Here is a 228,634-nt window from a genome sequence, read left to right on the forward strand (position 1 = left end):
TAGCACAGTGTGGCGAGAGACACACAAGTTCCCTAGTCTCTCAGTGGAGCACCACACCGTCAGTGGGTGACTCTGATTGGACAAGATCGCTCTGATCTTGGAGATCGTCCCCTGCTGCACCACCTTCTCCACAGAGTGCAGGCCCAGTCCCACTTCAGAGCCTGTATTCTTAATGAGCCAATTCAGTATTCTTCTTAATGGTGCCCCACTGCCCAACACACACCACCAGAACAGCACAATGGACACAATGAACCAGTACAACATATACAACAACTTAGCAGACCCCAAAAGATGCCACCCTTCTTAGACAGTACATCCTGTTCTTGACCTCCTTCTTGACTTGGAGGGAGTAGATGACACAAAGCTACATTTCAAGTAACCAAACCTTTTGGGTCAAGACTGTGGCTGAGTCTCATGAATCCTCTTCAACTTTATTTTTCTTTGTTGAACAGTAACAGTAAAGTAAATCTCTAACTGCTGACCCATTGTTACCAATATACATATTTATATGGCAGAAACCTAAATATTAACCTAAATTAAAAACTGTTTATTATAATCAGTTAGAAATTGTAGTTTTCATTGAAGGAAAAATCTTCCATTCTACTTCAAATAGCTTACAAGTCACTCCTGTCCCTCCCCCTTTAAAAAGAAAAACAAAAAAACATCTGAAAAAATACTTACCAAGAAAGATTACTCCACATTTTTGCAGACAATTTAGTGTCAGGCCAATTTGACACAAAACTCCTGAATTAAGGAAAAATGTTAAATGTCTGTCAAGAAGTCACTTGAGCTGTTTTAACCCACAGACCACATGTAGCTCAGATTTTTAAGGCATCTCAAAGAAACTTTATTGATACACAATACAGGTTAACTTTAACAAGGATAACTTGGTTACATTCAAGTGCAGCATATATACTAAAGCTAAAAAAAGACATTATGTAATAAATGATAATGCCTAGCAATGCACATCCCATTTCTGCAGAGCTGAATGCAAGAAGAACAAGAAGAGGAAGGACAAACCCAAACTGAGCTCTCCATCCCATAGAGCCAAACTCTTCACCAGGTTCTGCTAAATGTAACCTCAACACGTCAATGTGTACAGCATGTCTTAATCTAGAATTCAAATGAGAAAAATTAAAGAACTGGATTGGAGCTAAACTGAATTGGATATTAACTGAACCAGTTCATTGAGAGAACATGTTGTGAATTGTTATATAAAGAAACTGAACTGAAATGAACACAGGATGAACTACGTAGAGTCAGAACTGAGGTAATAAGACGAGAAAAAGAAAAAAATAGTAATGGGTATAAAGCAGAAGTGGAGACATACATCCACTCAGCACTTTTCTGTCAGCAACAAACTGTTGGCCCATAAATAGCACTTTTTGGAGTGCTCCAAAAAGCAGTAGTTCTGTTTCTATTACAATATCAAAGTAACACATCTCCATTCTAACTGGTGTTGCGTGATAAACAAGCACCATCTTCTGTCTGCAATATATTTGTCAGTTTCATATCACCTAATACCATTTTTGTTTCCAGAAGGACCGAACACTCTGCCCTGTGGAGCCTCCATTTGAGTTCTGGTGCTACAGACAAGCTGCAGACCACTTTCACAGCAGTCTGCTCTCAGGAACAGGTTTCTGTTCCTCTGGAGATCAGCCTGCAGCTCAGAACAAGCTGACTGTAAAGATAGTTTCTCTTCCATCTTTCTGTGGTCCTGCAGTCTACTGTAGAAAATGACTAATTATCTGCAAACATGCTGATGACAGTGTGTTTTGTCTAATAAGGGTTCACACCCTCTGCAAGAAATGTTGAGAGTATGCACTAAGGAGACAGACCTGACAGTGAGCCTCTGTCCTTCCACAGGTCACATGTTTGATATGTGGGACAGCCTTGCTGTGGTCAAACTAAACACAGTTAAATCAGTTTTCAGATTGAGTTAGTTAACTGCTATGCTACCAGGCAACTTTAACTCTCGGCAGAAAATACTTGACAAAATCTTCCTCCATTAATGTTCTGAGAAGACAAATTCAGTCTGAATGTCTTGGCAGTTAGAACTCAAAGCTTGCAGGTCCATCAGTCTGGTGAGGAACAGAGAGGTATACTCTGACTGCCAAGCATTACTGCTACAGGCCGTCATTCACATAATACTTTACAAAGAATTATACAGCCGCACATGTAAACATGCATTGAAGTGGAAATGAGTGAGACAATTTTAAAATCACTGTGCCAAAGGCTTAAAATAAAATAAAACGATACAGTGCAATATGTTCTTACTGCGGTCTGTAACCTCCCAACTGTGGCATGTAGCTGGACACTGCTGCTGACTCTGTGTCAGCAGACAGGCTGTCTGGCTCGGTGGTCAGCTCAGTGTCCTCTCTGAGGGGACAGAAGTCATGATGCTCCACCCCCAGCAGCCTGAAGTCATCAGACTCCATGCTGTTCTGGTTCTCTGCACCAGTAAACAGTGACGGCCTGGGAGGATGCTGGACCTGTCTGCATCCCTCCTGCAGCGACACATCTGGGTGCTCCTCCGAGTCCAGCAGTGGCTGCGTGGACTCGGACCGCGAAAAGATGGAATGCTGCGAATGGGAGCTGGGTGTCTGGCCCTTGTAACCGCTGGATGCCACAACAGAGGAGTACTGAACAGTGCTGGCCGTGGAGTCAGCGAGGTCAGGGCCCTCATCGCTGTCGGAAACGCTCTGGCGCGGCGAGGACATGCAGGAGGAGCCGCCGATCCCGCTGCTGTGCTCCTCAGACAGGTATTTGCCCTTCTTCAGCGACAGACTGGTCTTATCCTCTTCAAAGCCAAGCTTTACCTCACACACCCCAACATCAAGCACAGACACACCAGACACACAGTTCTCCTTTGGGGTCTCTTCCTGCAGAGGAACAAAAGATCACTGTCACATCTCAGACCAAAAGAATTTCACCCCAATACAAAATTCAAGGTTTTGTCAGGCATATTAAATATAAATACAAAAGTTCACTTTGAATTTAAAACCTAATCCTGACACCAAGAGTCAGAGCTTTAATATGGAACCCACAGAAAACGAAAGACAGGGCGGAAGTAACTGCATGTTTACCTTTGGAGGATAATCAGGAGACCAGTTTCCAATGGTGCTCTCTCCAGGGTTGGGAATCTGGGGCCAGAAGTTCTCCTTTAATCTGAAAGGAAAGAGAACTCTGACATTACACAGCTATCTGTCAGGAAACCAACAACAACACACATCATGTCTCTAACACAAGACCTTAACGGAGTCTGATCTGGCCTAACTACAGAGCAGAAACTGGAGCAGCCCCACCTCCACTGAGCTTTCTTAGAGCAACTTTACAGCATGAATGCTCTTCATAAACTATGTGTTGACATGCTGACACACTATGAAGTTACATCTTGTAGAGAAAGGAAGGAGACAGACAGGACAGTTCCACCTACACATCCTTCTTCAGGAAGCACAGCAGGAGAGCCATGAGAACGAAGAACAGGAAGCCCAGGCTGACTCCCACCACGATGCCCTCAATCGTTCCTGGAGCTGACAGGAAGACAGCACAACAGATCAGCAACACTTCACATCACCACCACGTTTTCCTTTATTTCCACTCAGTTTTTAGCTAATGAATAAAGGTTTATTAATGCTGACAAGCTACTAATACCAGATAGTTTTTTTGTTGTTCTGCACCAACGTGCAAACCCACATTCTAGATGAACAACTCGACAACAGGATTCTGCTTCCTGTTGCCTTCCAAAAAGCAAAACTCCGGCTTGTGAACCAGTCCTAACCATAGCTGGTACACTGGGAATGAGTTGGACATGTCTGTCCTGATGGACTGGTGACCTGTCCATCTCTCAGAAAGTCAACACCATGTTTTATTTTCCATCATCAATCACTTCTTTCCCCTCCTCCAGTGCAGCTTAAAAGCAAACTTATGCACAGACACACTCATCTCTTCCCAAGTGCTTTGCAGTTTATCTAGCTGCCTTCAACATCTTTCTGCCTTCGCACACATTCTGCTGCTGTTATTTTATTAGGGCTTTGAATGAATATGTCCTGTTTGTTTAGCTGATGTGAAGCAGCTCCCTGCAAACAGACTCACCGTATCTCAATGTGGTGAATGAGTGAGGGTTGCTGTTTTTTGAGCCTGCCACGGTTGAAGCGCTGATCCAGACTTCATACTTGGTGTTGCCCAGCAGTCCAGTCAGAGTGTAAGAGGTTTTGTTAGCTGGAACAGGAATCGATTCTGAACAGAACCAAACAAGTTAGGTTGAGAAGACGGTAAAAGCTTTGGAGTAAAGAGCCAGTTCTGACAGGTAGGAACGTACTCGGGGCCTCGTTCTCCTTTCTGTAGGATATGTTGTAGTTTGTGATGAAGCCCCGCCTCTTGTCCAGTGGAATCTCATCCCATACCAGCCGAGCATTATCATATGCTGGATAGCTCTTGTTAATAGTAGGGCCCTGTTCTGGAGCTGGAACCCAAGCAGAAACATTATTAGAGCTGATCACACCAGACTGCACCCAAGTCAGGTAAACAGAACCACCACTACTCGAATCCGCTCAGGAACTTCCCTAATCGTAAAAGAACCAGAACCACCACCCTTAGTGGTGAGGTTGCTGGCCAAATAACAAGCTTCCCGATTTAAGATAATAAAAAAATATGACCTCTGAGAATTAATTAGTTGTTTTCATATCTTTGCTTTTATTGTTATGACAATATTACCACAAAATATCATGATCAAATTTGAAGTCCCCGTTGCTGCCAGGAAGGTGCTCTGGTCAGTTGAGACCAAAATGAAATGTTTTGATTTCAGTGCAAAACAAGTGAGAAATGACTGAACACATCATCTGCTCTCTGAAAGAAGGCGGGAGCAGCATCATACTGTGGTGATGTTTCTGTCCGGGTTAGGGCTGCACCGACTGCAGTTTTCTGGTCAATCACTGATCTTTACAAACCCTGACCTGCCTGCCCATTCCAATTTTGGCCGATACTGATATTTTTGTCTGAAATGTTGTTAAATATAGCAAGACAGTCGCTAAGTTGGTAACAGTGGGGTGACTATTGTTAACTGCAAATCTGCAGACATGACCTGGTGGGCCGGTCTGTCAGTCAAAGTTCTCTTTCCAAAGCAGCAGAGGACAGCGGTTGATTTTTAGATCTTTGCTGAGGTAGATGAGATTAGTGGATAAGATCGGCTTCACATGTAAGTATCAGCCGATCACCCTTCTACCAAAATTAAGGAAATTTGGGGCCAATTTATGGGTGCACCTGTAGTCTGGGTAGCTGGACCCTGCAGAGTGAAGCAAGTTTAACCAACAGAGATATTCTAGTTATCCAGGTTAAAACATGTGATGACAGTCTGCAAGTGATCTGATCGTGAACAGACCGTACAGATGCTACATGTAGTCATTTGGAGAGTATGATGTGTGGTGGGCTTATCATAAGGAAGTCATTTTAGCACAGGAAGATGGTGACTAACCGGAAAGCAGTCTGACAGTAATCAGTCTTTTAGGTAGATCAGGACCAACTCTACTGAGAAAATCTCTAACAAAGCACAACAGTCTAACTCAGTGAGGAGAACCATTTTCTCAGGACACAGATTGATTTCCATGGTGACAAATCCAGGTAAGAAGTGAAGCGATTTTACAAAACTGAAAATCCTGGTAAGGTATGATGGGAAGATGAATGGAACCGAATACAGAGCACAACTGGAGGAAAAGCTGTAGAGGCTACAGAAGACCTGAACATCCAACCAGAGCTCTTCACACTAACATACCAATACCAACTGCAGAGCGCAGGGTTCACCTAAGTAAATAAAGGTAAACAGATAAAAGAAGACATGGAAGAAAGCGAGAACTAGAGCATCATCCAGTTCGTCTTACCTCCTTGCTCCAGATAGGCTTCTCTATGAACCAGCTTCCTGATCCTTCCAGACTGAATGATATAAACTGACACGTTGTAGCGAACAAACTTCTCAAGGCTCCCTGGATTTCACATCAGAAAACAAAATAAACAGTTTGATCAAATAAAGATGAACAGTAGGGCTGCAGATTTTAAGGATGACATAGAATTATTGCTGCATTGTTCCACCACACTCTGCTCACAAAGAGCTGAAAGAGGTGTGGACATATGGAAGTCCATCCATAGCAAGGAACTTGGATGCTGCCAATAAATCTCTACATAAAAACCAAGCCAGGGCCTGCGAAAGGAGCCATTTTGGCCTGCAGGAGCTGCTCTGATACAGTTCCAATCTCCTGGTGAGCAACAGCTCAATGTTCTGGAGGAGATTTTAACACAGCTCAGAAACATAAAGAAACTTTCTGAAAGCATGAAGAGGATTCTGCTTTTTAAAAATATGACCTGTTCAAAACCACAAGTGCCAGTTTACAACCTTCAATCAAAACTTAATATTTAGTTATATATAATCCATTTTTTATATAGGAAAAATCTCAAGACTCATTGGTTCGTTTACAAGCGAGACCAAACACAAAAAATATAAAACAGTTGAGATTTAGCAGCACTTATGAGCATCTCAGCCAGCAGTTGCATTAGGCTTTTTTTGTTGTCCGTCATTTTGACTGACGGCATCAAAAAAATTCTGTCATATTCTATTTTTATCCGTAAATTTTTAAATGATATTGACATAGACTGTTTAGTCGCATTTAATTTTTGTGTGGTTTGATTAACATTCAACAAGTTGAACAGAGAATCCGGATTCCATCACGCATCATACAGATAAACACATCTAGCTTATTCTCTGCAGTGACAAAAACACTGACTGTGGTCCCAATAACTACATATAACACATGATATTAAACTACTTGGCTCATGAGCGCTTCACCTGCTGTGATCTGAACACACAGCCTCATAACTTCCCCCTGGTCCACATCTGAAGGAGAAATCTGTGCTAAAGTTTAGATTGAGCACAAAAAATCCAACCGGACCGGACCAAGCCCACAGATGTTATGTCTGAGCCCAATTTAACCCAACGGATTAACTTTAGATACCTTAGGCTGAATTAAGCTGGACACCTTATTTTATTTAAGATTTGACTGATTTCATTTTTAGAGAATTATTTGAGTAAACAGTGTTACTTTTCCCATTTCTTACTTTTGTTTAATATCTACCAGCTCCATTTTTACTCAATCAGGTAACTGCCTGCTCCTTTATTTGGACTATCAGTAGATCAACAACAACAACAACAAAATTAAATGGTCAAAAACGAAATATAACCTTTAATTGCGGTCCTCGTGGTGGTTTTGTTTTCTCTCTGCCAGTCTGTTTTTCCAGGCCTTGCCCACTCAACTACATATTCAGTTACAGTGGTGTTATTTGGCCGTTTCCATTCCACAAACATCTGACCCTCCTGGGTCCACACCTTCAACTCTTCCACCGTTGGTCGTTCTGAAAGAGAAACACACACTGTTAGCAACACAGAGATAGCTTTACACCAACTAAAGGACTAATTAAATCTCTTGTTCTTTGAACATTTGTAACAATAATAATCATCCAGTCACCTCTACAGGACATTATTTATGCTTTCAAAAATGCTGCTCAACGTTAGAGAAGCAGCACTAAAGACTCTGTAAAGCTCTGACCAGCTCATACTGATCTTAGCCAATTCTGAATTGTCTTTAAGAACTATATATCATAAGAAAATCTAAGAACCATAGGGATATTTTAAGCCTTCCTGCATTGAGCAGACAGTAAGAATGATGGGAGAAAAGGTGATGCTACACCCTATGACAGAGAGCTACTAGGGTTAGAAGAATATTAGTAGAAACATTTTCCAGTCACATTAGATTGACAAATGTAATGTGACTGTCAATGTCAGCCTGTCAATGTAAGCCTGTAGATGGCAGCCAGGTTTGAGTTCAGCTATGTGTCAGAGCACCTATCTGAAACCGTTAGGCGCAGCAGAGCCACCAGTCAGACTGGAGTCCTGCTAATGACACATCACAGCCAGATTTTCTTTAAGCATTTACAGCAGCAACTACATTATGTTTATGGTGGTCTGAGTCTCTCTCCACTGGTCTTGGACTTGACTTGGTCTCAGATTAAGTAGCTTTGACTATAACACTAGAAGGTAGTTTAGTATGTTGTATTTAGGTATTGAAAAAGATTGGATTTCTTAGTTTCCAACCGGCCAATCACTGCTCAGGGTTGGTTGAGTTGAAGAATGAACCAATCCTCAACTGCTTTCATGGTGCTTCTCTGACATCTTTTTAACAAGCATGCTAACATGCTTATTAAAAAGTTGCTATTGTGCTACCATCCCTTGCTATGATGTCAAAAGATTTATGTTCAGACAGTTACTGTGAAACAACAGCAGAGCTGAAATCTTTTCAACCTCACCAGACTTTTTAAATACTCTGGTTCTTTAACTTACTAAGTATGCATAATGGCAAGAGCACAGCTGCACTGTGTTTTCTACTGTACCTCACCAGTCCAACATGCGCATAAAGGTATTAGTTGTATTCCTTTTCTGTACTGCAGTCCTAATAAGGCTCTGGGTTTATTCTGCTGACACTGACTGCACGTGTAGGCTAGCTTTAGTGTTGATCTTTCACTGAACATTCAACATAAGGCTTCCATATGCACTAGCTGCTATGTTTCATACCAGATGATCTGACAGGGATGCCCAAACACGCCTCTGGAGAAGTCCCCTTGGAATTGTTGGCATTCACACACACTTTTACAAGCTGTTTATCAGCCAAGGAAATCTTCTTCAGCAGAGTGACTCTGCTCTCACTGGAGTTCTGGTTCTGGTCGGCCAGGATGATCTCCTGCTCCAAACGTCCATTCTTGGTGTAGGGAATTAAGCCGAATGACGTTATCCTTCCATTGGCATGCTTGGGATCCTGAAAGTCAAAGTCATATACACACACAGGATGAAAAAGCAGTCTCCATCAGTGGGAGAACCTGTTCAGCGTAGATTGAGCTGTTCATCCTCTGCACACTAGGTGAGTCATTCTGCTGTCAACAAACCCGGCTTCATCCTTACAACGCCATTCCAAAGTTTAAACTCAAACTGCTATTCAGAAGTAACAATGAGATCAGTGTAGTCCAATGCCCTCCTCAGTCGCCGGATCTCAGCCCAAATGAATATTTCAGACACCTGCCTGAATCTAGACCAGAACCAACGAAGCCAGAACCTGAGCAAATGACTGTTCAGCCCAGTGTACATGTAAGCAAGTTGGACCCAATAACATGTCTAGTGAGTGAATGTAAGCTGTTCTCTGATGTTTTCCAATCTGGTAATGTTTGATTTGCATATTTTTTTATTAAACTGTTTTGTTTACAATATTATGAAACTTTACCTTACAAATGATCTGCACTTCTTTACCATGGTCACCCCCAGACAACTGCCACAAATCTGGTTTACTTCTAGGTCCTGAATCAGAGGTAGAAAACACAGGAAGCATCACACCATGACTCATGTCTTCAGCTGCACAGTGAATGAAGACATGTGCAGGTTTATAGCATCATTAAGAGATGGACCATCTGGGCTTTTTGAGCCCATGATAATTGATCATTGACATGGAAAGAAAAACAATTTACTATGCGTATACACATATACACACATGCATACACATAGGGCTGTTGAACGATTAAAATTTTTAATCTGATTAATCGGAGTTGCTCTGAATTAATCACGATTAATTAACTGAGTTAATAAATGAGTTCTAAATGTTTAATGCTGTCAATTAATAAAAATAGGGTGTAGCAGGAAGAACTGTTGCTTCAGTTGTAAAAAGCTACATGTAAAATAATGCTTTGCTACATTTTTTTTGTCAATAACAGTAAAATAATTTCAGGGTTTCTCCTGTGCTCCTGTGGTGGAGGAGAGGTGAACAGAAGAGGAGAGAGAGTGGAACTGTTTCCAAAAATACTTTTGTAAAAAATGGAAGCCCCATAGAAAAGAAAATGGAAGACAAAAAAGTGGAAGAAATTGGCAGAAACAGTGAATGAAATTATGTTCAACCGCAGCGCAGGTGACGTCCAAAAAGTACAGAAGCCTGTTCACACACTGATGGCGGTAAGCTACTAAATAGTGGCCAGAGCTGCCCTGAGGCACACTGAGCCACGAGCCCTTTGACCACCAGTAGCAGGCGAGCTGGGTGAACACAACATCAGAGGCGAATGGAGCAGGGATTGAGCCAGCAACCTGCCCATTATGGGACGAACTCCTACAACCGTCGCAACCAACGTTCCATCTGTGCCAAGTCAGGCACAGACTGGATTCTGCTTAATGTTCTGGGCACACATATAACTCCATATCTGTGTCAACAGTCAAAGTATGAAACAATAATACTTACGATCCTCTGGTGTTGTCTTAGTTTCATTGGCACTCCAGTTGCTCCAGCGACCCGAGTTCCCGTCTCGATTTCTGCAGCGCATCTGAATGACATAAGCGCTGTACGGCTGAAGATTCTGTAGTCTGAAGGAAGTTATGACCTTGTCGGTGTCTCCAAGAGGTATCTGTAAAACCAAAGCCCCAGTGTCAATTTAGACAAACTCAATATCAATAATAAACCAAGAACCAGATAAACCAAGAATTGATTTATCTGAGTGGGTTTTTATTCAAAATATATTCTTTAAGAATCAGCGAGCCAGAGAGTGAACAGCTGCCATTTGGTCCGACATGCATCAGTTGGGATTAAACAGAACTGTCTCAAAGGCAGGAGAACTTCTGCTGTCCCCCAGGTGATCAAAATATTCAGCATTTCAACCAGAATGGGCTCAGAAACATTTTTGATAAATAAAGTGCTTAGATCACATACACTTACATAGCTCCAGGCATGGGATCCACTTTGGCAGTATCGGATTTGATAAGTCAGTTTTATTCGTACATCATCAATAGGATGCTGCCATTTGATTAAAAGGGAGTTAGGGAAAGGCTCCTCTGGAATCGCAGTCACTTTGGATGGAGGATGTGTTTTCACTGGAACACAGAAACACAAGAGTCCATTTCAGAACACAACAAAAATAAAAACCTTCAAAAATGAAGATGGTCAAACATTTACTTACCAAACTCATTGGCGTCCTGTTTCAGATGTTCAGACTCCACTGTTCCCAGTAAATTATGAGCCACCACCCAAACCTCCAGTTGCATGTAATGGGGAAAGAGTCCCAGATCCACGAAGGTTGTGTTGAGGATTGTTGTGCTGCTTCTGTATGTGCCTGAACTGGATACATTTTTTAGAAAGCATGTTTAGAAAACTTAGAATATGAAATAAGTTGTACTGCAGAACATGTTCAGTTCCTGACCTCTCTCACTCTCACTTACTCGCAATTCTTCCCAAAAGCATGAAATATGAAATCATGATGAAATACTGGGATCAAAATGTCCAAAAGCAACTTCCACCCACAATCTAGGAATACCAGAGCAATGACTTCACTGCCTGATGGAGCATGGTGGGGTATATTGGAGCATGATGGGGCATGGTGGGGTATGTTGGAGTATGATGGAGCATGGTGGGGCATGGTGGGGTATGTTGGAGTATGATGGAGCATGGTGGAATATGGGGGAGTATGATGGAGCATGGTGGAGCATGATGGGGTATGATGGGATATGATGGGATATGATGGTGCATGTTGTGGTATGATGGAGCATGGTGCATGGTCAGGTTTGGTGGCTGTTGTGAAGTAGTTATGTTATGAACACTGATGCTGGCATTAAGTTGCCTTGATCTGTTTCTTCTATCTGTCCCTATCAAATACAGTAAAGTAAAAATAAAACATGCAGAACATATTCAGATCATCATTAGATCATCTGCATACAGATAAAAAAAAACATTCAAAACCTTTTTATTCTCCAAAACAATCATGCTACCAGATGTAATGAATAATGCTGGCATGCAGCATCAATGCAAGACTCACTCATGTTGCACCATCACTGTGTAGTTTGTTTTGGCATCTTCAGTCTGACCACCAACCACGTCCCACTTGCAGTTTAAAGTGTTGGAGACCATTTTCCCAGCCTGCTCTGCCACACAGGACAGGTTCTCCACTCTCCGAGGTGGATCTGGTGTTGGGCCAAGAAGAGAGACCTCAGATTAGGAACCAACTACAGTTCACCTTGTTTATAGTCAGAAAAACAGAACTACAAATTAGGACTGCACAGTACTAGAAAAGGAGGTTATATGTGAGAATATTTGGAAATGTGATAATCACATGATCAAGCAAAAACCTTTGTAGGTGCTGGGGCTAAAAGTTAAAAATGGTCACATACAAAAAGGTCTTAAAACACCACAACAACAATGTAAAAACAGATATTAGTCAAGAATCTGCAGAGTAAATGTAGTGTATGTTTCCATGATGGGTTCAATGTCGTTGTTGTAAGGGCTGCTGCTGCTCATAGTGCTGGAGAGCTGAATTAATCTGAGACTGTGGTTGTTAAAAAGACCGTAGGAGAGATGGACGCTAATTATGAACTCATCAATGCGACAAACGCATCTTTAGTTGCGTTCATCTGCCATGGTTGTATTGCACAACAGCTGCTGCTGGTGTTCTGACTAAAACAGGAAATTAGAGAACATCACCCAGTTCTAAGTCCTTCCACTGAGAGAAGGACTCAGTGGAAGTCTTAATTTAAAATACTATTAGTATTTTAAAGTTTATAAATCACTGAATGGTTTGGCACCACAATTTATTAAAATGTCCTATAGGCAACAAACAACCTGCTTTACCTTGGTGTGTTATCCGTCATGATGCAAAAATATTAATAACATTTCACATGCAGTCTGTCCTGTTAATGTGGGAAAACTGGGTACAGTTTTTTTGTTTGGAAAAATCTTTTTTAATAAAGAACCAACTTCATATCAGTTCCTTATTGGCTTCATCAACATGTTAATCCTGCATAAAACAAATGTCACTAATATACTACAGCCACAGAGACTGTGACCATTATACAATTAAATTGGTAGCTATCATTATTGCAATCCATAGGTTTTTTTGACATGCATATTGCTTACAGTCATATTGTGATAATAAATGTGCACCACTATACTGTCAACCATTAGCTGCCCCACAACTACACACACATCACCTGCACCAAATTTGGTAATCAAATTTTCTTTGATAAAAGAAACTTGACCCCTTTCCATGTAGGATTAAAAAACATGGGACACGTTTCATATTGAGCAGAGCAAACTTACAGGCTTTCTTCAGGTAGATCCCATGAATAAATTTGCTTTTATTCAGAGAAACATAGGGGGAGTTTTTCTTGCAGATACAGAAAAGCCACTCAGATTCTTCACCGCTGATGAGGATGGTCACAGCTAGTGCTGATTCATTGATCTTGATGTAGTTTTTTTCAGGTACAACGGATGATTCTGATAGATTCCAGTAGAGATTGTCGGCAGTGGCTTCAACCGTGTTGACGATCACGCATGTAGCCGTGAAGTTAGTCCCGATCTCCACCACTGGAAGATCAGGAGCAGTCACCAGGTGGGTGCTAAATTCTGCAGAAGGAAAAAACAACATTGAAATCATGGTCAATACGTGAAGGCCTCTGAGGTCATTTCTGAACTGTAAGATTATTACCTAAAAAGCATGACTACAGCAGTCTGTTGGAAAGAACTGCCAGACACATGGCTGAAGGCTGATGTTAGTTCAAAAGAAATATGTCAAACTTTTACTTCTGCTCAGATAATAAAAAAACCCAAATATTGATTTCTCACAAAATATTACTATGACATCATAGCAAGGAAACAAAAGTTTTAATACTGAATATGGCCATGTCTATGTACAGCAGTCTTTTGGCATAAATTATTGCATCAATGCAGTGCAGCATGGATGCAATAAGAGGCCAGGTTATCAGTTGTTTTTAATAATGGTCTAATTTTCTTAGAAACTTTATAACTTTATAAATGTTGTTATATTTTGGTCTTCATAAATTGAAAGCCATATTTAGCAAACTCAATTTCTGATGATATACTAAATTACTGGGTTGCATCTGAAGGGAGGCCAGCACAAGATTCTGATATAGTAATCTTCAAACCCAATGCCAAGGTTTCACAGTATTCACAACAAAATAATCCACTTGTTTTCATCTAAAAATAAAACTATAAAAATTCTTACTAGTGCTGCTAAAACAATTTATTGAGCATTTCAGATACAATAATGTCATTGATAAGGTGTTTTCTTTTTTGATTAGACATAGGCACAATCATAAAACATATACCTGCTAAATTTAGCAGTATATCTAGAATAAATCAGCTTAATGTGCACAACATGATTGTTTTTATGTTCTGTTTTAAAAAAAATAAATCAGTAGAACGAGCTGATAATAGCTGGATATTTAGCTGGGCTCCAAGCTCTGGCTGCCAGCCTGCACTCCGCTCCTTTGCCACTTTATATGTCACCTGCATTTTGTAAAAAAGGTTATATGAATGACAACTTTTGGCAGTTTATTAATAATTTATTTGCAACCAAATGGAATCAGACAAATCTGTCTTTGCTGTATGAGAATAAAAAATGCAGTAGGCTCCCTTCAGCCAGCTGCCCCTCAGTGCACAGCTACAGATAGGGGAAGAGGCCTGCTGCACGACTCTACGCTGACCACAGTGAGGAAAAACTGCAGTCATTCTTTCATAATATACTCGGGCATCTCATAAAACACATTGTAGTTCCAGTGAACTTTATAGTTGGGATTGTAGAGCTTTTGAGACAGTAACTGTTAAATCTTGGGATACAGTACCTCGATAGTGGTAACTACCCATTTGCATTTTCATTTCAGCTAAAAGTAAAAACTATTAATATGATTACATTTATATGGACAAGACAGGACAAAAACAATGCCTTTCCAAGCTAACTGTGTGTGTATTGAAGCTGCAAATACATCAACTAGCATTTGTCATCTTGATATCAACATCACTGCAGTTATTTGCACTAATAGAATCATAATCGATACTGTTATTGCAATGTTCAGCAATAGTGCTGCAAATACATGATTTCCTCATGTCATACATTCCTAATATTTACAACATGTCACTTCAGAAAAATGCTGAAGTGATATTTCTTTTAGACGCATCCCACATAATTTGTAAACCCACTTCTGCTATTCAACTCAACTTAAACTGAGTCTAAAATTAGAAGAAAGAACAGAAAATTGAGTCAGTTTAAAACAGGCAAAGCTGTGATCATGTATGTAGATATGTATGGATGCATGTAGTGTAAACTTAAAAGTGTGAATCAAACATAAACCTGGGGAATATTATCCCATAAGTTTTGGCCCATGGGGCCTCTCATAAACGTCTAACACAAACAGCAATCACAGCACTCTCAGTTCAGAGAATCAGAGTGAGTTCAGACCAAAAAGCAGAGAAGACTCTCTGGGAACAGCTGCTCATTAAAACCTCTGCTTATTGGGAGTTACTGTAGGTAGCTACACAATACAGCTTCTGACAAATGTTTGTGGTCTTATAAATACTGGTCAGAGTGTGGGTTACCATGGTGTTCCCTGAGACTCAAAGGTAAGATAAAGAAAAAACTGCCTGACTTTCAAGCAAGCAATGTAGTCATGACCACCAGAAAACTCTTTATGACTGCAACTGGAAGAGCTAACAGCATCAGCCATTTTTAAACTTATCCAAAAGAACTATGTATAGTGACTGTGAGCTGACACGTTATTTTCCTATCATTATATTTGTGGAGTCAGGTATGTGCTAGGAGTGGAAAGGTCTTGAGCACCAGCCCTTTTCGTCCTTGATGCCCCAAGTGCCATTTGTTGAGGACTTTTTTACTTTTATTTTCTTATGTGTGTCTGAAGGCCTACCTGTGTCCTGTCAACAATAATATTTAAGTAACAATAACAATTAAGCTTAACAAATGGATCTGGTTGCCCTCAATCAAACAATGACTATGAACTGATTCTCATCCTTGATGAACTTCTGCCTCCATGTCCTCTGCTGCCAGAACACCGGACTGGAACTGGGCCGTCCAACTATCAAATTACAGACAAAATGCTAGTCCAGTATTGAAGTTAAGAAAAAACATTTTATTTACTTTAGTTATTGTCCTTGTAGTAGCGAACTCCTCCCCAAACACAGAAATGGTTCGGCCACAGAGAAAACTCTGAGTCTGAGTTGATCAGCCTGCCCCCGGTTCACTCCTCCTTCAGCTAACGTTACTACCAGACAAGTCATTGCTGGAGGAGAGCAACTGTGAATAGAAGTTACTGCAGAACCTTAACTGCTAAAGAAAGGTTTGGTCCACAGCATTTGGAGCTTATAAATTGTTCCATAATCAGTAGAAAATACTGTACCAACAATTTAGACCACTACATAAAAGCCAGACTTGTGACAATTTAATAAATCAAGGTGTCCCAAAATTGATATCTATACATGTGAAACTTCAATAAAAGTTTTGATTCCTTTGTTAAACAAATTAAACTATATTTTCCCTGATAAATAAACATAGGAATATTTATAATTTGTAATTAAACTTCAGTTATTTGATATGTTATTAATATTTTTGCATCATGACTGAGAACAATCCAAGGAAAGGCAGGTTATTTGTTGCTTATTGGACATTTTAATAAATTGTGGTGCCCTTCAGTAATTTCTAAGCTAACAGTATTTTAAAGTCTATTCTCTCAGTAGAAGGACTTAGAACAGGGTGATGTTCTCCAACTTCCTGGTTTCAGTCAGAACACCAGCAGCAGTGTTCTGGATCAGGTGAAGCTGACCCGTGAGGGTTGCAATAATCAATGAAACTAAAGATAAACGCATGGATGAGTTTCTCTAGATCTAGTTAAGAAGGTCAAGATCACATGAATATAATTTCTCTCACAACTTTACAGATTTAAATCTCTCAGAAGTGCTGATAACTAACTATGTGTAGTTATGAAAGGTAATAACTACACATAGAAAAACTGTGTCGTTATGTCATGGAGGTTAACCGGTCAGATATTATTAGGTGTTTATTTAGGAAGACAGTAGCAAATCAGAATAAATCCTATCATAATATACTTCATAATTAGCGTCCATCTCTCCTACGGTCTTTTTAACAACCACAGTCTCAGATTAATTCAGCTCTCCAGCACTATGAGCAGCAGCAGCCCTTTAGTTACATTGAACCCATCAGGGAAACATACACTATATTTACTTTGCATTGTTCCAACATGATAACAATCATAAAGTGATTTGATTCCATATTAGATTCTTGACTAATATCTATTCTTATGTTGTTGTGGTGGTGTTTTGAGATCTTTTTGTATGTGACCATTTTTAACTTGGAGGCCAGGCCCCTACAAATATCTGCACGGCTCTGTTGTAGAGTGAAACGCTGTGCCGTTCCAGCTCTGCGTCCTCTTCCTGGAAGATAATATTCCTAGGAAACAGGGGGGCTGGCAGCCGAGGTGAACTGGAGAAACGAAACTGACCGTGACCATGAAGCACTGAGGTGACGAAAGCCAGTCCAAACAACTGGAGCACCATCGAAGACATCATGACGACAGCTGCAAGAAAATGACGACCAGGAAAAGACAAAAAAAATCACAAATTTTAGTTCGCACAGTAGAATAGAGGATCATAGTTTAGGAGCTGACGCCTGACTTGCTGTGTGAAATACCGAGTCTAAAGCATTTTACTCTATATGAATACAGATATCACGATCATGGTAGTTTTTATAGCATCGTATGAGATCGCGAGAGCTTCTCAGCACATGTTTAGCATATCGAGCTAACGCTGTCCCTTCGGTTAACTCGACGGTTATGTTTAGGCAGAAAGAAAATCCAACTTACCCCCGCTGCTAAACAGGAGCTTCAGAAATTGACCAGTTAAGAAAAAACATGCCCTACTTGTAGCCACCCTGTTTGTCACGTCCCTTCCAGTTCTTCTAGTTGAGATCCGCCCACTTCCCGTAAGGAACAGACTGTGTCGTAATAACGCCGTTAGGCTGCAGGCTCTATCCCGTCCTAACGCCGTAACGACATCAGAGCCGGGGGGCGCTAGACTTCTGGTAGAACTGCGAAATAGACCTGCTGGAAAATGCTGCCACATTATTGGCCAAAATAACTGTCTGTCAAACATGCTCAACAAATGAAAGCCCAGTACTTTCTCTGCGCCGTTTGTGTTTCGGGGCTCTGCACCATTTACACGCTGGCATAGCTGCTGCGTGCATGTTGCAGCTCCTATGTTGGATAATTTCAATGGTTCCGTGGTTAAAATAAACATATAAAATATTTTTATGCTTATATCGATCTATAGATACTATCGATCATAAATAATTTGACTCTTTATATTATTCAGCACCCTACCTCCGCCAGTTTGTTTTTTGATATAATAATATTGTCAAAAGGTGACGGCATGATGAAATTATGGATCTGACAGATTGCCACTCATGTAAGATGCTGAAAGCCCCACCATTTAGGGGGAGATGTTGTCCTTTACTGGCGACGACTTCTAGCTTGGTGTCACACCGGCTGACTGTTATGGAAGAAACCCACTGCGACTTTCCGGTATGTCCCCGCCTCTCATTTACAGGAACTTTATGCAAATATTAGTCGCTGATTTAACATTCTGTGCGAGACAACTTAAATGAGATGTTCCAAAAGAAAACAAGAAGGGCTAAAATAAAACACAAGATGAAAAAAATTACATGAATCAGTGAAATCTTATGTTATTGTGGTCAGTGCGGCGCTCTGGGCAAAAACCTCATACCTGTTAAGTTTCCTTTTGTGGCACAAACATTTTTCTTAATGGTGTAAATCCTTGTATGTGCTTCACTACTTTGAAGCTCTTCATCTTACTGCTTATTTACTTATTACTTTAGTTTTGGTTTACATCTTCATGGCATGAATTTTAAGGTATTGTACCTTCTTACAGTTGAAAATACCTTTTCTAGTACTGGAACCTTTAAATGAAGCAGTCTATAAGAAGGGACAAAGCAGACTGTATCTCTTCAGGAAGCTAAGATTCTTCAAGGTTTGCACCAAGATGCTGCAGATCTTTTATCAGTCTGTTGCTGAGAGCATCATCTCTTCTGCTATCATCTGTTGGGGAAGCAGCATCAGAACCAGGGACCTAAAAATGCTCTACAACCTGTTAAAGAAGGCTGGTTCTGTTCTGGGGACAACTGTGGAACCTCTGGAGATGATTATGCAAAAAAGGATTCTTCATAGGATCAAGAAAATTATGGACAACCTTGACTATCCTCTTCACGAGACAGTCTTGGGAAAGCAGAGCATCTTCAGTCAGTGTGGGACAGACTGCTGCAGAAGATCTTTCCTGCCCGCAACTTCTGTCAGACTGCCTCATGGCAATCTGCCCGTGGCTACTATCCAGAAGCTTGCTATCTTCAATGTGTGCATGAATGGGAATTACAGATTTCATTGTAAAGAGTCTTTGATGGTCCTGAAAAGAACTATACAAGTCTGTTTCTTTATTTAAGTCAAGATAAACTTTGTGTAGGGCCCATCAGCACCATCAAGTAAACACTGATAGCTCAGAACAGTTAATTGTCAGGAGGCTGGATTTTGGGTTCTGTGTGGGGTTTGCCTTCCTCAGTGTCCTCCAGAGGGAGCCAATAAGCCACTGTGGAGGATGGACCTGCTGTACATCTCGCACACCTTTGATTCATCCAGGCTCATCAGTCAGAGGATAAAAGAAGCTGTTGTCAGTCCCTCGACCTCTGAGTGTTAGCCTTTATGGTACTCTGAGCCCTCCAGTGTTCATCTGTTGTTACTCTGTGTGAAGGTTTGATTAGCTCTGCGACTCACCTCTAAGTGTTCTTCTTTAAAGGTTTCTTCTGAAGAAGTTCCTAGATTCCTCTTATCAAATCCCTCTGGTCTTTACCTCAGGATCACATAGCACGGCTGGAAACATCCAACTTCCTCATACCTGCGAACCTGTCCGTCCTCCACCACCCGGCAGTTGTCCCTCTGGACAGTCTCAAGATCTTCCCGGCGCTAATACTCTTCCCCACACGGGCCGGCTCCAGCCTCAGTCTGCCTTCTCCCCCCACAAATTTTTTTCTCCGCACCACCAGTAAGAATCACATTTTTGTTTCTACACTTTTTTTTTTATTTTTTACCCCGTCGTCTCCTGCCACTCGCCGCTGTCCACTTTGTTCCAGTACCGTCCCAAACTCCTGGCTCCTCGATCTCCCAGACTGAAGACTCGCATTCATAATCACCTTTGTACAATACACTTATCTTTTATCACCTGCCTACTGAATCTGTTCTGCATGTGGGCAAAGAACACCCAAAACCATGACATTAATGTTTTGACACAAAATCAAACATTGCTTAGAGAGCAACATGTAACTCACAGGTTTGATATGACAGTGATTCTAAATTTTATTGTATTATTAAAAGAAGAGAAAAAAACTCTACTTTAAATGACTGACACCAAAAGAGAACCAAGACCCCCATGATGACTGCAGAGAAGCTCAGATCAGATGGGAGGATCAGGAACACAGCAAACGTGGAAGAAGGTGCTCATCAGCTAAAACCATTAACTGGACCTTTGGTCTTGTAAACTCTGTGAGGCAGAAATAAAGAAAAATCACCTGTGGCAGAATCATGACGTACAGACAAGATGGTCATGATGATCATGTCAGAGGCTACTAAAGACTGGGGTAGATGTTCCTCTTCTAGTATTGTAGCGATAGCAAGACTTGAAAGCTGATGCTTTCCATCTAATCTGAGATTTAGCTATTTAGCAAGGAAGAATATCCATCTTTTTTTTATATCAGCAGAAATCCTAACACCAGAACAGGAGCATTTTTGGCTGACAAGTTCAAAATTAAAAGGTTTTCTCTGTGGTGCATGGAAAGAAAGGCCAAAGAATATAGCAGGTATGTTTTGAAAATTATCTTAACATTTTAGAAAAGAATTATTTGTACAAAAGTCTGAGCTGAGATGGTTCCAGTTTTGGAAGAAAAAGTGGAAAGAAAAACTTCTCAAATCCAGATGTGTAATAGTGTTGCCAAGCAACCTCATTATTTATTCCAAATTGTCATCCATTTTCTAACACCTTTGTCCCCAGTGGGGTTGGGAGGGGTGCTGGTGCACACACACACACACACACACACACCTAAGGAGGATTTAGAGACCAATTAACCTAACAGTCATGATTTTGGACTGTGGGAGGAATCTGGAAAGAACCCACGCATGCAAGAACAAGACCCAGGGCTGGAAATCAAACCCAGGACCTACTTGCTGCAAGGCAACAGTGCTATTGTGCAGCCCTGTTCCAAATCATCACCTTCCTAAAATTATGCCCTAAATCACATTTTGTCAAAAGTGATTTTAGAAAAAGAAAACCAACATCTCTTATATGCCAAAAGACAATTTAGGTAAAAAAAAAAAAAAAAAAGACTTGGTCCATTATTACAGAAAGGTGACAAAATGATTGTAACAAAAATAAGAAACACTTCTTCAGTCAGTATACTGATTCAGTTTATTTGATTGACACCAAATATACTCCAGAGTACATGTTTCAAACATATCATTCAGTATCCATCAACTGAACAGATTCATCAACAACATCCAGAGAAAATGGAGTCTCAGTTTTGGTCAGGACGGCTGTGGTGCCAGGCTTATAGCGGTACTGTCCCTCTCTGGTGGAAAGAGTGAAATAGAACAAGACAAAAGAGTCAGTTTTCATCTGTGAATGAAAAAATATTAGCTTTCGAATTTATCTGAGTTCAGCTGTTTCATGGAGCTTTGATTGTCAAATTCTTATACTCTCTATTGAGAGTGTAGTTAGTGAAAGGGTCTTCAACTCCAGTCCAGGAGGCCCAGTGTCCTGTAGATTTTAGATGTGTCTCTGCTTCAACACAGCTGAGTCAAATAATCAGGTCACCATCAGGACTCTGGAGAACCTGACTGCATACTGAGGAGGTGATTGAGCTATTTGTTTCAGGGGTGTTGGACCAGGGACACATCTAAAAGTTGCAGGACACCAGACCTTAAGGACCCATAGGTTCTCTGCATAAAAGAGATCCCTTATCAAATCAATCAATCAAATTTTATTTGTATAGCACATTTCAGCAGCAAAGCATTTCAAAGTGCTTTACATCATAACAAACACAAAGTCATGCAGCATAGAATCAACAATCAAAAAACATTACATTAAGTCAAGTTCCATCATTAAATTCGTAATCGATTACGTTTCAAATACAAACCTAAACAGGTGAGGTTTTAGTCGAGATTTAAAGGAAGTCAGCCTTAGTAAGCTCACCTTTGACCCTTTGCTGTGGGCTTGTCATAACCTCTCAGAAATTGCACTCCAGCTTCAGTTATGACACACAGATCCACATTGCTGCCTGAGCCCAGGTCACAGAAGATTCCTGCAGCAATGGCATCTCTCACAAGCTGCTTGGCTTCCTCCAGCTTAAGAGCAGACAAGAAAAGAAGAAGAACATTTTCATGATTGCTGCTATTAATAAGAGGAAAGGTAAGTGTCCTTTGAGATAGTGTTATGGCATAGTACTGCAGGGACATAGTAGTGATGCTTCTTCCACATCTAAAAAACAGTAGATAAAGCTAACATTTGCTCAAGCTCTAATTTATTGATTGTTTGCAGTCACAAGAGATTAAAGTGAATCAGAAAAGTATTCATACCATTTGAACTTTGTTTTCTATGGTTGCAATGAGATTAAATGTAGTAATGTATTTTATTAAGTCATTATGTTATAGATAAACTTAAATTAGTGTACAACTGTGAAGACTGTTTCATTGCCCACCCCCAACATTTTATACAAACTACTCAGACACCTAAATAAAATCCCTGAGTACAAACACAGCTGTTTTGTTTCAGGTCACAGAGAATTTTTTTTTTTTTTAGAAAACATTAGAGATCAAAAAGCACAACAAAAACATCTCAGAGTTCTGCTCTGAAAACTTAAAGCACTTGATACAACTAAAAAAGTCTACTAAAACATGACGGTCCAGGTAAACTGACGAATGCTCAGCCAATGATCAGAGAAGCAGTCAAATGGACCATGGTAACTGAGGGAGTTGCACAGACTCATTGCTCAGGTTGGAACATCTGTGGTGTGAACAACGTTTGGCTTCACTAAACACGTGTAAGAAGGTTCTCCGGTCAAACCAAACCTCTCTGGCCTTCTTAGGGCTGAAAAGCGGCAAACCTATGGAGTAACACAGAGGACTTTAATCTCTCTTCTCCAATCATGTCAACTGAGGGGAGATTTATTCAGCACATCTGCATACACATTACAAATGCCACATTTACAGAAAAACTCCCATTTCTTATTGGTTGCAAGACCTTTCATATCTGGTGGTGTGTATTTGGATGTTTTAACCAATGGCGTCCTTTCCTTCAACTTGTGCTGATCTCTCTGCTCGTTTCATGCTGGAGTTCTGCGAGTGTTTCCTGGAATTGTCCACAGCTGGGATATTTCAAAACTGACTATGTGACAGCTTACAGCACTTTGAAAGTTATTTCCTTATCTTTCCACATCTGAACTCCCTCCTGATTTTTCAGATTGGGTGACCTGCTACGAAACACAAAAACAATCTTTCCAGAACATTAGTTTTATCCACTTCCTGGCTAAAACTGCACAACCGAAATAATTACTCCCCTACAGCCTTCATCACATGTAGCATAAAAAGTAGGCCTATCTTACCCTCCACACAACGACACAGCAGGTGCAGGGAAACTGGTCACAGTAGATGTGCTAGATAAATGGTGCTAAACAAAGGGAATCCTGGAGGAAAACATGTAGGAGGCTGCAAAGGATTTGAGACTGGGGTGAAGACTCACCTCCCAGCAGGGGAATTTTAGAGTCAGGCACATTCATGTATTATGACCCAAAGTCCAGAACTAAATCCAACAGAAAATATGCAGCAAGACTTGAAAACAGGTTCCCATGGAATCTGACTAAGCTCAAGCTTCTTTGCAAATAACACTTGGCAAACATACAATATTAGTATCTAGATGTGCAGAGCTGGTGAAGACAAACCCCAGAATACCTGCAGATTTAATTTCAGCTACCTGCCATTCTACAAAGTATTCATCCAAGGGGACTAAATACAAATACACTTTAAATTTTTTTTAAACAATTATTGTTTTTATTCCATGTTACATCTTTGGTTTATGTCTAGAGTTGGTCTGTTGCATAACATTAAAGTGCATAGTTGTAACATCACAAAATTTGTAAAAGTTCAATGGGTGTGAGTAGTTCTCTAAGGACCTGCAAATGGTTCGGCACAGATGACCTGCTGAATGATCAGTGATAGTCATTTGACAGTCCAACCCATCAGAAAACAACATTACAACTTCCTGCATACATGCTTCCTGATCCAGTTTAATAGTGGCATTGTTCCCATGGTTACCTTAATGATGTATGAAAAGTTAGATCATGTCTTTTTTGACAAGGTAACAGATTGTCAATCGTACCTCCATGTTGGGTTTGAATCTGTCCTCAAACACTGAAACAGCAGCAGCGGCTCCAGAGCCTAAAGCAATAGTCAACAGAACACAAGACAGGATCATGACATTTTCAGAACATTTCACTGTTCCACTAACAAAGTAATTAATTATAAATATCTCTATTGCCATCTTGAGCTTTAAGTTTTGTATCAAAACACTCAACAATAGCCCCATGTGCACTTATTATTACCAGAGTGGCTACTTTACTGTTTAATTTGTGTTTTTAATGTTGTCTTCAGGTGTTTTGAAAAGGTACTGTCAAATAAAATGCATTATTATTATTATTAAAAAATTGTTGCTACTCATTTCAAAATATGTACCTTCTTTTGAAATGAAGCTTAAGCCAAGTTTAGTTTTTATACTTTGGCTACAAAATGACATTTGATCAGCAGCTTCACCAATAAATGCATTTTAGTAATTCTGCCCTTTGAAAGAAACACAGATCAATAAACACTTGTACCTTTTTTAATTGCCAAACAACCTTGTCTATGGTCTGCATTGGCTGGTATAAAAGAAAGAAAGCTATAGAGTCAAATCCCCACATGGATGCACAAAATGTAATGTATGTACATGTGGTATAGGTACATTCTGTCGCCTCTCTCAGTATTGGTTTCAAGCCCAGATAAATTGGTAAGGATTGTGTGAAGAAGAGCATCTGATGCTAAACTTGAGCTGGAATTAGAAATTTTCCTTACAACCAATGAGAGGACAGAAGGGAAGCATGCCAAGGCAGCAGGAGAAGAAGAAATATCTTGATGTAGAGGTTAGAGATGGGCATTTGAATCTGTAGACTACTGTACAGCAGATAAAGGCTGAAAGTTGTCAGACATGATGGAGAGAAGAATGGTAGATATTCTTTGTGTACAGTAGACAAACAGAAGGAAAGCAAAGAAGAGGTGACTTCAAACTGTTCAATCATAGTGCAGATAGAAAGAAAAATGGATTAGGGAATAGGGAGAATCTTGAAAGAACAAGAACAGCTGGAGGAATCTAAATGGTAAATGGACTCCAAAGTGCTTCACACAATATTCAGTCATTCACCCAGTCACACACTGATGGTGGTAGGTAAGGTTGGTGAAGTGTCTTGGCCAAAGACACAGTAACTGGGATAGATGAAGCTGGAGAAACAAAGCGAAACAAAGCAACATAGCATGGCATATTGCTAGAGATGATTAAGGTTAAAGTTCTTGGGGGTATTGAATTTCTCCTAGACGACCGGGAAAGGACAGATATGAAACTGTTGGGAAAGTGTGGCATAACTTCAGTCCAGATTAGAGAAGACAAAGAAAGTTAGTGTTAGGATGTGTAAGAGCATTAAAGCATTCAGAGAAAGAATGTAGCAGAGAAAATATTGTGCATTCCAAGATATGAAATAGTCAATAGTTGATATAATTTAATTATTTAAGTTGTTTCACGGAATGTTTGTCTTTGGAGGTTTCTCATCTCCCCAGACAATTTAATTTACACCATCGCTTAAAAAACAAGCAGAAAAAAAAAACATACCCATGGTGAGGAAAGGCAGTTTATCATAGGAGCCATGTGGATAAACACTGTATAGGTGAGCTCCCGTCACATCAACTCCTCCAACAATCACTGATGAGCCCATGTGTCCCTGGTACCTAAAACATCAGACATCAAAAATCATTTTAGACCATATGTATCTTTTTTCTGATATTTTCTCTACATACAGCACCTACAAAAAATACTCACCTACTTGGATATTTTACTCTCTTCCAGCTTTAATAAAGCATTCGTCATAAACAAAATTAGATTTTTTTTGGCCAAAAATAATTTAAAAATATTTTTAATGCTAAAGTGAAAACTGATTTCTAAAGATTTCTAGCAATTTTAAAATATGAAGCATTAAATAGTTAACTGCACAAATATTCACCCCCTGTAAAGTGACCTAATTCAACAGAGAATCCAGCCAATTGGTGCTGGTGTTCTCACAATGAGTGAAGTGGAGATCAGATGGGAGCAATCTGGATGCAGTGTCTCCAGATCGTAGTATAAAGACAGCTATGTCTAGAAGGTCCAAAATGTGCCATCCATTCACTGGGCCAGCAACATTCCTGGCTGCCATTACAGCATGATAGCTAAATAACTTCTATTTTACTGTCAGTCCTGCACTTTATATTTATATTTAGATTTATATTCATATTTTATACTGTATTTTATTTTATTCTGGAGTAACCTCACAATATTGGAAGCTCAAAACACTGTCCTGAGCCGTATGCAACGAAATTTCGTTCTGTATACACCCTGTGCATGCAAAATGACAATAAAGTCAGTCTAAGTCTAAGTCTAAGCATGAAGACTAAACAACACTCTAAGTAAGTCAGAGAAAAGGTTAATAAAAAGTATGTCAGTGGATGGAAACTCAAAAATCTCTAAGCCCTGAACGTGCAAGAAGGAGACTGGTGAGAGAGGACACCAGTCCTCCATGACTACACTGAGTAGTCATGGTAACCTGCAAGCTTCAATAGCTGAGATGGAGAAACTCTGCAGACAACAACTGTTGCCCTGGTTCTTCACCAGTCAATGAGAAAACAACTTTTAAAGAAATTCAGATTAAGGCTTGACTACGGTTTGCTTAAAGGCACATGGGAAACTCCATGGTGAAGTGGAAGAAAGTTCTTAGGTCTGATGAGATCAAAATGGTGAAGTCCACCAACACCATGTTTCACCCATTGTGACACAAAGCGTCAATATGCTTTGAGGATGGTTGTCAGCAGAAGGCACTGATAGAGTTGGAACAGTTTAGGAAGGAAGAATGGAGTAAAAATTACAAACAGAGGAAAAACAAATTCAAATATAGAAGATACAGAGCCCATGAATAAGAAATTAAGCATGGAATGAACTAATTTGACATCCTCTTAATAATAATAATAATAATAATAATAATAATAGACATGAAAAAATAAACTACATAAAATACCCCCCAAAATGATCAAACAAACAAGAACCAAAACTCAAGAAAGTGACAAGAAAGTTGGTTTTTCTGTTAATCTTGTCTTTGGGTCCCTTTTCAGCATAGAAGACCTCACCTGAACAGCATTTGTTTCAGTTGTCTGGTTACCATGGCAACAAGTGGGGGTCGGCCAGTGTTGAGCATGTGCAGCTCCACGTTAGATGCCATCATCTGTGTGGCCATTTCTGCATCTGCAGCCACACCAGCTCCACAGCAGCTGCAGAATGTAGAGGACAGTGGAACAGCTGATATGGTGAAGCTAATTGCTATACTTTAGATTCACTTTTTGTTTCAATTACTCTTTAGATTGTTTTATGCAACTTAGAGAAAGATGTAAGTTGAACAGTCAGAGGAATAAAAAGGATTTTATAGATATACAATCCTTAAAGTTGCAGAATAATTATTAGGACAACAACAGAAGAAGGTTGGGAATGTGAATATTCATATATCTATTTTGATTATTCATCCATAAATGCATGTGTGAGTGCACATGCACTCACACATGCATTTATGAGTACTTTAAGTGTGTACTTAAAGTAGTGTGTTTTTGAGGGTAAAGAATCAGGGCTGGATTGATGCTCAGCGCAGAAACACAACCCAATGAAATGTTCAGTTTAATCTCAATTCAGTTTCATTTACTAACAATACCATTTTCAGGTAATTCTGTATGATATTAGGTACAAAGTGAGTAGGTTTAATTAATTATCTGGCTAGCAAATCATCTTGAATAATTATGTAAAAAACGAGTAATGTAAAATATGTTCATATTATCTCCAACAAAAAGAAATCCTTTAGCCTCAGTCAGAAAAGGGAAGAACAACTGTGTTCAGCAGCTGTACTCACTAGATTTTAGGAGCGATGTAGTGAATCTTCATGCAGTTTTTGTCAGCCACCACCATGTCATCAGTAGCTCTGGTATCTGCTCCCAGAACCACTCCATCCTGGAACAACGGAGGAGAAACCCCACCTGACTGATGTGAAGTGTTTACTTCTGAACAGTAAACTAATACTGTCACCTGTTGCCTCCAGGAATGTGGCTTTCATCAAACATTCATTTGACCAAAAACACCTTATTCAATCTGTCAAATTCTCTATGGATTTTGTTAGGTTTTGAAATATCACTTTAAGTACACACAGCACAGCTCCAAAATGGGGGAGTTTACATCTAAATAGAACTCTCTTACCTTATAAACCATCCCAGCGATGGTGGTCCCTGTCTTTCTGGGATTAGGAGTTTTGTATGCCCCGTCTAACAAACTGGACTCCAAAACCGCATTCCTGGAAAAGATCAAGAAGTGCCCAGAAAAGCAGAAATGTTCATACTGGTGTTGTTTAGCTACCCTAGCATTAACTTCCGGGACTTTTCTTGGCATTAAAGGAGAAAAGCTTCTTTACCTGCGGCTGTTCTCGAAGGAGAAACCTCCATTCTGCTGCTGATGGGGGTTCAAACTGTGAAGCATATTCAGTAGGTTGTGAGATGAAGACTTAAAGCAAAGCTGTGGCTCAATGCAGGTCCGACTGACTCAGTGCTTTTTAGCAGTTTTTACTTTTACTTTCACTTGTTTAGGAAAGCCAAGCCTCCAGAGCACCACTGTAAAAAGAGAACCAAACTGAATGACTGTTTGTTCTTCCACCGCTGAAATGAACTTTCAGCAGAGAGGTATGGAGATATTAGAACAAAGAAACAAATTCCATATATGTGGCTCTGATCATTATCAAACAAAACATTAATAAGCCAGGAACTGCAACAGAGTAAATACACAGCAATGGAATAAATACACCTTTTTACAGTGTATTTATTCCATGTGACCTGGAAAGATGGAACCTGGTGAGTCAGCTCACTCAGGATGTTATCAACCATATTGTCACTCTACAGATGGAGACAAAATTGTATCTTCCTTCCTTTTCAGTTCTGTTAATTGTCAGACATGAGATCTATAGGACAATTAACTTCATAGCTGTTGAATAATGGGTTCTTAACTTCACATAAGGATTGCTTCACACCTTTGACAATGATAGTGGTAGTGATAGATGACAAGCATCGTGAAAAGCAACTTATCTTTTCCAATCAGTTCTGTTAGGAAATCCAAAACTGAAAAAAGACACCAGAGTGTGGATAGTAAGAGAGTCTGTCCTTTTCACTCATTAGCAACATGTTTGCTAATGAGTAAAATTGGACTGTATTGACATAGTTCATGTCAACACTTATATAGTTTCATAAACTATATAGACATTTGCAAGAAGCCCACTAACTGGATGATGTTGGCTCTATAATTTAGTGTAAAGATTTTTTACATTCTGATGTCGATGCTGTGCTTTCATATGTGTTGATCTTTTCTTGCATTCCAATCATATCTGTGACTTCAGAAATAAAAGTACATTCCTTTTATTTACAGTAGCTGTTTTGAGAATCAAATATTGTTAAATTGTCAAATATTGAATCAATTACAGTTACAATTACAGCTCCATAAAACAAAACCAAAGCTTTTGAATTTGGTTCATGCATTATTCACATCAATCATTTTAAAAATTTGTGAAAATTTCTATTTTTAATTAATTTATTTTTTTGTCTATACCACATTATAGCTTCCTGATGTAAGTAGTGACGTTTTCAGAGTTTGAAGGATGATGCTGCAGCAGGCTTAAATTGAAGGCAACTGAACCTTCACTTTGTCACTGCCTTCTCTGAAAAGACGGTGCAGAACGTAATTTATAAAAGATAATAATTTGAATCATTCACCTGCTGAGACTTTGGCCTATTTTGTTTCTATGCTATTTACATATTTGTTGTTATCAATGTAAAATTAATAATCTGGCTATTTCCTTTACTTAAAATTATTCAATAAAGAAAGCAAAACAGAAGCAAAATAGAAACATGAGATAGAACAGATTTCTACAACAGTGTGGCTCCCCAGATTAAATGGAAATCATACATATGACATACGAGATTGTGATATTAATGGATAGGCTTTCTTTTTAACAGAGAACAAAATAAGAGTATATAAGCATTTGTTTATTGATAAAACGTAGTGGTTATCATTACGAGATTCACACTTTTTTTATTGCAGCCTTACAATTCGGCTGGCTCTGAGAGGAAAGGAAAGCGTCTCCACAGTATCCACAGTTTGTGTCTGGCTTCATGTTTGTAGCTTACGTACAGATAGGTGAGCTACTGTAAGTACACGATCGATTTGTAAATGAACATTAGATGGCAGTAATAAGTCATCCAGTCGTCTGCCCTGCAAAAACAGGAAGTTCACTAACTAACAGGATGTCCCGCCCCTATTGTTTTTATTTTTGACTAACGTGATTGGTCGAGCAGAGATTGAAGCGTCGTTTGAATTGAAAGCTGCTTGTCTGTGGAACTTAACAAAGGAGAAAACGGGAGTAGTGTCAGTCGCTGGTGTTTTTTCAACCCGTTTTACAAGGTAAAACGTTTTTAGGTTTAATGTGATGGTTTAGCCCTGATGTTTTCATGCTGCTTCTTGTTAGCTTTTTTTCTTAAAAAACAAACAAAGAAACCGACGATGCACCACTCGTGTAAAAACGTCATGATATTTCTACCAGACATAGAGCTAATCATTTATTCATCATATGGATCATGTTTCGTAGCAAAGCGTTCAGCTACATGCTGAGAAATGGAACCATCCAGACTAAAATATGTTTCTGTGATTTAGAACTTTTTGGGGACTGCTAGCGCCTCTCTGGAGTTCTATAGAGTTCTTCTCCCTGAATGTTGTCCATCGCTTACCTGCACATGGAAACCTGTAGAACTATGCTTCTTTGTCACTTCCTCTTGGGTTAGACAGAAAACATGTTTATTAGTTTAAAGGTAAATGCAAATACATTCCTTGATTTCTTTTTTTTTCTTTTGTTTCTGCTTGATGTAACAACAAACTGAAAAAGTTCATGATGCACTAGTGTTTGTTAGCATAGTCTTACTTGGAAAACACCAACTACTGCTATAACAATGGATAAAATGTTATATAAAAATAAAAAGAATGTATTAAAACTGCTGATACAAACATCAGGCCGTGGTGCCAATGTTGAAAAGGAAAAAGGTTCTATATGTTGAACCTGTTGCATACAGAACATCTACATATAGAACCTGTTACCTTGTTAGAATGAAATTTTAGACTGGTTACTGTGATAATGAATTAACAATATAGCTGCAAGCACTTTTTTTTTTCTCGAGCCCAGCTGCTGCAGTTTTACTGAATGAATGTAGGCGTATCCAGTAACGTTTTAAGCAGGACATCTTTCTTTATGTCATCTAAAGATATTTATGTTCACACTGCTGGCACTACTCTACTCACCTCCACTTCTGAATGAAGTAGATGTAATGTGACTTCTCTTGTGCAGTGACCTCATACAAGCTAAAGTTTCTGATGACAGCCCAAGAAGAGTTTTAATAAAGTAATGATTTGAAGAAAGTGCCATGCAAAAGTACTAACTGGACTTGAACCTTTTCACATTTCCTCTCATTACAGCCTGAAATGGCAAAATATTTTTTACCCTCCTCTCCCCTTACAAAAATCCCAAGATTTTAGAAACCTTGAACGTGTCATGGATTGCTGTTCGATCCATCCTCTGAAAGCAAAGTACACACACAACTGCAAACCTACCAATACATGGCCCCCATCTACACTTGGTGTTAGCAACCTTTTCAAAGAGCTACTTTTACTGTCATTGCTACAAAATAAAATTTCTGTAGATCCACAAAAAGATTTTGTACAAATGTAGTAAATTGAATGTTTTATTTTGAAAGCTAAGTAAATTGGACTTTGTTTTTATTTTCAGATTTTATAACAAAATTAGTCATCTTAACTTTTTTTTTTAAGTTTAAGAAAAGTTCATTTTGTAGAATGACACCATCTGAAGGAGGTCTTCTCCTGTTCTGCCTTTCACCTGTGTGTCAGAGAGCATGCCTCGCCATACACCTGCCAGCCGCAGAAAGGGCCATACCCCTGTCCACCGCCCCCCAGTGCCAGCCCCTAGAACACCTAAGTCAGCAGTTGTCTCCCCGAGGAGAAGTGGACCTTCATCTGAACCATCAGGTAAGTGAGAGAGAACTAGTGACTGGTGCAGAATACTTTGTCTCCTTTGTCCTTTGAACTCTTATGCCTTGTCCACATGTAGCTGACTATATGATAAACCAGTTAGATTTTTGTGATTTATTAATTTTTTTCCTTTTATCTAAATCACATAAAAATGTGGCTACGTTGCGTTAATAATTTATGTATCCTCTGTCTAATAGCGCTAAAAACAAATGATAATAAAAACTCCAATCAAAGTGAAGATTTGCAAATTCTCCTTTTTTGCATTAGACATTAGAAACTGGATCTTTAGAAGTAAAAACATGACAGTCTGCACCAAATGATGCAGCACTGATGTCATATAGGTTACAATTGTTATTGCTTGGCCATAACAATGGTCATGCAGTGGATGAAAGATGTCTGCTAAGTGCTGATTCTTATGTTTGTTCATACACTTTTTACTTGTTTTTTAATTTTTTTTATAAGCCTGACTACTCCAATATGTTGAGTTTCAAAGGAGAAAGAGTTTGGAGCCTACTACTTTGGTGTAAAACCAGGGACAGCTAGTTTTACACCAGCTGTCTCTCCCAATCGAGGCACAATGCCATTCACCCTCTATCTGCGTCCACATTCTTTCTTTAACACAATTCCTAGTCAACACTGTCTTGTGTTTTATTAATTTTATATCCTAATATGGTATTTAAAAGTTAAAGTTATTGTTTTGAGGGATTATGATTGGCTGACATAGGTTTTATGTTTACCTACCACAATGGCTGGAAACCTGGAACAGAAACCAACACAGTAATGAAGTAATTTTAAATTATTTTTCCATATGTACATTTTTGCAGTTTTGGAAATTAACTTTTACTTTTTTCAAATTTGGAAAATAACAATTGATCTTGGTAAAACGATTATTGTGTAGTGCAGTGATTTGTGTTCTAATGAGATGCTTAGAGTGGATGGTTCTTGAAGATGAGACGCTTTAAGTTCTAGAAACTTAAGTACGTTCACCAGGTTGCTGATGAAAGTACTAAGAATAAGTCTTAATTTGAACACTTATTTCATCTTTGAATTACCAGGATATTTAAAATAGAAATCTGATGATCTCTACTAGAGCAGTGAAAATTCTTTGACAGTATCTTCTGTTAGTCAATCACTGTGATAGTTAATTTAAGCATTTTTTTTCTGTCTGAGGTGTTTCACACATCAGTCTAAAAGGCAAGAAGCAGCCCTGGCTTTAGGGTTCAGAGTGAACACAGCTTTAACTGTTTATACAGAGAGTTAGGGTTTTTGTTTTTTTTTTTTTGCTCTGGTGGTGACTTCCATCTGTGACTTGCCCGTATTTGTGAAGAAATGTAGGGTACTCTTAAATTTATTGAAAGTGGCCAGGGGGTGAATATGAGGATTTAAAATTCAACTTCCGACCAAAGAACACTCTGCATTTTCTTCAGGTTGGGCTGTGGGGTCCCCCAAGAAGAGGAGGTTCAGACCAGGAACCAGGGCCCTGATGGAGATCCGGAAGTACCAGAAGAGCACTGATTTTCTCATTAGGAAGACGTCATTTGCCCGCCTGGTTAGTCGGGAATGCTTCAAGTTGAGCTATTTTTTGTTGATGACTTTTTAAATGTGTGTAGGCCTCAAAAACGGCATTAGCCTGGTCTTTTTTACTTAGTCCAGATTTGCAGGTTTTTACTTAGTTTTTTTACAGAATATTTCAGGTGCACACAGCAGACAGTGGGTTGGGGGACAGTAGATCAGACATTTTACTCAACCACACTAAACATCCTGTGTCACACTATTTTAGCCTGACTAAGTGTAAGCTATTCAACCAAAACCAGAACAAAACCCTGATGCAAATAAGATAGTACAGAATCTCAACCAGGTCCTCAAACACACATGGTACTACACATGTGAGATATTTTGTGAAATAAAGTAACTCCAGAATCTTTAAAGGTGCCTGAAAAAGTCTCTGCTGTGTGTTTCCTTTCACCTCTGGTGTTTCTCCCTGGCTCAGGTTCGGGAGGTGTGTCAAGGTTATTCCATAACCGCTTTCCGGTGGCAGGTCTATGCGCTCATGGCTCTGCAGGAGGTAAGCTGTCCATACCAACACACACAGACTAGAATAAAAATACCCTGTATTGTCCTACAGTGGGAGCAAAGTAACAGGCACTCAAAGCATGTAGGTTCATTGAAATGGAAAAATAGAATTAAGAATAACTTGCTGTTCAGTAAGGGAAAATTACAGCACAAAATACTGCGCAGTTATTAAAAATAGCATGATTCAAAGGAATATGCAACAGAGTAGAGTAAGAAATGTACCACATCTTCTTGTTTGGGCATTTATTCTTTATTAAGTATCAATAAAACTGTGTAAACAATCAAGATGTGCAGATACCAGCAAAAAGATTTTTATTATTATTATTGGTATAATAACATCAAAAAATGTTAACACAATTATACAAGTACTGCAATGGACTGGTGACTTGTCCAGAGTGATTCTGCCTCTCGCCCACTGACTGCTGGAAATGGGCACCAGCACCCCTGGTGACCACACTAGTGGTGTATGGTAATGGATGGATGGATGGAAGCATACAGAATGTCCATCAGTATAACAGTCAGGAGTCATATTCATTTATCCTCGGGACATCAGGTCTAAGACACTTCTTCTTTGTAATTGATCTAAACTTGGTATTCCAAATTGATATGTAGTTTTAACATTTACAGTAGGTGTTGTATGAACCCAAAAAGAAGTTGTACTCAGTTAAATGCAGAGAAATTCTAGATATTACAGAGCATGGTAAACTTTCAACTAGTATTTAATCACTTGCCGCCTCTTTCTCTCTCTGTGCTTCCAGGCTGCAGAGGCCTTTCTTGTCTTGCTCTTGTCAGATGCCAACTTGTGTGCCATCCATGCCAAGAGAGTCACAGTGTTCCCACGGGACATCCAGCTGGCCAAGAGGCTCCGTGGGGTTAATCACATGTAAAGTCCACACAACAGCTGAGAGAATTCCAGCAGCATCTCGATACTAGTGGCTTGGTCCCCATTTCAACATCTTTTTTTGCTGCGTTGATTCAGTGCCCAGTTGAAATTTAAAAACTGGTTTTTAGTTGGCTTCTAAAAGCAAAACAGTTTTAAATCAGATATTTTTTTTAACAGTTGGAAAGTGGATGCATTATTTCTGTAAAGAAATACAACAGAGAGACTGTTGATGTGTTTCTTGCTATTGTGATTCAGTCATAGTTCACTGTTTTAAAGGCTTTTACTAAAAGTATAATAATGTGTACATCTTTATTGTTCATCAGAATAAACTTATTTCGTCTACAATATGTTATCTTTAACTTTTTGTGTGGATTTTCAGTTTTCCGCTTGTTTTAGCCCTTTTAGAAACTGAGAGAGGCCATTGGCTGCCATTAGCTTCTCCAGCTTCCTCAGCACTGCAGTCAGTCTGACAGTCATCCGTTCAACACCATCCTTTCACTAGCACCCAGTGGACTTATTCCACTGTGTCCACATTGCATAAATCAAACATTTGTAAACCTGAGTACTCTATCGTCAATGCTCGCCAGTCGCCTCACAATTCCTGACTCACCACCGGGCGCTGTGTTTTCTTCAAATTCAACTCAAAAATACTGTTTTCATCCCAAAGGGAAATCAACTGTTATAACTCAATTCAGATTCTTAAAAGAGTTATTATACATAGTGATGCCCTTATGAAAAATAAATATATTGAGTATATAAAATGTTAGCCTACTTGAAGCCAGACTAATCATCAATATACTTCAAATTTAAGGATTATTTAACTTGAAGTATGGTAGTTTGGAACAACTAATTTGGTCTTAATGTATGTTAATTGTAATTGTAAAAAAATCACAATTTGAAGTGTACTGTCACATGCTTTTTGGGAATAACTAAAATTATACTTAGTAGACTTAGTACACAAGTATAAGGCTTTTTTGTCATGTGTTTGATGTTTTGAGGCATGAATAAATTATTTATTTCTTTTTTTAGTAATATATTTAATTAGAATTTAAAGTATATTCTAGAAACATAAAATACTTTTAGAAATTGTACCAAACTACATTTTTAGGAGCCTTTTTAAAATATATATATATTTATTTTATATTTTTAATATAATTTTAATAAGTATGTCCACTTGATAACATTAAAAATGAATTTCAGAAAAATACAGCATATTTAAAATATACTTAAATATATTATTTTTCACCAGGGTGACTGTTGGCAGGAAAGGTCTCTTGTAGTAGTCTGTATTACAATGAATCTGAAGAAGCCTCTGACTTCTTCAGATTTGCATAGTCTCATGAAGAGGATGGTCAGGGTTGTTAATTCATTCAGAATGATGATGCAAAGAATCCTTCTTTGCATCATCATTTCCAAAGGTTTCACAGTCGTCCCCAGAACAGAACCAGCCTTCTTCATCAGGTCCCGGGTTCTGATGCTGCTGCCCCAACAGATAACAGCAGATGAGACAACACTCTGAACAAAAAAATTTATAGAAGGTCTGCAGGATCTTACTGCAAACTTTGAAGGATCTTAGATTCCTCAAGAAAATATAATTGTTGGTCCTAGACAACCAGACTTAATTGTTACAGTCTCATACTGTGTGGATAACTTACTTCTGGTCTCTGATCAGATACCTAAGTGAAGTCTCTTACAGTCTATGCAATATCCAAACCCTTTTCATTTATTAAAGAGCAACAAGGTAAATGATTGAACTTACTTCTCCCTCAATCAGAGGTTGGTCCTAAGCTCTTTTAACACTACTTTTACAAACCAATAAGCTTATCTGCTCAGTAAAGCTCTGCATTACAATATCACAGCGTCATTCTGTGGCAAGAGCACTATTGTTCTTTAAACAGCATAGTACACTGAATATCTGTTGTGAAGATATCTCTTCAATATCTCTTTCTCATGTGACCAGCATTTCTCAACAACAAACAAAAGTGTAATAAAAATTGGATACAACTTTTTCCACTACATATGCCATACTACAGAGAGATCTCCTCATCTAAGACCAGTCTAATATTAGATTTATTAAAATGAAAGTCAATTAACCTGAAAGGTATAGGCAAGGTGCCTGCCTCACCGACTAAAACTGGGAGCTAGTTTTACAGGAAAGGAGCATGATAAATGAGGAATCTGCCTCCCATTCTACTTTAAGAACCTCTAGGAACCACCATTAAACTTGCAGTTTGAGAGTTTTAGAACATATGGAACAATCAGATATTTAATAATTTGATTATTTGGGGCTTTATATTTAAGAAGAAAAAGTAAGTAGTACTCTGTAGCTGACAGAGAATATGTTAAGAGAAGCTAAAACTAGTGAAATATTTAACTTTATTCTCATTAGAACTCTGGCTGCAGTGTTTGGGATGTGCTGAAGGCTTTTGAACATTTTTTAATACGATTTACAGAAATTTAGCCTACAAGCCTGTAATGTGTGGATTAATTTTCCATTTTTAACATTCAGGATAGACAGTTTGTCAAATGTACGTGAGTGAATAGAAACTTGAAAATTGTGGAGAAGAAATGTCCTATTTACTCCTACTGGATCTCCTAAGAAGCTTGTCATACCAAAGTTTTTTTTATTATTCACCTATGGGGGGCAGTGACGTTCACCAAACTTCCGGAGACCAGAAGAAAACACTGTTTTGGTTTGCGCATGCCTAGCAGCCTCTAGGTGAAGCGGACTGTTTTCCTGGTGGGAACATCGGAGCTCAGTCTCTTTAGTTTTCTGTTGGAGGGCAGAACTATAACTACAGTAGGAATATAACCGAACTATGTTTGTTACATAAGTACTCTGAGACAGAAGCGTGATGTTTTCAGCCAGCATGGAAACCAAAAGAGTGGAAATTCCCACCAGCGTACTAGACGATCTGTGCAGGTAGGAGACGGTTCTCTGGCTACGACTGTTTGCTACTCGAGGGCAGTCAAATGTTGTTACATGCTTTCCGTTTTGTATAGTGTGTTACACTGGATTAATTGGTCTAAGTCCTAAATCAGAGTAAGCATGTTTGCGTTCAGTGCGCAGCCATTATTGTTTCTGTCGGAAACTGCATGAAGTGCTGAGAACCACTGCTGGAGCCCGAAGGAAACTGCAGGGGTTTTCCTCTTCTCGGTATCCTGCATCCTCTGTAGTGTCCTCTTGTCCTGCTCATTCAAACTTGGCCGGCGGGACAGGGCAGGGATTAAATAACTCTAGATGTTACACATTCTCAACACTAAAATCCCTAAATGCGCTGCCAGACCTCAGTGATGCACAATCACTCAAGAAACAGCTCTGATGCCAATGTTTCTTCAGAGTCTGGAAAAGTAGAGTACATAGAGAAAGTAAACAGAGTACCTCCATGTGACTCCATCCTCCCGTATTTACAATTCACTTCAGTTTATTTGACTGTTGGTTTGTAGGATCTCTGAAGAGGTCTGTGACTGACGCACTGTATGGCAGTCTGATAAAAGAGGGGGGGACAATTAAACTAAATAGTTGCGATCCTTCAGTTGAACCAGCTACCTCTTCTTCATCACTCCATCTAGTTCCTCCGAAACTTCAGATAACTCAAATCTTCACTGAAATCCTTACAACTTCGTCCACTTCAGTCTTCTCAGCCTAATTGTTTACGGTTTAGTGTAACCTGATTACTCTGCACCCAAATGGCGCTGGTTCTTTACTACAGACAAAAACAGCGACACACTGCATTTACAATATTTTGTGAGAAATATTTATTATTAAAAGTTTTTGTGTACACATAATGAAAGTGCAGTAGTTAATCTTTTAAATCATGTAAGTGGCTTTATCGTGTCAGGGAAGGTGGTCTCCACAACAGACCTCAGATCTGCAGCATTTAGCTGCACTGAAGGTCTTTAGCGGCCAGACAAAGTATGGTTTGCCTTGTCCCTCCCTGTAGATGGCTTCATACTTTAAAAAAAAAAAGGTTGGTTTACAAAGCTCATTGGTCTAAATTTTTATTCAAGGTGTACCAATAAATTGTCCAGCCAATGAGTCGGCCCCAACTTCCTTAATTTTGGTAAATCGGTGATCAGTTGATACTTACGTGAAACCGATCTTATCCACCAATTTTACCTACTTCAGCAAAAGTCTAAAAATCAGCCACTGTCCTCTTTTACTCTGCCATGTGAGAGGGCTGACTGACAAACCCAGACTGACCTCCCACCAGGTCATGTTTGCATGTTTGCAGTTAACAATTCTAACAACAGTGGAGTGACTGCTAACAACTTTCCTAACAACTCAGCAACTTTCCTGCTATATTTAGCAACATTTCAGAGAAAAAAGGGTATTGGACAAAATGGGAATGGGCAGATTAGGCTTTGTCAGTAAACAGTAATCTGCAAGATATCTGCAATCGGTGCAGCCCTAATTTCATCCATTTCAGTAAATGGGGTGACAGTGGAGGAAACCGGCTCAATATGGGTAATTAAAATGACTCCTTAACAGCTGAAGCTTTTATATGCTTCTACATAATAAAGTTTCAGTGCCAGGAATATTTAGACATCTCTCCCAGCTGATGCCAACCACTGCTAATCTGGATGTTACATGATGATCCTGCTTTAAGGGAAGGCAGATAAATAAACATAAACAAGTTTTTAATTTAAGATCTGGTTTCAGTATCTAAAGTGTGGTCACAGGGAATGTTGAAATTTTGGGGAAGTCAAAAATGGACTGAAACTTCTGTTAGTTTGAATCTGGACAACAGTGGTATTGATAATGAAAAATGCTTGGGAACCCTGATAGAATTTGTTTTCGTCTGTGTTTGTGTAGCCGGTTCATCCTCCACATCCCCAGCGAGGAGCGGGACAACGCTATTCGTGTGTGTTTCCAGATTGAGCTGGCTCACTGGTTTTATCTGGACTTCTGCATTCAAAACACTCCAGGAGCGCCTCAGTGTGGAATCAGAGACTTTGCCAAAGCTGATATCCTTTTATATGATGTCTGTTCAACCAGCTCTCAAGACATTTCTAGTCATTTTAGTGCAACCTTTGTGCAGATGTGTTCTCTTGGCTCCTTTAGGGTTTGATAAATTGCAGGACAAACCTAATGTAGGAAATCCTCATGGCCATAGGTAATATTTTTCTTGACAACTGTAAACTTTTCCATCATTGTCCATTTCTGCTGCCACATGGAGAGGATGTGCAGAAGGTTCTGGAGGAATGGAAGGAGTACAAGATGGGTGTACCCACATATGGGGCAATTATTCTAGATGAATCACTGGAGAATGTGAGTTTATGTTGCATGTAGACATAAATCACAGGAACAGGTTACTTCAGTTCGGCCGTTGTCAGTCTGTCGTTTCTTACTTAATAGCTAAAAACATTGCAGGCTCACTTTAAAAAGCTTATCAATCAATCAGGTTTATTTGTATAGCACATTTCAGCAACAAGGCATTTCAAAGTGCTTTACATCAGTGGTTCTCAAATGGGGGTACACGTACCCCTGGGGGTACGTGGAGGTACTGCAGGGGGTACGTGAAGCTTTTCAAAATATCTTTAAAAAATCAGTAGGCTCCTCATAATAAGTCTTGGGAAAAATTATTTTGTAAAAAGTTTGATAAAATATAAATGTGTGTTCATGCACTGAATTTTATATTCAGTATTTAGTTTCAATATCCTTTAAAATAAAACAGTTTGACTGGTTTTATACCTTCCTGGTGGTCACCGTCTTCTGTTTTTCTTTTTTGTTTAACCATGCAATGTTTGTAATATGGATGTATTTGTCAGGTTCACTGATATAAGCTGTTTGGCTTTAATAAATCAGACAGTGATTTTACAGCACTGTACCTCTTTTTTATTCCAAAAATGTTTTGCCCGTGTCAGGGGGTACTTGACTAAAAATATATTTTTAAGGGGGTACATCACTGAAAAAAGTTTGAGAACCACTGATTTACATCATAAAAACACAAAAATAAGTAGTATTCTCTTTGACAGCTGACTGTTTAATGATTTATTGATTATGATTCAAAAGCAACTCTAAAGAGGCAGGGTTTTAGTCTAGATTTAAAGGAACTCAGTGTTTCAGCTGTTTTGCAGTTTTCTGGAAGTTTATTCCAGATTTGTGGTGCATAGAAGCTGAATGCTGCTTCTCCTTGTTTGACTGGGACACAGTGGTAGCTGAGAACTGAATTAGTTTTATTTTTCTTTATCTTTAACTAGATAACATTATGGACATTAATGAGCTGAGCATAATACAAACTATCATCTTAATTGAACAAATTGACATTTCTGAAAGAAATATTCTCCACATAGAATAAACCTGTTTATCAAACATTCTTATTTGCACTATTTAGCCCAAACAATGTATTGTTGTGTGAAGATACAAATATATTTTAATTAAATCATTGATCAAATCAATGGATTCAGTGTTTCTCATGGCTGTGAAAGTGTGTCGGTGTGTGTGGGCGTGTGCATGTGTGTGTGATATGTAACTAGCACAGTTTTTCCTTCCAGGCGCTGCTTGTTCAGGGCTACCTGGCCAAGTCTGGCTGGGGTTTTCCAAAGGGGAAAGTGAATGAGGATGAAGCTCCTCATGACTGTGCAGTTCGTGAAGTGAGTCTTCCAGGTCTTGCTGGCTGAGTTTAAAGCAGTATAACTGTCTCTGATGTGTGATTCAAGCAGAACATCTAACTGCTCTGCAGGTGCTGGAGGAGACAGGTTTTGATATCAAGAACCGCATCTGCAAAGACGTGTACATCGAACAGAAGATAACTGACCAGTTGGTGCGACTCTATATCATCCCAGGAGTATCCAAGGATACAAAGTTCAACCCCAAAACACGGAAAGAGATCAGGGTAGAGAAACTTTTCAACATTTGGAAGTGCTTGATTTCTACTGTTAAGACATACTTCTTCCAAACAAATCTTGTTTTCTTTTTTTCAGAACATTGAATGGTTCCCTATTGAGAAGCTGCCCTGCCACAGGAATGACATGACCCCAAAGTCTAAACTGGGACTAGCACCCAATCGATTTTTCATGGCCATTCCATTCATCAGGTAGTAACAATTTATAAGTCAGCGGTCTCAAACTCCAGTCCTCGAGGGCCGGAGTCCTGCAGTTTTTAGATGTGCCACAGGTACAAAACACTGGAATGAAATGGCTTAATTACTGTACCTCCTCCTTGTGTAGATCAGTTCTCCAGAGCCTTAATGACCTAATTATTCTATTTAGGTGTGGTGCAGCAGAGGCACATCTAAAAGTTGCAGGACAGCGGCCCTCGAGGACTGGAGTTTGAGAGCCCTGTTATAAGTAGTTCTATTAATACAACATACAACAGGTTCTTAATTGAGGAATATGTCAATGTACATGCCAGACGTTTGTCCACCTTTTTCAAAATTTCAGTATCAAAGTTAAATGGCATGTGTTTTAGTTTATCTATAACCAAATAAAATAACTATTGTAATTAGGTGCCAATAAAAGTACAAATTAAAACAATAAAAATCATCCTCTTCAACGTCTCGTGTTTTTTGGTCTGATATAATACAAGGACATTTCTATACCCAGTTTAGGTTCAGACCCATAATTATTTATTTTGCGTTCTTTAGAGTGCAACTATGACCACGAAGTTTTACTTTTGTAGAAAATGTCAAATGTCATTTGGATAGTAGTTATTCCTGATCTGATTGGCTGATAGTATTGATGAAGTTCAGACCTCCACAGGTCCATCACAGGCAGCCTTATTCAGGTGTGTTTTCACTAGATAACTGGTGTCCTGCTCTCTTGTACATGTAACTCTTTGCTCTTTCACAGACCGCTGCGTGAATGGATTAACAGACTCAAGGGTGAATCAGATAGTGATGAGGAGCTGGCGAACAACAGGATGACTCCATCCAAACCTTTAGATGGCATTCGGTAAAAATACATCACCACCTGTTCTTAGAATACCTAAAACTTACTCTAACTAATAGTATTAATACTTAGTTTAGTGGCGTAAGCAGCATCAGGAACAGCCACTGGAAGGAAGGAGGATTGTCTGAGTAGCCTTGGCAGCTGTATGCAGTTTGAATTGAATGCAGGCAGTCAATATTTGACTCCAACTCAGCTCAAGTTGAGACCTGCACACAGGTGGCACAGTTGGGTGTTTTATCTACCATGCTGTATGGAATATGATGAGGAAGAGATGACAAAATTAACTTTCCTAGTGCAAAGTGATGTGCAGAGGTTGCTGCTGTTTTTTCATAAGAATTCTCCAAAACTGTGAGGCTTAGTTTTTGTTTCAGAAATATGTGTTCACAAATATGAGACTTTTACAGACATACCTGCTGTGAGCATACTTGCAGGTGTACTAATGCCCTTTGAGGTCTCAGTTTGATATAAAATGGGGATTATAAAAAAAATATTATTATTATCCTGACATCCACCAACTCCAGTGTTTAAGAGCCATTTTCAAATGCGTCTTGTTTATAACACACCTGAATCAGGCTGAATGACGTCTTCTGCATGTTAATCCTGTCTCACAGACGCCTGCTGAGCCATTCCTATGATGCAGGTGTGTTGGAACAGGTATTCACCTAAATGTTCTAGAATTTGAATTGGAGACCACTGTCCTACTGCACTACTTCATATGTCCTAACATATGAAGTAGTGAAGTAGCAGTATTAACATTCTCTTCATCACACTCTGTCTGTATAGAAATGTCATATTTTTGTTCTTTTATTTCCACTAAGTGCAGTTGTTCAAATATTATCTAATTCATATTCTAAATGTTCTATGTAATTTCAGTCTTGTGCATATCGGTGATAAGGCAGTTTAATGTTCAAATGTTTAATTTTGAAAAAATATGTAGTCAGGATGTTGTCACATGCGCAGTGGTGAATTGTGGGCGGGGCAACCTGTTAAATCTCAGTAAGTCTGCAAATCAATACAGAGGTTTGCATTGGATGATCGTCTGGTTTGCTGTTTTTGTGTTTTTCATGTTAGGTTAGATTAATGTAAGCATCCAGACCTGACCCATCCATTCAGAACACATTCTTTCCTTCCCACGTACCACCTTCCACAAAACTCTTTATTGTGTATCTCTCTAAGGTCAAAGAGCCGAAACAATGACGTATATCCAGGAGAGGGTTGGAACAAACATAAGCAGCAGAGGACTCCGGGGCAGACGAACCAGAATGATCCCAACCAGGTCAGAAACACGCAGAGTACTGTTCTGTTGTTATAGAACATTCCCCCAAATCTACCCTGATGCTGTAGCACACATTAGCAAACACCTATCAGCCAGCACAGCAGTTACTTATCATGGACTGATGGGATTAATTCTACAGTCTAGCCAAAGTTAAAGAGAGCAGTAGGGCCGATCCTAGTACCTACAGTAGCCTGGTGTGGTAGTGCAGGACTCTGCACCCATTGGTTAGGTTAGGTTAAACTTTATTAATCCCATAGGGAAATTAAGATAAGATTTATTGTCATTGTCATCAACAGATTACGAGATTTAGATTTGCTCGACTTGAGTTAAGATGCAGGTTATGTGTATATACATAATATACAATGATAAAGAAATAAATAGTACAAAATGAGAAATAAACTTAGACATCAGAAGATGGTTGCAGCGCCTGGAGGTGTCGCAACAGAATTTACATTTTTAACAAAGTGGTGTCAAGAGCAGAAGTTCTTATGCCTTTGAATTTAGTGCCATGATTGCCATCGGGTAAAAACTGTTTTTTAGGCGATTTGTCCTGGTTTTTATTGCTCTGTATCTCTTGTCTGATGGCAGCAGCTGGAAGAGACCATGGCCAGGGTGTGAAGAGTCATTTAAAATGTCCAAAACTTTCTTGTGGAGCCTGGAAGTGTAAATCTGTTCCATAGTGGGGAGGGGGCAGCCTATGGTTCTCTCTGCTGCCCTAACAACCCTCTGGAGCACCTTCTTGCCACAGATGTGCTGCTGCCGTACCAGACACACAGACTGTACGTGAGCACACTCTCTATGGAGCAGTGATAGAAGGCCTGCAGCAGGTCTGAGGGGAGACGGTTCTTCTTGAGTATTCTCAGAAAGTACAGTCTCTGCTGTGCCTTCTTCAACAGCTCCTTGGTGTTGGTGCTCCAGGTTAGCTTGTCCTCCAACTCCATGCCCAGAAACCTGAACACTGGGACCCTCTCCACACAGGTCCCACTGATGGTGAGAGGCTGGATGTCCGTTTTGTTCTTCCTGAAGTCGATCACCAGCTCCTTTGTTTTGGAGGTGTTGAGGAGCAGGTTATTGACTTTGCACCACTCTGACAGCTGCTTCACCTCATCCCTGTACTCCAGCTCCCCCTTCCCGCCTGAGATGAGACCAACAACAGTCGTGTCATCTGCAAACTTTATGATCTTGTTGCTGAGGTGGTTGGAGACACAGTCATGAGTGTAGAGGGTGTAGAGAAGTGGGCTGAGCACGCAACCCTGTGGCGATCCGGTGTTCAGGCTCAGAGCAGTGGAGGTGTGGGGGCCCAGTCTGACCCTCTGAGAGCGACCTGTTAGGAAGTCCAGGATCCAACTGCAGGTGGCTGATGGGAGCCCAAGGTTTGCTAGCTTGGACACCAGACGTTGGGGAAGTATAGTATTAAATGCTGAGCTGAAGTCCACAAAGAGCATTCTGACGTAGCTCCCCTGCTTCTCTAAGTGGGTCAGGGCAGCATGAAGTGCTGTGGATACAGCGTCCTCTGTGGACCTCTTTGCTTTGTAGGCAAATTGGAGAGGGTCCAGCTCAGCAGGCAGGCCAGCGAGGATGTGACTCCGCACCAGTCTCTCGAAGCACTTCATGATGATCGGTGTGAGTGCCACTGGACGGTAGTCGTTCAGGGTGTTGATGTTGGTTCTTTTCGGCAGGGGGACAATGGTAGAGGACTTTAGGCAGGGAGGTACAGTGGCTTGAGACAGGGACTGGTTAAAAATCTTTGTGAAGATTCCAGCCAGTTGGTCTGCACAGTCTTTAAGCACCCGTCCCGACACACCGTCTGTTCCCGCAGCCTTCCTTGGGTTCACCTTCCTCATCACCTGCCTCACCTCACACTCCTCTACTGTGAGAGCAGAGCTGCTGTGGACAGGCAGCTGTGATGGAGCTGTGGTAGGTGTCGCCTCAAAGCGGGCAAAGAAGATATTCATCTCCTCTGCCAGGGAAGTGGTTCCCTCCGTGCATGGCTGGTTGCTGGATCTGTAGTTTGTAATGTGCTGAACACCCTGCCACACCTGCCTGGTGTTGTTGCTCCTGAGCTGCTTCTCTATTCTCCCTCTGTATGATGCCTTAGCTTGGCAGATGCCTCTTCTCAGGTTGGCTCTGGCAGAACTGTAGAGTGCTTTGTCCCCAGACCTGAAAGCAGCGTTCCTGGCTTTCAAGAGGCCCCGGACCTCCTTAGTCATCCAGGGTTTCCTATTCGGATAGATCTTCATGAGTCTGTTCCTGGTGACATTGTCCGTGCAGAACCTGATGTAGTCCAAGACTGCTGAGGTGTAGTTCTCCAGATCCTGATGTGCAAAAACCTCCCAGTCAGTTCTCTGGAAGCAGTCCTGTAGTTGGTGGCCAGATGGTGACAGTCCGGGTTGTAATGGGGACACGTTTCCGCAGGGGAGTGTAAGCAGGGATCAGTAGCAGGGACACTTGATCAGACTGGCCAAGGTGTGCTAAGGGTTTAGCCCTGTATGCTTGTCTGATGTTTGTGTACAGCTTGTCCAGAGTTTTATCACCCTGGTTGTGCACTTTACGTGTTGATGGAATTTGGGGAGGACTGATTTCAGATCAGCATGATTAAAGTCCCCAGAGAAATTGAGGTTATACATTGGCTCTTTAGACCCTGCACTGCTTTCTAATGGCCAAAAATGTTCTTAAAAGCAAAAGTAATAGTAAATGCTAGCTTTAGGAGTTTTATGAAGCATTGTCATTCAACATATGCATAGCCTGAAGAATTACACTAATAGAGTGAGGAATATTTTTCTTAAGAAAATTAATCATTTTTAGTAGCAAACTACATGATTTTTCTTCACATTTGTTTGACTGGTACATTGAAGATAATGTGTTAATTCCGTTTGATGTAATACCTTGAGATTTTCCCATAAAACAAGTCTGCTGTTGCACATATTGTAAAACTAAGTTGTGCCTTGAAACACATTTTATTTAGCTCCACCAGGGGCAAAAATGGCTCTCAGGGTTTGAGCCATTGCTGACCCTTCTGTAGTTATGTTGAAACTGAAAAATCTGAGACCAAACATCCAAGATTTGTTAGGCTTGAGCAGCTCCGGCTGCAGACAAGTTTAACAGGGGGGCATTGACTTATTAGACGACAACATCAGTAGTCTAAGGCTACTTAACAAGCTTAAGGCGCTGTATTGTTATTAGCTAGTCATCTTTTAGCTAACATTACCTGTATTGAACAGCATTACTCAACTCAGTCGGTTAGTTTGGGGGGAAAACTGTGCCAGGTTCTTTGCGTTTTCCTGGTTTGCTGCATAATTCTAACACACACCTGCGGAGCTCTGCGCAGCAGCAGCAGCAGGTCTCCGTCGCAGCCGCACGGGTGTAAACCCAGCGCGAGCGTCGTAGCGCACATGTTGCGTTTAAAGGCGGCTCGGAAACAGGTTACGACGTGTTAACAACGGATTTAACAGTTTTAACTGCTGAAATCAGTGACAGAGGACACAGATATGGGAAGTGCGGAAGCCCCTACTGTATCAGATTGATATAGGAATAACATAAAGTTGACCATTCTAAGGTTAAAAACAACAAACAGCTTCCAGTCCAGGGGGGGCACGGCTGACTCTGTGGGCAGGCAATGCCCGCCCATGCCGCCGAGCCTGGGCTTGAGTGAGCAGAAAGGACACTTAGGATGTGTTGCAACAACATGTTGCCGGCTGTGTTGCTGTAACAAAGCAGCAGTTTTATGAATGGGAGTGCAAGTAGGAAGTCCCAACGACAGGTTTCAAGTTCTGACAGCATCCCAAACTAAAGAAACTCATCGGAATGTGTCGAACACATCCAGTATCAGTTTGTGGGGATAAAGCAAGCTTACAAGCTTCAGAACAACAACAGGTTTGCTGGTGGCAGTATTATGATGTGTGGGCACTATGCTGCCAGGTGGAGAAGACTTCAAAGAGGAAGTTAAAACATACACACAAGTGGGTTTTACTAATGGCCAATGAAACTAAGCATGTGGTCAGGCTGGTTATAAAGTGGCTTGAGGGCACCATATAAAGTGTTTTGAATTGGCCATTACAAAGCCCTCATCTCAGTCCCGTAGGAAGTACTGAACTGAAAAGCTGGGAGTGAGCAAAGCAGCCTTCAGTCAGTTCCAACAAGCCAGTTCTACCAAATACTAGGAGAAATATATGCAAACTTCTGACTTTGAAGAATGGTTTTAAAATACTCTTTCTGACATTATTCTGGCTTTTAGCAAATAGAAACAATGTTTGTTTCCAAACTGACATAAAACAGGAAACATTTAATCTGACTTCATCTCAGGCAGTGTGGGAAAAAAATGACAGCTTTGCTGTTGGTCTAACCAAACCCTTTAGTCCTAAACCACATCACTGATAGAATATTAGTATTTAGTTGATGTTCAGAAGGGTCATATGTTTATAAAAACGATGTACCTTTCAGTCCTAATGTCATTAATATAAAATAAGAGTCAGCGAAGCTTAATAATATGTAATCAGTCAACTATGCTGTGTCTGACTTTATTGATGACTCTTTTAAAGCTAAAAAATGATGGTGGTAAATTGTAAAGAATTAGTCCTTGTCCTGTCACAGCTTAGAACAGACCACAGCCACTATCTGCTGTTCAAGGTCTGTATTCTCTCTGCAGAAACTGGTTTTGAAAAGCAGTGGCAAAAAAAGACAGGACTCTCCTTGTGTAAAGAGAGGAACCGGTGAAAATGGATCCAATAACCAGCAGGTTAGTAGCGACACATTGAAACTTAGGCTACGTTCACACTGCAGTGACAATTCTCGATTCCGATTTTTAGTGAGATCAAAATTTTTTTGCATGGTCATTCACATTTCAAAATGTATGCGACTTGTACATGATCTCCTGTGCGAACTCTTAACGACCTGAAAGCTTCCCGCATGTGCACAAGAGGGCGCAGTATTGGCACATGTAGAGAGCGTGCTCAGTGTTTTGTTAACTGCCATAAAAAAGAAGTGCTCAGTGTTTGCGGAAGTAAACATGGATGCTACTGGTGGAGCATGTCATGCAATTTTAAAGTTGGTATCCAATCGGAGCCAGCATATTAGCAACGTAATCCTCATTATGGTCCGCCATGGTTGTTGTTTTTCTTCCTGCTTGTGCGTATCAAGATGCAGAATAGTGACATTTGTCGAGTATCATAGACATTCACACATCTAAGTGGCCTGGGTTGTGTTAGAAAAAATCCGATCTGTTGTTCAGACTCCCATGGCAAAAAAAATCTGATTCGGGTCTCTTCAGGCTGCAATGTGAATGTAGACTAAGCACCACTTCCTTCCTTTTTGAAGATATTATTTATCTGAGCAAAAATAAATAAAATAAATACATCTTCATGAGGGTAAACAGAGGTACAGTCAACCTAAGATGCTTTCACTATACTTGACATCTTAGCAGCACTGTACTACTCAAAAGCAACTGTTGCATCCCATGAATCTAGGAAGAGTTAGGAAGGTATTTTGAAATAATTTAGTCTTTCTAGAGATGGGAACGTTTATTTACAAGTGGAAATCATCTAAGATGTGTGCCAATCATTCCAGGTGTCAATATTCACACAGATTCACCTCATGGGTAGACTGTGGAATGTTTTAAAAAGATTTGGGTACCCCAGCTCAGATTTTTAAGGTTTCAAATATTCGAATTTAAAGTTACTTACAGGAAATTTGAAAAAGGTTGAAGACAATTTGATAGTTTGACAGAAGAAAACATCTTCTGCAAAAAACAAACAAAAAACAGTATAGTTACTTATGTTTGTCAGGTTGCCTGAATGAAATATAAGACTTCTGGAGCACAGACCTGTTTCCTACCAATCAGCAGGGTTTTTGACCCTGAGCCTCTTCACAATTTGTTGTCAGTACTTAAGTTTATTTGTGTAGCATATTTCAGTGACATTGCAGTTCAAAGTGCTTTACTTGATAAAAATATATTACCTGAGTGAAGTTGCCCCCCATCCACCTTCTTCAAATTTGACAAATTTTTGTCTAACGTCTGCTGGTTTGAGGAGCAAAAATTTTCGTTTGTGCCGCTATCATTTTAAAGATATTAAGAAATGTTTTCAGAGGTCATGAAAGGTCAACCAGCCCACCACTTTACTCAAATCAGACAAAATTGGTGTCAAACAACTCGACTACCTTTGTGCAGCAAATTTTTTGGTTTGTGCTGCTTTGGCTTTGAAGATATTAATGAAAGTTAAAGATAATTTGGATTTTGTAAAAGTGGAGGGCAAGGGGGGTGGTTGACCTTTTGACCTTTAAATTTTCATTAATATCTTCAAAGCCAAAGCAGCACAAAAACGTTTGCTGCGCAAACCGGCACAAATGTATCACAAAAGTTTGAGATCAATTTTGTCTCAATTGAAGAAGGTCGGGGGCTAACTTCACTCAGGTAAACATATTATGTAATATTAACAAAACAAACAAAGGGAGAAACAATTCAATACAGCAGCAAAGCAGGTGGAGAAATAGAAGCCAATAAGTATGATCAACTATTGGACTGACATCCCATTCCACCTGCTGGTGTACTGCAGAAGTTAAGTAGAAAACAGGTAGCTAATACAGTATTGCTTTTTATGCCTTTACATATTAGATATGTTTTTATGTGCCCATCATATAATAAAAGCAATAAACAGGTTTTCAACTATTTACACAAGAAAATATATTAAAGTCGTAAGTCACATTTTTATGGTCCTGATTTCTTTGTTTCTCATGACGTCATATAGAGGTTCTTACTTGTTTAAGACAGACTCTGAAAATAAGGGGGGTTTTTTCTTGCTGGCTGTGAGACTTTCTACTGCCAGCAGTATGTTGTCTAACATTCTGTCAGGACTTACAATGTTGAAACATGAGTAGATAATAAGGAAAACCTAGCAGTCCCAGTGACACAGCAGGACTGCAGCACTGCTGCTTCATACTGGTTTGCTTATTATGTTGAATATTTTTCAAAGAATTCATATTTGAACATTCTTCTTTCATTAATGGATATACAGAGGTGGAACATGTATGGGTGGGCATGAAATGACTCCTATTTTACAAACCTTCCTTCATCTCTTAAACAGAAAGAGGACAAACGGACTCATCCCAGACGACTTCAAGATATGTTTGAAAGAGGTAGGCTGCATAAAGACTAAAACCTGATTCAGATCATATTTTTGTCTACATGTGTATCTTGTGCCTCGGGACCCCATCCAGGTCCTCAGGAATCACTGGCTTACGTGTTTTGAATAGGACCAAAAGAGTCCATTATGGGCAGGGGGGCTCATATACTGTGTGGTTGTCCTGGGACTATGATCTGGGTGGGCTTTAAGATGCCTTAATTTAGAGTTTTCCAAGTCCAGTCCTCCAGACTTACTGCTCTGCAATGTGAAGATGCATCCCAGCACACCCGGACCAAATGAATGGCTCGTTACCAGGCCTCTACCTACAGCTAGGCAGAACTGAATGTAGTGGTGGTCTGCTTGCAGCTGAAGATCCAGCAAATGGGTCAGTAAAACAACACAGTGCATTATGAGTATTGTGTCAGAGCTCGACTCTGACAAGCTCTGAGTTTGTCAAGTCAGGTTTGACTAGAACCAGGTGAAGAATGTTGGGCCTCCTTTTTTTTGGAATGACTTCATCGATGCAGCATGGCCTGGAGGCTATGAGCCAGCGATTCTGCTGAGGTGTTCAGGAAGCTCAGGTTGCTTTTATAGCTACCTTCATGTCATTCGCATTGTTGGTTCTGGTGTCTCTCATCTTCCTCCTGACTTTGTAAAACTGTAGATTCCTGTTTGCTGGCCAGTCAAGAACAATATCATCATGCTCAATGAAGCAGCTTTTTGGTACATTTTAATTTATTCAGGTATGAAGTCCTTCTGGAAAATAAAATCAGCTTCTCCATAAAGCCCGTCAGCAGAAGGAAGCATGAAGTACTCTAATATTTCCTGGCAGACTGCTGCACTGACTTGGCACTTCAGAAAACAATGGACCAACATCAGCAGATGACGCCAACTGAGGAAACTTCACACTGAACTTCAAGCAACATGCATTCTGTGCCTCTCCACTCATCCTCCAAACTCTGAGACTGATTTCCAGATGAAGTATAACCTTTACTTTGACCTGGAAAGAGAACTTTGGAAACCTACACACTCAGATTTGCAGAATTAAACCTTGTGAGACCAGTCATAATATTGGTTTTCATACTTTTGGTCACCAGATGCCACTGAAGGACTTTGCTGAAAAGTTTCAAACAATGAAACTTTTTTCATTGTTTGAAAAGGGAGTTAAACTATCCGATTCATACAAGTATGTTGGAGCACAGATGTGTCCAAAAGTTACAGTATAGTAGCCTTCAGGACTGGACCTGGGCGCCCCGCCTCACCATGAATACAGTAAAATTCTCCACACCTCTTTATCTGCTACTAAAAAAGACCAAAATTTAAGTTGTCTCAGTTCAGTCTGAATGACATCTATTCTCCCAGTGCTGATCTGGAAACATCTTCACATTTACAGGGTTTTCATTTCTTTTATTAGAGCAATGTTGTCCAAACTCAGTCCTCATGACTGCTGATGAGACCTGGCATAACAAATTTTACTGGATGATAAATTGTGTGTTACATAATAATATTGTTGCTTTGAGATCACTTTTAAGTAATATTTTAATAATGGCATGATAATGCAAGTTCACAATCTCAAAGACTAATAAACTTTAATTTTAAAAAGAACCCTGGAAGTGGAAGATATTTAAAATACTAATTCTGATTAGTCTTAATGTTTAAGTCTAATGCTAATAAGCATTAATCCAATGTTTATTAATGCTGCACAGTATGACCACTAGGAGAAAACTTGTAAGTTGTTCATATGAACAAGTTAAAATAAAAGGATTTAGTGGTGAAACACTGAGATGGGTTATATTTACTACTAGCTATTTCAGTGACAGTAGTTTAGTTCTAAAATGTTAGTGTTGTTTTCATGGTTTGAGATATTAAATAATAAAAAAATCTCTCTTGTTTTTATAGACATGGCCATAAGCAGTTCCAGTTGCCATTTATCATCTGGAGACAAAGACTTTGAGCAGTTGGTTTCCTCCAAGGCTTTCCTGAATTTCAAATTTGACAGAGACGCCATCATGAAATGTTTTGATTACTGATGTTCATCAAACTCTACATTCAGTGACTTTTAATCTTCATGGACAAGGATGTTTCTGAACAAGCTCTTTCCCTTTTTGCCGTCCTTGTTGTGAGCCCACATATCCATCTGAAGTTTGTCCACATTTCTCTAACCATGTAGAAAAGTGTTTCATGTTGCCTGCCTTTACTGTCCAACTGTTCTCACGTCAGTTCATAATGTAACAGTTCTTTCATCAAGCTGGACTTCACGTACTTTTCACATTACTGCACCAAGTTATGTCCACAGGAGACTGTACCCAATGGCTGGCAACTGTTCAAGCATATATTCAGTAGAGCTAAAATATTTCTCATTTTGAAAACTTTCAGATTTTAAACCTAATATTTTGGGAAAGTTCTAAATGTAAAACAACGTGAAAAGAAATGATAGCATATTAAATTTGGCTGTCAGTATTATTACTTGACATCTGGATTTTTAGATTTTATTAAAGAAGGTACATTTAATTCTGGAGTTTGTAGTTTTATAGTTTTGTTAACCTGCTTTACATCTGCCAGAGAACTTCCAGTTTGTTTCACACTAAACACTGTTTTGCTTCATATATTTGCTTTTACAGACAGTCCCACTGTGTTCTAACCACAAACCAGAATTTTTCAGACACATTTCTCACAGTGAATGACATAAATTTTAAACTACAAACACTTTTCTGAAACTATTTGTCCTTAGTTTGACGCCATAATTTGCCACTTGTTTTGTCATATTTTTCTGGTGATTGGGTTTGGCTTTCAACACTTTTCTCTGAAATTAGGATTTTATTTTGGGGACTTATAATATGTGTTTAATTTTGAAGAACAAGCTGAATGTGCATTTGGAGTTTTGCAAACAGCATGCTACTGAATTCATGGAGCTTCTCTAGTTTAAAGAAGAAACAAATTACTAAATTAAGATTGAAAAATAAGAGTTTCAAAATAATAAAAATAATACAAAATAAAAATAATTATAGAAAAACTGAAATAGTAAGTTTTACATCCATTGTGTTTCAGGAAGGAAGTTCATAATTTAAATGCTTTACTTGAACTTGTGTAATGTCCACTAATTGAAAAATAATGTTTTAAAAATCACATCTAATATTTCAGGAAAACATAAGAAACATTGAGTTCTCTGTCTAGTGTCTTTTCTTCGATATATGTCTCACTCCTGTTTGTTGTGATTCACAAGTTTTGTATGATCAAAGTGATCCTGTATTGCTTTAAAAACTTTAGACGTTCCCAATCATGTTGTTCATGACGCACAATTTATCTCGTTAAGCTGGCACAGGTTGATTTCCGTAGGAAAAAATAGTGATACATAAAACAATGCTTTCGCTACAAAAAAACCCTAATGTTGAAATTTATTTCTACGTGACTTTGGACTCTGAGCAAGTGCTGTTCATACCATTAGTTTGTCAGGCTGTTTGTAACGGATGTTATCTCAAGTGCACTTGGTTTAAACTGTTTTTATTTTTCAATGGTGAATTTAATAAAAGTGTTTTTCACTCTGACATTAACTGGTTTACTTCCAGCATACACTGTTAAACATAATAGATGTGTCCTTAAAAAAGCAAGGATTCCTTTTCAAACACATTGGCAACATGGTACTTGTGGTACACAAAACAAAACATGAGGAAAATCTGACCCCATTTCTTCTCATTTTACAGAAACTAAGGAAAAATGAATTTCAGGCTGTTTAAAAACAGTCTGTTCTTTGCTTTGCTAATATTTTCTGTATAACAAGAAAACTACTTGGGGATTTAGCGTTGTTTTGAATCTCTAAATAGATATTTACTCTAATCCGTTTCTGAGAACTACTTTATATACTACTTTATATAACGTACATGTTTCATGGAATCGACCACCTTCTGGTACCTGTAAACAGGTTATCCAGCCCAGAATATTTGGACTATATTCTATAATTCCTCTGTACTTCTTAGATTTTGCCTCAGAAAAAGTGCATGTATATGTATGTTAGTCAACAGATTTTATCTCTTTAAGGTCTGGAATTGGATTGATCCCCTGCATAGTGCTACCTTTTTGCCAGTGACCTTCTTCGTCCCTGACCAAACATCTGATTATTGACTACTGATTTATATAACCAGGAGAGTTGAGAACAAATTTATTTAGGTGTTGTAGTTACAGAACTGAAGCAGTTGTAGTGTGATAGAAATGCATAAAAAGTGTTGAAATAGTCCATTATTGAAGTTTCATTAATCACAAACTTGGTTTTAAATATTTTCCTACTAATTGACAATAAACTAGTCCAGAAGAGTTAAAAAAAATTTTTAATTGGCGTAGATGACAGATGTTGAAAGTAGTGCAAAATTAGATGAAATCGTCCCGTAGCCATTTCCCGAATCGGAAGCTGCAATCGAAAACCAACTTCAGCTTTGTCCCAAAAAGGAAAGAGTAGAGGAAAGGCAGAAAAAAGACCAAGCTGTTCTTTGGGAAAGGAACATGAACTCAGTGGCAAGACCAGCATCCCAGTTTAACCGATGTCCGAAACAATATAGGAGCAAGTTATTTTTTATTTGTCCCCGTGCACTGATTCATGTATTAGTGCTGTTCTAGTCGTCAGTTTATGAGTCTTTTATTCTGAAGAGGTCAGAGCGGATGCGTAGTCGCTTATCTTTCACTGACCGGATACTAGCTAACCTGGTGTGAAGTAGTGGCAACAAACCGGCAGAAGTTAGGAGGTGCACTGACGTTTAATTCCAAGGTACGTCCTCCCAAACACCGTAATGCAAATAGGAGGCCGGTCTCTCTATAAGGAAAATTTAAAATCGTTTTTAAACGGCTCCATTCCTCGGTTAAACGTACAGTTTGCTAATTTTAAAATCACGTTTCTCTCACACCGGACGCTAGCTTGTTTAGTTTTAGGTTTCGGTACCAGTGAAATGAAACGCATCATCTAGTTTATTTACTTTGGATCAACATTATTAGCTTTTTCTTCTTTTGCTCTTTCCTTCAGTTTGTTATTTTGTTTGTATTTCTTTTAATTCCTGTAAAGCACTTTGTATTGCCTTGTTGCTGAAAATGCGCTATATAAATAAAATGACCTTTACCTTTGTACTACTAGCGAGGCTCTATTACAGAATCCTGTCTTTCTTCCGAGAAGAAAAACAGTGAATAAAAGTTGGCGTTACAGTTTAAACCTTCTAGACACTTTAATGTGGCTGGAAGGTTTAAACACCCTCTTATTGAGAACAGAAGACATTAAATACAGACGTATTTAATATGACGTTTCCAGAAAATTCTATCATCTATTATAACCTCTATAAATTAAGTTTGATGCACTCTTTCTAAGTTAACACCCTCTAAATTTTATGCAGTCTGGACACTTTTGTTTGTTGTTAATAAATGTCATGAACCAACTTTTAATTTTAATAAATTCTGATGTAATAGAATGCAAAAGGTGTAGATCAGGGGTGTCAAACTCCAGTCCTCAAGGGCCGGTGTCCTGCAACTTTTAGATGTGCCTCTGCTGCACCACACCTGAATAGAATAATTAGGTCATTAAGGCTCTGGAGAACTGATCTACACAAGGAGGAGGTCATTAAGCAATTTCATTCCAGTGTTTTGTACTTGTGGCACATCTAAAAACTGCAGGACAGCGGCCCTCAAGGACTGGAGTTTGACACCTGTGGTGTAGATTCTCACCAGAATCTAAAACATTTGTATCATCAGCAAATAAAATAAGTCTTACGATTGATAGCATTGATGATACCTTGCATGTGCCATTAATGTATAAGATTAATAATTTGGGACCTAACACTGATCTTTGAGGAACACCACATACAATGTTCAAACATTCAAACTGAATGTTTGAACATTCAGTCTGAATGTTCAAACATTCAGACATTCAGACCAAGATACTTGGTATCTTCACAAATTGTTGCTTTAAGTAACTTTTCACCCAATTTAGTGAAGTCCCCCTGATTCCATATTGTTCCAATGTACTGACTAAAATGTGATTAATGGTATCAAAAGCTTTTTTGAGAACAATGAACATGCCTCCAGCAAATCTCTTTTTATCTGTAGAGTTAGTAATATCCTCAATTTGTTCAATTAGTGCACGTGATACTGATCATTTACTTTTGAAGCCATATTGACTATTCACAAGTAATTTATGTTTTTCAATAAAATTGTCCAGTCTGCTGTTGAATAGCTTTTCCAGGATTTTGGAAAATTGTGGAAGAAGAGAAACAGGGTGGTAATATGTGAAGTGGTGTTTATCTCCAGATTTGTACAGTGGAATAACTTCATCAATTTTCATACTTCTGGAAAACTGACCAGTTAATAAAGATAAATTAAAAATATGAGTAAGAATTTTAGAAATCCTCTTAATTACTTTTTTTTACCAGTAGCATGTCAATGTCATTATGATCAGAAGATGGGGTTTTTTGTTGTTTTTTTCAGCATTAACAGTATTTATAGCTTCACTTTCATGAACTGGTTTACCAAATATAGAACTGTCATTTCATTCAATTACAATATCATTTAATGTCACAGGATCGTGTATTTTGTTTGCTAGTTTTGGACCAACAAGAATGAACAAAGAAATGGTTTATGCATATTATTTATTACCATATCATTTTCAATAAATAGTCAGTATAGGAGTTGTCTTAGAGTTATTACTAATTACAGTATTTAAGGTTTTCCACACATCCTTTATGTCATGTTTATTGTTCTCTAATAATTTATATTTTCCTTCTTGCAATTGCATATAATAGAAGTTAACTTATTTCTATACCTTTCATATTTACCTTTTTCTTCAATAGTCCTGTGTTGTATACAATTTTTATACAGTGTCTTTTATTACAGGCATTTACTCCTTGACATCCATGGGTTATTTTTTGCCCTTGTATTTTTCAGTACAGTTTTACAGGACAATTTTTATCATAAGGAATCATAAATATTCTCAAAAACTCATAAGCCTTATTCACAACATTTTCTTTGTATATTAATTGCCAGTCAAGTGTCTATACATTGAACAGTCTTAACTCTTAAATTAAATGGTTTATTTTCTTATTTGTTTTTCTGCTCTAATAGTTATATAATGTGAATACTGGGAGGTGGTCGCTCAAATGATTTGCTTTCCAAATCATTTGAAAAAAATATTGTCAAGCAATGTGGCACAGTGAACTGTTATTCTAGTGGGTCGTGTGATTTTAGGAAATAAGCCAATGCTGAACATGGTGTAACCTTATGTTTGTTTGGATTTATTAAGTTGATATTAAAGTCACCATCAATGATCATGATCCTATGTTTCACATTAGTAAAGAGTTCCTCTATCCAGTTTTTAAGTATGCTTATATCATAACCCAGTGTGCTGTAGATAGAATCTATGACTATATTTTTCAGTTTTTCCCTATTTATTTTAATTTTAAGACATTCACGCACATTGTATACAACAGTTGATATTTTGTCCACCACTACTAATTCACATCTACATACAGTAGATGGTTAGACCACAACCTTTTAGTTTTTTCTGTTCATACAGATCAGTTTACAACCAGGAAGTTCAACATCCATGTCTTTATCACTGTTTATCCATATTTCTGACATTAATATAATGTTGAAGAGGTGTGTGAACTGATTTAAGTCCATCCATCCATCCATCCATCCAACCATCCAACCACCCAGAAATCTGCGTTTTCACTTATCTGTTAATTAAAATTAAATGTTCTTGTGCTTACTAAGGTTTCCTATGGAATTGGACCAATTTCTAGGGTTATTAAATGACTAAGACTGAGTAGTTCTCTGAAACAGCCTGACTTTTGTCTTATCTCAGGAAAATTGTCACATAAAATCTGCGAAAAAGTACTCACTCTCTGAATGATGTCTTGTGCTCTCTTTCCATGAATGATGCAATTGCTGTGCATACAGTCAGGTATTATATATTAAACAATGCATTATTTTTATGAAAGTTCTTCCTTTAAAGTCAACAATGAGCGACATTTTCTCATAACCTGTAGGCAGACAGATCTGTTTTTTTCTTTACGTTTTTTTTGGCTATTTAACAGTATTTGGACATGAAATAGGGAGGAAGGAGAAAACATGTTGTAAATGGTCTGAGACCGGGAATCAAACCCAAGACCACCGCAATGAGGACTACAGCGCACATCACTGTCTGCTTTCACCTAAAAGTCTAACTTTCTGCTGTTCTCATACTTGAAACAATTTCTTTTTTTTGTTGTTGTTGACAAAACCTTCTATCACACGAGGTTAAAAAAGTGAACAGTTGGGTATTTAGTTTAGATCACTTGACACTAGTGAAGATGATGTCTTTTTGTGTTGCAGTGCACCATGTTTAATGCTATGGGGACATCACAAAAACCGTCCAGGCGTCAGAACATGTCACCTCAAGGCTCCAGTTCCAGTGACTCGAAAACAATTCACATCGGTGAAGAAGTCAAAATAGCAGTGAACCTCTCTTTGGAGAGGTTTCGCTACAGTGATGAAAAAGGTACCAACAAAAACTTTTATCATTCATCCCTTTGCGCAAACAGCTCTGTTCTCTTATTGTCATGTTCTGTGTTTTCTGTGTGTTAATTTCGAGTTTTCGGTGTCTCTGTGTCTCCGTGTTGTCCTGTTCTCCCCTTGATTAGTTCCCAGGTGTTTCTTGTTCCCTGATTACCCCCAGTGTATTTAGTGTCACCTGTGTGTCTGCTCTTTGTCGGGTCCTCGTCTAATGTGCGTGCTGTCATTTGTGTTGTCCATTCGTGTTAACGGTTGCTACCGGCGTCGAGCCCTGGCTTCTGCTCGGCCGTGCTGCCCGTTGATTGGACTGTGTTGTATTTATTATAATCAATCATTCATCTTACCTGGGTCTGCTGCGTCTGCCTCACCATCTCAACTCATGACACTTATGTGTTTTTCATAAGAAACTCTAAGGTACAAGTTAAAGTCTGTTTGAAGTTCAGTGTGTTGTGCATTGGATGGGATGGAGATCAAATCTGAAATAATAAGCATAATAGATGATGCACCATTTAAGAAAAATAAATGACAAAAAGCCTGTGAAATTTAGTTGCTTGTCTTTTGCACTCTGAATTTTGTTTACTGATGTCCTCTCGTTGACAATTGTAAGATCTCATTCAAGTGTTGAAACTTGAACTTCTCCTGCCCTTTATGATGTATAATATGAAGTAGTGCTGCACTGTACTGGAACAAACTGTCGTTGGGATTTTCTTTCTTACAATGTGGTTTATATTGCGGTATAAAAATATGCAGGAAGTTTCAATAGGATGTTGCACCTTAAGTCACCTTTAGGAGCTATGACTCCAGCAGCACCTTAAGTTATCCTGGACTCCTGCCATTATCAACCTGTACTGATCTTACTTCTTTATGTGAATGTTACAAGAATGTTTTTTTTTTGTCTGTAATTGAGTTATTACTCGGGCTGCACAATATTAGAAAATATTTCAATAATGTTAGAAAAGTTCACACGCGTCTCTTTTCCACTGCCTGAAGTTCAATCAGACCCATCCTCTCTTGTTTTAGAGAGGATGGGTCTGACACTGTTTAGTTAGAATTACCCAAACTGTTGTTTACTACTGTCTGCCGCTTGGTGCAGTATTTTACTTTACTGGTTGTGATTGATTATTTATCCAAGTCAAGGCAGTATTTGCAAGGAATATTCTGAATGATAAAACAATCTGTGATTGACTGTTGTGGTTACATTAACTTGGGTTAATGTAATCAAGTTTCAGAGCAGACACACACTACCATGTGACAGAACACGTATTGAGCAAGTGTGTGTGAGGTGGCTGGCCGCACATCATTCCTTGTACACCAGGACATGTGCATGTATCAGTCTCAAAGCACACTTAACGTCAACTTCTAAAAATGTGAATACATGTTGAAATATATTTGTGGTTCACATTGAGCTTGCAGAGCAAGAGCTGTGGCTTTTATGAGTGGCTCTTGGTATAAAAAGACGTTTTTGGTAGAACACAAGATGGTTGATTTTGCCATCATACTCTTGTAAGCATCAGGAGTCAGGTTTTATGTGGAGTATGCTAACGTTTGCCCTTTCTGCTTTTGGTGGAACAGAGATGGAATTCCCATCCTCACTGTCCAGCACTGAGCGGGCCTTTATTCATCGACTGGCCCAGTCCCTGGGCTACATTTCCAAAAGCAAAGGGTGAGTTCAACTATTCAGTCTCTTTCAGCTCCTGATGCAAACTCTTAGGGCTGTTGAAAAATATTATTTTAGTAATTGAGTATTCTATAGATTATTCTGATGATTAATTCAGTAATCACAGAAAATTTTTATAAAATAAAATATTGGTGAATTCTACCACAACAGCATATATATATATATATATATATATATGCCACAACAACATGTATGTGTGTGTGTACGTACGTACAATGTAATAAATACGAATGTTTTTATTTCACTTTTTCAGAAAAGGCTCCAATCGTTTTCTGACAGTCAGGAAGAGAGATGTTTCAGACAAACCTCGGCCCAGTACATCTCTGGATCTGTGCCCCAGCTCCTTATATTTCATCCGCAGCCTGCTGCAGAGATTTCCCACCAGCAAGAAGGAACGTGCAGACATGCATCCCAACATCAAAAGTGGCATGTCTCTGGCTACAGAAACTAGTGATTATCTGTGTGTGTGTGTCTGTATTTGATGTTGTGGAGGGCACTATACAGAGATGAGAGGAGAGTAAAATGCACCTTGGATTTAGAGTTGGACAGAGGACTTTAACCTTGTCATCTGTCCAACACCAAAATATAACTGGAAACCTTCAGACAAATTTGGATTATTTGACAGGCAGTTTACTCAACTCATGTGGAGTGTGTTTGGTCACATAGTATCTGATGTATCATGTCTTGCTCCTCTTTTAGATAGCGGCTTTGACAGGAACAGAGCAAGTGGTCGCCTAAACAATGGCATTCCTATGGTTCCTAGGAAGAGAGCACCATCAGAACTGGACATTTTCCGAAGTTCCCTGCCTGTACATGAGCACCAGGAGGAGATTGTCCGACTGATCAGAGAAAACAGGGTGGTACTTGTTTTGGGAGAGACTGGCTCTGGAAAAACTACACAGGTGAGTGTTAATGCAGACGGATTTAGATGGTCAGTAAAGTTTTCTGTTTGGCTTATCGTCTCCCTTCAAAATCTTCCTATATTTGACATTCATATGTTTCTTTTCATTGAAAGCTTTTTGTCCTGGAGCATCAGTTTTAAGTTTCTGCTCGTATGATAGATGATCAGGTTTTTCTCTAGTATAGAAACTGTTCAAAACTAGTCTTTGCAAATCAATAGATGTTTTCAAGTTAAATGAATCTGTATCTTTATCCATTTGGACTTTTTGAAAAGCATGTATGTAAATGTTATATGATACATTTCTGCTTTTTTTTACGTTTGATTTGTTCATATGTGGAAGAAAAATATTTCTGTATTTTAAGACTTAATAAGCTATGACATGATACTTGATGACAGAACCTGACAGCATGCTCACTGGTGAAAGGAGATGGATTTCTGTTCAAAATACATAAACTAAACATAATTTTAATCACATATTCATTAAACAGACAGTAAGGAAATGTAGAAATAACTGTCTCTAAAATACTAATTACTTCTGGAATGTTTCTGTTTAGATTCCCCAGTTTTTGTTAGATGATTGTAGCAGAAATGGAAAACCCTGCAGGATTTTCTGTACTCAGCCCAGGCGCCTGGCTGCCATCGCTGTGGCTGAGAGAGTCGCAGCAGAGAGAGGCGAGAGTGTTGGCCAGACAGTTGGTTATCACATCAGACTGGAAAGCAGGTACATTTAACCTACGCTAGTCAGATTCTATTTGGAAAAAACAAAGAGCTGTAAAACTGTTTAGAGCAAAATCCTGGAAAGAAAATTGGGACATCTATTGATGTCTACTTTATTGAAGGGATTTTGGATGCTCTTCTTGATTATGCTGCGAAACTGGTCTTCCCAGATAATCTGGAATAGAATTAAAACCTCATGTTCTGACTGTATATAGCTGATCAGTGGTCGCTGGGTAGTAAGCTACAGCATAGACAAAATATTATTTTATATTTATTTAATTTTTGTTTTCATTAGTTTTTTTAACACCCTTAATTTTTTTATTTGTTTTTTATTCTTCCTTTGTTTAACACTGTACTTAAATCTCTCACTGGTGGCTTTCGTATGCAAGGGGAAGATCGCAAGGGAATATATTTCTTCAGTTTTTCTGTAATATACTCAAAAGTTCAATAAAGAAATTTATTTTTTTTAAAAAAGCTGGACGGGACGATACTGCAAACCTTTTCCATTTTTATACTTGCTCTTTGCATATTATTAGAATTTCATGTGATAAGCCAACCCAAAGTACCATGATTGTTAAGTAGAAGAAAAGGGATTCATGCTCCCCCCGCCCCCTTTTTTTACATATAAAAATCTGAAACATGTTGAAATGAAAGGAGCCCATAGAAATAACAAATTGTTTCCTAAAGCAGGCTAATTTGCAGATATAATGCAGAGAGAAGAATGTTCGAAAGGCCATCTGTCAGCTTTTGGAAACCCCTATTGAGTTCTTAAAATGTTTAGCAGCTGCTCTTTACTTTGTAAACCTCAGGGTCTCGCCCAAGACGCTGCTAACCTTCTGCACAAGTGGAGTCCTCCTCAGAACACTGATGGCTGGGGATACCAGCCTCACAACTGTTACCCATGTCATTGTGGTGAGCATTAGCTCTATAAATGTAGCATCTTCAAGCTCATGATTGTAGCCTGAAGCAACTTCATTGATGCTTTATTCCAGTCTGAGGCCAGTATTTGGAATCTGAAGAACAGTACATACTGTTTTATGTAGATTTTTGATTTCTCAAATTTCCACAACAAATTTAAGAGTAGTTATAGTTCTTGTAGTGGGGATAAAATATAATTTTTAACTTGTAGCTTGTGTTTTGTAGTAAAACGACATCATGATTTTGTGGCTTGTCCTTTCCAAACAGGATGAGGTTCACGAGCGTGATGGTCTGACTGACTTCCTTCTTACTAAGATGCGGGATGTTGTCCAGAGGATTCCCACACTGAAGTTGATTCTCTCTAGTGCAGCTCTGGATATAGATCTATTCCTCCAGTACTTTGGCTCCTGCCCTGTGATCCACCGTAAGTCCTGTGAATGTTTGATTTTTCCAGGAATTAAACATCCATCCATAAACCTGCATGGTAACAGAAGGTTGGTGCCTATTTCCTGCGTAATAAACCTTGGCGAATGGAGCTCATAGCAGCTGATGTAAAAACTCTTAGAAGAGGCTGATCTCCACACTGTAAAACAAAACATTCGCCCTGCTATCGGTGGATCACACTTCATCTTGTCTGCTTGTTTTGGTCAAAAGGGCTGATGGCGCAGAAAATGTGCAACCTAGTTTCAATCCAGTAGCTTGCCATTATCAGTGTGTCAATATGCCCTTTGAGATTTCAGTTGGATATATAAAAGCTATGATAAATAAAATGTATTATTATTATTATTATTAATAATAAAATAATTATTTACAAATTAGGAGGGAATTGTAACCACAAAAGTAGAGTCAAGAATTCATTTTCTCATTTTAACCAAGATTAAATAACATTTAGTTTGTCTTTAGTGCAGTCACAGCTTGAGATGCATAATTGCCTTGCACTTTCTTGAAACCAGAGTTCTATGTCTTTAGTTATCAGAATGTGGAAGGGTTTAATTGTAAGGTCTATCTCCACCTCCCCTGTTTTTTTCTGCAGCAGTTTCCAATGTTTTGGCAGAAAGTGTCAACCCAACAGCAGATGTGGTCAATGTCACCAGAGTGCACTCCCTCCAGGGGAGAGCAGTACGTTTACAAATATCCACTTAGGGCAGCCTTCAATCCTTTGCAGGAATTTCCCATTTCCCCATACTTTTTAAAATGCAACGACAGAGGTGTATAACTGGCTACAGTAAATAATTTGTACTAAAATTATGGTTCAGATTTTATGAACTACCTTATAGTGGAGAGCTCCTTCACTGACAGACTGCTTCATCCAAAATGCAAAGGTGCATTATAGAATGTCCTTCCTTCCAGACTTTATGAACATCACTGATCCCAACAAAACCAATGAATTATTTACATTCCTGCTGTTTTTTACATATCCCTATTATTTGCAGTTTGTTTCACTTCTTGCAGTCTTTGGTTTTTTATACTTATGTATGTTCATTAAAAAAACATTTTTTAAGTAAATTACTTAGTTGAAAATTTCTTTTAAGTAAAGCATACCATTTTCAATAGCTGTACAGTAATATTTGTTTCTACATAGACTGTTATCCTTATTTTTACATTGTTTATCTTTGAGTGAATATGCATTCTCACACATAGCTTTAACTTGATGCTGATACATTGCATTTTCCCACTGTGGGGAAACTCCTGGTAGTTTCCCCATGTTTCTGGATCTCTGAAATACTTACTTACTACTTATTGTTAAGAAAATCATTAGTCATCATTGAAAGAAAAAATATTCCAAGCAGTTCAAAACAGAACTTTCACAGCCTTTCTAAAAGTTTTAAAGTAAATTTATAAAAATGGGAAGATTACCTCCTGATCTGATTTATTTGAGAATCCCTTTCACCATGGCAATGTGTTAGTAATCACTAAATCACTCTGTTTGTAGTTAAAGGGAAACTATTTGAAGTGAAGGAGCTCTTTCTGGAGGATATCCTGCGGCAGACGGGTTTTAATAGAAAGGACATCTGGAAATATCAGGAAGAGACTCAGAGAAGTATGAAGCTTTTCTTTTTGAACCTTCTCCAGCCTTCTCACTGATTTCATGTTAAGCTCCACTGTCCATGTGATATTCAGGAGAGGGGAAGCAGAAACGATTGACAGAGTGGTGTGAGACGGTGGAGAGCGGTTCTGTTGGTGGGAAACGGACCCACATGTTGGCTCCAGGCTTCCTTCATTCTGGCAGCTGTGGGGACAGAGAAGATGAGGGCTCCATCAAGCTGGCAAGCCAAACACACGACATTATACATTATGAAGCATCCACAACACACATTCTGTTCCCTCTTCTACATGATCTGATGATTGTTTTAACATTTTAGCATTTTGACACCTAGGCCTGTCGCGATAAACGATAAATCAATTAATCGTACGATTAGGCCTGTCACGATAGCAAATTTTGCTCAATGATTAATTGTCTCAAAAATTATTGCGATAAACGATAATATTGTTTGAAGACCTTTTTACACTGATCTAATGGAAATGACGTAATAATGCATAAGATTTCTTGCCAAAGATAGATACACTTTATTTTCAAAAGAACACTAAACACTGGAACTGATAAACAAAATAAACAAAACAACCAAAAACAAAAATAAAATGGATTCTCAGTCTCCATTAACAAAAAACTCACTTGAAAAAAAAAACTAAACAACATAAAGCCAAAGTGGGAATAAATACTGCATTCAACCAAAAGATTATGAAGTCTGTATATTATGTTGCCCTTCAGTAATAATTTGATGTAAATAGAGAAGATGGGCACATCGACCACCTGATGCAATAGTTCACACTACATGATTTTTGCTCCTATTTTTCCCCTTAAGACAATCTTAAAACGTTGGTCTTTCTAAGACTGTGTGGTGTGTTACGGTAGATCGTTGCCACTCTGATCTGACTGGGAGCTTTAACACAGCCTGTTGAATGTGACAGGCAGCCAATCAGAAAGCTGGATTCTCCTCCACGCTTTCTGAGGGGAAATTACAGAGGGGAATCCCAAACAGCTGACACTACACAACCCCGGACATTGGAGACCTTAACGAAGAACAGCTGAAAAGTTACCGGGTTTATCAACTGCGGTAGCAGTTTTGCTCCAACTCCTCCTCTTGTCATTTCTATATTCTTTGCATGTTGAATAAACATTAATGTTGTTTCCACATATCATCTCCAAAGTCCGCTGGCCGTGTCAGCTGTTTGTAATTTCCCCTCAGAAAACTCAGAGGAGAATCCGCGCTTTCTGATTGGCTATCTGTCACATTCAACAGGTGTAGTTAAAGCTCCCAGTCGGGGAAAACCCCTGATTTAGATCGGAGCCAGCAACTACGATCTACCGTAACACACCACACAATCTTAGAAAGACCAACGTTCTAAGATTGTTGTAAGGGGAAAAATAAGAGCAAAAAATCATGTAGTGTGAACTATTGCATCAGGTAGTAAATGTGCCCATCTTCTCTATTTAAATCTAATTATTACTGAAGGGCAACATAATATACACACTTCATAATCTGCACTCTTTTGGTTGAATGCAGTATTTATTTCCACTTTGGCTTTATGTTGTTTAGTTTTTTTTCCAAGTACATTTTTTGTTAATGGAGACTGAGAATCCATTTTATTTTTGTTTTTGGTTGTTTTGTTTATTTTGTGTATCAGTTCCAGTGTTTAGTGTTCTTTTGAAAATAAAGTGTATCTATCTTTGGCAGGAAATCGCATGCATTATTACGTCATTTTCATTAAATCAGTGTAAAAAGGTCTTCAAACAATATTATCGTTTATCGCAATAGTTTTTGAGACAATTAATCGTTGAGCAAAATTTGCTATCGTGACAGGCCTATTGACACCTCATGTATTTTAATTTTAACATTTTTTTCTTCACACTGACGAAAAGAGACTGTAAAAGAAACAACATTTAGACTTAAGGTTTGTGTAATCTTTTTGGGGTGTTTACAAAATATTATGGAACTTACAAGATTTTGCTCACATTTTTTTCATAAAACATGTTTACAATACTTTGCAAAGGCCTTTTTGTAATGCAACATTTCTTTATATTTTGTTTTCAAGAAGCCAGAAGTTTTTCACACTTTAAAGAGATTTTTATCATTAGTTGCCTGTGCCTTGTCAGCTCTCCACTCAGTCCTTGTAGCCATTTTCTTTAATACTGCAACATGCCTATATGTCGGTGCTAAATGCAAAAGTAAAAAGTTTAAAAATGTTTACAATTTAGCAGGGAACAAGCTTTTAATCAAAGCTAAGTTTTGTTATTATAGCAGCCTTTTGAAAAGTCACAACTTTTTCAGATTGTTTTTTCATTCAGTTTATTAAAAGAACTTTAACACAGTTTTATGAACAGCTTTTAAACAAGGTAAAGTTCAGATGAACCTTTAGGTAATAACAGCTAATGATCCACTGAAAGGTGATCCATTCTTACATCCTGTGTCAGATATGTCTGGATTTTGTGTGGCTGTATTTAAACCTACCTTTTAGATTTAACAAAAAAAAAAAAAAATAGAAATGAGAAATGTCTCAGTCTTATTAAGAAAAAAAAACAAAAAACACAGAAAACGAGTTGCTCTAAAACGCCTCAGAACAGAGTAAACCAGGGGTCTGTGGAACCACCATAACCAGGAATTAAGACCAAAGCATTGCAGATCGTAAGTGAATGACTCGCATTTGAAAAGGAAGGATTTAAATGCATATGTCCACTTATCATTCTAAGACTGTGTTCATTCAGAACACTGAAAAGTCATCCTTCCACTTCATCAGTTATGTGCACATTGCACAATATGGATCCTAAAACTGGACTGAAAATGAGAGAAATGGTGAAACAACTCCAGAAAGCCGGAACAAGTTTTCTATATTTCTCTTATGTTTTTCACCATCTTAGTGAAGTGCTGTCAGCAGAACATGTTGTCTGTGAACATTTTGTTATGTGTCACAGAACGAAAATGACACAGAGCAGCTTGAACCGTGGCTGCTGCGGGAGATGGACTCCTGCATTTCCAGCATTTTCCTGCATGAAGACCAGAAGGCTTTCAGTCAGCTCTTCAACCTCATTCTTCATGAAAATGTCCCTGGTAAGATTCTCTCTTCACATCTAATTTGTCTACATACACTAATCTACATTTAATTTGAAGCTTTAATAACATTACATATGATGTAAAGAACACAGCAGACAGATCAGGGAGGAAGTAAGGAAGGTTAAAGCAAATTTAGATTCTAAAACTATATCCCACACTTTCAACGGTCTCACATAGCTGTGGTCAGTCCTTCATCTGAGCAGTGGACCAGTATTGCATAGTGACTATACTTTTCAAGACATGACTGTCCACACATACAGCAGATCTTGATGTATAGAATATTTTGCCTTAATTATTATTACATAAAATCTCAATTAGAAACATTGAAATTAGTGGAATCTAGAGAGAACTGGATGTTATTTAGTGCTTTTGCAACAACGATCAGAGTAGTAGCAGCATAGGGTGAACTAATGTGTAAGCTGAACTATGAATGTACTGTTCTCTGATAAATTTTATTTCAAGAATGCCATTAGCCGTAGGTTATGTCTGTAAAAATACCAATTTTATTGTAAATATGGAGACTTAATACCGTAGAATAAAGATGACGCTTGGATGTCAGAACAAAACCAAAACAGATACATACACTCTTATACATAAAGTAATGCATAATGAAAGCAGATTTGGGTGAAGGAACTCTCTTCTGTCCTGAATTGTGGTTCAGTGGACGTCATGCACAGTGAGACCGGCTCCACGGCTCTGATGGTGTCAGCAGCGCGGGGATTCCTTCCACAAATGCAGCAGCTGCTCAGTATGGGTGCTGATATCAACATGAAGGCATCTAACGGGTGGTAAGAAGACACACATTTCTTTCCTATAATGCAAAGCTTTGATTACACAGATTAAAGTGGGTTTTAATATTTGTAATTAAAAGTAGGTCAATGGTACCAACTCAAAAGACGGATAACTTGAATAATGGAGTAGATGTTGTCACAATATAGTCTATTAGCTTTGCTTTGATGAAAACATTTAAAAACTGTTAGAGACATGACTCTTTTTTTACATTTCTTTTCAGGACTGCTTTAGACTTTGCTAAACACTTCCAGCAGACAGAAGCAATGGATATCCTCAAGTCTTCAATGTGAGTCTATTGAACAGTGTAGACAGGAGCTAATGGTCCATAACCAGTGGATCATTAGAGGTCGCAACCAGCGGAGCTACTCAACTATAATGTATCAGAAATTCTAATCAGTCTCAAATGTTTGATCACAGATCTGAAAAGTCATCCTTCCACTTCATCAATGAGTCATAGTTGCATATTTTGTCAGAAGGAACGGGATGAATGTATCCTAACAATATATTTATTGCCAGAATAACATTATTGAGACTTCATTAGTAAGTTTTATTATTATAATGGATGTAGTGACTAGACCTGTCACGATAACAAATTTTGCTGAGCGACTAATTGTCTCAAAAATGATAGACAATTTTAGACTGATGTAATGGTAATGACATAATAATGCAAGCACAGTCTGCAAAAAATAAATACATTTTTTATTCAAAAGAACACTTAACACTGGAAAACAAAATAAACAAAACAACCAGGAACAAAAATAAAATGGACTCTGTCTCCGTTAACAAAAAAATTACTTGAATAAAAACTAAACACACCATAAAACCAAGGTGGAAATAAAGACTACATTCAACCAAAAGAGTACAATTTTGAAGTATGTATACTATATTGCCCTTCAATAATCATTAGATTTAGATGGAGAAGATGGGCATATCAGAGTACCTGATGCAACAGTTCACTCCTCCCTTACAGGAGGGGTCATGGAGAGCACCGGAGTTGAGCCTTTTTTCATTCAGTGTCATCAATAGAAAGAGAAAAAGGCAGGAAGAAACGATAAAGTCGATAAATTAAAATGAGGTTGCTCATTTTCATTTATAATGCCACTTACTGATTTATTGTTTATCATGACAGGCCTACCAGCGACTAATAAAATCACTAATTATCTTATTAGAAATGATACTGTTATGTTATGCGATGGACTGGCGACCTGATCTGAGTGGATCCTGCCTCTCACCAGTTGATGGCTGGAGATGAGCACCAGCTCTCCTTGTGACCCAAGTGTGTTTTATAGTGGATGGATTGATGTTTAATAATTAACTGAATTAATTAATTAAGGAAAGAAACCTAAACAGCATCAGCAGACATGAAATCTAATCAGTTAAAAAGAAAATCTGAAGTGAACTCAGAATGACTTTATATGCTTCATAAAAATGGAACTGGTGTTTCTACTTTTCTGAAATGAACTCTTGAGATTTTCAGTGCACATTTTGGAGATCTAAACATCTGACCTTACGCTTGGAGAGGAAAACAAGGGAATGAACTCTAAATAGCCTCCTTTGGTTCGATAGCTCTGGCCACTTTGAACTAACACAATACAACTGAAAAGGGATTCACTTTTGGTCTTGAATAGGACTTTGGTGTCACCGCTCTTGGAATGGAGTTTGGACCTTTAACCCTAGAGGCTCATTAATTAAGATCGCAGCACAGATGTTTTATTCTGAAAAGCTACGTCAGACTGGCTGCTGGTGTCTGACACTGGCCTCCGATTGTAGAATTCAGGGGTTTCTTCACTGTGAATTTCCAACTGAATTATAAACCATTTTGGAAGCAATTCTACCAGAATGGAATGCTAGTTCAGGGGTGGTGAACTTGCGGCTCTCAAACCGCATGCAGCTCTTTGACGGATCATGTGCGGCTCTTTGATATCAAAATTTCTCACACTCATTGAAGGCAGGACTAACAAAAGCAGCATAACGTGAAGCAGAGCAAGCTGCTACTGCTGCGCAAGATAAAAGCAAACATATGTTGGAGTTAGCGCAACAGGTTCTGGTGACGCTAAGGGGCAAAGCAAAATGGTTCTGGTCACATTAACACAATCAATGCTGTGCACATCGCGGTGACGCTCAGAGTGGCAGGTTGTGGGTTTGAGATATCTAGTGATTTCTCTACTGCAGAACAAAAGTGAGAAAAATCAAAAAGAAAGAGAGACTCATACGAGAGATTAAATTAATAATGATATTTATTATGATGCATCAGACCCACTGTTTTTAACCTTTAAGTAAGGTTTAATTTGAATTAATGCTTGAATATTAATGTTTATTAAATGCCCCGTTAAAACTATTGAGCAGGGGTGAATCCAGAAAGTTTTTAAAGAGGGCTAAAAGGGGGTCAATAATGATCTTGGGTTGCTACACCAAAAATAATGGTTAAACTACAGCACAGGTGTCAAACTCCAGTCCTCAAGGGCCACTGTCCTGTAGTTTTTAGATGTGCCACAGGTACAAAACGCTGGAATAAAAAACTGCATAGTTTATGCAGTTTTTCCTGCATAAACTGTGCAGGAATATGATCTCAAGTAAATCTCAAGATTAGAAAGCAGTTCTAATCTAAACATTGGGATTATCTGTGTTGCACTAAGCCTGTGAGCCAACTGTAGCTTTTTTAGTTGTTAACCTAAAAATGGCTGAAAGGGATGTGTGTTTTCTGGCCTTTCCTAAAATTGCCTCCCCCATCACAAACCAAGTTCAGCAACCATGTATTTCACCATTTTCAAAGAAACTGAAGATCCCTGATCTACACTAATCATGCCTGCTGCCCTATCTGCCTCTTATATTGCTGGGATGATTCCTGGAGTTACATCAGCACATGAACAAAACACAAGCCTGGTTTCTGCAGAAGTACATGAATGTTTACTTATATATATTTTTAGGATAATTGTAAGTACTATAAACAGTTAAAAGCAAAAAAGTTATTTTGTTTCTGTGCAGACCTTTGGGGGAAGTGAGCAGCCTGGAGGAATCAGCGTTGGTACAGTGCAGTCCTACAGAGCTGAGCAGTGAAGAACAAGAGCTCCTCAAACAGTACCACTACAGCTTTGATGACCAGCGGGTGGACCTGGATCTGATCATGACGTTGCTCCACAACATCTGCACCACCACTAATGAGGGTGAGGTTTAGCATTGAGGCAGACAAACCCCTTCCATCCAGTTTGAACAGTTTTTTACACTCTGGGTTCATTTGCAGTCTCACAGCTTGCTTTTTGGACCTCTGTATTACAAGTTAGTAAAAATGGTAGTACTTGGATGTGTTTAACTCCTCAGGTAGTACATCCTGGTCTGGGCTTTCTTATATAGCTGCTTGGTGTTACTTGTCCAGTCAAGTTTGTTGTCCAAACACAGACCAAGATACAGTATGTATAGGTCTGCACAATCTCCACTCCCTCCCCTCCTGTCAGAACCGGTCTTGGGCTGCCTCTGTCCCTCCTGAAGTCAATGACCAGTTTGTTTGTCTTGGATGAGTTTAACTGCAGGCTGTTTGTATGACATCAGACAACAAAGTTCCACATCGGACTCCTCTGGTCTTTTTGTTGTCTTTGATGCGCCCTATGATGGCAGTGTCATTGGCATACTTCTGGTTGTGACACATTTCAAAGTTGTTACAGAAGTCCCAGGTGTATAGGTTCTAGAGGATGGGTGACAGTATCGTACCCTCAAGGGCTTCAGTGCTGGTGACCACAGTGTCAGACATGATGTCCTTTATCCTGACAAATTGTAGTTTGTCGGAGAGGTAGCTGGAAAACCAATCAACCAGGCAGGAGTCCTCTCTCATTCTGGTAGGTTTTTGCAGGAAGAGAGTACTGGCAGTGCCACTTTCCTTGTCCAGGTGTTAGTAAGTATGTATCAGCCTATTGCGAAGCTCCTAAAATTAAGGAAATTGGAGAAAATTTCTCTGCTGGCCAAATTATCGGTGCACTCCTGAAATGTTCATAATTTCTCCCAAATCTGAGGCACAGTCTCAGTCAGTTGGTTTTTTCCTCAATCTGATTTGGAGTTTTCCAATTGTTTATGGGAACTCAGAAGACTGTGGGAGTTATGTATAGTATTCTGACAATTTAACTTTATGTTCTGCTTACTTTCTTTCTCAACGCTTCCCCTTAGAAGTTTTTTTTCTTTCTTTCTTGGTAGTAAAGAATACTTGGTTTGTGAGTCATCTTTAGTGTTCAGCTTCAGTCACCACAACATAAACTGCGCAGTAATGTGAAGTTTATCTTGTGATCTGCAGGTGCTGTCCTCGTATTTCTTCCTGGATATGATGAAATTGTGTCATTGAAGGATCGCATCCTCATTGATGATAAGAGGTTCTCCACTCACCCTGAGAGGTAATTAGGCAAAGAAAGCATCGCAAAGGTCTAATAATACCTTGTAGCTGTAAAAACCTGTCAAAAACTGTTAAAGGTTATTACTGTAATTTAACTAAATTTAATCATAGTGATTTTAGTCAGGCAGTGATAAGTATTAAATCAATGCTCTGATGGTTGCATGAGCAGCAATGCTGCAGAGATTCGTGCATGTAGCCTCTCTGGACACAGACTGGGACTCCCCCAGGGACTCGCAGCACACCCACTCTCTACATCCAGGATATAGGAGAAGTGCAACTATACAGAGATTATTAGGGACTTGCACTAATGCAATGTGCAGGTCTGTAAATATCATTTCTTCACTTAGTAACAACTGATCACTTGCTGAACTGGTTATAATCCGCTGTGATTTATTAACTCAAAACCATTTTAAAAAAGGACATTACCACTTACTGTTGCAGATTAGGGAATACTTTTGTTAATTGTTTAGTTCTTTACCAGTTGTTATATACTGGACTGTGGATATAGTTTTATTCTGAACAATGTTTGACTCAAGAGCCAGACACATTTAGTGGCACAAGGCAAGTTTCTCTGAATTGGACTAACTCTCTGTATTTGTAAATCTTTCCATATAAGGTGTTTTATCACTGTTTGTTCTGAGTGTATTGACCTGCACCGCTAGGCCTTGCTTGTGGGGTTGATATGTCTTACCTCTCAGTTACCAGGTTTTCACTCTGCATTCTGACATGCAGACTCTGGATCAGAAAAGAGCCATGAAGCCAGCTCCATCTGGTGTCCGGAAGATAGTGAGTCACTTTGTTCACTCCTCTCTGCTGTATGCTGGAAAATGGAAGCACATCTATACTTATCTATCTATACTTACTGATTAATTTAGCTTTATATATATATATATATATATACTGTATATATATGCTTTTGAGTAAACAAATGAATGGGCATTAACCAGCTTTCTTTCTGCTCTTCTTTTCAGATTCTCTCTACTAACATTGCTGAAACAAGCATTACTATTGATGATGTGGTCTTCGTTATTGATTCAGGAAAGATCAAAGAGGTACTGGTCCCAGAAAAACACTGAAAAATATAATAAGCCAGTGGTAACCAGGTTGTTTTAGTTTGTTTTAATTCTGTTTGTGTGGGTTTTTCTGTTGTAGAAGTCCTTTGATACACTGAGTCGGGTTTCTATGTTAAAGACGGTTTGGATCTCAAAGGCCAGTGTTTTGCAAAGAAAAGGAAGGTAAGATTGGAATATTACTTTTTCCTAGACTGAATCCCATCTCAACCTTGCCTTGATCTTAAAAATTGGCATTGTGTGAGACCATACACCAACACCCTGATAAGTGGGCAACTTGGTGTTAGGTGACTTTGACATGTGGCAAACTAACCACTGGAATACTATGATTGAAAGTTGTACATTAAATTTAGTATCACTATTACGTCATCCATAAAAGTACGAAACAAGGGAAATGCACATATTTGTATTTCTATGCTACAACCTGCTCTTGTTTAGTCATTTGTGGCAGGACAACCTGCCATGTTATTTTTGCATGCTTATGTGTATTGTGTGTGTGTACACTGTGTGCACAATTAGGGTTGATTTTATGATTGAACAACTAGAGAGCTTCCAGTCATTCCCAAAATGGTCAGCCCTCACCAGATAACTGATTTCCAGTAAAACAAACTCTTTTCTCATCAATCCATAAAACCCTTAGAAAAATCTGTCTTCAGATATTTTATAGCCAACATGGATATAATGTTTTAACTTTAGTTTCTTGTTCAGTGGTGGTCATGTCTCTGATAATTGATAACAGACTAGTTAGGATTATCAAAATAATTTGCTAAGAGCCAGTATAATGAGATCATTTTTTTAATTGACTTTTTCCAAAGTCTGGTTTGGTTGCTGGTTTGCTGCCATGATTCTAACACACCTGAGCAGCTCTGCACAGCAGCAGCAAGTATTACAACCCCTCCCCAAGACCACTAAGGGTAAATTCTGGCACTGTACACCCAGTGCCAGAACAGAACACACAAATCAGTAATCTAAACAGTTTGTTTCAGTAGCAAAAGATTTTACAGTTCAGGTAAAACCTCAATCACAGGAGGCAGCAAACACAGGGAAGCTTTAAGCTTCAGGGTCTCCAAGGCCAAAACAACAAACAAAACACCCCCTTTTAATTATAAAATAATAAACACTTTTAAGAGGAGAAATGAAAAAAATAGTACAAAACTTGAACTCCCTGGCTAACCACGAAACAGGAGAAAACAGTTAAACAAAATGGCAGAGAACCCCTACCAGCTTCCACTGTGAATAGAAACACTACTTTAGTTAGACACTTGATTCTTCACAATATGCTCACAGCAAAATCATTTAAGTCCCCACAAACAGTCAGCTCACAGACAGGATCACTTCAGATCAATTCCCAGGGAAAAAAGGGCCCCGACATCTCTGGTATGAAGCTCTTTATGGGGTGGCTGACGAGCTCCAACACATTGCACCTGTGGCAGCCAGGTAGAACTGAAACACAAAGAGAGAGCTCTCTCATGAAGAGAGCCCCTAGAGGTCAGTGACTGTAACAGCAGGTCTCCTTCGCTGCCGCACAATAGTGATGGTCAGATGAAGCCTCGTGAAGCAATGAAGCCTCCCAGCCCATTGCTTCACCCAAAGGTTCATTACTCGGTGGTTCATTTCTCAGTAGTGACATCTGCTGTTGAAACTGTGGCAGCCTTGTCACTCAGATGGACATACTTAAAAAAATTAGTAAATGCAATATTGTCACAAAGTTTTTGTCAAACTCATGTTTAGTAACAGGAGAGTCAATTAAATCCTATTTAACTAATCTTTTTTAGTTGTTAAAATCATTTGTAGCCAATCCTGATATACAGTACAGACCAAAAGTTTGGACACACAGTTGTGTCCAAACTTTTGGTCTGTACTATATGTTGACTGTCAGTGGTTGTTTTCTTTTGTCATTGACTGATTTGACAATAGACATTTGTTTTAGTGTATATGGAGTGCGGCGCTTGTTGGGGCAGACAGTATTCTTTGAGTTTTGATTTGCCTCCTGAAAAACTAAAATTCTTCAAAACTTCTCTTTTTCTTGGATTTCTAGTTGGCTCTCTGATCCCTTATATTTTTATTTATCAGGCCAGAATTTTACTCTTCCAACAGCTTTAAGTCTGTTTCTGCTGTGCAAGACTGATATATCTTTGTAGAACAACGAAATAGTGGAAATTTCAAAAAGGGTGAGAATTTTGGAGGTAAAGGGGTTAATTATTTTTATTTAAGAATCTTATTGCAAGTGATCATCTCAAAGTCTTCCCAGGTGTCAGATTTTTCCTCTTGCTGGCTCCAAAACCGGTAACAAACATTACATTTTGATGAGTGCCATCATCAAAATCATTAATACACATGAACTATAAAAGGTTCCTTTTATTTCGGCCACTGCTGAAGACAAATACTCTGATGCGCAATCAAATACAATAACCCATGTCATGAAGCAGCACGGCTCATCAAGCTTTTATTCTTGAAAACCGACACGCAAAATGAAGCAGTCATGTTACCCATGCAATGCGAAGCGTCGTTTGTTGCCAGTCAAGTGGTTTTCAGCAAGACGACACAAGCATCGAAGTGGGGCTTCATCTGACACGCCTCCTTTTTACTTGGTACACGCCTCGAAGCCTGGCTTCAGATAGCCCATCACTACCGCACAATTATAAACCCAGCACGAGCGTCTTAACGCTCATGTTGCGTTTAAAGGCAGCTCGGAAAAACATGTTACGATGTGTTAACAACAGATTAAACAGTGTTAACTGCTGAAAAAAGTGTCAGAAGGCACAGATATGGGAAGTGCGGAAGCTTCCACTGCAGGGGTGCCCAAAGTCGGTCCTCGAGGGCCGGCATCCTGCATGTTTCAGTTCTCTCCCTGGTGGTAGCAACAACCTTTTCAGCATGTCAATGTTCTTCTTAGGCCTCTCATGAGCCATCATTTGATCCAGGTGTGTTAAACCAGGGAGAGAACTAAAACATGTAGGATGCCAGCCCTCGAGGATTGACTTTGGGCACCACTGTCCTGCTGTATCAAATCGATATAGGAATAACAGAGAGTTGGCCACTTTAAGGTAAAAACAACAAACAGCTTCCAGTCCGGGGGGGCGCACTGCTGACTCTGTGGGTGTGCAATGCCCGCCCATGCTGCTGTGCCTGCACTCAGATGTTCTGAATTCAGAAGCAAGAAGAGTCATACAAAACCACAACAAATCATCCAGCCTTTCTATAAGTGCTTCTAGGCATAGTAATCTTACTTTATGTAAACATTTTAATTTAAAAAAGTATTCCAGCTCAGTTTCAGTTCGGTCTCTGTGCAGAGCTGGCCGCTGTAGACCTGGGGTTTGCTTCCATCTCTTCAGTCGTCTCAGATTCAACAATATGCAAGAGTTTCAGGTTCCACAGCTGCTGCGGATGCCACTACAGGTACACACTACCTTTATATTTATCAGTACAGCAACAACTCCGAGCAGTGCTTTTATTTGCTCCTAATATGATACAATCATGTGGAAGTGTGAAATGTTGTGGTGATGGCTATTCAGGTTACTCAGCAGATTAAAAGTCTATAGTAGGAACATTTTCAGAAAAATGCAGGGTTAAAACATATTTGCTTACAGCGGGCCCCTTACAAGGAATGTCATGTCTAGAGATTTTTTCTAGGATGTAAAAAGTGCTCTAAATTACTAGAAAATGTGAAAAACTGAGTCATGAAAAATGAAGAATAAACTCTGATAGTGAGAGTTTGGAGGATTTTAGCAGTTGTTCGCAGGTCATGCAAACTCAGAAGCTCTAGAACAGACAGGGCATTAAGTGAAAGGTATCATTGTGTTTTTCAGGAATTGTGTCTACAGACCAAGCTGTTGGCTCCTTCATCCTGCCCCGTTGCTGAATTCTTATCTAAAGCTCCACAGCCACCTCCCACACATGCAATCCAGAGTGCTGTCCAGATGCTAAAAGTAAAATGTTTTTCCCAAGGTTTATCATTCTACTGATAATGAAGTGGCTGTGAATGCATGCTAATGAGCCGGTGTGCCCACTAATGTATTCCAGCCTGTAAAGGTGCATTGCTTTTGCCAACCTTTCTCTCAGACAATAGATGCTCTGGACCAGAATGAAGACTTAACCGACCTGGGCTTCCACCTGGCTGATCTACCTGTGGAGCCCCACCTGGGCAAAATGGTGTTGTGCGCTGTTGTGCTCAAGTGTCTGGACCCCATTCTCACCATTGCCTGTACTCTGGCCTATCGTGACCCTTTTACCCTCCCTGCTGAAAGCTCCCAGAAAAGAGCTGCTCTGCAGAGCCGCAAACGTTTCACGTCCAACACCTTCAGTGACCACATGGCCCTGCTCAGAGCTTTCCAGGTACAGATGTTTGCCTTTTTCACTACTGATGCTAAATCTTTTTCTTATTCACAATTGAAAATAAAGTACAAGGGGAATACCAACAAATTAACAATGTAGTAAAAACAAAGAATTATTTCTTTCTGGCTAAAAAGAATGCTCTCATTAAGGTTGTCATGTATTGTAAGTTTTATTATTAGGAATTTGTGTTTCAACTTTGAAAGTGTGTTTAAACTCAGAATGTAAATAAATTCAACCTAAAACAAATGATTTTGGCTGAGCTTAGGACAGAAGTCAGAAATTTGTGCTTTTTCTTTTTTTAAAACATGAAACAACTGAAGTTTACTTCTTTAGTCTGCTGTAAGACACATGCTGGAAGACACATGACCAAACCCACACAAAATGTATCAAATCACAGTAGACATACAGTATTATTGAGCTGAAGAGTAGCAATGGACCACAGATCTCATAAAAAATACTTGAGAGTGATTTACAGCAGTTAATCTTTTCCAAACTAAAACAACACATGATGCCTGAAAGCCTTTAAATATGTCAGATAGGCTGCAGCTTTCCATCTCTACATGGCTGGCCAGGACATCGCCAAATGTTTTACGGAACTAATGTGTTAATCCTTCTCATCTACTGTGGCGAAGGCAGCCAGTAAAGAGTAAAGGGTCAGTGAGGTTATTTATGATGTGACAAAAGCCTCCAGAATACTTTTGTGCTAAACAGCACAGATGTGGACTTGGGTTATGTGCGTTGGAGTCGAGGGATACATTCAAAATTTCAATTTCACCAAATCACGATTCAAAATGTCAACTTCATCAAAACAAAATTCAAAATGATAATTTCTTCAAGATTTTAGTTGAGTCTAAAGTCATTTAGACTCAACTAAAATCTTGATAAAATTGTCATTTTGAATGAGTCATTAATTTCTACCAATGACTCATGACTTCATGGTAATTTTACCCCTTCAACTTGAAAAGACTCGATTTCTTACACCAAACAAAAAGTGTGTTGCAAAGAGAAACTGTCCCAGACGTGTTATCCAGTTACATTAATAGTGACGTACCCTGGGATGAGATGAGGTCCACCATACCAACTATTAGTAGTCTTTCCAATCTCTGCTCTAATTTGATGAAAATATGTCAAGCTGAGCTGAATGTCACAGTGGGAGAAATTTAAACCTCCCTTGTGTTAGGCATGGCAGAAAGCTCGCAGTGAAGGCTGGGAGAGATCCTTCTGTGAAAGGAACTTCCTGTCCCAGTCTACCATGGACATGATTCTTGGCATGAGGACACAACTGTTAGGACAACTTCGTGCTATTGGTGAGTTTGACTTTTATTTTCCTCTCATTTTATTCATACTCTGCAAAGTGTTAGAATCAAATGAAAACCACTGAACAGTGACAGCAAAAATACTTAAAATACGGTACTTAAAATGTAATTTGAGGTTTTTTGCATCTTTTCTCTAGGAACACTTTGTGTGATCTTAAGTTAATGGTGTATGTGGATATTTATGTCGAACTGTCTGATCTGAACTTTGGTGTCGTAGTATTATTGTGGGGAACTGTTTCACACAGTTGCCCTGCGACAGACTGGTGACCTGTCCAGGGTGTACCCTGCCTCTCGCCCGGAACGTTAGCTGGTGATAGGCACCAGCAGCCCTCCCGATCCCTCTAAGGGACAAGTGTTAGAAAATGGATGGATGGATGGATGTTTCACACAGTAAATAATTAATTTTAAATTTTCAAGCATTTTTGACTTTTTACTTGAGAAGGGACATCAAAAATTCAGAATTGGCAATAGTTTGCCTTAGAAATGTTCCTCCTGTCAATTTCTTTGTGTTTTAGCCCCTGGCATGTTGATATATGCAATATTTATAAATTTTATAAGCACTTAGGTTATTTTTGCTAATGGAGCCTTTTCTTTGGTCGGCCAGGTTTTGTGCGCGCCCGTGGGGGCAGCGACATCCGTGATGTTAATCTAAACTCTGAAAACTGGGCTGTCGTGAAAGCAGCCCTGGTGGCTGGAATGTATCCAAACATGGTTCATGTCAACAAGAAGACCTCTTTGCTCTCCAGTAACAGAGAGAAGAAGGTTAATTTCCATCCTACATCAGTCCTGAGCCAGCTGCAGTTGAAGGAGGTAGGAATTTAATTTTGCCAACACCGAAACACAAAATCAGAGAGAGAAAGTTCACATGGAGCTGCCACTCTGTTTTTGATGTGTTTAAGGCTTAAAGCACTGTTGCCTTGCAGCAAGAAAGTCCTGGGTTAGAATCCCTGTCTGGGTTCGTTCTGCATGGAATTGGCATGTTCTCCCTATGCATGCAAAAATGACTTTCAGATTAATTGAATTGTCCATCACCCAACAACAGCACTGCTCCAGTACTCTGCGACAGAGCATTATAAGATCAGCTTACATCTGCATGACTCACCAGCTCTGTTCCTACACTGAGAAATTTTCCACCCGCCTCGTCAGACATACACTCAGAATTACATAAAACTTCACTAACCTAAATCAATTTCACACCCAAAAGTCAGATAGTGTTTAGCAACTTAACTTACCTCGATATGTTTTTTCAGATTCGACGGTGGATTTTTGAAAACTTAGAAGTTCATGCTTTCAGGCAGGCAAAGAGGGCACTGGAATCTCCAGAAGTTGTTTTTTGACCCAATTAACTCGAATAAATCTTTTAAATAAGGCCATGGGTGACACAGATCTCCTGGAGGACTACCATTGGTGGACTCCGTTTTGGGTTTTAATGATTCTGCAGGTGTCACGTACCCGCCTTGCTCTTCTTGAAGGAGGGCCTAACTATACTTTCTCGCTTTACAGTGGTTCAGAGCACCAATTCCCCTCTCGCCGTTGGTCACTTTCAAACTAATGAACAAATAAAAAGCACAATGTGACTTGGATGTAATGTGTAACGAAATGCTGCATAGAAATGTAGTTAAGTTGAAAGTACAGGTACTTACTGTACTGTAAAATGTAATGGAGTAAAAATCAAAAGTACCGACGATTAAATCCTCTAAAATAAAGTACAGATACATGAAAAATGTAATCAAGTACATCCCACCACAGACAAAACCACTAGATTCACTTCCTCCCCATCTGTATCCCTCTGATTTTTGTAACATTCTTGTGTCATTTATTTCTTCAAAAATAGCACATATCCACTAGCAACCTCTATCGACTGTTGCTTTAATATAAGATGTTCCATTTCTAGTTGCCCCTACTAATTCACTTTCACACTCTCCTCAGTCAGTGACGTCTCCAAATTAATTTAAAAATCAAAATATTCAACCTGCCAATTAGATCCTCTTCCAACTGTTCTTGTTAAAATTGTTAAAGCTACCCTTCCCTCTTTCTCTCCATTCATTTGTAAACACAAGACTTCCTTTTGTTACCTGAATGATTCATTGGCTGTCTAAGAATACAAAATTGGAATGTCCAAAGAAAGACTTTGATATGGTTAACCTTTCCTCCTAATATTCAGCTGTTTTAATCAGACTGCACTTTTGAGTTAGTATGTGCTTGTCTGAGACTGGTCAATTATTCTTTCTATGATTATGAGATATGAACTGTGTTAAAGAAAGGATTCTTAGGCATATGATCCTTTGTGTTCATTGTGTTTAGAACAGCTCCAAATCAGGTCAGACCCTCCCCACAGACTGGTTGATCTATGATGAGATGAGCAGAGGTCACAGGATGGCCAGTGTCCGCTGTTGCTCCGTGGTGACCTCCATCACAGTGGCCATGTTTGGAGGTGGTACCAAACTTCTCAGCTCCACACTCCATGAAAGTGCTGTGCAAAAAAGAAATGGTAAGTAAATCAGTCAGACTTTTTTTTAAATCTTTTTTTCTTATTTAAGTTTTTATATTTCAAGCACTTTGCCTTTTTAAAGGGGCAGAATTACAGAATGTAAAATTGACTTGAGCTCTACATCATTTTATAATGTTATTCCATCATCAAAAACATACCTGAAAGTCGCCTTCATTCTTTCATGCATGTTTGGGAAATCCTTTAATGTAATATGATACACATACGTATGATTTGACATGAAAGATATTAAAACTATGAGAGATTTTCACAAAGATGTTTTTTTAAAGTTTTTCAGAGCTGTCTTTAAAATCTAACTTGTCTCCTTCTAACTTCTCACTTGGTCATTTACATATTAAACACTGTTTAACATCACTGTTTCCAGAAGATAAAACTTTCCCTGCTGACCCACCAATTTCTTACGCCTAATCAGAAATCCCCCCTGTAATATTTATGGAACACTAATGGTGATTGAATTTTCCTCATCTGGTAAAATCAGAACTGCCTTTGTAGGTGAATTAGGTGCAGTACAGTCTTAATCACACTGATTCTCAGCATACAACCAAGTACACCATATGCTAGGTTACAGCTAGAACAGTTTAGAGCAATGAAAGTTCAGTTTTCAAAATCCAATTAATTAAAAATGCTTCCTTCAATTCTAGACCAAGGTGACAGACGTCAAACCTCACCTTGCGACATAAGTCATATGTTTTTCTTCTGTCCAAGATTGCATAAATTGCATAAAGTACAGAAAAGAAGAAGTACAGAAACTGTTAGGGACAAAGCTTCCCAGCAAAATGGGATTTTATCTTCCTGTTCCCCTTGATAGATGCTGTAGCATATTTAGTTTAAAAAGTTAAGTTGTGATGTTTAAATAAAGTTATGAAAATCGAGAAAAAAAAGTTAAGTAGAAACTAAGCTACTTTGAATAACAAATTGAGCATACTCTACTGTTTGATACAGCGTCTCCAAATGATTTAAAATGCCACTAGACTTTTAACCTGCACCCGGAAACGAGAGCACATAACATCTGTCTCATTTATGATTACTGTGTTTTCACTGTCCTAATGATTAATATTGCACATTAAGCTGTTAAAATTCAACAAAGAAAGTTGTAATAAAAAGAAATGGATGAGTATCTCTAGATCTTGCTGGAACATTAGTACTCTAATCCTAAAAATGTTCTTCAGGTGATTGACTTTTAATTGTCTTTATGTATCTCTGAAGGTATCTGTCATGGTTGACCTTATTCAGTGTAGCATACATGATTGAAACAGCTACACAGATCTACTGGTAGAATGAAGTCTCTGATTGGCCAACAGAAACATAAATGATGATTTTCATCCAGGTGTTTGAATAGCACACCAAACTGTTTGCCTTGTAGAGTTTTTGCTGAGGTTGTGGTACTTTGATAGTCCCATCCAAATGTGTTTTGTGTTTCTGAGCAGTGTGGGACTTTGTGGGGGTTCCTCCACTATATGAATCCAGGATCTGTTTTGAGGGCTGTTTAGTTCTCATCTAATCTAAATAAGACCTAAGGACCTCCATTTGGGCAGCTTGTTGTCACTGGTCCTGTTTGTGGTGTTTGTACCAACAAATTAACTTCTCATCAATATGCTGTCCCATCACTTTGCATCTTCTTCTTGAGTTAAGGATTTTTTTCATGTGCTAAAAATCACTTCTTTTAATTGATCGACTTTCTGTCTCAAATTGCTGAGAAACAAAAATAACTATTAGATTTGGTATCTATTTGTTAATTACTCCATGAAATCGTCAACATTTCTTTCTAAGCCTAAAAAGATCAACTGTTCTGATGTTTTACAAAGCTTGCCTCTGCAAATTAAGCAGGTTTCTGTGTTCTATTCTGCAGAAAATCCTCTGGATGACATGAGTGACAGTGACACAGAAGAATTAGTGGAGATAAAGATTGACGACTGGCTTGTCTTTGGGCTCGAGAGAGAGGTGAAGAAATAAAGGCCCTGACATACTTTATCCAAAGCCGAACAGCTGACACACAGTCACGTGGTTTCGGACTGTTCGTATTCTCAGACACCTTTCATGCATCAGCGCAGACCACCTGTGGTAGCCCTCCTACTTCAGTACACGTCACGCCTCTATCCGCGGAGGTCTCTCCTCCCTCCATACATTCTCTATTTTGCTTTTAGGAAATGGTCACCGAGCTTGCGCCACACTTTTCTCCAGGTAGCCTCTTCCGTGAACAACGGATTTCCTGGCTATTAACTCCTGGATGGTTCATAGCCAGGAGTGATTAACCATTCACCAGTCTTATTATCATAGTAATTTAGTGAAGAATAGTACAAATATACCTAATTTGCATACTGTAAGTACAGCAAAAAAACTTCTGAACAATCAGACAACACTTCGCACAGAGCTCTGTGAAGATACTTTGACCTGAGCCTGATGTCTAGTTCAACAGGCAGATGCCTCTCTGCAAACAAAATCACACAATTTTCATCACGCGTTTATGTTAATGAGAAGTGGTTTTAGCACTTCACATGAAGCATGTCGAGGCCTTAAGACCAGTTTTTAAAACGTTTACATGTAGCTTTGAGTTTTTCATGTGTTTCATCAGTTCTTAAACGTTTTATCTGGTGAATCAAAATGTAAATGTGGCAGAAGGGACCCAGCATAATAGTGAATTCTTCTTATTGTTTTAAAATTTTGAAATCAGTGCATAGGATGACAAACTTCATGTATGTTATCAGAACATTCTGTGAAGATTTTCTTTTGTTACTGACTCATCACATAATCTTCATGTTTGTTTAGATTACCCAGCCTCTGACAGATGTGTCCTTATGCTTATCTCCTGTTGGCTCTACTGTTGTCAGACTGCAGCACTGGTGTCTGAACTCAGACAGAAGTGGCAGAACTTGTTTATAAAGAGGATCCGCTGTCCTTCCAAACCCTGGTCTCAGCAGGACGAGGCAGTCATCCAGACCTTAGTGTCTGTACGTGCTCAGCTTCATCGTTTCTCTGCAGTTTGCCTCTGGATGGGAATTATTCCTGTGTTTAATGCCTGCAGTTCATGCTGACTACCTCCAGGTGCTGGGTGCTGAGGAGCAGGAAGCCGGCCTGCAGCAGCCTACAGGGATTGGTCAGAGACCTAGGCCTATGACATCAGAGGATGGGCCGAGGTCAACAGGGAGAAACTCCAAGGCCAGCCCCCAGCTGCCCTCTCATAACACAAATGACAAGTAGGCCAATAACTATCATGTTTCATGGTAGTGTCTTGTGCTGGTTTCTCTTTTGATTTTTCTGTTTTTTCTCAGTTTTCTATTCATGGTAACAAAATGACCTAATCATTCTGTAGGTCTTTAGATACAATTTTCTGATTTATGATGGGCTCTCAGGGCTGCACAGTGGCGCAGTTGGTAGCACTGTTGCCTTGCAGCAAGAAGGGTTCGATTCCCGGCCAGGGTCTTTCTGCATGGAGTTTGCATGTTCTCCCTGTGCATGCGTGGGTTCTCTCCGGGTTCTCCGGCTTCCTCCCACAGTCCTGACATGACTGTCAGGTTAATTGGTCTCTCTAAATTCTCCCTAGGTGTGAGTGTGTGTGTGCATGGTTGTTTGTCCGGTATGTCTCTGTGTTGCCCTGCGACAGACTGGCGACCTGTCCAGGGTGTACCCCGCCTCTCGCCTGGAACGTAGCTGGAGATAGGCACCAGCAACCCTCCCAACGCCATTAGGGACAAAGGGTGAACAGAAAATGGATGGATGATGGGCTCTCAATTATCTACATATATTCCATACTGATTTAGGATGGTAGGACGTAGGGGCTTCATTATACCTATATGATTATGTACATTTACTCTAAAGGCTTTAAAACAAGAATTGCATACCATTGTGCAGGGGGCTTCACAGTTGGTTGCACTGTTGCCCTGCTGCAAGCTGAGTTTGTCAAGAGTTTTTAAAACCTAGATGGGAAAAGGAAAAAAAGAAATTAAATTCTTTTGGCTGGACTGTAGTTTTGCCCTACAGACCTGTCTGCATTCTAGTGAGGCTTTTTAAAGGATTTTGATTATCTCACATAAATGTCAAACAGTTCCTGAATCACCAGTTCATCCATCTCTGTTATCTAATAGTATTGTTGATTTCACTTTGTCGGAGAAATGTAAAAAACCTTTCAGACCCATATTCAGTGCAATCTTATCTAAATACAAATATTACGGCTATGTCCAAATTTATACAGATGCTTGAAAAAATTCAAATAACAATAATTATTCATGATGGGATTCATGATGGGAGTCATCTTAGATTAAGGATGTTTGTCTATTAAGAAGGGGATTTTGTTTAGATTCCAGTTCATTATACTTAGGCCTGTCACGATAGCAAATTTTGCTCAACGATTAATTGTCTCAAAAATTATTGCGATAAACGATAATATTGTTTGAAGACCTTTTTACACTGATTTAATGAAAATGATGTAATAATGCATGTGATTTCCTGCCAAAGATAGATACACTTTGTTTTCAAAAGAACATTTAACACTTGAGCTGATAAACAAAATAAACAAAACAACCAAAAGCAAAAATAAAATGGATTCTCAGTCTCCATTAACAAAAAACTCACTTGAAAAAAAAAAAAACCTAAACAACATAAAGCCAAAGTGGAAATAAATACTGCATTCAACCAAAAGAGTGCAGATTATGAAGTCTGTATATTATGTTGCCCTTCAGTAATAATTAGATTAAATAGAGAAGATGGGCACATCGACTACCTGATGCAATAGTTCACACTACATAATTTTTTGCTCTTATTTTTCCCCTTACAACAATCTTAAAACGTTGGTCTTTCTAAGATTGTGTGGTGTGTTATGGTAGATCGTCGTTGCCGCTCCGATCTAAATTTTTCCCGACTGGGAGCTTAACTACACCTGTTGAATGTGACAGGTAGCCAATCAGAAAGCGCGGATTCTCCTCGTGCTTTCTGAGGGGAAATTACCTCGGGGAATCCCAAACAGCTGACACGGCGCAACCCGAAGTCCAGCCGATGTGGAAACAACATTAATGTTTATTCAACACGCAAAGAATATAGAAATGACAAGAGGAGGAGTTGGAGCGAAATTACTACCGCAGTTGATAAACCCGGTAACTTTTCAGCTGTTCTTCGTTAACGTGACATAAACAGGTTCTAATGATTTTAATTCAGGCAGGACTTTACGCTGACACTAGCCACATGCATTGCAGGTAGATTGTAGTAAAGCATTGATTAATGCCTGGTTTTAAAATTAGTTCACTGGACTTGTAGCCATTATTTGGTGCCCATTGTTGGACACCACACGGCAGGAACGAACCCGATCAAACCGTTATACCTAGGATTTCTGTCGACTAATGTGTGGTCTGTCAGGTTTTGAAAATGGGCCGACAATCGGCCGACAGCTTTAAGATCGTGTCCTGTGCGCTGGGCTTTACACTAAGGAAATGAGGAAGGGAGGGTCAGTGGAGAGCACCGGAGTTGAGCCTTTTTTCATTCGGTGTCATCAACAGAAAGAGAAAAGGTCCGGAAGAGACGATAATGCCGATAATTAAAATGACGTCGATAATTTTAATTTATCAAACGATTAATTGATTTACCGTTTATCGCGACAGGCCTAATTATTATATTCCTTGACAAATAATAATTCAGACTTCAGATGAGAGCTTTTGTTAGAGATTTAATTGTTAATATATATAATTCAGTAAATGGGTTTATTAGTTTTTACATGGATACCATCACATATAGGAATAAAAGAAAATGAGTTGGCAAATAAATGTGCAAAATAATCAAAAGAAAATAGTTACAGTTATATGTTGGTACCATTCAGCAAAAGGAGAAATCAAGTCAGTCATTTAACAAAAGTTCAATCAGACATTAAACGAAAGGTCAAGGGTCAAGGTCAATATTCCTTTGTTTTGCACTCATTGAAGAAATATTTGGTCAAAAGAGGTAATCTGCTTCTCAAAATTATCTAAAGATCCTGTCAATGGACAAGACTGAGTCCATTGACTCACTCTTGGAGTCAACATCATAGTGATATGCCACATGCGACTGACGCATTTAGCATTTTATTTATTTGCAAATTTCTTCAGCAATTTTCAGTTATTATTAATCATGTAAAAAAAACATCAAGAACGTTTTTTTTTTTTTTTTACAACTTTGGTCTGACAAATAGCTAGGAGAAAAAGAGGATGTGTTATAACAAACATCTAAAATGACACTAATTAGACAGCATAAACATAAAAACCAATAAATATATTACTGTATTTACTAAAGTACAGGTGTCATACAATTTTTCAACATACTACTAAAATGCAGCAGTCTGATTCAGCTGGAGATCGCATCATGTATTCTACATTGTCTGATCTTTTTTACTTTTATAAAAGTCTATATCCAGGGCAGATAGAAAGTAGTATGTTCAAAGTATTTACAATTAATATCAAGCCTTACAGTTGCTTACCATTTGGTTAGCCCTCTTCAACAGTTGACTACTTCCCCACAGGCCTCGTCGAATGCTGTCTTCTGACCTGCTGAAGACTAACTCCCACAGCAGAGATGAAGTCTCACTGGCCATCAAGAAGCTGTGGGATTATCCGTCTTCCTCCAGTAGTTCTTCCTGCTCTGTAACTCTGGATGGGCCTCCCGAGTCTCCCTCAGGAAAGGTAGGACATAGGCGCTACATAGGACATTTAATGTCCCATGGGTCTCATCTGGTCCTTTAAGATGTCCTTCAGTGTCCCAGATATAAAAATTCGATGTCAAGCAGGCGTTAAGTATTTATTCTGTGTGAATTTAAGTGAGCAAGACGTGAGGACAGGTCTATTGTTGCCAAAAGACATCAGTTGTTTATGTAGCCCCAGAGATAATTGCCTACCCCAATTGAAACAAAGTATCTTATTTTTATCCATATTCCAACACAAACTTTACTCATTGTAATCTCATTCACTAATGTAAAGTGTATACTCAATAAAAGGAGGATTGTGTGAGCTTAAAGAAGTTGTTTTACTTGTTTTGTTCCCAGCTGGTCTTAAAGTCTGTGTCTCAGAAGCCTACTGTGTCATCAGTCCGATACTTCATTATGAAGAGCAACAGCATCAGAAACATAGAGATTTCTCAGCAGAAAGGCATCTGGTCTACTACACCAAGCAACGAGACCAAACTCACCCAAGCTTTCCTGGCAAATAGCTTCATAATTCTCATCTTCTCTGTCCAGGGATCTGGACACTTCCAGGTATCTGATTGTTGGTCTCCTCTGTACATGTCTTTAAATATGAGACTGTCATGTTGTGTAGAGGTTTGTGGTAAGATCTGCTTGTTGGAGACAGAGGCCGCCAGTGAGTTTGAAGAATTAAATCCTTCCTTATGATCTATTAAGTAGAACTACAATGCTTTGGTCTGAATTCTTGGCTATTGTAGCTCCACAGACCCCTGGTTTACCTCTGTTCTGAGGCGTTTTAGAGCAACTCGCTTTCTGTGGTTTTTAAAAATGTGAATGAGACATTTCAAGACCCACCCACCTCCAGGTCATAGAGCCATTTTTAAATCATAGCAGGGATACTATGATCTACCAGAAGAGAAATTTTTTATATGAAAGTTTATTAAAGATGTCAGCAACGAAAAACTTGTCCATCCAACCTCACATGTTGGAGCCAGAGTCTGACCCAGAGCCGGAGAATGAAGACGACCATCCTGCAGAACCACGTATTCACATAAATGCATCGCAGTGGTGTTATTACTGCCATGTGCGTTAATACATGCTACAACCAAACATTTTGACTTGTTTGCTTGCAACTTTTGCATAACTGAACTTGTACTACAAAATTGCTGCAAGAAAAAAAATGACAGATTCACAAAATTGGTTAGCCTGAAGTATGCTTGCTTCGGGCTAAACATTTTCTTGTTTAGCAAGAAAATGCAATACAGACAAGAAAATGCAATAGGGAGAAGAGAAAAATGAACAGACTGAAAAATGTAACCCAAAAAGAGTATAAAGATATCTACGCAGCACTGGGAAAGAGTAAATTTACATTTTTTACACTCTTACACGCTCAAAGTATGCAAAAAATGTACTGAAGACTAAAAATGTGGATTTTGCAAGATATGTCCCTTTTAAGGCTTTCTAATTTTCAAAACTTTTGAAGAACAGGAACATTTCTGGAATGTATCCAGTGTCTTAGTGACTGCATGCTGTCACTTAAAGAGATTAATAACAATTTTATTGTTGCATGTCAAAAATACGTGTGAAGATTGTCCCAGAAATGTGATATATGAAGATGGCATTGCAATAAGCTTTTTTAATAAAAAGCATTCCACTGAAGGTGTGTGGTTTGCAGGGTTACGCTCGCATGACATCTGTCGTTAGCCAGGAGAGCTGCCAGGACTGGGGCTTCATGGGCCTCGGAGGAGTTTTCAGTGTAGAGTGGATCCATAAAGAGAGTCTTCCTTTCCCCTTCACTCAGCACATCCTCAACCCATGGAATGACAACAAGAGAGTTCAAGTCAGCAGGGATGGACAGGTGAGACTTCATCATAAGCTCAAACATACTGTAGCTGCTTGCTGCAGATTCTGTCGTCTCAGACTGGCAGAACTGCCAGAAACAGTAAGCGATGTTGGGATTTACATTATGAGGTGGTTAACACCACTCAGTTTCTCTGTACCAAGGCTTAGATTGTGTTAGACCAGTGGTATCAAACTCTAGTTGATGTCCTGCAACATTTAGATGAGTCTCTGCCTCTTCACACCAGGATCCAGTATTATTTTATTAGCAGAGCTCTGTAGAACCTGTCTGCATTCTAGTGATGCTGTTTATCCATTTAATTCAAGAGTTTAGGACAAGGTACACATGTAAATGTTCCAGGACAGCAGCCCTCAAGGACTGGAGTTTGAGACAGCTATATCAGAGGAAGCAAACATAAAGATGCCAATAAAATGAAAACTGATGTTGTGATTATGTGGATATTTTGTGTTGTGTAGGAGTTGGAGCCCCAGGCTGGCAGCCACTTGCTTTCTCTGTGGGAGAGGAATTCTGGGAATCAGCTTCATTAATGTTGGACTCCTCATTAACTTAACAGGTATTCTAACTCTGTGACTGGCTAGGAACCCCCAAACTTACTGACCATGGAAGAAAATATGTTTACTGGGCACTCAGGGCACCAATGTTGCACATGTGCCATGTTTTGTTTGTATTCCACCTGAAGTGCCCTCCACCACCAGTTCAGACCTGATAACCAGAGAAATGTCTCCTCTGTGCTGCTCTCAGTTCAAACTTTAGTTTTCACCTCTTCATTAATTTCTCATTCTGTTAAATGTGTTTTTGAAATGGGATTTGTTGTATAAGGTCTCCATACAATAAGTTTACAATAAAAGGATGTGGCTCTGTAGATGTAAACAGGATTCATGGTCATCTGACAGCAATCTTATTCTTGCTGTTGTTTTTCAATGTTATGCTTTATTCTAATTGGTGTAATTGCCCTGTTTTTATCCAACTGACTTGTTTCTATTTAAAGCACATTACTTATTTTTATGAGAATACTCAAAGTCTGCTTTATTTGTTCATTAAAGATATGTTTAAATGCATTATTGTAATTATGACTTATTATTGCCTCAAAGATGTAACTTTCCTGTTGGAGAAGTCCTAATATTGAATGAATGTCCTTTTATCCCCAAGTGCCAGAGTATAATACATAATTGTGCTGATGTTCAATCTCTCCTCGAATTCCATCACAAGTATAAGGAAGCATTATCCGTAGGATTTACTTTCACTGAGTTAAGACAGATGCACCTTTATTCTCCATTGTCTGAAATGAAATCAGAGTAAGCTTCAGTTAGAATTAAGAAAATGATTTCTGTTTGCGAAACGCTACAATATTAACATAAGCAATATGTCAAATTTATTCAAATATGTCTTCAAAATCAGGGCCCAGGTTTTGGGCCCATATTTCAGCCAAACATGGCTAAAATGCATTGATTAAAATGCATTGATTAAGCCAGGACTTAATCAATGCTTAAGTCCTGGCTTAAGACTGATTCATTCCCATCTTAGTGAAAAGGTGTGGTTCACCCTATCGTTAGGTATGACACTGTCTTCTAGGGACTGAGAATGGATGATTGTAAAATAAAATAAGAAACAAAATAGACTAAATACGCCCCCAGTAATCAGTTGGCCCTGTATGACCACAGCTGATCAAGTCTTTTACCAGACAGGTAAAAGACTGTAAATGTTAATGAGTCAGTAGACTGTTCCTAACATGTTACATCTTTAGCAGTTGTTGTCCTACTTTTTCTAAAACCACCCCAGCCAGGTTCATCCATGAATCAAGGCCAAGAACAGCTTGTAAGCATTGAGATTATGTTTTAGGATATTTGGAAGACAGAGAAACACTGTAGCAGGTGTTGCTGTGACTGTGTGCGTTAGTCTTTCTTTACAACTTCTACAGTTCTACTCAGATAGCTGCTCCAGTATCTGTTTCACTGCTTATAGGAGCACTGTTCTTTTCACATGATCACGCTCAACCATGGGAAGGAACAAACATTTTCACATGACATCATTGTTTTCAAAAACTCAGTTTCTCAGTCATGAATTCAAACTACTATACACTTGACTTCAAAGCTGTGGGGCCCTCTGTGCTTAGGCAGATAGAAATGCGCAACTGTAGAAGAGAGAGGAAAAAAGAACAATAATAACAACTAGAAAATTCCTGAAGAAGTTTAACCGGGGCCTGCCAAAGTATGCCTGTCAGTTTAGACCCAGCGTTCTGATGCTAAAAATTAGCATCAATGCTAAAGAAAAGCTGCAATGTAATCAATAGCATGAGGAGAATCACAAGACTGTTGAATAACATGAACTTGCACCATTCAGTATGATAAAGTAAGTGTATCAGCTAAAATTAGCCAAAATGCTAATGTTAGCATGAATGCTGTCAGTAGCATGTCGGGCATCACTAGGATGTTGTCTATAATTGACTTACTCCATTCAGTATACTAAACATGGCTAATAAGTCAGAAAAATAGCTAATACCTTATTTAAGCTGAAAGGCTAATCCTGCCTTGCACAACAAGGCAGTTCCCTAACCTGAGAGAAAAAGATAATGCAAAACAATATTATTGCACTGCCTGTGGCGGTGCACTAACCTGAGGGGCATATTGAGGCTTTTATTTTGAAATTTGCAGTAAGCTTCATATTAAATGCCCACACTAATCCAATGTGTAACAGTGCTTTGGATAAACCAGTCACATAAAGCCAAAAAGAGCAATTACATGTTGGAAAAATATTCAAGGCTTTTATTTTGAGTAAGCTTAATTTCAAAGAGCCAAACTAATCCCATGTGTAACAGTGACTGAGGAAAATCAGCTATATACAGCCCATAGCAACATTTGGGGCCAGTAAGTAGTTCTATAGGCCAGCTCAGTCCTCTGTTTGAGATGCTAATGCACTGGCGCAGCACGCCAGTGCATTAGCATTAGCCTTTGACCTAATACTAATGGATCTTCATCTTCTTCCGCTTATCTGGGGTCGGGTCGCGGGGGTAGCAGCTTCAGAAGGGAGGCCCAGACTTCCCTCTCCCCGGTCACTTCTTCCAGCTCTTCCGGGGGAATCGCACGGCGTTCCCAGGCCAGCCGAGAAACATAGTCCCTCCAGCGTGCCCTGGGTCTTCCCCGGGGCCTCCTCCTGGTGGGACGTGCCCGGAACACCTCACCAGGGAGGCGTCCAGGAGGCATCCTGACCAGATGCCCGAGCCACCTCAACTGGCTCCTCTCGATGTGAAGGAGCAGCGGCTCTACTCTGAGTCCCTCCCGGATGACTGAGCTTCTCACCCTATCTTTAAGGGAGAGCCCAGACACCCTACGGAGAAAACCCATTTCAGCCGCTTGTATCCGCGATCTCGTTCTTATTGTTCTTTTTTCATCTCTCTTCTACAGTTTTAAACAGTTCAGTTAAATCCTGTCTGTGTGATCAGGTGAGTCCCCTGGACACTCCTGAAGAACAGGTCTCATATCTGTCTTATTAGTCTGCTAGACTTAACGGTCCTGTGAGGTGCTTTCTTGTTTTCTTCCAAATTCATCGGCTTGTAAGCAGATCAGTAAGTAAATCTCAAGTTTAAACTAATTAAATTAATATCTCAGATTGAGTTTGATAATCTGCTGTGCATAATTATTTGGAACAGTGCATTTTGAGTTTTTTATTTTTGAAAAAAATACTGTTCTCATGGTGAGCTTTGTTCAGTAAAATTTGATTTATACTGTAAAATTGATTTATACAGTATAATTTTAATGACTTGAAAATTATACTGACCATCAGTTGCATTGACCATTTAAGAAAATTTGAGAAAATATCACTTGCATAATAATTTGGAACATGGTGTAGTTATCTCTTGCATCTTGTCTGTAATGGGTGGTTTTATTATAATCCAGTCAAAGGCAATTAAATGAGGACACAGTGAATGACCAAGTGAAATGTCAGACACTTAGGAATTGTTTTCTAGATGTTTTGATTTGTAACTGGGGAAAAATGACAAAAACCTGTTGAGTTTTGAAATTTTGGTAATGTGATTTGAGAGTTGGGCATTTTGAAATAAATAAATAAAGTTTTTTGTTTTGCTTTTATGTAGTCACAAAATATCATTCAAAAGTTAATGCTCTATGCTAAATGCTGTCTTGCAGCAAGAAAGTCCTTGGCTCAAATTGCAGAATGAGGTCTTCATGTATACTGTAGAGCAGGGGTCTCAAACTCCAGTCCTAGAGGGCTGCAGTCCTGCAACTTTTAGATGTGCCTCTGCTGCACCACACCTGAACAGAATAATTAGGTCATTAAGGCTCTGGAAAACTGATCTACACAAGTCTACACTGATCTACATTAAGTCATTTCATTCCAGTGTTTTGTACCTGTGGCACATCTAAAAACTGCAGGACTGCGGCCATCGAGGCCTGGAGTTTGAGACCCTTGCTGTAGAGTTTGCATTTTCTCCCCATATGGCTAACTACCACAGTACAAAAACATGATTGTTAGGTCAACTGAAAACTGTACATTACTTTTACAAAGTATTATGCGTATGAATGGTGGTGTGTTTCTGGGTTACCCTGTGGTGACACCACACATTCTGGGTACATTCTGGACACCTGTCCAGTGACCGCTGAAGACAGACAATCCTGTAAGGATGAGTGGGTTTTGAGTGGTGCCCAAAGTCAGTCCTCGAGGGCCGGTATCCTGTATGTTTTACTTCTCTCCGTGGTTTAACGCACCTGGATCCAATGATAGCTCATTAGAAGGTCTAAGAAGAACATTGACATGCTGGAAGGGTTATTACTACCACCAGGGAGGGAACTAAAACATGCAGGATGCCGGCCCAACTTTGGGCACCACTGGTTTATGGATGTTTTATGCTGTGTTCTATGTGTTCATAGCTGTTTGTGTCATATAGGTTAAAGCAGAAAAACCCAGAAATTACTACTGAGCTTGTCAAAACTTAATGGCTGCTGGTGTGTTTTAGAAAACTGTCTTGTTGCATGGCCCTGATTAGATCAAGTGTCAACTCTCAAGCACACAATTAAGTTAGTTTATCTGTGGCTTTGGGCTAACAATGAGTAGACATGACTGTTTTTAACTGTACACCACTGTAGAAGAACAAATATTCTTGAACTTTGGAAATATTCTTCAATTTTTCTCATTCTAGTGAGCAAGGGTTAAAATGGACTGATGGACAAGTGCTTACAGTCATTCCTGGTGCATTTCATTGTTGAAATGCACCAGGAACCTCACAACTATGCTCAGAACCAGCAGACTGACTAAACTCTTGTTTTTAAACAGGTCACACTGCTGAAGATCGTATTTAATCAGCAGCTCTAGGCTCCCTTTTAAATCCAGGAGTAACGGTGTTAGTTTTTCTCCTGGATGAAACCTTCTTTTCCGAGTTTAGGTAGACATCGTGGCTGTACTAGCCGACATTGTTATTTGCTGTGTTAATTAAATGTGTTCTAAAAGAGGCTTTAATATTACGGGGCTGTAATCATCAACAAGGAAGAAAGGTCTAACAGAACTGAGCGGTCTGACTGAAACATGCAAGTGCTGCCCACCAACACGTAGACAGCGCCACGAACTTCTCCTGCAATTTCATTGGTTTCTTTTCTCTCACCAGACATCGTACAAGTTCCACTATTGGACGGTTGTTACAGCTACGGTGCGTGCGTGGTTGGTACTGCCGAAGTGTGATTGGCCAGCTGTCTGTGGAGTTTATGGTGCGTGAGCCGTGGTTGGATAGGAAGCCGGGTGTCAGCGCCGTGTGGACGCTCCGTGGTCCTGTCATCAGTAAATATAAAGTCAGCTCTGGCTGAGCAGCAAAGCAACAGCAGAGGAACTGAAACGTTTCCCTTCACGACAATTGACTTCACACGCAGGTGAGGAACTACTCTTTAGACATTAGAATCTCAAGTCTGTCTGTCAGAGCTTTGTGCGGCCGTTTTTTCTTCTCCGTCACGTGCAGTTATTACTAATGAACAACACGTTTTTAAAGTATGCATCACGTGAGCTAGTGGAAGTGTTGTAAGTTGGAGAGTTGAGGCATGAAGCTGGTCCGTCAGTTATTGCGTTCCGGCAAGCAACAAGCTAGAAAACCATGCACGGAGTCGCTCTAATGTACTTAGCCGGTTCGTTTTCGGTGATAATAATATATATTACATTGTCTGGCACATTTATGTTAACGTGTGTTTTTTCTTAGATTGGGTTTGTTATTGATCAGTCAGTGACCTTTAGTAACCGGCTTAGCATCCAGGAAATCCTGTTGCCCTTTCACCCACTTTATTCCCGGTGTCCTCAGCTGGGCTTCAAAACCTTCAGTTCTTCTGACTGTGTAGCGTCCTGTAAGAACAGGTATGTCCGTGTTCAGCTGTCAGCAAGTAGACTGAACAGTTGCAGTATGACGCTAACTAGCGGAGCTAATAGCTTTGTAATTCGCGCTTTATGAACTGCAGAGCAGGAGACAAAGTCGCTATCTTGGTTGTTGTTGGTGTGAAGTAACCATTAAACCTGACTGATCTCAGCAGCAGTGATAACTGTGGCTGCATCAGCAACTTACATGCTCTGTGTACTTCTAACCCTACCTTTTTGCTAACAGTGTTGAAGAGCAACTCTGTCGTTTCTCTGAAACCCAGTCAAAACAGAACCGCAGTATGTAGAACTACAGTGTGTGTGAGCAGTTGGTGAGCCTAAGGAGGATGTACTCTGACCTACTGAACAGTGTCGGTTTTACTTCTGTATGTGTTCATCTTCATTAACTCATTAGGTGTTGGTGGACAAATCCCAATTAACTGCCTGCTGACATTTTCATATTGGTCTGAGCATACTGCATTAATGCTCATCATAAAATCCCTCCTTCACATGTTTAGGATGCCAGGATCAGCCTCCAATAACTGCTTAGGACCCTGGCCTAAAGATGTGGGAATCATCACCATGGAGCTGTACTTCCCATCCCAGTATGTAGACCAGGCTGAGCTGGAGGAGTTCGATGGCGTGACAGCTGGGAAGTACACAGTGGGACTGGGACAAGCTCGGATGGGTTTCTGCTCGGACCGCGAGGACATCAATTCTTTGTGCCTCACCGTGGTCCAGAGACTAATGGAGAGGAACAGCCTGTCCTACGACTGCATTGGCCGGCTGGAGGTTGGCACGGAGACCATCATTGACAAGTCAAAATCCGTCAAGACAGTCCTGATGCAGCTGTTTGAGGATTCTGGCAATACAGATGTGGAGGGGATTGACACCACAAACGCTTGTTACGGTGGAACAGCTGCACTCTTCAATGCTGTTAACTGGGTGGAGTCCAGCTCATGGGATGGTAGGTAAAAATGTCCTCCATCTTAAAGTATTTTTGCATTTCTATTAAATTGTTGTTTAATTGTTGTGGTGAACTAGCAGTAGCCTAGGAAAGGAAACGGGGAGGGTGTGAGCAGCGTGTACACAACATTGCTAAAACCATCATTGGTTGTTTCTGACAGAGCTGTATATTTTTTCCGTTGACCGCAGGTCCATGAGGAGAAGGCAGAGGAGCTTGACTTTTTTCCCACAGATTATCTGTCATGACATGGTGACAGTTTTAACAAACAAAAAAAACCTTACAAGTTACATACTGCTGCTTTAACTGAAGAGGCTCATACTAGGATGCCATTGTGGTTTTCTATGTACACACCTCCATACATTTGAATTCTTGACTGTTGTTATCTGTAGTGTTATTAAATGGCATAAAGGATAAACCAACAGTATGGTTAAAGTTCTACTCATCCATCACCTCTGCTCTTTTTCTCCTGATTACTTTTTCTCTCTGCAGGACGCTATGCTTTGGTTGTTGCCGGGGACATCGCTGTTTACGCCACAGGAAGTGCTCGGCCTACAGGGGGCGCTGGTGCAGTGGCCATGCTCATTGGGCCTAATGCTGCTTTGACCTTTGAAAGAGGTCAGTTCATTAATGAATTATTCTGATGTTGACCAAGAGTTTCTCACAGAATGCTTTTGTTCCAGGTCTCTGAAGGTTGGATCATATTTTGTGTTCTGATTGTTCATCCTGTTCCTAGTTTCCTGAAACCTGCATGATTACATGAGTCATAGAATCTCAGTGGGAAAACTTCCCAACAGTTGGGCCTTAACTGTAGGACTGTGAATCAGTGGGTAGAGTAGTCCTCTGGAAGTTTGAAAGCTTAGGTTAGATTACTGCTTCCTTTTGTCACATGTTGATGTGCCCCAGGGCTAGACACTTAACCCTAAGTTGCCTACCCATTTGTGTATGAATGCGAGTTCAACGTGGTGAATGTGGCTCTAGCATAAAGTGCTCTGAGTGGTCAGTATAATTAGAAAATAGGAGTCAATTTGTTCAAATGGGGAATTAGGTCATCATGTTTAAATAACACTTGCTGAGTGCCTTGAGGTACTATTTTAGGTCCCAAATTATGTATATTATATGTTAATGATACATGTAAAGTCACAAATGTATTACAATTTGTTATTTATGCTGACAATACCATTATTTTTTGTTCTGGCAATAAACTAAATATTTTATCACAGGATTTTACAGCTGAATTGGGAAGGTTGAAACTATGGTTTGATAATAATATTCATTTTCTGAATGTTTGTACAACTAACTTTATATTGTTTGGGAAAAGACCTACACTACCAGAAATGCAAGTAGAAGAAAGCATTGACAACATTAGGCTGAAAGGCTGTTTGAAACTATGTTTTTCTGGGTGATAATTAACGAAGCAGTAGTTGGACACCTCATAAATTATTTTAGGGGAAAACTAGTATTGGTATGCTAAGGAAAATAAGACATACAGTCATACACCAGATGTTTTATACCGCTCCCTTTTGCTACCTTACTTGTCATACTATGTAGAGATTCTGCTACATAACTATAGAACTAACCTCCAACCTGTTCATATTCTGTAAAAAAGCCATAAGAACAGTAAACTGCTTATAATAAAACCACCACACTAAGACCTTGTTTAGCCAGTAGGAAGTCAGGTTTGCTGAGCTTGTAAAATATAAGACTGCATAATTATGCAAAGAGCAAAAAATAACATGCTCCCTAAAATATTCAGAAATTGTTTAAGGAAATTGATTTGAGATATGAGCTTCCATGGAAATTAAACTTAAAACAACCAAGTATACTACATTAAAAAGTATGTGTATCTCTTGCTGGGATTAAGCTGTGGAATAGTTTGCCAGAAGATCTTAAACTGGGTAATAACATAACACAGTTTAAAAGGGAATTAAAACATAGAATGATTGAAAGCTATGAAGGCACTTAAATATTTGAAATCTGATTGAAGTCTTTTTGATGGCGATTGACATTTTTAATCTTTCTGTTTTCTGCTTCTTTTTTTCTTCTCGTTTGGATTTAATTGTTCATTCTTTGTATCTTTGATAATATTTGTTACACTAAAGACTAAACCTATGAAGAGTGAAACTGGTTTACTGCTATGAACTAAGCTGTTGTGGTAACAGATCTTTGGGGAAATGTGATTATAAAAATTTGTTTCTATCCTGGAGGTCTGCGGGGAACCCACATGCAGCACGCATATGACTTCTACAAGCCTGACATGGTGTCAGAGTATCCTGTAGTGGACGGCAAGCTGTCAGTTGAATGCTACCTGAGTGCCTTGGACCGCTGCTACTCTGTGTACCGCAATAAGATCCACGCACAGTGGCAAAGAGGTGGGTCCAAGCTGGGGACAACTGTTCACATCTTCTGCTTCCAAAGTGGCTCATTGATTCACTTTTACTCATAAAGATGTTGGTACTGTTGGTACAGTTGGTGCAGTGTCATATTAGATTTGATCAAAAGCAGAAATGTCTCTAAGACAGACGGATACATATTCTCTCACTTTCTGACTGAACAACTTTACTGAAATTTACCTGATTTTAAAAAACGAAATTGCTATTATTAGTTTGTTTGGTCTTTAATTTTCTTCAATTAGTTTGATGGAAGCAGGAGGGATTTGTTTTGCTTGAAATTGATTCCAGAAGGCCAATTTGATGTTTCAGCTTGTATAGAGGGATTATTTGTTTGTAAGCACAGCTGATGCTTGTGCAACTTGACTGCAGAAAGAGTCGACTGGCCTTTAAACTCTCACTGGTTGCCATCATTATCCACATTCATCTTGCTGTTTTAACATTAGCCAGCATGATGTCAGTGTACTGCGACTGTTTATGACAGCGCAATAAAATAAATTATGCTATCAAATTGACATTAGTGACCCTTTAATGATCAGTTCGGATTACATGTAGGTGAGCGAATAAATGAGGGGAGAAAATGGCCCAAACTTCAGTGGCTGGACACAGTGGCGCAAAAAGCATGCAGTGTATGCAGAGTATGCAGTGTATGCAACGCATAGCGGCGCTGCACTAGAGGGGGTGCAACAACAATGTGGGGAATTTTTTTTCTAGTCAGCATTTTATGTACTTAACAGCTGTTTGTTTATGAAATGATCAATAACAGAGGAACAGCACTGATTAGGCGCCCCTCCCCTCCTGCCAGCCGCTCTCCCCTCCCATACAGGTAGCTTGGGCAGCGGCCCTTCGAGAACACGCTGAGGCGCAATTTTTTTTCTTTCAAATTTCAGTTGTAGTAGTGCTTTCGACAACAGGGAGCTAAAGATGGGGCGGCAGAAAAAAACTCACTGGAACGTGAGACTGAATTATCAGTGAGGAGCTAAGGTGTCTGTTGGATGTGAAAAGTATAATTTTTATTTATTTTGTAGATCAAACTGTTGCACTGATGTAGAGAGTTGTTCAAGAAGAACAAAACTTGTTTTTTAGATTTTATTTTTGTTTGTCAAACTACTGTATTGAGTTTTAAACTGCTGAGTCCTATTTTATGAGCTTGCTTAGAGACGGACACTATGCAGCCGCGGTGAGCTGCTATCTACCTGCGTTTTTCAAAATGTCCACCCGATACTACACTGTTTTTAGAAGTAAAACCTCTGGCAAAAATACAGACGCGAGTGGGAAGATGAACATTCCAGGTTAAACAATTTCAGTGAAGTTTAATAGGGGCATTAAAAAAATGTGTCAGCGATATTCAGTGGCCCACAGTGGGTTGTTTGATATCAGACAGAATGGGTCAGGAGAGGAACCGCAGACCCGTCAGAACCTAAAGAACCAGACATCAGTCTCTTCATCCCTCAGTCATTTCCTGAGACCGAAAAATAATATAAATGGCCATTTAAAGAACAAATCATACAAATAGATTAATAATAAATATTGTGAAGAGAAACCGTTTATTTTTTCAACATTAAAAACGTTTGTTAGGATTGTGTAGGAAAAATGTTGATATCTTTTACAGTGTTTTGTGGTCAATATTATTTCATTTTATTATTGTGGGTTGCCAGTTTGGATCAGGCTTCCTATCAAGCTGTAAGAATGATAGAAAACATGCTAACAAAATGCCTCCGACCTGCAGCCCATAGGCGGTTCTAGACACAGGATAACAGAAGTGGCTCTTTGGCTCACTTACGGTATATATTAAATTATGAAATATTGCCCTGTTTTTTGTTTCATTCTTTTTTAATTGCCCTGTAAGCAGCAATTTATTCACATATATGTACATTTATTATTATTGATACTTTAATTAAAGATGAGTTGTACAAGATGATGAGTTTATGTCATTGGGGCGGCGCCGATGACATGTTCGCATACACCTCAGAAAGTATGTAGTTGCGCCCGTGGCTGGACATTACATACTAACAGTGTTAAAGCAATTTTGTTCACACTAAGATCATAATTTCTCAGTGAGATATGTCGAGTCCCTCTAAATAAGACAAACATATCCATGGTGAGTAAACTCACTGGAGTGGGGTTTTCCTAAAATGTAACTTTTCTTAAAAAAAAAAAAAAAAAAAAAAAATATATATATATGTATATAGTGTGCAAAGGACAGATAAAATCCAATAATTTCCAATCTAATAATGAAGATGTGGCTGCAGCAATCAGAAATTAAAAGAGTTGGGGATGCTGTGGTGGCACTGGAGTAAAGCACAACGCATGTAAGGAGGCTCTAGGCCTTGACAGAGATGTCACAGGTTTGATTCGCAGCCTGATGAGCTTTGCCATGTCTTACCCCTTTCTCATGACCTACCTTCCTGTTTAGCCACTCTCAGAGCCAATAAAACCTTAAAAAAATAAATTAAAAGAGCAACAGATTGAACTAGAGGTAATGTTAGGTACAGAGACACTGTACTATAAATAAAACCTCTGACATCTGCAGACCCCACAAAACTGTGTGCGGGAGTTGCGCCAGGCGAAGAGAGGTGATCTGTGTTGTAAATTATTTCATTAGCCTAATTGGGAATAGTTTTAAATAGAGTATTGTATACTTGCCTGCTTCCGAAGTGGCTCATTGAAGGCAACATGTGCAGTAGAGTGGATGTTGATACAGCATGATGTCGACTGATAACCCCTCTATAAAGTCTGAGGTATGAAGCCAACAATGAATGGTTGTCATGACAGCATATAGACATGACACATTAGCTGTTTATCTGCAGGACATGACTGTTGATGAAAAGCTTCTTGTTGGAGAGTATTTGAGTATTTGAATCCTTGTGTTTTTCTAACAGAGGGTTCCGACAAGCACTTCAGCCTGGACGACTTTGACTTTTTAGTCTTCCACTCTCCGTACTGCAAACTTGTCCAGAAGTCTGTGGCTCGACTGATGTTGAATGACTTTCTGAAGCACCCTAGCCCCGACACAGAGGCGGGACCTTTCGCTGGATTCGATGCCTTCAGGTATTTGCAGAGGACAGCAGATCGGCCTCTGGTTCTTTCTAATAAAGTTCTTCACCTTAAAGGGGGTCTTGAATGGATAGAATCCAGTGAAACTGTGGCCCGGTGTTGTTCTAGAAAATGAGTGTAGCATGTAAGAATGTTTAACTGGAGTCAATGTGAATATCAGTGTTTTTAAATATCTAAATACAGTACATCTAAAAGCTTGAGTGATGATTCGGAATGTTTGAATTGGAATCAAACATACTGAACCTAATGGAATCTAAAATAATCTTAATGTAATCAGAGGTTGTTGCTGAAATCAGAAGGAAGTTGTGTTCCAGTGGGAATACATCAGCTACATTCAATCCTAGTCGATGTATTCCATACTTCCTTCAAATAGAAGTAGAGCACAATCTTTCAGAAACTTCTTGTGTAGAAATTCCATAAATAAATTTTTCTCTTTACAGGTGTGTCCTGTAATGTGTTTAGTTTTTTTAACTACTAATACAATATTTTAAGGAAAACATTTTGACAAAAAAGCATAATTTGCTGAAACAAAACAGAAATTCTTGCAGATTCATTTGGTCATGGAGAATTAATCCTATATGTCTGCTTGGCAGAGACGTGAAGCCAGAGGAGACGTACTTTGACAGGGACGTGGAGAAGGCCTTCATGAAGGCCAGCGCTCAGCTGTTTGAGACCAAGACCAAGGCGTCGCTGCTGCTGTCCAGTCAGAATGGAAACATGTACACACCCTCTGTGTATGGCTGCCTGGCTTCACTAATAGCACAGTATGTATGCCTTACTGCCTGCTTCCCGACTGACTCCAATCAACAATGCTCTGAAAAACACAGTATCTATTCTAAACAATATGTCATATTAATGTGTGACTTAATGTAATGAGTTGGATGTGTATATGGATATGCATAAAGTTATTTAGATTAATGGAGGGAACTGAAGCTTTATGGTGGAACTGACTCATAAAGCTTCAGGTAATGGTTGTCACGACAACCTCTCTTGTTTCTGTGTTACAGACACACAGCATCTCAGCTGGCAGGGCAGAGGGTGGGCTTGTTCTCCTATGGGTCAGGGTTTGCTGCAACCTTGTATTCTCTCAGGGTCACTCAGGACCATACGCCTGGTGAGTTCAGGCTCACCTCCATATGACCTCCATATGACCTATGGGTGTCGCACAACAGCAGAAACTGATGGGTGTGTGTCATGGTAGGGTCTGCACTGGACAAGCTTGTCTCCAGCTTGAGCGACCTGAGGGTCAGACTGGACTCCAGGAGAAAAATGTCACCTGCAGCTTTTTCTGAAATCATGAAGCTCAGAGAGGAGACTCACCACCTGGGTATGTTCCTGCCTTACCTGCTGCTACTGTCACTTCTGTCAGGGTAGGAAGGTGGAATCAACCTACAGCTGTGCCACACAGCCACAGTCATCAGATTTGCTGTTTAAATTACAATGTAGATCTTTTAATCATTTTACCACCACAAACTGGGTTGCCTATAGTAGTTCGGCACCCATCTGCGAAACAGACTGAGCAGGTTGTCTGGTTTTCTTCTTCTTTTTTTTTTTTTTTTTAACAAATAAATAAGTGAAAGTTGTTTTGTAGAAGTACCTGTTTGCTGCAGGGCCACAGATCTTGTTGGATATGTCTCCACCAGCTTTTCAACATGGAAATATAATTTTGTCCATTCTACTCATTTTAGTAATTTTAGTCTAGATTTAAAAGAACTCAGTGTTTAGGCTGTTTTGGAGTTTCCTGGAAGTTCATTGCAGATTTGTGGTGCATAGAAAAATGGTTCAGTTTTGCCCAATTAGCTTCCTGTGTGCCAATTAGAAATCCTTGTTAGGTTGAGGCAGCTTTGCAACCTATAACACCAGGCATAACTGAATAGAGGTCTTCTCTTCTTTTTCACTTCTCCAGCTAGCTACATCCCTCGAAGCTCGGTGGAGGATCTGTTCCCGGGGACGTGGTACCTGACCCGAGTGGATGACAAACACCGCAGGGAGTACGCCCGCAGAGCCCTGGATGATGAGCTGCCGGCAGAGCCAGAGCTGGTTCGCACTGCTTCAGCCTCTGAGGTACTGTCCCAATGAGGAGAATCTTTCCAGAGCCAGATGTAGTTACTCACTCTACCAGAACCAGGACCACATCTAGTCAAAGCTGGTAGAATGGACCCTGTGGGGCGGGCAGGACTTCTTTTATTGACCCTGATCTAAAGCAGGAGAATGCCAAACATTTCTGTCGGGCTGATTTTTCAGAAGTTTATTTCCATCATCTCTTCAGTTCATCTTCTCCGTAAACTTGTAAATTCCAGACTGGCGTTCTGTCTGTTTGATACTAATATTGAGACCCCATCACCCATTCTAAATGTCAGTGTTTGACAGTTTCTGGTTAAACACATTAATAAGATGAATGAATTAGAGAGAGGAAGAGCAGGTCCTGATGCTGCTGTTGATCTGCTTTGTCTCCCCAGCACATCCCTAGTCCAGTCAAGAAAATGCCTCGCATGCCTACAGCTGTGGTTGGCCCGGGGGCCACCAGCAGCAACTGACAGCGTCTGTGTCCCCTCCCACATAGCGGGGCCCAGCAGAGTAGAACTGGACAAACAGACAGTAGCTGGGCCCAGCTGGACGGCCAGGAGGGCCGGGGGGTCCATCAGGAGTTCTGCCTTCCACCTACCACCAAGCCCTGCTTTTCAAAGTCATACATTTCTTTTTATTATTTGGTTTTTCAATATTTAGATTCTTCAGCGGTTCCTGTTTTTCAAAGTCCATTTTCAAATGTATCTTTAGTTTTGCATTGGTGCAGAATTGATGGTTCCATTTGGGAGGAAAACAGACATATCATGCTGCCAACACTCAGTCAACACCATTAAATAAACCAAATTATTTATGCTACAGCTGAGTAGAAAAACAAAGGGAGCGTAGTGAAAGATGTTGCCTTGGTGAAACAACAGGTGATGCAGCTTATCTTATTCTTATCTAATTCTGTGAATTCATTACGTTTTTTTACTGTTAAAATTGTGCTGTTTCTAATATTCTGGCCTCTATCTGGTGACATTTGGAGCAAAACACCAGGAAGTGCTCTCTCTCTCTAATATATGACATCATTCGTCAGCCCTTGGCTTTTATTTAAACTCTTGTTGGCTAAGGCAGCCATGACACCTGAACACCTGAGTGTGATGCTGCATGGCAATGACACTGCTGTTAATGTTAGCATGGTTATCAGCTGGGATTTCTTCCAAAAACACAAGGAGCACCAATCAGATCAGTATAGGAGCATCATTGATCTCAGCATCCTTATTTCCGACTTGATCATTTCTCTAATTGGATGTTAGAGCTGTAAGTTTCCACAAAGTTTTACCATAATGTTTAAAAGTGTCATTGACATTGTCTGTGAGGCCTGCTCTGCAATACAGTGCTGCACTGCTGGCAGCAAAGTAGCAACAGCAGGTTGGGGTCTAGCTTCTCAACAACCTTTCGGTTAATTTATTGGGTTTGTTTAGTAAAGCGGCTAATTTTACTGTGATGGACCAATAGAGCTGTGGGTTGACATGTTAAAAGTTTAGTCTTTGTTTCATGTAAAATCTATTTGATGCTCCCCAGCCGTCACAAACCTCTGTGCCACAAGAACCTCAGACTGCTCCCTCTGCTGGACCAGAAGAAGTATCACGGCATCATATGTCAGTTTGACCACATTTTTGATCCTGTAATTGACCAGATGCTAACTAAACAGGGAAACTTTGGTTGGTGATGCACAAGAACAGGAGAGTCACATGAACCCAGCAGGACTGAGCAGTTGATGCTTTGTCTGTCTGTCAGCTGCTGCAGCTAACAAAACAAACAGATGTGGCGACAGCCTTGGAACATGGTGCAGTAGGTGGTGGCTCCGGCTCATGGCAGCTTGGATACTTGATATTATAATAACTTTCTTTTAGAGAAGCCTTACAATAAGCACCTGGGAAGTGCAAACTGTACATATTATAAAGATTTGCATTCAATAATGTACAGATCTATTCTTTTAAACTGTAAAGTCAGTTGGTTGAGCTGTACCAGCTTCAGTAGTGTCCTGCATTATGGTGTGCTCTTGCTGCCCTGCTCAAAGGTCACATGACCCTTTCCAGTGTTGATGGTTGTACAGCATGAATTATGATTTTGTCATGTAGATATGAATGTATTAATGTTCCACCAGATTCATTAAAACAGAGACTGATATACACATGTAGAGTGGGAATAAATGAGGATGAAACGTGTTTCTATATGGTTTGTTTATTTCAAGAGAATGTTCACATTACATTTTCACTGCACTCTGCATGCATGAGTTTACTGCAGGATCTTAGCTTCTATTAATGAGTTTCTACCAGCTGGAATTCTCACACTTCCTGCTGCCATTCAACAAATATCAACAAGTAAGATGCTTTGCCTCTAAATAAGTTTCAATCATGTGTAAGAAGAATAATGAAAATCTGTCTACACACTGGAAGGAAGACAAGTCAACACATAATGAAGGAATGTAGCCTGTGACTGAAGTTCTGTTCTAAGAATTACAATCTCATAAATACTGTCATTCATAAAGTTGATTTTTTTTTTCATACATGAAGCAATGTACTTTGCACAATCTTCTTTAGAGGTTCTAGAACAGCCTGCAGAACATATTCTTGTTGAGGTACCATGACATCCTCCCTTATTTGGGTCCTTAAATAAGGCAGGACCTCTTCCAAAACAGTGGTACTTTCTCTTGGGTCAGGCTAAAGTTGAAAAAGTACTTCAGAATCCCTGAAGGAACAGGCCTTTAGGACCTGGGGCTGACACCATCTGAACCTGCAACTATGTTCAGTCTCTGCACATTTCACAACTTCTAGAGTCTGACAGTAGAGATACAACCAGCTTCTTCTGATTTGGCTGAAGACAATGGAACTCCTACCAACCTCAACAAACATCTTCATTGAACAAGAAGATGTTTGTGCAGCAAAAAATGTTTGTGCTGTTTTGGCTTTGAATGAAGATATTAATAAAAGTTTAAAGGTCAAAAGATCAGCCCCCCCCCCACACACACACACACACACTTTCATGAAATCAAGTAAATTTGGTTTCAGTCAATCAGCTATGTTTGTGTTGGTCTTTGGATTCTGAACAACAATAGAAGATGTTAAAGGTAACAATGTAATTGAAGAAGGAGCTGACACTGAAGAGTTTACAGCAGCATTTAGATTTTAATTAACCTCTAGCTTTGTAAAAACTGAAGTGGCAAACTGAAATTACTCAGTTATATAGTTAGAAGTTAAATCTGATTAAGGTAAATTGTCTGAGACATCTTGTGATATAAGAGGAAATTTAAATTCTATGCTGGTTTTAAAAGGGAATCAAATGAAGCAAAGCTAAATTTTCAGCTCTTGGTTAAGCTCAAGAATTTCTGTTGAAGTTTGGGGCTTCCTGACCATAAAGAACCAATCCAGTCTTAGCATAACAAATACGTGGACTATTTATTATTTTTTAACCGTTATTCTGTTAAAATATGTCAAATGTTGGCAATATTTGACACATCCTGGTGATAGATAACACCAAGGTTAGTGGAAGCCAAGTTTATTCCATCCAGAGTGACGAACTAAGCAGTTGTGTTTAAATTCTGTATCAAAGACGGCAACTTCTGTCTAGTTTAAAAGCGGCAAGTTGTTCAGGCTTCTAATATCTTCATTAAAACACCTGAACTGCTACCCCGAAAAAGGATAATTCAATTTTTTGTTAGTAGACTAGCTGTCACTTCTCTTCCTGCACAGTCAACGGAACAGGAAGCGAATAACGGGCAGCAGCATCTACACCGTGATGGGAGTGATCCAAAAATATGTCTGGGTTGGGGGCAGGGATTAATGTCACATTGTGCGTGTTGGTCCTCGCGCTGTTAACTGTCTCGCGCCACATCTTTATCAGTTCTTCTAATTAGTATAAGATCGAGTGTCGTCGGGAGTACGTCATAAGTCAATGTCTATTATCATAAGCATCAGTCACAGTGCAGTCCTGCGCGAGGACAACCCTGCAGTTGGTTAATGCAACAACGCAGTTCTATCAAGGGATAGCTGCTCATTAGTGGTTTACTAATAAGCTAACATGAGTAGAACAATCTGGGCAGGAAAAAACACCGCCCTCTGTACGTAGACAAGCAGGGTGGAGTTTCAGGCAACGGCACCCCAGTTCGGAGCGGATAGGGAGGGGAGAGAAAAGTCGCTTTGGGCCTTTCCCCTGGTTTAAAACTTTATTCTGTTGGGAAACTGTTAGAAAAAACTTTTACGGACGTGACTTCATCGCTCGAAGAGCCGTCGACGGGACAGCAGTGAGGCGCTCAGGTCAGAGGGAATGTTTCTAACCTTCAAAAGTTTCCAGACTTGGTGCAAGACGTTTTTGACGTCACCAGAAAGCTGTAGCTGCAAAACTTTAGCCATCTAAAGCAGACGCACCTGCGGCGTTCTCAGACAACACTAGATATCGCGTTTTAAAATGCACAGGTTCGGTTACACAATCAGGAAACGGCTCCGAATCATGCCCGCCACATAGACTCGAGCCCTCCGCTCCACCATCACCAGTTTACTCACACACGCACTCTGCTAAAGGTTTTGTTCTGTATTATAGTGGAACATTCTGTTTGCGTTTTCAGGCTGTTACTGTGGCATGTTGCTCAAGATGTTCGTGTATATTTCAGTCTTGGCTGTTCTGAAACTGTGAGTCTGTGAAAGTTCCGTATTTCAAAGACGGTCTTGCCTTTGAGACCGCCCATCCACTCTTCTCTCACTGCGCCTTTTATGACCTACAGCACAAGTTCAGCTCCTAACTCTCATTGTGTAGGCAGCTCAGCTCAGCTCTCAGATTGTTGGGCGTGTTTAACCAGGCACAGCACGACAGAAATGTAGCCTCCGGCTGTGAATTCTTCTTCCACTCAGATCAAGTGAAACAAACTGACGGAATCTGAATTCAGATTTGTGCTTTCTAATAATTAGGTGTAATGGGTTGCAAGCCGAATTTATCTAAAGATTAGGTCTGGTGTAGAAGTTTTATGGAGTACCTTCGCCATTTATGTTAAGTGTTTAGTTTTTTTATTATTATTTTTGAAATAACCTGCATTCAAGCAGGAGCTTTGGCTAATGTTTCTCTCTTAAATAAATCACTCAAAATGCTATTGAAAAACTTACTTTCAGACAAAGAGTGAGACAGATTTAAAAATCAGAAACGGTGCTAAACAAATCAGTATGTGCATCTGGTGAACACTCATTCTAAGTGTCTCTTAGTTTCTTTTATTTTCCAAAACAGAGCCACAGATGTGATTTCTATACTTTATTGATCCCAGCCAGTCTTGCTTTATTGAAAGTTCGTGTGGAATTATCACAATTCTTTCTCTCACTGACTCAGGTTTGTACCCACAAATAAAAATGTTTGGCCATTTAACACCATATGGGGCCCAGGATGAAGTTCTAAAACAATTGACATACCAAATGTGTGTTACAAATTTTAGGTTAAAAACCACCACTAGAATGTCTTTTAGAATATCTGCTTTTAACAAATAGGTGTTAAAGATGACATTTAGTCTCTTGTGGTCACATGTGTTTTTCCAAAGCTTGCGATATAACAGCACTAAGAAAAAAGCCTATAGCATTTTAACAGTGGCTGCTTTTGAACAGCAGAATGCTATAACCTGGTCTTCATGGTATCCTGCTTTACTGTACCTAATTTTACAGATCATTTCCGTAAGTTTTTTTCTCTTCTGCTTTTGCTTCTATACCACCCTGAAGATTTAACCCCAACCTTGTTTTCAGTACAGGCTGTCAGTTTTTAGATGCTGTCAACCTAATCCAGTGTTTCTCAGTGCTTGTCCTCAGCCCCCCTGCCTTGCATATTTTAGATGTGTTTCTGTTCCAGAACAGCTGATTCAAATGATTGTATGACCTCTTCTGTAGCCATCAAGTGAAGCAGAGGCTTGTTAATCACCCACAAATTCAAGCCAGGTGTGTCAGAAGGGAAACACTTAAAGCAGTGGTGCCCAAAGTCAGGCCGGCATCCTGCATATTTTAGTTCTCTCCCTGGTCGTAGTAACAACCTTTTCACCATGTCAGTGTTCTTCCTAGGCCTTCTAATGAGCCATCATTTGATCCAGGTGTGTTAAACCAGGGAGAGAACTAAAACATGCAGGATATCGGCCCTCGAGGACCGACTTTGGACACCACTGCTTTAAGTGTTTCCATTCTGATACACACCTGGCTTGAATTTGTGGGTGATCAACAAAATTGTATAAGGCAGTGTGGGGTGTGACACCCAAATTGAGAAACACTGACCTAATCTAAATAATTGTATAATCTTAATCAAAGTATGGAGCCAATTGTCCTTAGAGTAGCTTTGGATTCCACAGCATTACTGTTCAGATATAGCAGCAGAAGACCGATGGCGCTAAGTGGACTGTTGATTCACGTTTCAAACAGATGATGATTAGAATGCACTAGAAGGGGAAGCACTCCTATCTGGCTGTTTTTTTCCTGTGGTGATGGGGGGCTAAAAACCTAATAGAGTGGCATTGTATGAAAATTAGCAATAATTTTCAATATTGTGAATTTGGTCACAACTTAAGAAAATCATATAGACTAAAACCTAAACTGAAACAATGTAGAAGCTCAGTTTAACAGATCCACAGAATCATCACACAGTCATGGACTGCTCAGAGACACTCAGCAGACTAGTAAACATTAAAACCTCTCCAACTCAAGACATATCTAGTGAATGACTGCAGCTGCTCTAGCTGCTAAGATTATGTATATATGTTTTTATTACACAAATTCTGTTATGGGATGTTAATTTGGGGTCTTCCCCTGAGAGGAGCAGTCCACCATGAGCCAGTGTATTTTTGTGTTTTAAAAATATTACAAGTTGACAAGAAATTTGAAACTATGACTTAGTAAATTACATTATTGAAAGATATTATTGACAATATTTAAACACCAATTATAGTCTTAAAAAAGGCATTAAAAATATATAACAAATAAATCTAAAATAAAATAATAATATAAAATAAATAAAACTCTTTTATGCATGAGGCCCCTGGACTGTCTGTTGTGATTAAAATGTTTTTTTATGTGCTGAGCTTATGGTACTGCATGAGTGTGTCATGTATCGTCAGTGTAGAAGACTGTTTATTTAAATTGAAAAACATAAGGACATTTTCAGAGTGAAGGAAAAAGTCTGTGTTTGAAAAGTTGGTAAATGTGGTGACAGAGGAGCTACTAGAAACATGGCTGTCAGCACTGGGCTTACAGTTTCACACCAGTTAAGGAAACCTGCTTTTCATTCCAGTCTGTTACACAGGATGGCGTGTTGGTATAACTAAGCCATATTTGGCTACAACAAGAAATCCTGCAACTTCTGCTACTACTCCAGCATAAGAAACAATTTTTTAAAGAGCAAACTGGTTCTCAACCCTCATCAAATACCTGGCTAGTTCAGTCTGACTGAGGAGACGCCTTGCTTTGTTTGGATCATATAAAACCATCTTCAGGTGGGATTTAAGACAGTAATAAACAATCCTGCTTCAGGAATTTACTCGATGTTAATTGGGAATTCAGTTAGACATATGAGTTCGAATTGATTTTGACATGATTTTACAAGTTTGTGTTGAAATAGAAATCTAGTCCTCTGGCATGTATGCATGCCACTTCAGGACAAAATTAGCAGTTCTGTTTTAGGGCTGGTGTTAAAAGGTGATCCTAAGTGCTTAAGTAGAAGGCACATCTTCAGCACTGTCTTATCATTAGGACTATCTTGTACTGGACTGAGAATCTATAGCATTGTGGGTCTAAGTTTATTTTCTGTGAATGCACTTGGATTTTCTATGGTCAAAAGCAGAGCTAAGGTATCACATAATTTTAGTCACATCATTTGTTAACCCCCTCGCTGGTTTGTGTTTTTTTAAATCCCTGTTCAGGTCTACAAGACAGATCACACAGTTTCTTGTTTTACTACAAAAGCATGTCTTAGTACCATCTGTATAATCTATAATCTCTTTTTTTAAACAGTCTGTCTTTTTGAAACTCTGTTCACTGTCTCCACTTGTATCATCAAGAGTTGGAATCACTACAAATTCAGTGACCTAATGCACTGAATTTGCAGGGGAACATTCACACAGGGAGGACCTCCCTGCTGTGCAAACCTGACACATAATTTCTTCTTCATATCTACATGAAATGTACAAGAATTTATTTTATGTGAATTGAATTAAAATCATTTTGTAATTAGGCGCTGACTTGTTTTTGTAGTGGTTGTGCCAAGTTGGAGTAAAAAAGGCAGATAATAGTTACTGTGTGCAACTTAACCTTGTCAGTTTAACACATCTTCAGATATGGAATATAAATATGTTACATGAGCACTTGATTCATCTGGTCAGGGTATGTGCGTGTTTTGACGACATGCTAAATTTGCAGCATCATATAGTACATTGGCATGACAGCTACCTTGGATTCAAAGTGTCTTGACAGCCTTGTTCACACAGTGACACAGTGACTTTGTATAGCACATTTATGCTCATGTTGCATCTGTTTTCCAACACTAGAATGGATGCTTCGACAGTTCAAACTAAAAAAATCGTTTGTTACTGGCTTAGAACGAGGACTGACCTGATGCGGTGATGAAACTCTCTCTCAACATGTCAAATAAGCATGGACTCCAATCTGATAGATAACACCAGGTAATTTGGTCATTTGATTTGTTGTTGTACCAAGAAGCTTCCTCCAACTTTGCACTGTGAACTTTCATGTCTCGTCTTTAAATTTATTTTTACCCCATATGTACCAGAATATCCAATGGGCAAAAAACAACATGCATCCAGATTTTTTTTTTATTTTTGTCTGTGGCTCTAATGGCCTTTATTGAACTGACCGGAAAGCAGGTTCTGAGAGAGGGGGAAGAGATGCTGCAAAGGTCACTGAGCCAGGACTCGAACCCATGAGAGCCACATCGAGGACTAAAGCCTGCATACATGGGTCTTACTTTACCCCTGTGCAAAAACTGTGTCCAACATGCATTCAAATTGCTGTAGTTACACTTTAATTGCATGCTCCAACATTAAGGTGCATTCATAAGGGAGTAATACTCAGAAAAGACTAGGCTTCAACTTTTCTATAGCAACTAACTTGATGAGCTCCGGGTTTCAGTCTAGCTTTATAAAAAAATGCACTTATAGAACATTTTCAGGTCAATACTAATATTAAGCTTTATTTGAAGTAGCCTGACCAATTGTTAGCAAAGCAAATTCCAACAGCATTTTAAGTCTTTCTATTCTTTAGTCTGTTTGCTTTTTCTGTGACACACAGACACTAATAAAAACCCCATTGGTAGAATGAGATTCACTGACTTGCAGAGAGAAACTTCAAAATACGAATTGAAGAAATTGGAGATCAAAACACTGACCTTCCTATCATAAGGACACATTATCTGGGCAGAAACATGTACAAAAGCATTTGTACATGCTTTTGTACAAAAGCATTTGTACATGCTTTTGTACAAATGCTCATTCAACCTAGAGCAGTAGCTCTAGGTTGAAATTTGACAAGAAATTTCTTTCTTGTGAAGTATAAAATTTCTTTGCCAGAAGGAATTTGTTGTTGCCACTTTGTTCTTAAAAGAACAAATTTCTCTGTTCTTGTGGAACATGTTTTGACCTTGAATCAAACTGAAGATTGAATTGGCTCTTTTGGGAGTTGTTTTTGGGTAACATACAACAAACTGCCATTCTCTACTGAGAACTTGCATAAAATATTCTGTTTTGTTGAATTTAGATTGTTGTTGAACAGCACCAGCCTGCAATGAATTTGAGACTAATTTGACACGGTTTGAACTTGTTTACTTTGCAAACAGTTTGGTGATTTCTGTAAACTAGTTTTATTTAGCGATAATCGGAACTGAAACTGGGATTAATTGGTATTCTCCATTAAATGTCATTCTGAATGTTCACAGGCCATGGAATACAACGTAAGCACCCAATAGAAACAGACTGCCCTGCCCTTTGTTTTTGTAGGCTTAGCTAAGACTAAAAGTGTTACAAACATGTTATCTTCTCTCTGCCACAGGACCTCTGTCTTTATATTTTTTTGTTACTTTTGGATTGATGACAACCCAAAACCATCTACTGGTGACATATGTATGCGTCTCTCCCTGTGTTTGTGTTTTCCTGCTGCTATTCCAGTGCATTCCATTGTTGAATTCCTCTTCGTAGCAGCAGAACGCAGTCAAGCTGTTTTGAATAACAGCTGTGCTTCATCAGGCCTTCCAGTAGACACTGCTAATCCACCAGCAGTCTTCCAGAGGTTATCACCACAAATTAAATTAATAAAAAAAATATTATTGGAAGGTGATGGCATGGTACCAGACGATCATGACCTGTTCTGTTTTTCTCTGACAAGAGTCTGTTCCTTCTGTCTGTGTTCAGCAGAACATTCTTGTGTCCAGAATGAGGGGGAAAACAAAACTGGACCACAGCATCACAGTATTGTGACATATCAACAAAAAATTTTAAATTCATAACATCTATTTAAGAAAAGACAGAAAAGCAATAATTATTTTTTGTGGGTGTGTAATAATTTGAAAAATATACATTTATTATTATTGACACATGTATTTATTATTATTATTGCTCCCCATGTAGACATGCATGAATAGCAAGAGAATCATGTCAGCAATTCACCAATCAGTATCTTTTAGCTAAAGATCTTTAGAAAAATCTAAAGTTAAGTAGTATTTCATTCATATGTGGGGAAATGTATTTAAAGTTGGTGTCTAATGAAACTATAGGTTGTGTTCAAGGATTAGTTTTAAAACATTTTTTCTCAAAGATGTGTACTGTGATGCAGACCCCTGGTCTAGCCATAATGTGAAGAGGGTGTTGTGGCCCCAGCTCAATCAACATTCAGCACAGACTTGAGGGATTTTCAGCGGTTTTATTTTCTTTTTGATCCAGATCACCATGATCAACGTGAAAACTAAAAACATGCAAACTGTAGTAGCTCCCCAGCTCTTGATTTACTCAGCGCAGTCTTGACGGGTGATTTTCAGCATTATTTTCTTTTGATGCAGATCAATCACGATTATCACAGTCACTTCAGTCATCGTGAAAACTGAAACATACACAAACATTAGAATACAAACCATAGACTTACAATACAAACAACAAAACAAAACGTACCTCACTGCTTTCACCAGGGAATGTTAAGCATTTGTGTCTTTGTGCCAAACACATTTTCCTGACAGCTGTTTAAGCCATTCATTGGTACAACTAATGCTGCCAGCTTTTACAAGGCATGCCCTCATTGGCTACGGCAGCCCGTGAGATACATACAAAATAAACAAACATTACAAAGTACAAATACCGTTAAACAAAATATAAATCACCAACAGTGTTAATCAAAACAAACATCCATAAACAATCTGCAACATTCATAATTTTGAAAATTCTCTTTCAATAATTTACAATTTTAAATAATTTAAACAATTTATTTCAAATAATTTACTATCTGTTATACAAACATTAAAATATGAAACGTGGGCTTACAATACGACTACTCTGGAGTGTTTACGTGATCTCGGAATGCTACGGAAGCAAGACCCAGCGGTCCGCAGCGCAGCGGACTCGCCTAGCAGCACTAGCCGGAGGAGGAGAAAGCGAAGGCGGTGCGACCGGCAGCGGAAGCGTGGCTGTTGAAGTGGACTAACAGCTAAGCTAAACGCTAACCCCCACAGATCGCCGCTTCCGTCCATCTTCCTCTCCAACGTCCGCTCTCTGGACAACAAAATAGACCATCTGCAACTAGAACTGTCTTCAAAGAGAGAGTTGAGGAACTGCTGCGTTCTCATTTTGACGGAGACATAGCTCAACTCGTCCATACCGGACAACGTTGTTAGCCTGGAGGGGCTCGCTACATTCCGCGCAGACAGGAGCAGCGCTCTCAGCGGTAAAACCCGAGGAGGGGGGCTGTGTATTTACATCAACAACAACTGGTGTAAAAATGCCATGACTGTCGCCAGTTACTGCTCCCTGGACATCGAGCTTCTGACTGTTAACTGCAGGCCATTCTACCTGCCCAGGGAGTTTACTGTTGTTAGCATCACTGCTGTGTATGTGCCTCCCAGTGCTAACACTAAAGAGGCTATGAGTGTTCTCTACCGGACCATCAGTGAGTTGCAATCCTCACACACAGAGGGCGTTTTCATCATTGCTGGGGATTTTAACCAGGCCAACATGAAGACTGTTCTCCCTCACTTCAACCAGTATGTGGATTTTCCAACCAGGGGAGGAAATACTCTAGACTTGGCCTACACCAACATCAAAGAAGCATTCAGAGCAGCCCCCCGCTCCCACCTTGGCTCTTCAGACCACCTATCTGTTATGCTAATTCCTGCATACAAGCCCCTGCTGATCAGAACAAAACCTACAGTGAGGCAGGTGAGAGTGTGGACTGAGGGGGCCATGGAGGCACTTCAGGACTGTTTTGAGTGCTCTGACTGGGAGATGTTCAAGGCAGCAGCCACTTACAACGACCAGATCAACATCGATGAGTACGCCATGACTGTGTCAGCCTACATCAACAAGTGCACAGAGGACGTCAGCATCACTAAGAACATCATCACCTTGGCCAACCAAAACCCCTGGATGACTAAGGAGGTACAGGAAATGCTAAAAGCACGGAACTCAGCCTTCAAGTCTGGCGACAAGGAGGCACTGAGGACAGCGAGAGCCAACTTGAACCGTGTTATCAGGTTAGCAAAGCGAACCCACAGTCGGAAAATACAGGAGTTCTTCCACGACACCAGCAACACCAGGAGTATGTGGCAAGTCATAAAGGCGATCACAGATTACAATCCATCCTCCCCTCCAGTGGGTGCAGTTGATGCTGACTTTCTAAATGGACTCAATAACTTCTTTGGGAGGTTCGAGGCAATGAACAGTACTCCGGCAAAGAAAACTGTTCCCCACCAGGAAGAGGAGGCACTCTGCCTGGACACAGCCGATGTGTTGAAGACTCTGAAAAGAGTCAACCCACGGAAGGCCCCAGGCCCCGACAACATACCTGGGCGGGTGTTCAGGGAATGCGCAGGTCAGCTGGCTGGTGTCCTAACAGACATTTTTAACACCTCACTGGACCAAGCCACAGTGCCAGCCTGTCTCAAAACTGCCTCCATCATTCCGGTGCCAAAGAAACCTCAAGACACCTCTTTCAACGATTACCGGCCTGTGGCACTGACTCCCATCATGATGAAGTGCTTTGAAAGGCTGGTAAAAGAACACATCGTCTCCAGACTCCCCCCAGTTTGCCTACCGCCGAAACCGCTCCACTGAGGATGCTATCTCCTCCGCCCTACACCTGAGCCTGGCTCACTTGGAGGAGAAGAACACTCATGTGCGGATGTTGTTCCTGGACTTCAGCTCAGCGTTCAACACAATCATCCCACAGCATCTGGCAGAAAAACTGGGACACCTGGGCTTCAGCACCCCCCTGCGCAACTGGCTGCTAGACTTCCTCACCGACAGACCTCAGTCGGTCTGGATCGGACAACACACCTCCGATGTCATCATCCTCAGCACAGGCTCCCCTCAGGGCTGCGTCCTGAGCCCTCTGCTGTTCACTCTGATGACACACGACTGCGTCCCCAGGTTCGCCACCAATCACATTGTGAAGTTTGCGGATGACACAACGGTGGTGGGCCTCATCAGAGACGACAACGACCTGGACTACAGAGAGGAGGTGGAGCAGCTGGTGGACTGGTGCAGAGACAACAGCCTGATCCTGAACGTTGACAAGACGAAGGAGATGATCGTCGACTTCAGGAAGAACCGGCCCAGCCACGCTCCACTGCTCATCAACAGCTCGGCTGTGGAGGTGGTCAGCAACACCAAATTCCTGGGGGTGCACATCACAAACGACCTCACCTGGACTGGGAACACCACGTCTCTGGTCAAGAGGGCACAGAAACGCTTGTATTTCCTGCGGAGGATGAGAAGAGCACACCTGCCCCCGCCCATCCTCAAGACGTTCTACAGAAGCACCATAGAAAGCATTCTGACCAGCTGCCTCTCTGTGTGGTGTGGAGGCTGCAGCGCCTCCGACTGGAAGAACGTGAGGAGAGTGGTGCGGACAGCAGAGAGGATCATCGGGGCCCCCCTTCCCTCCATTCAGGACATTTCATCCCAGTGCTGCGTGTCCCGAGGCCGAAACATCGTCAGTGACCACTCACACATAGACTGTTCTCCCTGCTGCCCTCTGGAAGAGGTGCCGCAGCATCCGGTGCAGGTCCACCAGGTTCCGAAACAGCTTTTTCCCACTTGCCATCAGACTGCTGAACTCTTAACTGGACTGCACTCAAAAACTGGTCTCCACTTCATACCTTGCACATATACATAGCTAAGTAACTTCCATTTTACTGTCAGTCCTGTCATTTTGACACTAGGATGATACGGTTTTCGAGTCCTTCCCATATCGGCTCAACAGGGCCAAATGGCCGGAGTCCACCCTGACGGCTCAAATTAGCATCCCTTCTTCAATTGTAAATGTGGCCGTTGACCGTCGGGCCAGAAGGTGGGAGTGTGAATTGTCCATGTTGGGGGTGGGTATCTATGATACCTGCAGGAGATCAGATCTCCTGTAGGTAGTGCTCTTCAGTTTAGTTTTGAAGCATACATGAAGTGTTTTTGGAGAGATGTGACCTTTTGCAGCTGATCCATGATGTTGTGCTGCATTATCCAGGTCATTTTGCCAAATGTACATAGAGTTTGCAAAACATACAATCTGTTTCAAAAAATATGCAAAGGTTTTTCTAAAAGAAATTAGTAATGTTTCTCTTTGAAATAAAGCTAAGAGGGTATAACATGACAGTTTAGAAATAAACTAACCAAATTAATTGTGTTGATCCACCTCAAAAAAATCATGCAAAAAGTGTAAGCAAAAGAAATCTGGGAGACTTAGCACATGCAAATTTGCATGCATTCTTTTGTGCTGTGGAGGATAAATAGGTGACTGCTTCACCTATTTAGTTCACAAGAACTAATGGCATTTATTTCAGTCATAATCTTGCGGGGGGTGACCAAGGTTCCATCACTATGTGACAGCTGGTCAGCAAACCTGGCAAACATGATTGACATGGCAGCACTGAATGCACATGTGCTTTATCAGGCATGCATTGGGGTGCAGGAGAGACGGGTGGACTTCCTGGTTGAGCTTGCAAAAGAGTTCGGTAACTCTCATGTGAGTGAGAAGAAGGCACACAAGGAGAAACTGCTTCGGCAACAACCTTCCACACCCAGCTCAGGCAAAAGGGCGAAGTGTCAGGTCAACCATCGATGCAGGATGCGTGTCCTGAGGCCGAAACATCATCAGTGACCCCTCACACCCCCACCATGGACTGTTCTCCCTGCTGCCCTCTGGAAAGAGGTTCTGCAGCATCCGGTGCAGGTCCACCTGGTTCCGAAACAGCTTTTTTCCACTTGCCATCAGACTGCTGAGCTCTTAACTGGACTGCACTCAAAAACTGGTCTCCACTTTATACCTTGCACATGTACAGAGCTAAATAACTTCTATTTTACTGTCAGTCCTGCACTTTATAGTTTATATTTAGATTTATATTCATATTTTATACTGTATTTTATTTTACTCACAACATTGGAACCTCAAACATTATCCTGAGCCGTATGCAACGAAATTTCGTTCTGTATACACCCTGTGCATTGAAAATGACAACAAAGTCAGTCGAAGTCGAAGTCTGAGGAACAATTGTGCAACTGTGAGATGCGTTGAGGCCATTACCAGGGTACTGATAAGGTAATGGCCCTATTTACTGAACAAAAGCACCTGCTAGATAAAATCCTTCAGGCCAGTTGGACTATCTAAGCCGAAATAGGTATACGTCAAAATGGCCTAACTCAAGCCATTCTAGTGTTAACATTACATTAAAGTTGGATCAGCGTGTAGTGTTATTTCACTTTAATTTTGTGTGTGGCTCCAAATCCAGGCCTCCATTGGTTAATAAATTTGATTCCCATTGATGATTTTTGTGTGATTTTGTTGTCCGCACATTCAACTTTGTACAGAACAAAGTATTCAATGAGAATATTTCTTTCATTCAGATCTTGGATGTGTTATTTGAGTGTTCCCTTTATTTTTTTGAGCAGTGTATTTTATATTCATATTTATATTCACATTTTATACTGTATTTTATTCTGGAGTAACCTCACAACATTGGAACCTCAAAACAATGTCCTAAATTTCGTTCTGTATACACCCTGTGCATGCAAAATGACAATAAAGTCAGTCTAAGTCTAAGTCAATACAACAAAACAAAACTTACCTCTCTACTTTCACCAGGGGAATTTGTCTGTTTATACAAACATTTGAATCTCGCAGACAGTTATTTTCCAGCCATTCACTGATACAATTGACAGCTCCCAGCTTTTCTACTATTAAATCAAATGAAATATAAACAACCAACAGTGTTAATCAAAACAAACATCTATAAACAATCTGTAAAATTTGGAAATTCATTTGAAATAATTTACACAATTTATTTCAAATAATTTACTATCCATTGCAAACAGTATTTTTGATTTTTAACATGGATTTGACATCGGAGTGAAACTCTGTCAACAAGTTTGTCCATTTAACTTTTTTTAAGAAAGGGGGAGGGCTGTCAAAATAAAGAGATATTTGCTTTTACTGACTGTGGTGCTACCTGCTAACAGCATCATTTTGCCCTGCTTCCATTATGTTGCAGCAGCAAGTCAACAAGTGCTGGTGGAGCCCACAAAGCCACACAAGATGTGAACCTAGAATTCATACTGAAAGTCTTCAGCTCAACTAGTTTTAGTTTTACTGCTCGCGGTGCCATCTTGTCCTCTTACCCAAGGGTGAATGCAAGGGTAAAGTTTCTGTGGTAAGCAGGAAATGTAGAAGAACAGTTGTATCAGAGCTGTGGTGTGCCTCTTTATAGAAAATAATGACTTAGTCTGTTTGCTGTTTTTCTTTTGTCCAATACTAAAAATATAGCCACCAGCCTTCAGACTTGATAAGGAACATATCATGGAATTTAAGTGACACCTCAGACTTAGTTTGGAATCCTGGATTACTTCTAAAGAATGGAACCATATAAAAGATATATTTGTGTGTTTCGAATTAAACAAAATTAACTATTTAAATTTGTTGGAATATTTATTTACCGGACAATAGAAATCAGATAACTTTCAGAATAGTTACCAACTAGCTTCACTGTGTTTAATAAAGAAAACAGAATCATGTGCTGAGTGTAGAAGAAACAAAGCTGCAGTGTTTCATGTACATCTTTTTTGCTAAATCACCTTTTAGTTACAAGCCACGAGCAGAGTATCAAGGCTGATGTTCATAGAATCTGTGAGGTGAACTTTAAAAAGAGAATTCAAATAACTTCGAGCAAACAATGAGCAGTGAAAATGGCTCACTCCAAAGAATGAAAAACATGTCAGAACAATGCTGCCGTTTGAGCTCTGGAAGACTGAAACACACACACCCATACTAGTATTTTATACACTTCTAGTTTTTACTCTTAAATGAAGTCAAAGCAAATGGTTTTTATATTTCCCTAACTTTGTGGCATTTTATAATCTACCTATCAATCTTTTAAAAACAAACTTTCACCATGTTTGTAAAATAAAGAACCTCATATGATTTCAACATAGGTAAAAAACATTCTTTTTTTTGAAAAAAAAAAAAACCAACCTAATTGTATCAAAGTTCAAAATACGTTTTGTTACTTTACATAGTTATGTATAGTAACAAAATGTTTATAGTAACAAAATGTATTTTACTATATTCAGAAGAACAGGATTGTCTTACAATGTCACTCTTTTGCCCGAACATACAGAGAATTGTACGAGAGATTGTCACAGGTAGAACGCAGCCAGTACTTTCAGGAAATTCCTTCAGTTTGCTGTCAGCCTCTTGGCAGCTCCGCTTACCAGCTTCTGATTGATCATTCCATCAGTTTTAGGTAAATATTCAGTTTTTGGGAAAACTTGGCTTTAGCTACAGGATGCAAATGTTAGTAAAATGAACTTTATTTTAGGTTACTCAGATTCACTGTAATTGGTTGGTACATGACAATTTTTAGCAGTATCAGCAGTTTGTCAGAATGAGTTGTAAAACACAGTACATGCAAAATAAAGTCCAATGTACAATTTGAATGGCTGATGCACTGTCATTTCTTTGTGAGAAAGTGTTGAGAAAGTGTAACAGTTTATTAACACTCATGGATCTTCATAGCTTTTCATTTCAAAAGGGCACTTTTACTTATTTGTTGCTATAAGAACCTGAAAACTTTGACCTAAAAGAATTGAATCTATTGTTGAGCAGGAAAATGCTTGGCATGTAGATTCTATGTATCACAAAAATGACCAGCTTTCAGTTATAAGTAATGTAGTTTGCTGTAGAAGAAACGTTTTAAAAATAAGCATGTTTTTTGTGGGCAGTTGCACTGTCACTCAACATATTATGGCCAAAGCTGAAGCACAAGATAGAGACACCACTGTGTGACATTTGAGTGTCGGAAATAGAGCGGATGTTTGGTTCAGGGTGACAACTGGCTGCTGGAGCTTCACTATGGAAGAAGTTTGGAGCTTTTGAAGCTGCAAAGTCATTATTGACAGCCTGCTGCTATAGATATATTAACCACAAAGAGGTAACTGTTCTGATGCATACTTTTGACAAACATTTTTATTTTCTGGTTTCTTAAAATTTTCAAACATCTAATAAAAGTTTGATTATATTTATTCACTTGCTGTTTTCAGAATACTCAGTTCCTCATTCCTCAGTAACTACAGTAATTACTGTTGTGACCCTGCACTTCCTCTGGGTGGACTGAGAGATATTAACAGCACAATTTCAAAAGTCTCCAGACTTTGTGTAATTTGGACAAATTTCCTGTTTGCTTTGACTGATATTAATTGTACAGGAAGAGCAGTAGGTTTGAAGAGCCTTGTTTAAATACAAGATTTAAACAAGGTTTAAATCCAGTCATAAATAGGCTTTTGGAATAGTGAACTTTTTTATCTTCCTTTAGTCAAACTAGCTCTGTGCAGACAGGATTACATACTCCCAGCTGATTCATAGCTGGGAGTATACGGATGTCTGAAATGCCCTTTTATGGTATTTTTGGGCCTTTAAAAAAACAGGAAGAGGCATTGGGTCATCTGATCTCAAAAGAAACATGTCATTTCAGAGCTGTGGAGTTCTGGTTTGTCTCAGTGCAACAGCAAGACTTGCACCAATATTTAAAATAGCTAAATAACTCAGAAAATATCCAGTATAGACAAACAAGTAAATTAATGTGACTGAGCTTAGAACAAATACATATTTTGCAACAAGTGTCAGTAGCTTTGGGTCTGATTCTGTTTGAAAAATACATTTCAAGATTTGTAGGAGTAAAATCTCTGGTTTCATATGAACATGTTTTCTTTGAGTGAGGTGTGCCAATATGGACGACCACAACTTGCATAATTAAAAATAAGAACAGAAATATGTATATATTTTGTATCCTGTTTCATATGAATGTGTTTTCATCAAGAAATGTTTATATTTCTTGATGCCCACGCATTCTGTATGAGCGTCCACATGGAACTCCACCGGATTATGCTCATTAATAGACTATTTTAAAACTACAGTTGGTAAGGAAGCTGGCTGGGCTCCCACATAAATAGCTTGACTATAATCTCCAGCAAAATTAGATGTTTCATTCCTAGTATTACTAAAGAAAGAGCAGAATGGTAGCTCACAATCAGTTGTACTTATTTGCACAAGTCTATGGATTAAACTCAAAATAACTAATAATGAAAGGCAATTAGCATTATTATAACTATATAAAAATAATACTAGTCTAGCAGCAAGATGAATTATTTGTGCTTTTCTGTGTTGATTAAGGCAAGTTATTGATCGTTATTGATTTTTGTTTAAAACTTTTATATTAATATTATGAAACTCCAATATTTTTACTTCATTGTTGAAATGTAATAAGGTTGTAGTACTGCTAGTACCCAGAGAGAGGCCAAGACATTATTTTGCAAGTCAATAGTTAGACTCAAATTACTACAGTCTTGAGTTACGTCACAATTTTTAATGTAAGGTCTTAGCCTGGTCATTTCAGAATAAACGGGCTGCACAGTGGCGCAGTTGGTAGAGCTGTTGCCTTGCAGCAAGAAGGTCCTGGGTTCAATTCCCAGCCTGGGGTCTTTCTGTATGGAGTTTGCATGTTCTCCCTGTGTATGTGTGAGTTCTCTCCAGGTACTCCGGCTTCCAACTAACAGGTTGGAAGTTACAAAGCAGGCAACCTGTCAGGTTGCCTGCTTTGTAACTTCTCCCTAGGTGTGAGTGTGTGTGTGCATGGTTGTGTCCTGTCTGTTTCTGTGTTGTCCTGCAACATACTGGCGAGTGGGTGTACCCTGCCTCTTGCCCAGAACGTTAGCTGGAGATAGACAGCAGCACCCCTCCCAACCACTCTAAGGGACAAAGGTGTACAGAAAATGGATGGATGGGTTTCCTCCAGAAATGAGGTACCCTGACCACCTTGTTAAACCTGGTGGTCGGGTCACCGAGGAGGTCTGCAGGCAGCTCACTGTGTTTTTGTATTAAAAGATGTTAACAAGTTAACAAGAAATGTAAAATATTACTGGGCAATTATATTACTGGAAGACCTTACTGACAGTTCCCAAAAACACAACTATAGCATATTAAAAACAACAAATGAAAAAAATAGGACTAAAATAAATATCAGTTATTTGCACTTCTGATAAATCCAAATGAAGTCATCAATCAGTCAGTGGATCTAAAAACATGATGCAATGTTGGTCACATTTGGAACCGGCCCAAGGCAAAAATGTACTAAGCAGCTGCTTATGCCCCCCCGCCCCCCGCAGTCCTTCAGGGTCCCCATAAATGCTAACATTTTAACACATACCACAGATATAGAAATTTAACATTTATTTACTGAGAATATCAATGCTGTTAAATTTGATTTAATGGTTTGAGCACAGATAAATTGAAAGATTTTAAATTGTTTAATATTTAAACTTAAAACTTTAAAGTGCTGGCAAATTTTCTTTGTAAAGTTCAAAGAACAATCTTCATAACAGAACAATCTAACTGTCTTCATAGTTAGATTGTTTTGTTACCACAGCTACAATCTGATGCTTTAAGTTTGAGCTTTGTTTGTTCACAAATGTATCTCAGGAAACTACAATTATCACTGATTGCTTTTAAGGTTGGCCATTGAAACTAGTCCCACTCTTCCAGAATCGATCTTCAAATGTTGTTAGTGGTGCTGATATTCCTAGCAGGAATATCAGCTAGATCAAACTTTGCACAAGGCCTCATGCAACCTTGGGCCTGCCCCGGATACAGAGGGACAGACTGGAGATTTAATTTATGTGGCTTTAGTAGCTCTTCCATTTCATGTCTATTGAGTTTTTAATAAGCGCCAGAGACTGTTTTGGTTGCCCAAGCTTAGTGGGACTAGTTTTCCTGATGTATGTGTGGTCACACTTCAACTCTGCCTGAAAGAACTTGATATGGTGCATTTTGATTGATTGCGTCAGTGCAAAAAATAAAATAAGATAAAATAAAAATTAAACTAGACAGCGCAACATCTCCTCTATGGGCTGAACTACTGGTCTACTAACCAGTGAGCACATCCTTAAACTATCAGTGCAGACACAGTCAGCGTGTTGAGATGTAAACTCACATGGCACACATAATGCTTTGTTCACAAAGATATATCATTCTCACAGCATGCTCAATGCACACCTTTAAACACGCATCTATATTTTCAGTTCACATTGAGCTTTGGAAGCAGAGCAAACACAGTGGCTTTTAAACTTGACTGATAGCTTGGGGCAAGTAAAGCCTAGTGGCCCGCCAGGCATCTAATACACTGGGGGAAACCCTGTAAACATTGGAGGAGGTTAAATATAAGAACAATGTGTATATACACCCAATATTTTTTGTGGTACTTCAAATATGTATATTTAGTTTGACAGTGGAGGATCTAACCACTCCACCTATAGGGTGCTCATTGTGTTCATCAGAGAGACAGGCTGGATGGAGATGATTGATCAGTGCAGTTTGGTCCTGTCCTGTTTTGTGGATGAGACAAACCACACAGTCATGGACATTAACATAACAGACTAAGTAACTAAGCAATGAGTAATGAGACTGTAGAAGATGAACCTTCCAGTTGCAAAGGAAGGTTGGGTACTACTTGAATTGCTGTAGGAAGTTTGATCTTTGCTGGGCCTTGCTCTGAATTGTGTCCATGTGTGAGGACTGTCTCAGGTTGTGAGAAAGAGAAGAACCAAGTGATCCACAGTGATGTGCTTCTTTTGAAACAGTGTTGCAGTTTTTTAGTGTGGTTTTATCTGTGGTGGGTTAGGTAATAAGCTGTCAGTATTTTGGAAGTTCACCATAGAGGTGTGAACTGTTAAAGCTGTGGTGGGATGTAAGCACCAGACAGAAAAAAATAGAACTCCCTCTGTGAATCAAATAATCTACAGTTTTAAAAGAAGTAAAAACGTGTAGAGGTAGCTCTACATGTGAGAACTACCTACATGTAGCTCTCACATGTAGGTGAGAGCTACATGTCTGTACTGATGAGCATAACTGTATTTTTACCATGTCTGTATCTCTGGTAATACCTACAAAGCATTAAGCACTGAAGCTATCTTCAGTGCTTAATGCTCTGAAGCTACACTTGCATTGTACTTTCACCATGTGTACCAAGAGTAGGAGAATTACTCCTGCTGCGACATGCAGGAAAACAAGCTGCTGCCATCGAAATGAAATTAAGCAGATTTAAAAAAAGCTGATATCCTTGCCTGCTTTGTAAGTTTTTGCCACTGTTTTTCTGTGCACTGACTCTGCTGTCGGGAATGTGTGTTCACCTGTGTGGCTGTGCACCTGCAATGGCGTGGCAGTGGGTCAGAGCATGTGAGTGTCACTGATGCACAGTAGAACCATGCTTTTGTAAATGAAGGAGGGGGGAAGGGTGTCTCATGTCACCCCCACAAGATGCTGAACTGGCGGCTGCCCATGTCGCCCATACCAGAATCTGCCACTGTAGATATATGTAAGCAAATATCTAAAACTACATATGTTAGCAAAGTAGATTTAAGCAATGTTACTTTTACCGCTAGTTTGTGAGAAAGCTATTTTCAATTGAAGCTTTATGTATGTCACACTTGCATTTGTACCTGTTGAAACTAATTACAACATGGTTTCTGTTTTTCTTTTAGGACGTGTTCAACCCCCAACTTTGACTGGACAGTCTGTAACACACTGGTTATCTTCAGGTATTTATTTCAGCGCTCTGAACTTTGAATATGCAAGTAACGAGTAAAACAGAAATTAACAGAAAAAAAAATCTGTAATTTATTTTATTGCAGACAGTATCAACATGAAGTGTTTGATCTCGTTTGAACTTTTTTACGTGGTAATATACAATTAGTTCATCTCAGATCCACAAAACACAATATTAAAAAGATGGCACAACAGATCCTGTACCTCTTTGTAATGTTTTCATGGCTCTTAACAACACTTTACCATGTTGTGGCATTGAGGATATCAAGAGATAAACTTTCTGGTTTATGTTTTTTCTTTTACCTCACTGTACGTACAGTGACAGGAACAAAAGAAGAGTAAAACTGACTTGTTATTTGGGTTTTGAATACTAAAGGATTCTCCTTCAGGTACCGATCAGGACAGGGATACCCGCCCAATGCTAGGTTCTTGTCTTCCTCATCCATGCCAGCAGAATTTGGTTTCCCACTGTCTTGTTGAAAAAAACTCCTTGGTGTTTCTGACCATTATCCCGGTAGACCATTAGTGAGGTCAGGATATGATGTTGGAATGAGAGGGGAATTAATCTCCCCTCAATTCATTCCAAAGATGCACAATACATCAGCATCAGTATTGGCCAAAGTTAATAATTTTTTAACATATCCGTATCGGTCTGATAAGTAAAACTGAACCAATGTTGACTGATGTTTACTTCTATCTTGTTTCCATTTTATAATGTAAATCAGGACAGCAGGGAGGTTGGCTATGTGATATTTGTTCAGTCATGCGACAGTGGCAGTGATGCAGCACAGGATTATGGGATTGTTAAACAAGATCAGAAGAGCAATTCATATTGTGTCCCACAGATAGTGGAAATCCATCTGGGTTTCCACTAGTTTTGAGTTATGATGACTAATAATAATGTGAGGAGAGAAAGAAAGTGATTTAAAAGGTAAAAATATGTAGGAGGCAGGAATTCCAAGCATCCTAGGTGCCTGGGCATATCAGTAACTCAAAAGGAGCCACCCCCTTATATGTGCAGCAATGTATAATAAGTAATTAAATAAGTAATATTTAATAAATATGATCTGCTGAAAGTGAAAATTATTTTCCAAGAGTACACTGAGTCACCATTTGTGGTACTTGCATGTTAAGGTTTTTTTTTTAATCTCATTTATTATTTCAACCTGGAAACTCAAAGTTTTACTAGGTGTGTTGCTTCATGTTGACACACCAGAGTAAAACTGGTTAGAGATCAACGGTTGGGTCTGGTTGGGCCCAAAGTTTGTCAAATTTATTAAGCAACATCTCGACAGGTTCATCTTCAGATTCATTGGCAGTGTTGATTCTCTGGATAACTTTGATTAAATCTGCCATTTTTGATTGCAAAATGACTTTCCTGGCTGACTTTTGTCCCTTTTACAGGTGTGGAGTCGGTGGCAGAGCGGAGCTGCAATCATGGTTGCCTTGTCATTAAAAATTGGTGTGGGGAATGTGGTCAAAACGATGCAGTTTGAACCCTCCACAATGGTCTATGATGCCTGCCGCATCATCAGGGAAAGAGTTCCTGAGGCACAGCTTGGCCAGCGTGAGTAACATTTCTCTTTCCCCACACACATGCGCACACACCCCACCCGCCGATGCACACAGGTGAGTTTGAGTGGTTTTTCTGGGATGAACTGGATGCTTAAAGAGGGGCTTATTATTGGTCATATATCTGAACGATTTGGAGGAATTGTCTGTTTTAATGAACTGGATTATTTTAGTTTGACTCTGGAAAATCTGTGATCTTTTTCATTGTGAAATATTCTGTGACACATGTGAACTAAACTCAACCTTGAGAAGAATTATTCATTACATGTAGTAATGACTGACAGGGAGAGGCAAAGAGTCTGGAGGGAGAATGATTCTAGGGGAGAATGTATGCCCAAAAATGAGAGGAAGCCATCATCCACAATAAGCAGTATGGCAACGGTGCATCACCTACTGAATTCTGCTTGCTGTGTCTTTCTACTGTGCATGTAGTCTATAATTACACTCATCAAAAAACCCACTATTCATCCAGAAATCCTTTCAAATTACAGACCCATCTCTAATCTGCCTTTCATAACCAAAGTGCTACAGAAAGCAACCTAAAACTCAATAACCTCTATTTCAATCAGGTTTCTTTACTGTCACTCCACGTCTATATGTGGCCTACGTGGATCTGGTGGCTTCTTGGTGCAGAAATGAACGACTAGGAGCTCAATCTGGCATCAGTTGTTTTCTTTATTTCATACCTGCATTTCACACATAGGCACCGAGGTAAAGTCAGTCTCTGGCATGAAAGAAACTCCTCGACAGTGATCCTCATGGCTCTGAGGATTACCCTTAATACAGTAACCAAAATAAAATAATTGAAAATTACAGTGATCGTATAGTGGATTTGGTTTACATCAACGGAACTACCAGTGAGTGTCCTTTTTAAAGAAAGTAACACAATTAATTAAAATGCTCTGAAAAATAAAATAAAATGCTGACATTTAATTTACTAGATGCCATTTTTATATTTTAGCTTATACGAACTTGCATCTTGGAACAATGCAAAAACATTAACCATATCTATATAAAACTATTAATATAAAACTGCCTGATATTAGCCATATGCTACAGAGGTTTAGTAAAACATACCTGCATTTCACACATAGGCACCGAGGTAAAGTCAGTCTCTGGCATGAAAGAAACTCCTGCAAGGAGGAGCCATAATGTTAACGTGTGGGAAATTCCCGCCACACTTTCTTACGAACTAAACATTTCTATAACGCAACAAAAACAATATAATAGCAAAGCTAACATAACATGGATTGACATATTTCAATAATATGCAAAAACGAAAACCATAAACATATTTTATAAATAATATTTCTTTATCACATCGCAGAGACACGTTACCTCGACAGTGATCCTCATGGCTCTGAGGATTACCCATAATACCCCGCTCTTTCTAGGGTGAATGCAATACCCAGTTTTACCAGCAGATGGTGCATTTTAGCAGGATTTAACCTGAACCATTTTAACTATGTTACATATAGAATGCCGTACCTGACACTCTGAGGGCACCACAGTCCACCGATTGTTTTAAAAATGAAGACATTTCTTTTTTTTAGATATTGGTTTTAATTTATTTTGTTTATGTATCCATTTATTTAAATATTTTATCCATTGCAATTCCTTGTTTTGTTCCCGTTTCCTGCCCTTTGAGATTTAAAGATATAAAGGGCATTATAAATGTAACCTATTATTATTTATTATTATTAATCTTTACTTTGAGGGAAAAAAAACTATCCTGTGAATTAATTAATTAAAAACAACTTATTGTTTTCCTCTGGAAGAGTTAAATAAGAAGCTGGTGAAAGAGTGGGGGTAGTTTCGAGAATTGGGAGAACTCGGGGTTTCTGTGGATCTCTCTCCTCTCTCTAGACTTCTTCCTTTTGGATCCTTGATTAAGAGGGAATGAAAATTAATGTTTGTTTCTTGCTCTAGCTAGTTAAAGAATTAATGTTTTGGAGTTTCTTCTGGACCTGCTTATTTTCCTTGTGAAAATTCAGAGTAAGATCAGTAAAAATGTTTAATAAACACTGTTTGCCTCTCTACATTCAGAAGAAAACAGTTCTGCATTTTGATTGTAGTCTACATCATCTGAATTCCATGATGCTGTGTTATGTTCTGTTACACAAGCTATTTCAACATTAGCTCCCTGCACAACTTTCTCCAGCATGTAAGCTATTTTACATTAGGTTGTGGGTGAGGTACATAATACCCATGGGAAAAGCTTGTCTCTACTGGCCAGTAAATTACACAGTCCAATTTTGCAAATGTCTTGCACAAAGCCCTTCAAGTTGGAACTTCTTAATATAGCTCAGCAAATGGAGAAGGAAGAGAACAATCAAAGGTTGTTTTTTTTAACGTTGTTAACAGTCTGACAAAGACAAAGCTCCATTAAACTCTGTTCCTTAAACCCTAAGCAGTAATAAATGTTGCTTCCTGTCAGATAAATGTAATCTCTTTTCATTTCAACCCTGTCTGACATGTGTCCTTTGGTACTCCAACTTCTGAATGACTGTTGGAGCTAAGTTTGGATTGACATTGTTTTGTCTTGTTGAACACTCTGAGCTCATCTCCAGGCCATTTAAAATAACTTTTGTCTTTCATTTATCTTTGGTGTCCAAATGTTGACTTGTTTTTCTTCCAGTAATTGGTGTCTCTATTTTGGATTGCATGCATTTATCATTGTGGATAAGATTCTCACCACAAGCTTTGAAGATTGCTGTAATGACATGAATAAATAATTTTGTAATTGAGCAAATGATTCCTTTGTGTGGTTTCAGCTGGGATTTAGAGTTCATCATAAAACCGGAGCAAATCACAACAGTCTCTTGTTAGATGGTGTTCTGCATGCAGTGAGCTGCGTCTAATTTTACTGCTGCATTGAGATGACAACATTATTTTAGAGAATCTTGAGCAAGTCTGTGGAATTTAAAGAACATCACGTATTAAACTGTTTATTTCATAAATTTCTTGAATTTTCTTTGCACTAGCTTAAGCCACAAAAGAAAGCATTGGCTTAAGCCACTAATACACATAGAACTGAAACAAAGTTCTATATTTTCAGCTTTAACTACTCAACCAAATGCTGCTCAGCTTTTCTTATTCATAAAACTAAGGGACAGAAATCAGCTGTGTTGGTAAGACTGTAGTCTTACCCTGAAGTCAAGACTTTCTATTTAACTTAATTTTATTTTTCACAGTTTATTCAACGGTAAAGGTTTTGTGTTCTGATATGAACACATTAAAAACCTACAATGGCTTGCAGAACATTGAAAATGTTTCTGATTATGATTCTACACCTTTGAATTTCCGTATCATTAAGTTTAGAACAATGGTTTGATCTGAATTCCTGGGATATTGTTGCTCCTCAGATCCCTGGTTTCCTCTGTTCTGAGGCATTTTAGAGCAACTCGTTTGCCTGAGGTTTTTTAAAAAGTGAATGAGACGGGCGTGCCGTGGTGGCGTAGGAGTTGGCGCGACCCATATTTGGAGGCCTTGAGTCCTCGACGCGGCCGTCGCGGGTTCGACTCCCGGACCCGACGACATTTGCCGCATGTCTTCCCTTCTCTCCTTCCCCATTCCTGTCAGCCTACTTTCATAAAAGGGACACTAGAGCCCACGAAAGACCCCCTGGAGGGGTAAAAAAAAATAAAAAAAATAATAATAAAGTGAATGAGACATTTCAAGCCCTGCCCCCCTCCAGGTCACAGAGTGTTCCACTCCTCCCTGTTCAGCCATTTTGGTAGATTGATGGCGACAATATGATTATTTACTGGCAGAGAAACATTTTATTCCAAAGTTTGTTAAAGATGTCAACAACATAAGACTTATCCATCCAACCTTACAAGTTGGAGCCAGAGTCTGACCCAGAACAGGAGAATGAAGACGACCATCCTGCAGAATGCATCACAGTGGTGTTATTAATGTATTTACACCCTCTACATCCATATCAACTACCTACAATATGGAGTGTAGTTTAATTATACTGTCCATGCATGTTAAAATATTAATGCGAAAACAATATGAATAAAGTAAATAAAGCCTTGACATAATTAAGGAGTTAGCTAAAGCGAATGTCAAGAATGTAGCTGAATGCATTTGGATTATTTTTCTCCCCCAAGACAAAAATTGCAAAACAAAGCCAAATAATTATATGTAAAACATGAAGTACAGTTATATCCTCAAAGAGGCAGCTAACAGCTAGCACACAGTACTAACAGAATACTATTGAACGCATGCCCAGTATGTCATTATCAACATTATCAAATTCTCATTAAGACGTCAAAATAGCTTCAGAATGTCTGCAACTAATAAGGGATGTTTCAGCAAAACTTTGGAGAGATTAGAGAAAAAAAACATTTCTCTTAATTTTTCAATGACAAAGCTCTATCAGTATTTCTCATTCCTGGTCTTCAGGGACTGCTACCCTGCATGTTTTAGGTTTCTCCCTTCTACATAACTCCTAAATTGAATAAGTGGATGATTAACAGGATTCAGCAGCACTTGATGACTTGCAGAAGACACAGTGCTTGAACCACTTGAACCAGGTGTTCTGGAGCAGACACATCTAAAACGTGCAGGGCAGGGGACCTGAGGACCCATACTGAGAAAAACTGCTCTATTATATTCAAGCTACAATCTCTCTGTTTTGCTATTAAGCTGATTTAGAACTTGTACATAGAAGTGGAAGGCAGAGCATTCAGTTGACACACTGCTGTAATATACTTGTAGCACAAGCACATTATCTTCATAGTAGCTTGATATTTCAATCTGCAGCTACATCAGTTTTACCGTTTCTTTCTTTCTGTAGCCAATGACTACGGGCTGTTTCTGTCTGACGAAGACCCAAAAAAAGGTATCTGGCTGGAGGCTGGAAAGGCGCTGGATTACTATATGTTAAGGAATGGGGTGAGTGGCACTGAACACTTAATAGGGGTGGCAAGACATTTCTGGTGTGGCTTATTATGGCTCAATAATTTTTTCATTTTATTGAATTTCCTGCTGAGAGGGGCTCAGATGGAGTTTTTCTGTGTAGCTGATTTTTTTTACCAACTATCAACCACTCCTTTCTCTGGTAGGACACCTTGGAATACAAGAAGAAGCAGAGGCCTCTGAAAATCCGCATGTTAGATGGCACAGTAAAGACTGTCATGATAGATGACTCCAAGATCGTCAGTGACATGCTCATGACCATCTGTGCTAGAATAGGTCAGTTCTTTTACAATTTCATGTTTTTATCTGAGGAACCCTCATCTTGTTTACAATACTTTCTGTCTTGTCTGCAGGCATACCGACCATAAGTTAAAAACAAAACTGAAATTAACTCAAAGCTGTGTTTGTCTACCAGGTATAACAAATTATGATGAGTACTCACTGGTGCGAGATATTGGTGAGGAAAAGAAAGAAGAAACCACAGGAACACTGAAAAGAGACAAGACTCTCCTAAGAGATGACAAGAAGATGGAGAAGTTGAAGCAGAAACTCCACACAGACGATGAGTGTAAGATTCACAGTGGGCTCACAATCCTATACAAAAAGGACATCTGTCAAAAGGGCCTTAAGAATTCTAAAGGTTGGGGTGCTGTGGTGGTGCAGGGGTTAAGCACAACCCACATATGGAGGCCTTAGTCCTCAATGCAGATATCACAGTTTCGATTCCCGGCCTGGCACTCTTTGCCACATGTCTCTCCCCTTCTCTCATTACCTACTTTTCCTGTCAATTCACTAGCAAATAAAGGCCACTAGAGCCAATAAAACCATTAAAAAAGTCTAAAGGTCCTGACAAAATCTTCAATGAGTTAATTAACTCACTTGCAGCTGATATTCATAAACACATTCACATGTGATTATGACTCGTTCTGGAATTTCTAAGGCAGGAATAATAATTCCTACCAGTTCCATGTAAAATATCAGCTAGAGCAGTAAAAACTTGTCCTGTTGAAAAATTATATATTAGTTGCATGAAGTCAAATGTATTCATTTGGATTATGAGAGCCTCCTTAAAGTGTCTCTGCTGTTTGCTTTTTCTGATCAAAACTACCTTTGGCTAAAATCCTGACATCCGTGTTGTCTTTGTGAACTTAACATGATATGTCCTGTGTGTGTTAATGTACAGAACTGGACATTATCTTTTATAATGTTCTGGATCTAGATAAGTATAGAAAAAAGAAAACAGAGAATGAAAATCCATCCATCCATCCATTTTCTGTACACCCTTGTCCCTTAGTGGGATCTGGAAGGGTGCTGGTTCCTATCTCCAGCTAACGTTCCCGGCGAGAGGCGGGGTAAATCCAGGACAGGTTGCCAGTATGTTGCAGGGCAACACAGAAACAGACAGGACACACAACCATGCACACACACACACACACACACACTCACACCTAGGGAGAATTTAGAGAGACCAGTTAATCTGACAGTCATGTTTTTGGACTGTGGGAGGAAGCCGGAGTACCTGGAGAGAACCACGCATGCACAAGGAGAACATGCAAACTCCGTGCAGAAAGACCCTGGGCCGGGAATCGAACCGGCAACAGCCGGTTGTTGTTGGTAGAGCAGCCCATGAGAATGAAAATATTTTAGATTTTTTTTCAGAGTTTTTACCTTCTCTAATTTACAAAAACCAAAATTCTAGTAAGTCTTAAATGCTTTGAATACTTTATCCTATGAGTTTTACATATTTTTTTCTTTAATTTGCAAAATCATATGATGTAGTATTTTTTTCCAATATATTTTAATCAAAATGTCAACATTTCCATTTTGGGCTTGCTTGCTAAATGCCTTTCATTATTGGTTTAACCTACTGTTTAAGCATAAAGTTAAAACTCTGCATTTAAATGTCCAAAATGCTGTAAAAATTTCAGGACAAAATATCCGAAAGGTGTGGGATTTTGTAAGAAACAAATTCAGAACCCTGTGATCTACATCTACTTATTGATTTCTGGATGTTATTTATTGTCTAACATAAATGATTATTTTGTTAGTGAACTGGTTGGACCATGGGAGGACACTGAGGGAGCAGGGTGTGGAAGAGACAGAGATGTTGCTTTTGAGAAGAAAGTTTTTCTACTCAGACCAGAATGTGGACTCCAGAGACCCTGTCCAGCTTAATCTGCTTTATGTACAGGTAATTGAGAACATACAATCTTTGCTTTTATTTATTTATTATTCAGCTTGATGGGGTTGGCACTATTTGCTGCTCATGCATCAGGGTTAGTCTAATGTTTGTTTTTATCAATGATGATTGCTGTTGCTCTTCGGATTGATCCTGAATTTCTACTCTGTGTGTGTGTGTTTGTCTGCGTGTGGTGGAAAAGGCTCGTGATGACATCCTGAATGGATCACATCCAGTTTCATTTGACAAGGCCTGTGAGTTTGCAGGCTATCAGTGCCAGATTCAGTTTGGTGATCACAATGAGTCCAAACACAAGCCTGGATTCTTAGAGTAAGCACTGGCCTCATATTTTATTGAGTTGTCTTTCTTTTGGTTCCATCATTTTGATGTTTTGATGGTTCTTTGAAATCCTGATAAAGTCATGCTGCTTGTTTGACGTGGTTGAACTGTTTCTTCTCAGTTTAAAGGAGTTCCTGCCTAAGGAATACATTAAAAATAAAGGGGAGAAAAAAATCTTCCAGGTAAGAGAATCTGTGGAGGTTTAGAAGTTTAACTGTTTTGATTAAAAAAGACTCATACAGGTTAAATAATATCTTATCTTTCAAGATGTATCCCCGACAACTGAAATGGAAAACATGCTGCATGAGTCATTAAACTAAATGTAGAGGTCTCCTTTATGCAGCGGTGAGCTAATTAATGGACTTCTGTTCTTCCTGCGTCTGCAGGCACATAAAAACTGTCAGAACATGACGGAGATTGAGGCCAAAGTCAGCTATGTGAAGCTGGCCAGGTCTCTGCAAACCTACGGCGTCTCGTTCTTTCTTGTTAAGGTAAGTGAAAAATCACTGTTTTGTTTTTCTTCTGCTGCCTAAATCTACACAAAAATTATGGATGCTTCTACAGGCTGTAACACTCTACTTCTAATGTGCTTCCAATGTACTGATGTCTTGTGCTTCTTAATTCAATTGTAGGCTGGATGCTTTTAGTGGCAGTTTTAAAAATATCAAACTGTTTGTAGCAGCAGGGCAGTAAAATCATCCGATTGACCTTGTGACTTGTTGATGGTCAGTTCCAAACTCATCTCAAATGTTACCAAATCACATCTGTGTGAGTCCTGCCTGAGTTAGTCCTTTTAAAGTAAGTGGGACTTTAAAGGGGAGCTGAATATCTGTTTTTTGCTTCCTTCAGAAGATCCAGTCAGGGTAAAGAGACAGGACATCCCCTTTAAATTCTACCCTGTTTACTATTTTGTGTGTTTTCAGTAAGGAAAGAAAGGACAACTGTAATTTTTTCCCTTCACTTTTACCATCTTCTGTTTCCATTGTTTTTACTTTCTTTAAAATAAGTAAAAGCTTATCTCTAATTTATTCTTAGAGATCACTTTCTCTCATCTGCCCCTTTTTATTTTATTTATTTATTTTACATAATTTCTCAGTGTGGATAATAAACCCTTGCCTGGTGTTCACCAGTTTAAGATTTTCAAGTTTTACTGTTTCAAATCTGGAAACTAGAATATATGTTATAATTTCATGACAGCTTTCAGTAATAAATATAATTAAAGGTTATTTATTCACTACTGGAAGTGTGAGTAGTGATGAATCAGCTTCCAGTAGATTTACTGAGTCCAGAGCTCAAAAGCCAATTGGGATTTGTCTGCTTTCAGTAAGAATATTCCGCTTTTCTTGATTCATTGCAGGAAAAAATGAAAGGCAAAAACAAACTGGTGCCTCGTCTGCTTGGAATCACCAAGGAGAGCGTAATGAGAGTAGACGAGAAGACCAAGGAGGTCATCCAGGAGTGGAGTCTGACAAACATCAAACGCTGGGCTGCGTCACCCAAGAGCTTCACTCTGGTGAGTTTTCCTGTCAACAATTTTTCATTATTTCTCAGCACATAAATAAGATGACAGCGCAGGAGGTTGTTAGAACAGTAGATTAGGATTAGCAGTGTAGCTCTGATGGGACAGAAAATCCACTAGCATGTTCTGTGAACCTGGGATGTAAGCTGCCTTGAGGCAGGCCAAGTATAGGGCTGCCAGTGTCAGAAGCCATGGAGTCAATCACAACTTTCCTTGTCCTGGTCCCCCACTGGTGGTTGATGTGAAAAACCACAATGGTGTTGTCTGACCTCACCAGCACACACTTACCCTGCAAGCACAGAAGAAAGCTCCGAAGAGCCAGAAACACAGCTCGTAATTCCAGGACACTGATGTGCTCCCTGTTCTGCCGCGGGGCCCATGTCCCCTGTGCCATCAGACCTTGCCAGGTCACACCCCAGCCTGTGGATGCATCCATAAGCACAACCTCTTGTCGACATGGGATGGAACCTATTGGGACCCTCTTTGTCATAAACAACCTCATCTTCCACTGGGACAGAGACTGAAGACACTGAAGTCTTTTGAGACAATGAGCATTCCAGTGGGGTCCAGATTCAACCACATCTGGAGGGGCTGCAATGACAGTAGCCCCAAGGGCACTACACCGGATGCTGCTATGAGCATGCCCAAAAGTCAAACATACCACACAAGAGGCAGCGTCACGCCGCGCCTGAATTTCCCGAGCATGCTCAATTTACTCTCGGGGCAAGAGGCAAGCAGTTATTGAGATGGAATTCATAGCAATGCCCAGGAAGATTGTCTCCTATGAGTGAATCAGACTGCTTTTCTCCATGTTCACCTGGGCATCCCACATGATTGAACACTTATTAGGTGTCTCAGACCGCCTGGTCCCATGGTGCTGCAAAATGAGCCAGTCTTTCAGTTATGGGAGGATCCTCAATCCTTGTGCCTGCAGAGGGGACAGGTCTGCTGCGAAGCATCCTGTGAACACCCTGGGAGACAGCGAAAGTCTGAACGGGAAGACACTGAACTGGAAATGACATCTCTACATGTTTAAGAGATTGAGTTTAATGTGTTTAAAAAGCTCTTTAAAAAAAACAACTAAAAATGATTGGAGAGCATGAATGTCTTAGTTCATTCATTGTTCTTCTGTCTTTCAAAACCCTGCATAACATGTTATGCAAGAGTTATGCATGTTCAAAAACATGCATAACTGATTCATACAGAGAATCAATACAAAGTCCAGGACTTGAGTTCTACACTGCATGTGCTCATCTTTTAATCCAAAGCTGTCATTTGATCTGCTGACAGGACTTTGGAGACTATCAGGATGGGTACTACTCTGTGCAAACCACTGAGGGAGAGCAGATTGCCCAGCTTATTGCTGGTTACATCGATATCATCCTCAAAAAGGTCAGTAGGAACATTCAAATGTAGTAAATGACAATACTCCAAACAAGAAAAATATTTGTAAATAAAATATTTAGTTGTTTGAAATTCTGTGGTCAATCAGCGGCAGCTTAAAACCATATTTGTGTCTTCATATTGCTGTCTTTTAATAGAAAAAAAGTAAGGACCACTTTGGCTTTGATGGAGATGATGAATCACCCATGGAGGAGGACTCTGTGTCTCCCAAAAAGTAAGTGTGTTTCTTTACAGATAAATTGGGTCAAATCAGGACAGAAAATCCACATGTGGATTTCAATACATACATTCAAAGAGTAAACCATTAAATATTCATTATACTCAGTTACTGTATACGTGTATGTATTGTATATTAAGGTTGGGGTTTTACAGTGTTAATATTGATTAATCAACTACAGATAAAAATAACACATTAAAAAGAATTACCTTATTTTATCACACTGCAGCACGCTTGAACGACAAACCCCTTTAAAAAATTATTAAAATATGAAAAGCCCATTTATTTCAGAAACTACAGATTAACTATACATAGATATTTTTTGAAAACCCCTATTTCTGTGAATTAGGATGATTCACCTAAAATTCGGGCTGAATTGGGCCAAAATTATTTACTTGATGGTGGGTCAGGCTTCTGTGGCGCATTTAATAAACCTCAAGTACATACACAGAGAATGCCAAAAGAGAATGCAGGATCAAGTTGTGTTATTCTACTTATTAGTCTAAGCAGAGGAGTAGATGTCTGTTAAAAGTGCAGTTCGCTGCACCGTAGTGCACCACAGTGGTGGAACAGCCCCACCACTATGCTCCAATTAATCACACAACCCAGATGACCAATGTTAAAAATGGAAGAAGTTGCATTGTTTACTCTAATGGTGCTCAAATAACAAAACCAGTTAAAGCTTAATTAAAATAATATTTCATCCCCTCCAGGTATCTAACTTCTCCGTTCTCTCTGTTGTTCTTCTGTTTTTTTATTAGGCCCGAGCAGCAAAGCGCTGCGAAGGCCTATTGTATCTGTACTGTTTCTTCTTATTATTACGATTCTGCCCCCCTAAAGAGGAGCCTTTTTGGGGGCTTTATCATATTCAAAAACTCACCAAACTTGGCGGTCGCGACTAGAAAATTTAAAAATTTTGAATTTTAAGGTTGTCACAAAAATCGCAAAATAAATTGCTCAACGGTGGCAACTAGCAATTTTCTGTTGACACAATGGTATGAACGTACTTCATCGTAGAGACATGAAATTTGGTACACTTGTAGAGCTCACCAAAAGACTCAGAACTTACATTTAATGTTATAAGCCAACTATCACAGGAAGTCGGCCATTTTGTATTGAAAGTCCATTTTTGACCTCGATTTTGACGTTTACAGCCTTCGTATTTGATCGAACTCCTCCTAGGGATTTCGATTGATCGGCTTCAAACTTGGTCAGTCTGATCATAAGGCATGTTTGATTTAAAGTTATCAAATTGGTGAGTTTTGGAGCATGTTGAAGGGGGGTTAGCAGGGGTCAAAGTTCACCTACTCGCCATGAAACTCTTATATTTCCTATACAAAAACACATAGAGGGACCAAACTTTCAGTGATTGATCGTCATCAGGTGTCCTACAATACCCTATGGTCAAATGATGACATCACTTAGGCCACGCCCCCTGAGAACAGGAAGTGTCATGTTTTACTGTGAACGGTCGCTATCTTAGTCCTTTGACCTAATCAACATGAAACTGTGTCCAGAGACAGAAGACATGTTGGTGTGTTGAGGATTCCAACCCCGACTGGCTTTGACATAGCAGGTGGGCGTGGCGGCGCGGCGAAGTGACCTGTAACGCCGTTGCCATACGTTTGGCTCTGAATTCCACAATTTCGGGCCCAGCTGCTCCAAACTCACTAAGATGGATCCTTATCCACCTGCCGACAGAAATTCATAACAAAATTTGGTGGCGTGGCCTAATTTCTCTATAGGGCCCCCTAGAGTATTTTAAATGAACAGCCCCAAGCCATGCTTTAACCTAGAATTACGAAACTTGGTACACATGTGTATCTTGTCAGGACGTACAAAAAAGTCTCTTAGAGCCATGGTCGAAACCCAACAGGAAGTCGGCCATTTTGGATTGAATTTCAGATTTTGACTGCGATTTTGACGTTTACAGCCTTCGTATTTGATCGAACTCCTCCTAGGGATTTCGATTGATCGGCTTCAAACTTGGTCAGTCTGATCATAAGGCATGTTTGATTTAAAGTTATCAAATTGGTGACTGTATGAGCTTGCTGAAGGGGGGATACCAGGGGTCAAAGTTCACCTACTCGCCATGAAACACGAAACTCTTATATATCCTGCACAGAAACTCACAGAGACACCAAACCTTCAGTGATTGATCATCATTAGGTGTCCTAAAAGACCCTGTGGTGAAATTATGACATCGCTTAGGCCACGCCCCCTGAGAACAGGAAGTGTCATGTTTTACTGTGAACGGTCGCTATGTTAGCCTTTTGACCTAATCAACATGAAACTGTGTCCAGAGACAGAAGACATGTTGGTGTGTTGTGGATCCAAGCTCTGACCGGCTGCGATGAAGCAGCTGGGTGTGGCGGCGTGGCGAAGTGACCTGTAACGCCGATGCCATACGTTTGCTTCTAGATTCCACATGTTTCGACCGAGCTGCACCAAACTTGGCCTGAGTGATCCTGGTGTGATGCCTGAAAATTCTATGTCATCATATTATGACGTCATCTAAGCCCCGCCCCCTCAGAACAGGAAGTGCTGTTTTTTTCCTTGGAAACTTTCATCTATGGCTCTCTTGACCTAATCAAGGTGATTCTGTGTTGGATGACAGATAGGAAGTTGGTCTCGCTTGCTTTAAAGTGCCAAGAGTTTTCAATGGCGGCAACGCCGTTCGTATACGTTTGCCTCTACATTCCACATATTTTGACCGAGCTGCATCAAACTTGGCCTGAGTGATCCTGGTGGGATGCCCGTCGATCCTACATCATCATATTATGACGTCATCTAAGCCCCGCCCCCCCAGAACAGGAAGTGCCGTTTTTTTCCTTTAAAGCTCTGTTTATGGCTCTCTTGACCTAATCAAGATGATACGGATGATAAACTCTGTCAACGCTCGCTGCTGGCTGAACCGTGTGGGCGTGGCCAAATGGCGAATATCAGTCCCTCGCCATATGCATACGTTTGGCTCTAATTCACACATAGATCATCCGATTGGCGCCAAACTTGATATGTATGACCTTTGTTCACCTCTAAAGAGCCCAACGGGTTTGAAATGTAATTTGACTCCACTGCGCCCCCTAAGTCAATACATCAGCTGTATCTCCTCGATGCATCGACCGATCTGCACCAGATTTTTTGACAGTCGTCGGGGAGCGCCGCCGAACGCATTCACGCGTGTCGCCCGGTGGACGGGCGGGGAAAATGCGCGACAGCTTCTGCAGTGGCTAGCGGCGGCGGTGCTGGAAACTGCGGCAGAGCTTCTGCGGTGGCGAGCGGGCTGCGGCTCTGGAAACCGTGCGAGAGCTTCTGCGGTGGCTGGAACCCCCGCGGTGGCCAATAGGCCGGAGCGGCGCTTGCTGCGAGGGCCGCCCGAGGCTGCTTGCAGCTTTAATTTGTTTTTGTTTTGTTTTTTGGGAGGATCAGCAAATGACGTATTGATGCCCTGGAGGCTAAACCACATTTAGCCTCCTGGGCAGCCCAGGAGGAAAACCCAGCAGAAATAGTGGTTGCTTTTATGAGTACTAGTACTTGATGCTGTATCTGGTTCAATACTGACAGCGGAATCAGTATTGGGACACCACGAGTAAATAATGGATGTCAGTGAATCCAATAAATAATAAATCCATTATTTATTGGCACTATTTACTGGCATCACTAAATATCTGGTAGAGGAAATAACATGTCACTGTTTATATGTCAAAATGGTTTTAATCCAGAAAGTTTCTGCTTTTGCTTTATTGGCTCTTGATTAATTATGCATCATTCAGACTGGGCTCGAGGCATTAATGGAAACATTTATCTGTAGAGAACAGAAAATTACATTTTCATTAGTAAATGTAGAACTAAATGCCATAAACATACTTTAAACCATTCAGAGTAGACTAGAACCAGAAGACCTGAGTGGTCTGGAAGGTTGATACAACTGCAACAGTATTTTAAAAACTATTCTCTCAGTGGAAGGACTTTATAACATGGGGTGATGTGCTTTATCTTCCTGGTTTTAGTGAGAACACAAGCATCAGCATTTGAATTAAAGTTGAAATGCTGATGCATAGCATGGCTGAACACTAATGTGTTTAGCATGGCTGAGTTTATCTAGATCTTGCTGCAACATTAGTACTTTAAGTGTACAAATGTTCTTCAGGTGATAGAAAGTTGAGTTACAATTATCTTTATATGTCTCAGAAGGTTCAGGTTAGAGTCCATCACTACACTCAGAGTTTGGGCCTGATCTCTAGTTTTTGGTTCTAATAACTGAAGCTTTGTGATGACTCTGGATTGTTCCTCTATAGGTCAAAGAGTATAACTTCAGTTTTGTTTCTATTCAGCTGAAGAAATTTGTGGCACATCCGCACACCTCAGCATTTGTTCTCAGCATCTGTTCAGTGCTTTGGAATCACTTGGTGACATTGTAGGTTTGGATAGTCGTGCATACATCGCATCTCTTGGAGATTCCATTTTAATCCAACTGTTTCATTTTGGTGTGGGAAAAGAAATAACTTTTCTTTCATTTAATCACTCATCATTCTAATGTGGTAAGAGGTACATATATACGTATATGGCATTGCTGTAATTATTATCATTCTTTTAGATTAAGTAGAGAATATTATGAGTTTGTGCAAAACACACTATAACTTTTCACTTAGCCATTGATGAGGTTTTCTTAAGAGTTGATTATTGCCACTTCTAGGAAAACAGATTTCCTAACTTTACACCGGCTATTGTGATATTGTACTATCTAAAGTTACTGCTCACTTTGTGGATGCATAAGCTGCTATAATTCTCTGCATATCCTAAACTTGTGTGACTCCAGGTCGACTGTAATGCAGCAGCAGTTCAACAGGATGGGCAAGGCAGAGACAGGCTGTGTTGCCCTGCCAGCCATCATGCGCTCAGGAGCTGGAGGTCCAGAGAGTTTCCAGAAGGGTACCATGCCCCAGGCCAAACAGCACATTACCAGTGGGCAGATGCACAGGGGACACATGCCTCCTCTGGTAAAAAACAAAACAAAAACACAAGACGACCTGTTAATGCTCATTGGTGGTAGTAGTGTTGGTGCTGGTTGCACTGCAATGGGTGGATCTAAAATCAGACATTTTGGGTACAGTACCCTCCCACTACATCCCCTGCTTCAGACTACCCTTAGCCTGACTTTAGTCAAGATCTGTGCAGATTTTTCATATGTAGCTTCTGGTCTTTTCAACCCCAAAATGATATTTAGCTCAATAAAGCTGAGTATATGAAAGGTTTGTGTGAACCCCTGAAGCCAAACACCATGTCCTCCTTATCAGTATCATTTAGTTTTAGGATCTATACATTGTTCAGAAGAAATGTTGGGGGTATAAGAACAAAATGGCTTCATTTTCGGTTTGAATATATTAGTATCTTGTTCTTGAAACATCCTCTGAGCCAAAACTTTTTTCTTGCATGGTTTGCTACAACAATTATGTACAAATCTGCAGTAGGAGGGACTACTGAGGATCAAGATATGTACTGGCCAGAAAGAGGTCTCTGAAATGTGTTAATATTGACTTTAATGAGGTATATTTTCTTTCTGCAGACATCAGCACAGCAAGCCCTAACTGGAACCATCAACTCCAGCATGCAGGCTGTCCAGGCAGCCCAGGCCTCTCTGGATGATTTTGATACGCTGCCCCCATTAGGAACAGACGCTGTGAGTTTTACATTTTGTCTGCTGGGAAAAGTGATTCCAGGGCATAATTCAGGAGACTGCTTAGCAAACTGTGAAATGATCATTCAGATAGCTGATTTTTTTCCATGGGTTAGATTTATTGAATTGTGTGAAAGATCGAGAATACGAGTGCAACAATAGCTATTGTCAGATTTTTTGCATAATTCCCTTTGTAAATTGTAAATGTTCTTGGTGATTATATAAACCCTGAAATACAATAGCAATAGCAGGTTACAGATGCAGAAAATATTAAGTTTCTAATGTAAATCACTTTGCTTTTCACCCATCAGCACTGACAAACATGAGGACCCAACCTCTGTAGTCCTTTAGGGGTTATTGACATACACTGCATTATGTTCCTCTTTTTAAGGCATCCCAAGCCTGGCGCAAAAACAAGATGGATGAGTCCAAGCATGAGATCCATTCCCAGGTGGATGCCATCACAGCAGGCACAGCATCCATGGTCAACCTCACAGCAGGTAGAGAGAAGAAAAGATCAGCTTGTTTTCAGAGTTGTAGAACTGAATTGTATCTCCCAGAGAGGATAGAGCCGGTTAGCTCGATTGTGTAGAGCAGGAGTGTCAAACTCCAGTCCTCAAGGGCCGGTGTCCTGCAACTTTTAGATGTGCCTCTGCTGCACCACACCTGAATAGAATAATCAGGACATTAGCAAGACTCTTATCTACACAAGAAGGAGGTAATTAAGCCATTTCATTACAGTGTTTTGTACCTGCGGCACATCTAAAAACTGCAGGACAGCTGCCCTTGAGGACTAGAGTTTGACACTTGTGGTGTAGAGAAAGTAAAAATCACTGCAGAGACCTTCAAGCAGTTAAATACTTTTATCACAAAATGATGACAATGCTACTACAGACTTTTTAGTGTAAAGAGTCTTGAGATGTCTTGAGAATTGGTGCTATATATGCAAACTCAATAGAACAGCAGTGTGGCTTGCTGATGATGGGTATCAGCAAGCCATCCTTACTGTGTCCAAATCAAGTAAAGAAAACCTATACAGCCAGCTGACCTAACAACATGCAGGTTAGTTTGGTGTACAGTATTTTCCGCACTATAAGGCGCACCACATTATAAGGCGCACCTTCAATGAATGGCCTATTTTAAAACTTTTTTCATATACAAGGCGCACCGCATTTTAAGGCGCATAGAATAGACGCTACAGTAGTGGCTGGGGTTACGTTATGCATCCATTAGATGCGCTAAAGGGAATGTCAACAAAACAGTCAGATAGGTCAGTCAAACTTTATTAATAGATTACAAACCAGCGTTCTGAAAACTCCGTTCATTCCCAAAATCAATAAACAGCTGTTTTATTATTTTCCCTGAGGTAACGTAAGTGACGTGGTATTTTCGTGACACAGTTTATCTTTTAACAACAGCAAGGTATAACATATAGTGGAGGGAAGTTTTCCTCGATTCAATAAACACGTAAAAAACAGTCTGATAATGTTACGGTAAATCAAACGTTAGTGCCATCACAATATATATCCACTTCCGCTATAACCATTGATTCGTTCATGTTAAATTCTCTGGCTGCTGCTCTATTCCCGTGTTCTACTGCGTGACTGATCGCCTTGAGCTTAAACTCTGCATCGTAAGCGTGTCTCTTAATAGGAACCATTTTGGGGTCTTTACACAAAACCCAGAGTGCACCGCGCGCTTCTTCTTCTACGGGGGAAAATGAAGTCGGCAGCTGCTTACCGTAGTTGCGAGACCTGTTGTGGCTCAATATTGGTCCATATATAAGGCGCACCGGATTATAAGGCGCACTCTCGGCTTTTGAGAAAATTGAAGGCTTTTATGTGCGCCTTATAGTGCGGAAAATACGGTAATCACTCTGATTGGTCAGAGTGATGCGTTCAAATATTCTACTGATAATGCTTTTTGAAAATGTGACTCATAAATCTGTCAGCTGGTTTGTAATCAAGTTTTTTCCCACAACATTTATCAGATACTTATTTTTTTATCCCAGTAGAATATATGACAAACTCATTCAGACTGCATAGTAGTCTATAGTATTCACAAAGAAAAAACATTTTATGGTCCTAGTTGTTCTATATAAATTCTGTGATATGTAATGAGATTTACTCACTGTCGATTTTGCTGTTTAGAGCCCGATGCATACGGCAATTTAGATTTTTTATGTTCATTTCTCATGTAAATTTGTTTCTGATACACGAGAGAAATTATATTTACTTTGGGAATAAATGCAGTTGCTATTTGTGTTCTAAGGTGATCCAGCTGAGACGGACTATACAGCAGTTGGCTGTGCAGTCACCACAATTTCATCCAACTTGACTGAGATGTCAAAGGGTGTGAAACTACTGGCAGCCCTGATGGAGGATGAAGGTGGAAATGGGCAGCAGCTGCTGGGTGCTGCCAAGAATCTGGCCAGTGCTGTTTCTGACATGCTGAAGACAGCTCAGCCGGCAAATACAGAGGTAGATAGCAGCTTTAAGAGGAGGAGACATTGTTATGTTTGTCTTAAGTCATTATAGTTGTTGTTCATGTCTTACTTTTCCAGCCTCGTCAGAACTTGTTGCAAGCAGCAGGAAATGTCGGTCAGGCTAGTGGAGAACTCCTGTCTCACATTGGAGAGACAGATACTGATCCACAGTTCCAGGTTTGTCAGTCCTTACTTTTATTGAAGTGTTCTTTGATTTACAGTCTATAGTCAGAGAAGGTTTAATATGAGCCTAACCTATCTTTGCAAATATAACTACTTTAAGTATTCTGGGATGGTTTTCCTGATTGTTTAGGTGTGTTTTATGTGAATTACAATTTCTTCAAATGTGCATTTGTGAGGTCAGACCATAATGTTTAAGGGGACAGCCTGGCAATGGTACATGGTCATGTCGAAACATGAAAGTGGCAACTTTCATGTTGAACCCACAGATTGCTTTACAGGATGTAGGAGTTTGTTATATAACCAGTAGGTTAATGGTTCAAACCCTGGCTCTGTCTGACTTTTCCTATCTATGGGCAAGACATAGACTTTACTGCTGGTGGTTGGTACTGGGTCCAACTGGTGGCGTGGCTGCATGGTAGCTTTGCCTCCGTCACTCTGCCCCGGGGCAGCTGTGGCTACTATGTAGCTCACCACCATCAGTGTGGAATGAATGACTGACTACTTGTAGTGCACAACGTTTTGGATTCCTCACACTATACAAGTACAGACCATTTACCATTCCCCAAAATGTCTTTATATGTTGTAACCTTAATAGTTCCATTGACTAGAACAAGGAGACAAATAGTTCCTCTCACTAGAATGCCTGCTCATCACAATAACCCCCATCATAATCCTCAACCTTTACACCTGACACATGCAGCGAGCCAGACAAATACTATTCACTTAGCAACTATCAAACCCAGACTCCAATCCATTGGCCTGCCAGATGGGAATCAGGATTTATCCCTCCAGAAAACATGTCTCCAGTTTTCTAGAGCCCTGTGATTGTGTTCTTCTTTCCACTGCATTCAACACTTGGCATCATACTTGGGGATTTAAGACTTGGATGCAGCTGTTTGGCCATGGAAATCCATTCCATGGAGCTTACCACACACTGTTCTTTAAATGATCTATTTGCCACATGAAGTTTGGACAAACTTCACAACAGATCATGAAGTTTGGAGGTCTGTAGCTATTGACTCTGCAGAAAGCGGGCAACCTCAATATCTACTGAAAATGCTCTCATGCCCAATTGGTATAATACACTGTTATAATACCACAAAGAATTGACTGTGGAATATTTTATGACTGAACTTTTTGCACAGGTGGGATACTGTCATTGTTCCATCGTGGAATTCACTGAACTCCTAGGAAAGAACTTTTCTTTCATAATGTTTGTGGAAGCTATTTGCATGCCTTGGTGACCTGTACCTGAGGTCATGGGAACTATTTAAACATGTGAATTCAGTGATGTGTGAGCCAATACTTTTGACAATATACTGAAGTAAGAGTAGTATTACTGCAATATATTTTGATTAAAGTAGAAGTATTCATCCAAAAAATGACTGGAGAGTTGAAAAGCAAGAGATAAAAAGTATTTGGTGAAGATACTTATATTTCCGATTTGGAGTGTACATTCAAACATGTGTGGTCCTTAATAAAGGTCTTATGGATGTAATACACATTTCTCACCATATAAAACCTTGTTCCGTGTTTAATGAATATATTTGACAGCATCGGCCTAAAGGATCTTTCAGGGATTCCAGATGGAGAACTCTCTCTAACGTTCAAGTGCTGGTAACTAACGTATCCTCCAGATAAAAGCATGACTCATTTGACCTAATCAAGCGTATTACTATGTTTCATACTGTATATATTACTTTATCTTTAAGATCAATCAACAAATCTTTTGCCTTTATAAGGTAGTAAGAATAAAGACTAAAAGCTTCTAGTTTTTAGTAGTAGGATTGGTTATTGGCGGCATTATTGATCACAATAACATATTTCCCCCTTGGTAAATTTACTCTGTAACAATCTGATTGTGGTGAAATGTTCCAGCATACACCTTAGCATCCAACCAGTCCATCATACAGTCATGGCCAGAGGTTTCCATGGTGACAAACTGTGGGTATAGAGTAAGAAATAACCTTTATTGTCCTTCAGTGGAAAAAATAATTGCTAACAAGAGAGCTAAGCTTTCTTTTTTATACCTACACCTGTACAGTATGGAAAGGAAGTTAGCTAAGCATTTTGCAGAAATATACTGTCAATGTGGATTGTGTTATAAAGTACACTTTAAGGATAATATGTTCTTTATGAATGAATGGAATGATTACACGAGCTGATCACTCTCTACTCAGGGTAAATGAAACTGTCCACACCAAAACCAAAGTTGTAAAATTTGTAATACACATTTGCCATTGTACTTTTTTTTTAAACAGAAAAGGATTGTTGGGGCAAGTATTAAAAACATGCTTACTGAGGAAAGTCTATTTTCCTCAGTCACACATTTGTGGTTCTTTATAGCACAAACAAAGGATAATTTGCAATGATTTGCAGATGAAATGTAGTTGATGAAATGGGGCCTAATTGGTTGCCATGGTTGGGGCCCATCAGTTGCTAATGCTTGTGTTGTGTTCAGCTGAAGTTCCCAGGCAGACTAGCTGGGAACTTTCTGTCCTAGCATGGAAGAGCAGCTAACTCTTTAGTTTATTAACTAATCAAGACTATGTGAAGGATTTTTTAGGTAACAGTTTATTTTTCTTCTGTTTACAGTGCAGAAGTGACAGATGTTTTGGGCAGACTTTAATAAAACCAATACACTACATAAGAAATGGTTAATTTTGGTAATTAGGATATTTTGATTATTGAGAGCCTGGTACATAAAATGTAGTAGGCTTTTAATACCTGCTACAGTAGGTAGCAGGTACAGTATTAAGCTTTTTAATTTGAAAAAGACCTAAGGAGCATTAAAAATATCAATTAAAGTGCAATATTACACCTAAAATTAAAATTCGCATGACTACAATCAGTGACACATTACTGCACACATATTGGGATCATAAAACAATAGCAGCAGTTTCCACAGCACTCCATCCGGGACTATTAATAGATGTATCCTGACAGTGGACTCTCACGACCACTCATGTTATGTTCTTGATTAACAGAGTATAATTATACTCTGTTAATTATACTTGATGAACAGAGTACCTATAGATTAAAAACACCTCAAACTCAGCACAAACTCAGCACTGCTGTCACCTGACATTGCGCCGGATAGAACCCTCCCCAAAAATCTAGATTTGCTGTTGCAAAGGCTTCAACTAAAGAACTGCTCATCACAACAAACGGCTTCTTAGGAGCAGCAGACAAGGAACTTCATATTTAAGATTTCTTTTAGATTTTACACTCTGCTAGAGAGTCGGCAGTCTACTTTTCATCGTTCACTGAACTTGACATGAATAAAATCTATTTGTGCTAATTCCCACAGAAGTGTTAAATTAGCAGGTTGTAGTTTGAGAAAGAAGCAAACTTTGATATGCAATAATATAGGGTGGCGCATTCTGTAGAATTTAATAGGGCAGTCAGTTTTAAATAACTGCAACCTCATCAAAGTATGTGTTTCTCCTTTCTAATATCTATTTGGATCACTTGGTTTATCTTCCTACTGATTACTTTCCAAACTATTTAAATCAACTATTGGCTCGTTGATTAAACTATTGATTGATAGGACAACCTTGATTTCACATTTAATTGTGCAAATTTTAAAAATATTATCTGTGCAATCTTGGAAACATTGAACTTCTTTGTGATTGATATTATTGTGACTAGTGTCTGTCCCTTCTTTACCCACAAGCATGGAGGGGACAGTGATAATTAGGCTGTGCACTTTTGACAGGATATGTTGATGCAGCTGGCAAAAGCTGTGGCTAATGCTGCAGCAGCTCTGGTGCTCAAAGCTAAGAATGTGGCCCAGAAGACGGAGGACTCGGCCCAGCAGAACCGGGTTATTGCAGCAGCTACACAGTGCGCTCTCTCCACGTCTCAGCTGGTCGCCTGCACCAGGGTGAGTACTGGGACCTGCGGTGGTTGGTCAGAAAGATCACAGCTGATACTTTTAAGAGCTTTAATGTTCCTGTTAAAATGGACACCAGTTAGGCAGAGCATTATGACCAAGGAAATGTATTCTGAAAGATCTTTTTTTACATTTAATACATGGAAGTGGCTGAGATTGGTTTATTTATTACAAAAATATTCATAGCCTTTGAGCAGTTTCACAATTTACAACATTACAACTGTAAACTTAAGTCTGGACTTTGACTAGACCAATACAATACATGATTATGCTGTGATCTAACCCTGGGGAATTAGTGCTCATATTCTACAGTGTTCTGTAATACACATTTGTCATTGTCTGTCTGATTTCCTCCTCGGCATGTCATTAAGTCCTTCAGAATCCTGCTAATAACCTAGACATTTGATTCTTTGATTACAAACTTGTTTGTTATATGTTTTATATATTTGTACAGCATATTGGTCTGCTGCTATGTTGATTCTAATGTGCTTCAGCTATAAAGTGGCAAGGTATAGTAAACATGTGTTCTCTTTCCACAAGGTGGTGGCTCCAACCATTAGCTCCCCAGTGTGCCAGGAGCAGCTGATAGAGGCAGGCAAGCTGGTGGCCAAGTCAGTAGAAGGATGTATGGAGGCCTCCCAGATGGCCACCAACGAAGAGGGTCTTCTGAAACAGGTTGGCCAGGCGGCCACAGGGGTCACTCAGGCCCTCAATGAGCTGCTGCAGCACATTAAGCAGTACGCCAGTGGAGGCCATCCTATTGGACGGCACGGAGAGGCCACCGATTGCATCCTGGATGTTACTGAGAAGATCTTTAATGCAATGGGAAATGCTGGTGAGTGGAAGTGGCCACCTTAGTGTTGTGGATGAATGGGTGGTAATGATGCAGGTCTTACTCTTACACCAGCAAAAAGGATCAAATCATATTATTCATATGTATATTACTCCTATAAAGAGATAGATTTGAATTTTAAAATTGTGTTAATACTCTATAAAGCACTAAATAGATTTGTGCCAAATTGCATTTCAAAATTGCTGGTCAAATAAGTAGTGTGCCAATTGGTGGTCAGTTTAAAAAAAAGAAAAGGGTCAGAATATTTCATTCAAGTTTTGACCTGCCAGTACTCAGTACTAATATATGACTAATTCTGATTTCTCTTTGATAACAGCAATATAATGAAAGGTCATAAGAAAAACATTTTCGATTACTTTCTGCTGTAAGTGGCCATTTGTTATTTATCTTACAGGCAGAGGAGACATGTTATGTGTGGGTCAATTGCAGTAAAACATGATTATAATAACACAATAAAGCAAAGAGAGAGCTATTACAGCTATTTTAAATTGTCTTATGTTTAGTGTGGTTACTTAGGATAGCGTTGTTAAAATGGCAGTCCTTATTTCAAAAAGGCTGTAAACATTGATGACACATAGGTTGAAATGCCAATAGGATAAAATAAAGCAGCTTTAGTGTACTCCATACAGCCTTCCTGTTATCTGCTGAGAGTCTTGCTTTTTCTTGCAGCCGGAATGGACTACAAGTTGTTTAGATATGAAGTCATAAAAGTAACTCCCCCTGCTTTGAGCCTCCTTCTTTCAGTAAGAGCCATGAGAGTGTTTCTGTCAAGACATCCTAGTAGCTATTATGTGTCATTCAGTTGCCTAATTCTTGCCACCAACTGATTTCTCGTTTCTGTTCTTGTGAGACAATAAACCACTAGCATCACATTTCCTTTTCCTAAGCCTTCTGCTCACATAGATGCAAGCAGATATATATATTTTTTGTTTTTTTACCAACATTATACAGGAAGAGTACAATATTCATACTTTTATAGGTTATCAGTCATGACTACTTTAATTTTAAACTACAAACTTCACTCACCTCTCTTCAAGGAGGTAATTTTGTTGTGGAATATTAAGTCTGTTGTTCCTCCCCCAATCTGCTCTAGTATGTGTGAAAGAGTAAAAAGTAAGAGTCAGTGAGTAATGAACATTGTAATGAAGGTTGTAAAAATAAAATCTGTAAAACACACAAAGGAAATAAAGCAGTGTGATGATATTCCATATCAAGGAACAAAACCTCTTCTTTGAACCATATTCTCTTTTTCTTTCTCTCTCTCACATACCAGGTGAGATGGTTCGCCAGGCTCGCATTCTTGCCCAGGCCACGTCTGATCTTGTCAATGCCATCAAGATGGATGCAGAGGGAGAGTCTGATCTGGAAAACTCCCGCAAGCTTCTCTCTGCAGCCAAACTTCTGGCTGATGCCACTGCTAAAATGGTGGAGGCTGCTAAGGTCAGCCCACTTCAGTATGTCCCTATCTAAATAGAAATGCTCTAATCTGTCTGTAAGTTGACTGTGAGCTGCTGTGGTGTTTCTACAGGGTGCAGCTGCCAATCCTGACAGTGAGGAACAGCAGCAGAAACTGCGTGAAGCTGCAGAAGGCTTGCGGATGGCCACCAACGCTGCCGCCCAGAATGCTATCAAGAAGCGGCTCATCAACAATCTGGAGGTAAAATAAAATGGAACATACTCAGGTTATAACTTTTTACATTCAGGATATAGGATTAAGAAAAACAAACACTTTTCATGTGTAGCAGACTGAAGTCTTTAATATTTTCTCTGGTAGAATGCTGCCAAACAAGCCGCAGCAGCTGCCACTCAGACAATAGCTGCAGCCCAGCATGCTGCCTCGTCCAACAAGAATCAGGCTGCACAGCAACAGCTCGTCCAGAGCTGCAAGGTGAGCCCTCAACCTGCTCTGATCTGTTCACACAAACCCACACATACACACAGTGGCATAATTCAGCACAGAACCCGAAAAAGTCAAACATTCCATATCCTCCTTTTTAAACATAGGTTTTAGTGCTGAAGTGTCTGGGTGTTTTCTACCAGGTGTCAACTATCTGCTCCAACAAATCCTGGCAAGGAGCACACATGTTGGTGAAAGCAATGTTTCTGGCAAACGTCTCAGTAACTTTTGCAAAACTGCTGCTGCGAACTGTGTTAAAGTATCTATATTGTTATGATAAAGAGCATGTGCAGATGTGATTAGCAATATAAGTTTGGCAGTTTTTTGTTGCAGCATGTTATGGACAGTCTTAGAGCTGATTGTTTGAATACAGTAAAATAAGGAGATTTTACTGAGGGACAAAAACAACCAAAATAATCCTTCTGACAGTGAAGTGTTATCTTAGAAGCTATTTGCGCTCCAGTTGCCCCCCGCCTCAGGACACATACAAGATTCACTGATTTTGCAAGATTCTTTCATCTTGTCAAGTCAGCTGTATTTCTTCAATACATTTTGACACGACAGCTCCCCACATTACAGTACCTGCCTATGTGTCACAAGGAAACACTTGGTCTGGTAAAGGTTACTTTAAAACCCAATAAAAAAAATTTTTATGAGCGAGGGTAGCACTCAGTTGAAGTTTGGTGTTTATCTAACCTCTTTGAATTGTAGAAAGTAGTCTGGATCTGTTTAAATCCACTGCTGTCCACTGCACTGGAAACTGTTTTACTTCTACAAAACATCTCTTATTAGTAACAAAGCTGAACTTCAGCACTTTTGAACCAGAAATAATTAATTGACTTCCCATCTTTTGTTATATTGTGAAGTATAACAATGCCATAAGTATCCATGGTGTAAACTGAGCAGTTTTTAATGAGAGGTTATGCTTTGTGTGTGCGTGTGTCTGTGTGTGTGATCAGGTGGTGGCAGAACAGATCCCTCAGCTGGTTCAAGGAGTCCGAGGCAGCCAGTCCCAGCCTGACAGCCCCAGTGCCCAGCTCGCCCTCATTGGTGCTAGTCAGAACTTCCTGCAGGTGACTGATTACCTGCATGAAACTGAATTGTGTTTTAAAATGTTTTTTATATGTTTATTTCAGTATTTTTAATTAAGCAGGAAAACAGATCAGATGCTAGTACGTCTCTGGTGTGATGAATTGATACTTTAAGTTGCTGCTCTTCTCCCAGGTACTAATCTTCAATCTATGCTGTCCAAACAAGGCAAACATAAATACATTTAGAATCAGAATCAACTTTATTTGCCAAGTTGTGCACACAAACAAGTAGTTTGAGTTTGATCCTGTATTTATTGGTGTTTTCAAACTAGAATTGCTCCGATCAGGTCTCTTGTTTCCAATACACCAATCACCGATGAGGGCCGATCACTGCGGATCACCAATACTAATCACCTGCATTGGCTGTTAATTTTTGATTTAGGTATAAATGCTGCTGACTATGCGATCTGGTAAAAAGGATGACTGAAAAACAGTTATCAGTAATACAATATTTAACAGCTTGAAAACAGTAAGGCTCTCAACAGCCTAAATTATACAGAAAGTCAAATCAATCCCAATACACTGCTTATATCAAGTAATGTCAAGACAAAGGAAACATTCAAAGTCAAATGCAGGTTCCATTCAAATAAACAAACACGGGTTCCTAAATCTAAACTGCCTGAGAACATGGCTAATTGTTTTGTGCATGTGCAAACCCTCTGCTGTGCAGTGTCAAAGCATGACTGACAGTTTCGAGACTCTCTTTCTGACTCTGATTGGTTGTTTCTGACCAAGCAGCATAATTCTGCAGAACATAGGGAAGAGGTAGAGGAGCTTGATTTTTTTTTTCTCTTTTTTTCTTGTTAAGGCATATGTAGAAACTTTTTTTTAAGTTGCATGCCGCAGCTTTAAAGAGACATTCGATGTGAGAGTCCACTGTCAGGTGGAGGTTGAACGGCGCTGCGTCTGTGAAATATTACATCTCAGTAGCACGTAGCAGTCAGTGGAACCCAGCTTCTTCCTCCTCTGACAAAGGCTGGCCTTCTAGCCTGATGAATTTGATTCTTTTTTTTGTGTTATTTCAGTTCAGCCTTCTGACCGTCATGCTCATCTGGGCCAATGTTTGCAATTGTGCGCTGCTTTACCTGCTGTCTGACTTGTCTAGGCGTCTTTTTGTTCCTGCTTTGAGCCTCCAGAACTCACCATATTCCATCGACTGCTTTTTTTTAAATGTCACAAATTCTTTGTGTTGATACATTGTGATGTGCTGGGCCCCTGAGGTATTTTTCCATTGCAAAATGCAAACTTCACATCACTAAGTGCAAAAAGTTCACATGACATTGCCTAGGATTTCCTGCATAGATGTTCTATGTGGAAAATGTATAGGTCTGCAGGGGGTGGTTAATTAGGTCTACAATTTCCGATAAATAACTTGTTATATTTTGCTTTACTATTAATCTTCAAAATGTAATAATTGGTGTGTTAGGGACTTCCATTCCAAAAGTTCATCTTGGTTCTAATATCACGCTTGGTGAGCACTTCAGATAATCTGCATAAATCACATTTGTCTTCCTATCTAAGTTAATTCAGTCTGTCTCTTCCTGTCCTCTTCCAGCCAGGAGCTAAGATGGTAACAGCATGTAAAGCCACTGTTCCAACCATCAATGACCAGGCATCAGCCATGCAACTCAGCCAATGCGCTAAGAATCTGGCCAGCGCCCTGGCAGAACTTCGCACTGCCTCACAGAAGGTAAAAGGTCATGACCTCCACCTGAATCATTGTCTCCTGCCCCATGTTGATAGATGACAGGAGACATGAAAACAGATAAACATGCTAAATGGTGTATATGTGTAATATTTCAGGCCCAGGATGCTTGTGGTCAGCTGGAGATAGATAATGCTCTGAACATGGTGAAAGATCTGGAGAAGAACATTCAGGATGCCAAGGCTTCTGCTCAAGCAGGCAAACTCAAACCGCTGCCAGGCGAGACGGTAATGAACACCCACCACCAGTTCATTTAGCTTGGACAAACGTTGGACTGAAAATTCTCATGAGATTAAGCTTCATTTGAAGCAGTGGCTGTAGATCAGAAGATTCTGAATCCTGGGCAGTTGGTCTAAGTGTTTGTTTTGTTGTTCAGCTTGAAAAATGTTCCCAGGACCTGGGCACCAGCACCAAGGCTGTCACGTCAGGTATCGCCCAGCTCCTGAGTGAAGCCACTCAAGGAGATGAAAACTACATAGGTGGGTAAAATGAATGCACCTCCCAGAAGAGCACAAGGCACTCCAAACATGCTCTGCAAAAGCTATGCAGTTTTACTGGAAATACGTGAAAACAGTCCTGTTGGTTTAAAGGTGGTCCAAAGTGGGGATGTTTGATTTAAGTCTCCTAATTACTTGACTTAATCATATAATTGCATTCTCTTTCACCAACTGTTTAGTGTGACCTTCCATGTTAGCACAGACTCAGGTTTCTCCGCCCTCCTGTTGCATCTAGGCATGTCAGCCAGAGATATAGCCCAGACTCTGAAGTCCTTGGCCTCGGCAGCCAGAGGGGTCGCTGCTACCACAGATGACCCAGCAACACGCAGTGCCGTGCTGGACTGTGCTGGTGATGTCATGGACAAATCAGCCAAACTGATTGAGGAAACCAAGAGGGCAATCGCTAAGCCAGGAGATGCAGAGAGTCAACAGAGGCTGGCTCAGGTCAGACACAAAGCTTCAGAAAGAAAAACAATATTTCAATACACCCGGTAAGGCTGATCATCAGAGTAATATATTCTGTTCTTTATGACCTGTGTGTAGGTGGCCAAGGCAGTGTCCCAGGCTCTGAACAGATGTGTTAACTCCCTTCCTGGTCAGAGGGATGTGGACAACGCCATCCGCACAGTGGGCGAGGCCAGCAGATCACTTCTGGCTGATTCTGTTAGTACATTATCACCATTACATAGTAGAGTCAGAGTGAGAAAATCAGAGAGTTTTCTCTCTCTGGCATCAGGAGCCATGTTTGGAAACATTTTCACAGTGATCATCAGCAAAATTTGACAACAGTTATGATTGGGTATTGCATTTCAGTACAAGAATCATACTGCATCTTAATCTACTAGATTTCTTTACCATTTATAGTAGTGTTAGTGAACAAATAAAAGAAATAATCTAAACCACGGGTGCTCAAACCTTTTGAGACTAAGATCTACTTTTTCTCTCATCAGCTGGCTGGGATCTACCAAATGACATGAAGATATAAAAATTGTAAATGAAACTCTCTATGCGAATATATACCAGTTATAGCTGACATATTAAAGTGGTAGAAAACCTGATGCAGTAACTTCCTCATTGAGATTTCTGACACTGGGAGCGGTCGCCTGAACACAGCCATGGTTGTTTAGCTAATTGAAACTCTTGCTCTGCTCTGCTAGTGATGTCAGACAGTTGGTCTCTGAATCGCCTTTGTTTTGTTTTTTTTTGTTTGTTTTTTTTTCTCACGATGGCGGCGCGCGTAGACGCAGCGGCTCTGTGCTCACCGACTCGAAGTTCGTCTTTTCCACTTTGCTCGGTTAAAAACACCTACAACCGACAAGATTTACTGGCCATTGGTCAAGCAATCGGGGGAAGTCTGTCACAGGAGCTTTTCCGTGTCCACAACAACATTCCGGTCGATATTGCACGGACACCGGGCTCTCCCTGGATTACAATCCCAGTAACTACGACAAGACGACGGCGCAGAGATCGTAAACAAAAGAGGGGGTGTCGCAGCGGCGTGTTAGCGAGGCTCAGGAAACAGCCACACAAACCACCGCTACCAAGCATCTTTCTCTCCAACGTGAGGTCTCTCGCTAACAAACTGGACGAATGGAAGCTGTGGATTGCAACTGACAACCTCATCCGGGAATGCTGCATTCTGTTGATCACGGAGACGTGGTTAAATCCAACTATACTGGACCCGGAGATCGAGCTAGCAGGCTACACAGCACACCGACAGGATCGATCGGCGAGCTCTGGTAAGAAAAGAGAAGGCGGACTATGCGTTTATGTAAATAACAGCTGGTGTACGAACTCCACAGTAGTTGTTAGCCACTGTTCTCCAGGCGTGGAGTTCATCACAATTAAATGCAGACCCCGATACCTCCCACGTGAGTTTAACGCCATTCTACTCACTGCGGTTTACATAGCACCGGATGCTAACGCTAGCTCGGCCGTGGGACTCCTGCATGATACTATCAGCAACAACCAGAACAAGTACCCCAAGGCTGTTCACATCGTCTCTGGGGACTTTAATCATGCTGATCTGAAATCAGTCAGTCTGGCAGAGGAGATGAATATCTTCTTTGCCCGCTTTGAGGCGACACCTACCACAGCTCCATCACAGCTGCCTGTCCACAGCAGCTCTGCTCTCACAGTAGAGGAGTGTGAGGTGAGGCAGGTGATGAGGAAGGTGAACCCAAGGAAGGCTGCGGGACCTGACGGTGTGTCGGGACGGGTGCTTAAAGACTGTGCAGACCAACTGGCTGGAATCTTCACAAAGATTTTTAACCAGTCCCTGTCTCAAGCCACTGTCCCTCCCTGCCTAAAGTCCTCTACCATTGTCCCCCTGCCGAAAAGAACCAACATCAACACCCTGAACGACTACCGTCCAGTGGCACTCACACCGATCATCATGAAGTGCTTCGAGAGACTGGTGCGGAGTCACATCCTCGCTGGCCTGCCTGCTGAGCTGGACCCTCTCCAATTTGCCTACAAAGCAAAGAGGTCCACAGAGGACGCTGTATCCACTGCACTTCATGCTGCCCTGACCCACTTAGAGAAGCAGGGGAGCTACGTCAGAATGCTCTTTGTGGACTTCAGCTCAGCATTTAATACTATACTTCCCCAAACGTCTGGTGTCCAAGCTAGCAAACCTTGGGCTCCCATCAGCCACCTGCAGTTGGATCCTGGACTTCCTAACAGGTCGCTCTCAGAGGGTCAGACTGGGCCCCCACACCTCCACTGCTCTGAGCCTGAACACCGGATCGCCACAGGGTTGCGTGCTCAGCCCACTTCTCTACACCCTCTACACTCATGACTGTGTCTCCAACCACCTCAGCAACAAGATCATAAAGTTTGCAGATGACACAACTGTTGTTGGTCTCATCTCAGGCAGGAAGGGGGAGCTGGAGTACAGGGATGAGGTGAAGCAGCTGTCAGAGTGGTGCAAAGTCAATAACCTGCTCCTCAACACCTCCAAAACAAAGGAGCTGGTGATCGACTTCAGGAAGAACAAAACGGACATTCAGCCTCTCACCATCAGTGGGACCTGTGTGGAGAGGGTCCCAGTGTTCAGGTTTCTGGGCATGGAGTTGGAGGACAAGCTAACCTGGAGCACCAACACCAAGGAGCTGTTGAAGAAGGCACAGCAGAGACTGTACTTTCTGAGAATACTCAAGAAGAACCGTCTCCCCTCAGACCTGCTGCAGGCCTTCTATCACTGCTCCATAGAGAGTGTGCTCACGTACAGTCTGTGTGTCTGGTACGGCAGCAGCACATCTGTGGCAAGAAGGTGCTCCAGAGGGTTGTTAGGGCAGCAGAGGGAACCATAGGCTGCCCCCTCCCCACTATGGAACAGATTTACACTTCCAGGCTCCACAAGAAAGTTTTGGACATTTTAAATGACTCTTCACACCCTGGCCATGGTCTCTTCCAGCTGCTGCCATCAGGCAAGAGATACAGAGCAATAAAAACCAGGACAAATCGCCTAAAAAACAGTTTTTACCCGATGGCAATCATGGCACTAAATTCAAAGGCATAAGAACTTCTGCTCTTGACACCACTTTGTTAAAAATGTAGATTCTGTTGCGACACCTCCAGGCACTGCAACCATCTTCTGATGTCTAAGTTTATTTCTCATTTTGTACTATTTATTTTGGTATATTATGTATATACACATAACCTGCATCTTAACTCGAGTCGAGCAAATCTCAATCTCGTTGTAATCTGTTGATGACAATGACAAATAAATCTTATCTTATCTTAACTTATCTTATCGTATCTTTTTCTTTCTTTTCTTTCTGTTCACGGAACCGAAACATATGGAAGCCTGTTTCCGCCACTCTTTAATGCAAAATTGCATTAAAAGTGTTAACTTGCATTATTTGGTAAATACTGACACGTTTTTTTTTATCGCCCCGCAAGGGGTCTTCTTTTTTTGTGGGCTCTAGTGTCCCTTTTTCAAAGTAGGGTGACAGGAAAGGGGGAAGGAGAGGGGGGAAGACATGCGGTAAACGTCGTCGGGTCCGGGAGTCGAACCTGCGACAGCCGCGTCAAGGCCACGTTGCCTCTGAATGTGGGTCGCGCTAACCCCTCCGCCACCACGGCACGCCCGTAAATACTGACACTTTTAAAAGCAAAGTTGCATTAAACTTGCATCAAAAGTTAATTAAAATTGTCAACTTTTCATTAGAAGGGTCATTATTTACAGAATCACACTTACTGACAACAGTCATAAGCATTCATGAAATCTCATTCATCTTCATGACAGGAGTTACGTCACATTTATGACAGTTTCATGACAGTCTGATGGACACCCCGACAAATAAAGTGTTACCGAAGTTTTTAACAATGTATTGCTGTGCATTTTTTAAACCATTTGCTACACTTCCTTTTTTCTTACATTTCCTTTAATTTTGTCCAAAACAACATCTCTTTGGTTTTTTTCTGGGGTTGAGCTTAAAGGGAAGAAAGTAAGGTAATTCTAGCTATAAAATCTGAAGAAGTATTTCATGACTAGAGTAAACACTGGACAGTACTTTATATTTTTCTAAATTTAAGATAACGACCTCTTTCTAACTTGTGCATTCTCAAAAAAAAAACATGAGTTTTTTTATTTTGAATTTCCCTATGCCCCATTCAACATTGGTATTCTTTCTCTAACCTTGTAGTTCCCGTCCAGTGGACGAAGTTTCCAGGAAATTCAGGCTCAGCTGAATGAGGTGGCAGCTGGCCTTAACCAGTCAGCCAATGAGGTGGTCCAGGCATCCAGAGGGACCACCCAGGACCTGGCCAGGGCTACCAGCAAGTTTGGACAAGACTTCAACACCTTCCTGGATGCTGGTGTTGACATGGCTGGAACCTCCCAGGTAGGATTAGATAAGACTGCCACAGAGTTCATGTTGGCTAAGTCACAATTTTGAGACAACTGATCCATAGTAGCAGGAGTATTTGATTTCTAATAAGGAGATGGCAAAGAGCTATTATAAAATATAGGAAAGTGTCTTAAGGAAGTCACAAGAAACCAAACTAGTGGAGCATAAGCAAAGTGAGCACATTTCAGAAAAGAGTCTAACATGATATGGCAAGTAGTTGAACTCTGTGGCAGAGGAATGATGATACGTTATTATATATTAAACGTTCATTACTGAATTAACTTTTTTGGTCATCATCATGAGACATGCCCTCTGTTAAATGGAAGCTGTTAATAAAATATTCCAGCATCTGCCTGGGGGGAAAAGACCATAGAAAAAGAATCTATTTTTCTTTAATATCCAGGAGAAATGAAGAAACTGAGACTTTTCCGCTTTGCAGTGTCCAGTTAGTTATTTTCTTATATAAATTTGGATTGGGGCTTTTAGTATTCCAAAAATGTCACCTTCAATTTTTGACACTTTGTTTAGGGTTTTAAGAAGCAGGTAAGTTCACATTTATTCATTTTGGTTTTTAAAAACACTCTGCATGTTGTTATCATGTGTGGCTTAAGAGTTCATAAAACTGGTCAATCAAACTTCTGATTCAAATTCTCCTAGCCTTACAAAACTGAACATTCAGCAGCTTTATTCAAGAATAAGCATTTAGTGCTCTAACTGAATTCAAATGTTCAGCCTTTCTTGTCTCCTGTAGTCCAAAGAGGATCAGACACAGGTAGTGTCCAACCTGAAAACTATCTCTATGTCATCAAGCAAGCTGCTGCTTGCAGCCAAGGCTCTGTCCACCGACCCCAGTTCACCCAACCTGAAGAACCAGCTAGCAGCAGCAGCTCGGTGAGAAATCCTCTCCCCCTTGTAAGACTGTGACTTTTCCATAGCTAGTCTGTACTTAACATGTGTGAGTCTTTATGTCTCCAGGGCAGTTACAGACAGCATCAACCAGCTCATCACCATGTGCACTCAGCAGGCTCCAGGTCAGAAGGAGTGTGACAACGCTCTCAGAGAGCTGGAGGTAACATCTGTTATGCTAGAGCTGCCATTCACGAGTCTCCATATAACTTTATACTATATGTGAAGTATCAAATCTGGTTTTTAGTTTTACTTTTCACATTGTAACTTTCAGTTCAGATATCAGAAGATTAGAAACAGGGATAATACTGTATTTGGCCATTGTGACTCATGTGACCCACAGCATATCTTTCTTAGACTGTTACCTTGCCAAGTATGTTGGCTTGTCTAAAACTGTTTTTGGAGCCATCATGGACCAAACATGCAGAAATGGAGCTCCTTTTACAAAACATCAAATGCATTCTAGTCTATCTTTTTATGTTTATGATGTGCTTTTGGTTGCATTGGGATTGTTTTTTTTCTCATACTTACTGGTTGTCTGACCATCTTAGGGTGAAAGTTGTTCTTTCAAGCCATATATTCATTAGATGTGCAGAAAGGTTATGCTGAAATCCAGGAATGGGTTAGTTCATGGTTCTTGGGGGATAATAACGTTTAAATACAATAAAACATGCTATATATACTGTATATTATTTAATGTAATATATCTGGTATATTACATAAAATAATCTCAGCTCTTTGGTTTAATATAGGGAAGCAATAATAAATCCCCTTTCCTGAAGCAGACATTTTTTTTGTTTTTTTTTTTACCCCTCCAGGGGGTCTTTTGTGGGCTCTAGTGTCCTTTATATGACAGTAGGCTGACAGGAAATTGGGAAGGAGAGGAGGGAAGACATGTTGCAAATATCGTCAGGTCCGGGAGTCGAACCCGTGACGGCCGCGTCAAGGACTCAAGGCCTCCAAATATAGGTCGTGCTAACCGCTACGCCACCACGGCACACCCCAAGCAGACATTTTTTAAAACTTTGATACTGATTTCCAGTCCATTAGAATTAGTGTGTCATCATATGTCATAGAGTGACAACAGTAATAGAAACATAGTTTGCAATAGTTCGGTCTCTGTGTGCAGTCAGTGAAAGGGATGCTGGAGAACCCCACAGAGGCAGTGAATGAGCAGTCATTCTTCGAGTGCATTGACAGCGTCATGGAGAATTCTAAGGTACATCACACACTGAGCTGCTTTTCTTATCCTATTTAGTTTCCTTTCTGCAAGGTTTCTCTTACAGACTAAATTGTTTAGGTTGAAAACAAGCAATAGGCTTAAAATGATGCACTGTACTATCACTGAAACTAGTAGTAAAAACATGAAACCTCTCTATGTGGCACGGCTGATTGTCTGTTTGTTGTGGACAGGTTCTTGGTGAGTCCATGGCAGGCATTTCACACAATGCCAAGAATTCTAACCTGCCAGAGTTTGGAGACTCAGTCAGTGCTGGATCCAAAGCATTGTGTGGTCTCACTGAAGCAGCTGCACAGGTAAAATACTTTCCGTATAATACTATCTGTTTATTACCATTGAGTGTTGTAACCAACCACCTGCTGGTGTGTCTAGGCAGCTTATTTGGTGGGAGTGTCAGACCCTAACAGTGTAGCAGGTCAGAAAGGTCTTGTGGATCCCACTCAGTTTGCCAGGGCTAACCAGGCTATCCAGATGGCCTGCCAGAACCTGGTGGATCCAGCCTGTACCCAGTCTCAGGTTTGTGGTTACCACATTGCTTAAGCTGGTTTTGGTTTCTTTTAGAGTGATCCTTCATGTGGTGAATTGCTTACCTACTCTCTGCTCAGGTGCTTTCTGCAGCGACCATTGTTGCCAAACACACTTCAGCTCTGTGCAACGCCTGCCGCCTGGCTTCTTCCAAAACACCTAACCCTGTTGCCAAGAGACAGTTTGTCCAGTCAGCCAAAGAAGTGGCCAACACCACTGCCAACCTGGTGAAATCTATAAAGGTTTGTACTTTTTCACTTTATGACCAGTAATATGACAAAATCTCTCACTTGATTTACAAACATCTTGCTTGTTTGTGTATACTGGTTGATGAGCTCAGTCCTGTTTGGATTTTAACGCTTGAAATTTGCAAGTAGAAAAATAGTTTTAAAATGAGTTCCCGAGAAAACTGATTGTTAGGAACTAGTTCAGAGGGGCCCATAACTAAGCAATAGTTATCTCTCAGCAAAATGCAGCTCAGAGGTCCAACTAGGCTCTAGAATTGTAGTCTTTTGGAAACGTTTGATTGATGTCTCTTTTGCAGGCTTTAGATGGAGCTTTTAATCAGGAGAACAGAGAGAAGTGCAAGGCTGCTACTGGCCCTCTGATAGAAGCTGTGGACAACCTGACTGCCTTTGCCTCAAACCCAGAGTTCGCCAGCATTCCTGCTCATATCAGTCCTGAGGTTAGTCCTCTCCTACCTTTCAACTGTAGACTGCTTTCTTAATTAGGCAACACATAGTGTTATTGTGATTACATTTGATTTGGATTATGAGTTATTTCACTTCTCCACTTGTCCACTAGTTGACAGCATCCTCTGCTCTAATTTAATAACCAGCAAACCTGTGCCTATTGTTTTTTTTTACTGTTATTAAAAAGTTTTCTTGAGAAACCTAAAAGCGGATAATTTTCTTTACTCGTGATGATAAAAGTGAAACATCTCGTTTATCCTTCAAATATATAACAATGCATCACAAAAATAAAAACTGATGATGCACCAGCAAATTCTTATGTTTGATTTGAACCATTAAAACTGTCATCCTTGTTTAAGAATAAATGCTTAAACAAGAATGCTTATCATGATTGTTCAACATGCTGTTTGAACCAGAGTTGGAAGGCTGATACTGAAAGGTGGGCAAACTGTATTGGGTACTGAAAATTTTTGAGCAATCTGTTTAGCTGTGTGGTTGTTATTTTCACCTTTCAAAAACAAAACAGTAACTCTTACATTTACATTGCAATGACTTTTTGGATGCTAACAACATGTCGTCATTAACAGTTATGACGAATACATTTAAAAACTACAGAAAAGCATATGAACAACATTTGGAGATGTTGATGTCTCTTTTGCAGGCTTTAGATGCAGCCTTTAATCAGGACAACAGAGAGAAGTGCAAGTGTTTCTGCTGACTAAACACTTATTTAAGTCATATTTAATAAATCTAAGCAGAAAAAAAGCTAATTTATAAAAGTGGATATAAGCCTTAATTCCAGAGAGGGAAATAGCCTCCATTAGTTACAGTAAAAGAGCCAGGAGGCTGGAGTAGCAGAGGAAGTAAACTTGCAGCTTTTAGCCATTGATAACACTTATATCACAGTAAAACAGAAGCTGTGCCAAATGTTCTGGAGTCATTTAAAAATGAGTTTAATCCAAATTCTTCAGGGGCATGCAGCCATGGAGCCAATTTTAACAGCAGCACAGATGATGCTGGAGAGCTCGACAGGCCTGATCCAGACCGCCCGGTCCCTGGCGGTCAACCCCAAAGACCCTCCTAAGTGGTCAGTGCTGGCGGGACACTCGAGGACCGTGTCTGATTCCATTAAGAAGCTCATCACCAACATGAGGTATGCTTCAGTCTGACTGCTGTTGCTTCTCCTTATGATGAAACAAATTTTCAGCATCAATTTTTAATTTATAATGCAGAATAATATTACATGAGCAAAACAATATATACTGTAATATTGAATGATGAAGAAGCATCTTAAAGAAGCATATTGTTGGATTACAATATTTGATTATAGAGGCTTAGGTTCATTCACACAGTGCATTTATTTGTTTTAGTTACATTATTTATTTATTTTATTTTTATTTATTTACTTTATTAATGTTACCATAACAATAATGTCTGTTTTCACATGTGGTAAATACAACTCTAAAAGAAGAACATTACAATATTGTCTGTCATTATCATTCAGTAAATAGTACATCAGTGCAGATTTAGCATTGATGTAAATCTGCACTGATTTAGTATCAGAAACTACTTTTATCAGCAAACATTTAAAGCATGCAGCTTGTCTTCTGCCCATCAGTCTGTCTGTGTTGGGGAGAAATTTGGTCCAACTCTTCTTTACAACATTGCTTCAGTTTATTGTTGTAGATTTATGAAATCATATTAAACATTTGGTAACTATTGTTATCAGTCTTGGTTTGTATATGTTTACAAATTACGTTTCTGGACTAAAGCTATTGTTCCTTAGCATTTATTAGGTTGACTTGAAGTATATCAGAGTAGCTGCTCATTATGCTCTCATCATTCCTTCCCTCCCGCTGTATGTATGTGTGCAGAGAGAAGGCTCCAGGCCAGAGAGAGTGTGATGACGCTATAGAGGTGTTGAACGGCTGCATCCGTGAGGTTGACCAGGCTTCTCTGGCTGCAATAAGCCAACACCTAACACCCCGAGACGACATCTCTATGGAGGTAAAGACAGCTCTAAATTCTACTTTTCCGCCTCTGTGGTTCATAATGAGCTTTAAAAGTTGACAATAAAACGCCATTTCTGATTAAACAAAGATGTTTGTTAGTTGAGTGCTTCCAAATTTTCTTGTTACAAACTTTGCCTTTCAAAATGTTATTTTTTATATTTATCTTGGATTTTATTAATGATTTATTTTAGACACTGGTTTGAGTGTGTTCTGTAAAGCAGTATTTTAAAGATTATTCAATACATACAGAAACACATTGACATAATCAAAAAAGAGGGACGCTTTTGGTTGCTTTGATAGTTTCTCTCTTTTTTGTGCTGTTTTATTGTTGGGAAGAAAATTAGTTTCTTAAGTTATTCTCTTTATATGCACTAGTAATGCACAATTTAACAATTGTGCATTGTTAGATTTATTGTGTTTTATAGCATGTTTACCACTATTATCACAATATGTCTGTTTACTTCTTAAACATTTTCAAAATTCGGTCAATTTAACATACTTTATATACTGCTGGGGATTGGGAGGACGAACCAGACACACAGTAATACTGGAAGTCAGCACTCTACTTCCCACAGAGCACTAACTGTGTGAATGGAAAACAGTGCACAGGGCTCATGCCATGGTAGCAGTTAATCACAGCAGTAACCTCTGCAGTGGCTTTGTCCAGGAAAGGGAGAGAGAGAGAGGAGAAAGTTTAAAAGTCTTCTTGAGGTGTAACAATTGATATATTGTAAGTGGTATCTAGAATATATATTTCTGAATGAGTGGGGCTCATTTTTACCACCTTATAGGAACTTTGGGTAGTAATCCAAAAACTATGATTTTTCTAAACCTATAAAAGGTCAAACTATAAAATATTTTTTTGACAAATTGTTTTTCATTATAAAGATTACAATGAAATGACCTTACCGGGCAATTTTTGATCAGCTTCTTTATCTAGAAGTGAATGATAGTTGAAGTGACTTTCCCAATGTTCTGCTGCCGTGTACTGTAGACTCTTCATGAACAGATGGCTGCTTCAGTTCATGAGATCAGTAACCTGATTGATCCTGTGGCAGTGGCGGCTCGATCAGAGGCCTCCCAGCTGGGACACAAGGTAAGCACAACTACAAACACATCTGCCCTCACACACACTGTTTAACATGGAGTTTTAGATAGCCATCTGTGACTTCTCTTACAAAATGACTTGATGTCTCCTAATGTAAATACTAGCGCTGCATTTATTGCAGTTTTCTGGCCAATGGCTGATTAAAAAGTCTGACTTGCCAATTCAGATTTTGGCCCATACCAATTTTTTTGACTGAAATGTTAAATATAGCAAGAAAGTCACAGAGCTTTCAACAGTGGGGTGTCATTGTTAACTGCAAATGTACAGACAGGAGCTGGTGGACTGGTCTGTCAGTCACTGTAGAGCAGAAGTGGACAGTGGCTGATTTTTAGACTTTGCTGAGGTAGAAAAGATCGGTGGATAAGATCTGGTTCACATGTAAGTATCAGCTGATCAAAGATCTCCCAACATGAAGGAAATTGTCACCAATAAATCTGCTGGCCGATAAATTGGTGCACCCCTAATAAATACTTAGTAAAGTTTACAAAGCAATGTTTTAAATACTGCCCCTATATTGTTTTAGAATATTCTTTCTAAAAATCAGACATTGGCTTCACAATTCAGATCAGTACATGCCCAAACATTGGTGTTCATCAGATGGTGGTGCATTGGAAGGCTGATCATGTGCTTCTCCTTCCTGGAACGGTTTCTCCCAGGTTTCTCAGATGGCCAGCTACTTTGAGCCCTTGATCATGGCTGCCATTGGCACAGCGTCCAAGATCCTCAGCAGCCAGCAGCAGATGGCTGTCTTAGACCAGACCAAGACCTTGGCAGAGTCAGCGCTGCAGATGCTCTATACTGCCAAGGAGGCTGGAGGAAATCCCAAGGTACTGAACTAAGTGCTCTGGATCTTTAACTGTACTTCTCACGTCCTTGTTCACAAAACGTGATGTGTTGTGTTTAAATGTTTTATCCTTACATACACCATGCAATTCAGAATCATGTAAAAAATGATTGTGATAGCTTATAATTTTGAAGGAGTTTCCTTCTAAGCAAGCCTGACAAAATGTACTGGCAAAAACAAATGAGTGCTTTTTGCCATATTTTTGATCAAATTGTTTTTAATTTTTAAATATTCCAAAATATGAAATGCAGCACCTCCCTTTGTTGTTTGGAAAACCTCTCTTTGTCATGTGCTACCATAATAAAATTATTATTATTCAATGAACTGACTATATCCACTCAGTTTTCAGTTTTTCTTTGATAAAGAAAAACCCTTATTAGGAGTTACCTATCTTAAATCATTTGATGTATTTGGTGTCTTTTAAGAAATGCACTGATCCACACTCAATCCCAATCAGGATAACGTTAGTTGAAAGCATGGGGGGGGGGAAATCGTCTTTTGAAAACAAATATTCTAAATCTCTGTGATCCTGAGCTGTCAGCCTTACACTCTTGTCTATTTTTCCTTGTTGCAGGCAGCACACATGCAGAATGCTCTGGAGGATTCAGTGCAGATGATGAAAGAAGCAGTAGATGACTTGGGGGCCACGCTGGCTGAGGCAGCCAGTGCAGCAGGTGCTGTGGGTGGCATGGTGGACTCCATCAACGACGCCATCAATAAAATGGAAGACGGGCCTGCAGATGAACCAGATGGCACCTTCGTAGATTACCAGACCACCATGGTGAAGACAGCCAAGGCCATTGCTGTTACTGTACAGGAGATGGTAAGAAATCTGTTATCTGACAAAGTTTTAGTATTTCTCAGAAATCTAATTAGGTTTTTCTGTTAATGTTTCAGTGCCTTCATGAAACTGTCATATAGAGCTTTCCTCAGACAGCTGTTCATTTTTCTGAACACCTCATTCCGACTGAATTCATAAACTGTAATATTTTCTCATTTCTCTTCAGGTGACCAAGTCCAACACCAACCCAGATGACCTTGGAGGACTGGCCAACCAGTTGACCAATAATTTTGGAAATCTAGCAAATGAGGCCAAATATGCAGCACTCACTGCAGAGAATGATGAAGTGAATAAATACTTCTGCTGGCTAACATGTTGTTCATTTTTATACATTTCATGTATTTTATTTCTTCTACTGTTTTATTTCTCAGATTGGTTCTCACATTAAGAAGCAAGTGGGAGAGCTGGGCTTCACCTGCACAGGTCTGGTTACCAAAGCTGGAGCTCTGCAGTGCAGCCCCAACGACACATTTACTAAGAAAGAACTAATTGAAAGCGCCCGCAAAGTCTCAGAGAAGGTCAGATTTTTGAACATATTGATGTCTTTTTTTGTTTGTGATTTGTAGTTGTAATTTAAGCATTTTTATTTTCATGTTTCTTACGTATTTCTGTTTTAATGTAAAGCCATTTGGCTACCCTAGCGGTTTTTGAAATGTGCTAAAAATAAAGTTGATTGATTTTTTTTGATTATCAGTGCAAAATTACAGACCACTGACCACAGAACCGTTTCTCTCTCCTTTATTGCTGCCTGTTCCTCAGTGAGACAAGCTGCTGCAGCGCTGTTAAATCACAGTCATTCCAAAACTTTCTGCATGTGTTCCTGGTTCTGCTTGTGACTAAATTCATAATTGTGCCTCCGTACTGAGCAGCTCTCTTATAGCAAACAGCATGTCTGCTGTCCACAGCTAAACTATAATGTTGTTTTGGAGTTTGATGTGAGGTCATCAGACCAAACCAACTCAAATTGGTTTGGTGCTGTACTCGGCTTGGTGTGGCTAGTACTACCCCTGAAGTAGGTATCAATACATGGGAACTGCTGGGCAGAACAGCGCCGGATTTGCTAATGGAAAATGACTCTGGTTGGGACTGACTGAGACCGAATTGGTTAGAGACGGGCTAGTGGAAAAGTGCCTTATGTTTGCTCTGACACAAACTCCCAAATATGTCCCTTTGTTTTTTTGTGCTAGGTCTCTCATGTGTTGGCATCCCTTCAAGCTGGTAACCGTGGCACCCAGGCCTGTATTACAGCTGCAAGTGCTGTTTCTGGAATCATTGCAGATCTCGACACAACCATTATGTTTGCCACTGCTGGTACCCTTAATAGAGAGAATGCTGAAACGTTCGCTGACCACAGGTACCAGGTTCTCATTTAGGACCCTCTCACTTGATGTGTGTCATGAATCATTTTGCTAGTAGCTCTGATGATGCTTATCACATCATATAATTTAAAAGTTTTAATTCTCTTAAGAATAGATTGAATATGATAAAAAGTATACCAATAACTCGCCTAGAACGACCATGTGTTTTCCTTAAATTGGTTGCAGATATGGCCACAGTGCCAGAGAAAATGGAAGGTTTATCTTGCTAATGGGCCTGAAAAATGTTGCTGTTCCCTGCATGGATAAAAACATTAAACATCAGATTCCAACCTCTCCCAAACAGACTAGAAATATATGTGTATGTCAGGACCTGCAGCCTTTTTAGACATTATGCACCTTTTTTTAAATACCAGATAAACTGATGTTAAGTGCATGATTACTTTTCTGGTTTGGTTTACCCTTTGTTAGTAAAAGTAGTCAGTAATAATTGTTTGTCTGTAACTGGAACCACTTTGTAGGAACATAATTCGATAGTTTGACAAAATCTTCATTCTATTTAAGGAATTCAATTAACTACCCAAAACCCCTTTTGAAAATTAAAATATATCATTTGTATTTTTTCTGCTATGCTAAAAATTCTGATGATCAATACAGATATTTGGGGAAAGAGAACAATGAACCTAAAACTGTCCACATTTCTCCCTGCCATTCATGCAAATTTTCCTCTGGACTAGATAAATTGCTGTACAAGAACAGACCATTAACTGTTCTGCTTGATCCCAAACCTCAGCAGGCTCTGCTCAGCATAATGTTTACGCAATTACAGCATAAACGTCAGTTTTTATATCTAATTCACAAGAACTCAGACTCATTTAGTACTTTAATTATGGGAGTAAATTATTACAAGTGGATTGTATTAGCACATTTATTAAGTTTTTTCATAATGTATGCTCCACCTACTGGCATAGATCTGTAAAGTCATATTGGGCGCACATGTAGACTTATTTGATAATTTAAAACAAATTATTTGTTATTCTTTAAAGGGGCAGTATTAAAATCAACTTTTTTGAGGTTTGCATTATATCATAAAGTTATTCTCTCATCAAAAATATACCTGGAGTGTAGGGATGTGCAATATCCCTAAAATTCATATCTTGATAATCACACAAGCACTGTGATTAATCTCTATTGATCACAACACTTAATTTTGTATGTATGAAATGTAAAAATGCACATTGTCCTAAAAATGTTCAAGAAAATCCTTTGTCTCAAACTGAACATTTTAGTTTTCCAAGTTGTTATATTCATGACGGTCTAAAGAAGTTATTTTGTATCAAACATAACTAAGAAATGTTAACTATAAACTGGTTGTGCTTCGATGGAGAGATAATTTGTCACTGTAGTAAGTAAGTTACATACTGGCTTGGTGTTATCCAAACATTCATCGTGGTGTATTGTATAGCAAAATGTGCCACTGAGCACACCAGTCTGCCTGACTCTCCTCGCTCATCTTTTCATTTGCGTTTGTGACTCTGACAGCAGTGCAGTCTTGTGTGCTCAGACAAAAACATAAGAAAGAGTCTATGCTGTCAGCAATGCAACTAGGTAACCAGGTGTTGGACTCAGAGGTGTCTGAGTCCAAATAAGTCATCCGCATTACGTAATATTAAGGTGTTAAATGTTTTAGTTAACGTTGACGGTCATGGTTTAATCCAAACCAGATCCAGATTATTGATGTTTTGCACTTGCCTTTTTAACCAGCTCCTCCCTTATGCTTCCACCTCACAGAGCAGCCCTCCCTTGCAACAATCCCGATTTCAAGGTGTTAAATTACTTAACATTTCTTTTAAGTCATGTCTTATATTTAATATTCATAGCATTTTTTAAACAACTGAAGGTAGAGTAGTTACCTGATTTCTGCTACAAAATGGCACTATGTGCCTGGATAACACACATTACTGCGTTGAATGAGCATAATAATCATAGCATTGCTTTGTCTTGTTTAACAAGCAAGTAAAAGAAATATGTCTAAAATTGGAGGCGGTTATGTTGCCATGGTGATTTAACTCAAAACTTTTGCTGTTTTTCAGAGAATGCATTCTGAAGACAGCTAAGGCCCTAGTAGAGGACACTAAGCTGCTGGTGTCTGGTGCGGGAGCCAGTCAGGAGAAACTGGCTCAGGCTGCCCAGTCTTCGGTTATCACCATAACCAAATTGGCTGATGTGGTCAAACTGGGAGCAGCCAGCCTGGGTTCTGAAGACCCCGAGACTCAGGTAGTCTTTGCAGAGCATTTCAAATATTTTTGGGACAGCTTGTTTTCTAAAGTACTCTGTTGTTAGGAGCAGATGGATTTTCATTTCATTTAGTTTCTTTTCAGAAGAGGAGCATTTCGTATTAATGATCCTTTTTGAACAACACAAATATAAATCCACCCAACAACAGCCAAGGCAGGTTTCCATTGTTTGTCCTCCTGTCAGATAGTACTGTCTGAATAACCTAAAATTACAGTTAAAAATAGACAGACAAGGAAAGAAAAAATAAGAAATAGAATATATAGAACATTTCAAGCTAGTTGTCAAATTCCATATATAAACTTTTTATATATATATACTTTAATGCTAAGTAATTTTGTCATTGAGTATTTTGCTCATGTTTGGTACCCAGTTGTTCATTTGTTTTATATATATGTTTTAATTGTTTTATGTATTTATATATTTGTTTATACTGATGGTGCCGACATTGGTGGGTGTTGGACGGACCTGGATGTGAAGTTATTTTTACTGACTTCCATTAGTAACTGTCCTAAGAGGTGATTAACATCAGCGACAAAAACAATAAAATAAAGAGAGGCCTTATAGATATTGTGTAGTGATATTTAGAAAGTTGCATCACATCTGAAAGATATGTTCAGTCAAATCAGATTTCTTTTAAGACATTTGAAACCATAACATATGTTGGGACAAGACCATGTATAATTCTCAGGCACTTAATCCATGTTCTCTAAAGCTGGTCAATGCTTCATTAAAACAAAGAAACAATAAAAAGAATGGAAAAAAATATTTATAAATCATGCAAATAAGATGTTCATTTTCAGAAACTAACTTTCTGAGAAACTGTATGCGCTGAACATGGTGTGTGGAGACAAAGGCTGATTATATGCAGCTTTCTAATTTGCTTTGTTCTCTTCAGGTGGTCTTGATTAATGCGGTGAAGGATGTGGCCAAAGCTCTGGGTAACCTAATTAGTGCTACTAAGGCAGCTGCAGGTAAACCTCATGATGACCCCAGCATGCTCCAGCTTAAGAGTTCTGCTAAGGTAATATTCAAAGGCCACCACTACAGTTTTACTATAAATCTGTTTTATGTAGTAGAATTGTGATCCACACTACAGTATATCTTTCTTGTTAAATACCACATCTATATCGAGCCAACATTATAATTATTTAGCTTTGCACCAGTGTAACTTTGCATTGAATGTTGCATGCGACTGAACAACAACCACAGAATAAACATAAAGGTATACGGTAAGACTAGAAATAGCAGTGTTATTGCACAGGTAAGGCAGAAGAAATATTGATATGCAGAACACCACAATATGTGGTCTGGAATAAAACACATTGGATTCAAGCAGACAATTATCTATTGGTACTGCATGACTGTATTTCACTATAGTGTATCACTTTAAGGTAAATTTCATAAACATTTTATACAAAAAGACTTCTGATGTTATTTAAACACCTTTTAAATTAAATCTCAAACACCAAATCAGGATTTAATGTCCAGTCTGAGGCTGGTAAGATACAAGATTATGATGTCTATGGAAATACTTTAATGTGTATGTGAACTATTTTTATAAATGCTAATTTAACTATGAATGCAGACTCTTTTGCTGTGGTTAATTAGTTGCCTGCAGACACACTGTCAATGTCAGAAATGGGTTAGAAAATTTACTGCAAAAGAACTGCTGGGAACCTCATATTCACAAGGCAAGAATAATGTGTTCTGTTTTAACGTACTTCAACAGCTGCATCCAGTCTCTGTGGAAGGTGATGAAATGCCCTGCAACAATTCCCCTTGTGTAGTTTTACATTGAGGAACGTTGAGATCAGCCTGATTTGTGGCAATTAAACTCGACTTTCCTTCTGCAGGTGATGGTGACCAATGTGACATCTCTGCTGAAAACTGTCAAGGCAGTGGAGGATGAAGCCACCAAGGGAACCAGAGCTTTAGAGGCCACTATTGAACACATCAAGCAGGAGCTGACTGTAAATCTCCACATATTTGGTTCTGCATAATTGGTGGCCATACATAACCTTGCTTTCAGCTGGGATGGATTAAGAATTTCTATTGGAGAATACATGCACAAATAATTGTTGATGAGTTATGTAGTCACCATCTACTTATGTTATTGGTACACAGGTGTTCTGTAGTTCTGATCCCCCACCAAAAACGACCGCGCCAGAGGAGTTTATTCGTATGACAAAAGGAATCACCGTGGCAACAGCGAAAGCAGTGGCTGCGGGGAACTCATGTCGCCAGGAGGACATCATCGCCACTGCTAACCTCAGCAGACGAGCTATTGCTGACATGCTGCACTCCTGCAAGGTACAACAGATATTTATTTGCATAAGTTGGGCTCCTTGTTGCCTTCAAAACTTCCCTCAATCTTCATGACTTGGATTTAACATGGAATAAAAAAAACATCTCCCAAATGTTGGTCAATACGTACATTATGACATCACACAATTGCTGCAAATTTCTCAGTTACACATCCATGATGCAGATCTTCCATTCCACAATTTCCAGTTTCCTCCTTCAAGATTGGAATATATTTTGTATACCTTGGTTATAAAAGGTTGCTGTTCATTGGATTATTTATTTATTTCATTTTTGGAACATAATTTGTAAACACAAAATGTTTAGAAAACCCATCAGATCAGCAGTTTTTGAAATGCTCAGATCTGTCTATCTGGCATCAACAGCCATGCTGCATTTAATGTCACGTACATTTTCTTTCTTTGTTATCATGTTTGTTTTCACACTCTGACCCTTGCACCATGTCTTGATGCTTGTATCTACCATGTGTTGGAGGGATCTGTTAGCTATTGAACAGGTGTAGCCAGGGTTGTTGCTAGCTGTTTGGGTGCCGTAAGCATAAATGCTTTGTGTTGCTTTTTGGTCAATATTGTGAAGACCAATTGTGCCCTGCTGTGGCTCTCAATAATGGAAATGGAATGCATGTTCCTCTTTTGTTTTTCAGGCAGCTGCCTACCACCCAGAGGTCAGCAAGGACGTCCAGATGCGTGCTTTACGCTATGGTAACGAATGTGCTTCAGGATATTTGGGACTGCTAGAACATGTCCTGGTGGTAAGATGGCATTCTTTCTTTTAACTGTTAAGTTAAAGTTTTGAGATTGGTTTGAGTACAAGGGCAGGTGGGGCCATCCATCACCAACAGAATAGAGCCACCAATGTGTTCTGCTACTCTATTTTTTAGGTTGTGTTTTCTTTTTACATACCATTTGCTGCCATTAAATGTGTACATCAACTGAAATATCTCAGTGAGTTATCTTCCACTTGTTTCCCCTCTAAATCTGCAATACGTAACTTGAGTGTAATATGTTCTTTACATTGTTAAAAGTGTCACCATGTCGTGACAGTGTAGACTTAGACTTGTACTTTATTGATCCCTTGGGAAGACTCCCTCAGGAAATTGAAGTTACCAGCAGCTCCCAGGCAAAAAACAAAGATAACACACAGTAAGCAAAAGTGCAAAAGAATACAAAATACAAATTAAATACTAAGGTACACACCAAATGTGAGTAACCAAAACCTTAAATTATGCAAGAAAAACCTTAAATTATGCAAGAAACAAGGAATAAGAATATAGAATATAAGTAAATATCAATACAACATTAAAAAGATATAAGAATTTGGCGGATAGATTGACCAGTGATATCGTATTGCACTATGTGGTTTGACCTGATAAGTATGGAGAAAAATACAAGGGGTCACTACTCCTTCCACCCTCTGTCCTGTGTCACCCCCCCCCCAACGAGGAATTGTACAGTCTGAAGGCATGGGGGACAAAAGAGTTCTTAAATCTATTGGTCCGGCACTTGGGAAGCAGCAGTCTGTCACTGAACAGGCTCCTCTGGCTGCTGATGACGGCGTGTAGAGGGTGGCTGCTATCGTTCATGATGTCCAGCAGTTTGTTCAGTGTCCTCGCCTCTGCCACCGTCACCAGAGAGTCCAGCTTCATGCCGACCACAGAGCCGGCACGCCTGGTCAGTTTGTCCAGTCTGGACGTGTCCTTCTTGGATATGCTGCCTCCCCAGCACACCACAGTGTAGAAGAGGACACTGGCAATCACAGACTGGTAGAACATCCAGAGCAGTTTGCTGCAGATGTTAAAGGACCGCAGTCTCCTCAGGAAGTACATCCTGCTCTGCACTTTCCCATACAGGTGGCTAGTGTGTTTTGACCAATCCAGTTTACTGCCACAGCCCGAGGTATTTGTAGGAGTCCACGACCTCAACCTCAGTTCCCTCTAATGCGACTGGTCTCGGCTTTGGTCTGGACCTCCCAAAGTCTATAACCAGCTCCTTCGTCTTAGCGGTGTTGAGTTCCAGGTGGTTTGTGTGGCACCAGAGAGCAAAGTCCCTCACCAGACAGCGATACTCCTCCTCTCTGTCGTCCCTGATACATCCGACTATGGCTGTGTCATCAGCATACTTCTGTATGTGACACAGCTCCGAGTTGTAGTGGAAGTCAGAGGAGTACAGGGTGAAGAGAAGAGGGGCCAGCACTGTGCCCTGGGGGGCTCCTGTGCTGTTGACCACAGTGTCAGACACGGTGTCCTTCAGCCTGACATACTGCGGCCTGTTGGTGAGGTAACTATGGATCCAGGTGACCAGGTGTGGGTCTACTCCCATGCTGTTTAGTTTATCCTGGAGCAGAAGGGGCTGGATTGTATTAAAGGCACTGGAGAAGTCCAAAAAAAGGATCCTCACCGTGCCGCTGCCCTTATCCAGGTGGGAGTGGGCCCGGTGCAGCAGGTAGAGGATGGCATCCTCCACACCAACATCTGACTGGTAGGCGAATTGCAGGAGATCCTGGGCATGTTCCACCTGGGGTCTGACGAGGCCGAGGAAGAGCCGCTCCAACGTCTTCATCAGGTGTGAAGTAAGTGCCACGGGCCGAAAGTCATTCAGCTCGCTGAGCCTGTTCTTCTTGGGCACTGGGACGATGCAGGATGTCTTCCAGAGGGTGGGCACTTCCCTTAGCTGCAGGCTGAGGTTGAAGATCCGCTGTAGTGGCTCTCCCAGTTCAGTAGCGCAGGTCTTCAGCAGCCTTGGGCACACCTGGTCCGGCCCTGCTGCTTTCCTGGGCTTGAGCTTCCTCAGCTGTTCTCTGACCTGGTCTGTGGTGAAGTGGGGCGGGGGTTGTGCTGAGGTGTGTGGGGGGGTTGTCAGTGTAGTGTTGTCTGGGGGGAGGTGTGTGGTAAGGAGCAGGGGTGGCTGCAGTGAGAGAGGAGGTTGGGGGGCCATGGACTGGTTGAACCTGTTGAAGAAGTTGTTCAGTTCGTTTGCCCTCTCCATTGTTCCCCCAACGACTCTGGTCTTTGTGTTGAGGCCAGTGATGGTCCTCACACCTTCCCAGACCTCCTTCATGTTGTTCTCTCTCAGCTTCTGCTCCACCTTTCTCCTGTAACTGTCTTTTGCTTCCCTCACACACTGTTTCACCTCCTGCTGTGCTGCCTTCATGGCCTCCCTGTCTCCTCTCCTGAAGGCAGCCTTCTTCTTATTGAGGACAGTTTTGACTTCCCGCATTACCCATGGCTTGTTATTAGGGTAACAGCGGACAGTCTTGGCAGGGGATACCACATCTGCACAGAAGTTCAGATAGTCCGTCAGGCAGTGTGTCAGCCCCTCTATGTCCTTGCTATGCGGGCTGAACAGTGCATCCCAGTCCGTGGTGTTATAACAGTCTCTCAGAGCACTCTCCATCTCAGGGGACCACCTCCTGATGGAGCGGGATGTTATAGGCTGCTTTTGGACCAGGGGGGTGTACAGTGGCTGTAAGTGAACGAGGTTGTGATCTGACTTCCCTAGTGGGGGCAGGGGTGTTGCTCTGTATGCATCCCTCACATTGGCATACAGGAGGTCGATTGTCCTGTTATTCCTAGTGTGGCAGTCAACAGCTTGGTGGAAAGTGGCCAAAGTAGAGTCCAAAGTCACATGATTGAAGTCCCCAGAAATTATAATAAAAGCGTCAGGATGTTGTGTCTGTAGCCTTGCTGTGACAGAGTGGATTTTTTCACATGCAGTGGTAGCGTCCGCTCTCGGTGGGATGTAAACGCAGATGGAGATCACGTGACTAAACTCCCTCGGCAGGTAGTATGGCCGCAGGCTAACGGCTAATAGCTCGAGGTCCCGGCAACACCAAACAGTCTTTACAGTGATATGTCCTGGGTTACACCATCGGTTGTTCACATACATGATGAGTCCCCCACCTTTTCTTTTACCACTCGCTTTCGTGTCCCTATCAGCCCTCACAGCGGTGAATCCTGGCAGGTCCACGTTAGCATCCAGCACGAGGTGGTTTAGCCATGTCTCTTTAAAGATGAACAAGCTGCTTTCTCTGTAGATCCGCTGGTTGTTCAGTGCAGACAGCTCATCGATCTTGTTCGGCAGCGAGTTCACATTCCCCATGATTACAGTGGGAATCGATGGCTTGTATAGCCTCCTATTGTCCGCTAGCTTGGCCTTCAGTTTAGCCCCAGCCTTGCAGCCCCTCGGTCTCCTGCTCAGCTCCACCGGAATGTTGTGCCTTATGCCGGCTTGTCCCATTGTTCTCCAGTCCAGCAATTCCTCTCTTGAATAAGTGAGAAAAAAGTCTCCTGGTTGCGTATTTGGTTTGAAATTATCCATGGGATAAATAAAGAGCACACACAGCAACTTAAGAAGTTTAAAAAAAAAGCTAAAAACTGTAGAGCTACTGGAGAGGCAGACCTGAGTGAAGTTGGCCCCCCCACCTTCTTCAAATTAGACAAAATTGGTGTCAATCAACTCGGCTACGTTTATGATAGCTGCACAAATGAAAATCTTTGCTGCACAAACCAGCACAAATGTAGCCGAGTTGATTGACACCCATTTCGTCTGATTTGAAGAAGGTGGGGGGGCTGGTTGACCTTTTGACCTTTACCCTTTCCTTAATATCTTCAAAACCGAAGCAGCACAAACAAAAATCTTTGCTGCACAAACGTAGCCGAGTTGATTGACACCCATTTCGTCTGATTTGAAGAAGGTGGGGGGCTGGTTGACCTTTGATGACCTCTAAAAACATTTCTTTATATCTTTAAAATGATAGCGGCACAAACGAAAATTTTTGCTGCACAAACCAGCACAAACGTAGCCGAGTTGATTGACACCCATTTCGTCTAATTTGAAGAAGGTGGGGGGGCCAACTTCACTCAGGTGAGAGGCAGCCGTCTCCCACAGCGCCAAACGACAGTTTGGTACAAAACAGATAATCTATGAAAAAGTTGAGCTCTTCTGACTTCTTCCAATGCTCCCAGTGCTAACTACAGAAATGGACAGATCAGTCAGAAACAACCAATCACACCATCCCCCTTCATGTCTGCTAAGCAAAGCTACTTCACAGCAACAGAGCTTGCCGATATTCTCAAGCTAGTTAGCATGGCCACTGGTGATGACAGATAAACTGTTTTCATCTAAGTTGTTCTAGTACATTAACCAGCCCATACACGCAAGACCTTCCTCCTTGCTCTGATTGGTTGTTTTTGACCTGGAGCGGTGCATTTCTGTGAGGAGGTGGAGGAGCTAGATTTATTTATTTATTTATTTATTTTTCACCGATTATCTGTCTCATATTATACAATCATGACATGGTGGCAGTTTTAACAAATATATAAAAAACATATTTTTATGAAAATTACACACTTCATCTTTAAGTTTTTTAATAATAATTTAAAGAACCTCATATTCCTCTTTGGCAGTCACACAAGTTTCTCCAATGGAATCTTAAGCCAGAGAACTTAAAATAAACTATTTAAAGAAGTTTTTATGTAATGATATATATATATATATATATATATATATATAGTTCCAGAAACATTTTGCTTCATTCAGCTGCAGCTTTGCATACCTTCAAGACCTTTTCCTGGGAACTCTTTGGCTTTGTGTCATGTGACCCTCAATTGTGCCCCAGAGCACAATTCTCACAGAATGTCTGATTTGACATTTTCATTTTCATTCTCTTTTTTTTTTTTTTTTCTCCAATGGTTTGCCTATGTTTCTTAAACATAGGCAGAATTTGACATTTTCATTTTCATTCTCTTTTTTTTTTTTTTTTTCTCCAATGGTTTGCCTATGTTTCTTAAACATAGGCAGAATTTGACATTTTCATTTTCATTCTCTTTTTTTTTTTTTTTTTCTCCAATGGTTTGCCTATGTTTCTTAAAACTGATATCTCACTGATGTTGGGGCTAGCCGGTGAGTAGTGAGTACACAGCATGACTGAAGTGCATATGTGTGGGGCTGTGTTGTTTGAAAAGTAGTCTGACCATTCAGTGTCACCCCCACTCACAATAATGCATCAGTATTCTGAATTGCAGGTGTGTAGGCCTATTGTGTGTATACTGCTGACTGTAGGTGTGTCTTTCTGTAGTGATTTGACGGTTAAACAATAATGAGATTCAATCTCTTAATAATGATTGTGCATGTCAGTGTCATTAGCTGTTTGGTTTTGCTAATTTTACCATAAAGAAATAAGAATAAAACCTTTAAATCCCTAAATATCATAGTACCCTTCATATAGCTTACAGATATTTGATTTTGTCTGAAACCAAGTATTTCATATTCAGAAAGAATCGTTTCCTCATGATGATCCACCAAATGTGTCCTGACTATTTCCACACACTGTAACAACATCAGATTGTTGTTGGGGAGTTTTTGTTTGCCGTCGGCATTAGCTTGGCTCCCTGCATGCGTTCCTAAGGTGTAATGTCAATCTTCTTTTGACATCACATCTGAATAAAGTTGAGCTGAGTATGGCCTGAGCTCTAATTCCCTGCACCTGTTGCACACTGCTCCAACCTGGATATTTCCCTTCTAGGACAGTGTAAGGACACCAGCTGAGCCCCAGCTATATCAGAGCACCAATGTATCCCAGTTGTCTGCTGTTCTTGTCACTCAGTCATCTGATGGCTGTAGATATTTATGTTCAGGGTTTGCTGTCATGTTATAACAATGCATTCTAAATGTGAGTTGAGCAAGATGGCTGCAATACAAGCTAATAGTTAGTCAATTTTAGAACCAGATTCTTTCTCTGTTTCCTTTTGGCATTTCCATGCTTTCTTAAAATAAAAAGCACTGATGTTATATTATTTAGAGTGCATAAGTCTTTTTTTTTTTTTACTCCATTCATGTGAAGTTTCTCTATTTTGCCCAACACCCGTTACTTGGTAACTGAAGGTCCTGTTCTGTCTGAACAGCTGCTGCCTCAGAGTATGAAATCAGTGAGATCATTTGGTTCAGAATTTAGTTGATTGTATTCCATTTAGTGTGATCACAGATTTGCATTCATTTTGGTGTTACTTGAGATGTTAGACTAAGTCAAACAGTTTCATACATCATCTGCTCTCCACATGGCATCATCGATCTGTCCTAAACCAAAAACAGTAACCTGCTCTCAGTCATGATCTCGCCTACATTTCAAAAACTAAGATATAGCTGAGAAGAAAAGATAACAATAAGCCATTTATATGGCTTATTGTTTAAGTTCTGCTCTGCCAGATGAAACATAAAGCACATAATCAGTCAAGCACCATGTCCAGCGCCACCAGGTGGCAAGTTTGGCACATGTTTCATTTGCATAACTTTTAAAGTTACATTTTTCAGACTCCTGACTTTCAGATTAATGGTTTGAGCTGCACAGTAAGATGGGAATGATAATGAACAAGCAGTTTTCACTACATAAAATACTATCTGTATATTTTGTCATAAATTTTTTTACATCAAAATTTTAATTTGTTCTTGTGAAGGTCTGTTTCTTGTTCCCCTGAAAAGCCCTCACATTACTTGGTGTTTTTGGGTTAGTGTTTTTGTAAAGAACTTCATTTAAAAACATACAGGTGGTTGTCTATAACTTTTATGTTTCTCCAAGCAAGCGTTTTTTTCTTTTTATATTTCCAAGTGATCGTCAGGACCAGATAAGTGAGGCGCTCTGACCAAATCTAATAGTCAGAACGCCAGTTAGGAGTGTGCATTTATTATATAATTTATTATGATAAATTTCTTATCATAAGATTTTCATTTATTGTTGTGACGATAAATTCCAGATAATGATATTTAAAGACCCCTAAAAACTGTTGGCATTGTCAATTGTTGGGATAAATGCTTAAATAAAAGTGATAAAAGTGATAAAACTTGAACTATGTCTTGCCCACTCCTAGGGCCAGTGATGCTGGTTGTATAGCAGCCTGGCCTCTGTCAGTGTGGGCAGCTGTGGCTACAGTGTAGCTCACCGCCATCAGTGTGTGAATGTGTGTATGAGTGGTGAATGACTGCCTGCAGTCGTTTATCAGACTTTGGAGTCTGATAAAGTACTGTCATTTATTCAAACAGCATTGAAGTTAATGTATAGGAGTTTGTTCGAAGTTTGCCTCCTATTAACATGTCAGTTTACCTATCACAAGTATCCAGAGCTATGGCATCATCATCTGGGGTCTTCTTGGTCATTTCTCTGCCTTTTTAATTGACTAAGATGCTGCTTCATGACAATCTTCAAGACAGAGTCGAGTTCTGAATATTTCAGTCCAGCGTAGCTGTTTTTTAACCTGGCTCTGCTATGATGCTGTCCAAATATTTACTTAATCAAATATGGGATATTAATTTCTGAACATAATCCTATATGTGAAGAACGTTTTTAATAATTTTTGTGTGTAAAAAAGAATAAAAAGTCAGCCTTGGATGCAAGTTTTATTCAGTTTTTCATCCACAGATCATCCAGAAGCCCACACATGATCTGAAGCAGCAGCTTGCAAACTTCTCCAAGCGTGTTGCTGGCAGCGTCACTGAGCTCATCCAGGCTGCTGAGGCAATGAAAGGTATGTGCAGCTCAGCCCTGTAACAGCAGCAGAACAGTCTGCTGTTCCAAAAGAGAACAAGATCTGTTCTCGTTTGGAAATGCAATTTAACATTGAATGACACTGATGTTGCAAAAGTCACTCACTGTGAAATAATTTCCAGCTTTAGGGTAATAAGAATAAAATACTAATGGTAAAATGAATGCAGGGAAATTTCCTTTGGACAGTTCAATAAAAATAAATAATACTTTAAATGATTTAAAACACTAACACTATCTGCATAAAGCAGCGCAATGTTAAGCTGTTCTGCAGGCTTTTTGTGTTGCTCAGCATTCTGCTGCCTTTTCTAAAACTGCTTTCTAAACCTTGTTTGAGGTAAAAAGAAATCGGAAATTCATCTCCAACATGAAAACAACTGCTGACTTTCCTGTTAAACATACCCTGAAGCTCATCAGGGAAAAGCCCTGTTGAACTTGATCAATTCTCTTTATCTTGAGGAGTTTCTAGTAAGGGATAGCTTGTCTCATCCCCAGAGAAGATATTGTTCGTTTCTGGAGGAGTATTTAACATGAGCTCAGCTTTCTTATGAAGCATGAGTGTCTTTGGAAAGAGTGAAGACTGACATTGTGTTTAGTACAGACTGAGTCAGTGTTATTTTTGTGTGCTCTAGGCACGGAGTGGGTGGACCCTGAGGATCCTACTGTCATCGCAGAGAACGAGCTGCTGGGAGCCGCAGCCGCTATCGAAGCAGCTGCCAAGAAACTGGAGCAGCTGAGGCCAAGGACCAAACCCAAGGTTACCAGGCCTTTTACAGGCCACAGGCATTCACACCTAATTTGTTAACCTCACCTCAGGCTGCCATTCAGCATGCATTGCAGATCTTATGTGCTGTGAGCCCTGCTGCCTTTTCATACTTTCCGTTTCAAATTTATTTAGAACTCTATTATCTTGAGCAACTTGGTATATTTATTAGTAGTTCGGCCCTTTAGTAAAGACATGGCCTTAAAGTTGTCCACTGGTCTGAGCCACTATGTTTCTCATCTGTTGGTTTTCCTCCTAACAGGAGGCGGATGAGAGCTTGAACTTTGAAGAACAAATTCTGGAAGCAGCCAAGTCGATTGCAGCTGCCACAAGTGCTCTGGTTAAAGCAGCTTCAGCAGCTCAGAGGGAGCTTGTTGCTCAGGGGAAGGTATGTCAGCACCAACACTTAAAAATATAACTATAATCAACATCACTTTGGTTTAGCTAAAAAAAATCCAGATCAGCCATGTTCCTTCTCTTCTTGTCCACTTTAAAGCTATAAAATCTGCTGATGTTTGAACTGCTTAGTACACTAATAAATCCAGAATAACTCCAGTCTATCTGATATTTTCAGGTGGGAGCAATTCCAGCAAATGCGGTGGATGATGGGCAGTGGTCTCAGGGCCTGATATCAGCTGTAAGTCAGCCATTTTGAACTTAAACTCAGATGGTGTAAGACAATCTCTGTAAACTGTTTTGTCTTTGGTTCCACTCGATCATTTAGGCCCGGATGGTTGCTGCAGCAACCAATAATCTGTGTGAAGCAGCCAACTCTGCGGTCCAGGGACATGCCAGTGAGGAGAAGCTCATTTCTTCAGCTAAGCAGGTGGCGGCCTCTACCGCTCAGCTACTGGTGGCCTGCAAGGTCAAGGCTGACCAGGACTCACAGACCATGAAGAGGCTCCAGGTTAGCATAAGCTGTTAATGTTTATGTATTAGAATACACCTTCTGTCTGTATGTTGTAGCTTTGCCACACTATGTGTTCATGTGAGTATGGCTACCAGCCAAACTCGCATAAACACAACCAAGGATAGGGTTCTTGTAACTAAATAATTAAAGTTGGGTAAGAAGGAAAAAGACAGATGGATCCATGGATTATTTATGACCCGCTTGACTTCCAAATTTCCCCTTCTATGGCAGACCTGAATATTTACTGTGGCTCCACGTCAGGATAGATCTGATGAGCAAGTTGTTCTACAAGAACAACTACAATCACTACATGATTGTAGTCAATAACTGTAACTTGAGTTGCCACTTAGTAATAACTGCTTACTGACTCCAATGATACTCATGATGATAGTTGACACAGATCACCTTGAAGTACTGAATGAAAATTTGGTCAAAATTCCAAATTGAGACTGAATGAGATCACCTTTTAAGGACAGAGTTGTTACAGATCTTCTGAAGAGCTTTTAGAATGAGTCTATCTGTTAAACAGTCACTGTTTAAGAGTGCAACAAACCCCAATCTCATTACCTGACCTGTGGTCTATTTATTAAATGCTTTACTATGTCACTGGTCTTGATCCAGAAATTTCTTGTCCATTTTAATGTGGCCACGAAATATCCAAGTGGGATATCTGTTCCGGGTCAGTTCATCCCTTTCTCAGTTCTGTAGACCCATCTCTCCAACCCATTTGTTACTATTTCTTAGCCCTTTGATATTGTGAACCAATTTATTTTCTGTGGTGGCAAAGTGTGTTTGAGGAATTAGGGAAATAAGTTGTTATAAGAATATGAAAATCTTTTATACAAGATTTCATAAACCCTTATTTTCATTAATTCTGATTCTGATCCCAAATTGGACAATTTGACTGCGTTTGTGTTTTTTTTATTTAATCAGTACAACAATAATTGTCCTACTGCTCATAGATACTATGTTAGTATTTATCTAGAAAGTTTGTTCTAGAGATGAGTAATTAATTCATAGAAAATTACTTAAGATCTTCATTTGTAAGTAGGTATGAAATCTAACGCAGTTATAAATTGGTGCATGTTTGGAATGAAATGTCTAGTGGGAAGGATCCTTTAATACCTCCCTCTGGTTATTGGCTAGATATAAAAAGAGAATCTTTAGGCTTCACCCAGGCACCACTTTAATGTATTTCCAGTATTGACTCCCTCTCGTCACAAATCATCTGATGTCTATAACATGTGCTTAAGGGCTTCAGTAGAAAATAGGCAGAATTCCAACAACTGCCAACCTGTATAATTAGCAGTGAGAGAGTGACTGTCATTTTTGTAAAGAACTGCTTCATAGGCTTCAACATTCAGCTCATCAGTCCAACTGGAGTTTGTTTTTTAATCTCTAACTATGCTTGACAGAGCTTCTCTAGACTCATCAGGTAAGCAGCTAGCAGAGCAACCAGTAGCTGAACAAATGGAACTCTGTGTAAAAGAATCCTTTAAAAGCCCTGACTCAGTGGTGGAAACACTGTAGCTCAGCGGGGTGGTTCTGACCTTTAGCTGTAACCAATGCAGTCACTTGTAAATCACAGCAGAAAGCACAGGTATCTCTTCCCCCCTCATCCATCCAAAAATAAGGCAGTGTGTACCGTGGCCATGAGCTCTTGGGCTTGCCCAGACCAGCTCATATTCTCTGATCCAATCAGCGGAGGCTTATCTCCTCCTCGTCTGAGCCTGCAGCTGCCACCATGGTAATTCCCATACATTTACGTCTACAGAAGCACTGGAAACTATCCACCTAGTCCTTCCATGGCACTTGGAACTGGAAACATTAGTCCTGATCTATGATTACACTTAGAGCATTTGCTCTTTATGTTACTTACCATACTGCTTCTTAAGGTTGTAACTGCACAGTCCTTTGAAATTGAATGTGGGGCAGCCACTGATGCTGAAGACATAAAACTGAAGACACTCAGTTTTATGTCTTTTGTTTGTGGAAGACATAAAACCGAGTGTCAATAATACTCATAATACAATTGAATTGTAATTTGAATGTGTCTTATTATTGTTGTCATAAGTGAATTGGTTTGTATAACATATTCAAAAACTCCCCAAACTACTGAAAATTGTCCCTTTGTCCCTGAAGGGGCGTGGCCAAGCAGCTCTAGGTGCCCCCCAAACTGAGATAAGTTAAATGGCACATTGTAGAGACCTGAAATTTGTTGCTAAAACCTCCTATATCAAGAAAAAGTGATGTGTGGCCGTTTTGGGTCAAAGGACCATTTTTGCTTTCACACTCCTCAAACTTTAGTCAGCGAACTTGTCCTGGAGATTTTGATTTATTTTGATTTATTGATTTATTAGATTTATATTTGTTCAGTATGGAGTTAGGGGATGGGAGATTAAAAGTTATCAAATTCTTTTGTTTTGAAGCCTTTTGTTTTGATGTCTAGGGAGTGTGGCCAGGTCACAACCATGGCCCTCTCTCCACACATTTGGGAACTTATAACTTTGACATGCAAAGGTTGAGTTGCATGTGCATCTAATATGAGTGATCAATGTTAGATGCGCGAACATACTATATGGTCATATCCTGGCATCATCAAAGCCACACCCCCTATGAAGAAGAAGTACATTTTTTAACTGAGGTCAGTTTCTGACCCCTTTCACCTAGTTCACTAGACATTTTGTCAGAAGCCTGATAACAAGTTGGTCTCATTTGCTATTTCTGTAGACTGATTCAGTGTAGCGAAGTCTGACATGATGCCATTGTCATACGTTTGGCTCTAAATTCCGCACATTTCATCCGATCTGCACCAAATTTCATATAAGACTTCCCTCTCCCCAGCCACTTGTTCCAGCTCCTCCATTGAAATCCCTAGACGTTCCCAGGCCAGCCGAGAGACATATTCCCTCCAGCTTGTCCTGGGTCTTACCCGGGGCCCGGAGGAGGCCCCGGGGAATTATTTTAATTTTTAATTAAAATAATTCCTTTTTCATCTGCAAAAAAAGTACTTTAGGCTGATTTCTTCACAATATTCCAATTTTTTGACTATCTGTTTTTGGGGATTTTATGAGCTGGAAGCCCAAATTATGTAACAATAAACAAATACTTGAAATCATTTAAATTGTGGACCCTGAATCTAACCCATAGTTAGACTTTTCATTGGAATTATGGAAATTAAACAACTTTTCCTTGATATTCAAATTTTTTGGAATAGGTCTGTATTTGTTTCAAAAGCATTTTGATGTGTTTAAGTGCTTTAACGAGATAAAAACGTTCTTGTTTCCAGTGTGATGATGGTCACAATGAGGAACAGGGTATGTTTTATGTCAGTCAGAGTAGCAGCAACATTCCAACCAGACATAAACCAGTGAAGAAAGCGTTAACCACATGGATTGAAGTGTTGAGATCTCACCCAGCTGACTGGCTGCTTTCAGCTCTCACAACCACAAAAGGGAAGGCTGCGATGTGTGAAGTGATCTGCCCAATGAGAGAAATGTTTGCTCTGTTTGCCTTTTAAAGTTGGCCTCCAGCTCTCAGCAGGAATCAGACTCCCTGCACACAACTGGAGCTCTTCTTCCAAGAGTTATTGTCCACAGTCTGCCTGAAGCCACTCTCCCAAACTTCAATCTATGAGTCATTGTAATAACAATGCATCTGCATTTGTTGTTGTCCACCATTTCCAGACAGTTCCACCAAAAAAGTGTTTCAGTCACATTTTAAAAAAATCAAAATTAGAATTAAAAAGTCCAGCTGTGCACTGTGGTGGCGTAGGGGGAGGCCACAATATGTGTATGAATCCTGGGTCCTTGGAATTGCCGTTACAGGTTAGAGTCCCAGCTGAATGACCTTTGCCTTTCCCCTGTGTCTCTTTTACGACCCCAGAGGGGTCTAGTCGGTCTAGAGGACCAGGGTGGCTATATAAAAATGAGTTCAGAGAAAAAAAAGTGGAGCTTAAAATGGTCCATTACAAAAAAAGGTTTCACCTACGAGAGTACACTTGAACCCGTTTAACACTAGACTAGACTCAAAACAACCCAAAAGAAAATGGTCAGGGGCCGTAACACTCTAATTGCCCACTCTCTGTCTGACCACACTCAAATAGAGGCCACTAGAACCGATAAAACCTTTAAAAGAAAGAATTAAAGACTCCTAAAATGTTTTTCTGCAGGCTGCTGGAAATGCTGTGAAGAGGGCATCAGACAACCTGGTGAAAGCAGCGCAGAAAGCAGCGTTTGATGCTCAGGATGACCAGGCTGTGGTGGTCAAGAGTAAGATGGTTGGAGGCATTGCTCAGGTAAGTTATGTCAACACAGACTGAACACATTTACATGTAGCTACAAACTGGGACAAGATGAAGATCTAAAGCTTTATATGCATGCTTGTAGAGGTTGTTCTGAAATCTTATGAATAACTTGCATATCATTTTGCTCCTCTTGTCTGCCTTTCATTCACATTATAAAAATAAACAACTTTTTTATTACCATATTAATTTACTGAATATGACTTGATTTAAAGTATTTACACATGTTTACAGAATCTGAAAATGGAGCTAAATGAGAATGTTTGAACCTTGTGTCACTGCATGAGTGTTGATCCACAGTGATGTTCTTGGCTAACTGTGTTGATAACTCTTGGCTAAAAAAAGTAAGTTTCAAGTCATTTTACACCCCAGGGAAACAGAAAGTCGTGTGTTCCTGGCTCAAAGTTCTCAGAAACTCATCACCTTGAAGAAGCAAAATGATAACTTAAGAAAATTTTTAAGTGACATTTACTTTGTTGGGAAAGTTTGGAATTTCAGTAATTGTTTATTTAGTACTATATTAGCTTTCATAAGCCTAAACTCAATGCTATCCTTAGGACAGAATAAATGTTCACTAGTTTCATTTTCTGATTGATCTGTGAGTTTGAAGCTGCTCTGATAATCTCCGGTGGATCTTTCAGATTATCGCCGCTCAGGAGGAGATGCTGCGGAAAGAAAGGGAGCTGGAGGAGGCAAGGAATAAGCTGGCCATGATCCGAAAGCAGCAGTACAAGTTTCTCCCCTCAGAGCTGAGAGAGGATGGCCAGGACCAATGAGAGTGTGGAGGGAGGTGCCAACAAACCGCAAATCAGCTACACAAGTCATTGTGAAATGCTCAGGACCTAATGATTCGGATCAGATCAATTCTAACAGCAAGTCAAACTCTGTCTACAGTAACATATCCAAATGCTTTAACAGTAGAGCAAAACTATGCTAAATAGTATATCATGACAGTGATAATAAATGTTTGCTTATACTGAGACATATGCTTTCACGTGATAATTAAGTTATGTATGCTTCTAATTATATATGTTTATATTCCTTAGAAAGTGAGTCTTTTTTACTCTTCTGTGATCTTGATGTGAGGCTTTAGAAAGCCAGAGCAGTTCATTCCTCTGCCCTTCTCTCTTGGACTCTGTTACATCGCATTGCTATGAAAATGGAATATTATGGCAGGTTTATCCTTCAGTGACAATCTATGCAAAGTTTCTAAGCAGATTTTTATGTTTTATTTTTAGATGCATATCTAAAATATATATATATATATATGCATTTTCTTGTGTCTGAACACACTTCCAAAGACTGTTAGTAATAGATGTTTCTGCCATTTTGTCTGAGTATTTTCTTTTTACTGTACAAAAACTATAAGAAAAATAAAAGGTTTGAATTTTACAGTTTAGAACAAGACTATCTTAAACAGATCAGTTAAAAATCAGTATTTTTAACTGAATGAAATAAAATGTGTTCAACAAATGTGATTTTTGAGTTAGTATTTAGACTAGGATCTGATTGGAGGACTTGTTGGTGTAGTGAGTATGAAGCCATATATTTAATGTCCAAAACTTTCACATCAGTCTGATGTGTGCTGGACTGATGTTTATTGATCCATTCCACTCAAATGTGTGCCAAACATGTCTGCCAGAGGTGTGACACACATCTGGACTAATATGCTCATGTTCAGCTGTTTTTAGAAACATACATCATTGTTAAGAAGAGCAAAATTTGTGCTTAAACGATGTCCCCTCTTTCAAGTTAAGTATTAATGTTTGATGCCATTTGTTCCTAAAGTGCAATAATTTCATCACTCTACTCAATAAAAGCAGAAGTAGTTTTATTTCCTTTGGAGTGTTTAAAACTAACCATCCAGGTTTGTCATTCATCCTTCAAACTTTTTTTTATAGACCATGATTTTATTTGACTTATTGTTGGAATGCAGGTGAACCCAATGGACACTGTCATACACAATAAAGCCTATTTTCACTGAAAATATTCACATCCGTTTCTTTACTTTTTTCCTCTCATTTAAGACACAAGTTATCCTCTGACTTCTAAGAGAAACTTGTTTGGAAAATTACCAATGAAAATGCTGATAGCTTTTTTTATTGTAAAAAGATTAATATAGTGAACCACATCCTGTCTCTAACACACCTGTTTCTTCTATTCAGTATTTCATAGCACTTGGTATTTGGTTTTTACTGTACTATTATATGTCTCTTTGATGTTGGGATTATCTCTAATCACAGGCCACCATAGTTCATGCTACTCTCCTATTGAACTCTAGGGGCTTTGAAGAACTCGGTTCTAATAACTTCAGTGGATTCCCATGTGCATCACAATACTGTGGTCAGGTATTCTGTTTGCCTCTTGTTTTACATTCTAAATTGTTTGTCACCCTATTATTGTATCTGCTTTTCACCCACTCAGTTGAGAAAGTGATACTTTTCTATTCTCACATTTCAGCAAGGTTGAGGTCAGGGTAGGCCATGAAGCTTAATGTTTGGATTTGGATGGAATAAATTAAAAAAGGCAATGTTTTTGTTTGAGTTTATTGCCTCATTCAAAAACCAAGTTGTGTCCAGAATTCCACCACCTGCATGCTGATGTGAAGGGAAACTGTATAATTTGGAAAAAACGAAAGATGTCATAAATGACATAAAGTGAACAGCTGTTGTTGGAGCTGTGACTGCCACTAACACTCTGACAACTTAGAAGATGGCTAAATAAAGCATCCATTGCTACAATTGAAGAAGGTAGTTGATGCTTCTTATTAGTTGATGCAGCAGTGTTTTTGGACTCAAAGTTCAAACTATGAGTTTCAGATGTGAAAATCCCTGAACCTTGGAAGCTCCAAGGTTTCAGCTAAAGATCCTTTAAGACCTGGAGGAGAGCAGACCAGAGGAATTCAGCACATTTCACAGAGTTTGGACAGAGATCTGTAGAATATGATGGAATAACATCATGTAAACACACTCACACAAAACACACATCATCTGTAGGATGTACTGTATAGAAGCAGAACATTTGCAAAAAAAAAAAGAAGCTTAAACCCCTTAATTTCTTTTAATATTTTATATTAAGCTCAGATTTTTAGGTTTAAATAAATAGCTTACCAACACATTTAACTGGAAGCAATACTGTTGTATTGAGTGACTTAGTCAAAGTCCAGACTTTAATTTTTAAAGTTTGAGAAAATATGGAGGGAGCAAAAGATTAGGGTGACATCAAAAAGAAATTATTGGGGGACATGATTCTAAAAATATGTGATGCTGAAATTGAACGAGTGACAGAAATACAGTTTTTAGTGATTATCGACTATAATCAACTTGGAGACAATATTAAATGCATAAAGGAAAAGACCGCAAAAACAATAGCAATTTTCTATAGAAGTATAATCAATTATAAGGCTTTACATATAGCTTTACTAAACAAACCAAACGATCTCAGATGTTTACATCTGAGATCGTTTGGTTTGTTTAGTGACTGCTGGCAAAAAACTGGCTGATGGTAAAACTCTCCTGGAGGTCAGTGGACTAGTCTGAACTGCACTGACTCTGCTTTTTGCGGTTGGTTAAATATAATTATTGCTTTTGTTGAAGGTGCAGTTTAACTATTATTTGAATTTTTTTTCTTTTACATATTTGCTGATATTTGCTCCCTTATGCTGATATACTGTATATCATTGTGTGGAATTATGGGGTTTCACGCATAAATCAATACACCAATAAATGACAAACATGAGCCATAGGAGTTATTAATAAGACTGGTTGCTGTGAACATACAAATCCAATGATCTGCTATTATGAAATATGGTTTAATTAATTATAAAATAATGCAAATAATATTTAGAGCAAAATTAAGCTTACTTACTACTCTTAAAGTTTAGATGCAATTTGTAACATTTATTTTTAAAAAAACATAACATAAATCAAAATATTTGAGACATGTTTGTAAATATACAAACAACTAAAAAATATGGAATGATTATGAAATGATGCAAGCACAGACTTAATAGTGAAAACATTACTAGAGATTGTGAAAGAAAATATTTAGTGGTTACAAGGGCAAATAACTTCAGATTGTGTTGTATCTGTTTTGGTTTTGAATTGTTTTTTCCCTTTTATGTTTCTGTTTATTGACTTAAATATAAGAAGTGACATGTTTTTAGATTTTTTATATTGTAATGACTGAGGTGGTAATTTTGTTTAATTTGGCGTGTAAGACACATCAAATTAAACTAAATGACTGTATCTTTTCAGTCAAGTTGTTTAAATTGCTGATGTGTTTTGAGGTATGGATAACAAGTTATTGGATAAATGACTGAATAAGTAAGAAAAATAATCAATAAATCCAATAAAACCTTTTTTCAAAAATAAAAAAATTGAAACAGATATTCTTTTTTTTTTAATCTGATGCTCTTTGTATCATTTTCTTAAAATGTCTCATCTGTTGTAGTCTGGTTGAATAAAAACATTTTTAAATTTAAATCTGCAAGGATAGGAATGATTTTGGACATAATTGTACAACCAGAAACCTCTATGTATTTCATTAGGATTTTATATAAAAGGTTAATGCAAAATAGCCAGTAGCTGTAAAGTGAAGAAAGCAGAAAATGAGAAATTATTTAAATATCTTACAAAAAAAATCTAAAAAGTTTGATTTGCAATTCACTAGCTCTTTCATTGTAATAGCCTTAAATAATTATAAAAACAAGACCAACGAACTCAGAAGTCAAGGCAAGAATAAAGTTGTGGAGACATTTAAAGCACTTGTATATCTATATCTATCTATCTATCTATATATCTATATATATCTATATCTATCTATCTATCTATATATATATATATATATATATATATACGTATATATATATATATATATATATATATATATATATATGCTTTATAATGAAAAGAGAATGGGAGAATTGGGCTGCAAACCAAACAAGGATCGTATTAATTGAGGAGCAGCAAAGGAAGATGTGGAGTTTTTCAGGATGTAAGTTGTGCAGCTGTGTCTCACGCTGAATGATGACACATCAGACCTGTTTCATTCACACGCACAGTGGGCAGCACTGGCTGTCTAAATATGGACAATGACTGGTGCTGAACTATGTGGTTGGAGCGGCTGTAGCTGTGGGAGGGGTGGGGGTGGGGGGTGTCCATCTGAGAGCTGTTCCAGAGTCTCTCAGTAGTCTACATCTTCACAGAGTGTCCTCTCCTCCTGTTGGTCTCCATCCGGATAACCAAGTCCTCTTCTCTGCTCTGCTGAGAGCCAGACAACAAACGCAACCATGGAGGCCATCAAGAAGAAAATGCAGATGCTGAAGCTGGATAAGGAGAATGCGATAGACCGGGCAGAACAAGCAGAGGTTGACAAGAAGGGAGCCGAGGACAAATGCAAACAGGTGGGGCCAAAAAGCAACTTAGTTTCACACCAAAAACAGCATCTTCTCTTACACCGTCTATTGTGCACTCTCTGCTGAACATATTAGCATAAAAATATTAGTGAAAAAATACCTCCTCTATTAATCTACAAACAAAACTGTCATCAAAGCAAAGGACAGAAAGCTGCGGTAAGAGGTTTCAGATTTTAAAGGCTGTAGCTGTAAAAACAACAAAGATCATTTTACACTCTTGAAATCCAACAGTAAAACATTGAAGCAGCCAACACTTTGATGTTCTCCTTAACACTGTACCAGAAGATCTTGGAAGCACCAAAATTTTATTTCTCTCATTAACAAGCAGTTTGTCAGAGACTCAAACAATTCTCAAAATTTGGGGATTTGGGGATGTATTTATTAATTTTTTTTCTACTTAATGAAAAAAAAGTAGAAAAAAATAAGTAAATACTTTTTATTTAAAAAATAAATCTTCAATCGGTGCAAGAGAACTAGATTCAGATTCTGGTCGCAACTTTTTTATGCATTTATTAAAACATAAATCTCAAGACATGAGATCATCACTAGTTTTGATAGATTATATTCTGGAGCTTCTGGCTCAACATATAGTTATCTTTGAGAGAAGATTTTACTGACTGGAGGCGAACAAGCTGCACACCTCATCCTGTTTCTTAGAGTTCATTTATAAAGTTATGTCTGAAGCAAAGATGACAAATTTAAATCAACAGTAAACCAACAAATCATTATGCTAATAAAGGAGTTGGTCACTGGCTCTTCCAGGTTGGGTGTCATCAATTTCTATTTTCTAAATTCCAATATTACAAAGTGCGTGGAAAACCCCCACAAAATAACAGTTTCTTTATTAAAATATGAGATTTAGATCCTACATACAAATTCAATAAATTAGAACATTATTATAAAATATTATTATTATTATTATTAGAACATTATTATAAAGATACATTACCTAAAGTAACTACTTATCTATATAAAGATAAGTAGTTACTCTAAAGTAACTAAATAGTTACCTAAGTAGTTACCTAAGTAACTACTCTAAAGTAGGCTTTATTTATGTTAATTATGACAATATTCTGTTAACAACTAATGAAAATCTGACATTTAAATAATATTTATAATATTTCACCAGATCAATTAAAAAAAACTATTTTTAAAAACACAAATGTAGGTTTAATGAAAAGTATGTGTAATACTGATGATTAAGTATTAAACAAAGATCCCAAAATTCATATTTTTATTAATTTCTACAAACTGAAATAAGAGAAGTGCTCTGTTGTGTAGTTGTGGTGTGTTGTGCTGCCTCTTCACGTGACCTCTCTAAGGATGAAACCGATTTCAGGAGCTTGTATCTGGGTTCTTGTTCTTTTGGACACAAACAGAAGTTCTTGATCATAGGTGAGGGTCAGAAAATAGACTGTAAAATCAGGAACTGCTTTCAGATGAGGCTGTCTTCATTAGGGTTTGTTACTGTGGATGAGTCTGCTGCTTTTCATAACCTGCCAACGTTCCTCAATAAGACACCAAGATACCGGATTTCGTCCTTGAGGGAAAGATGATTCCCACCTTGAAGCAGTAAAGAGAAAACAAATCCATGGCCAAACTTATTTATAATTCTTGACTGAATGCAGATCAAATGATTATTTGCTATTTTTCTTGAACAATTCAGAAAAAACTGAATTTTGTGCATAATACAGCTGCATGATCTGCTCAACAGATTCCCCCCAAACACTGACATCAGTCACAGAGAACTGATGTCAGTTGGCATTTCATTTTCACACATTATTGAGTTGAAAATATTACCAGTTTTAAGACCTCTTGGCCAGGCCATGATTAGCTAAGTTCCATTCTTCAAACTCACTACATTGGTTGGGAACAACCTTGTTTTTGATCAGTGCTTCTGAGTCAGTCTCCAGATTCTGTCACCCAACCATCCAGTACATCATCATAGATCAGCCTGCAGGTTCTGTAGAATGAGTTGGTAGTTTATATAATGTGTTTGTTGTTATAGGATGTGTTAGGAATTTATAAGATCATTTTTGATTGGTATAGGAAGTGTTGGTAGTTTACATCTTATGTTGGTAGCTGATGTGCAAATCAACAGTAAACCAACAGTATTAGTTGAAACATTAGTTGAAATACCTGAAACACAAAAACTCTTTCTTTTATTTATGTTCTCTTTTTATGTGGGCATCAGAATGTCTTCAGGCTGATAGATGAACTGACCCTAACGTTCCTCTAAAGGCAGGACAGTTCCTAGCACTGTTTGCAAGCACTGACCAAAAAAGCTGAATGATGGACCAGGCTATTATGTTGTGTCAGTTTTTGTTGAAAGGTACCATGATGGTTTAAGCCACATTCACCATCAGTTTATGCATCCATTATTTCACCCTACTGATTCTGATGTTTGCTTCACATCTCATCCGCTCTGAGAAAACATGAATTCTCTCATTGCTTTGATCTTGTTCAGTTCTGATTACCAAACCCACCTCAGTGGGTCATATGCATCAGGACACAGGCTGTGAACTGCACCACACTGACACTTTACAGAATAGATATGCACTGAAAACCTTTTATCAAACTTTACATAAAACCCTGTTGTTTCTTTCTTAATTTAGAAAGAAAATCATTCAAAACTGCACAAGTGAACAGCAAACCTACGTAACTCTCCTGTTTAGAAGCATGGCTTTTTTACAAGCAAAGCAATTTTTACATCCCACAATTGCAGAGTAGTGAGCCAGAGTCTTTTTTCATTCTTTAAGTTTGTTTTCATTCAGTTTTTTTCATTGACATATCAACAAGGCATCTACAGCTCTTTTCCACTTTGACTGCAAAGACTACACATAATAACTGTTCAATGGATTTGCTTTTGATTTAGAAACGCAGACCTGAATCTTCCCTATGGGACTGTTCTTCAGGTGCCTTTCAGAAACAGGAAGTTAAATAAAAAACTTCTGACCTCTGACCTCAGAGAAGGATGGCTGTTCAGTTAATAATCTGATCCAAGCCAACCAGTGTTGAGCATCACATTTGCTATTGCCAAACTATGTTTTCATTGGTCATTTTTTCAAATATTGACATTATTAAACATTCAGCATTGCTCAAGTTTTGTCTTTGAATGTCATGACAAAATTGTCAAAAATAATTTTAGAATCATTTATGTCTTCATTCAGGTGTGCATGACATCACAAGCAGACTGGATTGTGCTTTCTCTGTAGTTTTCACGCCGTGGATCATCTGCCTGAAAGATGAACAGATTTTGTCGACTGCAGCTGGTGATAGTTGGGTCAGTCTATCCACTCAGGAGTCTCATTGATTTTAAGCACTTTTTTCTGTAAGTCAGAGAATGACAGTCTGTTGGAGGAGACAAGCACTGTTTGATAAAAAAGGCCTGAAAGGCCTTTACTTGCATAGTCCTGTATTACGTCCAGGCAACCCCAAAGTGCTTCACACTCCATCCAGTAATTCACACATTCACACTGTGAAGTAGTAGTGAGCTACTGGATAGTAGCCACTGGTTCCCTGAGGCAGGGAGAAACCAGAAGGAAAGACAGGTGACACAATGACAGAACCAGCATCCTTACAGGACAAACATACAGCCCCGAGTTGCTCATTTAACATTAAACTAGCAACTCTTTATTCTAAGCAACATTTTAATCCATTCATATTTCTGCAGCAGCAGAGCTGAGATGCTTCATCTGCAGCAGCAGCAGCATTAGGTTGGATAAAGAGATGATGCCACCGCCCAGCAGGCGGATTACTACTGGGCTGTTACTTTCTCTAGTTGCATCTGACAAGATCAGGTAGCAGTGTATTTGTAAGTGACATTATTTTAACCTCAGATCTCATTGTTCCCAGAGGAATTCAACTGGGAGTCAGAAGATGTCCTACACTTCTACATTTCTTTGTTTAGGAGTATTGAAATTTGGAAAGTCTATTTCTGTGTTCCCTCTGCAGACCTCCACCTTCTTTGAATTGTTGCTGTGGGCTAGGGAGGCTGGACTCTATTTGTGAAGCAGAAACCTTAGATGGCTGGAGGCTGGGGGAGGATGCCACAGCTCAAATGGAAAGGACATTTGTTCTGGGACATTGTCACCAGGCCTTTAACTCTGCTTTACCCCAGGCTTTTTATAGTTCTTTAAGCTGCAACTGTCTTTGAGATGAGTCACTGGTCAACAAAAGGACAAATTAAATCTATAGCAGATGGTAATATTCTAAACAACATTTTAACATCAATCTTTGTGAAATGGATTATTTGAATCATGAAATAAAGAAGGTTCTGTTGTTAGATCTTTGCATTGTTATTTGTTGCTGTGTGTTCAGATTTTAACCTGTAGTTTGGTGAAACTTGGCTAAAACATTAACTTTCTCTCACTGTGTTTTCCAATCATCAAGGTTAATAGTAATTGATGGTCACAGAAGTGTGATGCATGTTCTTTGAAGATGAATCAGGAGCATTACTCCTTTTCCATTTTGGAGTTTATTGGTTATTTATTGGTTATTTGTTTAATTAATTAATTAAATTTATTGATTATCAATAAACCCCTTTTATCCATGTAATGTTCCAAATTAGCACATTCAGCTATTACGCTGTGTAAAGAAGTCACACATAAAAGTAGCAGTGATAAACTTCTATTTTCATATCACATTGCCTATGTTTATGTCCGAAAGCAAGTGTTTTCCTTTAGTTTCTATTCTATTTAGTTTCTATTCTATTCCCCAAAATGTACTGGCAGAACAGACAGAACAAGCTTAGCTCTGCCTCTGGGTTTTCCACAGACATCATAGTTCCTCTTACTGGTTCAGAGGTGAATCCTTAGGAAGGAGCAGTGGTGGAGAAAGCACTCGTCAAGCACTGTACTTAAGTCAAAGTACAAGAAAACAGATGGAGATGTACTCTGGCAAAAAGTACAACAAAACCATTTTTGTTTGTTTTCATGAGAGGATACTCTGGGAAGGCACAGCATCTTCAGTCAGAGGCTTCTTCAGACTCAGTGCAGTACAAACCACTGCAGGAGATCTTTCCAGCCAACAGTCATCACCATTTTTAATAACTCTTTGAAGAATCTAAATTAATGAGTTACAACATTTAATTTCCCTTTGGAATTAATGAGATTATTTTATTTCAACATAAGCCAGTACTTGCTTGTAAGAATACTTAAAAGTAGTTGCTGAATTTATTCTCTACAATGGTCTATAATATCGTTTAGTGTGCCTTTGTATATATTCTATATATAACAGTGGTGCATTTTTTCATGAACAAGGCTGCAGAAAATTAATGTTTTAATTATGTTTTCACTCTGTGACACAGTTCACACTTAGACTTTAGATTCTGTGCATCAGAATTTCAGGGATGACCTGCAGCAATAAATGCTATTAAGCAATACAAGAGGAATAATTATACATTTGAAAGTTTTTATTAAACACAAACCAAAACCATTGTATTGTTTTAGCTGCAGTAAACTCATTGAAGTTTAAGGTGTTTGCCTAAAAATAGGGCAACTAGACTCTCCTATCAAAGAACGGATCATTTCACTAATATTTCAACTCCAACTTGTCATCAATTAATAAACACTCAATGTAACATGTAATGCAACACATTATAGAAATGTAATGGAGTAGAAAGCACTCTCAAAAGATCAACTCAAGTAATGTTCAGACATGAAAAAAACATACTTTAAGTACAGTAACGAACTACTCATACTTCACTACATTCCACCACTGGGAAGGAGTCATTTATTTTACAGATTTGATGAAAAAGTGACACTAAATTCTGCATGATGTGGCTGATTTAGTCTGCTCATCTATTACATGCACTCTGTCTCTATTAAACACAGTCAGGTCTTCGACAGTGCATTGTATTGACAGTACTCTGGACGCCTTGAAGCAAAACTAGATGTTGCCTTCTGTGCAACACGTTCCAGTGTAAATGATGTGAATTACATTAACTGTAACTGAACACTGACAGGTAATTAAAAGACCAATTAGCTACTGATAGACACATTAAGATACATTGTTGGTCAGAGTTTTAAACTGCCAGCTGTTCTTCCTAAAAGCTATAGGATGTCCTCTCATGAAAATGAGAAACACTGGGCAATAATGATAGAATATTACATCATAAATATTTCAGTAAAATAAATTGAAACAAATTACTTGATATGTGCCATCCATCCATCCATCTTCTTCCGCTTATCCGGGGTCGGGTTGCCGGGGTAGCAGCTTCAGAAGGGAGGCCCAGACTTCCCTCTTCCCGGCCACTTCTTCCAGCTGTTCCGGGGAAATCCCGAGGCGTTCCCAGGCCAGCCGAGAGACATAGTCCCTCCAGCGTGTCCTGGGTCTTCCCCGGGGCCTCCTCCCGGTGGGAAGTGCCCGGAACACCTCACCAGGGAGGCGTCCAGGAGGCATCCTGACCAGATGCCCGAGCCACCTCAACTGGCTCCTCTCGATATGAAGGAGCAGCGGCTCTACTCTGAGTCCCTCCCGGATGACTGAGCTTCTCACCCTATCTCTAAGGGAGAGCCCAGCCACCCTACGGAGAAAACCCATTTCGGCCGCTTGTATCCGCGATCTCGTTCTTTCGGTCATGACCCAAAGCTCATGACCATAGATGAGGGTGGGAACGTAGATCGACCGGTAAATCGAGAGCTTCGCTTTTTGGCTCAGCTCTCTCTTCACCACGACGGACCGGTACAGCGCCCGCTTGACGGCAGACGCTGCGCCAATCCACCTGTCGACCTCCCGCTCCCTTCTTCCCCCATTCGTGAACAAGATCCCGAGATACTTGAACTCCTCCACCTGGGGCAGGACAACCCCCTGACCCGGAGAAGGCACTCTACCCTTTTCCGGCTCAAGACCATGGCCTCGGATTTGGAGGCACTGATCCTCATCCCGGCCGCTTCACACTCGGCTGCGAACCGCTCCAGCGAGAGCTGCAGATCACGATCTGATGAAGCCAAAAGGACCACATCGTCTGCAAAAAGCAGAGATGAGATCCTAAGGCCACCAAATCGGATCCCCTCAACACCTTGGCTGCGCCTAGAAATTCTGTCCATGAAAGAGATGAACAGAATCGGTGACAAAGGGCAGCCCTGGCGGAGTCCAACTCTCACCAGAAACGAGCCCGACTTACTGCCGGCAATGCGGACCAGACTCTGACACCGGTCATACAGGGACCTGACAGCCCGTATCAAAGGGCCCGGTACCCCATACTCCCGGAGAACCCTCCACAGGGCTCCCCGAGCGACACGGTCGAACGCCTTCTCCAAGTCCACAAAACACATGTAGACTGGTTGGGCAAACTCCCATGCACCCTCCAGGACCCTGCCGAGGGTGTAGAGCTGGTCCAGTGTTCCACAACCAGGACAAAAACCACTCTGCTCTTCCTGAATCCGAGGTTCGACTATCCGACGGACCCTCCTCTCCAGGACCCCTGAATAGACCTTGCCAGGGAGGCTTAAGAGTGTGACCCCTCTATAACTGGAGCACACCCTCCGGTCCCCCTTTTTGAACAGGGGGACCACCACCCCAGTCTGCCAATCCAGGGGAACTGCCCCCGATGTCCATGCGATATTGCAGAGTCGTGTCAGCCAACACAACCCTACAACATCCAGAGCCTTAAGGAACTCCGGGCGGATCTCATCCACCCCCGGAGCCTTGCCACCGAGGAGCTTTTTAACCACCTCGGCGACCTCGTCCCCAGAGATTGGAGAGCCCAACCCAGCGTCCCCAGGCTCAGCTTCCCCAATTGAAGGCATGTTGGTGGGATTGAGGAGGTCTTCGAAGTACTCTGCCCACCGGCCCACAACGTCCCGAGTAGAGGTCAGCAGCACACCATCCCCAACAGGGGTTGGTGCTGCACTGCTTCCCCCCCCTGAGACTCCGGATGGTGGACCAGAATCGCCTCGACGCCGTACAGAAGTCTTTCTCCATGGCCTCTCCAAACTCCTCCCACGCCCGAGTTTTTGCCTCAGCAACCACCCGAGCCGCATGTTGCTTCGCCCGCCGGTACCCATCAGCTGCTTCCGGAGTCTCACAGGCCTAAAAGGCCCGATAGGACTCCTTATTCAGCCTGACGGCATCCCTCACCGAAAGTGTCCACCAACGGGTTCGGGGGTTGCCGCCGCGACAGGCACCGACAACCTTGCGGCCACAGCTCCGATCGGCCGCCTCGACAATGGAGGCACGGAACATGGTCCACTCATACTCCATGTCCCCCACCTCCCCCGGGACGTGTTCGAAGTTTTGCCGGAGATGGGAGTTAAAGCTCCGTCTCACAGGGGATTCTGCCAGACGTTCCCAGCAGACCCTCACAACTCGTTTGGGCCTGCCAGGTCTGACTGGCTTCCTCCCCCACCACCGGAGCCAACTCACCACCAGGTAGTGGTCAGTGGACAGCTCCGCACCTCTCTTCACCCGAGTGTCCAAGACATACGGCCGCAGATCTGAGGAAACGATGACAAAGTCGATCATCGAACTGCGGCCTAGGGTGTCCTGGTGCCAAGTGCACATATGGACACCCTTATGCTTGAACATGGTGTTCGTTATGGACAATCCATGACGAGCACAGAAGTCCAACAACAGGAAACCGCTCGAGTTTAGGTCGGGCGGGCCGTTCCTCCCAACCACGCCCCTCCAGGTCTCACTGTCATTGCCCACGTGAGCGTTGAAGTCCCCCAGCAGAACAAGGGAGTCCCCAGGAAGAGCACTCTCCAGTACCCCCTCTAAGGACTCCAAAAAGGGTGGGTAATCTGAACTGTCGTTCGGCCAGTAAGCACAAACGACAGTCAAGACCCGTCCCCCCACCCGTAGGCGGAGGGAGGCTACCCTCTCGTTCACCGGGGTAAACCCCAACGTACAGGCGCCGAGATGGGGAGCAACAAGTATGCCCACTCCTGCACGACGCCTCTCACCTTGGGCAACTCCAGAGTGGAAGTATGTCCAGCCCCTCTCAAGGAGACTGGTTCCAGAACCAGAGCCATGCGTCGAGGTGAGACAGACTATTTCTAGCCGGAACCTCTCGACCTCACACACTAGCTCCGGCTCCTTCCCCACCAGAGAGGTGACATTCCACGTCCCAAGAGCCAGCTTCTGCAACCGAGGATCGGACCGCCAGGGTCCCCTCCCTTGGCCGCCACCCATCACACAATGCACCCGACCCCTTTGGCCCCTCCCAGGGGTGGTGGGCCCATGGGAGGGGGGACCCATGTTTCCTCTTCGGGCTGAGCCCGGCCAGGCCCCATGGGTAAAAGCCCGGCCACTAGGCGCTCGCCATCATGCCCCCCCTCCAGGCCTGGCTCCAGAGTGGGGCCCCGGTGACCCGCGTCCGGGCGAGGGAACACCAAGTCCAAGATTTTCATTCATCATTGGGTTCTTTGGGCTGCGCTTTGTCTGGTCCCTCACCTAGGACCTGTCTGCCTTGGGTGACCCTACCAGGGGCATGAAGCCCCAGACAGCATAGCTCCTAGGGTCATTGGAGCACTCAAACCCCTCCACCACGATAAGGTGGCAGCCCAAGGAGAGGACATACAGTACATGTTATTTGTTTACTGATTTATTTAGCCGTCTATCCTACTTTGTGCTTCATTATACAATCCTACAGATTCACCATTAGGTGTTTTCTACTGCAATAATAATGCAAATATTTCATTTTAAAGTAAATGAAATTTTACTAAATTTCACCGTACTAAGACATTATTAAATATTAATACCTCTGTAATAAAACTGTTACATCATAGAAGCATCATACATTTTGTAACATACAAATTTATAATGAAATAGAAACTTACATTTGAGCATTTTTAAAGATAGTTTTAAAAGGTAAAAAGCTTTCATTTATCTATTTAATATACTGCAAATCAAATATGCATTTTAATAAATAGATCAAACTTCATCTTAAAATGCATAAGAAAACTGAGATCAATAGGTAGAAAATCTGATATTATTAATCTAAACATTGATGTTAAGTTTCTTCTGCTGGAAGATTTTAAATGAAATAGTTTTAGTAGAAAACCTTACATGAAAATACAATCTTCTAGACCCTTTAATCACGCTGTTAGCTGTCTGTGTTTGTGTCTGTGTGTCTGTCCTGCAGCTGGAGGAGGAGCTGCTGGGCCTGCAGAAGAAACTCAAAGGAGTAGAAGATGAGCTGGACAAATACTCTGAGTCTCTGAAGGATGCCCAGGAGAAGCTGGAGCAAGCAGAGAAAAAGGCAACGGATGTGAGTGCTCGAACAGTACAGTGGACTGCAGAAAAGTAGTAACAGTGTTACTGAATGTCTAGTATACCTTCTTAAACTAGTCTTTTGTTAAAAAAACAGGGCTCTGGTTACAGACACAGCTCAGCATGATTTACAAATTTTTACCATTTCCTGTTTACCTCCACAGAACTTCCAATAATATCTATGATGTAACGATTAGTTCCTGTAAAAACTGCTGATTCCTCCTGCGGGAGACAGCAGCTGCACAGATGGCGTCAGAACAAACAATACTGTCAACATTCCAAGGTCACCATCATTGAATAAGATAGACACATACAGGAAGACTCTGAAAGTCTAGTTAGTTCCAGTTGCAACAACATCTATGCGATTTCCCTTTGGAATGAATAAACCTTTATCAGTTTGATTTGAACTGAAATAAAATACTGGAATTATACTGTCTGCAGCAAAATAGGGACGTTATCATCAAGAGGCAAAAGTTACAAGCGGACAGTGTGATTCATATAATGACAAATTGCCCAACCTAATCAAAATTATAGTTCATATGACTTACACTTAAAAATGAGCCTTTTGAAGTTTATATTAACATTATTTTGAAATTACAACGGGGGAACTTTCCGGAGCAGTTGCCATGGAAACGCCGTGACGCCGTTGGGAAGCTTGGGGCTGAACTTTCACGGAATGGCGACCTTAACATCCATAGACGCTGTTAGGAGGAAAATCCAGAACCTGCAGCAGCAGGCTTACGAGGCGGAGGACCGGGCCGAACTCTTCCAGACGGAGGCGGACATGGAGAGGCAGGCCAGAGAGAGGGTAACCACCAGGACCGGACCGTCCGGCCTCCAGGGGGCGCTGCTCGGTCACTGGCTCATTTATTCGCCATTAGGTTTGAGGGCCAAGATCATATTCAACCTGATCATTAATAAGTTTAATTTAAATGGTCTAACTAATCTAACTTTGTTATTTAGTTCATGAACTCTACAGTGTCGTCACAGCCGGTCTGCTCTATTTGTAAACAAACTCCTCAGACATATCAGCGGATTCTAATGTTACAGAATTGATTAAAAAGAATTGAGCAGCAGAGGAGTTTAAGATGAATTTTAAAAACCAGGTAGCAGAAACTCAGCCACACAACACTGAGATTTTCTGTACATTTATTCATTCATTGGATTTTTCATCAATGACTGAACTGTAACTAAAGGGTATTACAGGGAGAGAACACAAAGAAGCAACATGTTACGTTATGAAGTGTTGGCACACTATTAATCAAAATGCATGTTGTTAATGATCAGATTTTCAGCCTTTCCTTAACTTTGAATTTGCTACCTGTTTGAAACAATAATATTTTGTTTACAATCATATTCTAACAAGACAATTTATTAGAAATTCAGTTTAACTTAACAAAGTCAATGTTCAGCTTTTATTCTGGTGAAGAAAATGTTAACCTATACCTGTAAAAGAGCCCAAGGTCTTTAACATAAGTAAAGAAGCATCTTCTCATTTGTTCAGACATTTGAGCTCCCAAAGGTGAGCTGCTCAGAATGTTTCTCAGCAAACAGGTTAGAAACTAATTCTTGGAGGAAATTGCTTTTGTGGATATCAGGGTCTATTTGTTATTTAGGGTCACTGTTCATCTTTACTGAGGCTTACACCCAGAGTGTTTCTGTTCCTGCAGGCGGAGGCAGAGGTGGCGTCTCTCAATAGACGCATCCAGCTGGTGGAAGAGGAGTTGGACCGAGCTCAGGAGAGGCTAGCTACTGCTCTGCAGAAGCTGGAGGAGGCAGAGAAAGCTGCAGATGAAAGCGAGAGGTGAAGAGCTTCCTGTTGATATTAGGGTGACCAGACGTCCTCTTTTTCCCGGACATGTCCTACTTTTCAGACCTAAAAAGATGTCCGGGGGGAATTTAAAAATCGTCCGGGATTTTGGTCAACTGCCTCAAAACACATTACATAGCTTACAGTGCATTGTGATTACATTGCCACTCCGTTCCACTACTCCATTCCAGGTTTCTTTGTATGGCAAATTAGTCACGCCCTTCTCCCCAAATCCAATCACGTTGCATTATGTGTGCGAGTGTGTGTGGGAAAAGTAAAGATAGCTGAGTTGACTTGTACACCAGCCGCTAGACTAGTTAATCTTTAGTGTATGTTATACACTAAAGATTTTATTTTAGCAGAAAAGGCTTTGGACTAAACTGTTACTCGTGTTAGCCACGCTAGCACCAAGTACAGCTAGTCTAGGGTGACCAAACGTCCGTATTTCCCGGGACATGTCCGTATTTCACGTCCTGTCCCGGGCGTCCCGGGTTTTTTTAGAAAGTGAGGAAATGTCCTGTTTTTTAAATTTCCTTCATTGGACCATTATATTTACAGGCACTAGGGCACTGCGCACGGCCCTGCGTGTGACGTAATCCCTGAGCCACGTCAGTGCGGACAGCCCTGTTCTTAATCAGAAGATAGATAGCGTGGCTGTCAGTAGCCAACAACATGAAAAAGCGCAAATGTATGGAGTTTCCCCGCTTTTAGACCCCCTCCCCCCCCCTTCCCCGCTCCATGGTGTTGTGGTTCCCCCCAGTTCCAGGTTGTCCTGGTTTTCCCAAATTAAAATATGGTCACCCTATCTTATCACTATTCTTTACTTTTACTTTTTCAACTTCTTTTTCTGGGACCAAGAAATACAAAATATTTAGTCAGGTTCTATAGTTTAAAAATTAAAGTACATTGCATTACTGGTTCATGCACAAATAAAATCGGAAATAAAACACCAAGTAAGAAAAGTGTGACTAGAGCCAGTTGTCTGATCTGTAACACAGAATGTGAAATGTTTAGGTTTTTTTCTGGTAGAGAGAAATGTATTCCAAGCTGGCGAATACTGCACCATGTCCTACCTGACCAGCGTTTACGTCTGTTTTTCTCTTCAGAGGAATGAAGGTGATAGAGAACAGAGCAACAAAAGATGAAGAGAAAATGGAAATCCAGGAGATGCAGCTGAAGGAGGCCAAACACATTGCTGAGGAGGCGGACCGTAAATATGAAGAGGTGGGATTAATTCTGCACATTCTTTCTGTTTAGAGTTTAGCGAAGGATTACATTTAAAGATGGAATTACAATTTTAGTATTACTTAGAAATACTAATACATCAAAATACCAAGCCCTAGCACCACAGCAAGTCCACCTCTGAATGGTTCAAAACACAAAACTGAACCTGCAACCCACTGATTACAGGATGAACTTCAACCACCAGCCAATTAAAGAGCTGCTAATTTAACATAATACCTCCAACTTCAATTCTTCTGGCATCAGTTGGCATGTGAACCAGACAAGATTTGTGCTGCAGATTGCAGTCAATGAATCATCCAGCAAGTATTGAAAGTGTCTTATAAAGAATTAGACGTGACGCAATCTGTCTTGATTTAGAATGGGATAAAGATTCAAACTACAACAGCAAATCTCTAACAGAATGGCTAAACAAGACTCCACAATGGACCAGTCAAAGTCCAGAAACAGTTCTTAAACCTTAGAATTAAAAGAGGATAGTTTTCCCTTTTACCCTGTTTTTAAAATTCAGTAAATAGATAATAACTTCTTATTCACTTTGATCAGGATGAGGTCACAGTAAACGACTGGTTCTAAAAGTCAGAGTTGAGGTATCGTACTCAACAACATGAGCAGGTTTTGTGTGGAATGACGTCAGGGCCTGAATATATTTGCAGGTTGCACGTAAACTGGTGATTCTGGAGGGAGATCTGGAACGCTCAGAGGAGCGTGCTGAGGTGGCTGAGGCGTAAGTATCATGATCACCTACAGCATGACCTGCAAACCAATTGGATCTGATTATGGTGGCCACACAGATAATAAATAAATACATAAATAGATAAATAAAAACTTAACAGTAGCAACTTTTTCTACAAATGGCAGGCTCAGTTAGGTGATTTGATTTCTGAATGTACATTTGTTTTATTTTGCGTTCCTACACTTGAACAGCATGTAAAAATACCCCAGTCACACATGTTTTATTGTGTTTTTGTGAAATGTGCATGAAAGCATGAAAGCATGAATGCATTCTTGTTTCCTGTCTGACGCTTCGCCCCATCCTGAACTAAACCCCTAGGCGAGTCAGGGAGCTTGAACAGGAGCTCAGGCTTATGGACCAGAATTTGAAGTTGATGATGTGCGATGAAGAAGAGGTATTTGATGCATCTTGCATTAGCCTTCTTATTCCTGCTTGTCAATTCTGTTTAATTTGCATGTTTTCTCTTCCTCTCCATCCTTTACTTAATACTTCATAATTTTGTTTGGTATTAATATTTTTTTAAATACTGTATGAAAAGTTCTGATCAAACAATATTTTTTGACAAAATGAAGATTTAGTTTTAATAACAAATGGTTACCATTTGAGATGCCATGCAGGTGCAGCTCATTAATCTATTTTTGTTTTTCCTCTTATGGCTACATTTAATTTTAGGTGGTTTTATTAAAACATTTAACTACAAATATGGACATATTTTCTTCAATATCTGACCAAATTTTTTCAGATCAGTTTAACTCAGTTTATTTACATAGAACCAATTTGCCACAAATACATCCTAAATTTTTTATGTTTGTTGTCATGAGCCAATATCAATTCATATCTACTGCAGGATATTGAGGAGTACATTTTATTTTTTAGCTGAGGCTCTTTAGGTCTCTTGGCATGGGTGAAAGTCCTAGAGGTATGAGGGGGGTTTGGTTCTGACCCCCAATCTAGGAAAAGTCTAGAATCCTTTCTATTTAAGATGAGATATTTATTTCTACCTACATGTTGGTTCTCAGCCATGATCCAGGACATGGAAAAATCAGAAAAGGTTTCAAAATAAGGCAGCTTAACAAGTTATAATATAAATGGCATATAACTTGTGTTGACAGACACTACAATAAGTCAATGTTTATGAGGAATTTTATTAAGTGGTGTTACTCATTAAAACTTATTTTTGTTTAGAGCATACATTTTTTGAAACATGTAGCAGAGATCTGATTTTGTATGTTATGCTTTGCCCAATGCTCACCAAAAATGTTTATTAGATTTATTTTGAATATTTATGTAACCTTTTTCTGCAGACTCCCCGGTATTTTACTGAATCTATGGTTCCTTTGCATATTGCTGGACCTTAAACATTATATCCATTGTTTCCAAAGACAATATCATTTACTTCTTCTTAATGTAATAGTCAAACGTATCTAATATTTTATTTTATTTTGACATATATAAAAATTTTGACATATAAAAATGTTTTTGGTCCATCAAATTGCATCTGGTTTGAACTTCTCACTCGTTTCTGCCTTTCAAATTACTGCCTTTTCTTCTGCTGCTTTTCTTCTTTCCTATGTTGTTCAGTAAATCAGCTGACCTTGAGGAAGAATTGAAAAATGTCACCAACAACTTGAAGTCCCTGGAAGCCCAGGCTGAGAAGGTACAGTGAGAGATGAGGAGGACTTTGCCGCTAACATGATTGGTCAATAAAAAACATGCAAAATATCAAAGAACAACATGTTCATTCAACATCTGCACTGAAAAAAAAGAACTTCGGGGGTTATTACATTAACAAAAGAATGTCATGTACTTTTAACTAAATAATTTCATGTTTCAAATGAAAACGTGATAAAATCATGTTGGATAAACAAGAAATTCAACAACTTAATGTTTATGAATTTTAATCATGTTGAGATAACATGATTCATTATAGTCAGATTGATCTCCCTCCAAGGAGGGTCTAGCGCAGTGGTCCCCAAACTACGGCCCACGGGCCAGATGCGGCCCGCCTCCACATTTGGTCCGGCCCCCTGAACAATACCAGAGTATTTTCATATATGTGCATTTTTATTTGATAAGTTGGACTTTTGCAATAAAATGTTCCTTAGTAATGAACTTTATTTATTATTAACTATTAGTTAGTAACTATTTTATATATGCATATAATTGACCCTAACCCTTTTTTTTATGTGGAGAACCCAGTGTTATTTGGTTATTATTTATTTCATAAATAGTGTTATTTCCTGACTTTTGTTCTCTGAAGAATCCAGAAAAGGTTATTTGATTGTGCTTTCTGAAAAACAATACATTTTTATGTTTAGCACTCTTACAATCGTCACACTTTTTCTGTTACAAAATGACCCCGGCCCCCCATCAGAGAAGGGACAAGTTATGTGGCCCTCACAGGAGAAAGTTTGGGGACCCCTGGTCTAGCGAGATAATCTCACGAGAGATTATGGAAGATTATGGAAGATCACGCCACATAACTTCAAAGCGGTTTTAGTTACACATTAAACTATAGATATTTGTTTTTCTCTGCAGAGCACTATTGGCATTTAAGAACTGCACTGTAACAAATGGCTGTAAAAACTACAGCATAAAAATACAGTAAGGTGGCTGGGTTTTGAAAATACAGTTCTGTTCTAATTGTTGTGTTCTTTCTACCTTTTCACCCAGTCCTGTCTTAAAACACTTAATGTAATGTAACTTAAAAAGTTGTCTTTGAATTAACATAATTAAATCATGGAAAGGATTTCCACACGATTAAATAGCTTTCTTTCAGCATGAAGCATGTTTGTTGAGCTAACTTAATTTTCATGAGTTGGATCAACTTAATTAAGTAGTGTGAAGGTACCACTGTAACATAAGTTGGTTTCTCAGGGCGTGCTGTGGTGGTGCAGGGAGTTAGCACGCCCCACGTTTGAAGGCCTTAGTCCTTGACGCGGACGTCACTGGTTCGACTCCCGGCGACCTTTGCCACATGTCCTCCACCCTCTTTCCTGTCTGCCTACTGTCGCAAAAAAATACGAGCCACTAGCGATGCAAAAAAAAAAAGTTGGTTTCAACTAATGCAATTTTCTAAATTTGCATTAGTCTTAATCAAGTAAAGTAAATTATTTGGTCCAAAACATTGCAAAGTAGTTGGGCTGGCTCTTTTAAATTACATTGGGTCCAACTATAGTAAATGAGTTGAATCAACCTTAATAAATTAAATTGAGACAACACATTTGCTTTAAATTGGAATAACCTTAATAAATTAAGTTGACCTAACACATTTGCTTTAAATAGGAGTAACAGAATCACATGGTGCTGAAATAAAGCAAAGTAAACAGGTGGAAATCCTTTCCATAATTTTTTTATGTTCATCCAAAGAGTTTTTATTTTTCAGTGTGCATTGCTGGTTGAGTTAAGATGGTAACGACAACATCAGCAGAGAACGATGGTGAGGTTGGTCTATGTTAGGTTGGTGGTAGAAATGTGTTGAAATGCTGACAGAAACCAACATATGAGGAAGAAATAATTCCTGGTCACATTTATGTTACTATACATATACATACAGTATATGAAATTAGGAAAAGACTTAAATAGTATGACTGTAACATTTTCCAGCTTAATGTTTCAGCATCTTGTTATTTTCTTGCATTTTTCTAGATATTCAGGTCATTAGAGTAAAAAAAAAAACACAACTAAATCTAGATCCCTTGATCTAGACTAGTCGATTTGCTACATTGAAATCTTTCTTTCTCTTTCTCTGTTGATGTTAAAGTTTAGGTTGGAAATGTCAGTCCATGGAACTTTTTTGTTTATACTTATTGTTTTGGATTTCAGTACTCACAAAAAGAGGACAAATATGAAGAAGAGATTAAAGTGCTTACAGAGAAGCTGAAGGAGGTGAGAATATTTATCCTTCTATTGCTCTCCCTTTGTTTTTAAACATGTCCCCTAAATCATGTATGCCCAAATATAAATGTGTGTATATTTCTGCAGGACTCTGAAATTATTTATTTCTAGTTGTCTAAACAAAGAAATTGAAATTAAGTGAAAATAAGACAAAGATGATGGTAAAATGCAAATTTACCTGGGAATCCAGGGTAGGGCCAGTGTTTTTTCGTGGGCATACTCAACAACACAAAAAAGAAACAAAAACAGAGCAATGGAGTACTGGAGCATTTAGTATGTTAAGCAAGCCAAAGAGCCACTTTTGGCTCTGGAGCTGCAGTTTGCAGACCCTAGATCCAGCAGATGAAAACTGTGATCCTGTCTCAGTATGACTTAGGGGTTGCACCAACAATCGACTAGTCGATTCTTTACTCTGCAGTGACATTTTACAGAGCTAGTCGACTATTTGTTTTGTTTTGTCACATAATTATGTGACAAAACAAATTTTTCCAAGAAGATGAACTAGGAGCCGTAAATATGTTATGGCCCGACTCTGATGACCGCAACAAGAAACTTGGAGGACACGACAACAAGAAGCATTTTAAGCTCTTCAGAGGCATTTATAAGTAAAATGATTGTCTAGGGGTAATGTGCGGCAGCCCAAGAACCGTTACACTAGCGTGTGCCCCCTTCGGCCTGGACCTCCATCGGTGCAGATCTCCCTCAGACATTGACTGGTTGGCCCCCACAGGTCTCAGCCTCTGCTCCCAGGTTTGATCAAGCGACGCCTCCACATGTGGTCCATCCGAACCACGAACTGGCTCCCACACCTTGTCAAGCAACTGACGCGCCCCACGCCGGCTGGTTCTGGCTCCAGCTCCGCCTCTGATCCTGGCCTCTGGCTTTCATCTGCTTCTGGGCCTGGATCTCGTCTGCCATGAATGTCATAAACGCTCCTTATATATGTGATCCAAGTGGACACGAGACCATAAACCCAGTAGTGGTGTGCAATTTACCTTTCACTTAGAATAAAACTGCAGGGAAAAATGAAAATAGTCCAAAGTACCAATTCTTTACTGACACATATCATCATAAGAAATTGATTTAGTATTATCTGTTCAGTACAGATAATACTAAATTAGCCCCTGTTTAGAACTGCTCATGCTCTGCTTTTAATTTAATTTAATTTTCTTTCAATTAAAACTTAATTTAATATTAATTCATTTCAATTCGACAATTAATTATTAGATAGACAGTGAAGAGAACTGGCCCACAGACTGTGGGAGTCAGACTCCATAACTAAGTGTCTTGGAAAGCAAAGAGAACTAGTCCTTTGCATGATGAGGAAGTAAAGAAGTTGTATATTTTTATAATGGTTGGTCTTCTACAGAGAGGGTCACTATCATGTCAGCAAAACATTCAGTCCATATTTAGAATGATTAGGTTTCAGGTTGGAAAGAAACATGTATATGAAAAAGCTGGAAATGGAGTTTAAGAAGTTAAATTGTAATCTTCAGAGATCACCTAAATTTACTGTGGTCAGCAAATTTTTCACACATCAGATGGTAAGACTGGCAACAGAAGTCCTTTGGGTTTCTATTACCATGCAACCAGAAAGATAAAATGTTTGGAAACTCTGTTTCCACCAACACAAACAATCTAATCAGATTGTGCATCAAGTTCCATTGGTGTGTTACCAATTCAGAAATAGTTTTTCTTAGTTCTGCAGAAAATGGTGTTGCTTTCATCGCTATGAAAATGAGTGTTCTACTTTGACTAATATGTGGCATTATTGTGACTGACACATGATATGTCATTTTCATATTACTGTATGGTTTAGTTCTTGTGCTGTGCTCAGTTTGCTTGTTACTGTGGGTCATTAACTGTTTGTGTGTGTTCCAGGCTGAAACCCGGGCAGAGTTTGCAGAAAGGTCTGTGGCTAAGCTGGAGAAGACGATTGATGATCTAGAAGGTATGTAATACTCTACCAGGTCTGCTTTCAGTCAGACCTTCCAGTCATCCAGTCCTCCCAGTTACCCTTGTGTTTGCAGGCAGCTTTTGCAGATGTAACTATGAATCTGTTAGGTGATTGGTTTTAAGCTACAGAAATACTTAGCTTCCCTTTTAGTTGACAGAGTCAGTGTGTGTGTGTGACCTTGTTTTTTGTAAGGATCATTTTTCCAACAAATACTACGTTGAGAGGACAGATTTCTTCTGTTGGGACCCAAACCCTGGACCCAGGCTTTGGGATGTTTTTTGGTTATAATTTATGTTTAGGACTATGGTGTGAATTGAGTTTTGATTAGGATTAGGGTTAGGCATATACTAGGCATATTTTGCACCTGATAAATTATGCATTATTATTGCCTTTGCAGGATTTTCTAATATTGTGCAGACTGAAACACAGACTGTTACAATCTGTGTTTCATTGTAACAGAAAGAATTTGATCCGTTTCTGCAGCAGCTGCCAGCTAAGGTTAACATCAGCCTGTTGAGTGTCATAAACGTGTCTCATTGAAGTCTATAGAACTTAGTATTTGTATGATTTCAACTTCATTGAAAGGTGTGCCAGATATTATCCTTCCTGTGAATTATTTATTTTGAAGTTGGTCATTTTTTAAACCTTTGTTCTTTTCTCTTTTCTGTTCTTTCATTTCAATGTGTTCCCATTCTTCCCTGTGTTGTCCTCCTGTCCATGTCCTCTTCCAGATGAAGTGTATGCTCAGAAGCTGAAGGGCAAGGCTCTCAGTGAGGAGCTGGACCTGGCCCTCAATGACATGACTACACTGTAGAAGCTTCCTCCCTTCCTCTTCTCCCCTTTTGCCTCCCCATCCTCCCCTGTTGCTTTGCTGGTCTGTTCTTGTTCTGCAGAATTGTTATTGGCTGGAAGATTTCTAAACATAATGCAGTAAATTCAGACTTTTTTCCTCTTTCCATTCTTTTTTTCCTTTGAACTTACAGCTAGCTCCTTTCACTACTACCTGTCCTGAGGTCTGGAGTTAATGTCATTTGTATTTATTTGAACCTTCATCTCCCTCCTTTCTGTAATAAAACTTTTTATCCTTATCAAATTCTATATTTTCCCAATTTTACCTTCTTTTTGTTTGACTTGACTTCCAAACGTTAACTTTGCAGTTAGTGTGAGATGGCCAAAACTCAGATACTGGTTTTCTTGACGCTAAATTTCTCAGCATTGTCTTTGTCTGACCACGGGAAAACGTGTGAGAAATGTTCATAAAATGACAATGGTTTTATACATGGGGCTCTTTAGTCTTGTTTGGTTTGGTCTGAATTTCATTTTTGGTGGTAATAACAGCACTAAAGTTAGCATCTGTATGAAAAACTACTCAGAACTTGAATAAGGAGCTACTTTGTGGCTTTTAATCAATCAGAATTAACTTTGATTTAATGATTCAAAAAATAAAATTATTTGATCAAACCTGGATTAGAGTACTGTACACACCTCTGATACAATCCTTGTAAAGCTGGAACTCTTGCTAACTAGATGCTAACTTGAGCAAATTATATCCCATTGAACAAAGATGTATACTATATATGAAAAATGTAAAATTGAGCTGCATTGTGGTACATTTGCTACACTGTAAAACATTTGAGCAGCATTTTATTGCATCTACTATCTTCTACTCTTCAAGTCAAATAATTTTAGCAAGTTTTGGATTTTGAACGTGTGAGTTTGTGAAAAATAAACTTTCACAAGTTGTGTTAACTTTTTATTAATTTTGTCAAACCTCCAAGAGTTGAATAAACTAAAAATCTTTAGCTTAGCAGTTAAAAAACTGAAAGAAGAAAAAGACAGGAGTGGGAACTATTTCCCAGAGTGCTTAGCAGCATGTTTTTGTTTCCTGAGATGAAAGTGTGTTACATTGATTTGACTCTTGTGTTATTAAGGCAAATGTTTATTTAATGCATCTGACAGTTTGCGAAGCTTGAGGATAATGTTCTGTTTACACTAAATGTTTCTGAGCAGAATTCAATGTGATGATTAATAAAATTCATTATCAGATCAGAAAATCTGTTCATGCAATTTCAAACAAGATCTTAAATTATTCTCAAGTAAAATAAGTAGTTATTTTAACTTGATATTGTGAGTAAAAATAATAGGGAAGTGTGTGCTCTTTAACTAGGTGAGGGCAGTAGTTTTTTTTTTGCACATTGTGAAATAATTATTTGGTTTAAATTGCAGCATTAAGTTAAAACTCACAATTCAAGATTAATGAGCTTAAAAATAATGTTTAGACACCTTTGTCTCTTGTTGTTAAATCAACTTCCTGAACTTTGATCCCTGAGTTAAAACCAATACAATTTTCTTGTTGACTTAACTGCATTTTCAAGTTAAACCACCTTGAAATGTTTTACAATGTAGCTGTGTTCCTGTCAAGCTGGAAGGTCTTGGGTTTTGAATACCACCTGAGGTCTTTCTTCATGTCCTCCTTGTGCAGATATTGGTTCTCTCTGGGTACTCCAGCTTTCTCCCACAGTCCAAATCCATGACTGTTGGATTAATTGTCCAGTCAAATACATGACTGTTGGATTAATTGTCCCAAATACACTTTTGAGAGTGCACTCTCAAAAGTGTATTTGGGTTGTAGTTCATGTTATGGACTGTTGAGAAACGAGATATTTGCTACCTGCTGCTCGTTGTTCTCTCGTCTCCCCAGGTCCGTTAATGTCATGTGTAAAAGTGAAACCACAAAGACAACAGTCACTGTTCAACTTCCCAATCAACCAGAATTTATTCAAATAATCAATGCATAAAATCACGTCAACAGCTCAACATAATCATCAGAAACCAAAGCCACAAAGAAGAAATTAATTACCTTAGAAAAATACCAATATAAGAAGACCACTTTGTATATTCGGAGACCACTGAGTGTGGCAGTTAAGACAGTTCCAACGCAAGTTGTGTATCCAATTAAATTTATTATGTCTAATCAACTCAATTTTCTAAGTTTATCCAAATCAATATATTAAGTTTTTTTAACTGAATTCATTAAGTGTGTTTAAAATGACTAACTTAAGCCAGTCCACTCAAATCATTTAGATTACTTCAAATAAAGTAAACTAATAAAGGATCTCTCTTTTGAATGTTGTTCTTTTTTCTTTGGCGCAGACAGCCTTTATTTGAGAGTATTTAGACAGGAAAGTGGGTAATGAAGGAGGGGGAAGACATACAACTAAGGTTATCATGCCGGGAATCAAACCTGCGACGGCTACATGAAGGACTAAGGCCTCCTTATGTTTGTTGTGCTCTACCCCTGCTCCACCACAGCACCCTGGTTGAGGTCAGATGTAGGATACGAATGTGGCATTAAACTTAATTGTTTCAAGAAAAGTCAAAATAAAAAGTTCCTTTAAATTTGTAAGTCCATAACATCAACTACAACCCAAATACACTTTTTAAAGTACTGTACACTTTTTAGTGGGTGTGTAGGCGTGTATGTATTAGAGCGAGTTAGTGTGTGACCTTTGAACTTTTTTCTGGTGTTGTAAATGGTTTTATATCATTTAAACACCAATACAACAATACGTACCCAAAGTATTATGGGTAAGTATTGTTACCCATAGTACTTTGTATTATGAGTAACAAAGTATGCTTTGTTTTATAGGTAAAATTACCCATAAGACCATCTTTGTACCCTAGTGGTGCTCAGCTCACACGGAAATAGAAACAGAAACAAAGTATCACTTTTTCTAAGGATGTGGTCAATTTAGGAAAAGTCATAAAATTTTAAGTTGGAAAAAGAGTTTAAGGTATTTTTTCTACAGCTAAATATGGTAGTGGATCACTTTTGATCCGCAAGACAACGCAAGGGTTAAAGGAATCCATTAGTTGTACTAATACTTTGAGAAATATTAATTCTAGATTTAAAAATAATGCAGTAGGTTGTTTAGTTTTTATAATTTTTATTAAAATTTTGTCACACTTACGTTGTCATGTTGGTCACGTTGCAATGCAGTCTTGGTAAATGACTCCTACTTGGTCCGACTGCGCTAGCTCCGTCCAGCCAAAGCAGCAATGAGTGACATCTTTAAGCCTTTTCAAATTGAACTGGAGCACATTGAAATTGATGGGAATATAGAAATCACAAGAGGTAATGAAGATGAGGAGGACTAAACTGAGGAAGAGGACAGAGTTGGCAGTAGAAGCTGGTGTTTGTGCTTCAGCTTAATAAATCAAACAATGAATGACATGTCCCTCTGATGTGTCATTAACTACTGTACATCAATAGGTGTTTAGGTCTTCCTCCAATGTCTGATCGGTGGTTTCACGTTCAGTACGGGAGTAGCATTAGCTCCGTCAAGGTAAGAAGAGAGGCAGGTGAAATGATTACCCATCACGCCTCTTGCCTACTGTACAAGCCTGGCATACTCCAAGATAACAATGGGCTCGAATTGTGAAAGTGGTTCAGGGAGCATAAGGCATCATTTTCACACATGGATTGACCACCGCAGAGCCAAGACTTTAACCCAATTGAGAATCTTTGGGATTTGCTGGAGAAAGTTTTGCACAGCTGTCAGACTCCACCATCATCAATGCAAGATCTGGGTGAAAAATTAATACAACACTGGTTAGAAATAAATCAGCAGAAGCTTATAATCCAAACAATGCCACAGTGAATGTGTGCCTTAATCAAGGCTATAGGCAGTCCAACAAAATATTAGTGTGGCCTATTTTTCTGGCCAGGCAGAGGCAAAAGCTCTGACTGAAGACACTGTCGTTGAATGTCTCTCTGACCAGTACTGTGCACATAATCACCAGCGTATCAAAACAGATTCATAAATGAGGTGTTACAACTTATATTTTAGTGAGTTGTGCTTTTAAAAGCAAACAGTCTGACTTTTATACTTGACACATACAGTATGTTGGTGCAGTATTCTCCAAAAATGAGCCCTTCTCAAGGGATCACATAATACTAAACCCACTGTACAGGAGGACCTTCCAATTCATCCAGTTAAAGCAGTGGTCCCCAAACTACGGCCCACGGGCCAGATGCGGCCCGCCTCCACATTTGGTCTGGCCCCCTGAACAATACCAGAGTATTTTCATATATGTGCATTTTTATTTGATAAGTTGGACTTTTGCAATAAAATGTTCCTTAGTAATGAACTTTATTTATTATTAACTATTAGTTAGTAACTATTTTATATATGCATATAATTGACCCTAACCCTTTTTTTTATGTGGAGAACCCAGTGTTATTTGGTTATTATTTATTTCATAAATAGTGTTATTTCCTGACTTTTGTTCTCTGAAGAATCCAGAAAAGGTTATTTGATTGTGCTTTCTGAAAAACAATACATTTTTATGTTTAGCACTCTTACAATCGTCACACTTTTTCTGTTACAAAATGACCCCGGCCCCCCATCAGAGAAGGGACAAGTTATGTGGCCCTCACAGGAGAAAGTTTGGGGACCCCTGAGTTAAAGTGAAAGAACCCCCCCAAACCCAAACCCAAACTTCTTACCAACTTGTGATTATCCACTAAGGTTTGGTTTTATATTGTGACAAAAAGGGTTTATTCTTTCTTTGTTCACCTTTCTATAACTAAAGAGTTCCTTGTTCCTTCCTACTTAAATCCAGTGCCAATCTATTTCATGGTAAGAATAAAACCAGTTTATAGAAGTTTCTGCTATCAAACATAAAACTCTTCAGGTCCACCCCATACTTTAGTTCAGATTCCATCAGTACCATAAATATATAAATGTGTATTAATTTGCATTGGTATGGATGACCTTATTGTCAACTATCTACGTGTCAAAAGAAGGTGTTACATTTTGCTTTTATCCATAATTGAAAATATGAAATACAAGAACAAGCTGGGGTTTTTTTTAACTTCAGAGAAGCTGGCCCAGGCCAAAGAAGAGAACCTGGATATGCACCAGGTGTTGGATCAAACCCTGCTGGAGCTCAACAATCTTTAGAGGCTCCCGCCGCTGGATGAAGGAACACCTGAAGGACCAGAGCACAGCAACGCTTCCTCTGCACCCGCTCTAACAACAGGAACCATCATTTTCACTGTCAACTAAGAATCATTTTTTGTGGCCCTTGTTATGAGATCAAACTGTGTCTACTAGTATAAATACAAAATAGTTTTAAGTCAGTAGGAAGCTTTTGTTTAAAATTATATAATGCAGTCAAGTAAATTCTCAAATATAATAACATAACAAAGGTACAATTTTTAAAACAAATATTTCAGCTCTGTATCTCTCATTTAAAATCAAATGTTTCCTTTGCAGTTATATTCATATATTTAGATGTTGATATTTGTATTAAAATAATAAAGAAATAAAACACCACTGGTCTCAGTAGACCAGTACGGTTTTGTCATAAATAAATTAATCACAGAAGGAGAGCATCTATCCAATACTTGATTATGAAGATTAATATCAGTGATGACCAAACACCACTCATAAGCAACATATATTTATACAGACACATTCATCATAAAAGGCTATAAGTAGAAATACGTTAAAAACCTGATAGAGTGACACATGATTTTATTCTGGAACCAAATAACAAAAACTTGTTTGTTTTTATATTTCTCTGCTCTTCCCGTTTATCTGTCAGAACGTCCAAATCTTCTTGGTGTTTCATGGCAAAAACCTTGTTTAGCTTCTGATGATACTGGTCAAATTAGATGAATATACGTAAACGTAAAGTATACATTGAATTAGTCAATGTATACTTTATTGTCAATTCACCATTGACAATAAAAGACTACAAGGACTTTTATTACTTGCCATCCCAAGTGAAACTAATAACTTAAAAACATCACATGATAAAAACTGATTAATTTTCTGTTTCCACATCTTCAAATATGTGTGCAATTTGTGACTTTGTTTTGTTGAATATGAACTTGTGTTCTAATAAACTAATCCATAAAAAGACAGCTGTAATTGTATGACTGTTTCTTGCCATGTCAACTTTAAAGACATTGTTTTTATGAGGCTTTGCATCTCCAATGAGCTTTCATAGTTTGAAAGAGCACTTACTTAAAATATTTACCATACTTTTAAAATATTCAAACATTTTATCCATCCATCCATCTTCTTCCGTTTATCCGGAGTCGGGTCGCGGGGGTAGCAGCTTCAGAAGGGAGGCCCAGACTTCCCTCTCCCCGGCCACTTCTTCCAGCTCTTCCGGGGGAATCCCGAGGCGTTCCCAGGCCAGCCGAGAGACATAGTCCCTCCAGCGTGTCCTGGGTCTTCCCCGGGGCCTCCTCCCGGTGGGACGTGCCCAGAACACCTGACCAGGAAGGCGTCCAGGAGGCATCCTGACCAGATGCCCGAGCCACCTCAACTGGCTCCTCTCGATATGAAGGAGCAGCGGCTCTACTCCGAGTCCCTCCCAGATGACTGAGCTTCTCACCCTATCTCTAAGGGAGAGCCCAGCCACCCTACGGAGAAAACCCATTTTGGCTTGTATCCGCGATCTCGTTCTTTCGGTCATGACCCAAAGCTCATGACCATAGATGAGGGTGGGAACGTAGATCGACCGGTAAATCGAGAGCTTCGCTTTTTGGCTCAGCTCTCTCTTCACCACGACGGACCGGTACAGCGCCCGCTTGACGGCAGACGCTGCGCCAATCCGCCTGTCGACCTCCCGCTCCCTTCTTCCCCCATTCGTGAACAAGATCCCGAGATACTTGAACTCCTCCACTTGGGGCAGGACACCTCCCCTGACCCGTAGAAGGCACTCTACCCTTTTCCGGCTCAAGATCATGGCCTCGGATTTGGAGGCACTGAACCCCATCCCGGCCGCTTCACACTCGGCTGCGAACCGCTCCAGCGAGAGCTGTAGATCACGACCTGATGAAGCCAGAAGGACCACATCGTCTGCAAAAAGCAGAGATGAGATCCTAAGGCCACCAAATCGGATCCCCTCAACACCTTGGCTGCGCCTAGAAATTCTGTCCATGAAAGTGATGAACAGAATCTGTGACAAAGGGCAGCCATGGCGGAGTCCAACTCTCACCAGAAACGAGCCCGACTTACTGCCGGCAATGCGGACCAGACTCTGACACCGGTCATACAGGGACCTGACAGCCCGTATCAAAGGGCCCGGTACCCCATACTCCCGGAGAACCCCTCACAGGGCTCCCCGAGGGACACGGTCGAACGCCTTCTCCAAGGCACATGTAGACAAAACACATGTAGACTGGTTGGGCGAACTCCTATGCACCCTCCAGGACCATGCTAAGGGTGTAGAGCTGGTCCAGTGTTCCACGACCAGGACGAAAACCACACTGCTCTTCCTGAATCCGAGGTTTGACTATCCGACGGACCCTCCTCTCCAGGACCCCTGAATAGACCTTGCCAGGGAGGCTTAAGAGTGTGACCCCTCTATAATTGGAGCACACCCTCCGGTCCCCCTTTTTGAACAGGGGGACCACCACCCCAGTCTGCCAATCCAGGGGAACTGCCCCCGATGTCCATGCGATATTGCAGAGTCGCGTCAACCAACACAACCCTACAACATCCAGAACCTTAAGGAACTCCGGGCGGATCTCATCCACCCCCGGGGCCTTGCCACCGAGGAGCTTTTTAACCACCTCGGCGACCTCGTCCCCAGAGATTGGAGAGCCCAACCCAGAGTCCCCAGGCTCTGCTTCCTCAATGTCCCCAGGCTCTGCATGTTGGTGGGATTGAGGAGGTCTTCGAAGTACTCTGCCCACCGGCCCACAACGTCCCGAGTAGAGGTCAGCAGCACACCATCCTCACTATAAACAGTGTTGGTGCTGCAGCGCTCTCCCCCCCCCGAGACGCCGGATGGTGGACCAGAATCGCCTCGAAGCCGTACGGAAGTCTTTCTCCATGGCCTCTCCAAACTCCTCCCACGCCCGAGTTTTTGCCTCAGCAACCACCCGAGCCGCATGCCGCT

General features: G+C 39.8%; 8 protein-coding genes and 3 long non-coding RNA genes across 18 annotated transcripts; 7 read left to right on the forward strand and 4 right to left on the reverse strand.

Moving 5' to 3' along the window:
* Window positions 1-823: 823 nt before the first annotated feature.
* Window positions 824-18,017, reverse strand: il6st (interleukin 6 cytokine family signal transduce). Of its 3 annotated transcripts, none has more exons than XM_028024685.1 (16): window positions 17,744-18,017; window positions 17,384-17,458; window positions 13,155-13,460; window positions 11,878-12,022; window positions 11,026-11,183; window positions 10,785-10,939; window positions 10,314-10,476; window positions 9,315-9,388; window positions 8,615-8,855; window positions 7,228-7,398; window positions 5,877-5,978; window positions 4,322-4,465; window positions 4,096-4,239; window positions 3,437-3,533; window positions 3,087-3,168; window positions 824-2,882 (listed from the first exon to the last, which is right to left on the reverse strand). In XM_028024685.1, exons 1-16 carry the CDS (start codon window positions 18,000-18,002, stop codon window positions 2,274-2,276), a joined length of 2,925 nt encoding a protein of 974 aa, XP_027880486.1. In that variant the 5' UTR covers window positions 18,003-18,017; the 3' UTR covers window positions 824-2,273. The 3 variants fall into 3 exon arrangements, with proteins under 3 accessions (XP_027880486.1, XP_027880485.1, XP_027880487.1); XM_028024684.1 differs by having other exon boundaries at window positions 10,779-10,939; window positions 17,744-17,892; XM_028024686.1 differs by lacking the exon at window positions 13,155-13,460 and having other exon boundaries at window positions 10,779-10,939; window positions 17,744-17,892.
* A 92-nt stretch (window positions 18,018-18,109) lies between these two features.
* On the forward strand, window positions 18,110-20,872 carry LOC114149132 (uncharacterized). Its single transcript, XR_003596442.1, has 3 exons — window positions 18,110-18,460; window positions 19,743-19,988; window positions 20,077-20,872. It is a non-coding gene; the product is annotated as an uncharacterized LOC114149132 (long non-coding RNA).
* Window positions 20,873-21,381: 509 nt separating this feature from the next.
* On the reverse strand, window positions 21,382-28,939 carry psmb10 (proteasome 20S subunit beta 10). The gene is made up of 8 exons (XM_028024719.1): window positions 28,768-28,939; window positions 28,557-28,650; window positions 28,216-28,313; window positions 27,449-27,589; window positions 25,905-26,020; window positions 24,369-24,427; window positions 22,188-22,339; window positions 21,382-21,564 (listed from the first exon to the last, which is right to left on the reverse strand). Exons 1-8 carry the CDS (start codon window positions 28,830-28,832, stop codon window positions 21,453-21,455), a joined length of 837 nt encoding a protein of 278 aa, XP_027880520.1. The 5' UTR covers window positions 28,833-28,939; the 3' UTR covers window positions 21,382-21,452.
* A 1,717-nt stretch (window positions 28,940-30,656) lies between these two features.
* cenpa (histone H3-like centromeric protein A) lies at window positions 30,657-35,735 on the forward strand. 3 transcript variants are annotated; one of them, XM_028024722.1, is made up of 6 exons: window positions 30,661-30,800; window positions 31,050-31,204; window positions 32,292-32,429; window positions 33,860-33,981; window positions 34,423-34,497; window positions 35,264-35,735. In XM_028024722.1, the coding sequence occupies exons 3-6, from the start codon at window positions 32,297-32,299 to the stop codon at window positions 35,390-35,392; spliced, it is 459 nt and encodes a 152-aa protein (XP_027880523.1). In that variant the 5' UTR covers window positions 30,661-30,800; window positions 31,050-31,204; window positions 32,292-32,296; the 3' UTR covers window positions 35,393-35,735. The 3 variants fall into 3 exon arrangements, with proteins under 3 accessions (XP_027880524.1, XP_027880523.1, XP_027880522.1); XM_028024723.1 differs by lacking the exon at window positions 31,050-31,204 and having other exon boundaries at window positions 30,657-30,800; window positions 32,237-32,429; XM_028024721.1 differs by lacking the exon at window positions 31,050-31,204 and having other exon boundaries at window positions 30,669-30,800.
* Window positions 35,736-38,078: 2,343 nt separating this feature from the next.
* Window positions 38,079-55,217, forward strand: dcp2 (decapping mRNA 2). Of its 2 annotated transcripts, XM_028024704.1 has the most exons (11): window positions 38,080-38,311; window positions 40,205-40,356; window positions 40,533-40,660; window positions 41,887-41,985; window positions 42,075-42,227; window positions 42,316-42,428; window positions 43,183-43,284; window positions 44,458-44,557; window positions 49,203-49,292; window positions 51,634-51,685; window positions 53,572-55,217. In XM_028024704.1, the coding sequence occupies exons 1-11, from the start codon at window positions 38,244-38,246 to the stop codon at window positions 53,700-53,702; spliced, it is 1,188 nt and encodes a 395-aa protein (XP_027880505.1). In that variant the 5' UTR covers window positions 38,080-38,243; the 3' UTR covers window positions 53,703-55,217. The 2 variants fall into 2 exon arrangements, with proteins under 2 accessions (XP_027880506.1, XP_027880505.1); XM_028024705.1 differs by lacking the exon at window positions 49,203-49,292 and having other exon boundaries at window positions 38,079-38,311.
* A 1,081-nt stretch (window positions 55,218-56,298) lies between these two features.
* ythdc2 (YTH domain containing 2) lies at window positions 56,299-93,467 on the forward strand. Of its 3 annotated transcripts, XM_028024681.1 has the most exons (32): window positions 56,299-56,428; window positions 60,013-60,178; window positions 61,765-61,855; window positions 62,124-62,320; window positions 62,570-62,772; window positions 63,326-63,492; window positions 64,298-64,400; window positions 64,674-64,830; window positions 66,340-66,447; window positions 66,528-66,673; window positions 69,379-69,514; window positions 70,179-70,305; window positions 70,530-70,595; window positions 73,295-73,473; window positions 74,589-74,685; window positions 75,383-75,470; window positions 75,656-75,736; window positions 75,837-75,919; window positions 79,048-79,153; window positions 79,564-79,683; window positions 79,817-80,089; window positions 81,270-81,396; window positions 82,010-82,215; window positions 82,262-82,264; window positions 83,710-83,896; window positions 85,764-85,855; window positions 86,743-86,862; window positions 86,957-87,108; window positions 90,393-90,552; window positions 90,912-91,121; window positions 92,224-92,406; window positions 92,865-93,467. In XM_028024681.1, exons 2-32 carry the CDS (start codon window positions 60,019-60,021, stop codon window positions 92,934-92,936), a joined length of 4,200 nt encoding a protein of 1,399 aa, XP_027880482.1. In that variant the 5' UTR covers window positions 56,299-56,428; window positions 60,013-60,018; the 3' UTR covers window positions 92,937-93,467. The 3 variants fall into 3 exon arrangements, with proteins under 3 accessions (XP_027880482.1, XP_027880483.1, XP_027880484.1); XM_028024682.1 differs by lacking the exon at window positions 82,262-82,264; XM_028024683.1 differs by lacking the exons at window positions 56,299-56,428; window positions 60,013-60,178 and adding an exon at window positions 60,564-60,606.
* A 4,638-nt stretch (window positions 93,468-98,105) lies between these two features.
* On the forward strand, window positions 98,106-109,400 carry hmgcs1 (3-hydroxy-3-methylglutaryl-CoA synthase 1 (soluble)). Its single transcript, XM_028024694.1, is given in 11 exon segments — window positions 98,106-98,150; window positions 98,152-98,282; window positions 99,270-99,718; window positions 100,208-100,333; window positions 101,923-102,087; window positions 104,988-105,156; window positions 105,756-105,926; window positions 106,170-106,276; window positions 106,364-106,489; window positions 107,069-107,226; window positions 107,622-109,400. Coding segments are annotated over 11 exon segments (1,710 nt in total). The 5' UTR covers window positions 98,106-98,120; the 3' UTR covers window positions 107,700-109,400.
* Window positions 109,401-111,320: 1,920 nt separating this feature from the next.
* tln1 (talin 1) lies at window positions 111,321-196,422 on the forward strand. The gene is made up of 57 exons (XM_028024680.1): window positions 111,321-111,488; window positions 130,466-130,522; window positions 131,934-132,096; window positions 136,906-137,003; window positions 137,174-137,303; window positions 137,443-137,595; window positions 139,076-139,218; window positions 139,409-139,536; window positions 139,667-139,727; window positions 139,932-140,036; window positions 140,903-141,058; window positions 142,355-142,456; window positions 142,606-142,682; window positions 147,505-147,685; window positions 148,252-148,365; window positions 148,754-148,862; window positions 150,634-150,842; window positions 150,926-151,024; window positions 154,749-154,916; window positions 155,466-155,760; window positions 157,052-157,218; window positions 157,307-157,435; window positions 157,553-157,666; window positions 158,635-158,748; window positions 160,322-160,456; window positions 160,570-160,698; window positions 160,848-160,950; window positions 161,204-161,412; window positions 161,512-161,631; window positions 165,621-165,818; window positions 166,576-166,715; window positions 166,800-166,893; window positions 167,860-167,949; window positions 168,144-168,266; window positions 168,343-168,486; window positions 168,576-168,737; window positions 169,040-169,180; window positions 170,159-170,340; window positions 171,062-171,194; window positions 172,194-172,295; window positions 172,964-173,134; window positions 173,726-173,974; window positions 174,159-174,278; window positions 174,364-174,510; window positions 175,180-175,346; window positions 177,402-177,585; window positions 178,502-178,627; window positions 179,460-179,576; window positions 179,731-179,916; window positions 180,572-180,679; window positions 188,338-188,443; window positions 189,093-189,217; window positions 189,486-189,611; window positions 189,798-189,860; window positions 189,948-190,130; window positions 194,305-194,430; window positions 195,078-196,422. The coding sequence occupies exons 3-57, from the start codon at window positions 131,967-131,969 to the stop codon at window positions 195,210-195,212; spliced, it is 7,626 nt and encodes a 2,541-aa protein (XP_027880481.1). The 5' UTR covers window positions 111,321-111,488; window positions 130,466-130,522; window positions 131,934-131,966; the 3' UTR covers window positions 195,213-196,422.
* On the reverse strand, window positions 195,500-208,231 carry LOC114149131 (uncharacterized). Its single transcript, XR_003596441.1, has 4 exons — window positions 208,220-208,231; window positions 204,000-204,002; window positions 202,413-202,419; window positions 195,500-198,077 (listed from the first exon to the last, which is right to left on the reverse strand). It is a non-coding gene; the product is annotated as an uncharacterized LOC114149131 (long non-coding RNA).
* Window positions 199,587-220,987, forward strand: tpm2 (tropomyosin 2 (beta)). The gene is made up of 9 exons (XM_028024718.1): window positions 199,587-199,840; window positions 209,940-210,065; window positions 211,738-211,871; window positions 212,984-213,101; window positions 213,776-213,846; window positions 215,437-215,512; window positions 217,681-217,743; window positions 219,634-219,703; window positions 220,441-220,987. The coding sequence occupies exons 1-9, from the start codon at window positions 199,727-199,729 to the stop codon at window positions 220,521-220,523; spliced, it is 855 nt and encodes a 284-aa protein (XP_027880519.1). The 5' UTR covers window positions 199,587-199,726; the 3' UTR covers window positions 220,524-220,987.
* LOC114149135 (uncharacterized) lies at window positions 211,752-214,071 on the reverse strand. Its single transcript, XR_003596445.1, has 3 exons — window positions 214,060-214,071; window positions 213,263-213,267; window positions 211,752-211,910 (listed from the first exon to the last, which is right to left on the reverse strand). It is a non-coding gene; the product is annotated as an uncharacterized LOC114149135 (long non-coding RNA).
* Window positions 220,988-228,634: the final 7,647 nt, after the last annotated feature.

Source organism: Xiphophorus couchianus, chromosome 8 (assembly GCF_001444195.1).
Source record: "Xiphophorus couchianus chromosome 8, X_couchianus-1.0, whole genome shotgun sequence".
NCBI lineage: Eukaryota > Metazoa > Chordata > Actinopteri > Cyprinodontiformes > Poeciliidae > Xiphophorus > Xiphophorus couchianus.

What these genes read in the sequence shown, in the direction of transcription:
- il6st (XM_028024685.1), bottom strand. Translation starts at nt 18,002, where the DNA reads ATGTGGCAGCATTTTCCAGCAGGTCTATTTCGCAGTTCTACCAGAAGT. An exon ending in CATCCCTGTCAGATCATCTG is followed by an intron (nt 7,399 to 8,614) that starts GTATGAAACATA and finishes TTTCTCTTTCAG; the next exon opens with AACGACCAACGGTGGAAGAG. An exon ending in AAAGGAGAACGAGGCCCCGA is followed by an intron (nt 4,240 to 4,321) that starts GTACGTTCCTAC and finishes GGTTCTGTTCAG; the next exon opens with AATCGATTCCTGTTCCAGCT.
- psmb10 (XM_028024719.1), bottom strand. Translation starts at nt 28,832, where the DNA reads ATGCTTCACAGTTTGAACCCCCATCAGCAGCAGAATGGAGGTTTCTCC. An exon ending in TCGCTGGGATGGTTTATAAG is followed by an intron (nt 28,314 to 28,556) that starts GTAAGAGAGTTC and finishes CCGTTGTTCCAG; the next exon opens with GATGGAGTGGTTCTGGGAGC. An exon ending in CCCACAGCAAAGGGTCAAAG is followed by an intron (nt 21,565 to 22,187) that starts GTGAGCTTACTA and finishes TCTTTCCACCAG; the next exon opens with AGAGGGACAGTACCGCTATA.
- cenpa (XM_028024723.1), top strand. Translation starts at nt 32,297, where the DNA reads ATGCCTCGCCATACACCTGCCAGCCGCAGAAAGGGCCATACCCCTGTC. An exon ending in ACCTTCATCTGAACCATCAG is followed by an intron (nt 32,430 to 33,859) that starts GTAAGTGAGAGA and finishes CATTTTCTTCAG; the next exon opens with GTTGGGCTGTGGGGTCCCCC. An exon ending in AGACGTCATTTGCCCGCCTG is followed by an intron (nt 33,982 to 34,422) that starts GTTAGTCGGGAA and finishes TCCCTGGCTCAG; the next exon opens with GTTCGGGAGGTGTGTCAAGG.
- dcp2 (XM_028024704.1), top strand. Translation starts at nt 38,244, where the DNA reads ATGTTTTCAGCCAGCATGGAAACCAAAAGAGTGGAAATTCCCACCAGC. An exon ending in ACCAGAATGATCCCAACCAG is followed by an intron (nt 44,558 to 49,202) that starts GTCAGAAACACG and finishes TTCTCTCTGCAG; the next exon opens with AAACTGGTTTTGAAAAGCAG. An exon ending in ATGGATCCAATAACCAGCAG is followed by an intron (nt 49,293 to 51,633) that starts GTTAGTAGCGAC and finishes TCTCTTAAACAG; the next exon opens with AAAGAGGACAAACGGACTCA.
- ythdc2 (XM_028024681.1), top strand. Translation starts at nt 60,019, where the DNA reads ATGTTTAATGCTATGGGGACATCACAAAAACCGTCCAGGCGTCAGAAC. An exon ending in GCTCTGGAAAAACTACACAG is followed by an intron (nt 62,773 to 63,325) that starts GTGAGTGTTAAT and finishes GTTTCTGTTTAG; the next exon opens with ATTCCCCAGTTTTTGTTAGA. An exon ending in CTGCACCACCACTAATGAGG is followed by an intron (nt 73,474 to 74,588) that starts GTGAGGTTTAGC and finishes TGTGATCTGCAG; the next exon opens with GTGCTGTCCTCGTATTTCTT.
- tln1 (XM_028024680.1), top strand. Translation starts at nt 131,967, where the DNA reads ATGGTTGCCTTGTCATTAAAAATTGGTGTGGGGAATGTGGTCAAAACG. An exon ending in CTGTTACTGTACAGGAGATG is followed by an intron (nt 173,975 to 174,158) that starts GTAAGAAATCTG and finishes ATTTCTCTTCAG; the next exon opens with GTGACCAAGTCCAACACCAA. An exon ending in AGACCATGAAGAGGCTCCAG is followed by an intron (nt 190,131 to 194,304) that starts GTTAGCATAAGC and finishes GTTTTTCTGCAG; the next exon opens with GCTGCTGGAAATGCTGTGAA.
- tpm2 (XM_028024718.1), top strand. Translation starts at nt 199,727, where the DNA reads ATGGAGGCCATCAAGAAGAAAATGCAGATGCTGAAGCTGGATAAGGAG. An exon ending in CGTGCTGAGGTGGCTGAGGC is followed by an intron (nt 213,847 to 215,436) that starts GTAAGTATCATG and finishes TATGTTGTTCAG; the next exon opens with TAAATCAGCTGACCTTGAGG. An exon ending in TTACAGAGAAGCTGAAGGAG is followed by an intron (nt 217,744 to 219,633) that starts GTGAGAATATTT and finishes TGTGTGTTCCAG; the next exon opens with GCTGAAACCCGGGCAGAGTT.